Source organism: Lytechinus pictus, chromosome 7, assembly GCF_037042905.1.
Source record: "Lytechinus pictus isolate F3 Inbred chromosome 7, Lp3.0, whole genome shotgun sequence".
Lineage (NCBI taxonomy): Eukaryota > Metazoa > Echinodermata > Echinoidea > Temnopleuroida > Toxopneustidae > Lytechinus > Lytechinus pictus.
Window position 1 is genome coordinate 11,782,233 of NC_087251.1, and position 210,000 is coordinate 11,992,232.

The window sequence follows — 210,000 nt, forward strand, 5'->3', positions numbered from 1 at the left end:
CGTATAGTCTATTCGTCCATTACATACCCAAGACTATTATTTTAAACAAAGAATATAGCCCAAGAAAGAGTAACAAATTTTATCAACACGACAGAAAATACATCACTTATATAGCGCGAAATAAACAGAATGTTTCTTTATGCGCCTTACAATAGAATACAAAAGAATACAATTCATATTTTATATATTTCCATTTACAATTTTCTTTTCTATGTGCTCCTCCCAGTTGGGAAGAGCACTATTATCATCATATCATTACGTATAAATCCCTGCTTGAGTCTACCCTCTATATCCCTCCCTCAGTCCACCCAGTTTTCTTCTCTTCTGTCTTTTATACACTGAATTCGTTATTATTGCGATCTTTATATCGAGCGGATTCGTTGTTTAAAGATAGATCTACCAACATAATGGCCTACTCTCAATCGAGAAACATCCAAATATTGACGAGGCTACGAGTGCCTGATAAAGAGGGTTATATAACCAGATCGAATCAGTAAAGTAATCTAGTCTCAGTCTCGAAAATTTAAAGTGTATTTATCTCTGTCCGATTATTTATTTAATCTTTTTATGCATTTCAGTCTTATTTACTTCCTTTCTTTTTCCTTCTTTTTTGTTTTTATTCCCCCTTTCTATCTTCCTTTGCCATTTTTCCTTTTTCTTCCTTTCACATTTTTTGTATCTTCCTCTCTCCCCGTCTTTCTTTTTTTTCTCTCATATATATTTTTTCTGCTCTTCTTTGGCTGTGTGATTGTATATCAAATGTAGTACTAATTTTCTTATCCAATGAAAATGAATGTCAGTCATTTTTGTGTTATTAATTCGAACCTCTTTTTTTGACAAAATCTTATCCACGGAGCCTAAGAGTGGAACAATTGCCTCATTGCCACCATGGCCTCGGTAATGTCAGGGCCAAGACCTCACTCAAATCAGTTTTAAATCTAGGGGCTTCTAAATCAGCCCTATAACCTTTGGCGGATATTTTTGTTTTCATTTTTTGTTTCTTCATGCGTTCCAAAAGTCATTTCGAGTTTGGAAACCCCCATTTGCAAGACAACCTCCATAAAAGTACAAGAAACGCATCAACGGACCTTCCATCAATCCTCTAGCATTCTGTAGATGATCAAACGGTGTAACATCTACCAATCTGATATCAATTGTTATTTTTTCATGCCTCACTGCATGTCTTGATACAAATAAAACTGTCTTTGTTGATCAAGTATTTGGGTTTGGAACATTAAGGAAACGGGATCTGTGCGGGTGGCGATACTGCATACGAATAAAGTTAAATCTGGTTCCTTTTTAAGAATGTTTTTATACAAATTTAAAGAGGAAGTTTACGCTGATAATAAGTTGGTTTAATAAAAGCAGAAAAATTAGAGAAAATATTGGTGAAGGTTTGATGAAATTTGTATACAGAATAACAGAGTTATGAATATATTACAAGCATCCGGGCAAACATCTCCTCCATGACATGTGATACAAATTCCCCCAATTTATTTCATGCCCCCTTCTGTAAGAGAAATCATTATTTTTCATCATAATCCAGTAAAAAATGGAAATTAATGGAATTCATATTACATCCTATATGGGGAAGTCACAAATTAATACTTCAAAACTATTCTTTTTAATGGATTTTCATCATATCTTCACCGATATTTTCTTTACTGCTTTTATCAAAACCAACTTATCAGAGCTTCCCTTTCAATACATCTCAATTGTTACAAGTATAACTGGCATACTATTAAAAACAAACCCTTTTCTTCTATCATTATAAACCCCCAAGTCTATTCTATTCATAGCTCAAGGTGCATAGAGAGGTTGAAGTTTCGATGTCTTCAGGGAGGCTATTCCACATAGATTTTGTAATACTACTACTACTACTACTGCTACTACTACTATTACTACTACTACTACTAATTGGCTTTTATATAGAACTTTATCGATCTATGACTGCTCAAAGCGCTTCACAATTGTTATTTCCTGGTCACTGGATTCATAGCTTTTAATATCAAATAAACTACAACTCTACTTTATGTCAAGAGTGTTGTGGCAGTGTTTATGTGCCACTTTTCAACCCTAGAACCCTGAAACATGTTTAGAAATAGATTTCTGCAAAATTACGTTTGCATTTCGTCAGAAGTAAAAGTAAACGTGTTTCAAATCAAACATGAAAAATGGAAATAGTGGCGTTTGTAAAGACGTTTCTGTAGAAACATGTTAAAAGATGTTGAATAAACGTAACAGTGATTTGAATCATGATTCTATGACGTCATTGTTCATGCTATACTACGCTTAGCCAATGGCATTCTTTGCTTTCACTTCACACATTAGCAGTATAAATTGTTGGGAAATTAATATTGCCCTTTCGCAATTAAACGCAATTTAGCATTGGCTAGGCTTGAAGTGAGGGAGGAACGGCATTGGAATGAGGGTTGACTAAACCCAGATTCAGAAGTAACCATAATTTATGTTTGTGTTTTGAATCATGAGGTTGCATAAACACAATCCATTATCTCCCCAACATCACTCTAAAACTACTGAATGCTCAACACAGACACATAATAAACTCATGCTAAAAACTTGTTACATGAATTTCACATCATTTAAGTTTATATTTTCATATCTAACATAGAATGATGATTGGAAGCATACTAATTTGCTGCATAAACAAAAGTACTACTTCACTTTAACATTTGATCATGTAATTTTCTACAGGACAAAGAAATCAATGTAGAGTAATATTTAAAATACATATATGAATTATATATATATCTATATATATATTTGCTAGCATGTTAATCCGGCAACAAAACTTTTGAGAAAAGGGCAGTTGGGAAAAGGATTAACTACAACTCAGCTATTGTAATTGCAATGCTTCTTTGTCTATCATCCATTTATGGGGAGGGGGGGGGGGCATCGTGGTCAAGGGGTTAGGACTCTTGTCTTTCAATCTGAGGGAAGTGGGTTTGATTCTAAGCCATGGCATGTTTTCCTTCAGCAAAAATTTTACCCACATTGTGCTGCACTCAACCCAGGTAAAGTCAATGGGTACCTGGTAGGAATTTATTCCTTGAAATGCAGCTGCTGTGCTGAAGCCAGGGTAATTATGCTGCACTACTGTAGAGTGCTTAGAGACTTCTGATAAAGTGTTATCAGCCATAAAAGCAACTATTTTTTTTTTCTTTCTTTCAAATACAAAGAAGTGATCAATTTTATGAAAAAGATTAAATAAGAAATATAATCTGGAATATCAGCCAATTTTCAGTCAGTGTTGTCACAACTACTATCAACGGGATAAGCTAATTCACTATCATAATTTGTATCTAATCAATTCTATTTGTTATTACATTATTTGACAGAATGCATTCACATCCATGGGGAAATACAAAAAAAATATTGCACTTTTTCTAGTAATGAATTGTACATATGGAAATAAATGTCGAACTATACAGGTGAATGGATAGCCATTAGTAATTACAGTTGAAATTCAGTATAACTATGTTTTTTTTAAACAATGTTCTTGTGTAATCTACATGTATTTGGGATATCAAAGTGACTGCATTTTGCAGTTTGGCCCAGTAACTTTTGATGTAGAGCCATAAAACTCATCTCACACAGAACTCATGAAAAGAAAAGAGCTGAAAAAATATACACATACTTTATCTTTGTTCCATTTCTTCATTTTGGGATCACAGTTTTTTTGTTTTGTTCAAAAGTGATTTGACTCATTTAACAATATTTCTGCTATCTTGACTTGTGCTGGTAAAATATTGAATGGTATGCTCATTATTTACAAATATGTACATTTTGTATTATATGTTGTCTTACTAATGTGATAATAGCAATCCCTTAAAGGACAGTCCACTCCAACAAAAAGTTGATTTGAATAAAAAGAAAAAATCCAACAAGCATAACACTGAAAATTTCATCAAAATCGGATATAAAATAAGAAAGTTATCACATTTTAAAGTTTCGCTTAATTTCACAAAACAGTTATATGCACATCCTGGTCTGTATGCAAATGAGGAGACTGATGATGTCATCCACTCACTATTTCTTTTGTATTTTATTATATGAAATATTCTAATTTTCTCCAAATTCCTCCCTGAACATGTGGAATTAGCATTAATACTATAGGGTTCAGTCAAGTTGGTCCTTTATGTCAAATTTGTAAAAAGTGAAATATTGTATAATTCCAACAATAACAAACAAAAGAAATAGTGAGTGAGGGACATCATCGACTATCTCATTTGCATGTCACTCAGTTGTGCATATCACTGTTTTGTGAAAAATAATTGAAACTTTAAAATGTCAAAATTTCTTATTTTACATCCGATTTTGATGAAATTTTCAGTGTTATGCTAGTTTGATTTTTCTCTTTTTATTCAAATAAACATTTTTCTTGGGTGGACTTGATCTTTAATAATTCTGCTGTTTAATGGCATACAAGTAAGACAACAGACATCAATATAATGAGGCCCTAGTACATGGAAATTACCAGGGGAATTTGATATACTTATTTTGAATTCTTTGTAATGTGTTAGTTTCATTCCTAAAGAAATGGATCTGAAATACAATCTTTAATTTGAATACACATCATTCACCACCATAATCTCTCGTTAAAAAAAAAGGTATATGCTCAAACATAAGAAATGTCCCCGTGGTAAAGTCATAAAGAGCTGTCCCAATTGGGATAACATTATAGTAAACTCTAAGTAAGGAGATAATGGCAAGATTAGTCTTCTTTAACTAAACACGAATGAGTACAAGGTCATATATTACCTCTCCATGGCATATACATGTTATGTAATATGAATTGAACTCGCTTCTTAGCTTTGTGTACTGGCCTTGTTTAAAAAAATTTGTCATCAATGACAAAACAACACAAGTTTTTGAAAATGTTGCCCTTGGCCACTCAAATTGCAGGATTTCAGTAGCTTGTAACAAACATTATGAACAATTTAAAGTTGGGTCAGTAAATTGGGAGACCACTTTTCTACCTAATACTGCTTTGTTCACATTTTGCTATGATTGATTAGTCTTAATATCATTTTGAGGGGGGTACATTCACATTATTTACAACCATTATCAGATTTCATGAGTAGGGTATGATGGAGGACCAAAGACAAACCATACAGAGGCCATACAGAGATCATTCAAATATTGTAAAATGCCCCTGCGCTGAGTGTACGATAACCCTGTGCTGATCGCAGAATGCATGTATATGGTACGATGGTGATGCCCCGTGCTGATTGTATATTGCTCCTATGACATGCCCTTATAACGTGTCTAAGGTCTTATGATTTTGAAAAATTTGTATAACTCCATGCTAATCATAGATCCTACAATGATCGTGAATCTGTGCAAAATCACATGATCATCATACACCACCCTTAGGTGATTGAACGATCATCATACACCACCCTTAGGTGATTGAACGATCATCATACACCACCCTTAGGTGATTGAACGATCATCATACACCACCCTTAGGTGATTGAATGATCATCATACACCACCCTTAGGTGATTGAATGATCATCATACACCACCCTTAGGTGATTGAACGATCATCATACACCACCCTTAGGTGATTGAATGATCATCATACACCACCCTTAGGTGATTGAACGATCATCATACACCACCCTTAGGTGATTGAATGATCATCATACACCACCCTTAGGTGATTGAACGATCATCATACACCACCCTTAGGTGATTGAATGATCATCATACACCACCCTTAGGTGATTGAACGATCATCATACACCACCCTTAGGTGATTGAATGATCATCATACACCACCCTTAGGTGATTGAACGATCATCATACACCACCCTTAGGTGATTGAACAATCACCCTACAGGAACCTACAATGATCATAGACCAAATGTAAAATGGGGAATTAGCAAATGATCATACAATTAATCATTAACGATGGATAGTACACAATCAGCAATTCAATCACTCATAAAAAGCAGTCCATATCAATCAATATGCTTTTACAGGACCCAAGGGTGCATTTGGTGTTGTAAACCATGTCAAATCCCTTAAACAACCTGCAGAACCTTGGTTATTTTTTCAACTATTTTGCTTGCCTGTACAGTAGACATCATGCTTTAAAAAGTTTAAGTAAATGCAGTCTCATGAAAAACAAGACCTTGGAATCTTCATACTCACTGTGGTACTATCACTCAATGCCATACAAGAGCAAAATGACTCCAGTTGTCATATGAATCTAAATCTCTACTGTACTTCAGTCTTTCTGGGTAAGCTCTTCAAGCCTTATTCTTTCAACTATTTTGTGTGCCTGTAGCGAAGACAGCATGCTTTCAAAAGTTTAAGTAAATGCAGCCTTATCGGAGAACAAGACCTCAGAATCTTCATACGCACTGTGGTACTATCACTCAATGCAATACTAAAAGATCAATGACTCCAGTTGTCATATGAATCTAAATCTCTACTGTACTTCAGTCTTTCTGGGTAAGCTCTTCAAGCCTGCTCTTCAGAAAGCTTGCACAGAAATAGGAAAATGCAACCTATATTGGAAAGGTTCTCCTTAGCCAGGGGGTTGCTAAATTTAGTTTCAATCTATACATTCATTCCCTGTGCCTTTGATTTCTTAAGGTGACTTGTATAAAACCAAAAGTTCCAAAGAGTATTTGTACTTTTATTTCAAGGACCACAAGATCTTCTGTTCCTTCCTCGTCCTGGTGTCTTTTGATTTGCCAGCCACATCTCAAAAGAAAACACATATGCAGTCTTAAGAATTACAAGTGTCACTTCAATTTCATTTCTCTGGGGTGCCTTTGGCCTCACCATGTGGCTTCCGCAATCCTAGTGATTTTAATGGTGTCTTGTCCTTGGCAGCAGATTGCTCAACTTCTGTGACAGCTGGTAACAGAGAGCACCAGTCAGGGACAACCTCCGTCTGCAGGAAAACATCCCTTGTTAATGACCGGTAGCTCAGAACCTCCAAACCTCCAAATATGGCTCCTGTCAAATGAACATATATATCAATAGTAATGATGGCGGATATCTCTTGTAAACAGAAGGTATCATACATCTAATTTAGTATATACTAGATGGATTCTTGACTGCATGTATTCAAAAATTTTCCTCATTCAACGCCTAATAAACAAAGTAGTAAACATTTTGAAATAATGAGCTCTGTGTCCTGGACCATGTGAAGAATCATGTAATCAGACCAATGTCCCTCTTATATACATACATGAATCAGATTTGAAGTAAATACTAATGACTAGTTAGTCACAATAAACACAATTCATATGAAAATAAAATTATACGTTCATTAACTCTAAATGACATTTGAACTTGATCATGTGACCTAAGACTTGTGCAAGATGATCAGTGATACTTATTATGTCCACATTTAATGAACTACATCCATAAACTTTTAGTTATGATGGAATTTCAACAAATACCCCCAACACGGCCAAAGTTCATTGACCTTCGTGTGACCTGAAACTCACAGGATGTTCAATGATACCTGATGTCCAAGTATAATGAACTAAATCCATATACTATCAAAGTAATGATATTTCAAAAACTTAACCTTGGATAAGATTTTGTTGTTGACCCTAAATGAGCTCTGACCATGGTCATGTAACCTGAAACTTGCACAGGATTATTTTATGTCCAAGTTCCATGAACTAGATCCATAGACTTTAAAAGTTATGATGGCAATTTAACAAATACCCCAACATGGCTAAAGTTCATTGATTCTACATGACCTTTGATCTTGGTCGTGTGACCTGAAACTCAGGCAGAATGATCAGCGATAAAACATCACCCTTACAATTACATAAACTAGGTCCATATACTTTATGACGACATGTTAAAAACTTATCCTTCGTGAAGATTTTATATTGATCCCCTAACATAGTGTTCATTGACCTTAAATTACCTTTGACCTTGGTCATGTGACCTAAAACTCAGGCAAGGTGTTTAGTAATACTTGATTACCTTAATGTCCAATTTCATGAACTAGGACCATATAACATGACATTTCGAAAACTTAACCTTGGGTAAGATTTCAATGTCGCAGCCGCCGCCACAGGAAAAGCGGTGTGTATAGTCTCGCTCTGCTATGCAGGCGAGACAAAAATGAGCGTTATACCATTATTGTGATTTTCATCACATTATCATATCATTAATACATATTATCCTTGTTCACATGGAGGATAATAATGTTGTTAAAGAATTATAACATCATCATGGGATTGCCTAATTACCTCCTAGCCATGCTGTAAAGTAGGCCTGAGCTGGTGGGGAATGTACTTTGAATGTCGAGATGGCTAGACAGTCCTTGTACTTGGGCTTAGTAAGAAGCTGCTTTAACTCAGCAAGAAGCCGATGGGAGAACCCTGGCAACAGAGAAGTGCCTCCAATGAAGACTAGGTTATCAGCAAGAGGTTTCCGCATGTCAATTGGACACTGTCAGAGACACAAGAACAGATGGGAGAGATGTTTCATATGGTCAATCTCAGGGATAAATTCAATTGTTGGTAGGCTGTTATAACTTTATGCTTGTATCTCACAACATAACCTGAGGGCAGTGCAGAAAAAGATATTATAATCGTATTGTCAGAAAAAAGTCTCCTGATTCCTAATGAGAACTCTTTAAGAACGACTGGCGAACCTTCTTACGCACTAAATAATCACCAACATTAAATGGTGAATATCATTTACCACAAGAAAGGATTACCAGTCATTCTTAAAGTCACTTTTAACTTACAGACAGCTTTATGAAACGGGATATCAGCACTTTTATAATGAAATGATCATAATAAATAACAATGCATCAGCTGTACATATTATTCCAGTCATCAAATTCTGGCTTGACTTCACAATATGAATGTACTTTTTCCACTCCATGGGGAACATTAATGAGAGTCCAGACTTGACTAACCTTAAGTATAGAGTCTAAGACAAGCGTTGCAATAGACTGTTCATCACTATCCATTTCAAAGAGAACTTCACAAGCTATCTCTCTAGTTTTACCATCAATGGTCAACGTTCTACCTCCATTCAGTGGGTATTCAACAGACGCAGCAGGGCTTGGCCACTGGGAAAGAAAAGGACACAAAATGAATTGAAGAACTTTTATTTGAAGGTTTAACTAATGCATGAATAGCTTTGACAATAAATGAATTTTGTCTATAAAATGCATACGTTGGTATCAATAATGCCTGTAGTATTTTCATTCGTTAGATATAACACAAAAGAGCAATGAGCATAAACTGCAGTGCTAAAGGGCAAAATATTGTACTGGGAATCAAAACCTTGACTTTCATGTGCAAAGATCAGTCAGCTCTTTAAATCATCTGATTGGATGGGCTCTTTAAACTAGTTTGGTGATTTCTACATGATAGAACGTCTCCATTATAATCACTATACAAGATATTCAGTCCTGTTTCATAAAAACTGTTATAAATAGCAAAGGCCAGAATTAACAAATTCTCTCTCTGCACATTAATCCTTTTTCCAGCTTTTAACCCCTTAATGGGACCAAATTTCACAAAACAGGATCCAGGGAAACATTTAATAAATGAAGCAACTTGTAGGAGTTACAAGCTGCTATTAAAAATCCTGGCATGTGATTGAATGAGAGCAGTTTTGTCAGTGAAAATTGCTGACAAGATGCTTCATGGAACAGAGCCTAGGTGTTTTCACCTACCTTACTATCATCTCCCTGGAGTATACTCTGTTGAATGGATGTTGCTCTCTCCATATTGGTCATGAAACACGTCCTTACTGTATGCAAATACAATTGATAATGATTTGTAAAGTCATCAATGTGGTTGGTAATTGGTGTAAAAATCAAACGAAAAATGCATACTGTGTATTACATTTTTTCAACATAATGATTAAGAAATTGATGATAATGGAAAGCAGTTGATCCATTAAGACTGTGGAAGGATTTTTAAACAAAATTTGCCATTCCGTATGCATTCTAAGTGCAGACCAATTACTCTGAACATGAAAAAAACAGCTATTTTGATGCCCGGGATTTCTATTTTTGGCACAAAATCGTGATGAAAGTTGGCATGCAACTCATTACTTTTTCACAGAAAGTAGACTTTTATAAACTGGATTACATCTTAGTTATATGACCTTTTATTGATGATGGCAATTTGAGACAGATTTGTTATCTGAAATGAAACATATCAGCCCCTCCCATTTTTTCACAATATCATAAGAAGTGAAATGTATCATATATTCCTTCAAATATGTCTATGTCACAAGATTTCAATACCACCACTCTCTTGATATCTTGTAGTCCTTCCACAGATTATGTTTACTTACCTTTGATATCTTCTAAGACATCAGCTGGAATGCTGTCCATGACAGAAGACAAAGGTTTATGTTCTTCTCCATTCTCCCTAATTGTCCCTGTCTCCTTTAGCTGCCTTTCCAGGTTCCTGAAAGAAAGAAAAAAATATCCATGATATTAATGGTCCAGTTAATTCATAAAGTGCTTGAATCAGTGCTCATTGAGTACTATATAGAGCAGTTTCAGAAGATGTTACAGTGGAAGGCATAATAATGGAAAGGCTGTACATTAGACTGTAAAGACACTGATTCATCAGGGTTTGATGCACATGTTTCATTGTTTGTCCTCTAACATGTCTGCTTGTGGGAACTCTCTTTTACCCACATTCTAATTAGCAATTACCTCTTTATACAAATCATGTCCCTGCAGTGTACACCCTGAGACGATGCCCCCCTACCCTGACCCGGATGACTGAAACCGGCATTGTGTGTTCACTTACCCCTCCCTTGTATTATAATCAAAGGTTATTTTACAGAGGAAAACATCGTGTACCTCAGACAGAACATTAAATTGGGGCCCAACGTAGAGGAGAGTCACCGATTTTGCATTTTAAGGGGCCCGTTGCATATTAGAGTTTAAATCAAACGCACTGCTAAAAATCATAAGCAACTTAATAATCCAAAAGCATGCCTTCGAAACTTGTGCTTGATATTTTGACTTGCGTTTAAATGCAACTCTTTCTGCAACAGGCCCCAAAACCCGCTGCACTAATCGTATAAGAGTAGGGGGAACATGGTGTAGTGGTCCACCTCTACACCCCAATCAGTTACAACTAGAGAGACCAACAGGTCAGTGATGCAGTTTGCTATTCACCTCCAAGGCACAGGTGACACCAAACAAAATAATGATAAAAAGAGCTGAGGAATATAGCAATTCCTCTCAAGATGGTTGCTCACTTACTCATGGATTGCTTTGCCACCGAGAGGTAATGACTCTACAGCCTTGATGATTGGGTAGCCTTCATAAATGTGAATAAATCATATTGTGTCAAGGAGAAATTGACATTCATAGACTCTATGCCGATAAGGTTATCAGTTATGCACAACTTCATATGGTCAAGAATGTTATATTGTCTGCTTTATAAAAAAAAAAGCTTTATTAAAAGCTTAAAGTCTGTTGATTATCTATCTTGCATCAAATAATTGAAATTACATTGATGTCATAAAAACAATAGTTTTCAAAACCACTAAGTTACAAATTTATTAGCAAGCACTCATTATCAGCTAATTTTAAATTCAAGATGGATTTTATCTAAGGGTGATAATTAAAAACAATTATACAGAGTTTTATCTCATATTACATTCATGGCTTGAATATGAAGTGATTCCTGCATCTCGTAGCTGATCACTCCACCATATAAAAACAATACACATTGTCAAAAAGGATATTGGAAGAACAGTTGTTTCATTGTAGCCAGCATCAAGGACCAGTGCTGTATTGATCCCAAGTGTGAAGAGTGTGGTGAGATGTGATGGAGCAAATAATATTGAGGGCACCTGAAGTATCAAGAAGAATTATATCTACCATTCATGATTTAAGTTCAAATAACATCTACATGTTTTAAGTTATTTCAACATCATGATAAACTCAATTTGATTCATTCAATATGTAACATAACATGATAACTTTATGTTGCTGCCTAGACAACCACTTTAACTTTGTTTTCTTTTTCATCACTGTAGTGAAGACCACTTAATGCACACAGCAGGAATGTCAAAGAACTTGTAAATTACCATGCAATGTTTCCTAACAAAATCTAAATATTCATTTTTTTTTTTAAATTGAATACATTTTTATGTTTGTATTATAAGAGTATTTTTATTTTTTTAAAATTCTTTCCAATTATAATGAACGTACCCTGTCATGGTGTTCATGCATGTCAATATTACATTAAAAAAAGTTATCAAATGTGATCTGGCTACACCATGACTCCTTAGTTGATTATGAAATGTTGTCAAATGCAGCATTTGTGAACAACAAATTGTAAAAAAAAATGGGCAGGGACATAATAGAATGAGAAAAGTACATACCTCATATCTTTTGAAAAAGACTTTAGCAAGGGTTTGTCTGAACTGTGTAGGGCACAAGACAGATTCACAAACAACCACACGGCGGTCTCTTGGATTTACTAATAAGTGCCTGAAATAGAACATAATATTGATAATTATTATTTAGATGTAGGATTTCAGAGGCGCAGATATTTTTTGACGTCTTGCGAGGTTGTTTCAAAGAGACAAAATATTAAAACTGATTTTTAACGTGCATGCCTATGAAAACCATGAATATGAATATTTTGTCCCACCAACAAGCTTATCATTGGTTAATCAATGATCGTGCACATTAAGATATTGTTACGTCACAATAAAATTGCATTGCGTATTAGTTGCCAGGAGGTGTGGTAAAGGAGCGTCAATTTATTGAATTCAAATGCGCTTGCACTATACGCTAGCGCATCTTTACTTTATTACAGAGATTTCTTTTTTTTTCAAATGACAATACTCAGGCGCCATGCTTATGATTTACAGGATTGCCATATATGATGGTTACTAAAAACATTTTTGTTTGTTTGCTTCATTACTTAATGTTTAGATTTGTGGGGGTATCTAAATAATAATAATAATATTGGATGACCAATTTTTGTGGGATGCGTAGAAATATTGTTACTTGCTGAAGAACAATATTGGATTTGTCTCTGACTCATCCAATATTGTTCTTTAGCTTGTACAATACTTCTTCGCATCCCACTCAAGGCCATCTAATATTCTCATCAACATTAAGTTTCCATTTGAAACACATATTTCTCATATCTGATATCAAACTCTGAAAATATCTAAAGTGGAAGGAGAGGAAATTTAAGAATAAATTAGATATAATCAACCAAATCATAAACTGAACAAAAAGAGAGTCCCTCCTGATAAACATATTAAATCTATAAAAAGTTTCAAGCAAAATGATTCAGCAGAAGTGTTTCTTCTTGGAAAGACTAACTTCTGTGTTAACATGAAATTTACTCATCAAGTCATTCCTGAGCAAGGAGAACACATTAAAGTAGAAATTGTTCATACCACCACAAGAGTTAAGTTTAGCATTTCAATACCAAATTTAAAAAGGCAGAATATTAGAAATTTCCCTTCAAGTTGTGTTCATTGAACCACACTAAACATTCACAGAAAAGAAGTTGACAACTTAATTTCTTAAGTGGCTATAGTGAATATTGAGAAATGACGATTTTGCCTTTGGTGCATGCTCACTAATGCATGACTAGAAAGCTCATTTTTAGTCAAAGAAGTTGGTCATTAACGGAAGGGAAATTTCTACCAACTCACATTACTCCAAAACTTTTCATTGATAAGAAATGCCATTTTTGCTTAAGGGTAATATATTTTATTTGTCATGTCTTTATCAATTCCATCATAGTGAAATATCAGTATTTTGTAGAGAGAGAGAAAAAAAGGATAATTGATACAAAAGCCCTACACATTAAAAAACAAGGTACATACAAATTATTATGTACATAGAAATGGTAACAAGATAGGCGATTTATAATTATCATTTATGAGTTTATCCCTACATGAAAAATTATGAAATTTTAAAAAATTTGAAAATAGGAAATTTCTATTTGTCTAAAGACTAAAAATTTAACTGTTCAGGGGGTGTTTCACAAACAATTAGGTATGACTTAAGAAGCAAGCTCAAATGCCAATGCACACATGATAGGTAATCTTATTAATACACGGTAGTACGCATCCTCATCTAGGATGATTTGACCAATGCGGTGACGCCTTTTATTCCGCACCCAATTGGAAAGGTAAAAAAGAAAATCAAAGAATAAGAACAAAGAAAGTTTGAGAAAAATCAGACAAATAATGAGAAAGTTATGAGCATTCAAATATTGCAATCACTAATGCCATGGAGATCCCCCATTGGCAATGCGACAAGTATGTGTGATGTCACATGTGAACAACTTTCCCTTTGATAGACTAGAAATTACCCCAAAAATGTTTCTTTTTGCTTTTTCTTATGGTGATACAAACTCTTTATCCATGATAAATTCTTTAAAAATCTGTATTACATGCCCTCCTATAAAAAGAACACATGATCTACTGATAGATGTGATGAAAGAGGCAGTTTAAGTGAAATATATACTAAAGTAATGGGGAGAGTTGTTCACAAGTGACATCATACATCTTTGTCGCATTGCCAATGTGAGGATCTCCATAGCATTAGTGATCGCAATATTCAATTGCTCATAACTTTCTCATTATTTGTCTGATTTTTCTCAAAATTTTGTTGATCTGTTTCTTTGATTTTTCTGTTTTCACACAAGCTATCTTGTTTCAAAGGTTTCATTTTCCTTTAAGTGCGATCCTAAGTCACACTTACTGTACATGTATATATTTGTGAAACACCTCCCAGGTACATTGAACATATATTTTGGCAATATGTGCATGCATAATGTATGAAAATTTGAAATTCATCTTTTTACATTCTTTGAATTAAAAATAAATCAAGTCACCTAAAGTATATATGGTGAAGAAATTCTACTAATGCATCATACAGCTCTTCTGTATTGGTGTAGTCCCAGATATGGACAATCTTATCTGTCTTGGAGAGTTTGATTTTACTTGGTATCGTTGCTCTTGGACTGGTTTCACCAGCAAAACCCACTCTGATGAGGAAAACAGACAAGAAAAATATGATGAACAGCAAATTAATTAACAAAATGAATAATTGTGTCAGACATAAATTGACATGTAAGGCCAAGTAAAAAAAGAAAATAGTTGATTGTCCGGGTTTTTGAGAGCAGTGATGAGGGAGGTCCTTGTTGAAAATAGACAGGAGCGATGACCGATTCCGCCCACATGCTCTCGCAACTGCCTAAAACTGCCAATTACCGAGCGACTCCCAACATGAAAATCGCTCCCGTCCGCGCCCGTCCAGTCTCCAATAACGACTGCATAGTAGTCAGACAGCCAGGCCAGAGCAGCTGCAGTTTTTTTCTTTCATGCATCGTCGCGTTCGTACTTGTAACTGAGTGGATTTTTTAGAATCACGGGCGCATTGCTTCAGAAAAATGCGTATCGAGTTTCAAACTCTCGATATCCGGGGTACTATTTTTCAAAATGCTGCATGGCACCGGCACCAGGCCTTGCCGTATAACTTTGATAGTAAAAAAAAAATCCTTTTTTACTAGATTAGTTTTGCAGATATCCTAAATTTGCATGAAATGAAGAAATTCAGTTTTTTTTAATGTTATTAGTATTTTTCGGAGACTCAACTTCTTAAATCTGAACTAAGCCACTTGGTGTTTTGGAAATATGGTGCAGATCAAGCAATTTTAAGACCGAAATTAGGATTTTCAGTGGGGATTTTTGGTAACAGTCAATGTCTGAGTGTATACATGTATTGGCGCTAATGGAGTTTCATACCCGCCTGTGTTGCGGTGATGATTGACTGAGCTGTGTGTTGCAGTGATGATTGACTGAGAGCTGTGCCATGTTCAGTGGATGTGCTTGGGTAGGCATAGCTTAGCTTGAGAAACAGTTGACATGTTGATGTTAGCAGTCAGGCCGTGATACATTCAATATTTCATAAAATAATTTTCAAGTGAGTTTTTATCAAAAAGTAATTGTGACAAGAATTCCTCCGAATAAAAATTCTGTTCAAATTTGATAAACTTCACCCTATTCAATTTGATAGACAAAATTGTACAAGTTAGAACGTCCAGTTAATTTAATATAGACTACGATACGTGATACAAACAATAATGATAAACATCTAGATCTAGAGTTCTACATAATCAACTATACATAAGTTAAGTACATGTAAATGAACAACAATAAATTAAATAATTTAATAATTAGATTTAATAATGCACCTATCAATTGTAAGATGCACCCCCGACCCCCGGGAATGGTGCGTCATGGTAGGGTCATTTACCAACAAATTAGTGACGCAGGGTACCGTCATGGAAATATTTGGTCCGTCACAGTTTGAGGATTGGGGTTCGTCAATGTCAGTCATTTTACCTGGGTGCGTCATGATGCCTCAGTGATACAAAAATTACAATATATTTTATATATCTTTCGTTATGAACTCCAGTTCTCCCAGAAGAAATATAATTGACGAATTATTCCAACAACGTCGGAAAGGAAAATAAAACAGAGTTGAAGTTGGTATCATCTCAGATTAGTTGATGTGTCAGGACATGTTTTAAAATTGTTTTGAGGAGCTAACGAGTTAAAATATATTTCATGTACCTTTCGTTATGACCTCTTTTTCTCCGTTTACTGGCCTTACACTAACTTCCCTTTGTGTCTGCCTACTTCTTTTCTTTCATCCCCTTCACTAACTTGATTGGTCTTTTCTTCTCACTAATGCCCCTTTTGTCTCCTTGTTTCTAGTGTTGCTTTAGCTTGTCTGTGGTCTATATTATGGTTGTTCCACTTTACATGTTTGTCATTTTGCCTCCGACGAAGATTCTGCTAGGATCGAAAGCTTAGGCCCCTTTTGACTTTCTAAGAAATATTAAAGACGCATTTTCTCGAAAATGTTAGGAACGTAGATAAAACAAAATAGAAGTTGGAAACATCTTAGATTAGTTGGCGATCTATCAGGACATGTTTTAAAATTGTTTTGAACGGCTAACAAGTTAAAATATATTTTATATATCTTTCGTTATGAACTCCCGTTCTCCCAGAAGAAATATAATTGACAAATTATTCCAACAACGTCGGAAAGGAAAATAAAACAGAATTGAAGTAGGTAACATCTCAGATTAGTTGGCGATCTATCAGGACATGTTTTAAAATTGTTTTGAGGAGCTAACGAGTTAAAATATATTTCATATACCTTTCGTTATGACCCCTTTTTCTCTGTTAAGAAATATTACAGACGCATTTTCTCGAAAATGTTGGAAACGTAAATAAAACAAAACAGAAGTTGGAAACATCTGAGATAAGTTGGCGATCTATCAGAGCATTTTTTAAAATTGTTTTGAACGGCTAACTAGTTAAAATATTTTATATATTTTATATATCTTTCATTATGAACTCCCGTTCTCCCAGAAGAAATATAATTGACAAATTATTACAACAACATCGGAGAGGAAAATAAAACAGAATTGAAGTTGGTAACATCTCAGATTAGTTGGCAATCTATCAGGACATGTTTTAAAATTGTTTTGAGGAGCTAATGAGTTAAAATATATTTCATATACCTTTCGTTATTACTCCTTTTTTTCCGTTCATAAATATTAAAGACGCATTTTCTCGAAAATGTTGGAAACGTAAATAAAACAAAACAGAAGTTGGAAACATCTTAGATTAGTTGGCGATCTATCAGGACATGTTTTTAAATTGTTTTGAACGGCTAACGTGTTAAAATATATTTTAAATATCTTTCGTTATGAACTCCCGTTCTCCCAGAAGAAATATAATTGACGAATTATTCCAACAACATCGGAAAGGAAAATAAAACAGAATTGAAGTTGGTAACATCTCAGATTAGTTGGCGATCTATCAGGACATGTTTTAAAATTGTTTTGAGGAGCTAACGAGTTAAAATATATTTCATATACCTTTCGTTATTTTTAATTTTTAAAATCGAATCTGACATTTTACTCTGACGAAGGTGCGTCAGGGAGACGGTCATGGTTGGTCAAAATCTTGAACTGGTGCGTCACTTTTTTCTTTCTTGGCAGGGTCATTGTATTAAGTAAAGGTGCGTCATTGTTAAGAAACACATGTGCGTCATGGTACCACAAAATCTAGACAGGAATAACCGTTGTTTCTGGGGATTTATTCAACAATTTCTGACATTTTACTATCATCCCCATTCACCGACAGTAGTGTGTTAGTGCGAGCCTGCATGTGTAATCATTTCTTCCAATTCGGGCGACCGGGTTTTGTCTATATATTTTATTTTTTTTACATTCTAAATGACATTGTTTTATCTTGAACGAAGGCCCACTATTTTCGTTAGACTCTAATCTTTCTTTTGATACTATAAATATTGCAAGAAAATATACGTTACCGATGATTTATTCCTTATTTTTTGAATTTTTCTGCCGGAGAGGAAAAATGGCAACCGTGTGTTGCTGCCCTCTACGTTCAACGAGTTGTGCTTTTATCAAGGCTTTCCGATCAGAATCAATGCGAGTGACAAGTTCCGAACGCACGCACATCTACAAGCGCAATGCATTGGCAAAAATCGTGATATATAGCGACTGGTAAATACGTCTGTAATGATGATGACGTCATCCAAGATGGCATCTTACGTTGGCCAACGAAAGGATCGAAGATGAGTATGTTTTGATCATCATTTGAAAGGTAACTGCGGTCTAAGGTACAATATTTCTGAATTTTATATATTTTTTCATAAATTTGATGTCATTTATTTTTTTTATAATGTGACATTTTATGTACAAAAAAACAATCTGAAAATCGGGTTTCCGCCGAATGTTAGATCTAACGTTACTGCTTATACGTTGTCTGTACGTACGGGCCTCCAAGCTCATCAGTCTATGTATTGGTGAGTGAGCCAACTTTTACAAAGAGCTAATAGAAAGTGTAGAATCAAACTCACTCCCTGCCTTGATATGTTTACAAGAAACATGGTTCACTGATTTCAATATATTAGCAATTCCAGATTTCATCCCAGTAATAGAAAATAGAGGCCAAGGAGGAAGAGGAGGAATTGCAATATATGTGCAACAAACAGTTACTTTCAAAGAAGTTAATTTCCCTCAAATCAAGGAATATCAAAGAATTGACATTTTCACTTATGACAAGGTCATTTCATTAATCAATTATTATAATCCCTGTCAAAAGATAGAATTGCGCGATTTAGAAGATTTGATTGAAAATTGTTCAAAAAACATAATAATTACAGGTGATTTCAATTCACACAACCCTCTGTGGGGTAGCATAAAGTGAGATAGTAATGGGACATTAGTTGAAAACTTTATAACAAATTATGATTTAGTAGTATTGAATGATGGGACACCTACAAGAATGGACATCCATACAGGGACAAGGTCTTGCCTAGACTTAACAATTGCTTCGAAGGAAATTGCCAGCAAACTAAAATGGAACGTGCTAGAAAATTACGGGAGTGATCACAATGTCATCAAGTGCTCACTGCACGAAATAGAATATGTAGATCATAATATCAATCCTCATGAAAAGAATTGGTCCTTCAAGCATGTAAACTGGGAAATATATCGGGAAAAAATGAAACATAAATTTAGTAAAATAAAGATATTACAATTTTCACACGATCAGAATATTCAAGATAAATACAATTTGATTTTGCAGATAATTAACGAAGTGGCAGAAGAAACCCTTCGCAAAGCGGGCCAAAATCGAAAAGCCAAAAACCCAGTTCCTTGGTGGACACTAGAATACTAAGAAGCAATTAAAGAAATAAATAAATATAGAAATCGATTAAATAGACATTTTAGAAAGGAGGACTTGGAAATGTATAGGAAAAAGAAAGCATATGCCCCAAAAATAAAGAGACGAACACAAAAGGAATACTGGTTAAATTACTGTCAGTCTTTGAGGAGAAAATCCAACTTAGGAAAAGTATGGGAAATGGTAAAAGGACTACAAAATGGTTCTGTCTCAAAACATATATTTCCCAATTTATTAACAGAAAACAATACACCAGTAGCTAATGCTCAAGAAAAGGCAGAATTGGTTGCTAAGGCTTTTAAAAACGATAGACAATCGATTAGACAATGACGAGATTATTAGAAGAAATTCATTTGAAAATTAAATACAAAATACGATCAAAGAAAGCTGCTCTTCTGAATCACCTCTTGATGATGAATTTACATAGATGAATTAACAAGCGCTGTTAAAGAAATTAAAAATTCTGCAGCAGGAATAGATGGTATCAAATCAATTATGATACAACACCTACCGAAAATAGCTCTTCAGTTCATATTAGTTTTAGTAAACAATATTTGGAAATCCTCAATTCTACCCTCAGATTGGCATTATTCTACCCAGATCCCTGTACTTAAACCAGGTAAAGACCCAACAAACCCTTCTTCATATCGACCTATTTCCTTGACATCAACTTTCTCCAAACTGATGGAAAGAATGGTTAAAATAGACTTGTATGGTTCATGGAGCGATGCAGTATCCTGACACCAACACAGGCAGGATTTAGAAAAAATAGAAGTTCTTTAGATCAGCTCCTTAGATTAGAAACGGACATACAGAAAGGATTAGCTAACAAGGAGTATGTACTAGTTATTTTCATTGACCTTGAAAAGGCATACGACCTTTTATAAATGGAGAAAGGGAATAGTATTTAAATGTCATCAAGCTGGTATAAAAGGAAAAATGTAACAGTGGATTAATTCATTTTTACAAGATCGATATTGCAAGGTAAAAATTAATGGCCAGTTATCTTCACAATTTGTTCTGGAAAATGGAACGCCCCAAGGTAGTGTTATTAGTCCAATTTTGTTCAATTTAATGTTGAATGATCTAAAACTGATAGAAAAATCTGTAAAAATCTCTATGTATGCCGATGATATTGCCGTATGGTGCTCAGGCAGAAATCTTGACTTTTTACAAAAGAAAATGCAGAAAGCTATAAAAGAAATTGAACAGTGGTGCTCAACCTGGAGTATGATTATTTCTCCTCAAAAGTCTGCTGTTATGATTTTTACCAATAGGCAGCATATAGAGGTAAATATTAAGGTTAAAGATAACTCTATACCACAATACAAAGAATATAAGTTTCTGGGTATTTGGTTTGATGTGAAACTCACCTGGAAAAAGCACATCGATTATATAAAACTCAAATGTTCAAAAAGAATCAATTTGTTACAGTGTATAGCAGGAACAAGTTGGGGGAATAATAAAACAATTTTTTATATAATATACAAAGGTCTTATTAGATCCATATTAGACTACGGATGTGAGTTATACGACTCGGCTAGCCTTTCGCTAAAACAAGAATTAGATTCAGTCCAATATCAGTCACTGAAAATAATAACTGGTGCAGTATATTACCCTGCCGTTGAAGCACTACAGGTAGAATGTGGTGAAAGACCTTTACAACTAAGAAGAGAACTGTCTGTTGACAAATACATGTTTTATCTTTTAACAAACAGAGATAGTCATCATCCTACTTTAGAAATTATTGAACCTTCCTGGTATATTGATCAATTTACTTGGAAATCAGGTCGTGGACCCTTTGTAGTCAGAGCATGTAAGCCAAATGAAGAGATCCAAATTGAACAACTAAGCCAAAGAATATTACGAGAACCTTTTTGGTCATATGAAATACCTAATATTTCTTACTATATCCATAAGATTATCAATAAACAACGTAACTTAGTACAAGATATGAAAAACTGTGTCTCAGAAAGGATATATACAAGATGGAAAGGTTACTTAAATTTCTACACTGATGGATCAAAACAAGAAGACAAGAGAACCGGCTCTGCTTTTTATATACCAGAACTGGATATTAAAAGATTCTATAGATTAAATTCTGTAAGTATAATGAGAGCCGAATTAACAGCAATGGTAATGGCACTTGATTGGCTAGGAGCGTCCGTAACGTTGGGGAAGTACAATAAGAAACAAGATGGCGGCGTAAACATCGGGCAAGTCTCTTCCGTCTTTTCACAATATTTTTTCATTTTTTTAAAATGAATTCTTGTTTAAAGATAACAACGAGAGCGTAGAAATGTCGGAAATGAAGTTTTATCCCATGAACATGATTTAGGTCTAGATCTTTTAGAAGGAAAGTAGAAATCTCGGGGGTGAAAGTTTCAGGTTTTGGCTTCCTTTGTGTGGGTCTATGAGATAGAAGCCCTGGCTTCGTATGAGAGTAACCTTACGTTAGTAAATGATTTTTACTCTCTAGAAGCCGCCTGGCTAGGACAAACTGCGATGCGAAACCATGCGCTGAAGCCTGAATCTGAATCATGAAAAAAAAATGGCTCTCGAAAACTGAAGTGAAAATGGCTCTGGTAAAATGAAAATGGCTCTCATTTTTTTTTTCAAAATGGCTCCCTAAACATGCTAAAAATAAAAAGTTATCTCAACACGACAATGCGTTATCCCACTCCCAGTATGGTTGAAAGTACCCCTTATCGACCACCTAATCTTCTAAGCATCGTATCTGCGAAAATATTCATCAATTGTACCCAGTTTTCGTCTCATTTGTGCAGAAAATTGAGCAGATCAGATTCCCATGTTTCGCTCGGCGACTCCGATTCAATCCGCGTACATATCGACGAACAACGAATACGACGATTTTACATTTGCTTATTTGCACCCGTCTTTTGAAACCGACCACCCGCGATACATTAAGTTTACGGCCGATTCTTGTCGCGGTGGCGAAATATTTTTACTCTTCCAAATCAGTTCTATGATGTCAACATGCTAAATGATCGTCTCACTACTTCCACTGCGAGCTCCGGCACATGATTCGACGATTGACGACGGGTATTTGTTCTTAAGCGGTTTCCTATCGGATTTCTTGGTTTTTCAGCGGGGTTTGGGTCTGGTCAATACAATTTTGATTAATTCTAGTAAATTTTTACTTTTTGTTCCTTCCTTTTTTCTCGTAAAATCGATTCATACTGTTTCTATGGACACTGCGCCTACTCTCCCGCGCGTATCGTTTGTAATACGCAATAATTTTAACGCGCGCAAGGTGGTCGGTTTCAAAAGAGGTGGTCGATATGTGGTACTGGTAGTAGGTATGTGCGAATACGGGCGCATCGCGAGCGCTGGTTTTGGCTGCACGGTTTTCGCGCGGGTTTTGCTGCAAGTGGCATCGCCTCTGTCTGGGCGGCTCATCGAAAATGGGGTTTCATGCACATGCGCACATAGTTGATGCAATCTCGTGCCTTGATACAGACAGTTGAAAATGTGCTCTTTCTGTACATATAAGTTTCAATGTGGATACTCGCCTGTGAAGTGTGGATATCGGAGCTTGAAAGTTCATCAAATTTTTGGATGCGCAAATGATCGAAATTTTTTTATGGTAAGTAGAACTACGATCCAATTATGTATCTAAATTGTTTTAGAATATATTCAAATCTACAAAAAATGTCAAATCAAAAGATTCTATCGTGGAGCAGTCCAGATATAAGCGAAGCGAGCTACCCTTGTCACAGCCGGTCTCTCAGCAGTCGAGCTGCCCGATGCGGTGGGCTCCCGACGGTCTTTCGGCAGTCAAGCTACCGGTACCCGATGCGGAGGGCTTGGTGACGGGAGTGGTCGATAGTGAGTCGTTCATGCTGGATTGAACTGGATCTAAATTGTTCACTTGATAATATTGTGCCTTTTTCTGAAAACGTCTGTCATTATACCGTAGATTGTTATTCTGATATTGATTTAATTGATTTAATATTGATTTAAATATATACATTTTGTCACAAAAACATTCTTTCCTCCTAAGGTTATAGAGTCAACATGAACATGTTTTACTTTGATTGTTCAATCATGTTTTATCATTTGGAAACTGGATTATTTTGGAAGTGGAATATTAATGTTGACTTATTAAATTAAAATGCAAAATCTATAGTGTTTTTTTTTTTCTTTTGTAGAAAAAAAAATATTTTGAAACTTTTCAATCATGTTTCATTATTTTGAGACTGGATTTGCTTTTGAAAGGGGAATATCATAAATGTTGACTTTTTAATTAAAATGCAAAAATTATGTTTATTTTTTAGTTTCTTTTTTTATATATTTTTTAAATATTTTTTTTTGGTCATATTTCAATATTTGGAGACTGGATTTGCTTTTGAAAGGAGAATATCTTAAATGTGATTTTTTTATTAAAATGCACGAACTAGATGTTGTTTATTTTTTGTTGTTGTAATTTTTTCACTCTTATGAGAAAATACATGAAAACTCAGAGGAAAGGATATTTCATTTCCAGATGGGTCTAACTCCTGTATTTATGTTTTCTTTATTATTAATTGTACTATTTATTTTTTTATTCACTTTTCTTTTTTTAGGGGTGCAGGTGGGGGTTGTGTTTTGAATTGGAAAATGGGGATGGGATTGGTACAAGTTTTTGTGTCACTTTTGTTTCTCTTGTTTTTAGTGCTTGTTTGGAGCTTTGATGTCTGTTTTGTTGTTGTTTAAAGCTTTGTTATATATTTTTACTGGTTGTTTTTTGTTTTGTTTTAAAAGAAATAGACCACTCTTTTCCTTTTCTTTTGGCTTCGACTAATAATTTGAATTTATTTTTCTTTAAAAAGAGAGCTCAAACAGGGCCTTTGTAATACAATGTATGTATACAAATCTAAGAAATTGACAACTGATAGAATATATTAAAACTTCATTTTCGTCCTTCTTGATACTTGAAATAAATTGCATACAATTCTACATACATATTTTACACTCAGCTGCTCATTCCTTCTAAAAAAATGTAATCACATGTCCATTGTCTCTCAAATCAAAAGCTACATATTATAACAAATTGTTGAAACAATAGAATACATAAGGAATTGGTGAAACAATCAAATACATCAGAAAAAAACACACATATTTTTATTTGGTCATACAAAGTACAAAAGAAATTTTTTATATGTAAAAAAGGACCCCCGTACATACAAAATTACAATACTAAGTTGAAAAAGAGCTTGTAATTTATATCAGAAAAACAATGAAATACATTAGAAATTACAAAAACAATACTTTAGACAAATTTATTAGGAAATTATCTACATGATGATGTTTTGATGCCAACTAAATTATATTAATTATCTATCATAATCACCTTCATTTGGCAAAATAAAGAGGCGAGTAATTGTGATTTTCTGTTTGCATAATTAATTAGAATTAATTAGAAGAAATTATTTTAAACAGAATAAGAAAGATTACAAGATGAATTGATGCACATCAATTGAGCCTTCTCTCACCTTTTCATTGATACCTAAATTACTTCATAGGGCTAAAAAACAAAGAAGTTAGAGCCTGTTGAAGACTTGGGTTCAAAATGGTCACAAAATGGTCACAAAAATCGGTGCTGTACTCCATTGACTTTACATTAAGACAATGACCACAAATTTGGATGAATATGTGCGACTTAAACTGGAATAACATTATAATTTCTTGATGAAAATTAAAGTTCTTGGTATCATTTTAAAGGTCTTTTTAAGAGCTTTCAAGTGATACCAAATTTATTCATATTTGATGATTTTCATTTTTTTTGTCACATACCTACTGGTAGTCTCACCATACGACAATAGTACCGGTAATAATAGTATACACCAGTCACCAGACGTGCAGACGGTGGACTGTAATCAGTAGAGGCGCACGGCCAATATGGGAGACTCTCTCCAATAGGGGAGACAATCTCCCACATTGGAGACTTGCTTTGCAAAAGGACAAAAGAAACAACACCAACAAAAGCATGATTTTTTCCACCCAAAATTTTGTCTCACTGAGGTCAGAAGCCCATTTGTTTTGTGTGTGATTGACAACAAAAATCCTTATCAAAACAAAAGTAGATGGTGAATTTTTAAAGTAGACGGTGAAAAGGGGTAATTTTTCATGAGGAATCTGCTAATCACATTTTTATTTGCCGCCAAGGTAATCCTTTTGCAGCAAATGTAAACAAAGGAAATTGGTATCCAAAACTGGAGACTGTCTCTGAAATTGGATACCCAAATTCTTTACAAAAGTCTCTGATATTGGAGATAATCTCCCACATTGGAGACAGTCTCCAATATTGGCCGTGCGCCTCTACTGGTAATACTGTTTCCAGAAGAAGAAGGAGAACACTGTCTCCAACTTCATTTGACATAGAACTAGATAATGTTGTAAATCGGATCAAAAATCAGATCGAAAATCGGATCGGCAGTTAAGCTTCTAAAATCGAAATCGAATCGAAAATCGAATCGGCGATGTTTAAAAACAAAGGAATACATCAAAATGTTGTTCGCGGTCGCGCGCATCTTCCTGACAAAGTCACAAAGACGAATGCATTGGAATGGAAGTCGCCAACATGCGCGATCGTTTGGAACATGTTTTAAAGCCAGGGGTTTTGAGGTGTTATTGCTTTAAAATAAACCGAGTGATTTTTATTAGAAAGATAAACGAAAGACGCATCTTCCGAGCAAAGGCGCAAAGGAAAATAAAATGAAAATATTTCTCATAGATCACAGGTTAATGAACGATCGGCGGGACATCTTTTAGAAGTATTTTTAGGTGCTAGCGATTTAGAATTATTGGAATGATCTCTTACGACGCATCATCTTAAAGTCGCAAGTGCAATTAAAATGAAGTAGACGACGCAAGCACGCACGATGATTTGAAATATGTTATTAAAATGTTTTGGGTAGCTAGCGTTTTCAAATCAATTTGAAGTTCACGGCGGGGTCCGCTATCACCACGAGGTTGAAGAGAAGATGTCTATCATCATAAAGGGGGTAAGAGAGTAGCGCAGTGAGCTCCGTCGGTAATACGACCTTTCAAAGTTCACGGCGGCTTCCGCTATCACCACGAGGTTGAAAATAAAATGAATATCATCATAAACGATGTAAGAGTAACGCAATAAGCTCCGTCAGTAGCACGATCTTTAAAAGTTCACGGCGGGGTCCGCTATCACCACGAGGTTGAAAATAAAATGTAAATCATCATAAACGATGTAAGAGAGTAACGCAATGAGCTCCGTCAATAGTACGACCTTTCAAAGTTCACGGCGGGGTCCGCTATCACCACGAGGTTGAAAATAAAATGAATATCATCATAAACGTTGTAAGAGAGTAACGCAATAAGCTCCGTCAGTAGCACGATCTTTAAAAGTTCACGGCGGGGTCCGCCATCACCACGAGGTTGAAAATAAAATGTAAATCATCATAAACGATGTAAGAGAGTAACGCAATGAGCTCCGTCAATAGTACGACCTTTCAAAGTTCACGGCGGGGTCCGCTATCACCACGAGGTTGAAAATAAAATGTAAATCATCATAAACGATGTAAGAGAGTAACGAAATGAGCTCCGTCGGTAATACGACCTTTCAAAGTTCACGGCGGCATCCGCTATCACCACGAGGTTGAAAATAAAATGTATATCATCATAAACGATGTAAGAGAGTAACGCAATAAGCTCCGTCAGTAGCACGATCTTTAAACGTTCACGGCGGGGTCCGCTATCACCACGAGGTTGAAAATAAAATGTAAATCATCATAAACGATGTAAGAGAGTAACGCAATGAGCTCCGTCAATAGTACGACCTTTCAAAGTTCACGGCGGCATCCGCTATCACCACGAGGTTGAAAATAAAATGTATATCATCATAAACGATGTAAGAGAGTAACGCAATAAGCTCCGTCAATAGTACAGTCTTTAAAAGTTTCTGGCGGGGTCCGCTATCACCACGAGGTTGAAGAGAAGATTTATATCATTATAAACGATGTAAGAGAGTAGCGCAGTGAGCTCCGTCGGTAATACGACCTTTCAAAGTTCACGGCGGCTTCCGCTATCACCACGAGGTTGAAAATAAAATGAATATCATCATAAACGATGTAAGAGAGTAACGCAATAAGCTCCGTCAGTAGCACGATCTTTAAAAGTTCACGGCGGGGTCCGCTATCACCACGAGGTTGAAAATAAAATGTAAATCATCATAAACGATGTAAGAGAGTAACGCAATGAGCTCCGTCAATAGTACGACCTTTCAAAGTTCACGGCGGGGTCCGCTATCACCACGAGGTTGAAAATAAAATGTAAATCATCATAAACGATGTAAGAGAGTAACGCAATGAGCTCCGTCAATAGTACGACCTTTCAAAGTTCACGGCGGCATCCGCTATCACCACGAGGTTGAAAATAAAATGTATATCATCATAAACGATGTAAGAGAGTAACGCAATAAGCTCCGTCAGTAGCACGATCTTTAAAAGTTCACGGCGGGGTCCGCTATCACCACGAGGTTGAAAATAAAATGTAAATCATCATAAACGATGTAAGAGAGTAACGCAATGAGCTCCGTCAATAGTACGACCTTTCAAAGTTCACGGCGGCATCCGCTATCACCACGAGGTTGAAAATAAAATGTATATCATCATAAACGATGTAAGAGAGTAACGCAATAAGCTCCGTCAATAGTACAGTCTTTAAAAGTTTCTGGCGGGGTCCGCTATCACCACGAGGTTGAAGAGAAGATTTATATCATTATAAACGATGTAAGAGAGTAGCGCAGTGAGCTCCGTCGGTAATACGACCTTTCAAAGTTCACGGCGGCATCCGCTATCACCACGAGGTTGAAAATAAAATGAATATCATCATAAATGATGTAAGAGAGTAACGCAATAAGCTCCGTCAATAGTACAGTCTTTAAAAGTTTCTGGCGGGGTCCGCTATCACCACGAGGTTGAAGAGAAGATTTATATCATTATAAACGATGTAAGAGAGTAGCGCAGTGAGCTCCGTCGGTAATACGACCTTTCAAAGTTCACGGCGGCTTCCGCTATCACCACGAGGTTGAAAATAAAATGAATATCATCATAAACGATGTAAGAGAGCAACGCAATAAGCTCCGTCAATAGTACGATCTTTAAAAGTTCACGGCGGGGTCCGCTATCACCACGAGGTTGAAAATAAAATGTAAATCATCATAAACGATGTAAGAGAGTAACGCAATGAGCTCCGTCAATAGTACGACCTTTCAAAGTTCACGGCGGCATCCGCTATCACCACGAGGTTGAAAATAAAATGTATATCATCATAAACGATGTAAGAGAGTAACGCAATAAGCTCCGTCAATAGTACAGTCTTTAAAAGTTTCTGGCGGGGTCCGCTATCACCACGAGGTTGAAGAGAAGATTTATATCATTATAAACGATGTAAGAGAGTAGCGCAGTGAGCTCCGTCGGTAATACGACCTTACAAAGTTCACGGCGGCTTCCGCTATCACCACGAGGTTGAAAATAAAATGAATATCATCATAAATGATGTAAGAGAGTAACGCAATAAGCTCCGTCAATAGTACAGTCTTTAAAAGTTTCTGGCGGGGTCCGCTATCACCACGAGGTTGAAGAGAAGATTTATATCATTATAAACGATGTAAGAGAGTAGCGTAGTGAGCTCCGTCGGTAATACGACCTTTCAAAGTTCACGGCGGCTTCCGCTATCACCACGAGGTTGAAAATAAAATGAATATCATCATAAACGATGTAAGAGAGCAACGCAATAAGCTCCGTCAATAGTACAGTCTTTAAAAGTTAATGGCGGTGTCCGCTATCACCACGAGGTTGAAGAGAAGATTTATATCATTATAAAGGGGGTAAGAGAGTAGCGCAGTGAGCTCCGTCGGTAATACGACCTTTCAAAGTTCACGGCGGCATCCGCTATCACCACGAGGTTGAAAATAAAATGTATATAATCATAAACGATGTAAGAGAGTAACGCAGTGAGCTCCGTCGGTAATACGACCTTTCAAAGTTCACGGCGGCATCCGCTATCACCATGAGTTGGAAGAGAAGATATCTATCCCCTTAAACATTGCCATAGATAATACCGCGACTTTCTCCCTGAATAATGCGACCTGTAAATAGCTAGCACCTCAAAAACAATCTTGAAATATGTTCTGAGCGATCACGCACTGTAACCAGATCTACGCCGATTTTTTATTTTCGATTTTTTCCTTCAAGCCAAGGGGCATGATCGAAGATCGGCAAGTGATTGCCGATTGTGGTGAAATCGAATGGAATCGGTTACAAGCTTAGAACTAGATCTAGGCTTAACTCAGTTTATTCCCAAGGCAATAGACACGCCCATTTATCGGCGAGAGCTAGAGTCGACCGCGTCGATGAGGCATCGACGCGAGCCGTCCGTCGCGGCATAGCCCGGCGCGGCGGTTGTTCCGATCACCGTCAATCGTCAGTCTGAGTCTGACTGAGACAGAGTCAATGCAGTCCCACTCCCAAAACACATATATTCAAGTTTCTTAACATCAGAATACAAAATATATCAAAATCTCACTTTGTATATGCAGCACCTATGTCAAAGATAGCAGCTGTCTTCTCTACCCCAACGCTGAGACCCTCAAAAAGTGGCATTTTTTCAATGAAAGTTTCCCGACAGTGCAGCAGTCCGAGGTAAAATACGTGAGATTTTTAATCACACACGAGTACGAGTACGACGTACGAGTGTAAAGTCACGTACCGATCGACACGTACGCATGATCCTTCAACGTCCTAGCTTCAACACAAGCTGTTGTACAAAACGTAATCGCGCATGGTATTAAATAGTCTTTTTTTAAAGCCATATCTGATCGATATGAATAAAAAGAAAAATATTTTAATGGTTTTACTTCCAAAATTGTTTCGAAAAATAATGTTATGTTTATAGTAAGATATTTATCAATATAAATTTAGGTATGTAGTATTTCAATAAAAACTGTACGATTATTGATTCCAAATTTCACTCAGCAATCTCGGTTTGCTATTAAGACTACATACCGTATACCCAGTTGTTGTGTGTCCGGACAGGTTGTGTGTCCGGACGATCAATTTTAGACATAGAAAGTCATTTTTAGACTTAGAAAGTCATTTGGAAAAAATTACAAGCGAAGTTTCATCAATTTTTAGTACAAAATGTTAGGAAATATTATAAAGAACAAAAGAGAAGATGATTAATAAGTATTGAATTCATATTTTTAGTGTAATCCAAAGACAAAAAAGAAGGCTTCAAAAATATAAAGTGTCCGGACACCCGACCCCGGCCCCCCATCCTACTTACCTCCGAAAATGTACCAGAGAGAGTGAAGCGATACCAAGACCAAGTGCAGCTTACCGCCGGAGATTCCCGACCCGAGTTCATCGAGAGACCGTTACCATAAATATCGGTGCGCTTTCGGTGGACGCGGACATGGACTCGACCTCCGACGTATCTATGCCTGCAACCCGACAGTCGCGATCCGATGGTAAAGTTCAGTGGTAATAGACAAGAAGAAGATATCCTTGTCATGTCAAGCCAGTCGATTATCCTACATTGTCACTGACTGAGACTGAGTGAGAAGGCTGAAATTTGGGGTGACGCTGAATTCAAGACAGGATAGTCAGCTAGGAAACACAGTGCACAGGGACAATGGATATGAAATTGAAAAAGATTAAGACTTGCAAGAACTCAAGTACAAAATTAACTAGACTCTCTCTGATATTGATAACTTTAAGTTTAGTTTTTCTACAAATATGCATGAAAATTCTTGCTGCATCTCCATCATCTGCTCCAAATTCAAGCCGTTGTATATTTGATGAAGTTCAAAAGCATCAAAACATTGAGACAACTCTTCTAAACTATCGGGTTCCTGGTGAGTATAGCGCAGTGCCCTGTTGTAAAAGAATTCAAATGACCACAAACTTGACATCTGCACTAGTCTATTGTCCAATAGACATAGTTACTTTACATGTATATTCATTAAAGAATCTGACTCAAATTGGTGAAAAAAACAATTGATGTAATGGCCTCACTACTCACAACTGCACAATGCAGTTTAGTCTTTAGAATTGATTTTTGGTCAAAAATTATATAGGCCTATCTAGAATCTTCCAGATCAAGGTCTAGATCTAGGTCTATCTCTACCCAGACCCAGTTACTTATTAATATCTGAACAAGTGAACATAGTATTTTCATTCTGGATGTCAGAAAAAGTTTAAGATTTGGTTAAAAGCAATTTTTCATAAATAATAATTATTGGACAATGCTAGAGAGTGCAGGCACAATTATCTATGCTTTTTTATTTATAAATATCTTGTGAAATCATGAGGAAGAATTTTTCATTTTTTCAGGTAAAGGAGGACATTTGTACTTCTTTATTTTTCATGCCAAATGATGCAAATATAAATTGTGTAGGTACTACATGTAAGTGTTCTTAGTCAGTAGAGGCGCACGGCCAATATGGGAGACTCTCTCCAATAGGGGAGACAATCTCCCACATTGGAGACTTGCTTTGCAAAAGGACAAAAGAAACAACACCAACAAAAGCATGATTTTTTCCACCTAAAATTTTGTCTCACTGAGGTCAGAAGCCCATTTGTTTTGTGTGTGATTGACAACAAAAATCCTTATCAATTCAAAAGTTGACGGTGAATATTTAAAGTAGACGGTGAAAAGGGGTAATTTTTCATGAGGAATCTGCTTATCTCTCTCTTGTATCCTTCCTCCGTTAAGGTCGGAGATCGCTGGTAACAGTTGAAAAATGTAGACACTTCCTAAGAGTTGTTAGAGCTGGTGAAGTTGCTGAGGAGTTTTCGGCAGGTTGTGTGAAGGTTGCGAATGAAATATAAAATAAGTGTGTGGAGCTGGGTTTTGGTGTCATTACTGTGGTGCACAGGGGGAAGAAAGAGAACACATTCTAGGAAACACTGAGGGTCTGAATCAAAGAAGCCTGCAAATCACATTTTTATTTGCCGCCAAGGTAATCCTTTTGCAGCAAATGTAAACAAAGGAAATTGGACTCCAAAACTGGAGACTGTCTCTGAAATTGGATACCCAAATTCTTTACAAAAGTCTCTGATATTGGAGATAATCTCCCACATTGGAGACAGTCTCCAATATTGGCCGTGTGCCTCTACTGTTAGTAGAGGTGTGACAAAGTGAAAAGTTATTGTGCTAGGTCAAACACTTTCATGGTTTTATTCTGGTTGAAAGTTAATTATAATGTTCTGTGAATCATTCAAAATTAATGTTGGACATGATCTGTTGAGAGTCTATGAGGACTATCCATAGTGTGTGTTTTTTGTTGTTTTGTACCTGTACATGTACAAACATACATTTTAGTGTGTGTGTGTGTGTGTATTTGAGTTTTGTCAGACGTGTATCAATCAGATTATTTACGTCTGGGACCGACCTTTAACGTCACCCTCCGAAAGACGTGACCAGGGCTCAAACCTCTGCATCAATTTGTAACTTCCACACAGCTTGGATTACAGGCGCATGCCACAACTCCCAGTTAGGCCTATATCAATTATCAGAAATTAATTATTAGGGTTTTTTTTAAGTTCAGTGACTCCACACACTTAACCCAAATAACTTGAGTAATAGAAAAATTAACCTCAGAATATAAACCAATGTTAAAAGTAACTTCTTTAGTCTTTACCTGTCCTTACCTTCTGTAAATTTTCTAAACAGTTGGTGTAAGTGCAAAATCAAAAAGGTCATTGGAAGGAGATATCTACCAGCCTATCAGAGTGAAGACTTTTGTTCAGAATGTGGAACATCTTAAAGACTCAGTGCAGGTCGAGAAGCTTGAGACCATCATGGCTGGTGCAACATCTGTTATTCAAAAACTGCTGTCAGGTATGGGGATAGAGAAACAATGCCACCATTCAAATTTATGCATATTGTTTAAAAAAAGTTGGTTCTTGACAACCTCAAAGATTGTCAGATGCTCGTGAGCTGTAGAAACAAGAAATGTGTACCAACTGGATTTGAAGAATTGAAGTGCATTTACTTTTCTAGGGTAAAGGAATCCAGGAATGAACATAACCAAGAAATTTACTAATTTATGAATCAGTAGTGTATTGAAACTCCCCTCGTGAGCCAACATAATTCTGCTTTTTCTTAATATTTGATAAGTTCTTATTTTGGGCAGATACTTTGGCTTATTTTGATTTTGCTTAATCAGTACTATGCATACACATTTCTAAGTGGTTGCTATTTATGGTGATTTTTATTCAGCATTTTTTAAAGTTAAACTTTATGTAACAAATAGGGATGACATTTAAAAAAATATTGATGAAGAAGTTAAAACTACACTTGATATAATATAACCTCTGAAAATAGAATTCGTACACTTCTGCAGTGCATATGAATTTGAACTTTCAGGTGACAAAATTATTGATAAGGCACAAATAAAATCATATCAATTGTTCACTCTTATACTGTGTCTGAATTCTTAAAGATATGTTTTCTATTCTTGATTTGTATTTATTCATTGTATCTAACCAGTTTTTCCTGTTGAAGGCCCAATGGTAATTGATAGATCTGAAACAGCTTGTAGAACTACATATAATGGTGGACAGAATGATGGAAAGTAAGTCCCTTGCTCTAAAAAAATGTAGATGACATTTGACTCAATACAAAGTATCATCATCTAGAGGAGTTTCATTAGGAACTACATGTATCGTGATGAATGTGCCATTGAGTGAACATCTGTTTATTTTTCCAGAAATATGTACTGTAGGATCAGTCAGTAGGCATATATTTTATATTTGTATATATAGTAATATAAATGATATGTTTCTAGAATGTTACCTCAAGGTAATAAGGCAGAAAGTGTACTACTTGAAGTTTTGATTTTTACTTTTGGTCATATTGGTGATGATTGCTTATATTTTAACCCGCATAGAGAAGTAATTGTTAGATACCATTTGTTTGTGTGTGTGGGGGGGGGGCATGTGGAAGGGAGGGTGAGGCTTGTGACATGAGTCCTGTTGGCTGTTGCATAATAGTTAATTTTATGGTAAATTTGCAAATTAATGGTAACTACCATGGCAACACTGCTCAACAGCCAATCAAAATTAAAGATTCTATGAAAGCTACAACTCAATGGCAAAGTAAGCAACTCTTTTTTATGTAATAGGCCCATGTTAGTTTAATCAAAGGCCTGGGATATTTATGTGCCCATTTCCAATTTTTACATTTGTTTTGTGGTGTAATATCGAAATATACATTTTAGAAAAGTTGCTTTATCTTTGAAAATGTTGAAATTTAAGGCCTGTAATGATGCTTTTCTTAATGGTATTCTATTTATAATAATCAACTCATATTATTGTAAATTTGTATTATTTCAGGTGTGCAGAAATTTCACCAAATTATAGAGAGCAGTGTCTAGATAATTTTGAGGTAAGGATTTTGCTCTCCAAAAGAATTCTTTGACATACATGTATATGATGATCAATCAAATAAAATTTAGGATCGATCCTTAAGTTGAAAGTGAAAATGATTTTCTATTTTGTTCATATATGCATCCAGTGCATAGATTAAATTTCTGTAAATATTTGAACATTGTTAATCAATTAACCAGGCCTGTAGTAAATACAAAATATTGCATTAATACTGCTTTACTGTATTTAAGAACCACAGTTCAGTTTTATTGACATTTACATGTTTATTGTTTATTTGTTGACAGATTCCTGCTGATCATCTAGGTGGTCTGTGGACATGGGATGCTGTTAACCCAGAGCCTTCAGTCACCCATTATGAGGAAGGATCCGGCATTCCTAATTCTGATATCGTGATCTATGTTAAGGCTGAGCATACTGAGCGTTGTGATTCAGGGGTGAGTCATTGTTCAGGCATCTTATGAACTGTTTCTAGGACACTTTCCGTACTATATATCCATGATAAATGTACTCTCACTTTATTAGACTTAAATGAATATTATGATATTTCAATAGATATAATTTTAAATGAAGCAATACTGACTTTCAAATGTCAATAAATGTAACAGATGCATAAACAATGCATTCAGTAATTCACTGAAAAGGTTCATCTGATTGGTATGATGGCATAATTAAATGCAATAAATAATTTCCCAGCTTGATTAAAGGGGGAAGCAAGAAGGAATATTGTATCAATGAGGCTCATTTTTAATTTTTTAACAGTGGAGAAATATTTTGATAATGTTTTTTTTTACCCTTGATTTTATTGATAGGATGTGTTTGCGTATGCCTCCTACTGCAAGCAGGATCAGTTTCTCAGACCTATTGCTGGAGTGATCAATTTTTGTCCCAACCCTCTACTGAGTGGAGAATATGATCAAGATAAGTTTACCCTGGTAAGTCATACAAATTGATTTTCATTAGGAGTGTTGCAAGAAGGTGTTTGTTATGGATTGCAAATAATGATGAAAGTTAATATCTAATGCAGATTTACAATTGATCAATCAGTTTTAATTACCGTTATAGTTAATCAATATGTAATTTGTGCTGTAAGAAGCCAACATATAATCAATCGATAGACTTTAGATTAATTTTTTTGCCTAAAATATATTTCAATTCATTGCAAAGGTCTTGCTATGCTCCCTATTTCTAATTCAATTGAAAAGTTGACTTAATAGTTACATGTAGTATGTAGATGAGCCTTAGATTGCACAAGTTTGTACAAATTTACTCCATTTAAACACATTCATGTAATGGCAATTAACAATTTGGATAGCAACATTAGAATATACCTCTGGTATAGCTTTGAGGAAATATCTAAATGGCACTTTAATGGAAGTGTGATGTCACAGACATAATGTTGATTGCTTGAACAAATGACTTCGTAAAACATCTCACATGATAGTGATGCCTGTTTTGACTTTCTACTGATTTTCTCCATTTTTTTAAGTTAGAGCGTATAATGAACAGTGTTCATGGCATCCTTTGAAGTGCATTAGTAGTTTCTTTAATAAATAGTCTTTCAGTTAAATGTAAATCATTTGTGAAGTGCTGAAGTATTGTTATATGTGGTATGTTTGATTATGGATAAATGGGTTATACCCTAATTAATAATTTCAATTACCTCAAATTAATAAAATTTCCAAATGGGCTTGCATTTCTGTCCAATTCAGCTTGCCTTGCATGAGGTATTTCATGTCCTTGGATTTTCTACAAGTCTTTTTGACCAGTTTCAAGAATGCAGTGTATTTGGTAAGTTACATTTACTCTTAGTAAATTAGCTATATGCAACTTAGAGACCGTCTGTAAAAAAATTGTATACAGGCACATCCCCACATATTGTTTGAAACTGCTGCTTTCTTGTCATCTTATTGATTCATTTTTAAGGGGATGGGGTGGGGCAGAGCATGGAGAGTTGATGGTCTTCACTGAATTTCCATAACTGATGTTGAAAGTGTACATCACATAATGTACACCTGGATCTTTTATGAGGATTAAAAAATGAGAAAAGATAAATATTTTTAGCTTATAAATAAACACAATTATCAGATGATTGATATGAAATGAAAGAGAGAGGGGGGGGGGGGGGTGGAAATAAAACAATAATGTACTGTGTTTTGATGGGGTGGGTTCTCATCCCACCGCTGCCACTAGTTGTAAGGTGTAAAATTATAAGTGTAGTCAGGGGTAGAAATGATATAAGTTCACAGCAGCAAACAGAAATCAATCAGCCAAAGGGAAAATAAGTGAAACTGTAGAGGATGCAAATCAATTGAACAGAAACCGAAGAAGTCTGGTTGTGCTCTAATTTAATATGTGGGCTAATTTGCCCCAGCTCAACTCAGAATCATAGTATAATTTACAAAAATATTTAAATTAGAAATAACAACCAACAAAACGAAAGAGAATGGAAGGATCAAACTAAAATGTAAGAACTCAATTCATAAGATAAACCAATGAGGAGATGAAGATGATGAAGATGTCTGGGTGATTATATGGGAATAGAAACTAAGGAGTCAGGTGAGGAATGTAATGAGTGGAACACCTGAATAGAAAAGGAATGAAGATGACAAAAGAGAATCAGAAGAATGGAATTCAATGTGGAGAAGGATGAATGGCAACTGAATATCATTTAACTCAACCTTAGTTCAGACTGCAAGGGCAGTGCAGAAAAGAAATGCAAATGAACTCAAGTCTCGACTGAACAGAAATGTAAAACAGCTGAAGAAAGCACAATTTAAAGGAAATAAACATAAGAAATTGACAAAATAAGCATCCTACAATAATTTGAAATATAACTGACATAGTTTTTCTTTATAAGGTGAGGTGTATGAATACTTATTGATGAGCACTAGTTGAAGAAATATTTTGTTTTGTTAATATCCATTTGCATTATGTTGTTTGTTTTCTGTAGAAGGTGAACTACAGTGTGAGACCAGGGATGATGTAGTGAGAGTAGATGCTATGGGACAGTCAAGACTTCACACCCCAGCAGTTGTGGCTGCATCTCAGGCTCATTTTGGATGCTTTGAAGAGGAAGAAAGAGGTGTTCCTCTTGAAAATTTGGTAAGAAAATAATGACTTATGTACAATGAGTTCTTCCTTTGAAAATTTGGGAAATATTTGATGAGTGTCTTTTCTAAAAGACTTCACACTTCTGAGATACACATCCCAAACCTATCTTTTCTATTATGTTGCTGCAATGCAGTGGGCTCTTATGGCAGATGCTACTGTTTTAAGAAAACAGAAATTACATGATTCAACCACAGGAAGCAATTGTCCCTCAATAAATTTTCAAGTGATTGCAGGGGAACCAACACACACATGAAGGAAAAGAAAAAAAACCAAGAGTATAGAAAAGATGTTTTGGTCATGTAACTACGCAATACCCTTATTTATAAAATTAAAACGTACCTTTCATGTTTTTAAAATGTTGATCACCCCCCCCCCCCCCCCCCCCGTCCCTCAATCAAATTTAAAATCCAATTACCCTGATGCAGTGTATTTTGGACTTTATTCATGAGCATTGAAACTTTTATTTGTATCCCTGTACGTTGTGATGCAGTTAATTTTTCTCTTATTTGCAGGGTGGAGAAGGTCTCTCATCTCACTGGGAAACAAGATACATGTATGGATCGGTCATGGCTCCTGCAATCCTACAGGTATAAACTCACATATCATTTCTTCATTATTGATATCTTGAAGCCATACTCAGTAAATGAAAGGCTTTGAAAGATATGGATGTAGATATGGATGATTTAAGTTCTGACATCATTTAGTTTAGCTAACCAGACATTGGGAAATAATGGAATACAGAGTGAATCCAGAATATGCTGAAAATTTGCAACACAGCACAAGTTAGAACATGTTGTATTATTTTTGTTAGAAATGGTTCCCTCTAAATGATACACAGCCATGCTTAACTCATTTCTTGCATAATCATTGGGTTCATACAAATACTTTGGTTGTCATTTTGTTGGATTATGTTTAAATTCATTTTCATAGCTTTAATTACCACAACTAGAATTTATATTTAATGGCCCAAAATTTTGTTTATTATTCTGTATTATATCGCCAGGAAGTATAACCTTGTGTTTCCATCTAACATGATATTTTACAGAATAAGTATTTGAAATAAAATGATTCCAAGGATTAATCAGATACAGCCCGACCTCTCTTATCCGGCCTCCCCTTATCTAGCCTCCCCTTATCTGGATCTCTCTATTATCCCGACGCACACTTGCAGAGATTTCTTTTTTTTTTCAATCTAGTACGTGGCCTTGGGGAAATGAGATTTCAATCTAAACTCAAAATTCCTAAGCAAACTCACTTTCATTACATACATTTTCCAAGATGGTCTACCTACAAACACCCTATATTTTATGAAAATATCTTACCCAAATCAGCAAAAGAAATTAGAAAGGATAATTTTCCAGGAAATCAGGGCACAGCACAACCATTTAATCATGTTCTCTTTTTTTTCATGAAAAAAACAACACATGTGTCACTAGCTAGCGCTAGGCCTCGATACGGACAGCGCCATCTATCATGTTTGAGCCTACAGTCATAACAATGGCTGACTTTGCGAAGCTGCGATGCTCGCCGCGATGATCCAATTTTAAAACTTAGTTTCATCAAGTCATTCTCTTTTGAGGTATGCTCGATGTATACCTCGATCATTTCAGCAGGTAAATTATCCAAGAGTTTGGGTATTAACCAATTGATTTCATTTTCGTAAAAATGCCTATAATTTGCACTGACACTGCAGTGAATACTGTCTGTGTACGCCCACTACAATAGATTACGTGTAGCTACCATATGGAGGCAGCTGCATGTATTTAACATTGGGTCTTCCAGATCCGGATAAATCTCTTAATTATCAAGATTGCTGCTGGTCCCAACATGTCTGGATAAGAGAGTTTGGACTGTATAAATGGAATCATATGCTAAAAGGCACAGTGGGGTCACTCACCCACAGAGGGGGACGCGTATGACCGTTACCACAAATGCAAGTAACCCCCTATTGCGGTCAATTTCAAGGACATTTTGTGAAATTTACCCCCCTATTTTCACGCAAAACAAGGACAAAATGTTACCTTGAAACACCCCTATTTACCATATTTCAAGGACAGGGCATTTATACCCTTTCCTCATAAGAGGAGATTGCAACACAGGCATCAGAGTGCTCAGTCCTTAAAGATGACCAAGAGCCATGTCATACTGATACAATAATCCAAAAGAACTTTTATTTTTCTTGAAAATGAAGAAAAAGTAGAATTCTTTGTAAAAATAAATGTAGAGTTGTCCACAGAGCATGATCAGTTAGTATGCACTCCTTATCCCCGACCATTCACCATACAGCGAAAGGTAGGGGATGGGACTAGAGGTATGTGAGGCGTAGTCATACTAAGAATTCTCACTAAAAATTTAAAAATAAGAGAGTTTGACTTTCCAGTCTTTCTCCCCGAACCAGGGACACTTACCTCTCTGATGGGATATTTCCATCTATATATTAGTACTTTTACGATTAAGACTAGTAACTTAGATGTAGATATAGACTAAAGATAAAATTCTGCCTCCACCCATTGGTGGCGCCATCCCTGCAATTAACCGCCTATGGCCTATAGGGTGGGCTAAGGTTTCTGCCGCCGAAAGCTCCAGCGGCGCAGGTCCTTATCTTTGGCTAGGGTATTGTGTAGGGTAGTCCCATATGCTAAATTTTATGCACTGTTTTAAGTAGATATTAAATGGATTTCCTTTAAAAATAACATGGAACAACTTGTTTAAAGATAATTTAACCTTGACAGTCATAGTAAATCACTCTTTTCAACACGTTGAGGTACTTTGTGCAAAACATAATTACACAAAACTTAAAAAAATGCAAAGTTTCTCTCTTATCAAACACTTTTTTCGACATTATTTTGGAAGCCAATGTATGCAAAATAACAGAAGATATATTGACAAAAGGGCACCTTTAAATGTTAAAATACTCACATTGGCGTCTAGAAAATATGTCCATGAGTTGAAAGTGTCGAAGTATTTAATCACGAAATGTGAGAAAACGTGTAATTTATTAAAATTGCTGGAGGTATGCACCTAGCAGAAGATCACAAGTGCAGAAAATTTGCCAGAGGGAACTAATTGGGACTCCTTGAAATATCTGACCAATCAGAGCACACTTCCGGTTTCGTCACTCTGTTTGTTTATTTACTACTCTGACATTGATATGAGCGCACCCTCTGCGGCTGGTGCATCGGCGACAGGTTCGGGGATTTTTCTTCCCGTGACCGTGTTTCTCCCCTTTTTCCTGACCCCTATTTCCATCAGATCGAGGACGGTGAGCACCCCTATTTTCATTACTTCGAGGAGTGTTCTGTACGCGGACGTTCCATGAAATTGACCTCTTTTCCTGCGATTTTGGTAACGGTCATGCAGTCCCCAAGTCACATTGAGTGACCCCACCAGGCTAAAAGGGTAGAACTGACTATACAGTATTATGATATACTTGCACTCTTTGTTAAAATTTGATTTTATACCTTTCATTTAGTGAATACATTGATTGAATGAGTAGAAATCCAGTCAGTTTAAATACTGAAATGAGTTCTTGTCACAAAGAACCACCTACACCTATACACAGAGGTGGGACTGTTACTTGTGATGCCACATGTGACTGTAGTCCCATGTACTCATATCTGTGCAGTGCTTAAAGTGAGAATTTCATCATGATTGAGTCACTCTGCTATAATATTTGAGAATCAATATCATAAATAGCACACTTTTTTACTTATTGTACTAAATAAGACTTTAATTCTCACTAAATACCTCAGCATTTCTCAAAGTATTTGTCTTTATTTCCAAATTTAAGGCGCACAAAGGAATGGTAGGCCTATATATTAACATGATTTGTGAATAATGTGACTCAGAATTAAAACAAATATATGAAATCAATACCATATTTTTTTTAGGCACACTCAACCTTCCTTGATAATATGACCCTGGCTGTGTTTGAGGATTCGGGTTGGTACAAAGTAAATTATGAATATGCTGGGGACTTTCTCTGGGGTAAAGGCCAAGGATGTGAGTTTGGAACGGTTGAGTACTGCTCTACAAACTTCACCCAGTTCTTCTGTAATAATAGGTTGGTAGAGAACATATTGGTGATGATATATATTCTATAAACAATTATTTAATATTTTCAGTTCATTAGAACGAAGGAGGCATTATAAAAGTAATATATTCAAAGGATTTCGCTTTCTTGTACATAGCTCATGAATATTCATGAGTTTATTGAAAATAATGCATATCATGATTTACCATATTTGATAGTAAGATGAATCACTTCTGTAGCAAAACTATTTTAGTATTAATGCAGTATTGCATTGTAATGTTAAATCGCCTCTTCGGGTATTCATTATGCAAATTAAGCTACATGTAGTGTATATGAATGAGCTCATTTGCATAATTTATGCACAAAGTATGATTTCTGTTGTTAGACTTTTGTAGAAGCCTCATCGCTGCAGTTTTTTTCACATAGTTTTGTCAGTTTTCAATGTTTAGTTATATTCTGCATAATTTTATATCATAATCACTAATTATGTACCAAATAAAGTGACTATCTTATATATTAACTGTATAATGGGTACACACACATGGGAATGATACATATAGTCCATGATCCATAATGTGATTTCACTCAGAAGATTTGTTATCCAAGTTACACACAGAGGACGTAGTTTCTCATCACTGACTTGGGGGAAAGTCCCTGGACCCATTAGTAGAGAGTACTGCATAATGATGATGTTATGTCTGTTTAGTCTGTGGTCCTCTCTCATGGGCTAAGAGGTCGTTAGGACTGAGCCTGAGGATAGACTAGGCATTTGTCAAAGCACAGTCATGCAAATACCACTTCTGCTGGTAACAGAATAGGGCTCACTCTCTGAGTATATTCTTTTTGTAGCATATTCTTTCAATATGCATGTACAATCGGGAGAGCAAGGATTTACTCGGGGAGGGGGGGGGGGGTGAGGAGGGGGCAAAAGTTGAGACATGTTCAAGAGACACTTTAAGTATGTTATTTGCACCAAATGTTTTTAAAGATGAAACTGCAATAACAAACCTTTTGAACAATATCATAATTTTTATTTCATGTATCTCAGTGTCTCAGGCTGTGACTACCTAGGGCTAAACAAGGCTACATGTACCACAAATACCTATCTAGATGGATGTAAGATTTATTGGCCAGAAACTGAGAATCAGTGTGTGTTTTCTTCCGTTGATGGGAGTCTCAATAGGACGGGTGAAGTAACTGGACCTGAGAGCAAATGTTTCTTGTCAAATTCATTTTTGGAGGTGAGAATATATGTTTTTCTTTTTTAATTAGGTGATCTGTCTGTTGACAGATCACCTCTTATGTTTCTACAAAATATTTTTATTATTTGTTTTTATTATTTAATTTTCTTTATCCACCCTTTACTTGTTCCACCAAAATCAACAAAAGTCCTTCATCAGTTTTCATCAAAATTTCATCAGTTATGCAGACTTATCACTTATCAAGGTCAAAATGTCATCGTGACATCTACGCCCCATTTTGTAAAATGACATTATCAATCCTATCTTCATCATCAATTTTTAAAGATTAACAATATTTACATCACATGAACTTCAGGTCAAGGGTCAACAGTCCATGTCACCAAAGGTCATGTACAGGTCACGACGTGCATGTGCATCAAAATTTTAAAATGCTCAAAATCACTTTTTGATCAAAGTAGAGTTTGTTTCAGGTCATTTAAAGCATCTCAGGACTTTGCGCGCTCAAACGTTTTTTGGGCGTGTTCTCACGCATAACTCCGTAACGCAAAGTGAAATCGTCAATTTCTTTACGTCAATGCGTTGATTATGAAATTCTTAACAATTTTATAGCTTAGTCAACCTACAACCAGTAATAAAGGAATAAGCTTCCATCAAAGTTTGCATCCCGCGCACTCACAATAGGCCAAATATGTACCAAAACATGTCCATAGAAAATTCAATAGACCAGTAATTCTTCAGATCCGTTGACCCCCAAATTTTCTGTCATATTGGAATAAAGTATGAACCGTAGATATGATTCCATGCCTCATTTGACCCTCAGTTTTATCATGATGTCATCAAAATGGCATTGGAATGCAAAATTTCAATTTTTGTTTTCAAAATTATGCAAATATGACTATAATTCAGTAAATATCGGCCTTTTTTCGCCCAGTTTTTCGATATATTGTACCTAGGGTCATACTCTTTCCAAATAATTTTTTTACTACTCATTTACATAAATTGATCATCCTCAAAAATGACAATTTATAGGAGCATATCGCTATAATAATCTTCCACTTTCTCAATTCAATTTGAGATTATTTTCATTCTTTGCAAGATAAGTCTATGAGAAACCTTGTGGTCGAATGGATAGCGTGTCCACCTTGTAAAGCTAGGGTCCTTGGTTCGAAACTCACTTAACTTTTTTTTTTATTACTTTTTTTGTGTGCTCATATTGCATGTAATCCCTATTAGTAAGGGTTTTTTTTTCTTCTCAGACCTGGATTCTACATTCATGTATTTCGTCAATATTATGTTCACTATTTCTTGTCGTCTTTTGCGAAATTAGAATTGACATTCTCTATTAAAACAACCTTTTCACATAACTCTCTTATTACCTGTCTTTCAACAGTGTTTAACTTGTTTGTTCATTAATAAAAGTCCTCTTACTATCATGATGATCATATTTATCTGCATTAACAAGGTGATCTTGATCGAAAATAAGATTGTGACCATGATCATTAGAATCACAGACAGATCACCTAATTTATCCCCATGACAAATTAAAATTCTAGTTATTATTTCTATTTTTATTTTTTGTCTCTCTTGCTTTTGAAAAGATATTACTATTATTATTTTTGCTGTTGTTAACCTTTTTTCAGGATTTTTTTACAAGGTTTCTTAAAAGTAATTTATTAGGATGTTTATAATGTACTTGTATGTGAAGTTTCAACTGTGTGGAAGCCCTCATGAATAAAGAGATTGACAAAAGCAAAAATGATGATAAATGTTGCATTCAAGTACCTTGAACCTTGAAGAGGTAATAATACCATTAATAGAGCAGCTCTTTCCAGGCTAAATTGATGTGGGATGTAATGTGACAATATGTGGTACAATTGTTTTATGTACAATAAATATGATTAATCATTGACAAAATACATGATCACTAGTCAACTGATCAAAACTACTTTGGATTAAATATTGCAAGGGGCTGATATTGTGACCCATTTATCTTAATCCTGGTGTTTACCTCTGTAAATCCAGGGATCATGTACCCCGGGAGATCTAGAAGGCAGATGTTATGCAACAAGATGTGGAAATTCTTCTGAGACATATGAAATCCGTCTCTTAGACTCAGATTGGATTCCATGCCCTGCAGATACAAGTATTCAGGTAAGTACAAAATGTTCTCAAATCAGTGAAATATGTTTTGTACCTATGTGTAAGTGCTATGAGATGTTCATAGAGGTGCTATAGTCCAGTGGATTGGTCTCCATACTATACACCATAAGGTACTGGGTTCAAATCTCACTTTGCCAAGATGATTAATCAATGATTGTCCAACTACCAGGGGTAATTAATGGGGATCTGGCATATTTCAACCTGTCTTCTGAATTGCAAAGGGTTCATGATTTTTTCAGAGCTGTATGAGAATGGCATATTATTAATAATCTTAAACTTGTTTATTCCCAAGTACATATAACTTGTTGATTTTTTTTAACTTAAGAATATGAAGATAAAAGAATAAACATATTAATTTGTGTTTGGATTTATAAGCCATACTAGTTTTAGTAATCTTTACCAATGACATTACATGTTTGCTGGATATATATTGTTAAACAAATTGAATCATTATTTCAGACTATATTGATCATAACAGACACAGTGAAAATCAACCAAAAACATGACTGATGGACAGAATTAAACAGATTTAATTGGATTATCTCATGGGGATTGGTCTACACGATTCTGTCAGTCAACCATTTTGAATTGTAAATTTTACTAAATATAAAATAGAATATATGATGTAAACAATTAATGCACTTATACTTTTCAATCACCTCAATAAAAAAGGAACATAAATCCAGAGGTAAGCTATTTGACTGTATTTTTAATTGAATTATCATTCACTTGCACATTGCACATCTTCATTGTTTTTTTCTTTTTTTTTGCAGCTACAACGCTTTGTGAGTGGTCATGTGAAAGTGAAAAATTTCTCTTTTTATTTCCCAAAGGGCTTATGGGGGGGGGGGGATTATTTCTCAGTACTACATTTGGTATTATGATTCATCAACACAAAATTTTCGTCATTTATTGTTTTTTTGGCAAATTTGCTTGTCTTTGTTTTATTTTCTGCTATTTCAATGATATGGCCTGATTGAAAAAAAATACTGGTATGTTGCTTTTTACACCTTTATTGTTATGGATTTTTATACTGCATTGTGTTTTTTGCATCTTTTATATGGTCTTTCATTTTTATTTCATTTTCATTTCATTTTATTTTCCACAAATCAATCAAAATACAAAAAACATATAACTCATTCCGAAATAGTATGCATAATGACAATATAAATGCAGATTCAAAGTGGATGGACCTAAAGTAAAGCAAAAGCTTGTTGTGGATAGGCCCTTAACAAATAAGTAATGTGTAATCATTGATAGCTAAAAATAGTTGCAGAAAAAATAGAAGAAAAAAACAGCAACAAAAAATTTGCTCTATGAAGAAATGAGGTGATATTAGATCATTGCACTGTATCTTTTTTAAAAACGCAAATGGATGTCTAGTCAAAATTAGAAAAGTGCTATGGCCCTGTAGCTCGAGTCGTATACATTGTAGTTAATGAAGAAAAGAGAATTTAATTCAAAATGAAATGAGCAATTTGGTTTTGGGTTGCATACCTGCAAACTGTCCTTTCATGTATTAGATAGGAATATTCCTATTTTGGAGAAAAGACAATTATTTTAACCTATTTTGATCTCATTGGAAAATTTTCTGTACCGGTAGTTTTAATATGAAATTGTGAATGTTCCGATTTCTAAGTAATGTTTCCAATTTCTAGGTAATTTGTTTTACTGTCAGGGTTGGCAGGTATGACATTGCAATAGAATGTTAATAGTATTTTATAGTACATGCCAGCTGATAGAAGCTATTATCTGTTTGGTAGTAAAAAAAAATTTTTGGGGTTGAATAACTTGCTGCCATCATTGCCGGAGATTCTTGTTGTGTGTGTGTCTGGATGTCCAGGTGTGCAGGCAAAATGTAGTGTACTATCGCTAATTTTTTTTTTACTGATGTAGCCATGACAACCTGTGTGATGTTTCATAAGTTAGACATGACTAAACACATGTCTTTAAGCATGACTGCTGACCCTTTCAAATTCTAAATAATTATGATTCCTGCAGCTAAACGTGAAATCTATTTCTTATACATTAAAATTATTATTTTGACAAGTGTCTGAATGGAATATTCTATATTTTTCCCAAAGTTTAAGTTAGAGTTATTGGATTCCACCCCATCAGCCTTTTGCACAATATGTTTGCAATGCACAAGGAACCCACCACAGTATTTCATTATACTTTCAAGTCTTGCACTTCTTTGAGACCAAATTTGCAACATTCGGGCACATGGTTCTTGAATTACATAACATTCTGTACTTGCTCATTGGACCCTAACTTTTTTCTTTTTGGGGGGGGGGGGTACTTAAAGTGCCCCCTTCTTTGTGAGATGGGTCCAAATAACCTTTCTTAGAATAGAAACATTTGTATGTATGTTGCAAGTATTTCATGTTTGCAATGATGATAATACTAGCAAAGCATAATGATAAATGATTATTGTCATTATGATTGTTTTTTATCAGGTTGTTTCTTCGAATTTTTTCATAGGTACCTGGTTATGAAGGCGAGGTTCAATGTCCTTCTGTGGAAGTTGTATGTAAGAACCATTCCTCTCTCGTAAGTCTGGTCGACCCACCCTGTCTGACCTGTTCTACGACTACTACTTCTGCTTCTTCTATATCAACAACTCAAAGTAAGTCATTATATGTGCATGTGTATGGTCAACTTGATTTTAAATTTACAGTTTTGTTAATAACTGGGCAATAATGATAATAATCATACTTGCTTATATAGGAACAATCACTTTAGCAGAAGTCTCAAAGTGCTCAACAATAAGTAGCATAAACAGCATGCAGCATGATTACCCTGGCTTTACCAGCTGTTATGCACTCTGCATTTCACGGAATAAAGCCCTGCCTGCTCCCAATTAACCTTATCTAGGTTGAGTACAGCACATTATTGTTGAAATTTTGTTAGCAGTATATCTAATAATTCATCTAAATAAAGTCAAACCTTCAGCATTCACGTGTAGAGGAGAGCAACCTGTCTATAAAGACTGCATGTACAGGCTTGGCCTCCCTGTGAATAATATTCCACATATATATAGAAACACATAGAAACCAAACCACAAAGACCACTTGCCCACAAAGACTGCTATTCTTGTGTCCCTTAGCAGTTAGATGGTTTTTATATCAAGTTTCACTGTATATGTCATGCATATGAGTTCATTGTGTGATCTATCATCACTCGAGTTGAGGCTCTGTTCTATCCATTGCACGAAGCCGTTAGACCAAGTGCAATGGGTTGAACACAGCCACAACGAGAGTGGATAGGTCGCATAATGGACAAATGAAGGCATGCATCATTTGGTTTATACAATCACTCTTCTGGATTGTGTTATTTGACACAATAGAAGAAAAAAAAAGCGTATGGAATTAAAATATATTTGCCTTTGTCTGGCAATTAATTTTCTCTGAGAACATGATTATTTTTCCCCCATGTAGGCTACATGTACATTGTATGAAAGCAGTTAATTGTTTTCATTCTTTTGTAACACACTTTGATACATGAATCTGCGTGCGCACAGTCAGCCTTGTTGATGCGCATACTTCGTTGCACGCAAACACACACACATACAAAATGTACGTAGACACACACATGCTCAGTGGTGCACACTAAGGGAGAGACCTCAACCATGCAATTTAAAAATATAAGATGCACGGTCGCCGTGCAATGGAAAATAGAGTTTGCATGTTGCACAAAATAGATCATATATTGAATGGCTTTCAACCAATCAAATGACAAGAATCTTTGTATGAATTGTATTATACCCTTTAGTATTAACCTACCCCTCTTTCTCTCTCTCTCTTCCTCTCAGCTACCCGAGGTGAAGTTCATGATGAAGTTAATTTCTCATTAGAGTTCAATGACCTTTCTTACTCAGAGGTCAATGAAGGGTCAGAGGTCATTGCCTTCAAAGCTGTTTTGATTGAGTGTATTGCAGATACTGTTCTGCTTCCTCAGTGAGTACTATTCTATTAATGTACATACCTCTATATTTTGTTTCTATATATATATTTTTTTTCATTCGATAGATATGCTATCAATAAAAGACTGAGATTCATGAAGTAGTGAATCCAAATTTTAAGTCTGATTTTGTTGCTATGACCGGGTGTAGATGAACAAACACTTGTTAACATATGTGACTTTAAAAGATTCAAAAGTTTTCCTGTTTTTTTTTTTTTTCATCTGCAGGAATCATATTGAAATTCTGGACATTATTGCTGGAAGTGTGAAAGTCTTTGTCAGCATTAAACCTGAACGTGGGGACTCCCAAGGTAATTATGATTCATTAATCTTAATAAGCTGGTCGGTTTTATTATTTCTTGACAATTTTTTTTTTGGGGGGTACATATTATCACATATTCTTTAAATTAGCATCAATGATATTTCTCTTTCTGAATGGGATGTATTTAGGCAATTTTTTTTCTACTCCTGCTAGAAAAATCATGATTTCTATTTTCTTTTCAGTGTCACCGGAGGATGCATACAGCAGTCTCTCTGAGTTGGTGATATCAGGAGAATTCAGTATTGAATATAATGACAACAATTATACTGCTTCTGCTATCAAGTGAGTATGGGAAAAGGGCCTTGAGCATTTAGTCAAAATTGAAATTTGTGACATAGAAATCTCATTTATTATTATTATTATCATAATTATTCATTATTTATTTATTGATATTAGTAATAGTAGTACTGTTTGTAGAAGTAGTATTAGTATTAAATTTCATTTCTTTTCATTTCATTTATTAAATTCAACCATTTAAAAAACAAGATAAATATACAGTAATATTCAAAGAACAATACAATACAAAATAAAAAATGGTTAGGAAGCCCGAAGAAGCAGAGCTTGTAAATAGCGCTCCCTATACATGACATAGTAAACAAATATATCAGGCTTTGAGAAAGTATAGTGGAATTATTTATCCGAGGTTGATCTGGCAATTACTGTTTTTCCCGAGGGGCGAAGCCCCGAGGGAAATATAGTAGTTTTGCCAGATATATTTGTTTTATATCCTACTTTTAATCATTTATAACCAAAATCTATGCGCTGAGCTTGGAAAGTCCGGTTACTTGCGTTGAATTACCTACTTTTCTCTGAGCCACCGCGCTCAGCGGAACGCAGATTAGTGCCTGCGCCGACGCATCACGGGACTTGCCCGGGAGAGAGAGCTCGCTGGCCGGTGCGCCCGAGAGTTTAGCTAAATATCCAGTTTTCTGAAAGAATGACGTCAGAATATTGGTATAGCGAAAAATATATCGAGGTCTGACGTCACGCAACATCATAGTTGAAATATAGATGGTCACGTGATGCTATTTGAACCAATCACTATACAGGATTCAATCTAGGTAGGATATAATAGTAAATATGAGTAGGAAGTAGTAGTATTTGTAGTAGTAGTAGAAGTGGTAATAGTAGTGGTAGTAGTGTAGTAGCAGCACCAGCAGCAGCACCAGCAGCAGCACCAGCAGCAGCAGCAGCAGCAGTACCACCAGCAGCAGCACCACCAGCAGCACCAGCACCACCAGCAGCACCAGCAGCAGTAGTAGTTGTTGTTGTTGTTAAAGCGAGTTGCATTTTAGGAAAGGCAGGATTTCTGTTATATTTCTATACAGAACTCCATCATTACCAATTTTGTTTTTTTTTATGAGATATATTTCCAATAAAATTTGGATGGTTTCTGAATATTAATATTTTTTTCCCTCCAGGCTAATATCTGTCAGCACCCAGACCCCTACCCAATCCTCAACCGCTGTGGCCCCTCCATCACGCAAATCCCCTATCTCACCCCTCACCATCGTCATGCTATCCATCTTGGGGGCGCTCTTCGTGACAACCTTCTTATCTGTCTGTTTGTGGAAGAACAAGAAGACATCCACAACAATAGCCCCCACCCCGAGGCCGACAGCCAGGGAGGGGGCATTACCAGGGGAAGCCTACATAGTCAGAAAGGGGGAGCGCCGATCAAGGAGTGATAACACACCAACGAGATGATTTGCTTTCATTGTGATTTCTCCTTGGGACGGTTTTCTACCTCTGTCTTTATGTAGAGTACTAGATGGCTACTACATGTGGTGTGCTTTGTCATCTTGAATTCATCTTTATTTTTCTACCTTCCTATTTAGATTGATTAGAAGATGGTCTTAAATAATATATTTTCATCCCAAGACCGACACCTATGGGGAGAGGGCATTACCAGAACTGGCATTGCATATTTGTAAGAGGAGATTGCTTAACAAAGAAAAGGTATTTTTATTAAAGTATTGAATTGATTATAAGTGAGAGTGGGAAATAAAACAGAGATATACAACCAAGTTGTGCAATATATGTACATTTGCATGTACTTTGTATGAAATTTTTAAATGTCATTCATTGTTAAAAAAAAACCAAGATATTAAATCATATCTCATGGATATTCTGTAATAAGTAGCAAATTGCATCTTAGTAATGCATCCCCTTTTTTAAAACTAAACTTGCATCAGTATTACAATATGTTTAGGCATTATCCTGGTTTAAGTCACCACTCCATTCACTGCCGTTTATTTTGTCAGCGGCGGTGACTTCTTTCCTCTCCCATTGACTTTGTACACAATGAGCGCACACACACTGACACACACGAGAAGAGAGATGACTTATTTCAGGATAAGGCCCATGTTTATAGAAAAATCAGTATTATGAAAATAAATGGGTCAAGGGAAAAGTTTTAATAAACCAACACCAATTTTTCTTCAAAGTTTTTTCAATAGATTTTTTTTAGTGTGCCATCATGTTATTCAATATTTTTCTATAGCTTTTAGTAGCACTTTAATGTGATTATTATCCTAAATATAAACAAATAATTGTTTTTTTATCATTAAAAATACCTCCAATGTACTATTGAAAGGTTACATTCTTGGATGTGATAGGCTGATGACTTAGAAGCATTTCTACAAAGCTATTTGCTCAAAAACTTATGTGTAACTTTATATGCCATGTTTATTTGCTAATAACACATAGGCCTACAGTATACAAATAGCAAATAGGCATGAGTGCGATGGTGCGAGATTTCGCATGAGGTGAAAGAAAGATGCTCTATTCAACAAGGCGAAATCTCGCACCATTGCACGAATAAGAATATTCACTATTTGTGTTGTAAAACGCCTCGGAATTCAGCGAAAATATGAAAAAACAAGTTTTTCCCTGTAGTAATCTATGAAAAGGGAGCAAAAATATTGAAAGCGAAAAGCAAAATCTCACAAGCGCACATGACTTTGGGCAGCATTGCGCATTTAGCCAGCAGGCTTATACACGTATTGCACCTTTATTTTAACTGAGCGCAATGAATTAAATCATATTGTGACGTCACCTCCTTAAGCCGTGCAACGGTACATTTTGGATGGTACGTCTTGTGTGCAACGGTACAAATGTTTGGCATTCAGCCTCCCATTTGCTCGCATTCAACAAGCTAAGTAGACGTTGTACAATGTAACTCATGAAATATATTCATATACTAGGGAAAAACACATAAATATTCTTATTTTAGTACTAGTAAGAGCATACTCATTTGTTTAAAATCCAGTTTTGATTTTGTGTGCTTATTTAAGATATATCTTCAAACTACATGTATTTTTTTTCGACTCCATGTAGGTTCTAGGATTATTAAAAGGAATGTAACTCTTGTATGAATACAAGACTGTCGTCCATGAATGAACACTTCCATTTTATGAAACAGTATTGGATCGTCTTTCACAAAGCATGATTATCAATGATAAGCTACAAATTAATGTTATAATGTACTAAAATTCCATAATTTAATTGGTTAAGAGCAGATTTATCAGCTTTTTTTCTTTAACAGGTCACAGCGGTAAACATTACCTATATTTATTGAATATGAGGCCAAGAATCTTGTATGTTTATGATTTCAACATAATTACCATTTCATTTTAAATCATGAAAAATAATCTAATTGTGTTTCCATGTTTCTTGTAACAGTTTACTATTTTTGTATTGTATATTTGCCACCATATAATTCCCCATTCACAAAAACTGATGATTGATTTATCTTGTTTTAGTTTTTGTTTTTGTTTTGAAGATTTGAATCTTAAATGGTTGTTTTTCTGATAAATTCTCAGGCTTGGCTGCTCCTTTGGTTTCCCATTGTATTCACAAATTTAATAGAATTTTTTAATTGTAAAGGCCAAATATTAAGACAATCATATCTTAAGATCCATTGTCTGATGATATCAGTTTGTTGTGTGAATCATGAATTAAATCTGTATCCCAGGATTTCTTATTGATTTGTTAATGATTTATGTTGTTGATAGGGCTGAATGATAATTGCTGAAAACTACACTATGCATTGTATACCATTTGCTGATAACTAGTAAGCTTTGTATATTTTAAAGTATTTTTAGATTTGTATTATGATAAAAACTTGCTGTGCTTCATACATTTTATGGATCTATTAACAGTATTTTTAGATATTTATTATGATAAACCATGCTGTGCTTTGTACATAATTGATGAATTATAGAGATATGTACATAAGAAATTATGTATTGTATATTTGTTTGGTGATCTTTTTTGTGATTCCAGTTTTCATTTTTTTTGTTTATTTTTTTAATTAAATTTGTTTATTGAATCTGAGTTTGAATACATCTCATTACCATATTTTTAAAAGATTAACAATGATGATGATATTTTTATTTGAATCTGATCAGAATGTATTTCTATATATTGGATAAGATTTTTTTTAAATTTATTTTTCATTGAATTTGAGTTCAAATACATCTCATTATTTATTAGCAGATGATGAAAATATAATTTTCTTTGTATTTTAAGAGAATCTGATTAGATTGTGCTGCTATACTGGATACAGGGTATGTGAGCTGATATACCTTTAATTTTTTTATAACTAGAGTAGCTAATGGGATTAGGGTTCAGTCCCCCCCCCCCCCCCTCTAAAAAGTGTATATGAAGGTCTAAAGGAAAATTGAAATGTACTTGTGCAGAACCTGTTGCATCAAAGTCATAAGTCTGGTTTACGTGGCTATTGTGATGTTGAATTCATAAGGTCAAGCGCTAATTTTTTTTATATTGCTTAAAAGTATACAGTTAAATCTCCAAAAGTCCTTATACATGTATTTCTATATTTCTGTTTTTGCTAAAAATATATGTATATATTTCATTTTTGGAAATTATGAAATGAGAGTTTAGGTTTGTGAAAGCATGGCATCTACATGTTATATACTTTTTAAAAGTGAAAGTAGAAACTGAATGTTTGGTTGTGCAGTAGTTTTTTTTTATTTTTTTTTAAATTTCTTCTTGAAGGGTACTGATTATGTTCAGCCTTGTTTGTATTGTGTATAATAAGTACACTAATGTTATTGAAAAGTTGAAATTCCAGCATTTTTGTTGGAGATAAAAACTTTAAGAACATACCAACTACTAAAAGAGCACATTGACCCATTTTTGTGTCGCCTTATTAAGAAAATACCAAGGACTAAGTGGGCATTTTGACCTTTTTATGTCACCTTAACGAGATATACTAAGTACTTAAAAATAACACCTTGATCTTTTTGTGTGTGTGTCACCTTGTTAAGAACACCTTGATCTTTTTTTAGTGTCACCTTATCAAGCATATACCAAGTACTAAAAGAACACCTTGATCATTATTTACGTCACCTTGTGTAACAAATTGTCAAGTTTTGAATAATCTCACAGACTCGAGTGTGAGTGTGTGTATTTAACTCTTCTAAAGTTTATGTGTAGTTGATATATATATATATATAATATTGTGGATAATAAGCGCAACTGTTGAAATGTAGGAGTAGATGGAAAATGATACATGTGAATTATTTCTTAGGCTCACAAAATGCTTAGGGATATCTTGTGTCTGTGATATAGTATTTTTTTTTTTTTAAATGAGCTTAATTGCTAGCAACAGCAAAATTGTTTGGTGAGGTTATTAAACCTTGCATTTGGTTTTGAAACATCCATCCAATTGCACACTCATTCAATGCACAAGGTTGTTATGATATAATGTTTTCTTCTGTTAGTTAGTACTCCCTGAGTGGTGAAATAAGGTTGGCAATGTTTGGCTTATTTTCTCTTGTTCTTGGGGATGAATGCTTGATTTTTTTTCTACTCAGTTTCTATTATCATATAACTTGGCTCTAAAGTAAATTGAATCCTTTTATTTCTACATTAAAAAGAGATTGTTTGGCAACAATTCAGGCCAACTTTACTTTGTACCAATATAGGGCCCAAACAAAAATATGCTCAATTTAAATGTAAAGAAATGGGTGTCACATTATCAACCAAAAGTGACCCACCGAATGTCAAAAATGGTGGCTGATGATCTCATGCTGTGAATTTTTTTAATTTGTCCTGATAATGATATATGCAATCGTTTTTTATGCTATCCTAGATGGGTACAGTCCGGAATATTTAAACTGTGTGTAATGTGTAATTCACCACTTCTTCATTTGTTGTAAACATATGGGCTTAATGAATTTCAATTCAATTGTTAAATACCTAGTTAAAAGGTATTTCAGTCACCTGTTTTTTTATTAATAATTACAATTTTGTGAATGTAAATTTTTGGTAAAATACACTGTAGGACGGGTAAAGCTGTCATTGTCTATGCAATTTACTTTTTGGTTGCGAGGTACAATATCACAGGTGATATGAATTGGGATGTGATGGGGAAATATGTACAGAAAATTTGTATAAATTTGAAAGTTATCCTTTCTAGATAGAATGAAAAATTATCAAGTTTTAGAGCATATCATATATTTACTTGTGTGTGTGGCCTACTGTCAGTCTCTTACATGTGATGTTAGACTTAAAAAAATGTTCTTTGTTCATGTAGTTTTATAACATTAATATTTTTGTACAATAATATTATAATGCAATAAATCTATGTGGATATGATGAGCAATTACACTATTTCAGTTGAATTTCATATTCTGATTTTGAATTTTACAGATTATTAATTAATCCCTGTTACACAAAGCCTAGTAATTGATTGAAGGGCTGATTGATTGCATTGATTGTATGTGCAATCATTCATAAAACTCAACTGTATGATCAATTACTGATGTGTTACAGGGACCCAGATACCATTAGCCAATGCAATATGTATACAAACTTGTTAAGTGCATCAAGTTTGCAATGGATATGATAAATGAATTAAGACATTTATGATGGGTCATGACAATTTCCTACAAAAGAAATTAAATACATCTATCAATCACTTAACAAAAATTTTAAAAATAGAAAGGAAAGCTGTGGAAGCTAGATCTGCATAGTTTGGCCTTCCATTGGTGAGATAATGTAAAAACTATTTTCAGACCATTTTTTGTGAAATATTCTACTTATCCCTTCTTGGAATTGTTTTATAAGTTGAATTGGGCTGTGGTCCCAAGACACTTAACTTAGGCAGAATTCACTGTTTATTCAAAAGGAAAAGTCCACCTAAAAATAATTATTTGAATAAAATGAGAAACATCCAACAAGCGTAACACTGAAAATTTCATCAAAATCGGATGTAAAATGAGAAAGTTATATTTTGAAGTTTCGCTTAATGTCACAAAACTTTTATATACACATCCTGGTTGGTATGCAAATGAGATGACTGATGATGTCATCCACTCACTATTTCTTTTGAAATTTATTATGATATATTCTATTTTTCTCTTTATTGTCCTGTGAAACAAAGTTATGTTCCTCTCTGAACATGTAGAATTACCATTATTTTAACATTTTATGGCACAGTCAAGTTGGTCCTTATTGCCTTATCAGTAAAAAATGAAGTATTGTATTCAAACAATAAAAAAACTGAAGAAATAGTGAGGGACATCATTGACTCTCTAATTTGCATATCACCAAGTTGTGCCTGTTTTGTGAAAAATAAGCGAAACTTGAAAATTTTATAACTTATTTTACATTTTTTTAAATGAAATATTTTGGTGTTGTGCGTGCTTTATTTTTCTCTGTATATTCAAATCAACATTTTTGGGGGATGGACTTGACCTTTAACCCTTATCAAACGGGGGGGGGGTGTCAATTTGACCCCACCCTCTTGACAAATTTTGCCACTACGCCACCACGCGAATTTTTTTTTACTGCGCCGCTCGCATTTAACTTTCAAGTCTTGCGCATCTTTTGAGACCAAATTTGAGATGCCAGGGTACACAGTTCCGAAATTACGCAACATTTTGTAAGTGCATGTCAGACCCAAACTTGCTCAAAAACATGATTCCGTGTACAAAGTCAATGCAAATTGTGTTTTTCAACCAAAAATCATAAATGTATGATTATTTTTACTTTTGTTGGTTTGAATAGATTTATTTTATGCTATTTAAGATCGCAAAAGGGTCCCCGACAAAGTTCATCGGAAAAAAATAAACAAGTGGAACGCCTCTGGCAGTCTCGCCTGCATTACGCGATTTTAATATCGCAGCAGTGCTAACTTTGAAAACTACTATAAAATAATCATTCACAAAAACACCATTCATATAATGACATAATACCACGTTCATTGACCATAAATGACATTTGAATGGTGACTTAAGACTTGTCAACTACACCCATGTCCACATTTCTTTCACTCTATCTATAAACTTTCAAAGTTATGATGGCAATTCAACAATTACCCCAACATGGCCTAAGTTTATTGACCTTAACTGACCTTTGACCTTGGTTTTGTGTCCTGAAACTCACAGGGGATGTTCAGTGATACTTGATTACTCTTATATCCCAAGTTTTATGAACTAGATCCATAAACTTTCAGAGTTACGATGGTAATTCAACAAATACCCCCAACACGGCCGAAGTTCATTGACCTTTAATGACCTTTTGACCTTTGACCATGGTCATGTGACCTGAAACTCGTACAGGATGTTCAGTGATACTTGATTACTCTTATGTCCAAGTTTTATGAACTAGATCCGTAAACTTTCAGAGTTAGGATGGTAATTTAACAAATACCCCCAACACGGCCAAAGTTCATTGACCTTAAATGACCATTGACCATGGTCATGTGACCTGAAACTCGCACAGGATATTCAGTGGGACTTAATTAACCTAATGTCCAAGTTTCATGAACTAGATCTATAAATTTTCAAAGTTATGATGGTAATTCAACAAATACCCCCAACTTGACCAAAGTTCATTGACCCTAAATGACCTTTGACCTTGGTCATGTGACCTGAAACTCAGGCAGGATGTTCACTAATACTTGATTAACATTATGCCCAAGTTTCATGAACTAGGTCCATATACTTTCTAAGTTATGATGTCATTTCTAAAACTTAACCTTCGGTTAAGATTTTGAAAATAATTCTCCCAACATGGTCAAAGTTCATTGACCCTAAATGACCTTTGACCTTGGTCATGTGACCTGAAACTCAGGCAGGATGTTTGGTAATACTTGATTAACCTTATGTCCAAGTTTCATGAACTAGGTCCATAGACTTTCTAAGTTATGTCATTTCAAAAACTTAACCTTAGGTTAAGATTTGATGTTGACGCCGCCGCCACCGCCGCCGTCGGAAAAGCGGCGCCTAGTCTCGCTCTGCTATGCAGGCGAGACAAAAACAAAGGTATGAAAAAACAAAGAAATACATACAAATTTATAAAACAATAAAATACATGTAGCGCAGTTAAAGCAGGGTTAATAATTCTTAATAAAAAAATGAATACACCATCCAAGACAATACCTATTGTATTCTAGTTTATTCCATCTCTTCTACAACAGAAAAGTAGTCATGACCAATGGGGAAAAAATCACAAAAAACATTTCTTCTCTTTTCACTCATCTCTCTCTCTCTTCTACTATATACAAATTCTCAATGAGTTTTATGAATTGATAGACAATTATAGACTACTACACTGACTCCTTGATACTGATAAAAGAATCACTGTACAGCTCAGAACGAGGAATATCTACACAAGACAAATAAACAAGATAAGCAAAGAAAATGGTCCATTCAGACACAACACAGTAAATGGTTTGTAACTTGCAAGTGACAAATGTGCTGAATTATAAAAGATATCTGTTAAGGCCAGAACACACCATACTATTGATTTGCAACCCAATAGCAATAAATTATTGTAAAATTTAATGAGGATATTGAGACATGAAACATCTTACTGTTTAAAAATCATTGTACGAATACTTATGTTCACATCTGAGACTATGCTACCATCCTTATTAGAATATAAGCAAACTGAATATTTAGTCGTAATGACATCGTAGGAATCGTACGATTGGCTACGATTGGAACCCAATTGGGATTTTACTTCAAAACTTAACGCAATCATAAAATATGGTTGAATTAATATTCTTACAGTTAATTTGAACCTCAAATAAAAAGATACTTTTCATTCATGTTCTCAGAAAATGAGCAAAATGCGATTTGTTCTAAAATTGGATCGTGAACCATTTGTAAAGTGTGCGGTGGCATTTAAGCACTTACAGACGTTGCCCATATATGAAAGCAAACCATTATTATAATTCATAAAGTTCAAACCATGATCTGAATATTTATGGCATTCCTTTGTATTACTTAGCAATGGATATCAACTGGCTAGAGTATTCATACCTTATTGCTGAAGCAATTTACGAAAATTTACTGTGATATGTAAGATTGGACCTTTCTACCAGGCCTCCAAGTAGGTTGTGCAATAACAGACTTGATACACTATGCAATACAACAAAAAACGTGGAATACATGGATACTTGCATATCTGGGTACCCTACTATGTGAATAAATACTACCAGATGTTATGCATCAATGCATTCAAAATCCTAGACATTTAAAATGCTGTTACATCTTGTTTTCTCAACATTATTTTCAAACAAATCAGAAGTTGTCCCTTTAAGAAGAAGGCTCTACACATAACAAGTATACAGGGCCACGTAATGGTGTCCCAAGTCAAATAAATCTTATACACAGTAAATTGATCTAGTCAAGTAGTTTTCCCACTACACAATAAACTCAACACTTTCCACAAACTAACTTTTTGGTATCGAATTCAGTAAAAGGGCACAATATGTGCAAATAAATAGACAGTAATAGAATAATAAGTGTTGATTGAGAGGTTGGGCTATCTTTATTGATCTTATGCAATTAAAATACCAATCTCCCAAATTACAATATAAAATTTCATGTAATATCACTTTTTAGGGCCAAAGATAGGTACTTTTTAAAGAACACACCCCCCTTCCCCCATCTTCACCTCTTCAGCAAATTACTTCTTGTAAACAAAAAGAGAAATGAAAGAGGGCATGTTTTCATTGAGGCTTCTTTTGTAAGTTACAATATTTACAAGCAGTACTGGTCATGGCACCCGAAAAGCTTTTTTGCGCTGCTCATTGTATAATTGATTTTCAGTCTTGATTGTACACTGTGGTCAATGCAATCACTCATGAAAATTTGTTCTGCGATCAATTGCTAAGCATTGTGTCACTACGCCCTCAAGGTAGGTATTGACCATTTCCATCACTTACTTACAAATTTGAAATATCCAATTATGATATACTTTAAAGCAATTCATCACGTCCTTGGTGACATTCTCTTTTTTCTTTATTTACCTGGCCTAACACTGTAAAGCACATGTAGACATTTTTAAGCTGGAATATCGGAAAAGACTTTTTTCATTTTTTTTTATCAACACAAGAATTTTTCTAATGATGATGTCATGAGAGTCCACTGATCTAAGAGCCAGATCTTAGTATATGTATCTACCTATATGCAACTACAACCATATCAACATTTTATCTCTGAATACTATTCATACACCACCAGTACATATACCTTAAGTATAGTACTTAATAACAAGGTAATACACATACATGATCATTTTGGCATTACTCTTATTTTCATAAACAATTTTGAAACATTAATAATTGTTCAAAAATAATCAAAGTACAATAGTTTAATCTAGCACTACTGCTCTGCTTCTACATAATTATACAACATGCGTATTCTAATTTTTTTTTATACTTTACATTATTAGTTTTCACCAAGGCAAAGTCTGATTAGTACATCATTAAAGCATTATTGCAGATACTGCTAAAGGCATACATGTACTTTAAAAATCTTACACAACGATTTCAGATACAATACAAAGTATTTCTCAATATTGTTAGTTGGTACTTGTACATCTAGAGAACATGTTAAGTCTTGATTAAATAATTTATTAACTGATTGAGTATATGATTTTTCAAATAAATGAATGCCTTTGTCAAAGGCAGTACACCTTTTACAACTGCAAATCCTCTCAGTTCAAGAGTAAATGATACATGATCATTGCAAACAGGTAACAATAAAATGGATATTAACATGCAGATATGTCTTTTTAATGAGAGGTTTATAAAATCTCTCATTGCAAATTTGAAAACATTCCAAATGACTGATATGTATATCTAGAAGTACACTGACACCCATTATTATATGTAATATTTCAACATTAGGCATGTCAATGAGGGGGGGGGGGGTGTCAGACATAGAGTTAAAGTCATGTATAAGGTTTTATGACAGCACAGTAGTGCCATTCAATTAAATATGATCCAACCTTAAGAGTGGTGTGTTCTAATTGCTCGCAACTAACGAAATAAGTGCAACTTTAATTTACACTCAACTCTGTGACCCCCCTCCCCTCCCCCAACCTGTTGTAGTCTACAATGCAAGACATCCCAATACAAATAAAAATGTCTGCAAGTGAGACTACAACAGAAAAGGGAGAAAACGGGTTTAGGGTTCCATTCCACTGGCAATATACAAAATACAAAAACCAAATTCCATCATATATGTATCTGCACCTTCTACATCTTATACAAAATGTTCAAATTTAATTTACAGACTAATCAAGAATTAAGTACAGTTCTAAAAAGCATCAACTTAGAAACAAAGTCAACGATGATAATAATGCTCATGAATAGTATTATGCTGACCAATTTCTCTTAATATACAAGAGATAGACATTTCAAAAATACAAATCAATAAATTTTGCTCAATTCAAATTTTGTTACCGGATACATATTACAAATAAGCAGTCATAATCATATCACCTGAAATGCAAATTAAAGTTATATTATCATGATTGTCCATACATACACATAGAAAAAATGAAAACAAACATTGCCCCAATTTTTCTTTTAAGAATTACAATGACTAAATCAATTCATTAAACATGTAGAGTAATTCAAAAACATATCTCTCTTCGTAAAAACTCTAGATGTGTGAGCTAACATGTCATTACACTCGCTGATAAAGCTTAAGTTTCAGAAAATATAAATCATAACCATCATTTTCTTCCCCAATCAATGACGAAGTCTCGCTTTTAAATTAAGTAAGAACTAGAATTTTAATTTGTCTTGAGGACGAATTAGGTGATCTGTCTGTCATTCTCATGATCACGATCTAATTTTTGATCATTATAACCATGTCAATGCAGATCAATATGATCATCATGATAATAAACGGACTTTTATTATCGAAAGAACATATTAAATGCAGCTGAAAGACACAAAATTAGGCTGTGTAAAAGATCTTGTTTTATTCGAGAATGCCAAATGCAATTTCGCAAGTGACTACACGAAATAATGTTGTCGGAATCCATGAATGTAGAATCAAGTTTTGAGAAAAATCAGTACTACTAGAGGTTACACACAAATACCTGAACAAAAAAAAAAAAACATTGTCAAGTGAGTTTCGAACCAAAGACCTTCGCATTGCAAGACAGGTGCGCTATCCATTAGACCACAAAGCTTCTCATACTCTTATCGTTCAAAGAATGAATATTATCTCAAATTGACTTATGACAGTGAAAATTGGCATTGTGATATGCCTCTATAAATTCTTTATTTTGAGGATAAATAATTAATATAAATGGAAATTTTTGAAAATATTTAGTAAGAGGATAGGCTCAGCTACAATATGTCGAAATCTGGGCGAAAAATGACCAACAACTACGGAGTTATTGTCATATTTGCAAAATTATTAAAACGTCATAAAACAAAAATGGAAAATTTTAGTTCCGACGCCATTTTGATGACGTCATGATAAAATTTAGGGTCAAATGTGACATGAAATCACATCTACAATTCATACCCTATCCGAATATAAAAGAAAATTTAGGGGTCAACGGACTATTTGAAAAGTTATATTGAATTTTGTAAAGGCATGTTTTTGCACATATTTGGCCTATTGTGAACGCGCGCGTGATTCAAACTTTGATGGAAGCTAATTCCTTTACTTCTGGTCGTAAAAGGTTGATCAAGGTATCAAATTATTCAGAATTTCATAATAAATGCATTGACCTAAAAGACACGTCGATTCTACATTGCATAATGACGTGCGCTCGAAAACGTGTGGGCGCGCAAATTCTTGAAATGCTTCAAATACCGGTACCTGAAACGTACTCTACTTTGATCAAAAAGTGATTTTGAGCATTTTAAAATTTTGACGCGCGCGTAGATGCGCGTCGTGACGTGTTCATGACGGTTGATGACATGGTCAGTTGACCCATGACCTGAAGTTAATTTAATGTTAATATTGTTCATTTTTGATGATTGATGATGAAGATATTGTTGATAATGTGATTTTACAAAATGGCGCGTAGATGACGTCACGATGACCATTTGACGTCAAACTTGTTTCGTACACATTGCATAACTGTGCATAATTGATAATATTTTGATGAAAATTGACAGAACACTTTTTCTGATTTTGGTGGAACAAGAAAAGGGTGGAAAAAGAAAAATAAATAATAAAAATAAATAAAAAAGAAAATTCGTAGAAACACAAGAGGTGATCTGTCAACAGACAGATCACCTAATAATGGCTACCTGAACTAAACCCCAATGATGATTGTTTGTAACATTTTTTTTAGCTAAGCAAAATCCTGCATATATATGAATGCATCCCTAAAATCATGGCTGAAAATATGGTAGGGTTAATGGTATCAAGAAACTCTGTTAAAATTCAAATAAATTACTATCACCTTGAAGAACACACCTGAAGAATGAAACAGAAAGAGAGGTGTCGGAAAGTCCTCAGAATCAACTATTTGTTTGGGAACTTGAGCTTTCAAAGCACATAGAAAAGGGAAGGAATTGTAATTTACACTTTTTTAAATGTCAATATCACAGATTGATGGTGGAATTATTCAAGGTATAATGCTATTTTGAGAGAAAAATTGAAAGTCATGTATCAAAAATATTTCAAAATCTGAATTTCAAATCAAAACTACTCAAAAGCAGCAGCGCCTTTCTATCAATACTCTTGCTTAATGAATGGAAGATGCAAAAATCTGCATATTTACACTTTAAATCAGTAATTCTTTGAGTGCAAAAGCTGAAAATATTAGATTTTAGCAATTATTAGAATGACATTCTGTTAAAATATGACAAGTTTCACTTCAGCCAAAGTAGTTTTGTGCAAATGTAATCTACAGGCCTAACAATACCTTCCACAGACAAATTAGAGTCTGTAAGAGTCTATAAGTCTGTTATACATTCCATCTGATGGGTGCACAAACAAGTGATCCTGCCTTGATTACTCAGAAGATGAAAGAATGGGTTGTGATATTTTTTTTTTGTGTGTGAGGGGGGGTTAAAAATTCTATGAGGATTAGGATTGGGGTTACAAATAGGTCTGAGATTGTGGTTGATGTTTGATTTAATGTACAGATTTTCAATAGAAATGATTGGCATAGGAGTAAATGTCTAGGATTCTTATGATTAGTGTTGAAATAAAGAGACTTGACTGCAATAGCTTTCAGCATTCAAAGACTGGGGAGAAAAATGCTATATAATGTGATACATGTGTATGTCAGGGAAAGGGGATTCGCCCATTTTCTTGATATGTACTAAAATCGTTCGTAGGGGCATAATGGCAGCATTAAAGTCCTTGAAACGGGAATAAAACAGACAATATGGACAATCAAATGGGAACTAAACCTCCTGAAGGCATAATAGGGCCTACTGGCACAACCACTGAACATGCTTCAATCTTTAGAGTGAGAATGCTTTGAGACGTTGCCTCAAAAACCTTTGGCTTGAATACAAGATGGCAGTGACTCCTGAAAGAAATCAAGATTCGAATATAAAAAAAACCCACAGTACTATCACAATGATAAATAGATAGTCACCAACTGCCCCTGTCATGGGGTGTATTCTTTCCACCATCAACTATGTCTAATTGGTCATTACAATGACAATGTTTTGAGACTCTGACTAGAAAATTAAGCCTGAATACAATATGAAAGTCTTTAATCACTCCTGAATTATTTGTATGCAGCTCCTCATACGGATTCAATTTTGTGGAAACCAGTCGCTCTATTTAAAGGAATCTATGTTTGGTAGGCGGTCTCTCTTGAGCAGTTTTTCATTATCTTTCTTGTATCCTTGGTTGCCATGACCTTTGGAGAGGCCTTCTTGTAAACCTTGGGAGTTTAGCTGAGGTAAATGGCTGTTGTCCTTGCGAAGACTCTGCAAAAAAAAAAAAATGCACAAAAAGAAAATAAATTTATTTATTCTTATGTGTTTATAAAAAAATGTAAATGTCTACCAAAATAATAAATCCTCCAAACGTTTATCAAAAATAAAATTTGAAGGCATTATCCAATCTACAATACTGTTGCATAAATTAGATTCAATGATGAAAGCATTCAGAATCAAGAATTGTAAACAAGTGGAAAAATACCACTCAATTTAAAGTATTTTTTCTTCAAAAGTTTACCTTAGATGTATACATTACCTGTTAAAGTATTCTTTATGAATCATTTAATTTGTATGTACTCTACAGCGAGTTGATAAATTTCATTATTATAAAAAATTGTTTTCTTATACTATATAACAACATGAAATCCTATCATTAACAGAACAGAGTATAAAGCTATGCATATGACAAACCAACATTATGATTATGACCCTTGTTATAAACTATCAATCCTACCTAAGTACTGTATGCATTATCAACTACCTGGGGAATATTAACCTACATCATGGGGGGAGGGTGACTTTTCACAATATCCACCATTCAATACCAAAGACATAAATAAGCATATCATACCAATTTTGATCTATGCTTGCGGACTGTGGTGTCTGGGTGGCGATCATCTAGACCCTTGTGTCTATCAAAAAATGGCATTTCCATCAGTTCTTGACAACTCATCCTATCTGCTGGATCCATCTGCAGACAAGCCTGTAAAATAATGGGTCATTATAATCAGAAAATGTAAACAAATCATATCTTCATTTCATTTTACATGCAGATCAACCCATATTTCATTCTTTTTATTCTATTTATTTCTAAATTTCCACATCTCTATCTGGGTAGATAATCCAACTAAATTCATATTGAAAGTTGTTTCATCAATAATTTATGGCTAATTTTTTGTTCTTGTTCAAAGTCTCATCAAATCAAGATATAGGTACAAAAGATTTCACATCGATCCCGAACAATGTCTTAGGAATAAATTTTCTGGTATTACATTGCAATTTGATATGCATTTTTTTGGCTGCTGCCGAACAAAATATGTTTTGTGGAGCAGGTTTTATGTGGCAGTTGTTGAAATCTGTTCTCCAATGATCAAAACCACTGATCAAATTTGAAAAGTCAAATAATTCCCTGATGTCCACAGGATTAATTTCCATAGCAGCAACTTCTAATTTCCACATCTTAGATGCTGTAGTAAAACTGAAATAAACAGATAACTTACCTCTAAGAAAGACAATGCAGTTGAGTTTAGATTCCTAACTTTGTCCTTCAATGGTATCTGTGAAGCAACAAAGGCATACAAGAAATTAAAAAGACTCTAAAGCACCATTTTTCATTGGGGAGATGATACCATTTGTTTGTATGGTATCAAGTGTTGTCGGAATCAAGATTTTTAACTGCTACACATACATAGCTAGACATAAACACATTCTCCAGCGCTTTTTACAAAATGCGGTGTTGGAAAATAATAATCGTCTCTAAGAAAACTCAAGACAGAGTACTTTTAAAGGTCAAGTCCACCCCAGGAAAATGCTGACTTGAATAGATAGAGAAAAATCAAACTAGCATAGTGCTGAAAATTTCATCAAAATCGGATGTAAAATAAGAAAGTTATGACATTTTAAAGTTTCGCTTATTTTTCACAAATCAGTGATATGCACAACTAGGTGAGTCAGTCGATGATGTCCATCACTCACTATTTCTTTTGTTTTTTATTGTTTGAATTATACAATATTTCATTTTTTATAGATTTGACAATAAGGAACAACTTGACTGAACCATATAGTACTAAACAATGCTAATTCCACATGTTCAGGGAGAAATTAATCCTTGTATCACTTGACAATGAGGGAAAATTAGATTATTTCATATTTCATATAATAAAATACAAAAGAAATAGTGAGTGGGTGACGTCATTGTCTCCTCATTTGCATACCAGTCAGGATGTGCATATAACTGTTTTGTGAAATTTAGCGAAACTTTAAAATGTCATAACTTTCTTATTTTACATCCGATTTTGATGAAATTTTCAGTGTTATGCTTGTTGGATTTTTCTCTTTTTATTCAAATCAACTTTTTGTTTGGTTGGACTTTTCCTTTAACTATCACACTTGTAAGTTAAGAAAGAATATCATGAACAGGCAAGGAAATCTCAGAGAAAACCGAAGTTTTTTTAATAGTTTTTTTATTGGCTTCAGAACAGATGCAACAGGTGAGGCATTGCAGACTACATGTACGTTTATCAAATGTATCTGCATAGCATTGAATACATACAAAAAAATGGTAATAATTAAATTTACAGTATTGATGAAACACAGTAATAAAGGTAAAATAAACACTAAATACATACAATATTATGGTAATCATCAAATACAAGCATTGATGAAACATGATAATTTGGGTGAAAGAAAACAAACGTACAACGGAGAAAAAAATCATACATATATGTAATACTACAGCATAAGAAAACTTATAATACAAGGATGGCTTTAAAGCAGATGTAATGAAATTACTCTGCTGAGATCTGTTTATGGAACCAATGGGTCTCTGGTATCAATGCTTGCTTGTACATGTATATGTACATTTCAACTGGGAAAATAATTTGTTCAACACTTTGGAGAAAAAGAACCAAGACATGTCTTAAGGACATTGTCATACGATGCACTGTCATTACAAATTTAGAGATATATATATGTCATTGTGCCACTAAATCCCAACTTACTATTACTAGTACATTAACCTTGACCAGGGCCCCACTCACAAGCCTTATGAGGTCCTAAAACCATTCATGTTTAACTCATGTACATTTTTCTTTGTGATTCGCATTGACATCTTGATATATGTCTGGTATTAATCATGACCTTCAATCATGGATTCTTTCATTCATGGATTCATTTAATCAATTAATCCATTAACCATTTATTATTGCTTTCAATTATTCATTCATAAATTATGCTGCAGGTTGCAATGAAGGGTATTTGTGTAAGTGTAAGTATATCACATGACAGCAAGACAGTTGGAAAGCTACGAGTGGTCATGCACTGGGGGTAAAAGTATTGGTATGCAAATATGTTAAAAATTAAAAAAATATATATTACACACACAAAATGTTAACTTTGTAAGTATGCAGCTTTAATTTGCTTCAAATCATGGTATATTTCCTTGGATTTTAGTATTTCTATATGCTCTCAAAACAGAAAAGTACTGTTCAGCATATTCTTTAGAAAGAAAACCAATAATGCAATGTATTGTTTAATACTTACATGATTGATTGTTGTTTGTTTTTCATTCTTAAAATCAATATTTTATTAAGTCTTACTTTTTTTATTCATGTATTTTTCTCTTTTCATATGTACTTGGTATTCATATTTTTCAATCTTCAATTTCTGCAGAAAAAACATGGACATATAAATGTAGATCAGAGGTTGAATAATGTTAAGTCCAGGTTTGTTAGCCATAATAATAATAATAATAATAATAGCCAATTTTTCATAAAGCGCTTTTCCCAGAATGGCTCAAAGTGCATTACAGCATATTATTACCCTGGTCATTGGATTCATTTCAATCCCGCACGAAAAGTGCACAATTTCCACTCCCTGGGGAGCATTCCTTGCATTCATCGCAGCCTCATTATGGCGCTGGCAAAATCAAACATACAATATCTTTCGCATCCTACCGGGTACCCATTTAGCCATGAGGAAAACAGACAATTTAATATTATCAATGAAGACAGAAATCACAGAATGAGGGGGAGGAGTGGGGGCAAAAACGGAGAAATTTTTACGATTAAAACAAAGCTCATAAACAAATTAGACTCAATTACAATGTTTAGTGTATGTTCACAAAGTGACGGTCGCTCCTTTAAAACTTTACTTTTTAAATTTGCTTTGTCACATGAAAATCATACTATGAACATGTCACAGAAGAAAGTGGAATTAGAATTTAATAACAATGAACATAATTAATAGAACAAGGAACAGAAAGCTAATAAATTTAGAATAGAGTAGTGTTGGAATCAAGATATCTGTTTTCATATTGACTTACCCTTCTCTCTGGTTCAGGAATACTCATTCCTTTGAAGAAGTGATTTGTGCTGAAAATCTTGAGATGTCTGTCAATCAAATCACCTAATCAGAAAACGAAAGGAAATTTTGAGTTTATTAATTCTCATCAAAACAATCTAAATGGTGCTGTAAATTTTTGCGCCACAGTAAAAATCAATTACCAATAGTGTACTGAGAGAATAACTCAAGTACCAATATAAATGTATTTTACCCAGCTCAAACACAGTGCACGGGTCTGCAAAACCACAGATGTTTGAATGCAACAGTGATCTCAATCATGACTTCACAAAAATAATTTCTTCCTTATCGGGTATATGTACTGAATACACTTTAAGTTTGACCTTTAATTCAAGGGTCAAACTCACTGGTCTGCAAAACATGGTGGGAAGGATTAAAAAATGGGAAAACTGAATGCTCCCAAGTTTATATTTTCCTTTGTGATTCTAGCCTAAAAATTGATTAAACACACGCTTAAGCAGCCGTAATTCATGCTCTAAACATCAACAACAAAACTGAAATCCCAAAAATGTGTTAAACTTACCTAGTGTTTGTTTGATAAGGTATAGCTGATCAACATCTGATCTGCCAGGCCAGAGGGCCTCTCCTGCTATGAGTTCTGCTGTTACACAACCGATGGCCCATACATCAACGGGTGGGCCATACACCATATCACCAACTAGTAGCTCCGGTGCTCTGTACCATCGGGTTGCTACGTAATCTGTGTACTCGTCATCAGGACCAGCTGGAAGTAATGGAAATTAATACAAATACATATGTATCAATATGTAATATTTACTGAATATGCTTTCAAGCATGCAATGAACAGTAAACTATATGTATGTGTATTTTACATACAACATGCATTTACTGAGAGAAGCTGGATTTTATGTTCATTTTGTTTTCTTTTATTCATGGACCTTGCCAACAAAATTGGAGCCCCACTTTAATATTTATGGCATAATATTAGATCACTTGAAAACAAAATCTGGTAGAATTACAAAGATATATACTGGACTGTATATCATAGAGCATTATTGTTCTTAACAAGTACAAGTACCGGGTAATAGGAAATGGCAGAAAGTTTATTTCCAGTGCACATACATGAAAGTACTAGCATCTATGATTGTGTTTACCTTGCTCTACTAAACATTGCTTTAAAAAGTTTTATAACACATGTTTATTTGAATTGCTCAATATGATAGAAAGCAGGTTATTGAATCATTTTCTTAAAAATCTATGGAAAAGAACTATGGAAAATGATGAATTAAACTTTAATCTCATTGTAAATAATAACAAGTGGAACACCTCTGGCAGTCTCGCCTGCATTGCACTATTCGATATAGCAGCAGTGCTTCCTTTGAAAAACAGCTAATGACTAATCATTCAGAGAAGAAAACACTAATATGATAATAAAATATTATGTCCATTGACCCAAAATGACCTTTGACCATGATCATGTGACCTAAGACATGTACAAAACAATCATTCATACTTGATTACCCTTATGAAAATGTTTCATGAGCAAGTACCATAAACTTCCTAAGTTATGATGTCAATTCAACACATACTCCCAACACGGCCAGAGTTCATTGACCTTTAAATGACCTTTGATCTTGGCCATGTTCCTGAAACACACACAGGGTATTCAGGGAAATATTGCTGATCTTATGTCCAAGTTTCATGAACTAAATCCATAGACTTTTTATGACAATTCCACAAATACCCCCAACATTACCAAAGTTTGTTGACCCTAAATGACCTTTGACCTTGGTCATGTGACCTGAAACTAACACATGATGTTCAAGGATACTTGATTGCTCTTATGTCCAAGTTTCATGAACTAGATCCATAATGACAATTCCTCAAATACCCCCAATATGGCCAAAGTTCGTTGACCCTAAGTGACCTTTGACCTTGGTCATGTGACCTGAAACTCGCACATGATATTCAGGGATACATGGTTGCTCTTATGTCCAAGTTTCATGAACTAGATCCATAAACTTTTAATGTTATGACAATTCCTCAAATAACCCCAACATGGCCAAAGTTTGTTAACCCTAAGTGACCTTTGACCTTAATCATGTGAAGTGAAACTCAGGCAGGATATTCAGTGACACACTATAACCCTTAAATGTCTAAGTTTTATGAACTAGGTCCATATAATTTCCAAGTTATGACAACATTTCAAAAACTTAACCTGGGTTAAGATTTCAATATTGATTCCCCCAACATGGTCTACGTTCATTGACCCTAGATGACCTTTGAACTTGGTCATGTGACCTGAAACTCAGGCAGGATGTTAAGTAATACTTGATTACCCTTCTGTCCAAGTTTCATGAACTAGGTCCATATACTTTCTAAGTTATTATGACATTTCAAAAACTTAACCTTGGTTAAGATTTCAATGGTGCCGTCGGAAAGCGGCGCCTATAGTCTCGCTCTGCTAAGCAGGCGAGACAATAAATTAGGCTAGTGAACCACTTGAAAATTTGCAAATATTTCAAGAACAATGGTGTTTAGAGCTGCATGCTCCTACATGAAACATGGGAACATAATCAAAACATCAATGAAAAGTCAAACTTTTGACTTTTGAGTGATAATCATTCAACAATTTTCTTTTTAAAATTTACGAATTATGAAAGTCGAGTTTCCTTTTCTTGACACATCCTAGAAACATAAAGAAACATCAGCCCAATATGTATTACATGCACTTGGCTCACACAAAACTTAAAATCATTGAAGAACGTTATTCTGTTGCAATCCTAGTCGACATAATGGATGCAAGGGTGAACACATCTATTTACTACATGTACAGATAGTGTTTGTCATTCTCATCAATGAAATATGTTCATTCAGATTTCAATATTCTGTTTCAGATCTTATTAATACAATTATATTTGTTTGTAGTGCTTACAATGTTGTACAGTTTGAAATAGTCTGCTGTCCCCCTTTTTGGTTTGGATTTTGTAACATGAACATACTACATCAAAATGCTATTATTATTAATGAATTGCTGTATACCTGTATATGCTGTTTTAACTTGTCTTTTATCATTAATTTTCACAGGCTTACCAGTGTTTGAAGAAATAAGTTTTCTATGGCAATTATTTCCAGTGATGGTGGGATTACTGGGATATACATGTAAATTAACCGTATCAATTATCAAAAATATGCAATTCAAAAACATTATACAGAGGTAATGAATCAAATCACAATATAATTGAAAATAATCAAAATAAACGATGTCTCATATTTCAGAACGTATTTTTTAAATCATAAAATCTACTTTGCAATGATGAGAATAAATTACAAGTTAAACATTCTCTGTTATGAATGCCTTCTTGCATTTTTATGATCAGGTACATGTACATGTATGGAACTGATAAACAGTGTAATAGGAATGCGTGTACATGTATAGCAAAGAATTTATTATCCAAAGTGCAATGCATTAACGCAATCCACCATTATCAAGCAACTTCTCTCATTACAAATATAGTAAGTCAAGAATACACAATCATATAGCTCTTTATAGATCTCATTACTCCATACCAATCCACTTAAAAATCTAATTTTATTTGAAGCTACAATTTATTGCAAATTCTATAACAAACAAGTTGGGACTGATCAATTATTCTTAATGGGTACCTATCTGCAATTCTCTCTCATGTGGAAATTAAGATCAGCACAAATGAGGCATTATCGTTTCCATGGATACATGCAAACAAAAACACACATGTTTGCTCTGCCTGAAATTGGTGATTAAATTGCACGGTCCAGGGCTACAGTCAATGCGAGTGAGAGTTATTTGTCCTCTTCCTCTCTCTCTCACTCCCCTTCTCTCTCTCTTTCTCTCTTGATGAGTTGGTGACCAGCCAAGATATTACTTTCATAATATGGACTTTTGATCATAACAAGTATAAAACTCAATTAGACTTTTCATAGTTTTTCAGGTTTTACATATTGCAGATTTATAAATTGATTTATCAAGTTTTTGTCAAATAATAATTACACGTTAATGTACAATTTATCAAACACAAGAACATATTCAGGATGGTGCATAAATTTGGACACTGGACTTATTCAGAGTTTAAAACATTTTCATTAGGATCCACATGCATAAAAATCCCTTACAATCTATCAAAAGTTGAGAAATTGTCAATTATAACATTTTTAATTTCCTTTTTAATAGTGAGCTTTATATATGGGCTAAGAATTAAAAATATATCATTGTTAGACTGTTTTTATTATTAGACTCATTAAAAAAAAAATAGTAGAAAACCCAGGAGTGCTTTTTTCATCATGGCAAAAAAAATGCACATCTCAGTCTTGGATCCATTCCATGAGGAGGTTTTGCTCTATGTGCATGCATCTCCTAAATTTATAATTTGTTGTCAGCAGGATAAATCAGCTTTTCATATTTGAACAGCTGTCTTCGGCAAGTAAAGTAGATCATATATGCCTTAGCAACCATAATATAAAGTGCTTTGTGGTTGGCATGACAACCTGATTGCATCAATCGGTGCCTACCAACGCTGGCTCAACACCACAAGAACACGTAAATTGCATCTCACTTCTTGTAAGTTCATACACATACAATAGAGAATGCAAAAAAAACAAAAAAACACGGAGGTACTGCTTATATCTCTGTCGTCAAGCATCCGTGAGATATTGATTTTTAAAGATATCTCAAGGGCAATTACTTCTGCACGACGAAAAGATAATTATGTTTTTTTTTCTCTTTCCATCTCTCTTGCTGTGAACCACACCACACATGTGTTCTAGTCCTCAATGAAATATGGCTTACTTCATTCTTATCAGATGTACATGACTGCATGCATGAAGTACTCCATTCATTATGCCATAATCCTTCTGATACACAAGTGCTGTTCTATTGTGACTACATGCATATTCACTCAAACATAACACAAAGAAAATCATTCAAATGTGAAGGATACAAGGGAAAGGTGGGAAGAAATAAAGACTGAAAAATATTTGATTACAATACTAGTGTTCTAAAATAATCCTATTACATTTATTTCCTTAATAAATATCTTACTTTTATTTCTAAGAACAGAGTCAGATTGCCTTGTCTTGTGTAATTACATTCAACAGTTATATGAAGGCTCTATCAAATTCACATTTAAAAACCATAAATTTTTTTTTTAAATACAATTAAAAAATCTTAAGCTAAATATTATAACATTTAAAAAAATCTTTTAGTCATACTTACTTAATATTCTAGCAAAACCAAAATCACATAATTTAATTCGTCCATCTTTGGTGATGAGGATATTTTCTGGTTTGACATCTCTATGAATACACTGAAATGAAAGAATAAATGTGCAATTATTTTGACAGGATATGTCTAATATGCATAAATGTAGTATAGAAATAAAACAGGAGTATGAAACTAAAAGGTCTACAATGTATTTACCCTAAACTATAAAAAGATGTACATAACATAGCAGCCTTTTCCTTGCATAGTGCTTAAAATTGCAAATTTGAAAGTAAAAAAATACTGCCAAATTCAGTAAGATTCTATTATATCCTAATAGATCAATAAAATCAACATTGCAAAGACATACAAATTGCCTTCTTTCCACATGCCATAAGTTCTTATTTTGGAATGTTTTATTGCCTGTTGTATCAAACTTTCCACCCTCTCTGCAATTTATCTTGTACTGTATGTTTACCTTGGGAGACGTGGAAATATTATTCCACACACTACCACAATACCAGTATTAATCAAAAATTAGTTTTGGTGTAATATACCTTTTAATGAATTTCAGAATATAGCATCAAGTGTAAATCCTTATTCCTCTCACAGTATTGGTATTTTTTCAATCTAACCTAAAACCAGTTAGATTTGTTTTATGCAAGATAATAAATCTTTCACAATGCACTTTGATATTTGAAATAAGAAAATGATTTTATTCAAAATAGCAAAGAAGACCATGCTACATGTACTAACTACTGAAAATCAACTTACATTGTGTTGGTGGCAAAAATTGACAGCTTCTAAAGTTTGGTAGACTATGTTCATACCCTGCCCTTCAGGGACTCTGTTGAATGAAAAATGTTCAAAAATAATAAACAATAGAAAATATAGATAGATATAGTGCACATATATCAATATCAACACCCAAATAAAAGTACATGTAGAGAGAAGCAAGGTAGACATTGAAAGACTTCCTAAGACAGGCATCATATTAGCTTTCCTTAATAATAAATTAAATACGAGAGAAAATAATTGTTTGCTCAAAGAAAAAAAAATTGCAAATTTCTTGATCACTATGGACAGTGTACTTAATTTGACACATTAAAAAATGGACAAAATCCCCCCCCCCAAAAAAAAAAAAATCAAAGATATAAAAAAATCTTTCGCAAAATTTAACCTTGTAAAAAAATTCATCCTGAGATGTGATTAAATTCCAATTAAAGAAAATGAATGGGTCAAAATAAGTTGAAGGTGGTTGTTTGTACGCTAGTTCTTTGAGCTGTTCAATAAAAATCATCAAACTTGCTGAAAAATCAATCAATGAAGACAGTGTATATGATAATATATTTTGTGAATACCACCCCCCCCCCGGCCTTCCCTGTCATTACCCAATCAATATTTGCACAATATCTACTAAGCAGATTGTTTGATTTTAGTATAGGTATTGCAGAGCTGCTTTTTGTGACTCTACAATTATACAACAAATCAATATGGAAACAAATCAAAATCAGAAAGAAAAATAAATGTTTGTTTTTCTCTTTCCTTTCATCAGCTTCATGTACATCTACATGTACAGTAATGGCTGAGTTAAAAAGAAAAATAGTGATGTCCTCACCCATTCGGATTGGCTTCTAATGTGTTGAGTACTGTATAATCACAATATTCAAATACAAGGTGAAGTTTCTTTTTCCTTCTGAAGACCTCTTTCAGATTGACAAGATTCTCATGTTTAAGTTGCTATAGAAATAGGAGAAAAATCACAGCATTAAAGCAATAAATATATAATATTTTCAACTTCGAAGATTTACACGTAGGTAAACAGCATATATTCTGGTCTGAAAAAAAATGCTTGGGAAAATCAGTATATGAAAGATTAACAAATGAAGAGTAATTTCAATTCAGTAATGTATTTTGGTACAATATTGTATGGGGTGGTCTGTACCAAAATCAATTTATTTGAAAATTCAAAACAGAATAAGATGAAAAATCTTTGATTAATAAAGAAAAAATACAAAATACAAAAATACCAACTTTAATCACAAGAATTATATTTAGAGCACATGTTAATCTGTAGGTACAAACAAGGTTCATTGTAGAATCAACTGAAGAATATTTTATTTGAACAATGTACATAGCTGAAATAAAAATTCTTTGTAGACACAAATAATATTCTTGCAAATGACTGCATACTGGCTTACACTCACCTTCAGCATACGGATCTCTCTCAACGCAATCTTTTTGATGAGGGGATCATCTTCAGACTCCACAAATCTTTTGATAGCAACTATTGTACCAGTGTCCTTGTGTCTACATTTAAATACCACTCCATATGACCCCTCACCAATCTTTCCTAGTCTCTCATACTTGTCCATGATTTCAGATGTAAAGGTATGCTTTCCAGCACCAATTAAGTTTGTTTTTAACAGTTGTCACTTGTCGGTTTTCTCCCCTTCCTTGCTTTTCTGGCATATGAAGTTGTGGAAAGATACATGTATCTAAACTAGCTATCAATGTTCTAAAAAACCTTCACAATTTTCCATCACAGATTTGGGTTGGTGCATGCTACAATGGCTCCACATGTTCAAAATTTCCAGATGAAATCATTTCCATTCTGATGAAGTGATCAAAATTAATATTTGTACATTCTCCTTTCCAAGTATTTTGAAGCAGTACAGGATGACATTTAAATGTAGATCAATCTGTTGTCTGTTAAAAATGGAATAAAAGAGAAACAGAAACAATATTTTAGACTACAATCTGGACAAATGACAGGAACTTTCATTAAATGATCTGGTGGGTGTTTCATAAAGCTGTTCGTAAGTTAAGAACGACTTTAAGAACGACTGGTGATCCGTTCTTGTGGTAAATGGTAGATTCATTGGCGATGGTTTAGAGCGTAAAAAGGATCACCAGTCATTCTTAAAGTCGCTCTTAACTTACGAACAGCTTTATGAAACGGACGCCTGGATAAATATTACTGTAGTTGATACTTCTGGACAAAAAAGTAAGATATTTCAAAAACAAACATTAAGATGGTTTTTTACTTCTTCATTTGAAATAGAACAAAGTTCTTGTCTAATAATAAAATCTCACCTTAGAATTGGAGAAACAAAATAAAAATCAGAGAGCTCTAATTGGTTCTAAATCATCTAAAAAATAATAACTCTGTAGTAACTTCTCTTAAGGTAACTGTTGAAAACAATTTTTGAATCTGTAATATGAAGAGGAAAATATTCAATCTTTTCTACAGTATACAAACAGTGTAATCTCAACTCAGTTCACGTACAATGATATCATATAATGCAGACCATTAATTTCAATATTGAAAATTGATAAATTCTGTATCTAGTTTATGCACAGAATTTGCCAAATCATATGTTTCGGTATCCAGGGTTCAACATTAGCAGTGGCCCGGGGCAACTTAAATTGAGAGCCCATTAATGCCCATTATCAAGAATCATAAACTTTTATGTTTCTATTAAAGCAAAACACTGCATGTGAGCAGTGAAAACTGAAAAACAGACAAAACTTCAACTATTGTTATTCTTAGAATACATGCAGCTTTTACAATGTATGGTAAAGTAGTGTATCGTATACATGTATTAGTATTACTGAGCACTTTTCATAAAAATTTATACAATATCATAACACTATTTTCGTACAATTTTTAAATTTCCACCATAAATACATTTAAACGCTTCCACAAAGATAGATAGAAAAAACAAGTGGAGCGCCTCTGGCAGTCTCGCCTGCATTACGCGATTTAATATAGCAGCAGTGCTAACTTTGAAAACTACTATAAAATAATCATTCACAAAAACACCATTCATATAATGACATAATACCACGTTCATTGACCATAAATGATATTTGAACGGTGACTTAAGACTTGTCAACTACACCCATGTCCACATTTCATTCACTCTATCCATAAACTTTCAAAGTTATGATGGCAATTCAACAATTACCCCAACATGGCCTAAGTTTATTGACCTTAACTGACCCCTGACCTTGGTTTTGTGACCTGAAACTCACAGGGGATGTTCAGTGATACTTGATTACTCTTATATCCCAAGTTGTATGAACTAGATCCATAAACTTTCAGAGTTAGGATGGTAATTCAAAAAATACCTCTAACACGGCCAAAGTTCATTGACCTTTAATGACCTTTGACCATGGTCATGTGACCTGAAACTTGTACAGGATGCTCAGTGATACTTGATTACTCTTATGTCCAAGTTTTATGAACTAGATCCATAAACTTTCAGAGTTAGGATGGTAATTTAACAATTATCCCCAACACGGCCAAAGTTCATTGACCTTAAATGACCATTGACCATGGTCATGTGACCTGAAACTCGCACAGGATATTCAGTGCTACTTGATTAACCTAATGTCCAAGTTTCATGAGCTAGATCATAAATTTTCAAAGTTATGATGGTAATTCAACAAATACCCCCAACTTGGCCAAAGTTCATTGACCCTAAATGACCTTTGACCTTGGTCATGTGACATGAAACTCAGGCAGGATGTTCACTAATACTTGATTAATTTTATGTCCAAGTTTCATGAAATAGATCCATAAATTTTCAAAGTTATGATAGTAATTCAACACATACCCCCAACTTGACCAAAGTTCATTGACCCTAAATGACATTTGACCTTGGTCACGTGACCTGAAACTCAAGCAGGATGTTCAGTAAAACTTGATTAACCTTATGCCCAAGTTTCATGAACTAGGTCCATATACTTTCTAAGTTATGATGTCATTTCAAAAACTTAACCTTCGGTTAAGATTTTGAAAATAATTTTCCCAACATGGTCTAAGTTCATTGACCCTAAATGACCTTTGACCTTGGTCATGTGACCTGAAACTAAGGCAGGATATTCAGTAATACTTGATTAAGCTTATGTCCAAGTTTCATGAACTAGGTCCATATACTTTCTAAGTTATGATGTAATTTCAAAAACTTAACCTTAGGTTAAGATTTGATGTTGACGCCGCCGCCGCCGCCGTCGGAAAAGCGGCACCTATAGTCTCGCTCTGCTATGCAGGCGAGACAAAAAACCACTGCGATTAAACGTCTTATTTATGATACCAGCTTCTAATCTCACTCCTCTCGCATGTGCAATATTTTGGTCCCTTGATATTTACTGTAATACCACTAAAAGTGTGTTTTCTGAAGGAAAAACTTGAAAAGTTGGAGACTGCGAATAATGCATTCTTTTGTTTTTAAATACAGTATGTAAGACTCTAGATCTGGCCTCGGGTTCATACAGGAGCTGGTCTGAAAACGAGGATCGTTTTTGTTTACTAGGGATGTGTAATTTGTCTTTGTTAGTTTGTTTACATATAATGAATAGGCCTAACAATTCCTCAGGCTCAAATTTCCATGGTGGACAATTTTTTAGAGGACACTGATGATGGTGTATTACCACCCCTTGCATACATGTCTGTAGCTTTACTTAGTCAAACATTAAAGGAGAATGAAACCCTTGAAACCAGCTGAATCCATATAAAAGAGAAAAATCAAAGAAACATATTGTTGAAAGTTTGAGGAAGATTGAATGAATAATAAGAAAGTTATGAATATTTGAAGATTGAAATCACTAATGCCATGTAGATCCTCCCATTGGCAATGCGACCAAGATCTGTGATGTCACACACGTACAACTCCCTCATTACTTTAGTACTTATTTCACTTATATTCTCATATTTTTAGAGTCTATCACAAGGTGAGGTGTTCTCTTTATGAGAGGACAAGAACAGAGGTTTCACAACATTATATCATTGATGAATCGTTTGTCATATGATTATAGAATGAGCAAAAAGAGAGCAAGGGGAGAGTTGTTCATCTGTGACATCATAGATCTTGGTCGCATTGCCAATGAAATTATATAATTTTACAATTGAACCATCAACCCTAGATTTGCCTGCTAAAGACCACACTGTCAATTTTAAACAGTGGGGAAAATATCATCACATTCACTGAATAAATCAGAAATAAAATAAATCTCACTAGTAAAATGTATCTTCCCAAAATCATCACTGACGAAATAAATCTCGTTGAAATGGGTATCAGTGTAAAAATTCTTCAGAGTTATTGTACATGCTCATTCCCATTTCAGAGAGTTACTTGCCCGAGATTCAACATAATAAGTTTTTCTGCAATATTTTGTGTCATAAAATTTCTTTTCACAAAACAAAATATGCATCAATGTATGTTGAATATATTTGTTGATTTTTAATTTTAATATTTATTTGCAACTTCCATCTCAACATTTCATAATATAATGAAATGTATTATTACCATTTTTTGGGCCGCAATTTGACAGCCCCCATCCCTCGTTCGACATAGCGCATTGTGAGTTCAAAAGTAAGTGCGTGCGAGAGCCGCTGAATTGTGCTGCTAAACTGTCTTTAAATCTACTTGCCAAAATGGGAACCAGCATGTAAAACTCTATGGAAATTTCTACAGAAAAAAATAATACAAAAATATTGTTGAAGGTTTGGATAAAATCCAACAAAGATTTCAAAAGTTATTTGAATTGATTTTTTTGATTTGTGACGTCACATGCGAACCACTTCTCCATTTATCATGTGGTTTAGTAATGAATGAAATATCATTTCCTTAAATAACTGATAATAGTTTTATTGTAGTATTGTACCTTCAGTATAACAACATACAAATTATTTCACACCAGCCCCTGAAAGAAAACAAAAATTGTAAACATAATGAAACATTTAATGAAAATTAAACTTTATATGCATTTCATAAATCTATTAGTACCGTTATGTCAGTGGATCATATTACATTATTGTAAATATATATTTTCATTTTAATACGCATATTCATTATTGTAAATATGTTCTTGTTGAGACTCTCATACATGTACTCCCGATCAGGGGTCGATAGAGTTGAATAAAATCTTATATATTACCCAACACTTTCCATAAATTTAAACATATCAAATGCAATACATGTACATCTTCTTAAAAATTCATCAAACTTCCACAAATACCTTCAAAAAGTAAAGATATAACATGTTTCCAGAGATCATTTTCCTTTTTTATGATATCAACTTCCGATTGCACCCCTCTTGAAATGTTTCGGTCACTTGTAAATGGTAGCGTACTACCGAATGTGTGTTTTCTGTCTGAAAAGTTGAAAATCTACAAAATCACAGCTATTTTGACAATATTTTTTTACATTGAGAAAATAAAGGCTTTCAAAATATGTTTCTGGCCCCTTTTCATCATCTTTCTATAAAAACTCCCTTTGGAAGGATGTTGCAAAAAAAAATTTTTGCAATTTTTTGCAATTTTATTTTGTCAATGTAATGGCCCAGGCCTAGTTTCACCACATATTACATAATAGCTACACAGCTATTGCTTTTACAATTTTAAGAAAAATCTACAATTTAGCTTATATGTATTGAATTATATTTATTTGAGCTCCTCAAGGAGAGCGATTTTGAGGAGCTCAATTGAGCTCCTCGAAAAAATAAGGAGAGCGATTTACAAAATGTATTGAGCTCCACGAAATTATAAACGTGAAGGACCGAGTTCTATGAGAGACTTCGGTCTATTGACAGAGGGGATGCCGCAGAGCCAGACGAAGTCTCAGCAGAGCATATCCCTGACAGAAATAGACTGATTTTTAAGTCTAATTTTGCCTCTGCTATTATTTCCATTAGATGTAGATCCAGGAAAGAATTCCTTATAATCAGGGGTGTGAGTGGTCACAAATAAAAAGATCTGAAAAAAGCTGAAGAGTGTTGAAAAAATCTGAAGTAGAAAGAGCTCCCATACTTTTTGTACAGAGGAAAGCCAAAAATAAGCTGAAAATCAAAACCAAAAAATCTGAAATCAGATAAAAATCTGATCTCTCACACCCCTGCTTATAATGCAACCCCCCCCCCCCCTCCAAAATAGCAAAAGATTGTAGAGACTTCTGGTTCTTTCACTTCAGATTTCTCCATTGATTTTTTTGTGTTTCTTACCCGAGTTGGGACTATAACTCACCTCGTTGTAACTGCAGTCAAGATCTCTTCTTGCAATGCATGCTAGCGAGACATGATAATAGTAATACCGGAAGAGGTTTTTTAGCGATTATGCATATAATCAATTCAGGTAAGATACACTAAAAAATCAATAGAACAAAGCATGTCAAGAAAAATCTGAAGTGAAAGAACCAGAAGTCTTGACAATCTTTTGTTATTTTGGTTTGGGGTGCATCATCATCATCATCTGGATACGAGGAGAGGTAGATCCTGGATCCTCGGTCTAGACTATCTATACTTTTAATTTATAATTACTTTTTATTGCACATGCGCATGGGTAAGACAGTTTGGTTATGAGAGGTTGAATTGCTCAATCTTGCAGTGTTTGTCCAGTCGAGTTTTGAAAACATCAATAGAATTTGAGGTAGTCTATTCCAGTCTTCCACCACTCTGTTGCTGAAAAAACACTTTCTGACCTCTAAACAGGACCTCTCCTTGAAGATTTTAAGGGAGTGACCTCTCGTAGCTGTATGGGTAGATAAGGTGAAGAACTGACTTGGGCTCAGTCTCACCATACCCTTGAGGATTTTGAACACTGTTATGGCATCACCTCTCCTTCTCCTATAGTGTAGTGGGTGTAAGTCCAGGACTCTCAGCCTCTCTTCATATGGAAGTGCTCTGATCTCGATTATCATCTTCGTCGCTCTCCTCTGTACTCTTTCAATCTTATCTCCCTCACCTTTCCATCTAGAGTGCCACAAAAAGTCAGGTCTGATCAAAGACTTGAATATGAGGGGTAATGTCTTTATGTTTTGTGAAGGTACGCCTTACAATTCTGAGCAGTTGGTAGGCTTTGCTAACAGATTTGGATACATGTTCATGGAATTTGAGGTCAACATCGATGTGAACTCCTAAGTCTTTCTCAATGGTTGATTTCTTTACTTCACTTCCTTTCGTGTGGTAGGACTTGACCGGTCTGTTCTTTCTTCCCATGTGTATAACTGCACATTTGCTTTCCTTGAATGGTAGCTGCCATTTCTCGGACCAAGAGGTTAGACTTGTCAGATCATTCTGCAGTGTTGTAGATCCTGTATCGTCTTGAACAGATCTGTACATCTTTGTATCATCCGCAAAGAGTAGTATGTCTGAAGAAACTTCCATTGGTAGGTTGTTTATGTAGACGACAAACAGAATTGGCCCCAGGATACTTCCTTGCAAAATTCCACTCTTCAATTCCATCCACGCTGAGGTGACTCCATTAATGGCAACTCTCTGTTTTCTTCCCTTGAGAAAAGCTGCAATCCAAGATAGCAGGGGTTGGCTTATCCCAAGGGCCTTTAGCTTTGTTAATAAACATTCATGTGGAACTGAATTGAATGCTTTTCTAAAATCCAATAAGACATTGATCTGTTTGCTATCATCCTGGGGCTTGTTTCTCAACACCCGGACAAGTTACCGTAGTCATATCTTTGTCCACCAACTACGGAGTTACATGTAGCTCCAATCTTACTAAACCTGTTTCACGAAAGGCCTCCAAACTAGAATCCCTTGATATCGATATAATCGGATGAAAGAGCAGACGAGATGTATGTACCCTTAGTCACAAAATAGCATAATTTCCAAAACGCAAAATTATGATAAAACTGCAATTATTGTGATGAATTGGGAAATACATATAATGGAAATGATAGCAGAGGCAAAATATGCATCGTACATACTTACATGACAAGTCCACCCCAACCATTAGTTGATTTGAATAAAAAGAGAAAAATCCAACAAGCATAACACTGAAAATTTCATCAAAATCAGATGTAAAATAAGAAAGTTATGACATTTTAAAGTTTCGCTTAATTTCACAAAACAGTTATATGCACATCCTGGTTGTTATGCAAATGAGGAGACTGATGACGTCATCCACTCACTATTTCTTTTGCATTTCATTACCTGAAATATGAAATATTCTAATTTTCTCATTGTCAAGTGAAACAAAGATTAATTCCACCCTGAACATGTAGAAATAGCATTGTTTTGTTAACCCCCTAATGGCAGCTGCACGATTGCGAGCCGTCTGTGACTATAACGGAGAAATTAAAAAAAATAATAAAAATGATAAAAAACTCCTCGAAACAGACGGCTGCCAAAGTGCCAGCTGTCTAATGGCTCAATGCTATGATGTCAAGCCCTGTTGTAGAGGATAGCATATGGAACTCTTTCCGAAATAAGATAGAGTCTAACATTTTAATATTTAGTTGTCTCTATTCTTTAACTAAATAAATCGAATGCCAAGCCATGCCTAGTCTTGAGGACTCCATGATGATGTTTAATTAATATTTTGACATTTACTTCTTCATCATTGAGTCTTGAACCGCCAGTCATATGTATAAGAGACTCACCAAAACAAAGATGAATTTCCCTAGGAAATCCATCTTTTAATTTAATATAAAAATCACGTAAATTGTGGTGATTACACCTGGTGGTTACACCTTCCTACGCCTAATGCGTAGGAAGGTTTAACAAAAATGGTAAATAAAAATGTAAAAAAATGAAGGTTCTTACCAGACTGATCTCGTGTAGATCCCTCGATCCAAATGTACACAACGCAACACTAGGCTCGACCCTTGAACAGCTTATGTATGATGTACATCCGATTAGCGATGCCGTTATGAAGAACAATTTATAGATAAAAATTATTTCAAAAATACTAATTATTTATAATCACGTATTAAATTTTAGTATTTGTAGTTGTACGTCATACTCATACATGAGCGGTTCAAGGGTCGAGCCTATTGACTGTATTTGCGTTGTGTACATTTGGATCGAGGGATCTACACGAGATCGGCCTATCGGTCTGGTAAGAAACCTTCATTTTTTTTACATATTTATTTACCATTTTTGTAAACCTTCCTACGCATTAAAATTGTGATTAGGCGTAGAGATTACTAAAAAGTAAAATCACAATTTACGTCAAATACGTGATTTTTATATTAAAACTTAAAAGATGGATTTCCTACTCCTGACCTAGTCCTAGGGAAATCCATCTCTGTTTTGGTCAGTCTCTTATACATATATGACCGGCGGTTCAAGACTCCATGATGAAGAAGTATGATGAGACTACCACATATCGACCACCTCTTTTGAAACCGACCACCTTGCGCGCGTTAAAATTATTGCGTATTACAAACGATACTCGCGGGAGAGTAGGCTCAGTGTCCATAGAAACGGTAAGAATCGATTTTACGAGAAAAAAAGAAGCAACAAAAAGTAAAAATTAAGTAGAATTAGGCCTAGGCCTAATCAAAATTGTATTGACCAGACCCAAACCCCACTGAAAAACAAAGAAATCCGATAGGAAACGGCTTTAGAACAAATATCCGTCGTCAATCGTCGAATCATGTGCCAGAGCTCGCAATGGAAGTAGTGAGACGATAATTTAGCATGTTGACATATATTAAAGAACTGATTTTGAAGAGTGAAAATATTTCGCCACCGCGACAAGAATCGGCCGTAAACTTAGCGTATCGCGGGTGGTCGGTTTCAAAAGACGGGTGCAAATGAGCAAATGTAAAATTGTCGTATTCGTTGTTCGTCGATATATACGCGGATTGAATCGGAGTCGCCGAGCGAAACATGGGAATCTGATTAGACCAAAAGCTTCAGTCTCTGTATTTTGGTTGTTCCGCTGAACTACGTTGGCTCCACTCACCATACATAGACTGAAGGGGATGGGGCCCCGTACCTACAGCCAACGTATAGTGAACTAGCGTTATATAGATCGCGATTTAAAACTGTTTTTTAAGCAAAATTGAAAGTTTCATGGTTTCCATTATCAGGGAAATATAAATAACTTAAGTAATTGCATACCTTGGGCCGGAGTTATTGAAAAAAATCCTCTGGATGATTGAGAAATCTGTCATCTAAGACATTTTCACCTGACCTGACCGTTTTTCTTGCAAGTTGCCATCTTGAATGACGTCATTATCGTTATTAACTTAATGTCTCGAATCGATATATCGCGATTATAACTAGTACTAGTACTAGTATAACTAGTATCGTTTATCTTCGGTTTCGTTCGCATATGGAGCAGATCGTATAATATCGAAAGCAATATCGATATCACATTCGTGATTGTTGACGTTCGTTTGTAAATATTTTATAGTTTGGCTGCCATTTTGACCATTTTTATCGTGTTCAACCCAATTAAACATCGGTAAAGTATATTTTTCATGCCTTTTTCATCTATATCGTTTAAAGTATTTAAACATTCGAATATCAAGGTCTAAAAGTTTGTTGTTTATACATCCTTAGATTGTAAATTCGATGTGTAAAATTACATCAAACTTTGGACTGTGAATTGACAAAAGGGAGGGAATGAGAACACATGCGAGCCCACACGTACACCCTACCGTCGGTAAATGGGGATTACAGTAAAATGTCAGAAATTGTTGAATAAATCCCCAGAAACGACGGTTATTCCTGTCTAGAATCTGATCTGCTCAATTTTCGGCGCTAATGCAGTTTCGCACCGGCCGATTACCAGCATAACTCATCACCAATACTTGTTCCCAAATGTCATGAAAAGTCTTTCAGTCACATTTCGAGGTCAATATACTCACCTCTTTTCCAAATATCGCGATCGGGAACGGCTGTATTTCAGCTTTGATCTCGATGTCGTGTTCGAATCCTCAGACATCACTTCGCCATGTTCGCGGATCACTTGGAATCGCCGTAATGTTGATAGATATGGACTGAAGTTAGCAACCAAATCATGCAAACATGTGGCGAACAAACTGCCAGCATGCTGCAGGCGAATCTTTTGGTCGCATAACTTCAGTCCATATCAACATTATTTACGGCGAATCCAACCGATCCGCGAAGTGATGTCTGAGGATTCGAACGACATCGAGATCAAAGCTGAAATACAGCCGTTCCCGATCGCGATATTTGGAAAAGAGGTGGGTATGTTGACCTCGAAATGTGACTTAGAGAATTGTCATGACATTTGGGAACAAGTATTGGTAATGGTGATGAGGTATGCTGGTAATCGGCCGGTGCGAAACTGCATTAGCACCCAATTTTCTGCACAAATGAGACGAAAACTGGGTAAAATTGATGAATATTTTCGCAGATACGATGCTTAGAAGATTAGGTGGTCGATATGGGGTAGTTCCAACCATATATGTCAAAATATTAATAAAACATCATCATGGAGTCCTCAACATCCCTCAGGCTCAAGACTAAGCCTAAGCCTAAGGTCATGCCAGCGGCGGCAGCGGCTAACCAAAGACCAACCAGCCACCGGCCACCGCGGGTCCAGGCTAGGCCTCTGCTCGGTCGTTACCCGCAGGCCGCAGAAGGCCCGGGCCACGGACATTCAACACACGTCATCGCAATCATTAATAAAATGATCAAAACAAATCACCGATTTCTAAGCCTATAAATTATCAAAGAGACAAACAAAAACCATTGGTTACCACTGACATAAATTTTCCTACCAGAATCTTAAAATGAACAGCTTTATGATAAAATACCAATGTTAACATATCTTTCTTACCTTCCTATTCCTACTTTTTCGTGAAATAATAACTGGTCGCCATTTGCACATATTTATACGGAACTATTTCACGCGGAAGCGATGTGTGTTGTTTTTGTTTGTAACCCATTACGTTTTGTATAATTTTGATATTTTTCATCTATAACATAAAAATTGAATTGAAATAATAAAGCTAGCTTAGTAATTACTTAACCCGTGTAGTCATAACAAAAACTTTTGAAAAATATTCATCGAAACGGGAAACCCCGCGGGAAACTACATTATTTACAGCGAACGATTTGTATTTCTAAATGGTAAGCAGGCGCTTCAGCGAGAGCCTCAGCGAAAATGATTCATATTATAATTAGGGTTGCTATGGTCACGGCTTTGTGTCTCCTAAACATCAATAAAAAGTTATTCAGGTCACGAGAAAAGAGATGGACTATTCAGACCAATAATGTTGAAGCACAGTCTATACCTAGAACAAAACGCGGATTGAATTCGAAATATTGCATGCCGCTGATAATCATCCTGACCTAAATAAATAATTTGCTCTGAATTGCCACTGAAATTTCTTGAAAGACCCATTCAGGACGATCCCGGGGAGATGGGAGGACGTCACTGTTAACCAGGAGCTGGACATAAAAGAACAGAAGATCCTGCGTCAAGAAACTGAACTTAATTCTACCTTATTCTTCCTTATTCTAATAATCTAGGTAGGGGGATGGCCTGTGTAATCATCCCCCAATAACTTGAGGTCGAACATTTATATTTTTAGTGATGAATCATAATGACAAGTTATATTAAATCATAATAATTGTTATCATCATTATTACTATCATTATCATCATTTTTATTATAATTATAATCATGATATCAATGATAATTATGATGATTATCACAATTATGTTAGCGAAGGTTATCGTATTTACGCATAATGACCATTGATATTGTTTTGCTCATAATTTTCTTATGTTAAATTTCTTTCGGACACTGTTAACAGATGCATGGAGAAGAGAGCGAAAAAGAAAATCCAGGATGAAATAGAATAACGTGTTCATGAACATGATAATGCTATTATACTTGCATTTTCTTTAAAATTTTCTCCTTCACGCAACCAATCGCATGTGGTGTGCCCCCTTTATTATTTTTATCATCATTTGAAATATCACTTCATTTTTTTTTTAGTTTTCCTTATTCAAGTTAAATAAGAGAAGAAAACAGAGGCGGCGGAACGTCAGGCTCATACAATGAAAGTGGAGGGGCACCTATTGTTTGGCAGACAAAAGGTGCCCCTCCACTTTCTTTGTCCGATCGTGATGTTCCGCCGCCTCTGGAAGAAAATACAAATGAAATGAGAATTGACATCTAAAAGAGTGTATTAATAGATATAGTCATAAAAACCGATGAAAGTCCTCAAAACGGTCCACTGAAAAGTTTTCAGGTCATTTTTTCAAAATTTTTAGCTCGCCCATCGCGCCCGCATTATTGATATAGGGCCTAAGTCTATACCTAGTCTTGTAGAAAAAAAACTAACAGCTAACATTATATACAATAAGTGAAATTTCGAAGAGTGCATGGTTAAAAGGGATATTATTAACAATGAAAACTGATAAGAGTCCTAATAATGCACTCATTTTCATGTCATTTTTTTTCTTCAAAATTTTGAGCTGGCGCTTCGCACTCGCATTATTTATTCAATTCAATTCAAAGTCTTTTTTATTCGCATAAATAAATGCACATACAAAGATTTAAAAAATATAATATTTTTCATTACGAATACATAACTAATAAGTGTTTAGTTTTGTAGAAAACAAGATAGTTATATACATCATATTTGAAATTTGGTCTTAAGAACTACCCGCCTCCCCCACTGCCAGACGTGGAGTTGGGAGGCCATGGATCCCCAAGAGAATTTCTCGACAAAGAAAGGAGAAAATAAAGAAATGAAAGTGAAAAGGGTGAAATAAGATATATATTTTAAAATATCATGCCAAAATCTATCTAAAAATTAAATTTTGTATTAAAATTGTCAATTTTTTTGCTCGCTCACATGCAGCCTTTTCGCTTGCAGCCTTTTTTTTTAATTATACATTTTGCCTTTTATACCATATCTGCCCCCCTAAATAATGTTAGACCCGTAATGCCACAGATGATACAGATCCCCCTTCAAACTAAGTGAAAAAAAATTCACAGATAACAATATTTGTGTCATTCGATCGCCCCAACAATGAAAATATTGGGGGGGGGGACCACTAGCGTACCTACGGGGGGGCAGAGGGGGCAGTCTGCCCCCCCTGACGAGCCACAACCCATGCAAAGGACGTATCCCTGCCCCCCCTGACGAGCTTGAAGACCTTTATTGCCCCCCCCCCCCTGACGAGCTTGAAGACCTTTTTTTTTTTTTTTTTGCTTGTCAAATTTTTTTCTGGTACGAAATCCTTCATTTGTGATTGAAGACCTTTTTTTTTTTTTTTTTTTTTTTTTTGCTTGTCAAATTTTTTGGCGGACGGTTTTGCCCCCCCCCCTGTGAAAAATCCCAGGTACGCCACTGGGGGGGACATATCGTTTTGCCCCCTCCCAATAATTCCGGATGTGCAAAAATAAAATAAGATTGTAATGTTGCACATAAATCGACAAGCAAGATTGAGATAGACAACTCCTTCTTTATTTAAAATCGTGCTCAAAATGACCACTTTTAAGATTGGAATATACAATTCTTCAGATCGAGCTTCGCGCTCACATCATTTCTCTAGCAAAAACCAATACTTTTCATGATTAAATAAATGAATAGAATGTCCCGTTTTCAGTTCTAAACCTCAAAAGAATTCCCGCTTCGATTTGCAATATAATCTTTTGTTGGATATAATTATACTTTGTTCTTTATCAAAAACGTCCATTAAACTGTCAATGTTTTTTAAATCGAAATATCAAAATTTTCAGCTCGCGTGCTTTGCGCTCGCATATCTTGTTCTTTTAGATACCCATCTTAATCATTGGTACCAAAAAATGCTTAGAATATAAAGCTTTCAGGTCAGAATATAAAGAAATTTCAGCTCGCTATCTGTGTAGTGAGATATGTATCCTCCTCTTTAGTTACTACAAACAATCCTAAATAGGTCCATTTTTTCCTGTTTTCGGGTCAGTATACGAAAAATTTCAGCTCGCGTTTCGCGCTCGCATTAATTTGTTGGTGAGATATGTATGTATATATATATATACATTATATTATATATATATATATATATGTCTATGTGTGCGTGTGTGTGTGTGTGGATGGGTGGGTGAGTTTGTTTGTTTTGTGTGATCACGCGCCTTTGGAACGTTGATTCATGATTTTGCCCCCCCCCCCCAATCTGAAAAATGGATCGACGCCCCTGTGTGCAAAATATTTTATTCTTTTGTTGAATCAAAGAAAACTTCAGATTTCTTTTGAGTTTTTCGGAAAATGTTAATATTATTCTCACTGTTTTATTTGTTACGCATATGTCAGTACCTATCATGTACAGGTAAGACCATAGAGATATTAATAGCTCCATGGGTAAGACAGTGCATAATTAATATTTGGATAAAAGAGAGTCTAAGATGAAAATGATATACCACTGAAAGTGGGACGATGGGGAGCGGACTTTCGAATCATCTAAAATCTATCGCCTTCGTACATATAGGTGGCGGAAGCGGGGGGGGGGGGCTCGTCCTCCCTAAATTTCAGGTGGGGGACAGTCCCCCCTAAAAAAGAAAGAGAGAGGAAGAAGAAAAAAGAAAGAAAGAAAGGAGAAAGGAAGGAATAAAGAAAGAAGAAAGAAAAAAGAAAAAAGAAAAGAGGAAAGGAAAAGGATAAACGATAACAAGTGTATAGGCCTACTGAACTGCTGAAACAAAAAATGTTACTTATAAAGAATAGCGAAAAATAACAATGTTTGCTATGGAAAATAGTACACAAGGTTTAAACTCGTTTCTACGATTTTGTTAATAAAAACAATTGACAAGCCCCCCCCCCCTCCCCCCCAAAAAACAGTTTTTTCGCACCAACATGAAGGAGGTTTAGATCAAATACCTCCATTATGTAATTCGGGAATTTGTTTGTTACCCTTCATAATGCAAATGTTATAAGAGAAATAACGAATAGTAGTGAAAAGACTGGAAACACAAAATAAAGAAAATGCGCGCAACTTTCCAAGCTCACTCTTTGCGCAAGGCTATATAAGCTCGCATTTCCTCATTTCCCACATTCAAATTCAATTCGGTTTATTGCATACAAATTTCGCAGAATATAGAAAAAATATATAAAATTAATAAATAGGCCTACTTGCGAATTAATAGAATAAGAAATATTAATATTATTATAGTGCACGATTAATTATTGCACTTTAGGTTTACATATATAGCTAGTACATCATTTAGTGATATTTAATTTTTTTTTATATAGATCTAAAAGAAAAAAAAAATGGTTATTGGTTGTTGCCTGGTATTATATCTTAACAAAAAATAATGCGATTAACTTGACGATTTTAGAATGTTGATTTCGAATAAATATTTTTTTTACGAAATACCCTCTGGAAATATCAGAATTCTGAAGCTGCCAGGGGCTTTGCTCCCTGGATCCCAACCGCCGCGGGTTTCGCGCTACGCGAAGAATAAAAAAAATTGGAAAAAAGGGAAGAGAAAAATTAGAGCAAGATAAAACAAAAAAGAAGAAATGTGAATAAAAGAAGGGGAATAATAGGAAAATAAAAAATCGGGTCCATAAAAATGAAAATTTTGCTTGCGCTTTGCGCTTGCATTCCCTGTACAAGAAAATAATCTGCTCACAAGGGTTAGGTCCATGGTTACATGGAGCTTTGAATATCCCATTTTAAAGTCAATAAGCACAAATCATTTTGCTCGCGAATCGAGTTTTCATTACTAAAAAATTACTGAATATAAAAAACGAATACGTATTCTCTTCATGAATTAGTGTTCCCTTTTTAATTCGGTATATCACTTATTTTCATCTCGCTCATTACTCTCGCATGAAATGTTTAGTTGGATATCCATGCTTTTCATGATTACCGAAAGTGCTTAGAATGTCTAATTTATATATATATATATATAACATCATAATTGATTTTTTTAATCACTAGCTCTCCTTTTCTTTGATTGATTTTCATCTAAATATTTTTTCTGTTCTCTCGTTAGGGTAAACTTCCTTAACTCTTTCTTTTGAAGGATGCTTTAAGTTTCCTCGCTCGCTACGCTCGCTGGTACGGTTTTAGCTGATTCGGAATCGAGATAACCAACAGATTTGGCAAAATATAATTATGACCAAAACAGAAGAAAATAGAGGGGAGGCAGGGACCGTTGAAAGGTTTTGGAAGCGTTTAACTTTAGGGGCCGGGCTGACCGTGCAAAAAAACCCCCACAAATAGGCCTAATCACATTTTTAGGTCTTTAATGAAAAAAAGGGGTACTGAATTAAATGAACTTATGCCCCCATTAAGCCCCCACTCCCCCATTTCCGTGGTAGCTAAATCTTGGAAGAGAATGCACACAGGTATCTGGCAGAATCTGAGGATCTACTATTGCTTATTTTTGGTAAAAAGAGTGAAAAGTGTAAACTTTGTGAATAACCGGCTCTCCCTGTCGACTGTACAGGGATATATGGAATTAAAGCTTCACTCTGCTATAGTAACTGTGGCCATGTGATCACTATTAGCCAATCAGATTCGTCAGCTAATTGTCGTCGGATCAACTTGAAGAACTGGGGATATCGGAGGTCAGACGGAGCAGAGGTGAGAACACAACTAAATCTGACTTTTCAGAGTGATTGTTAATTCATATGTTAGTATTTTAACTTGTGTATATATGTATAAATGTTTCGCATATAGTTCATATTTTGGGGTAGAACATATTGTCTGGATAGGCGAGATAACTTCATGTAATTGAGCGCTTGAGGCCAGCGATACTGTCCACTTCCGTAGGCCGGTGGGCCTGGCGTCTATTGGACTCGTCGTTCGATGGGCCATCACGTAGCTGTCGCGATGTCGCCTGCCGGAGTCTCTGGATTCTGACTCTCACTTTGTCAGTGCGGCGTGGACGGTGGATAACTGAGTCGTGCATGGTTATTATGATTCAGACAGAAGTTGTTATTCTATGAAAATATAAAAAAAAACATGAATACTAAATGGAAGGCAAGATCCTAGATAGACAGCTGGCAGCCGTCTGTTTCGAGGAGTTAAATTAAAAAAAAAAAAGATTTCTTTTTTGTATGGCAGTAAATATCCTTAAAATCTGACATCATCAACGTGAAAAGCGACGTAAAATTACCCTTTGGGATAAGTTTCTTCAGGATGAAAATATTGCCAAAACTAAAAAAAGATCGGCAAATTTGTCAGCGTTAGCGCTCGTTCCGAAGAATTTTTATATTCTCAACAAGCATCACGATATCATCCTTTTGCAAGCAGATATCATCAAAAATGTGAGTTCATTGTGGTACTGACTAATTCTATGGCATTTTGTCGTAAATTTGATATAAGTATCTCACCTTTTGAGCTTGAGTTTTTGTTTAAATCTCCTCAAAAACTTTTGTCCGCGAAGTTAGGTCACACATTTTCAGAACGGTTTTCCAGCACAGCGCGCATTCGTCGATCGGAATAGAATTTTGAGATCGCGACACCGGCGAAACCCCTTGACCTACTTCACATTTTTGCCAATGATTTTATAGTTTACGATCTTGCTGTCAATGTAACTATTTCTTAAATTGGTTTTGCATAAATTGTGAATATTTTGTGAACAAATCTAAGCCTGAAGAATATTTTTGAAAAGTCCGCGAAGTTTGGACACCCCATCATACTAGTTTTAAATTTTATTTCTCCTCGTACCGTACACAGATGACTCGCAATCGTGCAGCCGCCATTAGGGGTTAACAGTGCAAAATCTCCCCGACAGGGCTCATCAATTTTTGTCTTTATTTCATTAAAATATATAAGAACTGGACCAAAATAAAGATTGTTATTCTGTTTTGGCTTGAAATGCACCATATATATGCACCCTAATGGGGAAAGAAACAGTGACTTACTTCGGCTGTCGTGCAACCCTCACTTCCCTGGTTTATCCGAACTTTATACATAAACATATGGCCATTGAGTCCCTGTATAGATCGAGTTAGAACTTCGATCTCTGTAATTGGTGAGTGGAGCCAACGGAGTTCAGCGGAACAACCAATTAACAGAGAACGAAGCTTTTGGTCTAGATCCTAGAGTAAAAATCTCTCTAAGGAAATATGAAGTTGGACTAGATCTATGTCAAGGGTTTCACTGGTGGTATTGTGATCTAAAAATTCTGTGACTAACGTTAATATGGCGATTGACTACAATATCTTGTAAGTGCGCGTTCAGCTGAAAAAGTGCCATAAAAAAATGGGACCTTAAATTTGTGCATGATCGTTTTGCAAAGCTTTAGACAAGAATTCATGCAGAAAAGTATGGTAATTAGATTAGATTGAGGATAAAATGCCATAAGATTGGTTGGTGTTACATTTTACAATTTGTTTGAAGACCTCAAGTGATTTCTTGATGCTTGTTGAGAAGTTCATATTTTCTTGGAACAGACAAAAAAAAGGTATAAAAATCTGCCAATGTTTTGCCAATTATTTCACAAAATGCAAGAAAAAATGCTATAGGCCTACTGAATAATTTTTGGTTGCTTTTTCTGTTGGTAATGGCTAATGTCAGTTTTTAAAGATATTGATTAAATAATGAGATATCTGACCTTGCACAAAATAAGGTAACATGTGAATTAAGGTTAGGGGAGACCGGGGTTAGTTGGAACATGGGGTAAGTTGAAACATTGTAATTTTCTTTAACGTCTTTAAATAAATTTCTGCAATACTGCCCTCAAGTTATTGTCATTATCAAGAGCCATCCACCATATTACAGACAACACATGTGCAACAAGCCTGGTGAAGTTAGAAACAAATTTTTGTTTTTTGACCTTCTGAGTAATTTTTTTCTCGTTCAGAAATGTTTGATTATCTCAGAGAAGTTTATAGATCAAGTTGGCCAGTTTGGGGGTATACTATAATAGACACTTATACCAAGCTACAAAATGAGGTTATTAATATGCCATGGTGAAGTCCCTTTTTTGTGCTGTAAGCTTATAAATGTCAAATGGGCCTCCGGGGTTAGTTGGAACAAAGTTGAAGGGGCTAGTTGGAACATGTTCCAACTTACCCTAAACATCATAATCAAACATCATAATTTTTCAACCAAAAGTCATAAATGTATGATTTACTTTTGCTGGTTCAAATAGATTCATTTTATACTATTTATGATCGCAAAAGACTCCTGACAAAGTTCATCGGAAAAAACAAAGTTCGGAAAACAAAAATACTAATTAAAAAAAAAGATATTTGTTATAAATGTGAAAATTGATACTCTCACCAAAAATTAGCATACTACTAGCTTAATAAATAGAGTTAAAGGCAAAAACATAGCAAAAAAAGCAAATTTCTGAAAAATTTTATATGCTTATTTGCATAATTCATTATGAAAAAAATATAAACAATTAATTTTTGTCTTATAAATTTGATGCAGAAGTACATGAAATTGCTGAGAGTACACCTAATTGCATGTAAACTCAAATGCACCCAAATATGCGGAATTCTACTACACAGTCTGCTTGTGTGAGTGGCTGTATAATAGAAAGCATAAATTTCAATGAATCCACACTTTAATATTTTGAACTTGAATAAGATAAAGCAAATAGGCTAAAGGCGACCGCACACCTTACGACTGGTCTGTGACCCAATTTTGGAACAAATCGCATTTTGCTCATTTTTTGAAGATGTGAATGGAACATATCATTTTATTTGAGGTTAAAATTAATTGAAATAATAATATTATAACCATTTTGAAAGATTGCAAGCCCTTATTTTGGAGTAAAGTCCAAATTAGTTTCAAATCGTAGCCAATCGTACGACTGCTATGACGTCATTACGACTAGATATCAAATTCGCTTTTATTCTAAGAAGGATGATAGCATAGTCACAAATTTGATCATATGTATTCGTACGATGATTTAGAACATTTCACAGTAAGATATTCCAAGTCTAAATATTAGCATCAAATACTACTACATTTTATTCTAAAATCGGGTCGCAGACCAGTCGTAAGGTGTGCGGTCGCCTTAAACCATGTGATATTACAGTTTTAAGTAGTTTAAGTATAATTCTTAATTGACCATGTAGTGTTCCAACTTACCCCATACCATGTTCCAACTTACCCCGATATGGGGGTAAGTTGGAACGTTTGCGATGGTCTTGTTCAAGTTGGATTTTTTCAGTAACCATGATGGAGTTAAAAATTTTATGGGGTACATTTGAAGCCCTGAGATATATGCTTCAAGCTGATGTATCGATTGTTTCTCGAATAAAATCTATTTGGATTTTACAGCCATTTCTGTCAAAAATGTTCCAACTAACCCCGGTCTCCCCTACACCACCATACATGTACATACATTTTGTGTTATTATGGAATTTCTGTGACTTAACAACAGCTTCATGATTGGTTTCCTATTTAGATCTAAATTTACATGATTTAGATTGAACGCTACACCTCAATATACTTATTTATTGTATGATGGGGTTTCCAAACTTCAAACACATTGTAGAAATAGTCATCAGGATAAAATTCAATCACAAAATGTTTATGCTAAACAAATTCAAATATGAGATAAATGACAGTGCACGAAATATGGACACTTGGCAATACACAAGAGTGAACTCAATGACAAGTAATTTTCAGAGATAAAAATCAGATTTCAATTTTTCACTATGGCTTGTGGTATATCCGTTGCTGAATATGTAAGCAAATTGGAGTTCCTAACTTAGGTAAGGACCTAGTAAACTGGGGCAAATCTCTCTGAAAATAGATATCTTTTTATCAAACTTATTTATCACAGTCTCTGATATTGGAGAAGATCTCCCAAACAGGAAAGAGTATCTGACATTTGCTGCATGTGTGCTTCAGCCGATCTAGATCCTCTATACTGTCTTACAGTAAGTTAAGTTGCAATTTGATTCAATCAAGGATGATTAAGTAGAGGTGGTATAACAGCAAACAATTCTATTCGAACAACATTTGAAGCTTTTAGCAAGAAGTATGTCAGGCATGCACTTTGCTCAATCTTCCCTACAAATGGCTAGACAAAAGGCATCAAAGTCAACATTGCTGCTGGAGTTTCTGTTTTGAGTTCTTAGAAATGAATAGCTGCTTGAATAGATGTGTTGCCTCTTCGAACTCTATTCTTAAAAAATTTCTTGGTCAAATCTATCTCAATAATGAACAAGATCTATGGTCTATTAAAGCGAATTACACCTGAGAATGTATATTTTAATGAAATATAGATTTTACCCGTCAATGACAACATTTTAAATCTCAAGAGATTTCATCTTTTCAGTCTTGAGACTTTTCTTCAGGCTTGTAATAAATTGTTATCAATTGAATGAAATGGTTATTGTGTATCTATTATTTCATTTATCAAAAGATGCTCTGAACATTATTTTCTCCATTTACAGACAAAACTATGGAAATTGCCTGTGGATACCATTGTAAATGATGGACAACACAAAAGACTGAGTCATGTCTGATTCGGAAAACAAAAGCCCGGTGCCAGTCCCCATCACAAGGGTGGAACAGCTTCTTGGCAACAAAGAGGATGATGATATACTCAAAGAATTGGTACGTGTGTGTTCCTTGAGAAACAAACTCTTTATTCCCACCCCTCCCCATTTAAAAGTCTGCTTATCTTGAGATTTCATTTGAAATAAAGTTTTGTTAGTAATGGACTTAATCTAAGCAAACAAAATCCCTATAATATTGCTGCATCCTTGATGGCTCAGTCACTGAAAATCTACCATTATTTAATCCCAGAATTCTCTGCATGACTTGGGTGATTCAGAGCAGGGATAGTGCCATAATTAAATGTAATTTGATTTAATAATATGAGGAAAGGGTTTTATGTGTCTACGTCTTCAATTTGAATGAATTAGCTATACAGTGCGTCCCAGAAAAAACAAAACCGAGATTAAGCGATGATTTATCATAACTTGATCACAAATACAATAGACAAATGACCTACCAATATAAAGCTTAGAATCTCTTCTTTCATCTGATATTACTTAGATTATTCCTCATTCACGCATGAGTGAGCAAAAACAATTTGAAGGAAGGATACCAAAAACTCATTTGGCGGGGGGTATCTGAATTTCAAAAAGAAAATTATATGCCTAAAAAGTTCAATATCTGCTCTTTTATTTGATACCTTAATCACAAATAATGGTTAAGAAGTAAAAAAGTTATGTTCCCTCGAAACAATGCTTGTATTTCCATAATTTCAGTAAATAAACATGTTTTCACCGGTTTCCCACAGAAGCTATCGCATGGTTAACAAAAGTCTTAGTGCATGGCTGATCGTCAACAAAACGGAGTGTCGAGTGAGTTAGAACGCTAGCCTGTAAAAGCTCTTCATTTTATGAAATTATTGAAATTCAAGCCTTATTTCAAATAACCAGAACTTTGTTATTTCTTGACCATTTTCTGTACTTGAGGTATCAAATTAAAGAGCAGATATTGAACATTTTGAAAATGTGGCTTTCTCTTTGAAACCCAGATACAGCCTGCCAAATGACTTTTTTGTATCCCCTATTCAAATTGTTTTTGCTCACTCATGCGTGAATGAGAAATAATCTAAGTAATATCAGATGAAAGAGGAGATTCTAAGCTTTACAACGGTAGGTCATTTGTCTATTTTGTTTGTGATTAAGTTATGATAAATCATCGATAAATCTTGGTCTCGTTTTTTGTGGGGCGCACTGTATAAGGGTTCATGTCATGATTGCCTTTAATGTACCGTAAGTAACGGTCTATTAACCGCACCTTTTTCTCGGCGGGATAAAAGCAAAAGTCGGTGGTACGGTTTATCCACGGTAACGGGTCTGAGTCAGCCCGTCGTAACCCCTCCCGAAAACATGTAAGACGTCTGCCAGTTCACAACACATCGAGTGGCCGGGCGTAGCCGCCCAGGGCAATGTCGTTTAGAGGGGTATGAGCCACGGGTAATGAGAAGCGATTATTACGGTCTGAACGCACCCACCTTCATGACACTAATTTTGACTTTATTCTCGATTCAAAGCAGCGAAGTTCCCTGGCTAAGTTCAAAGAGACGCCAAGCATACTCGGTAATATTTTGTCACAGCTGAGCGAGCGCAAGATCGAGAGTTGAGTGAGCTGAGCTAGCTTGCGTTGTATTGTGGTCATAGTGCAACTTAAGCTGGCGCTATTCATTTTAACCCTCGATCCCCTCCAAAGTCCCATTTTGCGCCAGCTTATTTTTTCTTTCCCGTTTGCTTTTCATAAGATACCATGTACACCACGCACGAGAGAGACGGCGCGAAGCCGTAAAAACAACTGTAAAAAATGCAAATTTCTTTGTTTCTTGAACCTTCCTGTAATCCCGTATCCAAAATTCATGCTAAGACATCGAATGCTAGACAAATTCTGAAAGTGATTGTGAGTTTGTGATGCAAGAAATGTGAATGTTTCTTCCTCCTACGCCGGGAAAGACACAGATCATTATTTGATAAGATGTACTACTGGTACCGTATCGTAGTTTGCAATGTACAAGAACGGCAGTGCTGTGTGTGTGTACACTGTGACTGTGAGGTGAGTGAGTGTGTAAGTGGCCAATATTGTCGGGACCTTTCTTTCTTGCAAACATTTGTAGATGAATTGATCAAGAACAGCAGATTTCCGCATACCGGTAATCTCTTTGGATACTTTGAAATCTTTAACTTAGTTTTAGTTTTTGTTTCTTCGTACCTCAAATATAATGTGAGAAGAATTTTTTTTCTTTTTCTTTTAGTCCAAAGTTGGGGGTGCGGTTAATCCACTGGTGCGGTTTATAGCCCGTTACTTACGGTAAATCTTAAGTTTGTTGATTATTTTTCTGATTTGGAATTGCCGTTGATCCCTACAGTGTAGTGTGAATGGAATCAAGTACAGTAAACTTGGGAATGGGGGCGGAGACCATGTGGAACTTCTGGAGATCTTCTTTTCTGGATACCCTCGGATGTTGGGACTTAAGTTCTTTCCTAACGTCACCACCATCATCATAATGGGCCAGGATATAAGTTGCATAGATGGTCTGCAGTACTCATCCAAGCTTGAAGAACTCTGGGTATCAGAGTGCAAGCTCACTGTAAGTGGAACCTGGGTCCTGTTTGATAAAGCTTAGCAATGATTGTTGGACTGATATTTACATTTCATCGCATTTAATCTTCATGATTAATCACTAAACTTTATGTTCCAGAGCGCTGGTATGGTGTGAATTTAGTTGTAGGTTAACCAGTTGACCTTACATTATGCTTATTGGTGTTAAAAAATTTGGGGTGTCAGTGGGTTAAAGTATCATATTCACAGTGATGATTTTATAGGAAAAAAATTGATTGCTGTCCCCATTCTCTCACATAAATATACAACAGTTTGCTTTGTTTGATGCTGCAAAAACAATCACTCACTTCAAATCCACCAGTGGCCCTTGAACATCCCCTTGATCATGCATGGATAGCACTCACTTGCCTCCTCATAAAAGAATTATATTACAAATAACTTTAAATTTTAGCCAGAACAAACTTTCATTCTTATAATAACATATGTAACAGATTAGCTTACAAGTAATTGTTTTCTATTGCTTTTTATTGATAAACAGACGATTGGTGACTTGAAAGGATGCCCAAGACTGAAAAAGTTGTATCTTTACGACAATCAACTGCAGCACATTGAAAGTTTATCTCATCTCAAGCATCTCCAAGTCCTCTGGCTCAATCATAATAATATAGCAAACATTGAGGTAAGAAGCAAGAGATAGTTGAAGGGATTTTTTTTTTGTTGTTGCAAATTGGACTTTCTTAGCTCATCCCACTGCCCATCTTCAAATAAAAAATATTAGGTGACTCTCTCTGCTCATTTGAAGTAAATGGGTACTTGGTACTAATGGTAGGAAGACATTAATGATTATTATTACAGCCAAACTATAGACTTTGGAATGAAGTGTTAGAATCTGGTTTAAAAAGCTGTTAAATATTGATGGACCTATTTCTTGTATTACTTTTCACTGTTTGTTCATTGGGAGGGGGGAGGGGCGTGATGTGTAATTTTCAAAAAGTGTATGCTTTTATCTTCACTCTGTAAATTTTATTTCTTAAGATTTGTCTTGACATTCTTTTAGGTTGATTTATTTATTTTAAGTTTAATTGCTATTTACACCAGTCAATGTCTATGGATATGCATACACATTTCATAAGTATTCTCTTTATATAATAGTATCAAAGCAGTGCCATTATTTTCGTTCTAGGGCTTAAACGGTTTGACTGCTCTGTCAGAACTGAATCTTGCTGACAACAAGATTGAAAAGATTGGTAAGTTGAATGTTTTTTTTAAATCAATTCTTGTGTTTAACAAGTTACTTTCTTGGTATTTTAGTGCAAGATGTGTGTTTGTTTGAGTATAAAAACTTTCTCAGAGGAGTTATTAGTTTCAGTGTATTTAATCTTATGAGTTGTTAAAGGTTGATACTCATAATTGAAACATCATGCTAACCCCCTACTTCTCATCTCCCAAATTGATAACCAATCCACTGAACAGTGTATCCAGTAATTTGCTTCGCTTATTTTCACAATCATAGAATCAGTGAGTTGTATCACTCTTGTTGATACAGGAACACTTTGAAATTATTAGGTAGAATTGTAACTGCATATTTGCCTCAACTATTAATACAAATTTTCAATGAAACACAATTTTACCTCTGGAGGGAGATTGCTTTTTACTGTGGTTTCAATTCATTAAATTCTGAAACAGTCTTTAAATGCAGAGTGATCTTGAAGACTGCATTGCAAGGTTGTTATCTGGTTTGATCCGAGGCATTTTCTGGATTGCTTTGGGTGTTCAGAATAATCATGTGCTGGTCTGTTCAGGATCAGTCCAGTGTTGATCCGTAAAAAAAAATTAATGTGAAGAGGTTTTTGCAATGTATAGGTTTGGTGAGTTCTTCATATTTCTTTAAAATATTTGAATCAGATTAAATTGATATTAATCACATTCAATTTTTCTTGAACTCGGTATGTCCGACAAGTTCATAATATTTTTGTAAATCAATGAATCATATAAACTATTTCTTGATCTTCTAACCCAGTGTTTTTAAATCCATTTTTTGTCTCACCTGCATAGCAGAGTGAGACTATAGGCGCCGCTTTTCCGACGGCGGCGGCGGCGTCAACACCAAATCTTAACCTGAGGTTAAGTTTTTGAAATGACAGCATAACTTAGAAAGTATATGGACCTAGTTCATGAAACTTGGCCATAAGGTTAATCAAGTATTACTGAACATCCTGCCTGAGTTTCATGTCACATGACCAAGGTCAAAGGTCATTTAGGGTCAATGAACTTAGACCATGTTGGGGGAATCAACATCAAAATCTTAACCTAAGGTTAAGTTTTTGAAATGTCATCATAACTTAGAAAATATATGGACCTAGTTCATGAAACTTATACATAAGGTTAATCAAGTATCACTGAACATCCTGCATGAGTTTCACATCACATGACCAAGGTCAAAGGTCATTTAGGGTCAATGAACTTTGGCCGAATTGGGGGTATCTGTTGAATTACCATCATAACTTTGAAAGTTTATGGATCTGATTCATGAAACTTGGACATAATAGTAATCAAGTATTACTGAACATCCTGTGCAAGTTTCAGGTCACATGATCAAGGTCAAAGGTCATTTAGGGTCAATGAACTTTGGCCAAATTGGGGTATTTGTTGAATTACAGCCATAAATTTGAAAGTGTGTTGGTCTAGTTCATAAAACTTGGACATAATAGTAGTCAAGTATCACTGAACATCCTGTGCGAGTTTCAGGTCACATGATCAAGGTCAAAGGTCATGTAAGGTCAAAGAACTTTGGCCACGTTGGGGGTATTTGTTGAATTGCCATCATACTGTATCTCTATAAGTGTATTGGTCTAGTTCATAAAACGTGGAAATAAGAGTAACCGAGTATCACTGAACATCTTGTGCGAGTTATAGTAGTTTTCAAAATCAGCACTGCTGCTATATTGAATCGCGTGATGCAGGTGAGACGGCCAGAGGCATTCCACTTGTTTAAACTTTCCATCCTTTTCCTTTTATTTCCTCCATAGGTCATTCTCTAGATAATCATGACAAGCTGGAGAATCTCAACCTTTCTGGAAATAACATCTGCTCTTTCAAGGTAGGGTGAATATAGTTGGATTATTTGTAGCCTTTTCTAAACTTGCAAATTAAGAGGAAATTTGCTTCAAGTAGCCTCTTTATAGGGCTCCGCTTTGAAGATTACTTTGAAACAATAGCAATATTTGCCTACATGTACATCCACAACAGCTTAATTTCTTTTAAACTTCATAATATGATATAGATGCAATTTCTATCAGTCTGTATGATGGATAAATTACCATATTAGTTTTGATGTTTATGCTTTCCACATTTGATAAACCATGGGAAATGGTTCTTTAGTCACTCTATTAGTTATAACTGGTACTATCCTCATATTACAGGACATCACCCACCTGGTGAGGTTACCAAGGTTAAGAATACTTGGTCTAAAGGACCCACTCTATGCACCAAATCCTGTATGTTACCTGTGCAACTATTCCACCCATGTCCTCTATCACCTACCCTGGTTAGAGAGACTCGACACCTATGATGTCTGCAACAAGAGCCTCAGGGAAATGGCAGAGGTAAGTTTAAGCTTCATTATGTGGGTATGTTTCATGAAAATGCTACTTGTGACGTATCTAGGGGTGAGGGGGCAAGGAAGTGGGAACTTGCCCCTTTTCATAGGAAGGTGCTCCAAAATGGCCAAAATTAATGAAAATGTTAAAAAGGGGATAATTTGAAATATCCTGATAAGAAACCAAAGAACCTTTAGCGTGAAAGTTGGAAGGGGCACAATTTCAGTGTTTGCACTAGGTGCCGTCTTCCCTAGATACACCATTGCTTGTGCCCATGTGCTAGATTCTAATTTGCATTTTCCGCTCAGGAATAAAAATCAGGTATATGATAAGATGTTTGTCATTCTTGTCTAGTAGCACATCTAGATAGACTAGGTATAGTATACCACTTATAACAATATGAACAGATAAATCATACAAATATGCCATAATAAAATATGTTCACACATGGTCTTCCATGTATAATTTAGGCGATGACGTCACATGGTATGGAATATTGAATATAAATATGATGAATTTGCAGTGTTTATTTGCTGGATGTATAATGATAATTCTTCCTGGTGTACAACATTATTACAATTCTTATTATTTTGTGATGTACATTGATAAAGTTGGTTGTTCAATTTGACTTCTTATAACAGGCTACTGTAATGAAGAAGAAGATGTACTATAACATGAGAGTGAAGACCATGAAGAGGAATATGTCAGATATCTTGCGTCAGTTGTGTAAAGAGAAACGTGCTCTGACTAGAGGGACTAAGGATAGACTCAAAGCACTCAGCTTTGCCATCAAAGAGGTAGGCTTTTAATCTTCACATGTAAAGTCATAAATTGGGAACACATAGTATTATTAGTTACACCCTGCTTGTTCACGGAATACAGGAAATATCTACGTTCTGGTTCCATATTCCATGAGGCCAGATGCCAAATGATATATGGAACCAGAACGTAGATATTTCCCGTATTTCGTAAGAACAAGCAGGGTGTATTGATTTGATCTCTTTAAGTGTATCCTTATATTATTGCAGAATAGGGGAAATTAATAGATTAAAACTAAAAAAAAAAGCAAAACCCTGCATTTTTAAAGTGTTTTTGGAAAGAAAGTCATTCATGACATCACTATGATCACAGTAAAAAGAATGCGCATTTTGCCATTGACATTGATGCGCAATTACTAGTACGCAGCGCGATGCTTGAATACGCATGTAAGACGGGCTCATATTACGTGGTTGAAATCAGCACTAGGCATGCACGTAACAATGAAAACAAAATTAAAACAATAGTCACACACCAAACAGGTAATACAGGCTCATATTACCTATTTGGTCTTTGTGACCAAGTAAAATAGGTAAATACGGGTTTGTCTTACAAAGAAATCAACTAAACAGATTACATAATTCATGAGAAATATGTCCCACTAAGAGATAGGTGTAAATCCTATGGAGCTGGGATTTCTCTTTCATGTTAACTGCTAAGAAGAGTTGAGAGAAATTATTATCAGTAGTAAAATACCAAGTGAAACTATTTGTGGTAATCAGAATGGTTTTTGGAACGTTTTGACCAGCCTATGTAGGGTATCTAACACAAAGATTAATGATTGATCAAACAATTGATTTTTATCATTGAGTGCTAATTATAATCAATGCTAAGATCTTAATAAAAATAGACCTATGATCAATTGCAAAGTTTTGTGTCACAGGGTCTCTAATGATAGTTTGATCTGCAGTCTCATTTCCTCAAAATCTTTTAGTCATTGTTTGTTTTTGTTGTGGACTGGGGTTGAGACAGAGAGTTAATTTATGAAAAACCGATGGCAGATATAGGGTAATTGAACTTTATTCTTTTAACAACTAAAGGATAAAAAAATATCAAACTCAACCACTACAATAGGCTGCAACATCCAAACTGTATTTTCAGACACTGCATGCTTTATTTGATTTTTCTTGCAATGTACTTGATTTCTGCACCAGCTTGAGAGAGAGCTAGAAAGCAAGGCTAGTGGGGGAAGGATTGTGAGCAGACCGGTAGAAGATGATGTCGGGAGCGGTACAGAGAGTGATATACAGGAAGATAGCAGTAGTCTAGAGACCATAAGGAAAGCCAAACTAGCCCTAATGCGGAAAAGATATGAGAAATGCTGTCTGCTCTTTGAAGAGTAAGTGAAATTTTGTTTCAATTTAGTTAAATCCCTCAAAAACATTTATTGAAGAGACATGATAGAATGGTATGGGACATTATCAATCACTAATTATAAATAAGCAAAACAGCACAAACATGACTACAGTAGGTAAGAGTTTATTTTGCAGGCTGTAGAGTATGTATATAAAAATTTAAAAGGGGGCAAAGGGCGAAGGTCTGTTAACTAGCTTCAATTTTAATTAGCCTATTAAGGTAGATTAACTTCTAATTGTGATATATTTGAGTAATTCTTTTTACATCACTTTTTTTGGTGGATGATGACAGTGTTGAAAAGTATCACAATGAAGCCATCTTGAAGGTGAAGCATGCAACGGCTGGAGCAACCCAGAGACTGGTCACGGAGCTTGAGACTGGGGGTAACGTCAGGTTTGAAGATGGTAGTACGTCAGATATCTGGTAAGAATTCTAGAGAATAATAAAAAGCTTAAATACTGCTTTGCATTCTTTATAAGAAGTCTACAGGCACTGAGCGATAATAGATCATAATTACCTTGGTTCAACCTTAATTTCTTTCTTCATTACCAACCTGCCTATATACCCAAGTATTCAAATGGATCATCATTCCTGATGACGATTAGAACACGCTGGTCAAAACGTCGATAACAGTTCTTTTAAGAGCTATCAAACAATTAAGAAAGATAAACAAATGGTCCTTTTCAGGACTACATACATGATAGATTGATCAATATAATCTTATTTATTTGGTTGAAAGCCATAAATTGTATTTACAATATAATGAAACGTCCCCAGCAACCCTTTAACATTCCATTACATACATGGTGTTTACCACAAAATGTGCATTTCAAGGGATACACTCCTGTACAAACCTTTAGTGAAAGGCTGCTCAAGGGAGCACAATGCCGTGAGGGAAATTCCATAAAGTTTTTTTGTAAAGTTTAAAACAATTTTACCACTGACAGAAATTGGCAAGTCAACTGTGTATTGCAATCATTATGCAGATTATTGATTTCCAGGTAATTTGATTTCAGTGCAAATATAAAAAAAATACAAGATTATTTGATGTAGGATAACAACCTGTCTAGAAAGACTACCCAGATTCATAAAAGTCATAAACTCAGTTGCAGTTATAAGCTGATGGAGTGATACCATCTGATTGGCCAAGAGAAAGATAGTCAGAGAATGGGATAGAAACCTGTCTACATAGACTGCCCCAATGGAAACATACAAGTGAGTTATTCACAGTAGTCTGGTCACTTTTCTACACAGAACCTTGTTTGATGAAACTTATTATTAAATGTTGCAAAACCTATGTCACAAAATATGCAATGATGTAAAGGATATTCATTTGAGAACTGTCTTGCTACATGGGCTGAATTTTCAAATGACCTTTGTTGTATACAGGTTCACATCATGCCATGACCTGATCCTATCACGGTTCTGTGCTTCTGATTACCAAGCCCATGGGATCACAGGATTGAAGATACATAGGATAACTAGGGTTCATAATCGCATGCTGAGGTACAGGTTTGATACCTGTCTAGCTACCTTCTCAGAGGAAGACGACACACCTACTCTAGCAAGGTAAGAATCATTGATGATTTCAAATTTAATGTTGGTGCTGTGTTGGAAAGACAGTATGGATTGTCTTCCCTTGCTCCAACACCTAATCTAAGATTAAAGTTTGGTGTTGGAAACACAGTATGGATTGTCTTTCTTAGCTCCTAGTTTCATTTAGTGTTTGTGTTGAATTTGGGTGTTGGAAGCACAATTGGAATTGACTTGTGTAGCTCCAACACCTAATCTGAGTTTCATTTAGTGTTGATGTTGATGTTGGTGTTGGAAGCACAATTCAAATTGTTTTACATCTTAGTTTCAGGTTCTTGATGGTATTGGTGTTGATTTTAGAAGCACAATTTAGATTTGACTTTGCTTTGACATTGCATCTGAGTTTCAAGTTTGGTGTTGATGTTAGTGTTGGAAGCAGGGGAAAAAATACTTTATTTTTTGCAGGAGCCATTTTCTAACTGGTCACAAATTCATGGGAGACGTTTTTCAAATTCCGAGAGCCATTTTTGAATTTGCTAGAGCCATTTTTAAAATAAAAAAAATCATTTTACACATGTTGAATCTGAAGTATTGTTTGTTGTGTTTTAACTTGCCCTCCGTACTATTTCTTTAACCAACAAAAGTAAAGATTGCCTGCCATAATGCCATTTGTTTAATGTGCCATCTGTACTATTTCTTTTACTATTAAAAGTGTCTAGTCTACATCTATACTAATTATAGTACAGTCCCAATTAACAGGGAAATTGTTCCTCATATTCCTACCTGAACTTATGTGTTCGTCTAGCTGACAGTTTTTCACAGAATTGTTCAAGCAAACAATTCAGAAATCACGAACCAACTCCGAGAAATATCCGGTGACCGATGCGATGTGCAACTCAAATGCATTCGCCTATGCAGCTACACACATACACGCGCACGCGGTGTCTATTTCACTACACGTATCGCTATATGTGGGCCTACACAAACAACGAGGGTAAACAAAAAAGGACCCGAGTTTGTACTGACATTGTGATTAAAATAAAAATAGCAATGCAATTCCAGGACTATGAAAATCGATATTCGAATAACGGAAAAATATCCACTGGTAATTCATCGAAACTTTTGCAAAGATTGGACAGGGTTCTTACCAACAGTAATTACTTTGGGACTAAGGATAAATGGCGTTCGAGCTAAAGCCGGTTCGCAGCAGCAGCAGCAGCAGCAGCAGCAGAGCGTGCAGGTCCCGAACTGCCAATATGGCGCCGTACATGAAGCTGACGTTAGAGGACGGCGATTGCATTGTATTGCGCTATGTGCAATACGACACGCGCGGTCGTATCCACCTCTATGTACGCTGCACAAGGGAAGACAGCGGACGTACGAGCCAGTTTTTTTTTAAGGAGCGATTTTTTTCCCCCGATCGCTCTCTCTAATGGGTTTGCGAGCACGATTTCAAAGCTTACGGGAGCGATATCACTCAGCGCCCCCCGTGTATTTTTTTCGCTGGTTGGAAGCACAGTCTAGATTGCATTCATTTAAGCCTTGTGATTTCAAACTTGTCATCTAAAAATTGTTCTTCAGGGAGTTAAGTTGTCCAACATTTACATTTTTTATATAAAAGTCTGTGCAAATTATGTAAGTATTGCTTCTGTGTTATTTTGTAAGAAATGAATCTTTTGTTGTTGTCATTAGGCCACAGAGTATGAAGAAGCTGCAGGAGTACCTGTTCTTTGTCTGGGATCCTGAACTACCGGGGGGTGAGAACCAACCCATGAAGGTTCTTGAGGATGGTCCAATGGATCAAGAAACATATAGGGTGAGGAGTCTGTTAGGTACTAAAGTGGCATCAGCACTTTGGAGGAGGAGAGAAAGGGGGGGGGGTATCCCTAATAATCTTTGCCTCTCTTAACTCACAAGCCTAAGCTTTCTCTTTCTTATTTAAAAAAAAACTTGTGCCACCCCTGCATATTCATAGGACCAGAATTTTTGCAGCTGCAATTATAACTTCACTGAAAGGGCACTTTGCAGTTCCTGTATGTAATAGAAAAGGTGGAAAATGAAAATGCCATTGAGAGTTTTAGATTAAGAACTATTGACTGATGCAATTTCATTTATCTTTCAAAGTTGTAAGGGAAGTTTATGAACCTTAAATAAAAATTAACTGAGGTTATATGAGCTTGCATGGCTATACATTTTCTAAGAAGAAATTACCTCAAATTATTTTCCTATTGATTTATCTGCTCTATGCCAAATGTATATAATGTGTCACCTGCTGCTACTGTCCACCAAGTTCACAGTTGGGAGATTCCACAGGACAAAAACATGTATGCTTTTCATAGGCATAATTGCTGTCATGTGAGTGACTGGGTGAACAGGGGCCTGTTGCATAAAAGTTACTATTATAGTAAATCTTTCTTGGAATCCTTGAATTTAATTGGCTGTTAAGCTTTGTTGCCATGGTAGTTACCGTTGGATGGCAAAGTAACCATAATAGTAGAGCGTTGTGGCCCAGTGGATTAGTCTTCTGACTTTGAAACAGAGGGTCGTGGGTTCGATTCCCAGCCATGGCGTAATTTCCTTCAGCAAGAAATTTATCCACATTGTGCTGCACTCAACCCAGGTGAGGTGAATGGGTACCCCGCAGGAATAATTCCTTGAATGCATGAGCGCTGAAAGGCAGCTCAGGCTAAAGCCGGGGTAATAATAATAATAACATCGCGCCTTGGAATAGAATATTTCTAGATAGATGGCGCTATATAAATGCCTATTATTATAGTAACTTTTATGCAACGGGCCCCAGGTTGCAAATCAAACTAGCTTGATATCCCCCCTCCCAATATCCTGTTTAAATCTTTGTCTTTTATTCAACTAAACATGCTTATTTCTTAATAGCAATTGGGACGAGATGGAGCTGTGCCATTATCAAACAGTCTCAGCCTATGTGAAAAGCCTCGCATCCAGTACCTCACCTCCAAGTCTAGGACTGACCCTACGTCCCATGACCCTTGCCCTTTCAGACATGGTCAGCTAGTGGTATGTAAGGTGTACCTAGGGAAAAGCTTGCCTGCCCTGGATGTCACTACAGGGTATGTATTAGCCAACTTGTCTGCTTTACTTATTGACTATTGTGAAATTGAATTAAATAAAATAAAATAAGATGACGCATTAATCAATAATGAATAATGATAATGCCTTTGATTGTTCTGATGTATATTATTTTGATCTAGATTATCATATTGTTCATCAAATTAGAAATCTAGGACAATACCCAATTCACATCAAATTTCAAAGAGATTAAAAAACATTTTGCCTGAAAAGAAATGACTTAAATTTCATACAGATAGAAAATCTAAATGAAACCTTTGTGCAATGTGTAACCTGTCTTGATCAAGCTAGTATCATATGCAGATTTTGCTTTTCAAAATTGTTATGTACATGTCACTGAGAAAAACAGAATATCATGATGAATTTTGGAACAACAAAGTCCATGGAATTTGCCTTTAAGATACAAGGAACTGAGAGACTTTAAATTCAATTGATCTGTTATACTACTGTATATTTAAAGCCCCTTTCACAATTGGCGGTGCGACTGCTTACAACCATTGCAATTCTGTGCAACATATATTGTGACCAAGTGATCGCAGACAGTCGCACAAGCAATTGTGAAAGCCCCTTTAGATAACATACCCATCAAGTAGGTTAGTATTTTAACAATTGTCAAAGTATGTTTCATTGATTGTTATTTTTTTGTAGCATCCACCAGAAGTTCTACCCCAACTGTGATTCAGTATTCAGACCAAAGTGTTTTTCTGGTGGTGTACAGGAGGAATCTCTGTGTGAATGCTCCTCTAGACAGTGTGAATGGTTTGTCTTCAACAATGAGCTTGTCCTGCCAGAGTATGTCATTGATTTTGAGTATGTAACAAGGGTGAGTATGTGTGAACTGTGTTTATCTCTGTGTGAATGCTCCTTTAGACAGTGTGAATAGTTTGTCTTCAACAATGAACTTGTCCTGCCAGAGTTTGTCATTGATTTTGAGTATGTTACAAGGTTGAGTATTATGTATGCATGAATTTTGTTTCTCTTTGTGTGAATGCTCCTTGAGGCAGTGTGAATGGTTTGTCTTCAACAATGAGCTTGTCCTGCCAGAGTATGTCATTGATTTTGAGTATGTAACAAGGTTGAGTATGTGTGAACTGTATTTATTTTTGTGTGAATGTTCCTCGAGGCAGGGTAAATGGTTTGTCTTCAACAATGAGCTTATCCTGCCAGAGTTTGTCATTGACTTTGAGTATGTAACAAGAGTAAGTATGTGTGAACTGTGTTTATCTTGGTGTGAATGCTCCTCTATGCAGTGTGAATGGTTTGTCTTCAACAATAAACTCATCCTTCCAGAGTATGTCATTGATTTTTAGTATGTTACAAGGTTAGTATTATGTATGTGTGAATTTTGTTTGAATGGTTCTCCTGCCTGTGTAAATGATTTTTTTTCCAGTCATGATCTCGTCTTATCTCTTTTCTGAGCGTGAGTGTGTGTGAACATCATTTTATGAATTCGATTGCTTTCACACCAGTTATGTCATTGATTTCAATATTTTACAAGTGAGAACATGTGTGAAGACAATTTAACTGTTAATCATGTATTCTTTGTATGAAAACCAATCTATGTAATGCAAGTACTTTATCTTTAATGGAAATCGTTTCTCATTGAATATTGTACAGTAGTTTGTCACAGGTATGGTTATAAGAGAAATCTGTTTCATATAAAAATTAAGTCTTGCAAGTATTTTCTTTTCCAATGAGAACTTTCCATGATTAAAAATGTTTTACAACTCATCAATGTTCCATTATTTTTTGTCTCACCTGCATAGCAGAGTGAGACTATAGGCGCCGCTTTTCCGACGGTGACGGTGGCGGCGTCAACACCAAATCTTAACCGAAGGTTAAGTTTTTGAAATGACAGCATAACTTAGAAAGTATATAGACCTAGTTCATGAAACTTGGCCCTAAGGTTAATCACGTATTACTAAATATCCTGCCTGAGTTTCAGGTCACATGACCAAGGTAAAAGGTCATTTAGGGTCAATGAACTTAGACCATGTTGGGGGAATCAACATCAAAATCTTAACCTAAGGTTAAGTTTTTGAAATGTCATTATAACTTTCTTTTCCAATGAGAACTTTCCATGATTAAAAATGTTTTACAACTCATCAATGTTCCATTATTTTTTGTCTCACCTGCATAGCAGAGTGAGACTATAGGCGCCGCTTTTCCGACGGTGACGGTGGCGGCGTCAACACCAAATCTTAACCGAAGGTTAAGTTTTTGAAATGACAGCATAACTTAGAAAGTATATAGACCTAGTTCATGAAACTTGGACATAAAGTTAATCAAGTATTACCGAACCTCCTGCTTAAGTTTCATGTCACATGACCAAGGTCAAATGTCACTTAGGGTCAATGAACTTCTGCCAAATTGGGGGTATCTGTTGAATTACCATCATAACTTTGAATGTTTATGGATCTGATTCATGAAACTTGGACATAAGAGTAGTCAAGTATCACTGAACATCCTGTGCGCATTTCAGGTCACATGACCAAGGTCAAAGGTCAATGAACTTTGGCCATGTAATCAAGTATCTTTGAACATCCCGTCCGAGTTTCAGGTCACATGACCAAGGTCAAAGGTCATTTAAGGTAAATGAACTTTGGCCATTTTAGAGGTAATTATTAGAATACTGTCATAACTTTCAAAGTTTATAGATATAGTGTTTAAAATGTGGATATAGGGGTAATCAAGTATCACCGACAAGTATTAGGTCACATGATCAAGGTCAAATGTCAATGAACGTAGTATTGTATCATTATATGAATGGTATTTTTTGTGAATAATTATTTTATAGCAGTTTTCAAAGTCAGCACTGCTGCTATATTGAATAGCGTGATGCAGGTGAGACCGCGAGAGGCATTCCACTTGTTTCAATTATAACATCATTAATACACAATTGATGTTATTAATGATTAAGAAATGAATGTAGAGATTCTATTGAAGTTGTGTTTCTATTACTTACAGCTTCCATCACCTAGTCCATTTATGAATGTGATGGATATAAAGCAAGGCGAGAAAGCTAAGAGACCTGCTGCATTCAATGTAGACCCTCAAGCTGATGATGATCTCTTACTCATGGAACCAGTCTCTCAGCCTAGGCCACGGTAAGCCTGTCAACCAATCAACAGTCTAGTCAGATGGCTTATTGTACTGTGAATTTAAAATTCAACCAATTGAATCTCTTGTTTCATAGTCTTGACTTATTGGATTAATTTTCAAAGGTTATCGAACCAAAAGTCATATTATTGACTCATACCGATGCCAACTTAAATAGGTTTAATTTACTAGTGTGCATTTATTGATTCCTTTGAATTGATAGTATGATGTACTATTGAGTTAATTTTATATATTTGAGTTGAAATTAAGAAATCACAGTTTGATTATTAAAACACAAAGTGTAAGCCTGTTACATCTTCCTTTATCTGTTTCTGCTTCTTCTGTTCAATTGTATGGCTTTCTATTTGAATCATGCACATCTACTTTGTTATTCATATTCTTCTGTATGGTGTGTTTAATCATGATGACTTTTATAAATGTATACTGAAATTGAATTGAGCAAGAACAGCCAGAACAAAATTATTCTGATGTCACTGTATCTATATTTTGTATAGGATTCAAAAATATGAATTGAATTTATTTGAATAGCAATCAAGTGAAATTAATTGAATTGAATTGAATTTCTTCAACTTAAATGGAACTGAATTTGATTGACTTGGTTGAGTTGAAATGAGATAAATTTCTTCACTATAATTACTGTTACATCATGATCAAAGTGAGCACTGAGATAGTTCATTAAAATTCCATTTTATTCTCTGTAGGCTTTCTATGCTGACTGAAGAGCTGCTCCTGAAAGCCACCAAAGCATCCTCCCTGTCATCCATTACAGTCCTTAATCTCCATGGTAATGGACTAACAAAGCTCAAACATCTCAGTGCCATGACAGCTCTTCAACGTTTGGTTGTTAGTTTCAATGAACTCAGTAGATTAGAAGATGTTGCTCATATGGTGAGTTTTGGATGACAAAGTATGATTTCTATATAGATCAATTATTATTATTATTGCTGTTGTTGTTATCATTATTAATAATTTTTATCATAAGTAGTATTTTTTTTTTTTGGGGGGGGGATGGGCAAAGTTCTTCATGAAATGAATTGCAGGTTTCTTTTAACTCATGAAAAATACTGAAGATTCATGGTATGGTCTGGCAAAGTCAATTCTTTTGGATAGTCATGGAAAGTTAAATTCTTCTCAATAGTCATTCAATGGTAAATTTTGACAGTTCTTGAAATATACCTTCATTGTGGATGGGGAGTTGCTACTGCAGCATATCCCATTTATAAGTTTGATAGGTGACATATTCTTAAATTGCTTAATGCTAATTATCATACCCAAAACAAAATAAAAAGTACTTTTTGACTCATGGTAAAGGGCAAACTTTGTTCATACAAGAAGTGAAATATTATGAAAGTAAGATGCCATTTTATTCTCTTCTATTCATTGAAGTTGATATTTGTGACTATGCTTGTTTTCTCTTTTTCAACCGGAAAGGCAAACCTTGAGTATCTTGATGCAAGCTTCAATAAGATCTATACACTAGATGGAATGAAGGTAAGATACATATTATCAGTAAGCAATTACTTACTGTTGGTGAAGCTGACATTACGTCAAACCCTCGTTGGGGAGACGACCGCAGTTCAGGCCCTGAACTGCAAATTTTATACCCCATTAACAAAAACCTCGTTTAGAGAATTTAAGATATTTCATTATCAAGCGCTATCAACCCTGAATCGCCCAATAATCCCTCTTATGTATCATTTCACCTCCGCACGCTGGCCTGAGGGTTAGACCATAAACAGCAGCTCTGATATTATATATGAGCAGCTCTGCCTGTAGTAGGCCTTTCTGAATGAAATTAGTGTATTTGATATTTGATCAAGTTTTCAAAGGCATATTGTATTAAAAAATCCAACGTTAATTCATTTTGTTTTCAATTTTGAACGAAGAAAATCGGCCCAGAAATAAAATCTATTAAGGAGAATAAAAATGATTGCATGTGCTGGCAAGCCGTAGGGTTTGCAGAATCGTCACGCTGCGTATGTAATTGCGGTTTAGTTCTTTTTGGACCCATCGAGTTCAAGAAACACATGTTTAGATACTTGAATAATTGGCCTGGGTGACTTAGGTTTTTCATGGTTCGAAACGGGGGCTTGCCTTCTTCAACGAGTGTTTTGCCTCATGGATAGTGATAGGTCAAACTTTTGATTCTGAGGTAATCTTGATGTAGCCAACCAAGAAAATATAGGTCAGATATTCATTGATATTGAATTGCTTTATAGGAGTGAAACATATTTCTCATTGCCTAAACTTTGTAGATGATCTCTGCTCTGTGTGATCTGTATTCCATATCTGAAGTTATATTTCTACAAAAAATGAAATATGTTTCTCTCTAAAAACTATAAGGAGAAATGTAAGGCTCAAATTTGTTTAATTCCCTCCCACTCCCCACCCCTTAAAAAAAAATCAACAACAAGAAACCCAACACTAGATAGGTAGGACCTGTCCATTCTAATTCGATAATATTTCTGCTTATTGTAACACCTAATACAGTTTAAAACCCTCTTTTTTAAGCACTGTACATTATTATTACCCTAGTCATCAGCATTGCTTTGTCTGCGTGTGATGTATGTACTCTCTCCACTCCCTGGGGAGCAAGTTTTGTGGCACCATACCTTAATAGGCATTTATGTGTGTTTGTTTGCAGGCTCTTGGTAAGCTGAAGATACTAGACCTTAGCTGGAATGAGATGACCAACACAAGAGATGATCTGTCTATTCTTAGGAAGCACTCACCTAATCTCACATGTTTAGAACTAAGACATAACAACTGGCAGAAGGTATGTACATGATTGTATATATGCCAAGATTTAATTTACTGACTATTGATGATTTTTGTGTGTATTTTAAAGTAAATACATTACTACTGAAAACTGAACTTTAATATCAATCTTTTATTATATAGTCTTTAAATTAGTTTTTGGTGTAGATCTTTGAAATCACTTTTTTTACAATGGTTTCATCTCTTTTTGAAATAGTTATGGAATGATTAAAAAATACATGTTATTCAATAGATTCTTAATTAGTTAATGTACTTGAGGTAACATTTAATTCACTAAAAGGGCAGATGGTACAGACTTTAGTTTTGATACCATTAGATGGAAAGTCAGGACAATTCGTTTAGCAGTTTTTTTGTTTTTTTTCTGTTCAAATAGACATGACTTTTATATGTTGAACCAATCAGCAATTCTTACTTCAACCTTTTATACCAAAGGTTGAAAATTGCCATGTTCTGCATGTTGGCTATTTATCAATTTTCTTTTAAGTACAAATTACTTTTCGAATTAAACTTGTATGTAATTTTTGTCTCACCTGCACAGCAGAGCGAGAGTATAGGTGCCGCTTTTCCGACGGCGGTGGCAGCGGCAACGTCAACAATGAAATCTTAACCTAATGTTAAGTTTTTGAAATGACATCATAACAATCACGTATTACGGAACACCCTGCCCGAGTTTCAGGTCACATGACCAAAGTCAAAGGCTATTTAGGGTCAATGAACTTTGGCCATGTTGGGGGTAATTGTTGAATTTCCATCATAACTTTGAAAGTTAAAGGATATAGTTCGTGAAATGTGGACATAGGGGTAATCAAGTATCACTGATCATCTTGCAAAAGTCTTAAGCTTGAATGTCATTTAGGGTCAACGAATGTAGTATTATATCATTATATGGGCAGTGTTTTTTGTAAATAATTATTTTGTAGTTCTTTTCAAAGTCAGCGCTGCTGCTATATTGAATTGCATAATGCCAGCGAGACTGCCAGAGGCGCTTCACTTGTTAAAGAGAATCTCAGATTTTATCTTGATTGTTACTCCTCCAAACTCCTTAGCCTGAAGGTCTACGACTGAGGACCATTGGCAGGCTCAAATCCCTGACCACCCTCAACGGTCAGGCAGTGACCGAGGCAGAGGCTACCGCTGCTCTCCGCATGGCAGCAGGATCTAGGATATCTCAAGTGTCCTTGCTGGCACACACCAGGACAGATGAGTGTAGACCACGCAGTCTGAGTCTGGTGTCCTGCGCACAGCTCCTCACCAATGTCAGTAGGAACAAACCTGATAGACAGAGTGAGAGTGACAGTGAATGGTACACTAAGGTAAGCTCATTTCCATGATTCCTGTCTTTGATAGTCAGCAGATACCTTACCGTGATATAGAATGCACAGGCCTTAAAGGTCAAGTCCACCCCAGAAAAACGTTGATTTAAATAAATAGAGAAAAATCAAACTAGCAAAACGCTGAAAATTTCATCAAAATCGGATGTAGAATAAGAAATTTATGTCATTTTAAAGTTTTGCTTATTTTTCACAAAACAGTGATATGCACAACTCAAATGAGACAGTCGATGATGTCCCTCACTCACTATTTCTTTTGTTTTTTATTGTTTGAATTGTACAATATTTCATTTTTTATAGATTTGACAATAAGGACCAAACTTGACTGAATCATATAGTACTAAACAATGCTCATTCCACATGTCCAGGGAGGAATTATTTGTTGTTTCACTTGGCAAAGAGGAGAAAAATAGAATATTCCATATTTCATATAATAAAATACAAAAGAAATAGTGAGTGGACGATGTCATTGTTCTCATTTGCATACCTACCAGGATGTGCATATAACTGTTTTGGGAAATTAAACAAAACTTTAAAATGTCATAACTTTCTTATTTTACATCCGATTTTGATGAAATTTTCAGTGTTATGCTTGTTGGATTTTTCTCTTTTTATTCAAATCAACTCGTTTGGGGGGGGGGTGGACTTGTCCTTTAAATATTGTTGATAGTCTTTTACCTGACTACTGCACTTTAAAGCATCCAAAGGGCAGTTAGGACCACTTCCCTATACCATCATGTGGGGTCCACTTCTCATACATGTATCCCCAAATCGAACTATTAGTTATTGTAGTGGTATATTGTATGGAATCCCTAAGTATTATTGCCAAGAGTTTGGATTTTCTATCAATTACTATTTAATCTTTTTAATCTTCAAATTAATATGATGTTTTATTTCAATTCATTAAATTTCCAGGTGACTACGCTGAATTTAGATAGCCAACACATTAGTAAGTTGTCCAATCTGGAGAGGCTGGTCAACCTTCGATGGGCATCCTTCAATGACAATGATCTGACTAAGATAGAAGGTTTAGATAACTGTGTACAGATTGAAGAACTTTCATTGGAAGATAACTGTATCTACAGAATAGAAGGTGAGAATATTAAAGAGGATGCATTCTGTAGCCTTGGTGTAATTCTCAGTCATATCCCTTTCCATTTGATAAAGGATGATTATGAACAGTTAAATTTTTGAAATGATGGACAATTTAGATAATTCTTCTACTCTACTGTAGTTAGAAATGCAATTTACCATCTATCTGTATTAAGAATTACTGAAATTTTCTATTTCTTTTAGTTTATTGGAGATTATCTGCCCTTGGGTGGAACAAAAGTTATATTTGATGCTGATTTCCTTTATCAAGGTATCTACCACTTAAGTAAGCTGCACACCCTGAACCTGGGCACCAACAACCTGAGTACCTTGGAAAATGCAGGATTGGACAAACTGGATCATCTACAATGTCTCTCTGTAGAGGACAATCGCATCTCAACCCTGGCAGGGCTTGACAAGGTCACTTCCCTGCTGGAGCTCTATGTTGGCAATAACAACATACGCAACATTAGAGAGGTCTTTCATCTCAAGGTAAGTGAGTTATTTCATTTGATCAAATAATATTTAATCAGCTGTTGTGGCACCCAAAAGAATGTTTGTTGGTTTTTCATTGCTGCCGAGGTAACCATTCAATTAACCTGGGCGGAGAATAACATTTGTCTTGTTAAAAAGAATACTTGAAGGGTTTAAATTGCATGCCATCTGTGGCACAGGTCAATTGTGTGTTTCTCATGATAGCATTAAATGTTCACTATAGTGAAAAAAACAAAAACATAGTTTCCATAACACTGTATCCATTAGGAAAGTCTTCCTGTTGACATGATGTAAGAACCTCCATTTACTTGGACAGGATCTCACGAGATAGATTATGAAACATATTTTACAAACAAATTTAGATCCAAAGTTAAGATATCTCAGCAGTGATTGTTTCTTTGATTGCATGGGGTACTAAAGTTAAAAACATAAATAAGAACAACTCCAAACTCAACTGAATTACTGTATATATCCAGAAATACGAAAAAAACTGTAAATATTCATCCTTCCTGTCATTAAAACAGCCCTTGCCAAACTTTGTAATCCTTGATATGTGTGGGAATCCTGTAGCCAAGGAATCAGACAACTATCGTCTCTTTGTGGTTTATCATCTCAAGTCTCTCAAGGCCCTTGATGGTTCTGCAGTGGTAAGTGATTGAAATTTTTAGGATACAGTTGTGGAATTCCAAGCCTGAGTTGGCATACACTGTCATAGATAGCGTAGATATAAGAATAATTGGTAATTATTGGTAAAGATGTATGCAGGGTCTCTATCATCCTTTAAAAAAATGATTTTTCGTCCATTAAAAAAAATTGCCCTTGTAATATTGCTGAAATTCTAAACCACTATTTGGGTTGATTATTGAAGGTAATTTGTTCTATATCAAGGGTTTGAAAAGGAATGATGATTGGTTGGTTGTGACTGTACATACTAGCATAAGTACTTGTTGGAAAACAATCAGAAAGTGACTTCAGACTATGGGACTCTCTTAGCAACCTAATGATACATATTTTGATTGCATGACCAAAAGGCACTAATGCAATAATCGATTATGAACCTGTGTTTCCAGATCACAAGTCCTCTTATTATTATTATTATTATTTATTTGACCAAATCATGATACAAACATAGATGACATTATACATGGTAAAAACAAACAATACAGAATGGAGCAGTGCTACATGCTGGTCAGGGGTGATAAAAGTATAATAAATAGCTGTTGCTCGGAAGCATATCACCCCCCACCTGTAGCACTGCGTACAAATATCAACTTAGAAAACAAATTACACAAAATATAATCTAGCCCAATCTTGCTGCCTTTTCTATTACATAGTTTCTCAAAAGTTCATACATGTCTTATGCTTCATTCGGGAACTAGATCTCATGCATTGTTTTTTTTTTAATCCCTTTATAGGAATCTACAGAAGGAGGTACGGCTAGGGATACCTTTGGAGGGAGGCTGAATCAAGACTTTGTGGCAGAGAAGCTTGGACATTCTAACTTTCATGAGATCAGAGAGCTTGATTTCCCTCAGTGTGGGATCAGACAGGTTGATCTGGGATCGGGAGAGCACTTCATTAATCTACGCAGGTAAATATTTTGTGTTAAGCACAACTGGTTACTATTAAAATAAAATAATGCTAATTATACTAAAAAGATGAAAGATGAAACTGACAAATTCCACTGTTTCCTTTTTTCTTGCAGTGTGAACTTGGAGCACAACAATCTGACATCTTTTAGTGGTCTCATCTATCTTGTTAATCTGAGGGTAAAGTATACTTCAAACCTAGCTATGAAGTTTTGTTATATAGCGTTAAATTAAATTGCAATTGTCACCCAATTTCATTCAGTGGATTATTGCCAGTTGCATATTTAAAAAAGAGGCATATTCATAACTCTTATGTAATCGGTTGCTATTGAATTCATTTGTATCTGAACATAAAACCTTGAGAATATGTAAAATTGGCTGAAATTTCATGTTAAGTTATGCATTTTAGGAACACACACACACACACACACACACAGTTTCAAGCATCTTCCATGCAAATATTGAGGAGTGTGTACTGGTCTGATTTTTATAGCTGAAAATTTTGCCATTTTACATATTAGAATTTCAACTCTTTGTGTAGCCAAAAACCATTCCAATCTTCCAATAATAATTGCTGGATGAATACAAAGTCCTGAAAACTTAAACTCTGAGGAGAAAGTAATTCCTCAAAGCAAATAGCAAGGTGGACATCAATAAAGTAAATTTTTTTTTTCAGGTATTATGCCTAAACCACAATCATGTCGAGTCGATTCTTCAAAGACCGAAGGCATCTAAAGGCAGCAAGGTTGACAAGGATGATCACATAGATCACCACTTCCTACCAGGAACCCTGACACCCATCCTAGACAATCTAGAAGTGCTTCATCTAGGGTAAGCATTCCAACAATTCAAAATGATTCTCAAGTTACTTGATAAAAATGAAAACTGCAAGCTTAAAGTAGACTTCTCAGAAATATTTGTGAAGAAATTACATTTGTCAATAGATTTCTGAAGTTTAATCTCTTAAAAATTAAAAATCTGTGCAACTTTGGAGAAATATGACTTAAAAGAGGTAGTAAGTAATACTTCTCGCAAGGAAATATGCTTTTTTTAGAAGATTTTGCATGGAAGGTCAAATTATGCAGACTTAATTGTACCAAGCTTTGATGTGCTATTATGAAATATGTATTGAATATGAATGAACACAGCAAAATATGTTTCCCACATTTTCTTCATGTCATGATTAAATGATAATCAGTACAATTCTAATGATATCTATATATTCCCCCCTTTATATGCTGTTTTTGCCTGTCCAGATATAATGGAATCAGTGACCTGAACAAGCTGGAGATGTCTCGGCTTCCCTCCCTCAAGGCTCTCTTTCTCCAGGGCAATGATATCAGCAAGGTGGAGGGGATGGACGGGCTCCAGGATCTCAGAGAGCTGGTCTTGGATCGTAACAAGATCAAGAGTGTAGGGGAAGGATCCTTCATCAACCAGTGGAACCTCGTCGAGCTCCACCTGGAGGAGAACAGGCTCCGGGATCTATCCAATCTTCAGTACCTGGAGAACCTTCAGAGGCTCTATGTGGGGAGTAACAGGATCCAGGTAGGTTACTCCTGTAATAGTGCTATTTAGAATTATACAGTGTGTCCCAGAAAGAAAAAATCAGAGATAGATATTGTAATCATCAAATTTATCATCTCTGTTTTGAATTTTAGCCAAATAATCAGTGAATTGTCATGCATAACAGATAATGAGCAAATGCAAATTTAGTCCTGTTGCATAGAAATTCATGTGTAAATCTCTACTTACTGTCATTCATATATTTATTTGTCAGTTAGCATCATGATAGAAATATTACTGAACCATCCATCTTCTCTGCAAGGTCATTATATCTTAACAAATCCTGTTCCCTCTCTGTATATCTGTCTGTCTTACATCATTAGCTTTGTCTCTCTAATTTTTCTTTTTCTTTACTGATCATGGCCATCCCATCAATTTCTGTTATTTTTCCAATCAAAACCTATTGTTCTCCTTTGCATTGCTGGCATGGGCATGAAACCTACATCCAAACTATGATGGGGTTATTGAACCTAGGTCACATGACAGGATGAAATTTACAATAACCCTGGATATCAAATTCCTATCATGAAAATTACATAATCAAGAATTCCTTCATTAAAAATTACAATGAAATATACACCTAAGCCATATGGCAAGACCATCATTACCAGCTGTGAAATTTACTATTTTCTTAATAAACAAGTTTGCATGCAGATGCACTATCATTTCCATGTTAAGTGAAATGATTTAATTTTTCATTAACTGTTCTGCAAAAGAATCAGAAATATTTTATTTTATTAACTATTTAGTTATGTGAGATGATTTTTCATAAAAGTAATTTTTGTGCAATAAGTTTTTAATTATTCTCTCAAAAATGTTTGGTTGCTGAACCGATCTTGTGCGTATTCTCTTGCATTTAGAACTGTAAATGTAATAACAGGCTCAAGACTAAGAAGTAACATCTATTTAATATTTCATGTTTTTTTTTATTCTACAGGACATGTCAGAGCTTGAGAAGTTGGATCGTCTGCCAAACCTAATTGAACTCTCAGTCATCAGCAATCCTGTAAGAAACCAAAACTAAAATATATTATGTTCATTATCTTCTCTCAGTCAATATTATTATTGTAATAATGTACCAAAAATTATTGAGAATCTAATGCCTAGAAAGAATTATTTTCTTTTCTTTAAACTGTGATCATGAAACTGGTTGAATTAAGTTTATCAATAAATTCCTTTGCTATGAAAATGGTATTTTAGCCATGTTTTTCATAAGAAAAGATGCCCCTTAAACGTTTATGGAATGGTAAGTAAAGAATTTGCAATTTCATATTATACATTTATATTGTTTCGTTATTAACAAAATCTTAATTCATTACTATTGTAACAGGTATCAAGACGATTGATGCACCGACCAATGCTTGTCTATCGTCAGCCAAACCTCCTGTGTATAGATGGTATACCAGTTACACAAGAAGAAAGAACCAAAGCTGAATTATACTTTATGGAACAACAGGTAATTAAATAACATTCAATACATTTTGTTTCATTCACAATAAAAAATATACAAATGTACAATAAAAACATGTAAATATAACTTAACAATATGCATGAAGAAAATACCGTAATACATTGCATTAAACACAACATAATGGGGAGCGCCTCCGTCAATCTCGCCTGCATTATGCAATTCAATATGGCAGCAGTGCTGACATTGAAATCGACTACAGAAGAGAACTATCTAAATTTTCACAAGATTGAAACACACAAGTATCATCTGTAAAAATAATTAACTGGGGCATATTAGAAGTATGACATATATCATTAATAAAAAATAAGAAAAAGGATAAGTAAGACTAAGAACATGTATCCTTCTAGCCTACACATTGTAACATCCTGCTTTAACTATGTCTCTGTTAAGCCAATAACAGAATACTGTATGCATAAGCTATCTAGGAATATGGTCATATTATCAAAGTTTTTGGGTATACTTCTACAATTGATATGTAAGCAACAACATTTCTGTTTAAATTGATTGGTACCATTGTTATATGTATGTTTATGATGATTAAATTCTGAAGGAGAATAAAATGACTGGTGAGGCCTATTCACACAATATTTATAGTCACAAGGGTCATTTTTCACAAGGAGACAAAATATTTGAATAGTAATCTACTTAAAAATTACTGCATTGGTAATAATCACGGTTATCAGAAATGTACAAGTATAATGACAATCAGAAAAAATACAACAAATAAAACAAATTACAAGAGACAGTCAATTGTGTATGTGACTGCTTAAATAGCACGACTTAACTATAAATTAAATTGCTACCAAGTGTGCGAGTTCATCAAAGATTATGTTAACATATACATTATGTAAAATCGAGAAAGAATAGGTGGGTGTTTCATAAAGCTGTTCGTAAGTTAAGAGCGACTGGTGAACCTTTCTTACTTGCGTAATCATCGCCAATGAATATACCATTTACCACAAGAAAGGATCACTAGTCGTTCTTAAAGTCGCTCTTAATGTACGAACAGCTTTATGAAACGGCCCCAGTTCAGATCAAATACAGCGTATGAAAGTGTAAAAAGGATTGCACACCAAGGATGCAAATCCCTTTTGAGGGCAAGTAAGAGGAATCAGTGATGATTATATCATGCCACAGAGCGAAATAATATACATAATTCAGTATGAATCAATACAAAGCTACAGAGCAGCAAGCTCTGAGTTAGATTGTATGACTTATGACATTGAATACAGACTTCATTGAGAAATGACTCATTTTTGAAGACAACAATATGAGACACAGATGTATGGCTTTGTGATGCAGCTAGAGAATGACAAGCAGATTCCTTGCGAGTTTGTGGCATTATGTATATTGATCAACAACAGTTACTAAATAATGGTAATATTCAGATGAATGAGGACACAGAAGGACAGAGGCTCATCTTTGAGGTATGAGTGAAAAATGTTGATACTTCAAACTCTGAAATCACTTCTTTGGTTCAGATGAATGAGGACACAGACTCCTGAAGATAAAATCTGTTGATTAGAACACTTACTTCATAAGCAAGGATTCAAAATCATTGATAGTACTAGCTGGCATTCAGATTTGTGTTTGTGGTAACGATTTGATGGATCAAGTGAAACAAAAGGAATTTTCTTTCATGCACTAGGATATACTTTTGCTATCTCTCTCTTTATTTACAGGGGGCTTTCATATTGCCAGAGCTGCCAAGTTGTATTTTGCATTTTCAGTATTCTTATCCCCCAAAATCAGTATTTTGACAAAAAAAAAATCATTTTTTTTTACCGTGTGAGATAAATATGCATGCATAATGGCAAAGTTCGATCACTTCTTACATTTGCGCCCCACACGTAATTCGTAAACAATTGTGTTGAAGACTGAACACTCGACAATGAGCTTAACACATCAAAGTGAATGCATTTAATTTGCCCTTAAAAAAAACCTTTGAAGTAGTACATATAGTTTTAAATGAACACTCACTTACCATTATTGACTAGACAATTCTTCAGTCTTTTCTGCAAATGTCCTTTATTTCAGTTCTAACTCTTAACTGTCTCTAATGTACATGTACATACTGCAGTGCTTCAAAAGCTATTGAAAGTATCTAGGTTCCACATACACATGTCCCATATTTAGTTCAAGAGGTGCTATTCCTTCAGTCTTTTCTGCAAATGTCCTTTATTTCAGTTCCAACTCGGTTCATAAGTACATGTACATGGATCTCTAAATAACATGTACCTGTAGCTTCCAAAGTTACAAGCTCCTGAAAGTATCTATGCTCCACATACATGTATCATATGCTGTTTAAGTGAGCAGCATCTTATAGACTTGTATTGTATGCATGTGTAGCTTTCTTACATTTCTCAAGAAGTTGATCAGAGAAGGTCGTTTCATGACAAGCCTTTTCCATGGCCTGACACCAGACCTTTTGAGTCAGAAATTCAGAGATAGTTGGTGTTGCTAAACTGGCTCTGAACTCTGTTGCAATCTTCCTAACCAGTGAGAAGATCCTTTCATCAGTGGCATTGCTATGTGCAAGACTGAGTATTGTTAGCATGACTCTTGACAAGTTGAGATACTTCTTGCTGCCAGTTGATTTGTTCTCCATGTTGGAGATCTGAGTCCAGACAATATCTGCTCTCCCATCTAGGATTACTCCATCTAAAGTGTCTACTTGGTAAGATGCAAATTCTAACTCAAGAGCATCTTTGTCAATGCTATCCAGCTGAAACCTATTGACAAAATAGCAAACTGAAGAGTAAGTCATGTGTACTCGATTTGCTGGGTTAGCCACCCTTGCATGTTTCAGGACATCATCTTAAAGAGGGAACTTTGTAACAATATAGTTACAAGAGGTAACAAAGTATTTCCTCACTGAAGAATAAAACTCTGTTTTTTCCTCATCTCTGAGTTTTCCACTGGTGAGAAACTCTCTCACTTTTGTCCCCACAATCAGGTCTCCATCTTCCCGCTAATTTTTGCGACATTTGAAGTCACACTTGTCTGGCATGTTACCTTCCATCATCACCTCTGGCTTGACAAATCTAAGTTGAAGTTGATGAAGCAATTCCTGAAGAATATCAAGCATCACATGTATTTTAGGAGCTTCTTCTTGAAGTTGTAAATTGACACTGTTGAACACTGGAATTGTGTGCTGCAAAAAAAGACAATATAACTTGTTCTTATCTTGCACTAGTTTTTCATAGATGGAGGCTGCTTTAGAAGTAGTAATTTCAGATGACATTTTACAACTTTCATCTGAAGTCTTTCTTTTCACAGCTGATTTTGTTCCAGGAGGTAGCTGGGAGGTTTTTGATGTACTACCTGACAGTGATTCACTCTTCCTTGCTGATGCTGGCACTTTGCTTTTCAACTTTGGTGTGAGTTTACCAATCTGGGCTGTGTCTTCTTCGCTGCCACGGACGATTTTCCTACTCCAAGTTTTTGCTTCTTGGAAGGACAGGATCCTGCTGTTTGTTTCTTGGCACTTCCAATTTGTGCTTCTTGGCGGAAGTATTCCAGGAGTGCAACCCACTGTTCCAAGAGCCTGTCAAGGGACTGTTGCAGAGACATCCATCTTGTGCACACATGCTTTAAAATGGCATGATTTTCAAGGCAACATAGTTTCTGCACTTCTTTGAACTCCTTACTCCTCTTACTGGACTTTTCCAGGTAATAGTAGATAGCTGTTAGGGTGTCAGCAGGCGAGACTGGCAACTCAGCAGCTCCCTTTTCTGCAGCCAAATGAAGCAAGTGGCAGGGGCATCCAAGAATGAAAATGTTTGGATTCTCTTTCTTTACAAATGCTGCAACCCCATTATGGATTCCAAGCATGACAGCAGCATTGTCTGCACCAAAACAGATTGCATTTTTCCATGGGATGGAGCACTGCTTGAGTACATCATTCAACAGTTGGAAGATGTTTCTATCAGTTGAATTATCTTTGGTTGTGGCAATTTGCAGCAGAGCACTGACGACACGCTTCACTTCATCATAAAATCGAACAACTACTGGATACAACTGCTCATCGGCCGCTCTGTCGCTACTTCCATCTGTAGACAAGGAGAAAGATTTATCCCGCAGCTTGTGGATGATTTTACCTGAGAAAGAAGAATAAGAAACAAACTGCCCGTTTCATTATAACTTGGTATTTTAAATACAGTTCAATTACATGTAAAAATCATGCCAGTATCAGAGGTCTGTGGGCCAGCAAAGTATATACATGAAAATAATACTCAATGTGGTCCCATTTTCCAGCCAACATCCCAATAAAAATTGCAATATAAATTTTCAGTGAAAAATTAATGCGACATGGATCATGAACCCGACATGCCACCTACTCCTACACTTGATATAAATTTTAAATTTATAATGAAAATTTAATGTGACATGGGTCATGAACCCGACATGCCACCTTCTATGTACACTTGATATAAATTTTAAAGTTTAAAGAAAAATTAATGACATGGGTCATGAACCCGACATGCCACCTACTACGTACATTGATATACATTTTAGATTTTAAAGGAAAATTAATGTGACATGGGTCATGAACCCGACATGCCACCTAATCCTACACTTAATGATATAAATTTAAAATTTTAATGAAAAATCAATGTGACAAGTGACATATTACTAATAATATAATATCCCATAACCTAATTTTATGCTTTAAAAAAAAAAAGGCTAACTTTCATGATTTTATTTTTATTTAGGACACGTATTTTGTTAAAAATAATTTGATATAGCCTAGCGTGCCTAGAGATAGACTTCTAAGTTCTAACAGATCTCACTATTACTAGATTGGTACTCACTTTTTGCATCTTGGCCAAGTGTTTTTCCTATTGCTGTTGCTTTTGTTCGGCGTGAAGCAAATTTGGATGCAATTACACTGTCTGGAAACATCTTCTTGACCAGGTCAGTAAAGTGGTCAGAGACACTGAACGGGATATTGTGTTCAATCAAAAATTGTGCCATTAATGTTTCTGCTCGGATAACTTTGCTGTCCTTTGGTTGAAAGAAGGTTGCGATATTTGAAGAACCAGAACTCCCTACTACCTCCTGTGACTTGTGCTTTTTTTATTTCAAGCGTGTTTGAATGTCATTCGCTCCTCCATGGCTCACGGAAAAATCACATTCACAAAGTGTGCATCTCGCACTGAACTGGTCCCTCTTTGACTCAATGATACACTTCCATCGTTTGCAATATTCCTCCTTGAAATGTTGTTTGCGTGGTTGAGCTGATTTAGAAGACATTTTGATGATTTCCATGATAAAATCTCAAATCAAACCACAAAACACCACTGACACATTGCACAGATGAAAACGATGCAACGTGTGATGCGATGTGACACACGTTCAATCAACGATGTCGATGTCCCGGCCATGCACACGTACACACACACGTGTATATACATTGGCAAGTTGGAGCACCGATTTACTTCGGTCCCACACATAGACAATTGATGCTACAAGCACCGCACACATGCAGAAAACATACACACATGGATATACGAAGTCCGTTGCGAGTGACGCGGGCTGGCCGCCATATTGTTTCCGCCCGAAAGCTCCCGGATGCGTAGAAAGCTCCCGGATGCGTAGTGGGGCGAACAATACCTTTTCTTCTCTAATTTTTTTTCCCCCGTATTTTATCATGAAAAAGCGTACTGCCGTATTTTAAATTGATTTCCGTATGAAATAAGGGAAAATCGTACTACTTGGCAGCTCTGTATTGCTTCATACCTAAATGTGGATATTCATTGTGTGATTTAACTTAAGAGGTTCATGTATATATACATAAATGTAGCATTGACTTATTTATGAGTTTAAAGTCAGGAACCACAAAAATTAATTTATAATCTCACCCCCACCCCCCAAAAAAAATTGAATTGTGTAAAAAAAATAAACATCCTTACTTCAATTGATTAAGAATGCAAATTTCTTGTTTATAAATGAATTTGAAAACCACCTTTTTTGCTTTTGGAATTATGGGCCATGGTAAATTGTATTGGACTGTTTGTATGCTACCCAGAGCTGTTTCCCTGGCTTCATCATCACCCATGCAACACTGTGCTTTAATTGCTTTAGCATTTTTTCTTTACATCCATTATGAATCCTCTAGGTGGTAACTGCAGTATGTTTAAGCCCTTTTAGGGTGAGTCTGTTGACACAAGGGTGAGGTTGTGGTATCGGAGAGTAGGTTTTTGGTTTGAGTGGTTTCATTGTGGTAATTTACAGAATTATTCACTGAATACTAGTGAAGCGTATATGGTTAATAAATTCAGCTTAAATTTGCTTACAGTCAAGCATAAAGAGTTCTATTGTGTGTGTCCTTAAATTTATGTCATAAGAATCTTTGGAGTGCACATTCAAGTTTGCTAGTGTTCTCTGTCTCGTAACAATATGTTGTTTAGTTTGATTTCAGTATGTTATATTCTGTGAAGTTCTGGTTTGGTTTGGTTTGGTGATATTTGAAAGTGAAATATACAGACTTGTGACAGCGTCATTTAGGATTTGTTTGGATGTTTTACCTGACTTCATTTGAAGAAAGCAGGTGTATGATTATTTTGATTGCAGTTTGATTGATTAAATTGATTAAAAATATGGATTTTATCAAAGGAAAAACACAGCTAGGGAATGAACCATTATACACTTGGAATTGTTTAAAAACCCCAGTACTAGAAAATACACTTGTTTCAAGAACAATCAGGGCTTGAAATTCCGTACATGATGGTGTGAAGACATCACCTACAACTGATAGGTTCAGAGTTGTCTTCATGAGATACCAGCTATTTGCAGTTTCTTGCCCTGCTGTTGTAATTTCAGGGGCCCGTTGCAGAAATAATTGCTTTTGAATACAACTCTCTCTGCCATGGGCCAAAGAAAACTGTGAAGGTTGCAAAGTTATGAATAGCACACCTTTGTTAATTTATTTTGAATAAGTTCTAGGGCCCGTTTTATAAAGGACAAACAAATCTTGTAAATTTGCCATTATGGCAGCAACCATGGTATTAAGGCTCAGCAGCCAGTCACAATGAAGTTTACTATGGTAGTTGCCATAATGGCAAAGTTGCCACAGTGGTAACTTTTTATGAAATTGGTCCTAGATTCATAAGTGAGCTTGAAAAGTTTAAAAAATTCTTATGATAATTTGATAATTTTCTGACAGCCATCAAGTATGAATACTAATGAGACCACTCTCCCTGGGATATCATCCTACAAGGGTCACCCAGCACCGGTCAAGATTACAAATGTCCAGCTTCAAGGAGGGTCATCAGACCGTCATGGCTGGAGTACACAGGTCCAGTACGCACCAGGAGATGATGTGACGTTACCTTCAGATTCTCATAGAGGTATGAATGATAGTAACAAGTTCTGATAAATGTCACAGTGATATCTATTTTCAGAACAGATTTTATGTTTTAGGGAATGTAGTAGAGATGAGATAAGAATTCTTTTCTGGCTGTACCTACAATTCTGAATTTTGTCACCCTTGATTTACATATTAAAATCATTCAACTTTTGTACAAAATTTATTCGTGTATAATGAATTTGATTTTTAGATCAATGTTCATTACTTGATAAATGATATTATATAAGACTTAGTTTTAAAAAATTGTGATACATGTAATTTTGATGGAATTTTTGCTCTAAAGTAATTGCCGGACTATACATTTCTACTATCAATAATGAATAACAGATCTTCTGATACAGAATAGTAAATGTAATACTGTATTTGCACTGTATTTGCACCCGATGCCCTCTTCATATGTTATTGAAAATAAAAAAATATATATTACTGAAGAAAGGAAGCAAAATTGAGAGAAGCAAATGTTATTGAAGTAATTGTCACTGAAGGAAATATTATTAAAGCTAATTTCACATAAACCAATAATTATATATTGATTGAGATTATGTATAGTCAAGTCATTCAGTAATCACCCTCAATACAGCTCCTAATCGAAGACAGCGTAGCTATGGGAAAAATGATGTGCAGTCATCTCCTAGCAACACAGGTTCAAGATCCCAGTATTCAAATGCTACCGGGGGTAGTCGACACAGCGGACAGCAGTACCAAACACACTATCAGGTGCCTTATGTACCGCACCAGAGCCGTAGCCAGGGGTATGAAGGGTAAGTGGTTAGGATAGTGGTTCAGGTGATGTTGCAAAATACTTAATTGCAATCGATTACATATATCTGGTGTGTGTTTTATAAAGCTGTTCGTAAGTTAAGAGCGACTTTAAGAACGACTGGTGATCATTTCTTGTGGTAGAGTATATACCAAAATGTTCATTGGCGATGGTTTAGCGCGTAAGAAAGGATCACCAGTTGTTCTTAAAGTCGCTCTTAACTTACGAACAGCTTTATGAAACGGACCCCAGTTTTAAATTTTGATGTTTGATAGAGGGCAAGTTCAATTTATACTGGTTGTTGGAAGAAGCAGACAGATCAATTTGAATCTGACAATCAATCGCTAAACATAATATTTTGGACTTTGGTATATTTGCAAATGATTGCAAGATTTTTGTAACACCATAGAATTTGAAGCCTCAGTACTCAAGATAATTAGTAGTACACCAGTACAAATCAAGAGTTTAAATATGATGTCATTATTATTATTATTAGTTCAGTTTCATAAAACTTGTAGTCATGACAAATTCTGAATTTCTAAAATGAAATTCTTTCATTTATTAAACTATCACAATTTCAGTAGCTACTCAGTAAATTGTCATTAAAGGGCAAGTCCACCCCAACAAAAAGTTAATTTGAAAAAAAGGAGAAAAATCCAACAAGCAAAACATTGAAAAATTCATCAAAATGGGATGTAAAATAAGAAAGTTATGACATTCTAAAGTTTCGTTTAATTTCACAAAACAGTTAAATGCACATCCTGGGCGGTATGCAAATTGGCAGACTGATGACGTCACTCACTCACTATTTCTTATGTATTTTATTATATGAAATATTCAAATTTTCTCCTTGTCAAGTGAAACAAAGATTTATTTCTCCCTGAACATGTGGAATAACATTATTTTAACAGTTTCTGGTTAAGTAAAGTTGGTCCTTATTGTCAAATCTGTAAAAATTTAAATTTTGTATTATTCAAACAATAAAAAACAAAGAAATAGTGAGTGATGGACATCATCGACTCTCTCATTTGCATATCGCTGAGTTGTGCATTGAACTGGTTTGTGAAAAATAAGCGAAACTTTAAAATGTCATAACTTTCATATTTTACATCCGATTTCGATGAAATTTGCGTTATGTTTGTTTGATTTTTCTCTATCGATTCAAATCAACAATTTTCTGGGGTAGACTTGACCTTTAAAAAAAGAAAGTACATTAGTGCAAACCTCCCTATTCAAGGGTTTTTGTCCTCAACAAGAATCAAACCCAATCAAAGACACATGAACGAATTGTCTCTACTGACTTCATCATCATTAATCATTGCTATCAGAAGCTGTGCATGTTTATTTGTATGTGGACTCTGGGATTTGAAATTAAAAAAAAGAAGAAGAAAGATTTGTCAATTGTAAACAACAATGAACCGCCCCCATGTTTTTTTTTTTCTCCCATATTTTTAGAATAAATGATGTTTGAAGGTTTGCATTAGTTTTGTACGACATGTTATTTGCTATTCATTATTATATCCATCTCATTATTTGCAGGTATTCTGGTAGCAATGTACGCCACAACAGACCAAGATAGTATTGGACACAACGTATGTAATCTGCTTTGTCATCATCCCATATATAGTCAGAGGGCATAAAACTCACCTTAAGCTACCAGTGCCATCTGAATTCTGGGTAATCCACTGAGGCGGCCATAAGCCCAGGATACACTGGGAAAATGGACTGTACCTCAGTGGAAATCTTCCTTAGGAAAGTTGCCAATACATTGTACCTTTGTAGAGCAAGCATATTGTTATAGATTTAAATGGCTTTGTTAGTCTGGAGACGGTTGGAACTATGATGCTTGTACCTTTCTTGTACAATGTTGCACAAAAATGCTATTTGTGTGTAATTTGATATGGATTGGGACATGGTGGCCCAGAATGATTATTGTATGACAGGCTGTACTTTCCATTCATATCACACAGAATGGATTATTGGAAATGAGGAAGTTGCTGTTTATTGATGTTTACTTTGAAAACAAGTGAAACTGAACTTAGCATGGCGTTACAAAGTTTGTATTGGTGATGGATGGGGACAAGAGATAAAGAATTGTATAGATTCAAGTAAATTAGAATAATAAGAATAATTATGAATTGTTTGTGATTACTGGCTTGCTCTATAATCACAGACAATTTCCTTTTCAAGGGCAGAGGGATTACTTTTTATTGGTGGTATTTTTCACCTGAATTCAAACTATTTTCAATTTCAATCAATTGATAACACAGGTTTGCTCGTACCCTCTCTTGTCTTGCAGAATATACTACTTTGCTTCATTCCGAATGAAAACAGTTGAATTGGTTGCATTTGTATGATTTATCAGAAATGAATGACAGATTTATACACCATTTGCAGTGACTCTGTTGACTTTTGTGCCTGTTGGCATCTGAGATCTTAATGATGCTACAAAATTTTCATTCAAAATTTGCATTCCATTTGTGTTCAATTGCGTGTTCATGATGGTTAAAGAAGTTATAGTTTTACAAACTTTATTGGAGAGATTTCACACTATTTGATTTGATTTTGGTGTGACCTATTTTTTCAATTCAATTTCTATGACTTTATATAGAAATCTAGGCTTAATGTTCTTACACGAGTTATGGGCCTATGTCTTGCAGTCTGGAGTTATGAAATTTGGAGTCATCTGCAGTATTCAATGTGATATTCTTTGAGGCCAGTAAATTCAGACACACATGGAAATTCCATGCTGGTAGTTATTCTACTGTTAATGGTGACATGGAAGAATCCTATTTGTGAAAGTGTTCCCCCTTGTCACTTTATTTGTAATTGCCCTCTCTTTGATAGATACAAGCCAATCACATACGGAACAACCTGAATTAATAAATTTTATCACAGTTGTAATTTACTATAAATTGGGGACTTTTAATGAGTAAAATTAAGTAAATTTAAGAAATATTGATATTCTGAAATGAATAATGTCATATTTAATCTAACTGCAAGCCTTTCTTTTGGAATAAAGGCGGAATTTGACTTCAGCACAAGATTGTTCTTAAATTATGTTACTGTAATGTGACAAGGACTTTTAACCCCCGAGGTTTGTGAATGTACTTCAAATTGCTAAAACAGGAGTATCCATATTTTCAGATTTTTTCTAAAAATTGTCCTTATTGCTAAGAATTATGGGTTTTTTGAAGGTGTGTAATTTGAAGTATAAAATAATGAATCTTAAATTAAATTTATAAACCATGAGTGCATATGAATTGAAAGTGGTGGTGGTTTTTATTTTTAAAGGAAAAATTGTGCCTTTTATGTAGGTAATCTGTGCAATTCTATATGTTGATTTAAAAAATATATTTGAGAATAGGCAAATTCAATATGAGGAAACACAAACTATTTGAAATATCAACTCCAAGAGGCAGATTACACAGCTTACTAAGTTTTAAAAACAAAAACAAATCAAACACACCAATATATGGCATATTCTTAAAGCAACTGATTATTTTAATATCTCGTAACCATTTGATACAGTTCATTAATTTGCCTTATTAAAAACTTCTTGTACGTCAGGACCAACAGCTGCTTAAAATGTTTTATACAAGTCTTGTATCTTTGAAATTGTGAATAATTGGTAATTTACTAGGATCATTATGAATATGTATATGTATGTGTATACATAAATATGTGTGCTACTTACTTTCTTCAGAATTTATATCTATCAGATGCATTGTGACGATGCCTTTATTCCTTGTGAAATGCCTCTCAAAGGGAACGGTGGCATAGTGCCTGTAATCCAACTGCATGTGGAATTTACAAACCTATTCAGATATGTAGTTTGAGCCATGCTCTCAGTCATGTCTTAGGAGGCGGGGATGTCAAAGCTTGGTCCCTAGACAGAACTTATATCTTAATTGGTATACATCTGTATAAAAAAAAAAACCAAATACCCACACATACACACTCGGGCTAGTAAATATACAGGTACGTATATCAGTTTATTAACATTTTTCAAAGTGTCTATTATTGTTTAACATTATCATGATTCATTGTCAAGTATTAAAATTATCTGTCCACTGTATCACCTGCAGTTATAATGCAGCTGATTTTTTAAAATATAAATTTGTAGCAAGCATTTTGTATAGTGCATTGTATTCAATGTTGTATATATTCATTGTATATATGGTACAAGTATATTCTGTAGATAATAAATGTTCAACATTTGTATGGCTCAAATTTGTTTGTCTATGTTTCTTATTAATGGCAGTACTGATTTCATTATAATTCAGATGGATTACAAAAAAATAAGATACAGCAAATAGTAATATGATCTACCACAGTCTAACATAACAGACCAAATACAGAGTCATAGCAGATAAAAATTTATTTAATATACAGTTGATATTACTATTTTACAGAATCAATAAGTAATAAATATTTAATAAAGTATTGAATACTACAAAATATATTCATTATTTACAGTATTTTTTACAGCAGTAGAATACTTGAATACAAAGACAAGTGGAATGCCTCTGGCCGTCTCACCTGCATCACGCGATTCAATATAGCAGCAGTGCTGATTTTGAAAACTACTATAACTCGCACAAGATGTTCAGTGATACTTGGTTACTATTATTTCCACGTTTTATGAACTAGACCAATACACTTATAGAGATATGATGGCAATTCAACAAATACCCCCAACGTGGCCAAAGTTCTTTGACCTTACATGACCTTTGACCTTGATCATGTGACCTGAAACTCGCACAGGATGTTCAGTGATACTTGATTACTATTATGTCCAAGTTTTATGAACTAGACCAACACACTTTCAAATTTATGGCTGTAATTCAACAAATACCCCAATTTGGCCAAAGTTCATTGACCTTAAATGACCTTTGACCTTGATCATGTGACCTGAAACTTGCACAGGATGTTCAGTGATACTTGATTACTATTATGTCCAAGTTTCATGAATCAGATCCATAAACTTTGAAAGTTATGATGGTAATTCAACAGATACCCCCAATTCGGCCAAAGTTCATTGACCCTAAATGACCTTTGACCTTGGTCATGTGATGTGAAACTCATGCAGGATGTTCAGTGATACTTGATTAACCTTATGTATAAGTTTCATGAACTAGGTCCATATATTTTCTAAGTTATGATGACATTTCAAAAACTTAACCTTAGGTTAAGATTTTGATGTTGATTCCCCCAACATGGTCTAAGTTCATTGACCCTAAATGACCTTTGACCTTGGTCATGTGACATGAAACTCAGGCAGGATGTTCAGTAATACTTGATTAACCTTATGGCCAAGTTTCATGAACTAGGTCCATATACTTTCTAAGTTATGCTGTCATTTCAAAAACTTAACCTCAGGTTAAGATTTGGTGTTGACGCCGCCGCCGCCGTCGCCGTCGGAAAAGCGGCGCCTATAGTCTCACTCTGCTATGCAGGTGAGACAAAAACTGTATATATGTAGAAAAAACAAAGTTTTTAAATGAAAAGCTGGACGGCTTTCAGAAATAAGGCAGGAAATTTCATGAAGCACACACGCAAAGGAGGACTAACATTTGTTTTCCTCCTTAAAAAAATTAAAGGAAACATTTCAAAGATATCCAAGAAGTTCAATTCTGTTATCCATGATACACTGAGAATAAGCTGTATTAATGCTCCTTGAACACAGTTGAGTTTGCATAAATTAATAATCAACAACAAAGTTGACAAAATTTTTCAGACCAGGGGCCTGTTTCAGAAAACTTGTTACAATAATAATAATAATAATAACAAATTTGCAATTAGAGATAAAGCTACTGAAATCCTTCAATCTGATAGTAAATTTGTTATAGAAATTGTGCAATAGTTATTATAATAAGTCTTTAAAACCCTGATTAAAGGGAAAGTTCATCTTGACAAAAAGTTTATTGTAAAAATAGCAAAAAAGTAATAAAAAATATTCCTGAAGGTTTGAGAGAAATCCATCAAAGAATAAAAAAAGTTATTTGAATTTTAATTATTTTGTCATAGGCGAGCAACTTTCCTACATATCGTATGGTAAAAAAATCAATGAAATGTCATTTCTCAGAAAACTGAAAATGGTTTTTACTGTATCTTCAGTATATCAAGAGGCAAATCATTTCATACCTGTTCCTAAGAAGAAAACAAAAATAAGTCAACGAACCATTAAAAATTGAAATTTATGCATTTTATATTACATAACATATGGGGCAGCTGCTCGTTTATGATGTCACAAATCAAAAAAAATTTCCTCAAACCTTCAACAATATTTAAAAATATTTTTCTGCTATTTTTACAACAAACTTTTCTTCAGGGTGAACTTCCCCGTTAAGTTAAACATTTTATTTACAACGTTGACTTTCTCCAAAGTCAAACAGATTTGTGTGACACTGATGACTAACTGAAGTTGTGTCAAGCACATTTGCAAATATGATGCAAGCACTCTGAAAACGCCAGTCTATTAATAGTTTGCATTACAGAAATTGTGTCGCAAATTGTTAGGTGCCCAATATCACTCAATTTGGTTGGTATGTCATTTATCATTTCATTCATTTATTTCATTGGTATGGCATAAATAATTTGGCCAGAGTTGCATGGACTAACCTATGAAATCATTTGACAAGAACCATGTCTTGAGTTTCTCTGGGCAAATTTGAAGAATATATTGATACGCAAAGCTTATAATGCATGCTTAGTAGCATAAGTAGAGTGATATGACTCACTATTTATGTCTGTACAAGCCTTTAGTAAGATGGATAAATATGTCTGAGATATTGCTTGGAAGTAGACGCCAAAATGTTAAATATGGAAACCATCAAGAACTGAAAATTTGGATTAAACATTGCTTCCTTTGTTCAAAGAAAGGCAGACTTTGCCATTTTCAGGCACTTTCTGCAGCCTTCTTGATGGCCTCCAGGACTGTCACAGCAGCAAGTAGCTCTAGTCCCACATCATATGATCCGCTGTCATTACAAGCTCTGATGATCTTCTGCCATGAGCTCACTTTGGTGTCGGGATCTTGGAAGACTAGGTCCTTCAATCGCAACTTACTAGAACCTATAAGTTAGAATAGAGTAATGGAATTTAACTCAATTATTGGGTGGTATTCTGAGAATTTAACCTAGGCTTAACCAGAGTCTAAACTAGAATTTTAAATCACACTACTATGGAATGCTGGGCTTCATGATATTTCTTCTAAATTCGTAACAATTCTAATGTACTAATTAATTCATTGAAATTAATTGTATTTTCATATTCTTCCCGTTTCATGACTCAAATAATATTTCACCATTTTTTTGCAGCAGGATAAGAATAATTTTTAATTGGTGACTAAGCTGACAACTGGCACTCTATAAAAGAGTGGTTTAACTAAACCATGGCTAACAGAATACCACCCAATTACTTTATCATTCTCTCAAGAGAAGCCAGTGAAACAAGTTTATTATATGTGAACAGGTTCTCTAAGATCACATTTCAATAATTAATCAAAGGAAATCAAATCTATGGTCTTTATAGACAAGTGGTCCTTTGATACAGATGGTTGATATGGCAGGATGACTGTACAATCAATATTTGTGATTGATTTTTAATTGTTTGTCCCATATTTTACCCTTAATTTGGCAATGAAATGGAAAGTTTGAAATAAGTTTTTAATGCAAACTTGACAACCTTATAACTTATTAATATATCTGGCAGAAATGATTTCTTGAATGCGCCGAGTGCTGGAATTGAATAGCAATTCATCCTAAAGCTGTTGTAATAATAGTGCTTTGTATCCTCTGTAAAATGCACTAAATAAATCTAGCTATCATGAATTCTGCGAGTGTAAAGTTAATCCGAGCACCCCGTTCATGGGCACAAAACAGGATTTACATGTAAACCTTTAGATGGATGGATGGATGGTTATTTTCTGTCATTTAAGACTACTTAAGATACATCTGTATATTTGTTCTAAAATGCAAAGCTTCAAGAGAAATATTATTATTGCCAATTTGAAGATGAAAATCTTCAATGATAAAGGCAGAAATAATTCACTATCATACCTGAGATAATACTATGATGGATATTATCAATCAGCTCTACACCTATCTGATGATGGTCCTGAGTCTTGAGTAGGGTGCTGACCACTGAACCTACAGAAAGAGCTGGTCTGGTGGAGTGACCACTAGGCTGGACCAAGACCTCGGCCAGGGATAGAGATGGACATGCTACCAGCACTCCCAAGTAGGCATCTGGGAAAATTTGATTCATTAAAACTTATTGACTCTGATTTTGAAATATACCAAAATACAGCTTTGCATATAAAGTTCTATCTTCTGGAATGGATGAGATACAAAATAATAGACACGCACAACTTCAATATATGATCTAGCCATACTAAATAGGCAATACGTAATGAGCGATTTTCACGAATATAAAGACCTCTGTGATCTTTGGCTTCACCCTGATACCACAAGCCAATCATATCATTATCATCCCTTCATGTATACATGGCCTTAGTTACGGCTTGATCCATGAAACAAGGCAAAAGCGATTTTGTGTCTCGCCCACTTATGAAAATAACCAGAAATATCGTGATTTGCGAGGGCACGCAACAGAATTGTATTGAAACTTCATTGTGAAATGACTGGGATGGAATAACACTTGTCATAAGAGCCTTGCATGTAAACTTTAATGTTGACCTGAAAATGACCTTTGACCTTACCATGTGACCTCCGACTGCAGCATAACATGCAGGTCACCTAAGTACATCTACCATCCAAGTTTTGTTGAAAAGTGACTTACGGTTGCGGAGTTAGGTGTCATAAGAGAGTCTTGCATGTAAACTTTAACATTGACCTGATAATGACCTTTGACCTAACCATGTGACCTCCAACTGCAGCATCACATGCAGGTCCCACAAGTCTATCTACCATCCAAGTTTGGTTGAAAAGTGACTTACGGTTGCGGAGTTAGGTGTCATAAGAGAGTCTTGCATGTAAACTTTAACGTTGACCTAAAAATTACCTTTGACCTTACCATGTGACCTCCGACTGCAGCATAACATGCAGGTCCCCCAAGTCCATCTACCATCCAAGTTTGGTTGATAAGTGACTAATGGTTGCGGAGTTAGGTGTCATAAGAGTCTTGCATGTAGATTTTTAACGTTGACCTGCATGTAAACTTTAACGTTGACCTGAAAATGACCTCTGACCTTACCATGTGACCTCCGACTGCAGCATAACATGCAGATCCTCCAAGTCCATCTACCATCCAAGTTTGGTTGAAAAGTGACTTACGGTTGTGGAGTTATGTGTCATTAGGTTTGTGACGGACGGACGACGGACAGACGACGGACGACATTTGGATCCCTAAGTCTCGCCTTCACCTCTGGTGGGCGATACAAAAATTACTCTATCACAAGATAATGGAAACACAGGCTTATGGATGGATAACCCTGAAAGTCATGTCTCCTGCACCAACTATGGTGCGCACAGGCGGAAAAATGCCAATATTGCAATACCAAGACATGTTTTCAATCATATCTCTCAGCATGATAAGAGCACACGAGGTAAAATAATAAAATATTAATAAGTCGAATTTGGTTGCCATGTCCTGTACCTTATGTTGACATTGTAGGGCAGTATGGGTATACTATTCAAACTCAGTTGCATCTTATAAATTGATACATTCCAGAATCTTACCACGACTGAAGTTAACTGACTGTGCATACTCCATCATGGCATGAACCCTGCCTTGCTTAGACATACACACAGCAGCTTGAAGATGAGCTCCCACCTTCGTATAGACTGCCTGAGCTAGAGGAAGGCATTGAATGACCACATCCTGACCTCTGACCTGCTGACCTCTACCCTGGGCGTAGTTATATAGGAGATGACCCAAGGGCTCTGAGTAGGTCAGCCTGGATGGGAAGAGAGAAAAGGTTAAGGGTTGAAGGAAGTTCAATGACCTGGGTGGTGTTTGACACAGAGTTGGGTGTGAATTCAAGTCACACAAAATCACCATCGAACACATGATGTGAATTTACACCAAATCTCATTTGATGAATAGAGTACATCCCCTTAGCATGATCTGACCAAGGTGGTTATATGCAAATGATATGTAACACCTCATCTTATTGATGAATACACAGTGGTACACATCCTAATGTGGTGATGCACTTTGCTCTGCACACAACTAAGATTTGAGTGCAATTTTACATCAAACTTAACTCTTTGTGGAACATCCCCCTGGAATTCATTGCTATTGATCAGAGGAGTTTGGCCAACCCGGTGGGTGTTTCATAAAAATTGAAGTGTGACTAAAATTTACACTCAAATTCATAACATGTGTCACTGCATTGGTCATATCATTCTTAGAGGACGCACGCTTCCGCATATTAATCAATGAGATTGTGTGTTACATATCGTGCGCACGTCAGCACTAAGCTGACTTTAAGTCACACTTAATCTTGTGATACATCCCCTGGTTTGTGTTGCTTTGACAGGCAAGAACAGAACAGAAAGAATATGTGCCATGTTATGATGAGCAAAAAGCATATTGGTCCTAAATTTTGTAATAATGACTGTGCTTGAACTCAATGATCCATATCCTGCCGGGAGGGGGTCAGGGTGTTTCACAAAGATTAACAAGTGACTTAAAATCACACCTAACTTCCTAAAAACAAATTAAAGCACTTTGGATCCCAGAAAAAAATGCATGCCTAACTTTCCTCATATACCACTAAATTGCAGTATTGGCTTTGAGATGGTCTTTATATTTAATGAGTGTTTACAATCATGGGAAACAAAATGTATTCTATTATGATTGTGGATACTGGTATATATTTTTTCTCATTTATGGCATTGACCATTATACGCAATCGATCATAAAAATCATTGGTAAGATCAATCATTAAGCTTTGGGTTACAGGTCCACACAGCTTTTGTCAATTGAAGAGATATTTCATGTTTATTGAGATAAATGAGCGATTTTTCTCACAATGTCAGAACAAGGATTTAGGCTTATGTTGAAAAAGCAACAGTTCAACATGTGGGATATAAGACTCACCAGTTATTTGCAATCCAGTGTGTGACAATATCAAGACGATCCTCAGTGAGGGCGCTCTTCACACATTCCAGGGTGGTATCAGCATTGGGAGGCACACCTATGGCAGGCACCGACGACATCAGAGATTCAGCATATATCAACAGAGGGGACTTCTGACCACGCTTCACTCGAACACCTGCATAAGGTTTGAGATCAACATGAAATTTACAATGCTTTTTTTCTAGGCGGCTTTATTTTCGTGAGAACCTTTAGAGAATATAACGAATCAAGTTTATAGTCTGAGTAGTTGCAGTGAGAAATAACTTTAAGAGAAATTCTATATAATCAAGTGTAAGAGCAAGTTACTGGTAGTTCTGACAAAATTAATTCCAACAGAATCTAAGAAAAAGATCATCAAGTGTAAGCGTTACGTGCCAAACGACTGACATAAAATGAGTAATTCTTCATATAAGCAAAATAATAAGAAAGGAATTACGTCATAACAATTGCCATTTTCCATGTTTTTAAAGTGTCCACATGATTTTATCTGGGTTGGCAATTTTCATCATTTTCGGTTTTCATATACTTGTCTTTCACATTAAACTCGCTAAAACAATATCCGAACATACTAGATCACGATGTTGAATAAGTCAAGATTCTACAGGAGAAAGAAAATTCACATCACCTTTAAATCTTTGCAATGTTTCTGGGTTTCGTAGGATCCCTTTAGGACTGTTTGCTGCATGCATAGCAGCCTCTACATAGTGAGCCTCTTCAAACATCTCATTGAACTGTTCTATGTATTCAAGCAACAACTCGGCCTCTCTTTCCTTGGTGGGATCATCATCTTCAAAGGTGGATGTTGTCTCCTGACCTGGATGATAGACAAATAAGAACGAATAGGTAAACTGAGTGAATAAATGGAATAACTTAATATTTACGGGGATGCCAGTTAGTTTTACTTACTGGGACTGAAAAGAAGCCAGAACATCTTAAAGCCCCATATGTGCTGTACAATTTAAAGCCTGAAAAAGCTTGAAACACGAAGTCTCCGAGTGTCTCTTATTTGATATACTGAATTATATGCAGTCAGTTCCCCATGGCATTCAAGCTACATTCTAAATATAATTCAAATTCAAAACAGAACTTATGATACACATTAATGGTATAATGCATCCCCTCTTTAGTTAATCACAATCTTGGATTTTGTTTCAATAGGCTATAGTGTATACTTACTTCTGACACTCATCATGGAGCCTGATCTTGTCAGAGCAAAAGATACTGCTTCAGCTGGTCCAAAGATAAACCGTTTCTCTTTGTAGTATGAAGCCAATGCATCCAGGGCAATCCTCACCTTCAGACACCTAGAAATTTAACCACGTTCAAGACAATGAATAATTGAAAACCTTACACAATAAAATATCGAACTTTAAATTGGCAACATTGCTATTTTCATTTCATGATTGCCTTTTTTGCTTTTAATTTTTATGCATGAGATACCTTCTCCTAATAAAACCCCCCATCATTATACTCACCACCAGCATCACAACCACCACCATCATCACCACTGTCAACATCATCATCATCATCATCATCATCATCATCATCACCACCACCACCATCATCATCATTGTCCGCCCCTCTTCCTCCTCATCTCACCTCTCCTTTAACTGTTGATTCTGCTCTTGTACATGATCCCTGGCTTTGGTCTTATTCTCTAGTTGAGTTTTGAGTTCATTCTTCCTCTCTTTGGTTGAGTACTTGGTTACCTTAGTCTGCTTCAGGGCTGACAGTACATCTTTGAGACGATTTATCTCACTCTCCAATTTGTCCAAATCCGTGCATTCATCTAAGTCCATTCCTAAATAAAATAGATCAATTATTATTGTAGAAATTAGAAAATATACTTCTGATGGAATCAGAGTTTATAATCAACAATAACTTGAAGTTTTATATGCTATGGAAGCCTGTAATTATCTAAAAGAGATTTGTTTTGCACCATGTCTGAAAATGCTTAGCAGGCAGAGCAGGTTTGTGGGTTGGACAAGCAGCATGCAACACATAGGGAGTAAAGATGACTGTAAAAATTAGAAATGGTTTGTTGTAAATATCTTTAAAAAGATGAATGACTGTTTACTCTGGAAAGCTCCAGTGATTCCTTAAATGTTTGTAATCATGATTAATAGAATGGCTGATTCAGATTTTGCACCTTGGACAAAGTAAATAAAAACCAGATGTCAACATAATTAACAACTTTATAGCTAGGATGAATAAAAAGTAATTTCTATGCCTTTTCTCATAAATGACATCATAATTACACTTCTGCAATATATTTAGTATGAGGGATCACCATTGTCTTTTCACATGCCAAGTCATTTGAATAAAGTTTTCTTATTTCACACACACCTATAACAAGCATTGCATGGTGACTACCATATAAGCAATGTTTTTATTATGTTGCTGTAGAATTACATTACCTTTTAGCATCCTATTTGGCATTGTGGGCATTTTTTTCTTTGATTCTTCTATCTTTTCCTCTGCTTTTCTCTTCACTTCTTCCCTCGCTCGGTAAATCTCTGCAATCTTTTCAAGTTCAGCTTTGAACTTCTCATTATCAGCTTTCACTAGACCAAGTCTGTAAAGTATAATATGAAACAAATAGATAAATGAAATGAATGCTGTAAGTTTGTTGCAATCTACCATAAGACAGGAGAGAAAATATACCACTCAATGCAATTTTATACAGCAATGGTTATCACTCTCTTTATTTCATATCGTTGCACAATTTCCTCTAATAAACTTTCTTTATTTTTGCTTTATCAAACAAGGTTCATATTCACAGTATAACTCAACTTTATTTTTTAATATATGCATGCCCCAAAAAGCATGCATCCATATTGAATTAGTTTTTCAAATCTGCTTTTAATTACAGGATTACTTCATAAAAGAAAGCACTGACCAAAAGAAATTACCAAAAGGATTATCAACATTCTGTTACACATTAGTTTTGTAAGGCTTTGGGTATGCAACTTTTTTTTTGTAAAATGAGACAGAAAAATATGCATCACCCCAGCTCAAACCCCACTACAAGATGTATAATTTTTAGCTATTTATTAAAAAAAAAGTTGACAGTAAGTGATATAATGATTAAACTAGCATACTTATTCAACACGATCAGCTATAACTCATATAACCTCTTGGTTCAATGTACAACTTTAGGGAGTGATTTGAAGAATAAAAGGGAAACAGAAGTTTGATGTTGAAGGCTTGCTCAAAAGGAGATGTGCATACTGTGCAAGTTCTGTTGAAATCTACGGAAATCTACGCTAAATAGGCAAAATAAAAAAAATAAAGTCAAAACCTGCTTTAGCAAACACTTGTATTTAAGAAAGACCCGGGGGGGCCACTTCCATTCACGAGTGGATACCATGCGCGACCATGGGGTCTCGAAAAGCACCCTAAACACGTAATTTCCATATTCTGAAAATGCGCCCCTTAACAAGTATTGGCGTGTGAAACCCTACCCTTAACAAGTATTGGTAACAAAACGATACTCTTGGCAAATGTTCCCTGAAATGAACCCCTAAACAAGTACAGGAATGTTTTATTGTTACGGGTCCTTCGGTCGTCGGCTTTACCTTATTTGGTTTAGTACGACCCCACCTTCTACACCTCGCGCAAATCGGACTCTAAACACGAAGTGTTGGGGCAAAAAGGACATCCTTTATAAAACATTTTAATTTTGTTTTATCATCCCCGCGAATTTGACCCTAAACACGTAATTTTCCTAGCGAAATAGATACCCTTTTTTCATTATTTTTGTGTTTTTGACACCCTTATCACGTTACGTACGTAACGTGCCCTATCGTGAAAAAGACATCCTTTTTACGTGTTTTTTTGGTCGCGCATGGTATCCACTCGTCAATGTAAGTGGCCCCCCCGGGAAGAAAGATCACCCCTCTATGAAGACCATAAACTTGTTTCCCTTGAAAAATTTTCCCAATTATTGTAGGAACCTGTTCCTAAAGACCACCTGCTCTTAAAGACTGTACCGATATTTCTTGTCTCCCTTGAGAGGCCTTTAATAATAGATTTCACTGTAATAAAAGGTTAACTAGCACATCAATGATGTGGAGCTCATCCGGCATTTCGCAACGAAATTTAACACAATTTTAATTTCAGCCCAGTTGACACTGTAGTGAATTATATTGGTGACATAAATTGAGGATACAGAATTGAAATTAATGAAGAATTTTTTGTGATCTATGAATAAATTTCATATAAATTAAGCATAAATAACTTTCTAGTCAAAATTTCTTAACTCTGTGTAGAACCTTGGTGAACCTCATGTAGCTCTCAGATGGAACAAAAATAATCAAAATCAATCAACAAATAAATAAGTAATTTTTGTGAGATTGGGAAATATATGAATAAATAAGCATATTTTATGAATTTCAAAATTCTGTGTTGAAATTTTGTATCACCACTTCGAGCTATCATACAAAGCAAACAAAATTGAAATTGATTAACAAATGAAGAAGAAAAAACATTTTTTGTGATTTATGAATAAATTTTGCATAAATTAGCATAAATAATTTTCCAGACAAAATTTCAAAATTTTGTGTACAAGTTTGGTGAACCTCATGCAGCTCTACCAGATGGAAGAAAAAAATCAAAATCTGTCAACAAATAAAGAAGAGGCATTTTCGGTGATTTATGAATAAATTTCGCATAAATTAGCATAAATAATTTTCTACTAAAAATTTCAAAATTCTGTGTAGAAGTTTGGTGAACATCATAAAGTTCTACCAGATGGAAGAAAAAAAAATCAAAATCGGTCAACAAATAAAGAAGAGGCATTTTCTGTGATTTCTGAATAAATTTTGCATAAATTAGCATAAACAATTTTCTACTGAAAATTTCAAAATTCTGTGTAGAAGTTTGGTGAACCTCATAAAGTTCTACCAGATGGACGAAAAAAAAATCAAAATCGGTCAACAAATAAAGAAGAGGCATTTTCTGTGATTTCTGAATAAATTTCGCATAAATTGGCATAAATAATTTTCTACTGAAAATTTCAAAATTCTGTGTATAAGTACCGTGAACCTCATGAAGTTCTACCAGATGGAAGAAAACAAATCAAAATCGGTCAACAATTAAAGAAGAAAAAGCATTTTATGTGAATTTTTAAAAATATGAATAAATTAATTTTGCATAAATCAGCATAAAAATTGTTCTAGTCAAAATTTCGAAATTCTTTGTAGAAGTTTGGTGGACCTCATGAAGCTCTACCAGATGGAAAAAAAAAATCAAAATCGGTCAACAAATAAAGAAGAAGCATTTTATGTGAATTTTTAAAAATTTGCATAAATTAGCATGAAAATTAAACTGGTCAAAATTTCAAAATTCTGTGTAGAAGTTTGGTGAACCTCATGAAGCTCTACCAGATGGAAGCAAAAAATTCAAAATTGGTCAACAAAAAAAGAAGCATTTTTTGTGAATTTTGAAAAATGCGCATAAATTAGCATATTTAATGAATTTCAAAATTCTGTGTAGAAGTTTTGAATCCCCCACCTAGTGCTATCATGTAAAGCAAACAGAATTGAAATCGGACTTGAAATGGCGAAGAAGTAGCATTTTGAAATTGTGGACGGACAACAGACAACGGACGTTGGACGCCACGCCACAAGCTCATCTTGCCCTTCCGGCCGGATGAGCTAAAAACTTTAATTTTCTCATGAAAAAAAAATGAACTCACTTTTGTTCAAGCTCATCGGCTCGCTTCTGATAGAGACTGAGTGTTGTCTGCTCAGAGGCAAGTGCTTTGACCTTTCCAGAGAGGTAAAATGCTTCCTCTTGACCTTTCTCTATGGTGTCAATGCAATCTTCATACTCAGCTTTGATTGCACTCAGGAGGGACTTGTAGGCAGAAACATTGTCAATAATCTAGGGGAGGGAGAGATAAAAAGAATATAATTTATTGTGTCAAACAATTTTAAAAGGTTTTCTTTTCTTTTTATTTATTTATTAACCACTCGTGGGATGGAACATCCTATCAGCAAATGCTGCCAGGGGTCCATAAATCTGCCCCCACCTCTAAACATCTCCCCTAAAAAAAATCCAGGTTAAAAAACTCAACACATTCTAATACCTTTTTTCAGATTGTTTACAAGGTATCATCACTTTTTTCTTCCCAATCAATCATGGATAAACATCTTTATTGTGTTCATTTTCAGATATCTTCAATATCATCATTATTACAATGCATGCCAATTCTCTTCTCACTGGAGAACATTTTCTCAAGTTTCACTGGAGATTCTCCTCAACATGATGCTCATACAAACCTGATCAAAGGCTCCTTTGTAGATGGCATATCGATGAGGGTCAGGCCCTTCCTCTGCACATTCTACCCTGGCTACCTCCACGTTGATCTGATCTTCAAGTTCCTTCAAGAACTGCTTGTAGACATCAGGGCTGGGCGATATGGGCGGCAGGACCTGACGAGATCCTTGAATGGACTGTGGTTGCGGCATCTTGCTCATCTATATGCAAGTGACAAATTTAAAATCTACTTGATGAGTTAATGAGTTCATAAAAATCACAAATACCATGTTATTTTCTGGGTACACATTTCAAATAAGGTTTAAAGTTGAATTAGAATTTGCTCCAATAAAAAAAAAGGCTAATCATTTATTCATTTTTTTCAAAGTTTTCGACCAAATTATTATTTTTCTTTTATGAAGACATAAAACGATAGACAACTTGTGTTATATTTCACTTACTGCTACAGGGGAATAGGTACCTATGACAAAACCAAAAATCTCTGATAATTAAGTACCGGCCTATTGGGAAAGTTGTCTCTTGGCTCTAATTCAAATCTCGGCCAAAAGCCCCACACTCTGTTTCGTTTGACTGTTGTTCTGCCAGACTACGTCTTGTTCCTCCATCATTCTTACACTCTGTACAGGGAAACGATGTCCCCAAAATTAAAAATATAGGTCTACATGTATGAAGGATATTAGTTTTGAAAATAAGTGCAATTACGATTCAATAATCAAAACCCATTTTGGGCAAATTCGGTTGGTGCCAGGGGAATATATTATTAGACTCTGATGCCATTTATTGATATTGGGTCTAGATTTAATATGCCATAGAAAATGCCTAAGATCATGGGTTTTAGGGGACTAAAATTATTTGCACACTAAGTGGTTGCTAACCTCACCCAAGGCAACTCATCCCAGTACATCACACTATAAAATAAATAATCCTGCCCCATTCATGCGGGTGCTGCCACCCCCACCCCTCCTCTCTGGGTAGGGAGGTTGGGCCGGGGAGGGGCTATCAATAATTGGAGCGTTGTGGCCCAATGGATTAGTCTCCGGACTTTGAAACAGAGGGTCGTGGGTTCGAATCCCAGCCATGGCGTAATTTCCTTCGGCAAGAAATTTATCCACATTGTGCTGCACTCAACCCAGGTGAGGTGAATGGTTACCTGGCAGGAATTTATTCCTTGAAATGCGTGTGCGCTGTAATCTTAGTAATTACGGCTGCCAAGCTACAGCTGGGGTAATAATATCCAAGTCCTTTGGAAGCGCATAGAGACATTACTCATAATTGTGATATGCGCTATACAAGAACTGTTTATTATTATTATTATTATTATTATTAATTAATAGCCAGTGTGATTATAGATCAAAAGCTTAGGTCTCTGTTACATTGGTTGTTCTACTGAGCTCCGTTGGCTCCACTCACCAATTACAGTTCTATCCTGATCTGTACAGGGACTCAATGGCAGAAATAGATTAAAAAGTTGCTTTTAATTTTTATGCATGAGATACCTTCTCCTAACATTGTCCTCCATATTTGTACTATCTCCTCTTTTGAAAAAACCGCACTGCACACTCACCTCAGTCTCATCTTACATTGTCCTCTACATATATTTTATCATTATACATTCTTTAATTGTTAACACCTCACTGTACACTTAATTGCCTCAGCTCATCTTACATTGTCCTCCACATCATCATTATACATTCTTTGATAAAACCTCATTGTACACTTGCCTCATCTCATCTTACATTGTCCTCCATATATATTTGTATTATCTCCTCTTTTGAAAAAAACCCTCACTGTACACTTGCCTCAGCTCATCTTACTTTGTCCTCTACATATATTTTATCATTATACATTCTTTGTTAACACCTCACTGTACACTTAATTGCCTCAGCTCATCTTACATTGTCCTCCACATCATCATTATACATTCTTTGATAAAACCTCATTGTACACTTGCCTCATCTCATCTTACATTGTCCTCTATATATATATCTATTATCTCCTCTTTTGAAAAAACCTCACTGCACACTTGCCTCATCTCATCTTACATTGCCCTCTACATATATCTTATCATTCTTTGATAAAACCCCAGTGTACACTTGCCTCATCTCATCTTACATTGTACTCTACATCATCATTATAAATTCTTTGATAAAACCTCACTGTACACCTGCCTCATCTGAGTCATCTCATCTTACATTGTCCTCCATATATCTCCTCTTTTGAAAAACCTCACTGTACACTTGCCTCAGCTCATCTTGCATCATTGTCCTCTACATACATTCTTTGATAAAACCTCACTGTAGACTTGCCTCATCTCATCTTACATTGTCCTCCATATATATTTGTATTATTTCCTCTTTTGTAAAACCTCATTGTACAATTGCCTCATCTTACATTGTCCTCCACATATAGTTGTATTATCTCCTCTTTTGAAAAAAACCTCACTGCACACTTGCCTCATCTCATCTTAGATTGTCCTCTACATATATTTCATCATTATACATTCTTTGTTAAAACCTCACTGTACATCTGCCTCATCTCATCTTACATTGTCCTCCATATATATTTGTATTATCTCCTCTTTTGAAAAAACCTCACTGTACACTTGCCTCAGCTCATCTTACATTGTCCTCCATATATATTTGTATTATTTCCTCTTTTGTAAAACCTCATTGTACAATTGCCTCATCTTACATTGTCCTCCACATATAGTTGTATTATCTCCTCTTTTGAAAAAAAACCTCACTGCACACTTGCCTCATCTCATCTTAGATTGTCCTCTACATATATTTCATCATTATACATTCTTTGTTGAAACCTCACTGTACACCTGCCTCATCTCATCTTACATAGTCCTCCACATATATTTGTATTATCTCCTCTTTTGAAAAAAACCTCACTGCACACTTGCCTCATCTCATCTTAGATTGTCCTCTACATATATTTCATCATTATACATTCTTTGTTAAAACCTCACTGTACACCTGCCTCATCTCATCTTACATTGTCCTCCATATATATTTGTATTATCTCCTCTTTTGAAAAAACCTCACTGTACACTTGCCTCAGCTCATCTTGCATCGTTGTCCTCTACATACATTCTTTGATAAAACCTCACTGTAGACTTGCCTCATCTCATCTTACATTGTCCTCCATAATATATTGGTATTATTTCCTCTACTATTAATACTTTTGAAAAAAAAACATCACTGCTTGCCTCACCTCATCTTGCACTGTCCTCCATATATATTTATATTATTTCCTCTTCTGTAAAACTTCATTGTACACTTTTATTTTCTGCACTATACTACTCATTCTCTGTTAAATAAACTCCTACGTTGTTTTATACACAAGCACCATTTGAAAACTCTCTTTGGTTATTTACACTCTGTATTGTACACACACACACCCATGCGCCGGCGACTTGAATCTAGACTGTTTGATGGGAAAAATTCGCATTTCGATTGTTGTTTGCGTAATTTCCACCGCAGTATTATTAGGATCGGACGGAGTATCTTGGCTGAGATTTGGAGGTAAGCGTTTAAAATCCCTTTTTATAAATACTTTTTAGCATATTTTTAAAATTGCATTCAATAAGATTAAGATGAATAAATTTAGTATATTGTGAAGATTTTGGCGTGTGTCATTCTCTCACATTCGTGTGATGAATGAAAACGTCAAAATTCATTATGAAATGACATGCGTTGTGCGAGGTTAGTACAACTAACCTCGCATGTTGTGTGACTGATCCGGAACAGGCGCTCTAAGTCTAACCGACTGAGCTACGCATTAGGCGTAGGAAGGTGTAAAAATCAATAAAATTCATAAACTTTACATGATTTTTGTCTTAAAAGATGGATTTCCTAGGGAAATCCATCTTTGTTTTGGTCAGTCTCTTATGCATCTATGGAAGAGTGTCAAGACGTCAATGATGAAGAAGAGTATATGTCAGGGGCCGATTGCACGAAAGGGTCTTTGCAAGGACCGTCTTTCGTGTCGCCCATTTTTTATGATGCGCCATGTGAAACGCATTTCAAATAAATTATCTGCAAACATATTTTATTCGTCCGTTAAAATAAACAAACTATTTGTTAATAAAATGATTGATGTGATGTCTCGCAAAGTTGTATAAATTTGATTTAAAAGCAAGCTTACGAATTGTATTTGTTTATCATAAATTTCAGAAACACCCCGCTTATAGCGTATCATAAAAGATGGGCGACACGAAAGACGGTCCTTGGAAAGACCCTTTCGTGCAATCGGCCCCAGGATTTTTAAAAGTCATCATCAAGACATCATTGCCATTGGCATTGCGTCCTCAAGACTAGGTAAATATGCTGTTCTTATTATTAAATGACGTTACTATTATCATCAATGCCGTTGTTATTATTATTATCATCAAAATTTACGCCCACAACAAGGTATGTTATTATTAATTATTATTATGTTCGGCCTATTTCTTATTACTAAAATAGGACTTAGGGCCTACACAAATCTGAACTTATGGGACTGTGGTCTAGGACTAGATCTGTGCACTTATTATTTACAACATTGTAAAGTAATACAAATAGGTTACAAAATAATAAAATAGATTTCCTACGAAAAAAAGAGGATGGGAACTCACCCAAATAATTTCCTCCGTCCAGTGACACTTCTGGATCAAACTTAAAAGAACAGAAAGAAAAGAATACCGAGGATCTAGCGATCTAACGTTAGAGAGGATAGGACCGCGGTGAAGCTCGACAGTTTGCCTGAAGTAATCGATTGAAATAAGATTCCAAATCAATCTGACAATATAAAAAAATAATTTGATGACACAATTTATTAATGATTTAAAAAAGGTTATTTGATAAACTATTTATATTTTATAATAATTAATTATTATATAAAAATGTATTTAAAATAGATATAAATGATAAATGTTACCTATAATCATTAAGAATGAACTCTCAGTAATAGACTAGTGCGCATGTTCACCCAAGAAATTCCTCTTGACGACTGTAAACAATTGAAATCTCGGTTCGGAAAAATGATGTTTTTATGTTGACCCCCGACTTCTTTATTTCTTATATCTTGTTTATTCCAGAATTCACTTGAGAAAAACAATCAGAGATGCCTAAATCGTGAGTATAAAATTTGCAATTATTTTACCTTTTTCCCCGATTGAATCACATCGTTATATACGTAAAAATTGATCCTCGACGTCGACTGAGCAGCGGCAAGGAGCAAGGCTTCCCCGAACTTCAGGGATCGTAACTTTGGAAGCTCCGCTGCGTTATGGCCCGATTGGTCGATTACGCACGATCACGAGTCACGACGGAGCTTCCAGGCCAGCCCAGCCCCAGGGGCAAGGCCAGGCCCCAGCCCCCGCAACCAGCCCAGCCCTAACGTTAGGCCGACTCACACGTATTTGCTAGCCAGGCGGCTTCTTGAGAGTAAAAATCATTTACTAACGTAGGCTTACTCTAAACGAAGCCAGGGTCAGGAGTCCTTTCTATTCATCTGCGTGTAGGCCTACCGCAAAAAACCCTGAAACTTTCGCCCCCGAGATTTCTACTTTCCTTCTAAAAAAGATCTAGCTCTAATTAATCATGTACATGGCCATGGGATAAAACTTCATTTCCGACATTTCTACGCTCTCGTTATTTTTAAACAAGAATTCATCAAAAAAAATGAAACAATATTGTGAAAAGACGGAAGACTCAGAGACTTGCCCGATGTTTACGCCGCCATCTTGTTTCTTATTGTACTTCCCCAACTCAATTAGATCTATAGATCCAACCTGGGTTAGACTATCTTTCAGATTGAACAAAAAAATGGTGCCCCATGCCATGTCTGTGCTTCCATTAACTTTACACACAATAAAGGGATTTATGCTGAAATTTAAAGGGAAATATTTGTATCTAGATTGAATAAATAGATGTATAGTAAATTCTAGCAAAATGCTTAAAATTTCATCAAAATCTGATAACAAATAGCGAAGACGAAGTAATTGAATTTTAAAGTTTAACAATATATTGTGAAAACAGTTATAATAATGCACGCCTTCATGAATATTCATTAGATGGGCTGATGATGTTACATTCCCACTTTCCTTTTTCTCATGTTATATGAAATCATAATTATTTCATTTTTTATACATGTGTGAATGATTTGTCTCTCTTGTAATGAAATACATTACTGCAACAATATATAATGCACTTAATCAGTTGTCATTACAATATTTCCTTGGAGGAACAAAAATTGAATAATCCAATTTCATTTCATATAATACAAAGAACAAGTGTGGATATGACATCATCAGTTTGCTCATTAAATATTCATGAAGACATGTGTAGAACTGTTTCACTGTAATAATGTTGATCTTTTCTTTAAAATGGCATAACTTTGGTATTCCTTGTCAGATTTTGATCAAACTTTGTCTCATTTTTCTTAATCTGTTCAAATCATATTACTTTCAGTCTGGAGTACCCCTTTAATGAATTCCAAACATAAAATACATGTTGACATTGTATTGCTAAGAAGTAGATCTATGTGTCTAGTTGTTTAGCAAAGAAGCCCTGATTGTTAAAGAAGGTATTACTCTTGCAATAATTGTATCATTATTTAATAGGTTAATGCCACTTCCTATAGGATACACATCTATATTATTACAGCACAAATAAAAAAAAATGTAAAGGCACAGCAAATCTCGGCCAGAGGTACAGTATGTAAGTGAAAACAAATTTCCAAGGCCAATGAGAGGGGCATTGATGGCTATGAGGACAATCTAATCTACAACCATGGTCTTCTATGGCCTTGGATTATTTTAATTCAAGCCCTGCTGAGCCTACCATATATATATACATGTCAAATATTTACTTTAAAAAAACATGATATGTCACAAAGTATATCTTTTCTCTTTTTGCCCTTTTTAGTGAATAAAACTATGTTGTTTAATACTTAATCATTCTTTTGGAAAGTACATGTATCAAAAGCATCAAACATGTGGATGCGAAAGTCTGTAACAAGTTCCTATTACAGACTACACTGTCTAAACAGAAACAGTGTATCATTATTGCTTGGAAAAAGACCCCCTATTTAGCCTTTAATCCTGTGCTTATTTTGCTAATTCCTCAGCAAATATACAATCTCTTCCAGAATCTTTTGGCACATACATGTATTTCAAACAGACACATGGATAGTCATGTTATTAGATTCTATACGAATTCATTTTAAAATCGTGACCACCACCGGCATTATTTTCAAAATTTAGCTAAGAACCTATTCTTTTGAAAAATTTCCCATGGAAATCCCCATTTAAAATCAATCACATCTGGCTAATGTCTAAATTATCTGAATTATTGCATTTCTTGTATAATTTCAGTGTGGAGAAATCAATTTGGGACATTGCCATTCTTGAAGCTGAAAAGAAGAATGCTTCTGAATCCAAAGATGAGGGTAAGGTTGCCAGTTGCTTACAGACAGTTTGTTTTAGGCCAAGAATTCCATTTTGAAATTATCATATACTTCGTTATTTAATTAAATTTACAGAGTAAACAGTTAAAGAGGAAGGAGAAACTTGAAATGAGGAATCAGAAAAAGAGGAGGATGATAGTGATAGTGACAATGGTGACTAGGTGATAGTGATGTTGGTAATGATGATGATGCTGCTAAGTCTGATGATGATCCACTTTTGCCTTATAGAGTTGCTCTGTTACCCTATACTATGTGATTTCAGATTCAATTCTTCTTGCTTTATACAATTTTATATTCCAGGTGGCGAAACAAAGGGCTCAGAGAATCACATTTTGTTTATTGGCAGTAAAAATGCAGTAAGTTATCAAATAGGCCTATATGTTGCCACCAATGTCAGTGACATGTGCATATTTGTTTTGGAAACATAAATTTGACTTATTTGACATAATTTTGTTGATTTGGGCCAATATACATGTATAAAATTACTTGAAAATGTGTAAAACAGTTAATTAAACAATTATCACAAAATTCTACAAAATATTTCGTAAACAATGATTGTCATTAATTTCACCAATTTATTGTAATTTTATTGTAATCAAGATAGTTCATCAATAAGATCAATAATACAGAAAATGAATGATAAATGGCATATGCTATAATATGAAACTAATCTTGATTGTATCTTAGCACTGTACAATTTTATTTATTAAAGAGATACATCTGATGATGATTACATTTATTCATGTCAACTCAAAGCTACATCTTTTCTTTCTGTGCATTTTACCAAGGGAAAGACATCAATAATTCTCCGGTTTTTGGAGAAGGAGGAGGCACCAAAACCCACAATCGCACTGGAATACACATTTGGTAGAAGAGCTAAAGGTCACAATATGGTATGTTGTGCTGGTGTATTAGTTAATATTACAATTAAATGGTTGATAGTTCAATTTTTCTAGTTTCATTTTGTATGTTTTAACACAAATTGTACTCCTCTGATTTTGATGGTTTATAAATGAATTAAATATAATTCAGTGATATTTAACTCATCCATATTCTATTCATACATTTAACATAAGTCCAATTCTACTGATCTATTAACTGTTCAATATGATTTTTATTTAATTGTTCATATCATTAGATCTGATTACACATATCAATTTTACTTCACATATTTAATTCTCACCAATTATCAAGCTGTTTTACAACACACATTATTCTTTGTTTAATTATTGTTAAATTGAAAACACTCTACTTTTCACAAATTATCCTTTTGATGTCATACAATTTTAGATTCTAAAGAATTCTTGAATATATCTTGTTTAGTCACTTCTTGAGTATATTTTAAAAGTTTAAGAAAAAAGCACTTTTAGTAATTTCTCAGCTCATTCTATCAAATGCAGTGTTATATCGCATTTTACACATTAAAAAAATATTTTAACAACTGATATTTTAATTCACATCAAATGATATTATTTGAAATTATATTCCCTTTTTTAAATGTATGTTAATATTAAAATCAATTGACATTATATTTTGATTCTGCTGTGATTGTATAGGTTTTTATTTGTAATGATTTTGAAAACTTTCCACATTTGTTTAATTTTTGCAATATTTTTGCTTGGCTTTTTGTGATTCATCCCACAGTCCATACAAAACAGGGTAACAGATTTAGATATTTTATAATGGCTCATATCAGAAAATCTAGCAGGTGTTTTTACCAAGATTTTTGAAAAAAAAACTTTTTACTTTTAATAAACTCAACAAATACTCCCCAAATAATGTACTTTATATTCACACAAAATCTTTAGCCTCCTTTATCATAACATTTTGTCATTTCTTAAGAGTGAATGCTTAAATCAGATTTTTTTTTCCCCAGGATCTTCCTTTAGAATTTGGGTTTTCCTTATAAATTTACAATTTTTAGGAAAAGTAATTTACATGCTTGGAAAACTGCTTCGTTTGAAATTCACCAATGCAAATCCAGGGCTGAAGGAGTTCACCCAAGTCAAGAATAAGTTTTGAATTTTTTGCTCAACTTAAAAGAATGACTTTGTTTTTTTTTTAAATAGAAACTTTCATCTATCATTTTTTTTTCTGATTTTACACAAAACGAAAATGCCTGTAAATAAGTTTTCAAGTCATTTTATTATGTTTGCTAGAACTTTTTTTTTCTATTATGCCCAAATGTTTTTATACTACCCTGCATCTGCTAGTTTTCTTTGACATGGGCCATTGCATGATTTATTAGTTTAGTGATAGTGATAATACTTAGAGATATTGCATGCTTGTTAGACATACATGTATGTAGATGTATGTAGAATAATATTGTCGATGTGCATGTATCCAGCATGTTTTGTTTTATGCCTGCCTTCATGCCACTTAATGTATTCCCATTTTATAAACTGTAGCATGTTCATATTCAAACCACATTATTTTCAAACTGGAACACATTGCAAAATACTACAGTGAACAAGATTTATGCACTTGAAAGTGAAAGTTAACAGTTTGTATTATTTTTCTTAACAGTGATTTTTTATTTGGATCAATTTACTTGAAAACTTTTAGCATTCTAAGTCAGTTCATGATTTCTTTGCTTTGAAAGAGGAGTAATTCTTTACATTGACCATCTTGAATAATTAGTCAGCTTATTTAAAAATTTAGATTTAGCATTTTGGTGGAATTTGAAGATTTTACAGAATGCTACATGCCACAAAATGACATTGAATGAAAAAATAACACTGACAATTTTTTTTTGTGAGAGTAGAAAAACTACTAGCATTCATAAATTTTGGAAGTTAATTTTTTTTAATAGTACTGCTGGAATTCAGCATAAGATTGAGAAAAATCTTTTATGCACATTGGGATGAAATGATTATTATGTACATGTATATTGTCAGAATGTCAGTACACTTTATAGGTCTTTCCCCTAAGTAGTCTGATATTTTCTTGACTGAATGAGTTTGCTCTTTTTCTACTTTCTAGTGGTGTACATGTACTTAAGTAGGACAAGGGATAAGGATATGTTTTAGGACTGTACTTGCCGAGGGGATATGAATCACTTCTCTAATCAATTTAAAATGATTGATGTCATGAGGTGAAAAATTAAAAGAAAGAAGCAAAGTCTTGTTTAACAAAGAAAATGATAGAATTCTGTAACAAATTTGCTTTTGGTCAATCGAATGGAGCTATTGTACTTGCATATAAAAGAGATTGTAAGTAGATATTGATAACAAGGTTTCATGGAACTTGGCTCTAGAAATGATGCAGAGTATTATTCTTTCTAATCAGGGTCCTGTAACATATGATCAGTATTTTCTATACATTTTTAAAAATATTTTATTCAGTAAACTAACAAATTATGATTGTACATTTTAGTGTTACAAGGCACAATACTAAACTTTACATGAGGATGTTCTTGATTTTTGAACCAGAATTTAAAAAGCAAAACAAAAAAAGGGAAATGATCTCATAAAATGTTTCAGTGCTTCCTTTATTCATTTCACACGAGAATTTGAAAATGTAATTAAAAAATAAAAAATAAAGCGTCCCCCAGAATCCAGAAATAATGAGAGACATGGAGAGAAAAAGAAGAAATACCCACAGTCAACCAAGCAATACATTTTAGAGTTTTGTCAGACGTTTATCAATGTTTGGGACCGACCTTTAACATCACCATCTGAAAGAGGTGATCAGTGCTCAAAACTTTGCATTAATTTGTAACTTCCCACGTAACTTGGATTTGGTGCAGGCCAAAATGCCCATACTTTTCAAAATCTTTCCTTAAACTATTTGATCATTTGCACAATTGAGTGAATATATTTGCTCAGTTAAAGGTATTATAAACTATTATTTGTAATAATCTGATGATATGATTTAGAAAATTAACTTATTGATAGGCCTTTGTTAATACTTGGTAATTTTATTTGAATGCACAATTTATTTTCTTTATTTTGATTTACATGATGCACATGTTTATACATTATCAAACTCATTCTTTTATATTTCTTTCACCTAATCTAAGTCCACACCTCACAATTTCGTAATTTTGTTGTATTTTATTTTAATGCCTTGGGCAGGAAGCATCTTCAGTCTTGATTATTACTTTTAGTTTTATGATTAAATGCAAATTGTAATACTTCCTAATAAATTTGATTAATTATTCATGTCTGATCTGCTTTTTAATGATGCCAAATGCATTGTAATTTTGTTAGAAAAAAACTAATTGAATTTGTGAATGCCTTTTCAGTAAAACAGTTAGTAGGTTATTTTGAGCAATAATATAATGATACAATAGACAATTAAAAAAAAATTAATACCAACCAAATAAATAAATTTTGCATATATTTTTTGATGATTTTTTTTTCATCAAAAGAACAGGAGATTGATCATACTTTTGAGTAATGGGAGAGTACTCTTGTTCATATCATGTAACATGAAAGGTATGCACTTGTTATACCTAAGGTGAGTTATTCCAAAACGTGCACATACCCAGGATGTTCAGAGTAGTTGAACCTTCAGAATAATGAACCTTCTGAAAAATGAGCTGTAATTCACGTTAAATAAAGAATTCTAATTTTTTATTGTAAGGTGGTCAAGCCAAAATATGATGACAAGGATTCAAGTAACATATTATGAGAGCAGACTATTATTAGTATCATCATTATTTGCTACTTTTCGTGACATATGATTTAGCTCTCTCAGTTATTGCACTTATTAATTCATCATGGTTACTGTTCTATTTTATCTAGGTGAAAGATATTTGTCATATCTGGGAGTTAGGTGGAGGTACATTCCTGTCACAATTAACAGAGATTCCATTGACAGAGGATACAATCATGTAAGTTCAATATTTAGTTTAGATTTTCCCTCTTTTGCATTTTGTATTATAATAGGGACAAAGTAAACCTCTGTCAGTGATTGTTAAAAGGGATGTATGATACTATGTTAACAACAGACTGTATTAGAAAGGAAGGAGAAGAGGAGGAGGATACTTTCTACTGTTTATGAAAAAGGCATGATTCCTGATTATGATTACTTTCCTCTTCCCATTATCAGGTCATGTGAATAAATCTGTGAGCTGAACATGCAGGGAAACACATATTGTCATGGAAAAGTTTGTTTTTCCAGAGATTTTCTCAAAAATTCATTCAATTACTTCAATTAATACACACAATTTGATATATTTCAGACTTGATTTGTCTGTCATATGTGGTATCCTTTGCATTTAAAGTTCATTGATAATTATCATAATTAAAAAAATCAATTATATTTGACCTTGTAAATATGATTGTAGAAGTGTGGACTTGTATCATGTATCCATTTTTGTCACAATAGCACCCCAATTGAATCAAATAAAAAATGAATTGACACATGGTTACGATTTTGATCTTAGGTCATCATCAGTGATGGTAGTAATGGACCTATCACAGCCTTATGAACTATGGCACACTATGGAAACACTCATCAAGAGTGCCTTAGATAGGGTGGAACAGGTCATCTCAAAAGCATCCAGGAACGACCCTAGTATACAGGATAAGATCAAAGAGAGGGCATGGAAGAGGATAGGAGTTGATCACCCTGTAAGTAGAATCTGGATCACTGCCGAAGGATTATTTCAATCATTACATTTTCAAAATAAAATTTAAAAAATGTAGTAAATTTTTGTTTTCAATTCTATAGAAATATATCTAATGAAACACTTTAATTTCAGATTGGGTTATTGATTGAAAATATGTGCTTAACCAATGTATAATATGTTTTAAATGAATTCATTTTTTTTTTACTGCGAGGGACTTGCTTTGTATTGTCATTCACATAAAATGTCTAACGATACTGTCGGCTCTAGTTTATAAATATTTTTCGTCTGATGGGTTAGATGATTGCAAATGCAATATTTTCTAGCCATGAACAATATCTGATAGAAAAGCACATTCTGTCAATATCTAGATATGTCTGTAAACCAAGGTTTGAAGAACAAATTAAACACAGGTCAAATTAACATGTGTAATTGTCAAACAGACAGTATTATCATATGGCAGTCCTTTACTCTATAAAAAGTGCTATTTGAAAAATGGTTGTTGGATGGAGTTGAATGTTGTGATTATTTTGTTTTTCAGAAAAGACGATTTCTTTGTATGTCTTTTAGCATAAGAAATGCAAAGGATTACTTATATAGCTGGAGTATGAAAGCATATCAAATTATAAATGGTATAAATGGTTACTTTTCAATAGCAAAGTAAATTACTTCTTTGATGTTTAGGTATTTTTTTTCATTATTTCTCCATTTATCTTTACAGGACAGAGATATGTTGGATCCTTTCCCATTACCTTTGGTTATTATTGGTACAAAGTATGATGTGTATCAGGTACGGATGAATTGATTCATACAATTAACCTAATGCCATATTTTGAACTGGGTTGTCGTTGTACAAAGCCTATATGTGAGTCCGATTTTCAGTTGCCATTCTTAAGCATTCTTTAGTTAATTCATATTCAAAGAGATCACCTACCTGTCTACAATGATCATATTTTAAATTCTCTTCTATATGTGGTTCGTTATGAAGAAGTGCTGTAGAAAACCTCTCCACTATGGTAATTTACCTGTATATTCATTTTCTTGTCTCCTTTTTTTAGAGGTCTACAGATACATAGAACAGGTGGGTGTTTCATAAAGCTGTTCGTAAGTTAAGAGCGACTTTAAGAACGACTGGTGAACCTTACGGGCTAAATAATCACCGACATATAATGGTGAACATCATTTACCACAAGAAAGGATCACCAGTCGCTCTTAACTTACGAACAGCTTTATGAAATGGGCCCCAGGGTAGTAAGATATCAGGTAATGATATAGATACATGTTGTACTTATTCAGATCAGTGACTTGAATTCTTATAATTCAATTAGATTTGTTTTAAAGTGGGCAACAAATATTTAATCAAAGGTTTAGAATATGATACAGGTATTTACACAGTATAGTGCATGATAAATGTATGTAGCACAAAAAAATAAAACTGCTTTATATATGATTTTGTTTAATGAAACAAATGTTTGAACATAGTTTTCCAGAACAGGAAAATGTATATTTTTCAGAAATTCAGTATTAGTAGCACAGATACTGCCTTAAGAAAAAGGTGAAAATGGCAAATTAATGAAGAAATTTATTGTGTTTATAAACAGGACTTTGACCCCGAGAAGAGAAAAGTAATCTCCAAGACATTACGTTTCATTGCACACAACTATGGAGCAGCTCTTCAGGTAAGTTTAAAAGGAATGTTCAGATCTTATCAATTTTATTGTCTCGCCTGCATAGCAGAGCGAGACTATAGGCGCCGCTTTTCCGACGGCGACGGCGGCGGCGTCAACATCAAATCTTAACCTAAGGTTAAAGGAGAATGAAACTCTTGGAGCAAGTTAGCTTTTGTGAAAGTAGAAAAATCAAAGAATATGATCAACAAAAGTTTGAGTGAAATAGGACTAGCAATAGAAGAGTTATGGGCATTTGAATGTCGAGATCACTAATGCTATGGAGATCCTCCCATTGGCAATGCGACCAAGATCTATGATGTCACAGATGAACAACTCTCCCCTTTTGGACACTGAAAATATACCCCAAAACATCTCTTTTTGCTCATTCTAATCATATGACAAACGATTCATCAATGATATAATGTTGTGAAACCTCTGTACTTGTCCTCTCATAAAGATAACACCTCACCTTGTGATAGACTCTATAAAAGTGAGAATATAAGTGAAATAAGTACTAAAGTAATGAGGGAGTTGTACGTGTGTGACATCACAGATCTTGGTCGCATTGCCAATGGGAGGATCTACATGGCATTAGTGATCTCAATATTCAAATGCTCATAACTTTCTTATTATTCATTCAATCTTCCTCAAACTTTCAACAATATGTTTCTTGGATTTTTCTCTTTGATATGGATTGAGCTGGTTTCAAGGGTTTCATTCTCCTTTAAGTTTTTGAAATGACATCATAACTTAGAAAGTATATGAACCTAGTTCATGAAACTTGGACATAAGGTTAATCAAGTATTACTGAACATCCTGCCTGAGTTTCAGGTCACATGACCAAGGTCAAAGGTCATTTAGGGTCAATGAACTTAGACCATGTTGGGAAAATTATTTTCAAAACCTTAACCGAAGGTTAAGTTTTTGAAATGACATCATAACTTAAAAAGTATATGGACCTAGTTCATGAAACTTGGGCATAAGGTTAATCAAGTATTAGTGAACATCCTGCTCGAGTTTCAGGTCACGTGACCAAGGTCAAAGGTCATTTAGGGTCAATGAACTTTGGTCAAGTTGGGGGCATTTGTTGAATTACTATCATAACTTTGAAAATTTATGGATCTAGTCCATGAAACTTGGACATAAGGTTAATCAAGTATTAGTGAACATCCTGCCTGAGTTTCAGGTCACATGACCAAGGTCAAAGGTCATTTAGGGTCAATGAACTTTGGCCAAGTTGGGGGTATTTGTTGAATTACCATCATAACTTTGAAAATTTATGGATTTAGTTCATGAAACTTGGACATTAGGTTAATCAAGTACCACTGAATATCCTGTGTGAGTTTCAGGTCACATGACCATGGTCAATGGTCATTTAAGGTCAATGAACTTTGGCCGTGTTGGGCGTATATGTTAAATTACCATCCTAACTCTGAAAGTTTATGGATCTAGTTCATAAAACTTGGACATAAGAGTAATCAAGTATCACTGAACATCCTGTACGAGTTTCAGGTCACATGACCATGGTCAAAGGTCATTAAAGGTCAATGAACTTTGGCCGTGTTGGGGGTATTTGTTGAATTACCATCCTAACTCTGAAAGTTTATGGATCTAGTTCATAAAACTTGGGATATAAGAGTAATCAAGCTTCACTGAACATCCCCTGTGAGTTTCAGGTCACAAAACCAAGTCAAAGGTCAGTTAAGGTCAATAAACTTAGGCCATGTTGGGGTAATTGTTGAAGTGCCATCATAACTTTGAAAGTTTATGGATAGAGAATGAATGAAATGTGGACATGGGTGAAGTTGACAAGTCTTAAGTCACCGTTCAAATGTCATCTATGGTCAATGAACGTGGTATTATATCATTATATGAAAGGTGTTTTTGTGAATGATTATTTTATAGTAGTTTTCAAAGTTAGCACTGCTGCTATGTTAAATTGCGTAATGCAGGCGAGACTGCCAGAGGCGTTCCACTTGTTATCAATACTTATTCATATGTGCTTGTACAAAATTAGAAATTCTCTTTTTATTTTTCAAAGGAAATAAAAGCAATATTCCTGGGGAGCGTTTCATGAAAGGACTTGTCGGACGTTTTATCCGACAAGTTCCATTTTTCCGACAGTAACCATAGTAACTGTGCTTCTCAGCCAATCTAATTCAAGGAAAGATGTCAGATCTGACAACTTGTCGGATGAAAATGTTGATGAAACGCTCCCCTGGTCCCCTGGATCAATGAGATAAAATTGAAAGCAATGGTTGACTCTCAAATTCATGACATTCATTTTCATTTGGAAGTTCATTTGCTCATAATGTGGGAGCAGTCGTATATTGCATTGACATTAAAATTTGTTTACCAATTATTTAACGGTCGTTTATGAATGATAATTGACATAATTATGTTTTACACCTGTTTAATTAGATTAAGAATTTCAAACCAAGGATATAAGTTTCATCTTGCTACATGTACATATAGCTTAGGTGTATATTTCAATGTAATTTACAAGGAAGGAATGCTAAATAATATAATATACCATATTTGAGTGTCATATCCAGGTCGCTTATCAATTCCATCCTGTCATGTGACCTAGTTCAATGTCCTTATTAGGATTATTTTTATCTTTTTTACTGCTCTATTGAAATCAGTGGACTTCTGATGAAGTTTAAAGAAAGTTAGTTAAAATATATTGCAAAGAGGAATCAATTGAAATATTTTGGAAAGAATATACCTGACTACATGAATAAAAATAGGAAATAGATAGAAAATGGTAATCAGAGTTTGATGAGAAAATAATGAGAAATAGACTAATTGATAAATGATAGATTACTACAGAACCAGTCAAGGTGTAAAGAAGAGGACATTAAGGAAATATGACGTGGTAGGGATGAAGGACAGAGGTAAAGAGAAAAGGGGGAAATAAAATGATAAATGGAGGAAGGGGATATAGAGAGGATTGGAGATCTATGAATGCATCACAGGACAGATAAAAAATGAAGAGAGGTTCATAATCCTTGTATTTGTTTCACTTTACAGTTTTCAAGTAACAAGACGGATGGTCTGATGTCTAGAACCAAAAACCTTGTCAGTCATCTAGCCTTCTCAACAACTCTCAGGTATACCATGATAGTACTTGGGTTAACATTCAGGCATACATGTAGATCAAGGAAGGGGGACACATATCCCCTGTCAAAGTTTTTAGTCAAACTTGTTAGGTGAGGTTGTATGAGCTTCTCCTTGTATGAGAAGTACCCCCTTGTCTGCCTTCAGTGAACAACCCCCTGTCCATAAATTATAATGCATTCTCTAATTCTATAGTACTTTTTAATTAATTAATAGACATGCATTGATGTCATTGTGTCGCCATCTTAGAGGCTTGAGCCATTGCCTTGCATGCGTTTGTGATCTGCAGCTGTTGCACCTCTGACAACTCTGTATTCCTATATCCTTTGAGGGAGGGCGCTATGATATAACATCATATGCATAAGGTATATTATAATGTAATCTTTGACATTCTCTGATTTGCCTCATCAGGATTAAAGAGCATAGTACTTTAATGATTAGTTGTGCTTTTTCTCTAATATTTCATATATATATGTATTTTCTTTTTCTTGACAGCTTGAAGACTATATCTGTAGATCCTAACAAGCCAATTTCAGTTCCATTTGGACTTGATTCATTGGAACAAATAGGTCAGTATAGTTACACAACACATGAGGAGAGCCTGTAAACATAAATATTTTTGTAGGTAACCCCAACCATTTCTTGTTGTTTGTGTTAGATGTATATTGTTAAGTTTCTGTTGAACTTTTATTTTTGTCATGTCGCTATAAATGGCTGTTCCTGGAAATTGAATAAACATAAACATACAGAATTAATATTTCAATGAATAATTTTTTTTTTAATTCCACCCCCCCAAATAAAAAAATTGAAGACACCTGAAAATTCAAGGACATATGATTTTTTCAATGACATTTATGCTTGAGGAGTATATTGTGATATAAGAATTCTATCAAAGTTACAGGTTATGGAAAATGAGATATTGATCCATATTTAAGCATATATGTGAAAGTGTTTTGTAGTATGAATTTATAGATTTGGTTGTCTAATCAGTACATATTGCTACAGAATAGAGAGGAAACGATTTCTTTAACTCTTGAATTGTGCAATTTAGTACTGTACTCATTCAACATTTAAAGTTGTGAAATAAGGAAAATTAACTGATAATGCAGTATTCTGAAATCGGGAAAAACAGTTACTGATAACCTTACATGGTTAGATTTATAAAATAACATGCTTATTTTAGTTATGATTGAAAAATTCTGAATCTTTTGGTTCGTAATCTGTATTCTTATATAAAATAACTTTGGTGGTCGTTTTGTTAGATTGTTTTTAAATTCAATTTATGATTTTTACCACAACTTTAATGTTTAAAAAAATATAGGCCTACGTATGTACATTAGTTGATCAATGGAAAACTGTCATTTTCAATTTATTTTGATCTAATTCTTTCTTTGTATCTCAGGTTTACCACCAGTAGGTGATGATGATCTTGGTAGATCTAATGCAAGGACACCGTTAGACTTATGGAAACAGGCTTTCACATCATACTTCCCACAGAAGGTAAATATTTTTCTTGTTATGTTGGTGAATAGGCATGTTTACTAAGTGATTTGAATTCATGTATGTTTCTTTCCTGAGTAATGATGTATTCCTTTTAACCTGGTGGTGATAAGTAAACTACAATACTTGTAGTGTAGTTTGCATGCATTAATTATTTGCTAGGTCTGGTGAAAAGCATTCAGGTTGTAGAAAAGAGCGATAGTTATAAAAGAAAGCTTGACATTTTCAAATGTTAGTTTAACAAGTCTACTTGAGTGTCATTATTTTTTCAATGAAATGTATTCTCTTTATTTTCTTAATTCTCAAGGTATTGTGGTTGTAGTCTGCATTGCTTTATTAGAGAAAGTTCCAATGTGTGGGGAAATAAGGTTGGCAGTATTTGGCTTATTTTCTCTTGTTCTTGGGGACAAACGCTTGATTTTTTACACTGTCAGTTTCCATTACAACTATTCATCGTCATATAACTTGACTCTTAAGTAAATTGAAATCTTTTAATTATTTTTTCTAAATTAAAAATAGAGATTGAAAACTGACAATTTTATTGAAATTTTTCTTTCCACCAATATAGGGCCTACACAACAATATGCCACAAATTCAAGTTTTTGAGCACTCAAAATATTTAAAAAATACAAAAATATTCCCCAAGTTACTAATGAAAAATAAATTGAAACTTTATAAAAATTAGTATTTTGGGGTATAAAAGTGGGATTTTAATGATTTTTTTTAAATGTGTGTTGTATACTGCATAGATCTACATGTAGATTTCCCATAGGCAGGGTGGTTGCAGTGACAAGTGACATATACATATGCATTCCCTTATCTGGCACAGAGATATTTTATCAACTTGTTTCTAGAGAGCTACAATTCATTGGATTAAGTTAGAATTGACTGTTTCAATGTTTGGCAAGCATCTGACAAGCTTTGGGGTTGTCAAGAACTTGTTTTGTTTGAAAAGCATTAATATGCCCCTTTTTATGCTTGTGTTTTTATACAGAGTACGATCAAAGCTATTGTTGAAGACCCATCCAAAGACCCACAGTATGCAGAGGCTGCAGTAGATAATATGAGAGAACAGAAAAATAAGGTATGGTGAAACAAAATCAAGCCAATGTTCAATTTTAATACAAGAAAATCTAAGTTTTGTAATTTGCATGTTTATCACAGTAAAAGTGGAAAGGATGGCTAAGTTGCCTAGTGATTCAGATTTTAAAAGAACTTCCAATATTTGAGCCCTGTTTATTATCAAAATTGCCGTCATCACCTTTATAATCCTTATCACCCTCCTCATTGCTCTCATCGATCATCACCACCACCATCATCACAATCGAAATCACCATCACTATCCTCATCGTCACCATCATCATCATCACCATCAAAATCGCCATTACCATCGTCACCATCACCATCACCACCATTGTCGTTGTCGTGGTCATCATCACCAACATCACCACCATTCATCCAAATCTTTTTTCATCATCTCATCAGGTATAGTGAAGAATAAATAATATACTCTTGATATCATCTTGTTTTTTTTTCAAACTGCAGGAGCTTGAGAGATACAGAAAACAGGCAGAGAGAAGAGCAAAGGAAAACAAGACTGGTGGATCAGGGGATGGGATACTCAGATTATGATCACTCACAAAGGATCTGATAATTATTGGGAGTGTACAGGAAGCATCCTGTTATAGACGTACACTACACATTTTTATAAACTAATCCTAGCATCTGAATTGCTGAGGCAGGTACAGCATCCTTAAAGGGCCCAGCCACTGACAATTCATGGGGAAATTGAATCAATACGAAATTCGCAAAAGGCCAATTGACTTGCATAATATAATCCGTCCGTCATGAGCACCCATCGGACTAATGCGATATAAGTTCGGACAGCACAAATTTCACCAAACTCGTGGTTTTTTGTCTCACCTGCATAGCAGAGTGAGACTATAGGCGCCGCTTTTCCGACGGCGGCGGCGGCGGCGACGGCGGCGTCAACACCAAATCTTAACCTGAGGTTAAGTTTTTGAAATGACAGCATAACTTAGAAAGTATATGGACCTAGTTCATGAAACTTGGCCATAAGGTTAATCAAGTATTACTGAACATCCTGCCTGAGTTTCATGTCACATGACCAAGGTCAAAGGTCATTTAGGGTCAATGAACTTAGACCATGTTGGGGGAATCAACATCAAAATCTTAACCTAAGGTTAAGTTTTTGAAATGTCATCATAACTTAGAAAATATATGGACCTAGTTCATGAAACTTATACATAAGGTTAATCAAGTATCACTGAACATCCTGCATGAGTTTCACGTCACATGACCAAGGTCAAATGTCATTTAGGGTCAATGAACTTTGGCCGAATTGGGGGTATCTGTTGAATTACCATCATAACTTTGAAAGTTTATGGATCTGATTCATGAAACTTGGACATAATAGTAATCAAGTATTACTGAACATCCTGTGCAAGTTTCAGGTCACATGATCAAGGTCAAAGGTCATGTAAGGTCAAAGAACTTTGGCCACGTCGGGGGTATTTGTTGAATTGCCATCATATCTCTATAAGTGTATTGGTCTAGTTCATAAAACGTGGAAATACGAGTAACCAAGTATCACTGAACATCTTGTGCGAGTTATAGTAGTTTTCAAAATCAGCACTGCTGCTATATTGAATCGCGTGATGCAGGTGAGACGGCCAGAGGCATTCCACTTGTTTACTTCGGATCATCGCAAGTCCAGTTTCCAACAATCCCAATTCCTAGACTCATTGCAGGTCTCTTGATTGCTAAACCAAAATAAATAACCTCTGTGAAGTTACATGTTTCAAAGTGAAAACACGCAGTTTACTTTTGGTTGGTTAGTCTACTAACTATTGCTCTCCTATAGACCTCCCAGACATGCCGGCATCTATTACATAACACCCCCAGGCATGCAGCAGAGTGAAAGACTTGAATCCCTTCTCTTTTCTGAGATAAGCCTTGATTTTCCTCATGATTTGTCAATGAAAGGTTGCTTTAATATCACTCTTGAAGGATAAAACACATGTATTGGACTCTTCTGATAATTATATTGGAAGTGTATACATTGAGTCTTATCATTTTTAGTAGCTAATGCATCTAATTAGCCGAGGGCAGAATTTTAATGAAATACAATGACAAGAAACATACCCAATATGGAAATTTTATGATGGTAAAACAATTAATTTTACATCAACATTACAGACTTATCCTGTTTCACAAACCATAATGTAAGCGGTAGAAGTAGCTAATAGACATTAAGTAATCTGGGTCTCGTGTGTAATGTGCAATACACTTTTCTGCAAAGGATGCAAGTCTGCAAGGGTGTATAGAGGAAATCATGAGGGTGTAAAAACATGTGGCTGATTTCTTTTAACTTTTCTGACAAGACCCCCCCCCCCAAAAAAAAAAGGTAGGGGTTTGATACTCAAATAGGAAGCAAATACTTCTTTAAAAATCTGACAAGCAAAGAGGGACATTTTCAAAAATGGGTGCATAAAGCACAATTGTAGCAAAGGGGGGGGGGGGGGTGATATCTTAATTTATGCATTTTTGTAATGACCCCATATAATCTATATCTCTTTTTAGGTATGTGTTCCTGAACTAGACTAGTTGGTCCATTTGTTTTAATAGTATGTGTGCACTTGGCTAGGAAAGTGACTTTTTTTAAGATGGTATTTCTTAAATATAGCCCTCATGGAAAAGATTATGATGAATTAAATTGAATGTAATTTTTCCGACAAAATGGTCTAAACTGTATAATTTACTTCAAGTTTAATGTGCAAGTGACATACAACCATATTTTCTTACTTTTCACAGGTGAAAATTTAGGGCTCACAATTTGATCCTCCATACTCCATTTTGATCATCAGCATCAATGATGGTATACTCGTATGGTGTACACTCTCCTAAATATATTCTGTATTTTGAAGTGTTTGTGCTTTTCCATGACCTTTTACTTCCTTGAAGTGAGATTGAAGTACTAGTCTGTTTTACAGATCACAATTCAATTTGTATTTATGTCAATAGTCTCTGTAAATAAATGTCTATTGTGTGAATAGATAAAATATATTAAAGAAACGTTTAACTGCAGTTTGGATCAGAAACATTTGTATTTGATTTTTTTTAATGCAAGAAGGATTTACATGTACTTAAAGAATTATCCACATAATTCTACAAAAGTTATCAATTTTGAAATAGGGTTCTGGAACTATTGGTGATGAGTGTGGAGATTATGATGGTGTGGTGTCAGAGATGCAGACAATGAAGATGGTCATGGTGAGGGTGGTGATGATGATAATGATGGCAGTGGTGGTGGTGGCAGTGACAGTAAATTGTACTGCAGGCACTTAACTCTTAGGTTTCAGACTTGCAGTTTTCATTATGGAAGATGTCGGACAGTTATGCCAAATAAAGTAGCATAAAATAAGCTCAAATGTAATATTCAAAATTACTACAAAATTCTTTTTTTTAAATTATTATAGGGTGTGGTAGGGGAATCTTATTGAATCCTGCAAATATAAGGGACATGGAAGTATTTGCTTAAACCATGTCACATGTACATGTATAATGCATTAAAAAGTTTAATCCCAAATGGCTGTAATACAGGACGTGGGGTTTTTTCAACAAAAAAGATTGCATACCACCTCCAACTGGTCATAGAATCAATCACTAAGACTTCTGTTATTTAGATAGCAAGAAATACACTTTATTTACCTACAAATTGATTGTTGACATTTTGCAAATGACAACATACTTCAGTTTGTTCTCACACAATTTAACTATTGTGCAAAGTGCCTTCAAAAGACAAAATCAGACATTTCCTAAAAATAACATAAGTAACATAAAAAAAAGTATGCTCTGCATTTCAAAATGTACAAACTGGTGCATAATGTCAGACGAAAATCTAAGACTAAAATAAAAATCATTTCAGCAGAATTCATTTAAAAGGCTCCCAATACCAAACATAAATATAGGCCTTATCATGGAATAAACCACCCCTTTGTATACAGACACAGCTATGCATAGTTAATTAGTTCATGAATATGGCTTACATGCAATATACTGAAGAGAGGATATAAGGGGTGAATAGAGATAAAGCTACAATCTGGGCCCTGTTACATTAAGATTATTATATGACATCTAGAAAAATCCTTGTCATTTGATTGGTTGTTTGATATCAATCACTCTGCCCATTTAAAAAAGACATCATCCATGCAATTTTGGATCCATTCATCATGCAGTTTTGGATCAATACGATTTTATCCACTGGACGTGCACTGAGACCAACAGCGTTACACATAAAAACACTCATGTTTGCAGTGTGGGTGTTGTATGCGACAATAACAGACCATGTTTCTACTGAATGCAATTTTATTCAAATTTATAAATGTCAAATGACAAGGATCTAATTTAGGTGTCATATAAAACAAATAATAAATGTTTTATTTGTGCAATGGACAGAATCCTCATTTGGTGAAAGATGAAATAAGTGATCCATTCAACTCGGCTACACCCCGTTGGTTGGATCGTTTCATCTGTCACCTCATTAAGTTTTCTGTCCATTGCACTCGTAAACATTCATCATTGTATACTAATGGTAATTTTGTTATTTAAAAATGGTAACTCAGATGGAATCTTTGATTTTGATTGGCTGTTGAGTACTTATTACCATGGTAGTTACCACTAGATAGTAAAGTTTCCATAATAGTAACTTTGTACAATTGGGAGTCATGGGAATAAGTTTATGGAAGAAATTGCCCACAGGTGATTTTGAATAAATAAATCAATGAAGGTATGATTTTTACTTTTACTGATTAAAATAAATTAATTTCATGTTGTTAATGATCAGAATGGTGTCATCAACAATTTCCATTTAATAAACAAAAACAACCCCCAAAATGGGGAGAGGGGAACAAAATTACATAGGAAATTCATAAAATATAATTTTTGCATAGAATAAATACCAAAAAAGCCAAGAGTGTCGAGACCAGACTTATTATCACAGCAAGCAGAGCATTTTTTCTGTGTTCAAAAATTGTAAATTTTATCATTTGGCACAAATTTGAAGATAAATTGTTCTGAGTAAAATAAATGAATAAAGATCATAAATTAAGGTTCCCTTGGAAAGAATTCCCAATTAAAACATTGAAACATGAATTACAGGAAGCTTTTCATAAAAAAGTACCTGCTCATAAATTTCTTGTCCATTTCACCTTCAGATAAAGCAATGGTTTCAGCTAGTGCCATTTGCCTGAAACACTATCTATAAACACTCCATTTTTTATTGAATCCTTACCCAAAATTGGTTCAAGTTTCATGGAATTGGGAATTAAATAAGGACTTGTACATAATCATATTGTAGTATGTTTATAGATGCCTATATAATCAAAAAGAAGGTGACAATAGCACATTCATTTGCACCACTGAAAAAAAATTAATTCCCGTATATATGTTAAATAAGATATTTGCTTCAAAATTATCAAATGCTAGACATCTTGAAAGCTAGAAATCAATGAAAGAGTTGATCTCATTCATCCAACAAATGGATTTCATAGCTTATACCGCTAGTTTGTATCTTGCTAATGGTGATAGCCAATATGAAGGAATTTTCACATGCAGTGAGAGTTGGTTCGAGTTTGAGTTTCATTAAGTTGAGCATTTCATATCAGTGTCATTAGCACAGATAAGCCTAGAGTAGACATCCAGACATCTGCATGTACCAATGCATCCACAATATTAACCTGTTGAGTATTGGTGCCAAGTGGTCCCTATAGGAATTAAATATCCTGGCAGTTGAAGGGTTAATCTTTGGTTCCATAGTGAAAAAGATTGGTTGGTCCCATATCACTGTATTGACAGGAAACGTCATAAATTTCGCTCTCTTGAAAGTTGGTTGGTTCAAGTTGTTCAAGTTTAGTAGGGTTAGAGAATCTATGTCCTCATATGTCAGCCTCACTTGCAAAAAGCATGACCAGTCCTGCATCCTCTGGTCCTACCGATGAATCCATTACATTAATCTTTGGTTTCATTGGCTTCAGGATCGCTGGAAGATCACGAATAACCTCCTTTCTCTTGAACTTCTGACTCATAGGTTCCTGAAAAATAATTAAAACATTTTTCTTTTTTAATTATTCCTATTCCAAAGATATCTCAAACTATGATCTATGGAAGCCGTAGGCCTACAATTGAATTGTGCTTAAAGTGCTTCATGGTATATGGGCTCCAGTACTTTACATAAGGTGACTTAACAAAACGATGCAATGTTATAGGGGAAAAGATGGTGAGAGGAAAGCTCCAACAGAAAGTTCCCCAAAAAAATTAACCGAAACTTAAAGATGGATAACTAAAAACAAACGAATTGAAATAGGTTACAAATCCATTTTTCTGGTATTCACAAAAGTTAATGAGCAGAGAAATATATTGAAAAATATAAAAAATTACAGAAAAAAAATTGTAAAGAAAAAAAATAAGCATGTTTTGATTAATGGAATTGTTAAAATAAATTCTTGGCTCTTGAAGTTTTCTAAAGATGCTGCATGTAAATCTTAATTCTATACAAGACAATTATTCTAGAGTGATGATCCTAGCATCATACCAAATATTGATTCTTAGAAGTAACCATCCAACAAATGATCAAAGTCAGCGCATAAACTTAAAAGAAAGAGATAACATATGATTTCATTTTGAATTATTTCTAAGCACTACATACATTTCTAAAAAAAAAAAAAAAAACAAGTTTTAGTTAATACAGACATACAAAACATGTTATAACTGATTGACTTTCAAATTATATAATATTTAAAACAATTGCTGACAATACTTCAATTTACAGTCATGATAACAAATTAAACACAACAATACTCCAGCCTATTTCACAAATACAGTAAATCAACACAAATATGATAAAATAATTATCTTGCCTTTTCTAGTAAATTCCTATAAAATATTCAGGATGGTATCTGAAATTCAAACGTTCAAATTCTTGATCAGGTGTCGTTTATGAATTATATTGCATGTAGAGGCTTGTTGAACTTTTTTGGCAAAAATGAAGTACTTTTGACGGTGAAATGCCAAGACAACCACTGTCAATGAAAAGTTGAAGTAGGTATCTATCTTTACTGTATTAGATGATGTAATTGTGGTTTTGTTGGCATTGCATTGTTTATTGGGAAAAATCTATCTCTACTTTATTTTCACTTTCTCGTAGACCACAATGGTGCAGACAATGAGTGCTGACCTGAGCTCTCGAGTTAATTACTTTGATTATGAAGGTATACATGATATTCTGAATGTTGACCTGTTTTTGATGTTGCAAATGAGGATTTTCTTTTTCCTTCAATTTTTCAAAATGGAGAGATAAACATTTTATTTTACCCCAATAAAATCTTGGATGAAGCTCTTGAAGGCTTCTCTCTTCTTCCGTTCAGATGGCTTGGAGGCTGGGACCTTCTCATGGAACTTCTGTAACGCTGGTTGAGTGCAGTGAGGCAAACTCAACATAACTTCAGTCAAGATTGGATACTTCTCTCTCTGCAACAAACCAATAAATAATACACATGAGCCAGGGTCTCCAATTCATGATTTTTTTTAAAAGTAGTTATTCACAATTTATTTATTATCCATTCACTTTTCTATCTGATATCTGTGGTAAAAATTGAGCATCCAACCTGGTACGAAATTGGTATCCATAAAAGTAGCAAGTGTAAGACTCGGGTCATTAACAGTTGAGTTATTCAGGATAAATGATATAAGGACAGTGCATGAACTTTGAGGGTAGCTGCCATGAATCAAAGTCTTCTGCACAAATGCATGACTTTACTCCCTAATGATTGTACATTGATTGTTGGAAGATGCTGAAGAGGATCAACCGATGAGTTTTACTATTAACATGCAAAATATGCTTGTACTGAAATTACCAGAGAGGTATGAACGGAAAGATCTTTTCAATATTATTCAAAAAATAAACTGAATCCTCCTGTTTGAGATCACATAGTAATTCAATTACACAATCTAGCACACTGCAAGTAGGAATTTTAATGTGAACTAATCTACCGTAACATAACATATTGTAAATTTTTGCTACAGTAATTAACTTTTGAGTACACCATCTCATCCTGCTCTGTCCTGCCTCATTCCATGTCTATCTATAAAATCAGAAAGGGTCTTGGGAACAAAAAATGATCTAAGCTATCTCAAAAGACTGTTTGCACCTACCAATAGTTCGTAATGGTTCATTGCTCTGTAGATGAGTTCTGCTCTACATGTGTCATGTTCACCATGTACTTGGAGACCTTTGAGGATAGATGTATAGAGATGGGTAACTGCTTCTGGTATGAGTGGTCTGGTAGTAAGCTGGAGTGAACAAAAAAAAAAAACATTCATGGAGGGTTATAGTTTACAAGTTCAAAGCATCTCATTAGCTATGTTAGTTTGGTGTAATGTTCTTGTGTACTTGAACACCTCATCAAATAGATCAGTAGATATGGGTAACTGCTTCTGGTATGAGAGACCGGGGGCTGTTTCATTAAGTTGTTTGTAAGTTGAGAGTGACTTTAAGAACAACTGGTGATCCCTTCTTGTGGTAAATGAGTCTCCCAACGGGTTAAAGTCGCTCTTAACTTGCAATCAGCTTTATAGAACACCCACCAGGTAGCTAACTGGAGTGGACAAAATAAATAATATTACACATTCAAATAATCCCAGAAATTATATCTTTGTCTAATGTCCAATTTAGAGACCCCTGGGAAAGATGTAAATGCATAGAGACATGCAGCCAGTTCTGGTAAAAGATGTCTTTTAGCTGCCTGGGGTGGACAGAATAAAAAATTATTCAAATAAAGTTCATTAAAATATTCATGATATCATAGGATATCATGAGCTTTGTTAGTAAAGTGTTGTATTTTCAGTCTTTTTTTTCATGGATTGATTTCATTTCTGCATTAACCTGCATTAGATGTCAGTTTACAAGGTTTTTATACAAATGTAAAATAAAAAAATTAATGATATAGTCATAGTATAAGGACTGGATCAACAATATGTATAAGTCACTTTGAAGGAATGCAGGAGACCACTATTGTGAACGATTAAGCTTGATAATGATATGGACACACCAGAATATCTGGAAAGTGTATTTGGAGACATCAGAGGATAATGGTCTGATAGCAAGCTGGAGTGAAGAAAGCCAATGAATATTCAATATTCAAAACAATCTTGAACCAAGTTTATATAGAATGGAGTATAATATGGTGCTCACCTCTTGTACAATGAGCCAGGAGAGACGACATGCCTTCATGCAAACACCACTATCAGGCCAAGACATCGCTGCATATATACAGGTTACTATGCTCTCACACAGCCTCTGCGATGAAACAAGGTATTTCATATTAATAAATAACATATTCATTCATTTTGCAGTAATTTCAATTCAAAATGCTCAATGTGCCTAAAAAAGAAAGGGGAAAAAGAATGTCTTTAGACAGGTATTAAATAAACTTGGGAATGTTTAGTTTTTTCAGACCAGCTGTTCATAATTTCTTTCTGTACAAGAACACCATTATTCAATTGATCTCTAAAAGTGATATCATTTTCAAATAATTGCCCAGGCTTTCACTAGTTATACTGTACTTCCCGAGAATATTACACTATGAGGCTTCCAGAATATTACTTTTACTCATGTCATACTATTTCAGGTATCAGAATGAGCACCTATCAAAATCTATAAATGTAATCCAATAACTTCATACTGAAAATGTACTTTTATATCCCACAATATATCATGAAAGTCTGCCATGCCTCATTTTGCAAGATGATTTTCCCAAGTTCACTGATGGTTGAAGGTTCTGACCGGCCACTGTTCCCTCCTCCACTATCACACTGTTCCATTGCTTCTTCAGTCTCCATATCAAGCTCTCCTCCTCCTCCTTCCTCCTTCTTACCTGATGCTGTTCTATTGTTCCAACATAGATTACCTGACAAAACAAAACAAGTTTCATAATAATCATCAGGTTTAAGTTACTAAATCAGAAAGCATGCACATGCAGCTTGTCCTAAATAAGTATGTGATTTAACTCATAATGTGTATAAGTGAAATTTAGCACAGGGAAATACTCCTAAATTTTTCTGCGATATCCTAGCATGATAAAGAATTAATCTTTACACATCAAATCATTACTTTAAAGCACCTAATATCAAGTGATGTTTCAAGAGATATCTAGTGCATGATATCTCAACCTACCTAAAAGTTCCATGAATTCCTTGGTAACTGTTCTTATTAGATAATCATCTACAACCTCTTGTGTTTCTTGCTCATCACTTTGTTCCTCTGTCGCTTCACTGTGTGGAAATAAATCATAATACATTCCATTGCAGTTATCCAATCACACAACAAGATGGGGAAAAAATTCCAGGACACCCCAAAATGAGTGCAGTACGCATGTAATTTCTCATACCTTCTGATCATAAAATTTCTCTTAAGAGCACTCCAAAAGAATTAGAAAATACAATATACAAATAATGAATGTTTATGAGTGCAATGGACAAAATACTTCATGAGGTGAAAGATGAAATGATCCATTTAACGAGGCATAGCCGAGTTGAATGGATCATTTTTCACCGAATTATCAAAACATTGATTGCCAGATTGATTTAATCAACCACAACTTTTTGTAAGATAGGATCAAAATCACCTTGGGCAAAAATTGTGAGCCTTACATCCCTAATTCTCTTACTGAAAAAATGGGGTTGATATTGCTAAAAATAAATTATATGAGTCTAGGAAAAAAAAGAAGAATGGCGATGATTTTGCTTGAAACAGGAAAGAAATGGTATTTCCAAAATTCCCACAGGAGTATGTGTTAGAAGTATTAGGGTTGCATAGGGCTGGAAACTTTCCGGAAATTTAGGAAAATTTCCATGGAAAGTTTCAGGAATTTTGGAATTTTCATTTATTTCACAAAGTGATAAATTCTGTTTTTAAATACAAAATTATAAATTGATATCCTCAAATATTATACTTTCCATTTGTATTTAAACTATTCTTCATTCTTTAAATTGCCCAGGATATAAAATATTCATCAAACTGTACATAAATATATTATTATAGTACGTGTATATGTATCCAGCATTATGTACAAAAGGAAACTTTTCAATTCAACATGAAAAAAATAACACTTCGCATTACACTATTTTTCATTTTTCTTGAAATGTCAACGTTTTTTTTTATGTGAGAACCTGCCATTATATAATAACATGTTAAGAGAACATTGCCCCCTACATGTAGTCTGCATGAATTGAATTTAATTGAATTTAATTGAAACTTTGATCCACAAGTGGGTCTTCACACAAGACTAGTACGAATACAACTTTCTGTTGAACAAAAGGACCTTCTGTACACAAGTCATTGGCAGAAACCTTAGGCTGCATATTCAGACCGCTTTCCTGGAGTGAAGGGTTTGCACTAGTAGTCTGCTGTGCAAAGCCTTCACTCGGGTTAACCCTAACTAGGCCAGGCTTTTTTGGCTGTTCTGTGGCCAAGGGGGGGGGGGGGGGGGGGGAGGGGGGTTCGAGCGCCGCAAAAATTTGCATGCTGATAGTGTGCGATGTAATCTACAAGGCTGTATGGTAAAATATTCCAAAATAATGAGATTTTATTTCATATGAATTAATTATGCTAATTTATGCATAAATCATACTTTTTGCTCTAATTCACTAAATAAAGCTCCTAGAATGCTAATTTTTGGTAAAAATATTCTTTGTAACATTCTTAACAATCGCAATAGAAAAAAACTTCGGTTTGGGAATCAATTTCTTATGTATTTTATTGTTTTATGAATTTCTTATGTATTTCCATGTTTTTCAACCTTTTGTTTTTCTTTGTTTTTTTTCACCAGATTTATTGCACAACCTTTTTGAAGCATAATTATGCTAAAATCAATTGATTTCAGCTGTTCGAAGTAAAAATAATCATATCTTTATGAATAAGATGAGAAAACTCAATTTGCTTGACTTTGTACACAAAATCACATTTTGGAACAATTTTTGGTCTGACATGCACTTACGAAATGTTGCGTAATTTCGGAACCGCGTACCCGGGCATCGTTAATTTGGTCTCAAAAGATGCGCGAGACTTAAAAGTATTAACTCTGCGAGTGGCGCGGTCAAAAAAATTTCGTGCGGCGGAATGATCGCACAAAATGTTGAGGGGGGGTTGATTCAACCCCCCCCCCGGCCTGTTTAGGGTTAAGGGTCTGAATGTGCAGCCTAATCATGCCTGTGTACTGAAGGCCCTCTCACTCAGGAAACAGCAAGATTTTATGTGCTAGTCTTTGCATGGAGACCCACTTGTAAATCAAAGTTTCAATCAGGGTCTGTGCCTGCAGACTAGGTTTGCATAGCAGACTAAAGCATTGGCTCGAGTCTTTAAATGGGAAAAATCAGGTTCAGGAACGAAAAAAGTTCTCACTTCTGCTATGCAGAAATAAATGAGAAATAAATGAGAAATAAAGTAATGATAACAAAATAACAATAATGATAATGCTAATAACAAAAGTATGTTATGATTATTATTAAAGGACAAGTCCACTCCAACAAAAAGTAGATTTAAATAAAAAGAGAAAAATCCAACAAGCATAACACTGAAAATTTCATCAAATTCGGATGTAAAATAAGAAAGAAATAAGGCATTTTAAAGTTTCGCTTTATTTCACAAAACAGTTATATGCACATCCTGTTCAGTATGCAAATGAGGAGACTGATGACATCATCCACTCACTATTTCTTTTTTATTTTATTATATGAAATATGAAATATTCTAATTTTCTCCTCATTGTCAAGTGAAACAACTATAATTCTTCCCTGAACATGTGGAATTAGCATTGTTTAATACTTTATGGTTTAGTCAAGTTGGTCCTTATTGTCACATTTGTAAAAAATGAAATATTGTATAATTCAAACAATAAAAAGCAAAAGAAATAGTGTGAGAGGGACATCATCAACTGTCTCATTTGCATGTCACTGAGTTGTGCATATCACTGTTTTGTGAAAAATAAGCGAAACTTTAAAATGTCATAACTTTCTTATTTTACATCCGATTTTGTTGAAAATTTCAGTGTTATGCTAGTTTGATTTGTCTCTATTTATTCAAATCAACATTTTCCTGTGGTGGACTTGACCTTTAATAATGATTCTCATCATCTGCAAAAGATCAGAATATCCAATAGGCATCATTCCACGAACAATGTATATCCCTTGTGTAAAGCATTTGCAGTGTACATGTCCTGCCATCGCACGTACCATTCAGTCACTAATACAGTAAATCAACTTTTACATGAAATTCATTGAAATTCTGCCTTGTCTGACTGTCTTAAAATAATATTTGGCTTTAAACTTGCTCACAAAAGCACAATCAAGCATCATCTGCCAGGGTAATCCTTTCAATTCCTGTATATAATTATCAGAAAATTGCTACTTTTTGAAAATTCCCAACATTTCTTGAAAATTTCCAAAATTCCCAATAAATTCCTGTTTATTCCCATGGAAAGTTTCCACCGCGAAAATTCCCGGAATTTTGCAACCCTAAGAAGTATCAAGAAAAAATAGGAATATTTTTCGAAACAAGAGCTAAAAATGGACATAATTCATATTCGTTCCTACAATTTCAAAATAGTAAGCCTTGACAAATCTGTATGAAATTGATGGTTCATAGACCAACCTTGATTCAGCCCTCTGCAAAATAATGGCCCATTGATGATTCAGCCTGGGAACCATATATGAAGTTAGGCCAGTCATTACTGGGACCAGGACCGACTGCCAGCATTCCTTGGGACAGGATTGAACGAATGACTTGGTCACAACACGTAAGAAAGGAGCAATGGTTAAGGAATATAGATTCCAAAATATGAATATAGGTTTCAAAATATGAACATACTTTCAGAATAGGAATACTCTTTCATAGGTGAAAATATTTTCAAAATAGGAATATAGATCCAAAATATAAATACATTTTTAGAATAGGAGCATCCTTCCAAAATATGAGTAAGGTTCCAAACCAGGAAAACGATCCTAAAATATGAATAGAATATTCCAAAATAGGAATACAGCAATAATTTGATAAACAGTATACTACATTTCAGAGCTCTATACATAATGATATAAGTACTCAAATGTCAAGAAAGGATATGAATGATATGCCTGAGCCTATAGTCCGGTAAATGATGGAGGTTGGTGAAAATAGATTCTAGAAGTTGACTGGACAGACCATCAGCTGTAAAGAACTCATAACCAAGACTCTGGAAACAGTCTGAGAATAGGTGACATCTAAGGTACATACAAAGAGAAAACATTTTTTTTTTCAATTTTAATTCTGGACCCATATTAACATAGAATGATTCCTGGACTATAACAGCAAATAATTCTAGCATACTATAAAAAAACCTTTCCTTTTTCATAATAAGTGTGCATCATATCATTAATTGATAAAGGTCAGTTCCTTGGAGTAAATAACCATATTTTGATGAAAGTCTCTCTTTCTATTAATAAATCTCCCCAAAGTGTTGATCACTATTCCAGTTTATGACTATATTATATGAAAGTGCATGTTCTCAAACTGTTGTGGTGAATAGAATAGGAAATGAAAATGTGTTTTCATGGACATATTTTACAACTTTGTAAGAAAATCACTCTGGTCAGGATTCTGAAAGAGAGAGAAAATTAAATACCCTCAATTGTAAATTCCAAAATTCAAATTTCATCAAAGAATCGGCATATGAACAAATATTAATGGGTCACTACACTTCTTAAACATTAAAAAATCAAATGATATTCTAATATTATTCCCATTTTTCATCTTTTACCAAAGCTTTAGACAGGCTTTCATGGACAACTACATATACATAAAAATAACCACAACCAAATGCACAGTGGGTTTAAGTTAATCCTAGGCCTTGCTTTAAAAAGAGTTGATATCAAAATCGATTTCAACTACCCAGATTAAGCTTTAATTGTGAAAAAAATATAAATTTGCTATTAATTTGGATCAATATCATGAAAAGATGGAGCCATGACTCTAAACTTACGTAGTTTCATAGATGACAGTGAGGAAGATTTGAACTTTCTCAACAACAGGTTTGTTTGCAGGGATCTCAGTACTGTTACCTAATAAACCTGATAAACAATAAGCATAAAGAGAGAATACTGGTTTTGAAACAAGTGACAAAATAATCATGATGTTCTTTAATATACACAGGCTAGCCACAGAAGCTTTTATAATTTCAGATTAATTCTGAAATATTGCAATTAAATTCCAAGTTTTGTGTTTTACAATGCATCAACATAGACACTGCATTTATCAGAACTCTGTAGCAATCAAACTCAACTCTAAAAATCAAATCCAACTTTATTTTCAACCAATTAAAAACATGCATTTCGGACAGATGCTTGATTTTTTTAAGTTGTTTTAATAACGCAAGTCTTTCTGCAACAGGCCTCTGATCATTCTAATGGAATGCTCTATACCACATACATGTATGAATCAATGAGCCTATATGCAAGATATCATGTGTGCAGTGGCATTTAAGCCTTGTTCGAATGATATAAAACTGTGTACTGATGAGCAGGAAGATTACAGATGGATCGAGAACTAATATCGCTTAATAATATCGACCTGATGAATAACATATCACAAAAACATAGCAAGTCTTAATTTTACGTTATCATAATAATATAATAATAACCCTCTTTGACACAGTGTAAGCATACACCCTGCCTCACCTAAGATTGTATTCCTCTCATTTTCAGTCATGTTGAATGATCTAGTATACTCTGGACACACCTTAGCTCTGCACTCAGGAGACCACATAGCATTCAACGTTCTGTCAAATGAGAAATCAAGGGAGTGATTTTAAAACTCTTAACATGCTGCTGTCACCAACTGACACCAAAAAATACAAATAAATCCCGAAGCACTGCAATTTACCTGGTACATTGTAAGGGAACAACTTTCCATAAAGTAAAAGGAACCTCGTAAGTCTTTAACCCTAAAAAGACTGGGACGCCTAGGAAGACGGGGGGGGGGGGGGGGGGAGCTCATCTTAGGAGTCAATCGCGACAAAAATTGGCATGCGCGGTACATGGCATAGTCTACTAAACTATGAGATCGAAATCTGTAAAAATTCTCATTGCTGATTAATTATTCTAATTCATGTGTAAAATCAAAAGTTTGCTCTAATTAACTAATTAATGCCCCTAAAATGCTAATTTTGGGTTCACAGACTCTTCATAGGCATGTGATCAAATGCATTTTAAAAGTCAAGACCACCCCAGAAAATGTTATTTGAATAAATAAAGAAAAATCAAACTAGCATAACGCTGAAAATTTCATCAAAATCGGATGTAAAATAAGAAAGTTATGACATTTTAAAGTTTCGCTTATTTTTCACAAAACAGTGATATGCACAACTCAGTGACATGCAAATGAGACAGACGATGATGTCCTTCACTCACAATTTCTTTTGTTTTTTATTGTTTGAATTATACAATATTTCATTTTTTACAGATTTGACAATAAGGACCAACTTGACTGAACCATATCGTATTAAACAATGGTAATTCCACATGTTAAGGGAGGAATTATTTGTTGTTTAACTTGACAATGATGAGAAAATTAGAATATTTCATATTTCATGTGATAAAATACAAAAGAAATAGTGAGTGGATGATGTCATCAGTCTCCTCATTTGCATACCGACAAGGATGTGCATATAACTGTTTTGTGAAATTTTCAGTGTTATGCTTGTTAGATTTTTCTCTTTTTATTAAAATCAACTTTTTGTTGGGGTGGACTTGTCCTTTAATAAAAATCAACATCACATTTACTTTCTTATGTATTTCTTTGTTTTTCAACTTTGTGTTTTTTATTGTTTTTCAATGGAAATTGTCAGGGACTTTATTTGGACCTTTGATGAAATTGATTGATTTTAATCAGTAAGAGGAAAAATTATGATATAGTTGTGAATTTTGGCTAAAAACACCATTTGCATTGGATTGGTACACAAATTCATGTTTTTGAGCTATTTTGGGTCTGCATGCACTTACAAAATGTTGCAAAATTTTGGAACTGCATACCTGGGGGTCGCAATTTTTGTCTCAAAACTGAGTTACGTGAAATATGAAAGTTAAAAAGTCAGCGAGTGACGCAGTGCAGTAAAAACTAGCACATTAATGATGTGGAGCTCATCCGGCATCTCGCAACGAAATTTAACACAATTTTAATTTCAGCCCAGTTGACACTGTAGTGAATTATATTGGTGACATAAATTGAGGATATAGAATTGAAATTGATGAAGAAATGACATAGAAGCATTTTTTGTGATCTATGAATAAATTTCATATAAATTAAGCATAAGTAATTTTCTAGTCAAAATTTCTAAACTCTGTGTAGAACCTTGGTGAACCTCATGTAGCTCTCAGATGGAACAAAAATAAAGAAGTGGAATTTTCTGTGATTTATGAATACATTTTGCATAAATTGGTATAAATAATTTTCTACTGAAAATTTTCAAAATTCTATGCAGAAGTTTGGTGAACCTCATGAAGTTCTACCAGATGGAAGAAAAAAAAAATCAAAATCGGTAAATATGCATAAATTAGCATATTTTATGAGTTTCAAAATTCTGTGTAGAAGTTTTGAATCCCCCACCTAATGCTATCATATAGAGCAAACAGAATTGAAATCAGACTTGAAATGATGAAGAAGAAGCATTTTAAAATTCAGTCAACAAATAAAGAGGCATTTTCTGTGATTTATGAATTTTGCATAAATTAGCATAAATAATTTTCTACTCCAAATTTAAAAATTCTGTGTAGAAGTTTGGTGAACCTCATGAAGCTCTACCAGATGGAAGAAAAAAAATCAAAATCGGTCAACAAATAAAGAAGAAGCATTTTATGTGAATTTTTAAAAATATGAATAAATTAATTTCGCATAAATTAGCATAAAAATTGTTATAGTCGAAATTTCAAAATTCTGTGTAGAAGTTTGGTGAACCTCATCAAGCTCTACCAGATGGAAGCAAAAAATTCAAAATCGGTCAATAAATAAAGAAGCATTTTTTGTGAATTTTGAAAAATGCGCATAAATTAGCATATTTAATGAGTTTCAAAATTCTGTGTAGATGTTTTGAATCCCCCACCTAGTGCTATCATATAAAGCAAACAGAATTGAAATCTGACTTGAAATGGCGAAGAAGAAGCATTTTGAAATTGTGGACGGACGACAGACGGCGGACGCCACGCCGCGGCATAAGTTCATCTGGCCCTTCGAGCCGGATGAGCTAAAAAAAAAATTTGCAGCGGGGGGGTAAAGGGTAAAGTTATTAGATGATATACTATAAATATTTCATGATTATTAATTTAATTGTTGGATGAGAGAGTTGGTGAAGTAGTAGACTATCAGTTTCGGGGATGTTTGTCTTGGAGATATCATAGTTGGTAGGACATAAAGACAAGGGCATTTGTTTTCAGGTGTAGTCATCAGGTGTATTTACCGCTGAAGTAAATTGTGAGGTCACTTAAAGACAGTGAATCTATCGTCAGGGAATTTTTCATTGCAGTATATGATATATGAACAATATGAAGGGAATAGAGAGATAAACCTTCACTTTATTCACTAGACGAAATGTTATAAAATAGATATTGAAAGATCATCCTTACCTGGCAAGAGTGAATAAATTTGGCAAGATAGGTAAGATGTGAGGGGTACTAGGGTTCTTGTAGATTGGTGCACCACTTGGTAGATGACCACTGATAAACCCACAAGCTTTAGCAACCTAGAAAGACAAAGAACAATGGGAACTGAGTGGTAATACCTCAAGAGGTTGGAGCCCTGGTCATGTTTTTCAGATGGTGACATGAAAGGTCGATCCCAGACGTAAATAATCATGTCAGATTGATACCTGTCTGTATAAACTCAATCAAACATACACACAAACATATAAAAAGCTGATTCACAGAACACAGGAATATGGGAATGTACATTGTGCCTCGAAAAGAAATTGCATGTTCACATCACTGAGAACAAAGGTTTTGAGTCATCAAAGTAACAGATCAACATCACTGAAAACAAAGGCCTTCAGCACTGCAAAGGCACAAATCAACATCACTGAACCAATGATTTTGACAATATAATAACGTCATTTGGGGAAACAGATCCGCAGTGCAGCCTTCCATGAGAAAAAGTCTCCATTGATATCTGTTCACACATGTTTTGCATAATTGACTTATGTAAAATTATTGCAAATAATATTCATAACTTGCCCTTTAACCAACGAGGCTGAAAAGTTGGGTGGATATTCATACAGCAGCTCGCAAGTTATGAATGACATTACAAATGATTGGTGAAAATTTCTTAGGAACTAAATCAACACCTATGAAAAACTGGTGTATATCAGTCAACAAAATAAAGGGTTACCAGTCATTCTTAAAGTTGCATGTAACTTACAAACCATTTTATGAAAACTCACCTGGTTTTAATGTATAGATGATAATTAATAAAGGCATGATTTACTACTACTATCATCATTATTATTAAGATCATTAACATTAACAAATTCAGAATTCACAAATGGAAAATGTAAAAGAAAGAAATGGGTACACAGTGTACATTTATTTGAGACTACATTCAATAAATTTCATTAAAAATATCATAAACCTCCTCCGCATTAATTCTACCACCATGCAAACCTTCAATGAACATCAAACAGTCTTTTTGTGATTACATGTTTTGAGCTACAAGCGGAAGTACGGAACTATAATGATTGACCTCTGACCTGTGGGTCTGATGGCCAGCAGCACCTCTTGACAACAGCTTGGCTGGTAGAGATACAGTTGAAGATCTGAGCACGATTCTTGTTGTAGACATCCTCCTGGTTTGGCTGAGCAGTGCTAGGATGATCTAAACCAATGTTGTGGATGAAAGACTCTGGAGATTGAATCATCCTAGTCACACACAAAAAAAGAAATATAAACAAGATCAAGGTAGATTTTACACTTGGAATTCCATTTCTATTAGAAAAGGACGTCAACAACGTTTCCTGTCTGAGATATACAAGAACATTACAAGGCCTGACAAATATCTGGATTTTAAGAAAAAAAAATCTTCAACTTGATGCTGAAGCTCAAAAGGGATGGAAAAGGATTTATCAAGAACAAGACAAATGTATGTAAGGAGTTCATGACCAACATTTCAGAGTCAAATGATGTTGATGTGGGTACTACATTGGGCCTTCAGAACAAAGTGTTCATAGACATTCTGATTTTGGCCAGAGAGGACAAGAATCTGTCCACAAAGTGACACCAAACGATTATCTCTTCTACACTGATGAGAATGATATTTGATACTCTGAAAGGTGTGACACTGAAAGTCGAAAAGAGAAAATGCCGACAAAGTAAATGGCGGCTGCATGTACAAGATTAAATCTCTTCTGAAAGCCCATTAGATCTGCTTAAATACAAGATCCTGGATGATTTTGGCTGCGAGCAACATCTAAAACTCCAGAAGAAGGATCACTGTGCAAGATAACAGGAAAAATCTGAAAATTTGTGTACAAAACAAATGGAGAGTTGTCCTCAAAATCAGCTATTTTGAAGCATGTTTGCCAATTTTAGAATCCCAATAAAAATACAAGACTTTTCAAACTTCCAAAACTCTCTTATTTTACAACTGAATTTTGATGAAATTTGTTTTACATTGCTTCTCTTCTTCTACTCTTCACAATAAGATTGATTTTCTCCTTAGGTAATGGCTTCCTTTCATGAATAAAAGCTACCTAACTCTATAAAAAATAATTCAAATCAACATAACTTAACATAATTGTCTCCTCTGGCTCTGTAATTTCAGATTGACCTACTCTGTGATATGAGGTGACAGCCAGACTTCTGTGATGGGTTGCATGATCTCAGCAATGAGGGCACTCTGACGATTCCAGTCATGGAGTCCATTATTAATGAGTATCAGAGCCTCGCTGAGCGTCACCCTCTCGAGCTGGGTCAGTTGTTCGGGATCAGAGCTTAATGTCTGAACTTGGGTGTAGATCTTCTCAAAATGGGGCTGCAAAAAGAAGGTGTGTAGAGGAAATGTGAATTAATAGGTCCAAATATGATGACACTGAGGATGATCATAATAAGAGTAATGATAATCATGGTGATAATGGAGAGAGGAGGAAAATTATAAAAACACTATAATAATAATAATGCTATATTTTACCCAGGCTAGCCACTTAAGTTCCAAAAAAATGTTCTCCCAATATGATAATGTTACTATTACCCAGGCTGGCTTTAGCACGGGTACCTTGATCAGGTGCTCGAGCACTGGTCAATAACATTGATAATAATGAAGATGATTACAATATCGGTAATGATTACAAGGAGAAAATGTATAGTCATAAATATGATTATGATTTTAATTATGGGAATGATGATGACACAAAATGACAAAAGTGATTATCTGTCTCTTCCCCTCAAACTCAAGACTGCCTCTGGTAATTCATGGCAGTTTATGGGCCACCTCTAATTGATCAAGAGCACATCACAAATCATGAACATCATTTTCTCTGACTCCATTTGGGATAAGTCATGCATAAATCATAGCATACAGTCATTTCAACAAAAGGCAAAGGAAAGAGAACAAAAGTATTAAAAAAAAAAGGACCAAACCAATAAGGGGAGGGGGGTGATAACTAAAGCCCTTGCAACCAATTGGCTGGGAGTTAATTTGTCAATCATATTAAACAAAACAAACACACACACACAAACAAAAAACATAGAACACACCTCACAACTGAAATTAAAATGATATGAAGTAGAAGTGGAATAGCAAATGAGTAGGTACATTTGCATGTAAAATCTTAAAACATTTAATAACAAACTTTTAAATTAACTAGAATGCAAAGATTCTCAAATGAGAACAGAATATTGCTTAACATAAAAGAAATGTTTGAGGGTTCGGAGGCCAGTGTATGTTTGGTAACATTGAAGTCACTTCATAACACTGGTACTATGTACCTCTGTATTATTCTATGGCTAGGTGAGGTGTACAGAGGCAGTGTAACAAACCAACAAAACGTTGGATGTCACACTGCACAACAAGGATAGATCCTAGAATGTTTCCTCAAGCCAAGTTAAACTGACACAATATGATTTGAACAGATAAAGTAAGATCAGACAAACAGAATACTGAAAATGTCATTAAATTTGGACAAGGTAAAACAAAGTTATGACATTTCTAAGTTTTATTGCATTATTTCAGTGAAACAGTTTTATGCATGTCTTTATGAACAAGCGATGAGTAAGCTAATGTTGTATTCCCATGTATTCTTTTACTTTTATTATATAAACTTATATAATTTATTAAAACTTTGTCCATCAAGAATTAAAATAATTAGATTAAAAATGATAATTGCTGCAATTTATTTCATTACAAAGGTCACATATCATACGCACATGTATGAAAATATGAAATAATTATGATTTCATGTAATTCCATAAGAAAATAAAAATGGGGACATGACAACATCAGTCTTTCTATTGAATATTCATGATGTTGTGCATTTCTACAAAAGTACTGGCAAACTTTAGAATTCAATAACATTGTCATTTGTAATAAGATTTTGATGAAATTTTCAGCATTTTGCTGGGTGAACTTTACTCACTGTACAGTATTTACATAATTATTTTGAGCCCAGAGTAACCCTTTAAATATCAAATAGATTCTGAATGAAAGCATGTACTTCTGTATTAGTCTATTTTTGAGCTGAATGCTTGATAGCAAAATCACATGAAATATAAGCATAGGGAGAAAATGTATACTAAAGCTTCATAGTATTTCCAATATTGTACGACCCATTGCTTGTGAAATTGAGCAGATTAACTTTCACTAATCATAGAACTCCCTTGATTTTACAATCATGTACAAGAGAGAAAATATGATTTCTATTAATTTGAGAAGTGGAAGCTGTTCTAAAAGCTCTGTACCATCTGGGCTAAAAGAAATTGAAACTGAGCAAGTCCCAATCACACAAGATTCAATGGTTTATATAAAAGATTTTGTTTTTTCTATGCCTTGTAGAAGATTGAGGAAAGCTTCACATACCAGCATGAGTGTCTGATGATCTCTACACATCTTAACCATGGCTGAGCAGGCATGCCGTCTGACATTCTGTACGGATCGAGTCCTTGTCTTCTGAGAACAGAGCAAAAACAAATACAGTATTAGCCCCCTAGAAATAATCTACTTGATAGTAAAATAATAACAGCTGAAAAGAGATTTTAAGTTCAGGTAGTGCATTGTGCAAAACTTTCAAGATATTTGATTATTTGTAAGTAATTAATACACATTCAATACTTGAAAACCAGTCAGGCATGTATGGAAAAAATTATCCGATAGCTAAAAACAAACTACGTTGAATAATATGAAAAAGTGTTAGGTTAGTTTTATTAACTTGTTCATTCTATTATATTATCAATGGTTAGCACTGGGAAAACTACGAGTACTGCAGTACTAGACTTGAAAAGAAAGGAGACTTTGAGTGCATAATACATACATGTACAATACCATTTGGATGTCTGATGGTAAGAACTGATTTCTTGATCATCATCTGCAGTCAAACCATTGAAAGTTATATCAAATCAAATCACTTTGAGACAGGTTCTATTAAATTCCATAGAGTAAGAATCTTGCTTAGGATTGTTCAAATGTTATCATGTTATCAAGTGTAGTATCCCAATCAATCATCACTTGGTGCATGGAAATTCTATGTTCGAGCCATAATGCACGAGTATGAATGAAATAAAAAAAAGCATTATCAGTTTTTCATTCCAGTTTCTCCCATCCCATTCAGGGATTTCAGTCACAATAAAATTTGTTTGTTGTCACAATTACCTTCCTCAAGAAAATTTTAAATACTTAAATTAGCTGTTTAATTACGCTCGAGCAGGGAAACAAATGTTGACTCTTGTACATTTAAAAAAGTGGAGTGAATCTTTATTTCATACTAAAATTCTTTCTTGCACATAAGTATAAAGATGATTCTTTGTCTAAAGGGTTTCAGATGTGATATATATAATAATAATAATGAACAATTCTTGTATATCACAGTATGACTATAATATCTCTATGTGCTTCCAAATGACATGGATATTAATACTCAGGCATTAGCTCAGCGGGTGTAATTACTTACAGTGCACGCACATTTCAAAGAATCAATTCCTACCAGGTACCTATTTATCTCTTCTGGGTTGAGTGCAGCACAATGTGAATAAATTTCTTGCTAAAGGAAAGTACCCCATGGCTGGGATTTGAACCCACAACCCTTCATTTCAGGTGACAAGATAAGAATTCCTTGGCATGCTGGATGTATACAATGTCTGTTCCTCAACTTTGCTTCAGAAAACTAGCTCTACATCCAGCTTACTTCAAAAGTGAGTTTGTCTATTCACCTTTATCAACCATGCTTAATACTCTTCATTATTCAACCTCATGACATGAACTTGCCTTTTTAAATAAAAAAAACACATAAAATACAAGTTTGCCAAGACTTCTGCCAAAAGACTTGTTTTTCACTTTTTTCTAACACCGTTATGCTTGTTTAATTTTTCTTTTTTATTAAAATCAACTTATTTCTGTGGGGATTTGCCCTTTAAAGTACTCCATATTCCTTGTTTTTATTTTCTCTTGCTGTTTGATATAATCCATGCATGCTTCAAGTGATTGCATCCTGTATCATTCTTATACAAATAGCGAATAGGCATGAGTGCGATGGTGCAAGATTTTGCATGAGGTGAAAGAAAGACGCTCTATTCAACTCGGCTAACGCCTCGTTGAATAGAGCGTCTCTTTCTTTCACCGAATGCAAAATCTCGCACCATTGCACGAATAAGAATATTCGTTATTTGTGTTGTACAACGCCTCGGAAGTTAGCGAAAATATGTAAAAACAAGAGTTTTTCCCTGCAGTAATCTATGAAAAGGGAGCAAAAAAATGAAAGCGAAAAGCAAAATCCCACAAGCGCACATGACTTTGGGCAGCAATGCGCATTGAGCCAGCAGGCTTATACGCGTATCGCACCTTCATTTTACTGAGCGCAATGAATTAAATCGTATTGTGACGTCACCTCCTAAAGCCGTGCAACGGTACATTTTGGACGGTACACTTTGGATGGTACGTCTAAGCAGGCGTTGTACAATGTAGGCTATTAGGCTATCATGTGTCATGTAACTTCTGAAGGTTTCAAAAGCATAGAAGAGTGTAGTGGTTTCATTGTACATCATGTATTCTTTCCTGGGCATACAATACATGTATGTTGGTCCTGTAAAGTGCCCCTGAAAAACGGGCACATGGTCCTTTTCAGGACCAAAATCATGCCCACAAAAGAATAAATGGTGTACAATGAAACCACTAGACTCTAGACTGTAATGCTGGTGGAAAGAGGGCTAAATAAATATGTATAGGTATAATTCATTGTTAATGCACCTGTAATTCATGAACATTCAAAGTCAGGATTGTGTTTAATTGGATGACATTAAAATATTTATCAATTTATAAGCTGAATGAAGTGATCTTGCCAAGGTCAAAATTAAGTTCAGTTATCATATGACAAAACAAATCACCCATCAGGATAATCAAAAGAATAAAAAAAAAGAAATAGAAATGTGTAGACATGCTTCTCATGCGTGATTGTTACGTTTCGTTTCTTCAAATAATGGACTGGCTGGAGTCAATAAAAATAATATTGGAAAGCTGCCAGAACGGTATTGGAAGACTGCTAGTCTTGCATTCAAAGCTTAATTTCATTATGCTCTGTCATGTATGTACATGTAAATGTAGATGTAAGTATGTGACTTGTGTAACAGAAGTTTGGCTGGGTCTTTCAGCAAGATCACACTCACTGTCTTTACCCTCCCATTAAACATATATACAAAATAATGGGGAATAGTGATGAAAACCTGGCTGTGTCAGAAGCCAGTAAAACAAATGGCAGATGCTTTCAGATAGACATGCATGATCACCAAAATACCTGTAAATTTATGATTTGTGCACTTACTTATAGTTATTTTTTTAAATTTAATACTATTTTCTTTCCAGGGGAATCATAGGTGTGAGCTGATTTAGATATCTTGTATATTTCCCATGGATATTTAGTCCTCACTCTACATCTTAGGTGTCTTGCTTGATAGTGAAAGGGGATACAATTTCAAATCAAAAGAATTTACCATTGAATTTGTCTCCTTACCAAGACTATAGGCTCAAAGGGAAATGAGGGGATCCCCCAACATCTTTACGATAACAATAGTCTTTAATTTGAAGCCTCAATTTGAAGTCTGCTTCTTAGGAGATTGGGCTAATATTATTTTTTTTTCTATATGAACTGATATATATGAACTGAGTTTCAATAAAAATAATTTCTGTAACGGGAGGTATGTTTTGTCTTGGAGGCTTATAATGGAGGTTTACCTCCACTGATCAGCTGGCAGCTTTGGCAAGAATGTTCAAATGTTCTCCTTTTAATTGATCACATTGCACCATCATGTACAAACTAGTCTTAGTTTGAAGTTTGACTTCTAAGGTTCTATTTTTTGTATAGTAAGGATGGATCTTTCCTTTCAAATATTTAGGCCTAATGATTTCCTATCTGTTGATCCCAACTCCTCTATATACACCTCACATTTTGTGAGATTTTAAACTAGAAAGTGAGAAAAAAGTAAAATGAATAATGCTGCACATGCGTCTTTCAAGGTCTCTGGGTATATACTACTATTCATTCACACCCACTTGGTTGGTAAATAAAAGGGGTGGAGTTTCAAATGCATAAGACCACAAAGATAGTCTTAATATAAGTTTTTGATTGCAGTTTGTCACATTTTAAAATTAATTTCAGGTCATAAAGATGGAGTTAATTCAGACTTCTCATATCTTTTCCATCAATGCTCTCTCCTCCATGTATTTCTCTGGTTTTACTGTAAACAGAGGATTATCAAATGGATATACCTGCACCATGTGCAATTCAAGTGGTCTCTGCATCAAGACTAAATGGAAAAATAATTGGTATACCAAAATCATTTTGTCAGCATGCGTGCACACCGTGCACACGATGTGAACAAGTAAAACTTTAGTCTTAATTTGAGGTCTCATATCTAATATGATATTATGAAGTTGTATATTTACTTTAAGATCATTTAGTGAAAAAAATAATGGACACTGCATACATTTTCCACACTTCATCCACGTATGTCTCTGGTCTCTCTGTATTGGTGAGGAAGGATTTAATTGACAAACCTGTACCATGTGTCTTTTAAGTGGTCTTTAGTCAAAACTAATTAAAAACATATGTGCCATGTTTTTGTCCGAGGTTTTGTGCCGGTACAGCTCCACTGCAGAGAATACTGATGTCAATGAGATAAATCAAGTCAGGCTATAAACTTTGATTGTTAAAAAGACTTGATTGCTTTTGTGTTTCATCGAGATAAGTTCCATTTGCCATCAAAGCACTCCTACTATTTCTACAGAATTACAATGTAGTTCTTGTATTGGCAGAGTGATCAATGTTTAAGAGATTGTGCCCAGAGCCACACAAGTCAATTCCATCACCAAAACGTACAGAACATAACAATGTGAGTATGCTTGTCTCTCTTTTCATTCTTTTCATATGAAACATAAGATGCAAAAAATACAAGGTTTTTGTGCACTGAGTGTATATGGTAACACCCTCATTGGATTTTATTATTATGATCATATAAATATAGAGCCTAATAACAAGTAAGGCCTATAGAGAAAAAAATTGATTCACTGGGTTATGGTCATGTCAGGAAAAAAATGCAAACATCTTTTGTGAATTGCAAAATCTAAAAACAAATACTTATAATTATAACTAGCATTTAGTATGCACTCCATAGTCTAAACCAACAACTACATTATGGAAATATAGGTAGGCCTACAAAAGAGATACAGAAAAAAGGAAAATGAATAATAAGAGTATGTTTTAGGAGTTTAATAAATTGATCTGTAGATTTGATGCTTTAATATAAGGGGATTTAGATCAAGTTATAGTAAATGTGTGATCATAATTTTTTTACAAGTCTTGGAATACGCCTGTTGAACTTCCTCATATTTCTCTCAATTCACAATATTTTTAAAACCATTTTCTCCAGATTTGTTGCAGTGTATTTTCCTGTTAAGGAGATTTTTTTGACACAAATACCTTTGAGGGCTGAATTGAGGAATTCACCAAGGAAACTAATTCTATGAGATTTTCTTCATTTGATAAAAGAGTAATACACGACAACTCTATTGATACTTCAGTGCACATCATCTTCATGAGAGCGGCAGAGCTGCAACTGAACTTTGATCACATTATTTGAAATAAACTGAGTGACAGGTTGTCATCATTTTGAAGGTTGCATGTTGAACGTAAGAGTTTGAAAATAAGATTGTCTACTAGAATGCGGTATGGCTAACACAATCACTTGCCTCTTAATCCTATTTCTAAATGGATACAAAGTCAAGGCACTGTCCATTATGCAAGGGCAGGAAGTCAACTTGGTTTTCCCTTACCCATGTAGCAGTACAGACGTCACATTACAATCAAATAGAGTCCCATTTTATAGATCTACATCTGGTTTATCACCTTCCTTGCCCCAAGATCAGGCCCGAAGATTCACTGTTCAGAATAGGATTGAAATTGGAACCTGCTCTCTGGAACTTACAATAAAAGATGTCACGAGAGGTGACAGAGGGACATACATTTTGTTTTCATATAAGGATGGTCTTAAAGATTTTTTTACTAAACATGAAATATTGCTTCAGGTAGATTATCCACCTGGTAATGCATCCTGCATTGTAGGTGCATATAAGGGTGGAGAATGGGTAGCAGTAAACTGTACAGCTAATGTGGGAAGTCTACCAGCGAGGATTGAATGCTATCAGAATGATTTATGGATGCCTACCTTGACTGAACCTACAGTGAAAGAATCTTTGTTGAAACAGACTATTCTCATTCAAAAATCACAGACAGCATTTTGTTGTTCTACCATTTTAAATGAAAACAAAGAGAGATGCAAGTGCAATGATACTGCACTATTTTTAGATGATAACAGTACTATAATAGACCCTTGTCCTACCATTTCAACACAAACATCAATATCAACTACTGTATACAGAAATTCACACCCAAATGATCTCTCAACAACTGCAACAGCAACAACTATTCATTACAAAATAAAGAATCAGAAATCATATCTTATATTATACATATTGGTAGCTCTTCTGGTCATTGCTTTGTTCGTAGTGTGTGTAACTTTCTTCTATAAACAGAGAAAAATTAGCCAAGCCAACCGTAGTAATATTAAGTTAGAAGAGAATAGTAAAGATGATCAAGGAAGCATTACAGAGAGGCTGAATCAAAGTCAGGAATTATAGAGCTATGCAATGAATGAATACAAGTTAGGGAGAAAGAAAAGGCAATATATTTCTATTTCATATGATATACAATCATTGGATTTTACAAATAGCCAGAAGAGGAATATTTCATTTCAAGCCTAGCTCATCTGCCACTTTACAGTGAATTATTAATATACAGACAGTGTACAAATAATAGTTATTTTTACAGTTTTATATGGACTATATAGTAAAACATTAGATAAATGCTGTGACCTTTGAAAAGAGTGTCCATTTAAAATACTGTACTGTGATTTATTCATTTATTTATTTAATAGAATATATTTATTCAGGTTCAGTAGATCAGCAAAAAGCTGTTAACATCGATGACCAGATGAAATCAGAATCACAACTACAACAAATAACTCAAAACCATTTTTGTGAAATTAGGTCCTTATGTTTGATCAACAAATTTACATTTTAAAGAGTGATCCACTTATCATTCAGACACCTATTTATTTATTTATTCATCTTTAAGCAATGGTCTTTCTCTTCTTTCTACATCATACAAATATTAAGATTATTTAGTCATCTTGAAAAATATTCATTATTAAGTAATTGTCAATATGGCTTTAGACCCCATCATTCATGTGACCTCGCAGTTGTTGATTTACAGGATCGAATAGTGACAAAGATAAATAATGGTCTTCATTCCTTAGGAATTTTTCTTGATCTTACTAAAGCATTTGATCTTATAAACCATGATATATTGTTGTACAAACTGAAGAATTTTGGTATCCGAGGTATTCCATTACAATGGTTTCATAATTACTTAACAAATAGAACTCAGTACACTTTATTCAAAAATTGCTCCTCTTCTTTTACAAATATTACTTCAGGTATTTCTCAAGGTTCAATTCTCGGTCCTTTGATTTTTCTACTATACAGTGCATATCAAAAAAAAGTTTACACTTTGAAAAAATCCTGTAAAATTATACATTTGTAATATCCTGAAGATTTTTCCACATTTTAACATTGGTACAGATCCATTTGAGCAAATGACGATATAACTGTCGAAAAATATTTCCGCTTGAGTAAGCACCACTTACTTTTAAAAAGTTAGTGAAAAATGATTTGCGCAGAACTTTGAAATAGTTATGCGAATAAACTTAGACCTTAATCATGAAGAACACGTGGAATTTAGCTAGTAAAATTGATTTGAAGATATCTTTTATCTTTTTTGACTTGTTTCCTTGCCCAAAACACTTCGAAGAGTGCATTTTGCCCCATCCCAATCCCCCACACACCGAGGCCATCGTGACGATATTTGCTTTACACTGAGCTGTGATATACGTGGACTGGCTTAAGCTTGATTTTCATTTTGTTAATCATTACCAAGCTTGGGTAAAGTGTGGAGAAACAAGTATTAAATGAAAAATGAAATATAAACCCACTTTCAATGATAAAAACTTAGTGAAAAAATGCTGGAGATGTCTGATATAAACTTTTGTTCAGATTTAGTTATGTCCTCAGATCCAGCTGGCACAAAAAGGGTAAACGTTGTGCTTACTAAGTGTTGAAATTTCAATTTGGGTGGCAAAATTGTTACAAAATGCTTGAATGTATCCGTTTTATTTCAATTGACTAAAAGTGCATGGGAAGTGTATGAGAAATGTTTCGCAGGGTGAGTTTGATTTCGCCCTTTCCCCTTGAAACAGCGTGAAAACGAGCATTTCTGCGCAAACAGATTTCTGCGAGCTTTACAAAAATGGACAGTGCTCACTCAAGTGTAACATTCTGACAAAACTTTTACTTTCATTGGATAGATGAGACCCAAACCCAAGATTATATGTGGAAAAATTACCCACATGTTGTATATTTTTTAATTCCCAGGGCTTTTTCAAAGTGTAAACTTTTTTTTGATATGCACTGTATATTAATGATTTAAGTAAATTATCAGACTTTTTTGAGTTTTTCTTATTTGCTGATGACACCACAATTATTGCATCAGATCATAATCTTTTTAATTTAATAAACAAAACAAATAGTGAACTGATTAAAATTACTTACTGGTTTAATGCAAACAAACTAATTGTCAACTATGAAAAAACAAATTTTTTATATTTCTCAAACAAAAATACTGTTCATATTCAATTGAATATTTCCTTAATTATGAATAATGTCAATCTTACAATGACCAGAAATGTTAAATTTCTTGGAGTCACCCTTGATGATAAGATTAATTTCAGTGAGCAAAGATTGGAAATATGTAGGAAAGTATCAAAAAGTATAGGCATTTTATTTAAACTCCAATCTATTCTTCCTGAAAAACATCTGATAATGCTATACAATTCTTTAATCCTTCCTTATTTACAATACTGTAATATAGCATGGGGAGGGACAGGTTCAACAAAACTTGAACCCTTGCACAAACTTCAGAAAAAGGCTTTACGAATTTGTACATCTTCTCATTTCCTTGCCCATTCTCAACCAATATTCTTTAGACTTAAAACGGTGAATATTTTTGATATTCATGCTTACCAAACTGCTATTCTAATGTTCAAACTAAAAAAACAATATTACCTAGCAATATCTCTTCATTTTTTCAACAAAATAAGCATATTCATTCTTACAATACCCGACAAAGTTCAAAATTACACTCTTCAAAAGTAGAAAATGATCGCTCACTGAGATTAATCCGTCATCAAGGTCCTCGGATATGGAATACTCTGAATGTGAATGTTACATCATGCAGCTATTTAAACTCTTTTAAACAAAAATGTAAATATATATATATATATATATATATATATTTTTTTTTTTTTCTCACTCTCTAATAATTGGATAATATGAATATACATTGTGCTTTACCGGTATTTGATGCGTCTCACTCTTTGTGGCTGGTCCACTTGAAACCTTTTTTTATTTTTTAATTTTTTTTTTTTCATTTACAAATTTTAGAGTGACTTGTTCCAGGCACAATTGACTAAGCACATATACCTCCCCCCCCCCCCTGCCTGTGTGATTGACTGTGTGGTGTGGACGTGTTTGTGTTGTTTTTGCTTTGTTACTCTGTTTAAACGCTTTTTTAATCATCTTCTTTGTGTACACAATCTACTAAATTTTTGTTCCTGGGGGGAACATTTAACCCACAAGCTTCGCTTTTTAGTTCCCCCCTTTTTCCTCATCTACTATATTATTGTACATGAATTATGAAATGCATTTATAATGTTATTTGTTGTAAATATGATTTTTTTTTTACAGATATGGAAATAAAGACATTGAATTGAATTAAAAATTGAAAAATTGAACATTCTCCTTGTAGAGGATGGGGACTGATCTTCTTGGTAAATTCAAGCAGTGAACCTATTATTGGGGGGGGGGGGGTTGAACCAATGTATCATCCCCTACCCAAGAATAGTACTGTATATCATGTACATATGTATTTATGCTAATGTCCTCTTTCATGCACTCTGTTCATTCACCAATTCCACTTTTTTAAAAATCTTCCTTGATGCAACTCATCCATCTTTTTCTCAGTCTTCCTCCTTTTCATTCCCTTTTCCTTTTGAATTGTGTACTTCTCTCGGCTCTCTTATGTTCCCATTATATACTTATACCTTGAAGTTGAAAATGAATTTATTTCAACTTAAATATTTTCCTTCCGTTGTGCTGTAAAGAAAAACAGATATTGCTCAAATAACTTGAGGGAAATATGTAAGAGGGGACTCTTGAGGAAGTCATATAAAACATATCTATTCATATTTTCATGTACTATATGTAAATAACTCTATTTATATTTTCATGTACTGTATGTAAATATGTCTGCTCATATTTTCTTTCTTTGTCATTATTTTAGAACCAATTACAAGAATACATTATAGTACTTTTTTTCTATTGTTATATTAGGTATACATTTCATATTTTACGATATTTATTTATGCTTATCTATGATAATTTGTATTGTATAATATTATTGTTTATATCGAGTTGTTGATTTTGTTGGAAATATGAAATGTTGATATGAATAAACCTTGAACCTTGATATTTTCATGTAATGTATACATGTATATAACAGTTTTATGGCTTTTACCACTGTATATATTTTCATGCACTGTATGTAAATAACTCTACCGTTATTCATAATTTCATGTACTGTATACATGTCTGTTACAGTTTTATGGCTGAATGTAAACAAGGCAAAAGTGATTTTGTGTCTCGCCCACTTATGAAAATAACCAGAAATATCGTGATTTGCGAGGGCACGCAACAGAATTGTATCGAAACTTCATTGTGAAATGACTGGGATGGAATAACACTTGTCATAAGAGCCTTGCACGTAAACTTTAATGTTGACCTGAAAATGACCTTTGACCTTATCATGTGACCTCCAACTGCAGCATAACATGCAGGTCACCTAAGTAAATATACCATCCAAGTTTTGTTGAAAAGTGACTTACGGTTGCGGAGTTAGGTGTCATAAGAAAGTCTTGCATGTAAACTTTAACATTGACCTGAAAATGACCTTTGACCTAACCATGTGACCTCCGACTGCAGCATAACATGCAGGTCCCTCAAGTCCATCTACCATCCAAGTTTGGTTGTAAAGCGACTTACGGTTGCGGAGTTAGGTGTCATAAGAGTCTTGCATGTAAACTTTAACGTTGACCTGAAAATGACCTTTGACCTTACCATGTGACCTCTGACTGCAGCATAACATGCAGGTCCCCCAAGTCCATCTACCATCCAAGTTTGGTTGAAAAGTGACTTATGGTTGCAGAGTTAGGTGTCATAAGAGAGTCTTGCATGTAAACTTTAACGTTGACCTGAAAATGACCTTTGACCTTACCATGTGACCTCCGACTGCAGCATAACATGCAGGTCCCTCAAGTACATCTACCATCCAAGTTTGGTTGAAAAGCGACTTACGGTTGTGGAGTTATGTGTCATTAGGTTTGTGACGGACGGACGACAGACGACATTTGGATCCCTAAGTCTCGCCTTCACCCCTGGTGGGCGAGACAAAAAGAAATGTGTTTATTTTGTATTGCTTTTACAAAACGAGGTTGATTCATGAGACAATAGAACAACAGAATATGGAAATAAAAAAATAATGCTGAATACAATAAAAAGCATTTATACGTGTTATACTATTAAACTTGCCCTAACCTTGTGAAAGAGTTGAATAAATATTGTATGTAAAACTTGTCATGTATATACCTCTGTTTATATTTTCATGTACTGTATATAAATACTTCTATTCATATTTTCATGTAATGTATACATGTAAATGTATAAATGCAGTCCTTAACCGCTTCCTTTTCTGGTCAGTATATTAAAAATTTCAGTTCGCGTTTCGCGCTCGTGTTAATTCTTTAGTTAGTTGCGCATCTTTTTTATGATTACAAAAACAGCTTGGAATATATAATTTTTATGTCTTAATACATAAAACGTCCAGAAGTTTGAGCTTGTGATTCGCACTGGCAACATCTCACAAGAATGCCCTTTAAACAGTGATTATCACCATAATTGACAAAAAATCGAGTTTTACAACTTCAAAATTGAATTTTTTCAAAACCACTTGCTCGCTACGCTTTCTCCTGGAAAAGTACAGCCTAAATCAAAATATCTACATCATCAATTAGAAATCACTTAAAAAAGGCTTTGCTCAACTTAATTTCTACAAAATACACAACTACATGTACTCCACACAGTTTGAAAATATCTGTTTGCACCATGCCCATTTTTGCTTTGACCTCCCTCCCCACCCAAACAAAAATATGTTTTGTCCCAGGGAGTGGAGAAATACATACGTTGAGAATGGGCATGCCAGCATCAGGATGGCCTTGGTAATAATAATCATTGCAATGTAAATCGCCTAGAAAAAAAAATGTATTAAATGTACAAAGGTAACTATATTATTATTTTAATATTATATCTAAATCTATCATTATTTTTGTTTTACATAATGGAGAAGGGTCAAAATTTGTACTCACTCACATTCACACCTTTCAAACATTTTGCCCTGTGTGACATGTCTGCTGCCTAAGCATCGTTGACTCACTGTTCTGTATGTCGTAAGTTTGAAATGCCTTGGCATTGAGGTTTTCAGGCCTTGGGTTTCCATGCCTCAAGTTGGCCTTGGGTATTGAAGCCTTGGCCTTGGAGGTTTGAGCCTTGACTACAACACTGACATGTATATTACAGTTTTATGGCTGAATGAAAAAAAATGTTTCTTTTTTATTGCTTTTACAAAACGAGGTTGTTTGATGAGACAATAGACAGACTGGATTCGGAGATAAAACATGTTGAATGACATCAAAAGCATTATTTCTCTTGGCTCTTTTTTATGTTCTCATCACAAAATTATACCTTGAACGTGAATTTATTTCAATTTTCCTTCGGTTGTCTTGTAAAGACAAAAAAGATATTGCTCAAATTTCTTGAGGGAAATAAGCTTGTACACAAAGATTATATAGATGATGATGATTGGTTGTGATGATGACGATAGTGGTGATGATGATAGTGGAGGTGAAGATGATGATGAATGGTGTTGATGATGGTGACGATAGTGGTGATGGTGATGACAGTGGAAATAAGGATGATGATGATTGGTGGTAATGATGATGAAAATAGTGGTGATGATAGTGGAGGTGAAGATGATGATGATTGGTGTTGATGAAGGTGACAATAGTGGTGATGGTGATGATAGTGGAGATAAGGATGATGATAATTGGTGGTAATGATGATGAAGATAGTGGTGATGATGATAGTGGAAGTGAAGATGAAATTGATGATGATCATGGTGATGTTGACGACGATAGTGGTCATTATAACGATGGTATGATGATGAAGAAGATGATGATGTTGATGGTGATGATGTTAATGGTGATGATTAAAATCACGATGATGATGAAGATTATGATGGTGGTGGTTAGCTTCCAACCATGTTCACTCATGATACTTATGACCACTCGTCCTATAAATGATCAGTCTTGAGTGCACTCTAAACACTTCATTATCACATACACCAGATTAAATAAAACATCTAAAAAATGCAGACTCCTTCAACAGAACTGAATGGGCAATATCAAGTATGGTGTTGAAATCTGGTGTTGGTGTTGTCACAACACCAACACCAGCCACAACACCGTAATTGAAATGATGCTGGCGTTGGGATTGACCTCGGTAAATATGACGTTTTTCCGGCAGTTTTTGTTGAGCGCTGGTGTTGACGATCTACGTGTAATTTCCCCATTCACCAACACAAACCCCTAGGGATTGGGAAAATTGTGATTTCAAGTTTGGTGTTGGTGATTTAAAGCCCACAAAAAGGCGGTGAACAGGATGAAATATCCCCATAAATTTAGATTTTTACAATTAAGATGAGTGTAAATCATTAAACCCTTATGAAATTGAATAGACAATAATGTTTACTCTTTCAGATTCTTAAAGCGATTTTCGACTTTGCAATCTGTACTATGAGATATTACTGTAATTTGTCCACGATTTCACTTTTGTCATCGAGAAGTTCTTGCGTAAACTTGAGATGATCAGCAGCGCAGCACAGAGGCATGACATCATAAGCTATTGATAACCCAATCGGTATTGTACCTCTGAACCCAGCTCGGTGTTGGAGCTCGGTTCAGCAGACTTTTCACGCTCTCAACACCAACACTGAACTTGAAATCACCCAATGTCTGTTGAAAAGTCTTGAGTTTGGCTTTGAAGTGACCTTTTAGCACTGAACAGGCAGAATCTGATCTTGCAATTCTACATTTGCACAATTGTGTGAAATTCTAAAATGCAAATTTGTGTCAAGTCAGGTTAAGGGGTAGACCACTCTGACATCAAGATGATTTGCATGAAGTAAAACTACAATAAATTCAGCTAGTGATGATTTGAGCAGCATACATATGGTTTGCTTTTGTACACACACGAAACAAACACAATCAAATGGTCAGCACAGCATCAAATTCAACTTCCAAATTATCTGATCTTTTGATAAAATCCTTTAAATACATAGGATCATACAAAGCATGTTGACCATGCATGCCAGGGTAATCCTATTCAACCTCGTATTCACTCTTCAATTCATGAAAACTAGATACAAGTCACAGCAATAACGATGGAATGTACAATTGCTGATATCATTATGACATTTTCTTCGGCGACAATTGCTCCAATGGAAAATCTGCATGTTAAGCCAAACATTAAATCTAACCCCTCAAACTGAATCCTTATCCTGATCATTATCTTTACTTTATTCTGAACCAAAAGGTCTACTACAATCCCAACTCTTATCCTATATTAAGACCGGAGCAAATGTTGTAAGAGCAAATGTCATGTCACTGTGTGGGTACTTGAGGAATATAATCTTGAGTACAATTGATACACAAATTCAAGCAACTGCAAGCATGTTCTCTAGTTGCTTAATGAAAAAAATCCAATAACACCACCCATGTTTTTTAGTGGTGAAATGATGACGGGTCTAAAGCCACTTTGTCTCTTGCCCCTTTGGTCTCATCGTAGATAGTAGTCATTTCATTTACAACCAGTCTTTTGGTATAATCGCCATTATGTTTCTTTACCATTTTTTCTAATTCCCATTTAGGTTACCATTCAGTCTATTCAATGTAAGTACACC

General features: G+C 34.8%; 8 protein-coding genes and 1 non-coding gene across 17 annotated transcripts; 4 read left to right on the forward strand and 5 right to left on the reverse strand.

The window, feature by feature from the left end:
* Positions 1 to 3,649: 3,649 nt before the first annotated feature.
* Positions 3,650 to 30,415, reverse strand: LOC129265516 (actin-related protein 10-like). Its single transcript, XM_064101363.1, has 10 exons — positions 30,339 to 30,415; positions 14,876 to 15,028; positions 12,390 to 12,498; positions 11,748 to 11,855; positions 11,260 to 11,327; positions 10,332 to 10,447; positions 9,703 to 9,779; positions 8,935 to 9,090; positions 8,258 to 8,459; positions 3,650 to 6,998 (listed from the first exon to the last, which is right to left on the reverse strand). The coding sequence occupies exons 1-10, from the start codon at positions 30,413 to 30,415 to the stop codon at positions 6,793 to 6,795; spliced, it is 1,272 nt and encodes a 423-aa protein (XP_063957433.1). The 3' UTR covers positions 3,650 to 6,792.
* Positions 30,416 to 30,805: 390 nt separating this feature from the next.
* Positions 30,806 to 55,258, forward strand: LOC129264958 (ciliated left-right organizer metallopeptidase-like). Of its 2 annotated transcripts, XM_064101935.1 has the most exons (18): positions 30,843 to 30,883; positions 31,019 to 31,668; positions 33,489 to 33,656; positions 34,308 to 34,392; positions 35,153 to 35,204; positions 35,491 to 35,640; positions 36,016 to 36,138; positions 36,916 to 36,994; positions 38,157 to 38,308; positions 38,830 to 38,904; positions 42,208 to 42,380; positions 43,399 to 43,591; positions 45,575 to 45,703; positions 48,194 to 48,338; positions 49,524 to 49,668; positions 49,901 to 49,983; positions 50,177 to 50,276; positions 51,416 to 55,258. In XM_064101935.1, the coding sequence occupies exons 2-18, from the start codon at positions 31,446 to 31,448 to the stop codon at positions 51,699 to 51,701; spliced, it is 2,361 nt and encodes a 786-aa protein (XP_063958005.1). In that variant the 5' UTR covers positions 30,843 to 30,883; positions 31,019 to 31,445; the 3' UTR covers positions 51,702 to 55,258. The 2 variants fall into 2 exon arrangements, with proteins under 2 accessions (XP_063958004.1, XP_063958005.1); XM_064101934.1 differs by having other exon boundaries at positions 30,806 to 31,668.
* Positions 55,259 to 59,411: 4,153 nt separating this feature from the next.
* Positions 59,412 to 89,087, reverse strand: LOC129264956 (cyclin-dependent kinase-like 1). Its single transcript, XM_064101936.1, has 11 exons — positions 89,037 to 89,087; positions 82,151 to 82,189; positions 77,686 to 78,187; positions 77,097 to 77,218; positions 76,253 to 76,325; positions 75,494 to 75,584; positions 70,805 to 71,005; positions 70,244 to 70,326; positions 67,422 to 67,478; positions 66,773 to 66,904; positions 59,412 to 66,189 (listed from the first exon to the last, which is right to left on the reverse strand). The coding sequence occupies exons 3-11, from the start codon at positions 77,851 to 77,853 to the stop codon at positions 66,037 to 66,039; spliced, it is 1,080 nt and encodes a 359-aa protein (XP_063958006.1). The 5' UTR covers positions 77,854 to 78,187; positions 82,151 to 82,189; positions 89,037 to 89,087; the 3' UTR covers positions 59,412 to 66,036.
* A 5,584-nt stretch (positions 89,088 to 94,671) lies between these two features.
* LOC129264955 (leucine-rich repeat-containing protein 9-like) lies at positions 94,672 to 138,439 on the forward strand. Of its 8 annotated transcripts, none has more exons than XM_054902923.2 (33): positions 94,672 to 94,786; positions 98,955 to 99,051; positions 99,571 to 99,733; positions 102,030 to 102,251; positions 102,762 to 102,902; positions 103,407 to 103,470; positions 105,253 to 105,323; positions 105,646 to 105,828; positions 106,464 to 106,619; positions 107,793 to 107,977; positions 108,286 to 108,417; positions 109,384 to 109,563; positions 111,220 to 111,343; positions 112,420 to 112,613; positions 113,281 to 113,455; positions 115,600 to 115,739; positions 116,454 to 116,640; positions 117,184 to 117,243; positions 118,397 to 118,528; positions 119,577 to 119,843; positions 120,777 to 120,954; positions 121,225 to 121,445; positions 121,973 to 122,095; positions 122,864 to 123,039; positions 123,154 to 123,217; positions 123,714 to 123,868; positions 124,294 to 124,585; positions 125,541 to 125,609; positions 125,934 to 126,059; positions 132,196 to 132,228; positions 133,243 to 133,426; positions 134,027 to 134,207; positions 135,746 to 138,439. In XM_054902923.2, exons 3-33 carry the CDS (start codon positions 99,635 to 99,637, stop codon positions 135,783 to 135,785), a joined length of 4,554 nt encoding a protein of 1,517 aa, XP_054758898.2. In that variant the 5' UTR covers positions 94,672 to 94,786; positions 98,955 to 99,051; positions 99,571 to 99,634; the 3' UTR covers positions 135,786 to 138,439. The 8 variants fall into 8 exon arrangements, with proteins under 8 accessions (XP_054758898.2, XP_054758902.2, XP_054758899.2 ...); XM_064101937.1 differs by having other exon boundaries at positions 94,749 to 94,835; XM_054902927.2 differs by lacking the exon at positions 132,196 to 132,228 and having other exon boundaries at positions 94,709 to 94,786.
* A 133-nt stretch (positions 138,440 to 138,572) lies between these two features.
* LOC129264954 (clathrin heavy chain linker domain-containing protein 1-like) lies at positions 138,573 to 156,334 on the reverse strand. Its single transcript, XM_054902922.2, has 11 exons — positions 156,219 to 156,334; positions 151,600 to 151,797; positions 151,014 to 151,201; positions 147,733 to 147,890; positions 146,915 to 147,116; positions 146,492 to 146,619; positions 145,941 to 146,129; positions 145,277 to 145,451; positions 143,911 to 144,128; positions 142,270 to 142,458; positions 138,573 to 141,283 (listed from the first exon to the last, which is right to left on the reverse strand). Exons 2-11 carry the CDS (start codon positions 151,795 to 151,797, stop codon positions 141,108 to 141,110), a joined length of 1,821 nt encoding a protein of 606 aa, XP_054758897.2. The 5' UTR covers positions 156,219 to 156,334; the 3' UTR covers positions 138,573 to 141,107.
* A 215-nt stretch (positions 156,335 to 156,549) lies between these two features.
* Positions 156,550 to 175,038, forward strand: LOC129264952 (cytoplasmic dynein 2 light intermediate chain 1-like). Its single transcript, XM_064101944.1, has 13 exons — positions 156,550 to 156,717; positions 158,961 to 159,034; positions 159,353 to 159,408; positions 159,841 to 159,945; positions 163,801 to 163,889; positions 164,445 to 164,631; positions 165,349 to 165,417; positions 166,229 to 166,306; positions 169,331 to 169,410; positions 169,913 to 169,986; positions 170,820 to 170,917; positions 171,912 to 172,001; positions 172,463 to 175,038. The coding sequence occupies exons 1-13, from the start codon at positions 156,707 to 156,709 to the stop codon at positions 172,547 to 172,549; spliced, it is 1,098 nt and encodes a 365-aa protein (XP_063958014.1). The 5' UTR covers positions 156,550 to 156,706; the 3' UTR covers positions 172,550 to 175,038.
* On the reverse strand, positions 175,026 to 196,058 carry LOC129264951 (exportin-5-like). Its single transcript, XM_064101943.1, has 14 exons — positions 195,075 to 196,058; positions 192,835 to 193,034; positions 191,755 to 191,923; positions 190,640 to 190,755; positions 187,700 to 187,800; positions 187,006 to 187,093; positions 186,111 to 186,247; positions 185,643 to 185,787; positions 182,169 to 182,266; positions 181,727 to 181,902; positions 181,188 to 181,292; positions 180,149 to 180,286; positions 179,309 to 179,464; positions 175,026 to 178,029 (listed from the first exon to the last, which is right to left on the reverse strand). Exons 1-14 carry the CDS (start codon positions 195,111 to 195,113, stop codon positions 177,874 to 177,876), a joined length of 1,824 nt encoding a protein of 607 aa, XP_063958013.1. The 5' UTR covers positions 195,114 to 196,058; the 3' UTR covers positions 175,026 to 177,873.
* Positions 193,914 to 194,095, reverse strand: LOC135154817 (small nucleolar RNA SNORA23). Its single transcript, XR_010294266.1, has one exon. It is a non-coding gene; the product is annotated as a small nucleolar RNA SNORA23 (small nucleolar RNA).
* Positions 196,059 to 200,337: 4,279 nt separating the features above from the next.
* On the forward strand, positions 200,338 to 201,490 carry LOC129266010 (uncharacterized). Its single transcript, XM_064101945.1, has one exon. It carries the CDS (start codon positions 200,427 to 200,429, stop codon positions 201,393 to 201,395), a length of 969 nt encoding a protein of 322 aa, XP_063958015.1. The 5' UTR covers positions 200,338 to 200,426; the 3' UTR covers positions 201,396 to 201,490.
* Positions 201,491 to 210,000: the final 8,510 nt, after the last annotated feature.

Excerpts from the sequence above, each read along its gene's own strand:
- LOC129264954 (XM_054902922.2), bottom strand. The coding sequence starts at position 151,797 with ATGAGCAAGATGCCGCAACCACAGTCCATTCAAGGATCTCGTCAGGTC. Across the intron at positions 147,117-147,732 it reads GCCAAATAGGATGCTAAAAG|GAATGGACTTAGATGAATGC; the intron begins GTAATGTAATTC and ends TATTTTATTTAG. Across the intron at positions 142,459-143,910 it reads GTCAGTTAACTTCAGTCGTG|ATGCCTACTTGGGAGTGCTG; the intron begins GTAAGATTCTGG and ends AAATTTTCCCAG.
- LOC129264951 (XM_064101943.1), bottom strand. The coding sequence starts at position 195,113 with ATGGTTAAGATGTGTAGAGATCATCAGACACTCATGCTG. Across the intron at positions 193,035-195,074 it reads ATCATCAGACACTCATGCTG|CCCCATTTTGAGAAGATCTA; the intron begins GTATGTGAAGCT and ends TTCTTTTTGCAG. Across the intron at positions 187,094-187,699 it reads TGAGAGGAATACAATCTTAG|GTTTATTAGGTAACAGTACT; the intron begins GTGAGGCAGGGT and ends ATTGTTTATCAG.
- LOC129264958 (XM_064101934.1), top strand. The coding sequence starts at position 31,446 with ATGGATATGAAATTGAAAAAGATTAAGACTTGCAAGAACTCAAGTACA. Across the intron at positions 31,669-33,488 it reads TCTAAACTATCGGGTTCCTG|TTGGTGTAAGTGCAAAATCA; the intron begins GTGAGTATAGCG and ends TTTTCTAAACAG. Across the intron at positions 38,905-42,207 it reads TGGCTCCTGCAATCCTACAG|GCACACTCAACCTTCCTTGA; the intron begins GTATAAACTCAC and ends TATTTTTTTTAG.
- LOC129264955 (XM_054902923.2), top strand. The coding sequence starts at position 99,635 with ATGTCTGATTCGGAAAACAAAAGCCCGGTGCCAGTCCCCATCACAAGG. Across the intron at positions 117,244-118,396 it reads ATACACTAGATGGAATGAAG|GCTCTTGGTAAGCTGAAGAT; the intron begins GTAAGATACATA and ends GTTTGTTTGCAG. Across the intron at positions 123,869-124,293 it reads CTAGAAGTGCTTCATCTAGG|ATATAATGGAATCAGTGACC; the intron begins GTAAGCATTCCA and ends TTGCCTGTCCAG.
- LOC129264952 (XM_064101944.1), top strand. Across the intron at positions 165,418-166,228 it reads CAAAGTATGATGTGTATCAG|GACTTTGACCCCGAGAAGAG; the intron begins GTACGGATGAAT and ends GTTTATAAACAG. Across the intron at positions 172,002-172,462 it reads TGAGAGAACAGAAAAATAAG|GAGCTTGAGAGATACAGAAA; the intron begins GTATGGTGAAAC and ends TTCAAACTGCAG.
- LOC129264956 (XM_064101936.1), bottom strand. The coding sequence starts at position 77,853 with ATGGACAAGTATGAGAGACTAGGAAAGATTGGTGAGGGGTCATATGGA. Across the intron at positions 77,219-77,685 it reads GAGAGATCCGTATGCTGAAG|CAACTTAAACATGAGAATCT; the intron begins GTGAGTGTAAGC and ends CTATTTCTATAG. Across the intron at positions 66,190-66,772 it reads GCAAGCATAGATCAAAATTG|AGTCTTCGCAAGGACAACAG; the intron begins GTATGATATGCT and ends TTTTTTTTGCAG.
- LOC129266010 (XM_064101945.1), top strand. The coding sequence starts at position 200,427 with ATGGCTAACACAATCACTTGCCTCTTAATCCTATTTCTAAATGGATAC.
- LOC129265516 (XM_064101363.1), bottom strand. The coding sequence starts at position 30,415 with ATGCCACTTTTTGAGGGTCTCAGCGTTGGGGTAGAGAAGACAGCTGCT. Across the intron at positions 10,448-11,259 it reads GGTGGCAAAGCAATCCATGA|GAACCTGGAAAGGCAGCTAA; the intron begins GTAAGTGAGCAA and ends TCTTTCTTTCAG. Across the intron at positions 9,780-10,331 it reads TGTCTTAGAAGATATCAAAG|TAAGGACGTGTTTCATGACC; the intron begins GTAAGTAAACAT and ends ATTTGCATACAG.